This window comes from Gymnogyps californianus, chromosome 3 (genome assembly GCF_018139145.2).
Source record: "Gymnogyps californianus isolate 813 chromosome 3, ASM1813914v2, whole genome shotgun sequence".
In the NCBI taxonomy this organism is placed as follows: domain Eukaryota; kingdom Metazoa; phylum Chordata; class Aves; order Accipitriformes; family Cathartidae; genus Gymnogyps; species Gymnogyps californianus.
The window spans coordinates 112,287,881-112,576,238 of NC_059473.1; the positions used below are offsets into that span (position 1 = coordinate 112,287,881).

Sequence of the window (288,358 nt, forward strand, 5' to 3'; positions counted from 1 at the left end):
TTATACCTCACAGTACCTTGGAGCAGAGGAGGGTTTCTGCCACTGTTATTTCTGCTGTGAGCATTATCTGCAGCACTTCCTTTATGTGACATATTGTAAAGGTTGCAAAATTGGAAGCATGCAGGGTACAAAGCTGCTGGTCCCTCAGAAGTGCTGGCCATAGCTTCTCAAAGCTGTTTCTGCCTCCTTTTAATTCTGACAAGGAGACTAAGGATTGATTCAGTCCTGTCACTTGCATGCCTGTAATACTTATCTCTTCCAGTGAACACGCACCCATATGAACACAAGCATTTCTGATAGTTTACTCTGGATTTAAGATCAAACATTTAAACACCTGATTCCAAAAATGGAACCCAAAGGCCAGAATTGGGCAGATATAGAAAACCTGAGGAGAATCAGAGATGTTAGAAAGGAGTGCCCAACTGCGTATTGAACAGAACTTGTTGTAAGGAATGTACCCAAAGCCCTATGTTTTCCCAGATGATACGTAATCTGAACCAGCATGTCCATGCTGATCCAATCCACAATTCTTTAGCAGAGTGAGAACCCATGTACGTATTCTCCTTTCTCCATCCTGTGGCAATTCATGCATATTCCACCTCCAAATAAAGTTCCTAGGCACTGTCTTGCAGGTTTATGTGTGGGTTTGCCTCTTTAAGGATGCATTCTGCTGAAGCAGTCTTTCTGCAGTAAAAATGCATTAATAAGAAGATAAAGCAGCCAGGAAGAAAAGGCTCTCTAGCCTATCGATGAGAGCGCTCAGCAGGGTGGAGGCAGAGAGGTAGATAGCAAACTTAGCGACCTTTACAGTTAGACGGCTATTGAGAAGAGTATTTTTGGATTGCAATCTTAGATTTTGGTGTAAGGACCATTGCAGGCACCTAATAAATCCTTCTTTTGATCTGGCCTTTAGCCATAAGTATGCAGGAACTGGCTTGGAAAGTGCCAGTGAAACCCTGGGCACCGAACACTCCCTGCAATTAGGGGGAAATGCCAGTAGAAGATGACTTGTATAGAATGGGCTAAATAAAGATGATTATTGCTGTAGTTCTGTGTGCATCTCTGAATACCCACATTATGTGTCTCTGTATTAGCACTGTCATTCCTACGATCTGCTTTTCATCAAGACTTAGCTACTGTTAATTGTGGTGAAAACAAGCCAGTCTAGCTGATACTGGGGTGTAAACAACTATGGTTGCTGTGCCTACTCTTGGGGAACTTGCAGGAGCTGTAAAATAGGAATAAGAACAATCGTGAGTGCACTAGTGAAGACATAGCTTTGCAGATAAGGGTTTACACTCTTGGAGAAATTACATCATTTTGTATTTAAACAACAACAGAGTCGAGCAGCAAAGTAAACACTCAGCACAGAGAGGGAGGGAAAGAAAGAAAGAAAAAAGAGTATCCAGGAACCCTATTTTTTTTTCTTCCTGTTTGGAAAAAATATTACTTTCCTATTTCTCCTCATTTTGTCCAACAAGAAGGACAGTCTGGTTCAACAACTGTTATTACTGGACTTGACTCTCAAATAGTAAACGGGTTGACTGTGTGAAGAGGCTAGCGTAGAGATGATCTCAGTTTTGCCCCAATCCAAATAAATACTTCATCTAGGATTTAGTGATGGGTGATGATGTTAAAACAAAACACTATATGGATAAGCAGAATTAAGGTATGAAAATGAAAATTGCCATAGAAGTGGTAATTAGAACCAAATTGGAAGAGCAACTTAGAAGATTTTAATAAATTTGGTATCAGATAAGTATCAGAATTCTGAAATTACTAAAACTACATGTTATTTTCAATAACAAGTGATTTTCAAATGAGTTACTATTGCCAGGATGATGCCATATGATTGAAAATAGTAAGTATAGATCTGTATCTTAAAAGGAGACAAATACGACAGTTATCAAACTCCTTCTGTGGCCTCAGTAGCATACAATGTTTAAAAGCACATTTCTAGCAAATAACAAAGATTTGGAAGAAAATAGGAAACAGTCTAAATGTACATCATACTGGACTAATCACAGCTATAAAATAATGGCAAAAAAAAGTGCAGCTGATCTCATTTACCTTGTCTTCAGTAAATAATTTGATAGGGTAAGGCTGGAGTTAATGGGAATTATTAAGGGAACTTTTCATGTACATTCTTTGCAGGAGATCCATCTATAAAACATTCCGGAGGGTGACATGCGATTCCTAAACTACAAAGAACTGACTATAGGAGCAATGCCTTATGGGGTGAAATAGGAGGGTATTAGTTGAATCCTTGAAGATTTGGATTGGTAGGAATTACAAGGACCAGTCTTGGTCCATCTTGTTTAACATTTTGAAATTAGAACCTTTTTGTTTACCAGCATGAAATCGCGGAGTGTGCTGCCGATGCTGGCTGTTTGCACAGAGTCAGAAGACAACATCAATAGAGGGTTGAGGGTTGGGATATTGCTCGGAAGATCTGGATCATCTCAATGACGGGAATGATAGAAACAGGATATAATTAAATGGTACAGTCTATAGAGGGATGTGCTCTTGGGGACTAGTAAGATTCTGATATAAGGTGGGAACTTGTCATTTGGAAACAGCTGAGGAGAAATACTTCAGGCTTCCATTAGTTGATGGAAATGTGGACTTAAGGGTAAATGGTATTGTAAAATTTAACAAAGATACTCAAGATAGGGTAAGGGCAAGATCAAGGAAAAACACTGCTGGGACATAAATAGTTCAATTCATCTGTATTGAAGGAGAGGAACTGAAATTAGGAATTGGGCAGAGATAAAGGAACAAGGCAGCCTGTTTTATGTGAGGTGACTTGAATAACTCAATTTGCTAAGTCCAGCAGAGGGGTGGCTGAGAATACGGTGGTGTCTGTAGATACACCAAAGAAGTCAACACCAGGGAGACTAAGAGCTCTGTATGTTACAGAACAATGCTGGCAGAAGAACATATGCATGTAAACTGGCCATGAATAAGCTTAGATGGGAAATAAGAAAGTTTCTAGCTATAAATGATGGGGTTTTGGTACAACCTTCATCCAAGTAAAGGCAGCAAGAAAATAACTACCTGCAGCATGATCAGTGCATTTTGAAGGGGCTGTATGATGTGATGACTGGCATCGTAGGGACTGGAGTCGGGAGCCCTCAACGTCGCTTTCAGTTCTTTGTGTTGCTGCAGACATAATGGTTTGTAAGAAGCATAGTGCAGCCTGGATGAAAGTGAAACCAAACTATTTCACGACCAGTTAAAGACTTTGTGGAGGTTGCATTTTTGTTCAAAACCCACAGTGAACATAATAAAAACCAGCACAGTTTGGACATAACCAAACTGGCTGTTTTTCCTTGCTGAAAGAAAATAACCTGAAGGTATTTCTTTGTGTGGACCATTAAATGTTCTGTTTGATCCAACGTAGAATATTTGCTCTGGATGCTTGAAAGAAGAGAGGCAGTCTCTTTTTTTAATCTCATAGCGTGGAGATACTTGGGATAAGGAAATCCTACTTTTATCCAAGGGAATTTGAAGCAGAATTCTTCTTCTTAGGAAGCTGTCAAAGGACTGGGGATCCCTGAAGTGGGAGAAAGGGGAAATTCTTCCTCCCGTTGAAGCTGTTGCCCTGTACAAAGGCACCGAGTTCGTTGGGTCGGTGAGGAGGAGCATGAGAATCATGGCTTCCCACCCTGGGAACCAGCGTGCTCCCTTGGGAGATGTGTCCCCATCCCTCTCCATCTGCGCAAAATCAAAGTGGTAACAGGAAGGGTTGAGTGTAGCCTGCCTCAAAACAATCTCTGCTAAGGGGTCTCTGCTACCTAAGTAAATGCTCTGATCGTTGAGCTGTTGGGTAATGGGGGACTTTCCTCCAGCAGAGTTTATCCCCTCCTTTGTTTTTTTCCCAGCCAAAACTATTCAGCAAATTTGAAGCAAATAGTTTAGACATGACTGAAACCACATTTTCCGGGGAATTAACTATTAAAATAAATAAATAAATCACTCAACTCTAACTATTACCACTTTTAAATTCTATGCTGCTTCTTTTCCACCTAAATTAAAACACATTTTAATCTTTTTTTAAGTATAAGAGTTCGACCCATCTACCCAGCCAGGGTAATAAATTAGGGCTCATTACTTATGCTGTTCTGGGGCACATGAGGCCTATTATAGCACTTACAACTAACGCTTATTTCTTCAGCTTACGAATTTTTTCCTCTTTTTGCAGCCCCTTTCATCCCGTCAGTTGCAACAGTTGGTCCCTCTAGGAGGGGGGACTCTTCACTATTAAATTTTCATCCTTTTCTAGTCAACTAATTTAGAACTAATAAAAAAATAAAAAGAAGTACTTTTGTCACTGAGTATACTGCTAACTTGTTGATAGTTTAAATAGATTATGCCATGCCATGAGAGACAAGCTAAACCATAGAAAACAAACAAACAAAAGGATATATCTATCTGTAGTTGATAAAAGTGTAGGAAATGTTACAGTAAAACAGAATTCCAGCTGCAAACCGAGTGCTGGATGTGACGCTGCCTGGAGAGCAGCAGCATGAAGAGAGATTTCACTACAGAAAAGAACAAAATTTGGGTTTTTCATCATTTTCTGTGCAGCTGTCCAAGATTCCGCCAGGACTGGCATCGCAGGCAGGCGGGCAGCTCCATAGCCCACAGAGTCAGTCGGCTGGTACCACCCCAGCCCAGACCCCCTGATCTTCTAAGACCTGGAAGCCCTTGAACTTGAGCTGTCAAAAAGACTTGGGTGGATCATGTCTGATGTGCTGGAAGGAAAGCAGCAGCTAGGGATCTGGAAGGAAGCCGTTTGCATTCCATCAAATTGGAATTTGATGGTGGAAAACTGTTCAACCCGAAGATTTCTGATCAGCTCACTTGGACCTTGTGGCGCACCGGTGTTGCGTCACATCTTTCCAGATTGGTAGTTTCCAAATACTTTCCCTTGGCCATGGTGAGCAGCCCTCTGATATATTCTTTACAGCATTTTCAATTACTGTTTGATGCTGAGTGTAATTTGCAACTGGTCAGAAATGTGGAGTGGTGGTTTGGCGATTCAGAAGCCTGTGGAAGGGTGGTTGTAGACATCCCTCTAGTGGCCCCGCAGCCTCTGGGAAGCCAGCGAGCAGCTCTGGCCGTCCCCAGGCTCAGCATGGATGCGGGCATGTGTACACGCTCGTCCATATAGTTGGGTCTTTGCACGCCGTGCACTTCAGTCAGTGTGGGGCTTGGGACCTGTCTGACATAAATGGATAAGAAATGGCAGGTAATTTCTCCCTTTTTTCCCTTTCACCACAGTTGCCCTTGAAATTCCGCACCGGTTCAGGCTGTTTATAGTGTTTATTTCATGCAAGCCACAATGCTGGAAGGACATACCCATTTCAGTTCCTCTCTGGCCACTGTAAAAAAGATGTACTGAGAGATGAAAAAGGGGTGAGGAAAGGGTTGATCCTATCTCTAAGCTTTTTTAAATGTCAGATTATTTAACCTAGAGAGGGAACAATTTTGTCATCATTGAAGAAAATGCAAGTTATACTGAAGATTAATCAGATGTTTCAGATTTTCCTGTCTCATAATACAAGACTGATAAGATACCAAAGGACAAAAAACCCCAGTATATGTAAAATAAACATAAGGAACATTTATTTGTACATTTGTACACTTGGCTTCTCAATTGAAATTGTCAATAAGATGCTAATTTGGATTATGTGTTTGGAACATTGAATTTATTTGGCCATTTAATTTGTTAAAGGACATGCAGTAAGCATAAGCCCCGGGGCAGCATCTTTCAAGATAGCAGAGAGTTTTCCCATGCTGTCTTGAGAGAGGATGCTCTTCTAGGGTACCTGGGAGGTCCTGGCACCCACTGTGATTGCTTCATGAAGCACAGCAAGAAGTCCAAGGACTGCCCTTGTTGGTGCTGGGCAAGCATCCTATGGAGGGTCCTGGGGAAGCTGGTACGCTCGTAGGAGTCACTGCAGAGCAGAACTGATAGGAGTTTGCAAAGGAGTTGAAGGCAGTCACCCACTTTTTGCAAATGGGCACAGCCCAGAGGAATGATTTGTGCAGAGGCAGCAAGCTGCCTGATAGCAGTGTGATGTGGTGTTGAAAGGATATATGGGTTTATATGTAAGTAAAACAGTCCTTAGGGGACAGCCCACACTGAGATTCTCTCTATATGGAAACAGAAACCCCAAATTTCATCCTTCTGATAATCATAGTTCTGTATCTCAGTAATTCGTCTGTACTACCACTATTACCATTGTGAATCCATTATTACTTTCAAACTGAGAATTACCTACACAAAATATGGAAGTGTAACAATTCAGCTCCACGTATAATTTATTCAGCTTACTCGTGCCCATTTCAAAGCCACCATTTGCTGTCAATAAAGCACACAGCTGAATGACTGTTTCTAGTTGAACCTCGATTTTGTTAAACTGATCAGAAGCTCTTAATTGAATGAACAGACCCCATCCTGATCAGGTTTTGATTTCAAAGGTGATAAAAAACTTTTTAAGTGGCGTTGGGGGGATTCCCCCCCCCCCTACAGCTGTATCATTTTCTCTCCAAATCATAAATGCCATTTTGCAGACTTCCCTCCGTACCCCCCCAAAATAGCTTCCACTTGTCAATTTAAGAAATGGTCCATTGGCATAAAGCCAGCAGAGGGAGCATAAATGCCTGAGAAGTTTTCAGGCAACATCTATGTAAACAATTATTGTTGTCTTGTTTTGATTTCTAGGCAACAGATCCTCAGAGACACATACATAGCATACAGACAATATCTGGACAGCCTTCCAACCCCTTCTTTCCAGATTATGACACTCTTACGTTTTCTCCATGTATAAAGAAACAGGATTTTACAGATTGGGAATAAAAGATATTTTCATTTGGAAGATACTTGGTTTTTAGACTTTATGGAGTGATCATCTAATGTCACAAATTTAATTCCTTTTTGAAAAGAAATAAGATTCCTAGCTTCAATCTGCAGTAAATTTTTAATAGAGTCTAGAGTCTTTCAGACTGGGAGAAACACATAATTAATCAATAAATACACAGTAATCCATATTTTCCTTTTGTGCTATTCGGTGGCCCAGGGCTGTCAGTGTTTTTGTTACTTTCCAAACAAATCAAAACCACTGATCTGTGCATTGAGACTGCCAACCTATGTGTCAACTTTGGCAACTGAAAGACTGACATTTGTATTTATCCCTTTATTCAGTTCTCCAAGAAGAATCTGCAATTAAGACTTATTTGATCTCAAAAGAAAGGCAGCGCTAATGTTTTCACAGTATTTTGCTTTTATTTTCAAACCTCTAATCACAGGAAGAATTGATCCTGCAGTTCTTCAGGCAAATCTCTGTATTTCCCTCATGAATATTCTCCCAGAATGTGATCATTTTGCATCATTTCAAAGGTGTTTGTTTTCTCTTCACCTGAATAAGGACAGAAATCATAATCTCTGATAGCTTCTCACCAGTTTGAAGGCCTTGCACACATTGCTGGGCAGTTCAGGTTGAATCTGTCTCTAACACCAGGGGGATTTTTGCCAGAAGAAATTGTTTCTTACACAAAGCTAAAGTATTACCAGCATTGGTGATGAGAACATTGCTTTGTGTAAAGGTTCTTTGACGATTTGTGGGGAGTAGCTTTATCAAGTAAATCACGGTTCTCTACTCCTGACTATGAATTCTGTGCAACCTGCTTTAGTGTAAGAGATGGAGGCAGCATGTGGATATTGTCCTGGTTTTGTAGGTGTTTTAGGGATCATGAAGAGATCACAACTAACTTCTGGGAAGCTTGGTTTGATCCTTGAGTGCCCAGCTAACAGCAGAGTGTCTGGTGTTACTCAGAGTGCTTTCATAGCTGCTGTATGGTCAGGAAGAAATGGTCTGAATGTTCATGAGTCTCACCAGGGGAAAATGTGAGTTCATTCATTCGTCCATTCATTCATTCTACATACAATTTATTTTCTGGACACTTCTGGACAAGAGCACAGGCAGAGTACAACCTAGCAGATGAAAACGTCAGAAGACAGTCTCATCATAGTTTGCAGAAAGAGGGATCTTACCAATAACAGCATTAGAGATACTGACTGTGTCCTCCTTTTCAAAGTCGCATTAATGCCTTCCCTTGTTGCAGACACCATGCTAAAATTTTACCACTTGCAATATTTAGTAGGATATATTTCCTACAGGTACCTGTGTTCAAGAACTTCTTTTTGTGTGCTTGTAAAGAAAATCAAGTGGGTAACTGCCTACAAACAGCTACTGCTGCAAATAATGGAGGGAATTTCCCCCTTTGCTGATGTTTCCAGATCCAGAATTCTTCTATTGGAATCCTAGCTGTCTCTCAAATATTTTGGTTATGCTAAATCTCAGCCAGAAATCTTGATCTTTAGAGAAGTCTGTATCTAGCTTCAACCTTTACTGTTAATGACTGGTATAAAAAACATGGGGCCTATTGACCTGCTTTACTCTTCAAGTTTGCAGGTACTTGCTTCTTAACTTGCACTTAGAGGTCTGGGCCCATCTCTAATTTACAATCCCCTTGAAAACTTAATTATCCAAATAAATTCTGAAATGTTTTTACTGGACTTTGAACTTTTCTTCTGACAGATAACTTTTATTTTCACATTTGGAAATGAACTCTTTTAATGTTGAGGTCACAGTTTGTGCACACAAATGTTATCCTAGATTTAGGAGCCAGCAAGCCTCTTAAGAATTTGTGTGTCTTGTAATTAAAATATATATAAAAACAGGTTTTCCCTTTCTGAGCTTGCTGAAACTTTATATCTGATCTGACATCTTCCTAATTTGCAAGAAAATCTTTATCAATTTTTGTTTCTTTTTTCATGACATGCACTGTGGCTGCATATTAGAGAAGCAACAACTACTGCTGTAACCTGCTTGTGACATTTTTATGGTTATAGATGGGGGGGGGGGGGAGGGAAGAGTGTTCCTTAGAAGATGACAGCCGTACCACCAAAAGTGCTTGTCTGTCTGGAAAAGAATATTACATTATCTAAAAGCAGATCTGTGCAGGATTTGCATTAGAATCTACAAAAGACTGAAAGCAAAACTGTTCCAGGAACTTGAATAGCTTCTTGCAGATTTTTAGATTCCTAAAGTTTTCATTTGAAGTACTAATGCTAAGTCTTCCTTTTGAAGAAGGATGCTATGAAATGTTAGAGGCCTAATAAAAGTCGATAAAAGACTTAACGATGTCCTGAGCTTGTATCTTTTGAATTTGCTGTTACAACTTCTAGGATCGTCTCCTGTAGCCCCATCACTTAATCCAGGGGTGATTACAAACACTACCTCATTCATGGATCACGTTGTGAGAAGCTACCGTAAGCCCACGTATACACGGCGGGCGTCCAGACAGCACAGCTACAGGCCCTCAGGCAGCCCACCATCAGACGGCAGTGGGATGACAGGAAGGGAAGGAACCACGTATGAGATACAGGCAGAGAACCAGGCTTCTCTTTCTCTCCAAGCATCGTTAAGATTTCCTTCCAAACATATACCATGTTTTTTTACAAACGAGTATCCCAGTCCTTCAGTAAACATCTATGTTGAGAAGCCTCGTGTAGATTTATATAAATCGTACACAAACAAGTATAATTTATGTGATTTTAGCCTCAATACACTTCTCTCAAATTACCACTGGCAGATCAGAAGTAGAACGAAAAATAGCAGATTCCTGCTCCAGATAAACACTTCAGCAGTTACTTAAGTCCCAGCACAGTGCCAGAGCCAGCCTATACACCAAGATCATGGAACACATAAGGGTTTAAAGCTTGCAGTCAACTCCAGCTACTCGGGACCAGCTGATTGTCTAGCAAGCAGGCTAACTTCACCACTGAAAATTAGAAGAGCTAAAGTGACCTTTGAAATCAGTGTAAATTAATTATGCTTATAAATTAGGCTCTTCACACACAACAAAAAGATTATTCAAAATGAAGGAATTTGCTTTCTTTTAAGTGCTTTCCAAAAGATAATAATTTAATCTTCTCTCTTCTTTACAAATCACATTATTTAAAACCTGCAATTCACATCTGAAAACTTGGACAAGTAATTTCCCATACCAAATAAGGGCTGAACTGGCAACTTGTGGCGTTTGTTCCAGTTACAGAGTCAGCAAAACCAGGCCATTTCATAATTACGGATCCTGGCTGTTGCTATTGCTGATTAATGCATTGAGATGCTCAGCCATTCTTATTGAAGGAAAGACAAAAACGTTATTAGAGCTTTTTAACTGATTACAGGCAGGGTCCTCAAACAGCTGAGGGAAGTGCTTAAACATACAAATATACTGAAAATGGGCAGATACGGACTCAACAAAAATACTTTTAATAACCTTTCAGAAAATTATCAAGCATTATTATATAAATTCAGAGTAAGGTCCTATCACATTTACTTTTTAAGTGAGCTTGTAACTTGTATTTAAGTTCAGCATCGCTCAGGAACTTTTCCTCAAATCCAAGTCTAATCTTTTCAGCTAGTTAGCGTACTGAGCTTATACAGTACATTGTTTTCCAGTATCGCAAGTGGATTACTCTAAGTATCCAAGTAGTAACAAAAAAGTGGCTTAATCTCCAAAAGTCCATGTGTTCCACTGAAGGTGCACTATTAAAACAATGTATTTAAGAAAATAATTATAGTGTAACTGTCATATTACAGCTTCTCCCATTTCACTGTGATAATTGTGTAGCTTGAAGTTAAAAAATGAATTCTACAGCTAGGAAACCCGCACAAAGGAGGAAAAACAGAATCGCTAGATTTGTTCAAAATGAAAAATCCTATGTTTCGGTTAAATAAACTATGTTCTGCTTTTGAAGACAGACTTCCTTAACATTTATAAGATGGTTATTTTGTAAAAGTATACTTCCTTACTCCACAGTTCCACACACCGTATCATCACATAACAAAATCCCACCCTAACACATAGCATTCAGGATTAGTTGTTGGTGCTGGGCATTTTTACATGTTCAGGAAAAGTTATCCCAAGTTGTTGAACCAGTGTAGGGGGATCAATACTTCTGTTAGGCACAGACCTCTCTCCCCACCAAAACAGAAGAGCAGTGTAAAAAATCAAATGGCAAGTTTGCCATCTGGAAAGAAGCCAGCCACTGAAGGAAAAGGATGACCTTTCTGTGCGAAAAGATGATTTCTGATTTTTAACCCCCAGCTTCACTGGAGGAGCACCTTTCCCATTTTTACTGTGATCTACATATGAAATGTGCTTTCACTTTGCTTTTATTTATTATTGTAACAGCCCAGCCTGTAGTTTGCATTTTACAGAGATGCAGAAAAATAGTATCCAACACTGAAGTCCTATGTTCTGGAGCTGGAGGTTGGTAGCACGTACACAAGAAGTCAAGATTACTTTCTGACACAAGCTTGCACTTGGTGTATTTCTCTATTTGCATAGTATAATACTATGCATTTTGCAGAACTAGTGAACCTTGTAGAAAACTGGATTAACTCTCAATCCTTATTTAGGTATATTTAAGGTCTTCAGTGTCAACTACCCTACCTTATTTGTATTTATTAGTAGAACATAGGGCATTGTATTGGGTTTGCATGGCAAGGTTTTGGTAGCGGGGGGGCTGCAGGGGTGGCTTCTGTGAGAAGCTGCCAGAAGCTTTCCCTCTGTCTGATAAAGCCAACGCCAGCCAGCTCCAAGACGGACCCGCCGCTGGCCAAGGCCGAGCCCATCAGCAATGGTGGTAGTGCCTCTGGGATAACAGATTTAAGAAGGGGAAAAGAAACTGCAGCGGAAGAGAGGAGTGAGAAGATGTGAGAGAAACAACTCCGCAGACACCAAGGTCAGTGAAGAAGGAGGGGGAGGAGGTGCTCCAGGCGCCGGAGGAGAGATTCCCCTGCAGCCCGTGGGGAAGACCATGGCGAGGCAGGCTGTCCCCCTGCAGCCCATGGAGGTCCACAGTGGAGCAGATATCCACCTGCAGCCCGTGGAGGACCCCACGCCTGAGCAGGTGGATGTGCCTGAAGGAGGCTGTGACCCTGTGGGAAGCCCGAGCTGGAGCAGGCTCCTGGCAGGACCTGTGGCCCCACGGAGAGAGGAGCCCACGCTGGAGCAGGTTTGCTGGCAGGACTTGTGACCCCGTGGGGGACCCATGCTGGAGCAGTCTGTTCCTGAAGGACTGCACCCTGTGGAAGGGACCCACGCTGGAGCAGTTTGTGAAGAACTGTAGTGCATGGGAAGGACTCACATCGGAGAAGTTTGTGGAGGACTGTCTCCCATGGGAGGGACCCCACGCTGGAGCGACCCCACGCTGGAGCAGGGGAAGAGTGTGAGTCCTCCTCCCCATGAGGAGGAAGGAGCGGCAGAAACAACATCTGATGAACTGACCGCAACCCCCATTCCCCATCCCGCTGTGCCACTCGGGGGGAGGAGGTAGAGAAAATAGGGAGTAAAGTTAAGCCCAGGAAGAAGGGAGGGGTGGGGGGAAGGTGTTTTTAAGAATTTGGTTTTATTTCTCATTATCCTGCTCTGATTTGACTGGTAATAAAATAAATTAATGTTTTCCCCCAGTCGAGTCTGTTTTGCCTGTGATGGCAATTGCTGAGTGATCTCCCTGTCCTTCTCTCGACCCACGAGCCTTTCATTATATTTTCTCTCCCCTGTCCAGCTGAGGAGGGGAGCGATGGAGCGGCTTTGGTGGGCACCTGGCATCCAGCCAGGGTCAACCCACCACAGGCATTGAATTCCACAGCCTCTGTCTAAAAAGGCTGTAGAGTTCCTGGTTAAAATGTTCAGAGGTTTATTAGGCTGTGTTGTTCTCACTTGTGAGTAGCTGGATAGTTGTTGATACTGTGTCATTGGGAAAACGACTCGGAGTTCTGATTTAAAAATAAACCAACCAACCCACCCACCTCTCCCCACACAGAAAACTATGAAGTACACTTTTCAGTACTGGAGTGAAATGAGCCCAAGTATGGCATTTGTATAGCCGCAGTTAATCCACTTAGAAAACCCAGTATCAAAATTCTGAAGCTTCATTTTAGAGATACTAAAGATGGATGAATACAGATGTAGTTCTAAAGTATTTTACGTATTTCTGCAAGCTAAAGCCACAAAGAGATCATGCTGTATGTAAACTCTGGAAACTCGAAGGGACCAATTTACGTAGTTATGGATCATAATGTTTCTTCTGAAAATTGCTACAGTACTGTGGCATCACAAGAATCAGATCTAACTGCTAGCTGCCAGCACCACGTATAACAGATTTAAAGTTCTCACATCAGTTTTAATGTTTGTGGTTACGCAGTGAATTCCAATAAAGACAACCCAACATGTTTCATTAGACTGACCGATTGGACTATTGAATATTTTTATAAGCTTCTTTTATTTCTTTGCTGTACAAAGGCAGAAATGCAAACCATCTCAATAAATCTACATCAGTAACTACCTAGACATGATACAGATATATACAAAAAGCCCAGTTATTTAACTTCAGTGTTGATACCATAGTTCATGCAGAGCTGAATGCAAACAATGCAAACAGCATCTACACAGTGTAAGGCATAACTCTCACGATATTTACATCTTGTTCCTTATAGTGAAGGCTTCTGATACACCAGTTCTTTGTTACACTCGTATGTGACAATCCCGCTTAGTAGTAGTGCAGCCTCAGAACTGAAAAGTGCATTTCTTTATTATATACATTCTCATAAGGATTGTGGATCATTCCAGAAATAGTTTTCAAATCTTCATTTTTAGAAGTAATTAATTGCCTATGTTTTCCGTCAATTAAAATTATTTCATAAGCTAAAAATACCATTTTCCCAAAGCTCTGCAGGTCACATGCAATCATGAAAACAAAGCTCCTAAAAGCAACTCTAGGAACTGTCGTCTTTTGACTTGGGAAGATAAGCAATCCTGCGAAAGCACTCAACCAACCCACTGCTGTTTTAAATTTAAACCACTTTGGAACATTTCAGGTTAGTAAGTTTGCAGATCCAAGCAGCTTTGGAAAAGCTCTATAACACAGATATTTACATTCTGTATTAGATTTTTGAGTTGTAATTAATCTGTCATCTCAGGTGGTTTGTTTTTTTTCTTCCCCCGGAGATCTCACTTTGAAAGGAAAGTAAAAAAAGGAATACAATTACTGTCATTGTAGGAAATACAATTCTGAGTCATTTCGCAAGGAAAATAAAGGAAAAAAAATGCCTAAGATTAAAAAGTCGACTCTTCCCCTCAACTATAAAGCAGCACTGCTAAAAATAATTTATCTTTTGTGTTCTGAGCTACTGCAATTCCCGCCACATTTATTTTTAAACCACAACATCCTGCAGCATTGGGGCTCGGGAGGCTATATTCCAGCCAATCTTGTTTTAGGAGATCAAAATACTACATCCCCTCTTCTGTCTGCCCTCCCTTAGACAGGGCTGTAATGAGCAAAAGCAGCACACACTCTTGTTTGACACAGCATCTTAACTCTGATGACACCTATTTCAGCTGAGCTGCTGGACTCTGCAGTGAGGCAGCTGAGAACTGACACGCGTTGTTCCATCCGCAGAGCGCAGCTCTGACAGGAAACCAGTAACGAGCAAAGGAAGGAAAGGGTCAGGGAACAAGAGTGCCTTGCTACGTGTGCACGTGCCTGACTCTCTGACCTCCTGCTGTTGTGAGGTAACACAACAGCACAGACTTCTCTTTCAGGCGTTTCCTATACTCCCACACATCTTGGACCACAAACTATGCCCAGAAAAATTATAATTGTACAGTTTTCAACTTTATCAGAATGGTATGACCATCTTTAAAAAAAGTATTACATGGGGATAAAAATGTAAATGGAAGACACTACCTTCATCAGGAGGAACTGATGGCTCAGTTTCAGAAGTGACAGTATCCATATCTTCAAAAGTTTTGGCACCTGGCTTCTCTTGTTCCACCTCACACAGATACACATCAATGGGTCCTTTTGTGCTCTTGACATGTACTTCTATGCAATCCTATAAAACAGCAACTTGCGTATAAACCAAAGAACAAATCTTACACATAATTTATTTATTTTTGCACATATTTTAAAGCCAATAGATTAAGAACAGAACAAATACAGGAATGACATAACTATTTAAAATTGTGTTATTAGTTCTACATAAAATATGACTATTACATAGATTTGTAGGCCAATTATTAAGCAACACTAAACTAACAAGGTTTCATTTTTGATGAAAATGCACTTAACGAATCTTTGTTTAGTCTTTTTACTGACCTTTACCTATATGACCAAGATTTATTATACGTTTAGGAAGAGTAACAAAATTTAAAACTTGGCAAGTCAATGCCATGGATCAGAAAACAATTCAGAGCACATAGCAGCTTTAATAATATGTCAAAGCAACTAAATCGTATTACTTTTACTGCTGTCCTTCAGCGGACATCTCATTGCAAGGCACAGAGCAAATCAAATTTAATGGGCAACGGAGAGAAGATTCTCTTCTCTCTAAAATACAGATTTTTAAATCCTGCCTTCTTTTGCTTCAGGAAGCCTCTGAAATCTTATCTTTTTCATCTCCGCAGGATGACAGCCAGCTCCTTTTACCAGTGAAACCACTGGAGATCTATGCAGTGGATCTAAGTCTTCTGGTTCTACGGTATCACCTCCCTTTCTGTGCACACAGCAAGGCAAACTTGATGACTACACAATTAAGAACATTATAAAAAATGCACACGGAAAAGGAAAACAGAATTAAAGCTCCATTTGTTATCTTAAGCTTACTTCCAGTATTTCCCCTCTTTCACAGCACTACTTTGAACAGTGGATTCCCAGTATATAGGCCCCGATGCAGGTGCAGTGCGACTGGGTGCAGAGGGCAAAGCTATGGCTCCTCTGTATGACCTGAATGGAAGGATGTGTGTTGTACCATGAGGTGAGGACAGGGCACAGCTCCCCACCTCCACGAAAAATCCATCTTGACATGATCTACTAGAGTGCCAAAATGTTTTGTCAACCATACTGTGTATTTCATACTTCAACATTATAGTAACAATAGCTGCCTACTCATTAAGCAGTAAGACAGCATTTACATGCTCTTAAGATCATTATCAAATCGTGCTTATTGCTTTGTTTGGTTAGATTTACAATTTTTGTAGATTTTTGTATACAACCATTAACAGCTCTTTGAGAGTTTCATTATCCTAGTAAATTATCAAACAAACTGATAGTGGAAATAAGTAACATTTATTACAGCTGTTCCATTCTTTCTAGCAAAACCAAATACCTAAAGCTCAGACATGTTTATTGTTTAATAATTTAGGTAAACAGAAAAATACTGAAAAATAAGTTTCTTAGACTATTATCCCTACAGCACTGTTTAGTGGAACACAAGAACAACGAAGTACCAAGATTTGCTATACATGACATAGAAACTGGAAGTCAATTACTGATTGCTGCTGCAAAAATAAAGTTTGAGAACTTTTGTTCCCTTAAGAGAGAAATGTATAAAACTTACTTCTTTAGGAATTGGTATTTCCAATTTGGTTTCCTCTGGAGCTTTGATTGCAATCACAATCTGTTCTTGAAATGCCTGAATGCTACAGATATCTTGATATGTCACATAAGCTAGTGTATACATTGGTCAAGGATTCTGTAAAGTAATTTTCTAATGGGCAGAAGCAAAGAGTATGATGTTAAGATATGTTGAAGCAGAATGCCAACTTAAGAAAAGTGGTAAATAGTTCACTGAGGTTACTTTAATACTAGCTTTGTAAAATTAAGTATTAGCTAACAAGTGGAAAACCTTTTTTCTTTATTTCTAGGAAGGAAAAAGCTTTTAAAAAATAGAGATATTCAATATTAAAAAACCAAACACATTTGACAAACAGTTTTCACAGATGCTGTCATAAGTCTACAAAGTAGAGGGAACACTGCCCTTGAGAAACTACTTCTTTGTTTTGTAATATTATGCACGTAAATAATTTCCTGGAAAACTATAGAATTATTTTCTTAACCAGAACAGGTAAGGTGTAATGAAAAGTTTTCCTGATATCATACAGAAACTGAACACATTTCATTTGAGCACAGACCTTAACATTCTGCCAGACAAGGGAGCTAAGTAATATTTTATTGTAACCCAAAGCCAAAATCCAATGTTTATGTCATATTAAAAGAAATCCCTTTTCTATTATCAAAACCCATCTGAAAGACAAGACTGCACTGGAACCTATCTCAAGAGACAGAACAGTATTAGGACACAACCAACGTACCATTATGTCTTCTTGGCAACAGGCCACTGGGACTCTGTTTTGGGTCCTCTTTCTCATCTCACTAAGCAACTCAATCTCACTGGTAGGTCAAGACCTGCCCCTGAGACAACTTTACTCTACAACGGAGAGAACAAGGTGATGGTCAGGGTACTAAGACTATTGTCCCACTTCCATTCTTCTGCAGTGGAAAGGTCACACAAGTAGCACTCCCCTGAGAACAGGCTACATTGCGCATGATACTGAGAAGCAGGGCACACGACTAACATACACTAATACAAAATAACCAAAAAGTTTCCTATTATGAAACTCATTATCAACTATTACTGCATACCTGTGGTATCAGCCTACACTTATTACTAGATACCTGAGTACTTGCAACCAAAACCACGTTAAAGTAATGCAAGAGTTAAAAGGATATTTTGCATTTTCTTTGTCATCTGTTAGTTCAAATAACTGATGAGCACAATCCTTGATTAATTCATCCAGAGCTTCTTCCATGGCTGACAAGTCAGAAAGTTCATCTTTAAGGTTGTGCTGCTCTGGTGCTTTTCCAACAACTTGGTCAAGATTAGAACCTCTAGAAGAATATGAAAGTTGTCTAGTATGTTTATATACATAAGAGCCTGTTTATTGAACACAAAGTATACTAATAGAAAACAACCAGGAACTCTGGCATCCTTTACTCTGCTGAAATATGCTTCATTGTGCTTTTCCACTTGATACTTGTTAATATAGTAATTCAGACAGCCTAAGGATACAGAAGAACTTAAAAATATTTTATCTATTAGAAGTAATGCAATATGCTTAAAAATACTCTCAAATTTATAAACATTACTCAACATTGTTGTGTTTCATTGTGTCAGAAATTAGAAGTTTCAAAGCCAACTCACACCCACTGGATAAGATTCTTAGATCTTTTCTGAATTAAGTGGATTCCATCCAACACATTGGTGATGTCATATACTCTTCGTTTTCGTACTCCAAGTGTTGTTGCTACTTCATTTAAATCAAGGACACCGTCTGGAGCTGTTTTGACAAGATCCATGAATTTTCGGGTCAAATAAACCAAGGATGCATCAAATCGAGGCTTTTTGACTTTCAGAGTTCCTGTAAAGTTTTGATAGAATATTTAAACTACTACACAAGTATGAAGTGTTCCTTAAAAAAACAATAGTGATGAAGTAATGAAGATAAAAGTCTGAAAGCACTGCAATTAACGCTGACATCATATACAGTCTATTAACCACATATACCTTCATTTGTTTGCAATAATCGTATCTAAATAGCAAGCATACATCTTCATGCTTTCAACGTTCATGACTTCAGACTGCTAGCAGGGATATTAATAGTTGTGTAACTGTATGTTCTGTAGGACATGAGCTCAGACTACTGAATGAAACCTTTGGTTAACTATAGAGCGCACTGCCAGAGAACTGCAGCTCTATCATCTGCTCCATGACACTTGAAATGTTTTTTCACACCCTTTTGGCCCAGATTAGCCAGTAGATCTCCCAAATAACATTCAGGCATGGTTCAGGAGTTAGCTTGGTTTCAGGGACTCTCTCAGCCTGGACGTGACCAATCTCTTCTGGAGTATGAGAACTTAATATATGGACAAACTCTGGCTGTACTATTTGGCCTCAGGGCAAAAGAACTGGCAATGCCGTTGTTTAATTTACTAATGCAACAAAGATCTACAGATACCAGGACACCACAGGTTTAAGAGATATCCCTGTGCTATGTGTATCCATTATCAGCATATTTGCAGAAACAGCAGAAAAGTTAACTGATGAACAGCTTGTTTAACTTTAGATTGTTATTTATGTATGCATAAAGTATAAAAAAGCATGTATTTTTGAGGCACAAAAAAGACATGTTACACATGCACTCATCTGATGCTAGAGTCAATGAAAGACTGTCAAATCCTGCTGTTACTTGTCTTTTCTCCTGCAAAGCAAACCAGGTATTGCATATCTAATCAGACTGTGTCACTGAGTAATATTCCAGTCTAATGCTTCAAGAGAATGTGTGTGCGTGTGTGTTCATGCACATGGGTGCGTGTGTAAGGAAACTTCCCTAGAAAACACTCTACTTCAAACTTCAGTATTTTTCCTAGGATGAATGAGACATGCACTTTTACTCGTAGTATATCACACCCATTCCATGGCTGCAAGATTGTGCACTCTTTAACATGAAGTGACAGGTTCAACAACTCAGTTTTGGACTGTGTTACTGTGAGATGTGTGAGACTATTCAATTGGTGAGAAAAAACAAAAAAACAAGGCAAATTCACTCAAGCTTGTATTTACATTTGTTAATACCAGTTGAAAACCAACATTTGCCAGCACGATGTTCCAGTTTTCTCTAACTCACTTTCCCCGTACATTACTTTCTTTATAGCAGTGGGGAGGTATACTTGCAGCAGATTTAAAGAGGAAAAACTATGAAGAATGTGTTGCTTTGTATCTGTTTTTTCATATAGTGTGCAGCATTCCTCCTGTTCTGCCTATAGTAGATACACAGCAATTTCTCATTTGTTTACAGCATGTACTCAGCATTGTAAAAAAGCACAAAATACTTCAGAATAATCTTCACACATGGAACACAGCAACTTACTTCTCACAAACTGTACGTCGTCATCCACATTCAGATTGATCATTGGTGGCTGGGGAAAAAACAAAAAATAACTGACATAAAATGCTATCTACACAGGAATCTTCTCCAGAAGAAATCCCCAAATCAACTCTAGATGCAACAGCCATCAGAGTGCTGACATTTCAACAGATATTACTGTGAAGGAGTGTCACTGGATAGAAGGGATACATGCTCATTAATTCCTGTCAGAATTTTCAGCCCTTAATCTCAGCACATCTCCCTCTGTCTTGGAAAGCAGGAAATGCCACTGAACTCGCTAATGCTCAGGCAATGGTCACAACACACAGATACCTGTATAAACTCTACAAATACAAGCTTCAGCTGTTCCATGTAACAGCTCACATACAGAAGATACACTGCCTATTATACAGCATTACAATTACATATTACAATACAAGACTGGCAGCAGAGTCTGCTCTGGTCAAGAAACTGACATGACAAGCCTAAGTAGGTACTTCATTCCACCCCTCACCCCAATTTAACAAAAGGAGTATTTTCAAATTCAGACTCATTCCAGATGGAAGAGACCTGAGAAGGTCTCTGGTCCAACCTCCAACTCCAAACAGGAACAGCCATTAGATCAGAGCAGCTTACTCAAGGCTTTATCCAATTGGGTCTTGAAAATTTCAAGGGATGGAGGCTACACCTCTCTGGGCATCCCATTGCACTGCTTGCCTGTCCTCACAGTGAGAAAGTTTCACTTTACATCAAGTTGCAACCTCCCTTGCTTCTTTTGTTTCAATTCATGGCTATTTCCTTTCAGCCTCCCATCATGCCCAGCTGTGAAGTGTCTGGCACCAGCTTCCTGTTAACTTCCTTGCAAGTACTGAAAGGCTGCTGTGGCTTAACAAGCTCCCTCAGCAGTTTTTCAACAGCCTTCCTGTACTGGTGGGCCTAAAATGGACACAGCATTCCAGGAGCAGCCTAACACATGCCAATTAAAGAAGAAGAATCACTTCCCTCGATTTGCCGGCTATGCTCCTAATACAGCCTCATATGCCTCAATGCCAGGGCACAGTGCTGGTGCACGTTTAGCCCACTGTCCACCAGGACCCCCACGTCCTTTCAGCAGGGTGGTCCCCCCGCCTGCACCACTGCACACTTGAATTTTCAGCTTCCTTGGTTGAAGTTTATGAGGTGTCTGATGACCCATTCCTCCAGCCCATGCCTAGCTGTCTATGGCACCTTCCCCACCCATAAACATCGTGAGGGTGCATCTCGTGTTCTCCTCCTATCAAAAGGACAGGTCCCAGGACAGACCCCTGAGGAACACCACTTGTAATCTACTTTCGGGTAAAGGATGAACCACGAACCACTCCTCTTTGAGCATGACGATCCAGCCAGGTTTTTTTACTCATCTAGTAGTTTACAATCTGTAACATCCCAACTCAAAGAGAATGCTGCTGCAGAAAACTGTTTCAAAAGTCCTGCTAAAGCTAATGCAGATGACATCCAAGGCTTTGGACCTACAGGTCTAGTCATTCATCACCAAAGGTAATCAGGTTGCAAGTGTAGTCATGTTGGCTATTCCCAATTGCCTTCTCCTTCACAGGCTTAGAAATAGCTTCCAAGAGAACTTCCTTCACGATTCTCCAAGAGACTGAAGTGAGGCTGACTAAGCTGTAGCGACCTCCACAACCCCTCAAAGATCATGAGAGCAACCTCACAATGACATCAGCCAGCTCTCTCAGGATGTACCCCAAGTGGGTCCTATGGACTTGTTTGGGTTGAGATTTCTCAAGAGATTCCTAACTTGACACTTTTCCATTGCTGGTTGTTCCTCTCCTTGAATCCTGTCTCTTAGACACAAAGCCTAGGGGACATCAGTTCTTAAGACCCACACAAGAAGGCCAAGTACTTCAGCCTTATCTGTGTCCACTCTTCCTAAATCACCTGCCCTACTTCATAGCAGGTTCACGTTCCCCCCCGCCTCCTTTACTGCTAACGTAACAGTAAAAAGTTCTTGTCACCCTTGACATTCCTTGCTAGTTTCAACACTAGAACTTTGGCTCTCCTAGCATCATACCTACATGTTCAGATAACATTTTTTATCCTTCTCCTTTATCGCCTGTCCTTGCTTCCACCTCCTGCATATGTTCTTTTTGCCCTCCCCAGAGTGCAGGCACAGCTGTACCCACCCCTCAACACATTTACTTGTTGCCGTGAGTATCAGGATGGAATGTCCCTGTCCTCACAGGCCTCCACCTCTTCGGCTCCTCCAACTTTCAAAGTTGCCTCCCCTAAAATCTCAACTACCTGTTGCCTGAATAAGCTGGAGTCCAGGTTCTGCACTCTGCTACTAGCCTTCCTCACCACATTCAGGGTCTTGAACTCCACTATTCCATGGCTGTTACAGCCAAGTCTGCTAATGATTACCACATCCTTGACTTCCCTGTTTATGAGAACCAGATTCAGGAAAGCATCACCCCTGGCTGACTCATCTAAACACCTACATAAAGAAGCTGTGCCCAACACCCTTTGTTTCTTACAACTGTCATCTCCAATAACAAGAAATTTCCAATTACCAGTGTAAAATTCATGTAAACTTTTTCATGGCTTTAAGGCAATACTACCAAGTAATACTTAGTCCAACAGTCAAGGTTAATAAAAATAAGCATTTTTAAGAAGTTTCACAGAATTAAAAGTAGGCCTGTTTTTTGTTAGCTACCTCATAACAGTACTAAAAGTAGCAGTGGAAGCTACATATAAGAAGATTACCTGAACAGCACAGATGTTCAGAGAAGAACAGACTACACAGCTGTAGTCTGTTTTTCTCAAACATAGCTACAACCTATTTAACTCGTTTAAGAGGCTATAGGTAACACAGCTAAGAAAATCATCCCTTTGCACTACGACTAACATCACTACGTTCTTCCTTCCCGGGCAGCCTGCTAAAATGCAGCAAGGAAGGGAAGCACCACAACGCCCCTTTCGTGCACCACTCTGGCTAGGCCTGCCACATCTTTCCACCTCGGGGATCTCCTGCCGGACAGGCGAGAGAAAGGACTTTCGGGAATCTCCTTAAAACCTCCCGCGGCGGGAGCAAAGCGTTGCAGTGCCGTCCCGCCCTTTCCCCATCCACAGGCAGCACCTCCCTTCCCCGCCCGCCGTGTACCTCACTCACACGCAGCGTGTCCGGCCGCAGCGGCCTCAGACGCTCCCACTTGGCAGGGCTGGCCATGTTCGCCCGGCCCCTCCTCCTTCCTCCGGCCAGCCGGCCGGCCGCGGCCTAGCGCGGCGGGAGGCCTCTCCCGCCCTGAGGCGAGGCGGCGGAGGAAGGGCGCTCAAAGGCCTTCACGACGAGTCTCCGAGTCCTTGTCGGAAGAAAGCGCCGCCATCCCCACCCCACCTCCGGGAGGAGGGGGCGGCAGGGGCCCTCCCACCCTCACCGCAGTCCGTTATGGCCGCCTCTCCCCTCCCCCCCACCCCCCCGACCGCGAGCGGACGGTTGGGCAGGAGAGCGGAACCCCCGCCCCTCCCCGGCCCGTGCGCACGCGCGCGCGTCCGCCACCCTCCCGCCAGAGCCGCGGCGCGAGCGAAGGTGACGACGACGAACCTTCCCCCCAACGGGCAGCGAGGCGGCCGCTTCCCTTACCCACTGACCCCTGCGGCGCGCTCGCGCCGCCGCCCCGCCCACCGCGGCTTTCCCGCCCGCCCGCCTGTCAGCGGCTGCGGGGGCAGGGACAGGGCCGTCCTTTCCGTCCCCTCAGCGCGGCGGGCAGGTGTCTCTGCAGGGCAGTCTTCTCCTCTGGACGCCGGGAGGAAGGAGACTTCTCCGGCTATCGCCCGGATTGGCGTTTCCTCCGCTCTCATCACCCTCCCAGAGCGGCGGAGAAAAGGATTCGCTCGCCCCCTTCCTCCTTGTGTTGCCGGTGGGGTGCAGCCGGCAAGGGGAGCTCCCTTAAGCACTGTAGTGGGCTAAAGTGGGTTAAAACGAGGACGTTCTCACCACTTCGGTTACTGCAAGGAGGGAGGTTTTTCTTCCCCCCGTGTACAGCATGAGCAAGGTGAGAGCGCCCTGCCCCAAGCACCGTCGTGTAAATAGGTGTGAGAATAATTAGTATCGCTTTCTTGCCAAATAACCTGCTTCTGTCACGACTTGCTAGTATAAGGCGTCCAAAGCTGTGTATGTCAGTCACCGGGCAGATGAGGATCGCATGTCCATGTCAAGAATAAGGTAATTATGAGAGGTTTGTGGGTGAAGGGATAGGTATGTTCCTCCAGGGCCAGAGAGGAGCCAACGAATGTCGCTTGTCCGAACTAAGCCTGTCCATTTACCTTCCAGCAAGAGGTCCCAGATCCTTTCCCAAATCCCAACTCCATTGCTCCTGCCCTTTCTTCCACACTTCAGATAACCTTTTACAAGCACTGACTGTTGCCTTGCTCATTTGTCAGCATCAGCAGTAATCTCAAAATTTCTGATTTAGTAGGTAAAGTCTGTTTGTCAGACAAAAACATTTCTTTAAAACACAACTTGTTAGATAGCTGATCTGTTGAGTGATTGCTCTTTATGGCAATTAACTGTCCTCTACTGTATTGTACAACAGATAAGTCTGTCATGGAGTTCTTTTGCTTAAAGAATTTGTGAACTGTTTTGCTTCCCCCACCTACACCTTTGGTGAAATTTCCAGTCACTTCCGTTCCCCATCCTCAGGGCAGGTGCTCTGGAGAAATGTGATTTTCATTAGACATGTAAAACTGCCAGTCTGATATGAGGAGTTCAAAGCCATGAAGAACTTCATTCATCTTCTAATATGCTAGACTGGACAGGTCAAATAACACTCTATTATCTTGAAAAAATACTGAATTCATTGTAATTTACTAGCTGTTTCATATCCCTTCGGGTTAGATATTTCTTTGGAGTAGCTTATGTCACCACTGATACATCAGATGCCTTGACAGAGGATGGAGTTTTCTTCATAGTAACCAATTTTCAATCAATTACTTGCATGATAATAATTGTCCTTGTAGACGTGTGTAGAACTAAGGTGAGTTGTTCTCATGCTCTAATCAATTTATAAGAAAAAAAGGGGGAAAAATATGTTACAGCTCCTCAAAGGCATGATGTCTGTGTTTCAGGAGGCATGAAGCCTTGAGCTGTGCAGTTAAAGATGTCATGCAAATGCTGCTTGTCAGTATTGTAAGGAGAGCTTAGACTGCTGCAGATGCAAAAGGTTTTCCTGTCATGGAAGCAACACATCACTGAAATGTGAAAAAGCTCATTTTTGTGCGGGCAACATGATCCTTGCTAACTACTCTGTAGTGATAAATGTAGTCCCATAAGGAATGATTATTTCTTCCCCTTTGTTATACTCTTAAGTGGAAGACGTATCTTACCATTGTAATCACAGATTGTATAAACCCTCTATGATAAAGTAGTGTTTTTCCAACTGGAACAGCAAAATGGTTTGGAATAGATGTCTTGGGCCACTTGTGTTTGGGGTGATGTAAGGAATGTGCCACGCAGTATAAAAGTCATTGAATAGGATTTTGATGATTGTTGGGTAGTCAGGTATTAGGAGGGAGGCTAACGACTCATAATTTGAGGATTAGGATACGCGAATTTCTGTATTAACCCATGTGGAAAGCATTGCATCAACATTTAACTATGCTGTTGTTCTAGCCAGTCATAAGATCAAATTCTGTTGTTCCTGTGCTTCTCTGTCCTTGGCTGCTGACGTATCTAACTGAGTGAAGAAAAGCCCCACATGGATTCAGATTGAGGAAGATTTTTCTATATTTACATGAAAATTATAAAGCCTAATTATTCTTTTAAATGAAAATTAGATTTTGAAGTAACTGACTGGACTATCAGGAGTTTTGGTGTGGCATTCTGTTGATTGAAGAGTTTGATTCTAGTGTGTTATTATTTACATTTTATAAAACTGATAATTAAATTTATCCCACATTCTTTATTACTCTTGTAGATGAAAATGTAAATTATACTCAATTTACTGTTATCTTATTGCATATGAAAATGGCTGTGCATTCTTTTTAATATCTCCAGACATTAATCGTACAAGACATGATTCTTACAATGAAAGATTTGCATATTTATCTGAAATTGTTTTCTTCGATGGCATTGATTCTTAATCTGCCACCAGGGGGCAATAATTCCATTTCCTAAATCTGATCTTTTAACATTAACACATACTAAAACAGTGGTTTCATTAAAATTTTTGAGGGACTATATGTGAAAGTCAAAACATAATTTTCTTAAAAATGCTTCACTTGGGTAATTTAATATTTTACTCTGCACTACTTAGGCATGTAGATTTTACTTTTATTTTGAGCAGCTGAAATTAGACTGCTATGTAAGTTTTTACTGGTGAACCTCATGCAGCACTGTGATGGTGCAAGGTTTGGATTTCATGCAAAATAGGATTTTTTGCATTTTTTATATTGCCATTGTAATATTTAAAAATTTGTTTTGAATTCCATTACTTTCCTGTTCTTCTTCTATTTTTTTGTTACACTAATGTCCTATTAATATATATTTGCCTACATATGTAATCCTGAATTTGGGAACTGTATCACCTGACAGGTACCTTTATATCCTTATATGATAGGTATTTATTTTATTTATGTACATAGTAGTTCCAACATACTGCAGTTAAAGCCAAGGCTGCCTTCTGTAAAAATCTGTACAATTCTGTATCAAATGCAATCTTCCCTTTAATAATAATAATCTTGTAACTGGATCTTCCATTAGGTGCATGTGTATTGTTGAAAAGATGAGCCAGAGGAAATATCTTCCTGCAAAGCTGCAAAAGTACAAAATCATGAAAGACAGAAATAGCTGTAAGTATCTGTTTAAACTACACAGAATCATAGAATCATCCATATTTTAGTATATTAATATGTATGTCTGTATAAACTTACTAGCCTCCCTAAGGTCCTGCTAAGGTCCTCACCACTGCATAACAATTAAACATAAAGGTGTGGAACATTACTATGTAATTTTTTACACTGTGAAATGTAATGATTTAAATCTGTTTCTGGTAATAGTACAGTCTTTCTTGATGTGCTTAGGTTAGTCTGACTGAAAAAATTTGTTCCTGTATACATGGCAAATAGTCATCCATTAATTTAAGAAGGCAAATCTCTCATTTCTTCACTTTGTCGTATGAGTATGAGGAAGATTGAGTCAGTTAATCAGATCTGAACAGCACGGTGCTAAACAGCATTCTCTTTTGTGATGTCCTGAATGGCACACCTGAAATAAAATTAAAAGTCATGGATGTGGTATCATGTTGGAGACGTAGGTTTTAGGACATGATATAAACTGAAGCTCCTACTTTTTGTACATATAATCCAGAAAAGAAATTATATAGATGGAAAAAGTACCCTTAAGGTGACATTAGGATTATGTAAATAGCATCCTCCTGGAAATTATGCTAAGGCACATGGAAAATAAGGAGGTGATTGGTGACAGCCAACATGGCTTCACTAAGGGCAAATCATGCCTGACAAATTTGGTGGCCTTCTACAATGGGGTTACAGCGTTGGTGGATAAGGGAAGAGCAACTGACATCATCTACCTGGACTTGTGCAAAGCATTTGACACTGTCCCGCATGACATCCTTGTCTCTAAATTGGAGAGACATGGATTTGATGGATGGACCACTTGGTGGATAAGGCATTGGCTGGATGGTGACACTCAAAGAGTTGGAGTCAACATCTCGATGTCTGAGTAGAGACCAGTGACAAGTGGTGTTCCTCAGGGGTCGGTATTGGGACTGGCGCTGTTTAACATCTTTGTCGGTGACATGGACAGTGGGATGGAGTGCACCCTCATCAAGTTTGCCGACGACACTAAGCTGTGTGGTGCAATCGACACGCTGGAGGGAAGGGATGCCATCCAGAGGGAGCTTGACAGGCTTGAGAGGTGGGCCCGTGCGAACCTCATGAAGTTCAACAAGGCCAAGTGCAAGGTCCTGCACACAGGTTGGGGCAATCCCAAGCACAAATACAGGCTGGGCAGAGAATGGATTGAGAGCAGCTCTGAGGAGAAGGACTTGGGGTATTAGTGGATGAAAAACTGAATATGAGCCAGCAATGTGCACTTGCAGCCCAGAAAACCAATTGCGCCCTGGGCTGCATCAAAAGAAATGTGGCCAGCAGGTCGAGGGAGGTGATTCTGCCCCTCTACTCTGCTCTGGTGAGACCCCACCTGGAGTACTGCATTCAGCTCTGGGGTCCTCAGCACAGGAAGGACATGGACCTGTTGGAGCGAGTCCAGACGAGGGCCACGAAGATGATCAGAGGGCTGGAGCACCTGTCCTATGAGGAAAGGCTGAGAGAGTTGGGGTTGTTCGGCCTGGAGAAGAGAAGGCTCCGGGGAGACCTTATTGCAGCCTTCCAGTACCTAAAGAGGGCCTACAGGAAAGCCGGAGAGGGACTTTTTACAAGGGCATGCAGTGACAGGACAAGGGGCAATGGTTTTAAACTGAAAGAGGGTACATTTAGATTAGATGTAAGGAAGAAATTCTTCACTGTGAGGGTGGTGAGACACTGGAACAGGTTGCCCAGAGAAGTTGTGGGTGCCCGATCCCTGGCAGTGTTCAAGGCCAGGTTGGATGGGGCTTTGAGCAACCTGGTCTAGTGGAAGGTGTCCCTGCCCATGGCAGGGAGGTTGGAACTAGATGATCTTAAAGATCCCTTCCAATCCAAACCATTCTATGGTTGAAGTTCTTGCTGCATATGAACACTGGTGTCTTTTATTGAAAAGGTTTATTGAATATTGTGTTCTTGGTAAGGTTTTGAAACTTGGCAGCAAGCCATCCCCCATCTGAAAGAATCTGATGGTTTCTAGGGAAAGATCTTAACAGAGCTTGCTGGAAATTTTTATCCATGCTGAGGAGTTTATAAACAGAAGAAGATTCCTGTTGCAAAAGGGCATTATTATATTTGTTGTTTGTATCTTTTGAGTTGCAGAAGAGGTGCAAAATTGCCTGACGTATTTCATTTTGTCAGCTTTAAATGTATTGAAAAGTTGAAATACATCCTAATAAGATGGTTATCTTTATATCTTGAGTTTCAAAGTGTCTTTGAAGTTTTTTTTTTACTTTAGGTAAATTGCAGTTTTTGTATTATTTAAAATCTATTTTATTATTTAATTTATCTCATAATATGAGAAAGTGTTCTATAGCACCTACTTGAAATTAGAGTAACTTGCTCTTATGTGTACACCGAGGCTTATGATCTAACACATTCACTGATGGCAGGGTTGTCTCTAGGTGCATAGAAGTCATTCTAGCCTAACAGGGAAGTGTTTGGGTTGGCAACTGCCATCCTTTCTTCCAGTTTCTCACTCTGCCTTGTAGCAGTGAGAACATGAAATGGCTGAGAAATGTTGGGGCACCTGTTCTGTGCTGAGGGAAGGGTAGAGGAGAAAGAGATTCTGGGAAGGTGAGTTACCTGCCACTGGGAGGCATACTGTAGGAGGGTGCTGGAAAAGCAGAAAACACTGGGAAAACTCAGGCAGTCATTTCCATTTTGGAGGCATCTGCGTTCCAACCATCCATGCTGTGCTTGTCCAGCCCTACTGCTTCCGTGTTTTGCCATTAGGGAGTAACACCCCTTGTGAACAGGTCCCAGCCCTCCAGCAAGGTTAGATCACCTCCATCCCCAGAGCATTAAAGCTAAGCAGACTTTTCTACCCTTCTCATCCTTCCCTTCCTCTCACTTTGCTACCACAAGCAAAATAGAAAGTAGCTATTAACACTGATAGAACAAAAGAATTTGCCATTGTGGAATGACAAAATTCAGTTTTGCCTACAATACTGAGGAAATCATTTAGGTTGGAAAGGACCTTTAAGATCATCGACTCCAACCGTAAACCTAACACTGCCAAGTCCCACTAAACCATGTCCCTACGTGCCACATCTACATGGCTTTTAAATACCTCCAGGGATAGTGACTCAACCACTTCCCTGGGCAGCCTGTTCCAGTGCTTGATAACCCTTTCAGTGAAGAAATTTCTCCTAGTATCCAATCTAAACCTCCCCTGGTGCAACTTGAGGCCATTTCCTCTCGTCCTATCACTTGTTACTTGGGAAAAGAGACCGACACCCGCCTGGCTACAATCTCCTTTCAGGCAGTTGTAGAGAGTGATAAGGTCTCCCCTCAGCCTCCTTTTCTCCACCTTGAGATGGTTCTGATCAGAAGGCAAATTCTAATAAATAATAATAAATTATTTGATTGTAAATTTCACATTTATCTAACGATAAACCCTAGCAAAGAAAAAAAAAAAAAAGAGTGGAGAGGTATCTTCTTTATTGCACCGAATCATAGAATCATACAATAGTTTGGGTTGGAAGGGACCTTTAAAGGTCATCTAGTCCAACCCCCCTGCAATGAGCAGGGACATCTTCAACTAGATCGGGTTGCTCAGAGCCCCGTCCAACCTGACCTTGAATGTTTCCAGGGATGGGGCGTCTACCACCTCTCTGGGCAACCTGTTCCAGTGTTTCACCACCCTTATCATAAAAAATGTCTTCCTTATATCTAGTCTAAATCTACCCTCTTTTAGTTTAAAGCCATTACCCCTTGTTCTATCACTACAGGCCCTCCTAAAAAGTTTGTCCCTATCTTCCTTGTAAGCCCCCTTTAAGTATTGAAAGGCTGCAATAAGGTCTTCCCGAACCCTTCTCTTCTCCAGGCTGAACAACCCCAACTCCCTCAGCCTTTCCTCATAGGAGACGTGCTCCAGCCCTCTCTCTGATCATCTTCGTGGCCCTCCTCTGGACCTGCTCCAACAGGCCCATGTCTTTCCTGTGCTGAGGGCCCCAGAGCTGGATGCAGTACTCCAGGTGGGGTCTCACCAGAGCAGAGTGAAGGGGGAGAATCACCTCCCTCGACCTGCAGGCCACACTCCTTTTGATGCAGCCCAGGATACGGTTGGCTTTCTGGTCTGCGAGCGCACATTGCTGGCTCATGTCCAGCTTTTCATCCACCAGTACCCCCAAGTCCTTCTCTGCAGGGCTGCTCTCATAATGGTAATCGAATTACCATAATCCTATTCCTCTCATTTCACCAAAAAAAAAAATAAATCTGTTTTTCTAACTATATTTCTTGATCTAACAAAGATGTTATCTCTCTTTACAAGTTTGACTTGACTTTGTAGTCTGATACCATGTCTTTGAGCTTGACTCTGGAACAGCTGGGGTAATTTCTACTACTCGTAGCCAACCTCTAGCTGAGGTGACACACTCAGTTTCTTAGACACATTTGTTTATAGCTGTATTTAATAACCTTTTTCCAGGAATAATCAGACTGGCATGTTACCTAACTAAAATACAGGCATGTGCTTTGAGTTTTGATTACCTTTAGTCACATGCATGGGGATGCCTGTGTTTTGGCTGTGTAATAGGCATGCCATATGACTGAAAATGCTTAAGAAAGACGTTAATTTTCTCTACTGTCACAGTGACATATTATGGTGATTGTTGTTGCTGGGTTTTTTGGTTGTTTTGCGGTTTTGGTTTTTTTTTTTTTTTAAGAAGTGATTGGATGTGTATCCATCCTGCACTAGAAAACAAGTGCTTTTTGGTTATGAGTGCTAGTCCGGATGAGGAGTGGGCAAAACGCTGTATCCTAGAAAGAGAGGGAAAGAAAAGGCTATGGGCCAAATTAATTATTCCCGTAGGGTGGATCACTCTGTAGGCTGTATATTGAGTACCTGGGATTCATAGGATTAAAAGGAGTGCTTTTGAAGAGACAAGTTAAGAGTTTCATGCAACATCTAGACATAAAAACTGGACAGGATTTCTTTCCTCGGATAATGACTAGAATGTTTTAAATAGCTGTGAAGTGTCTTGCGTGGTTTCTGTAAGGGTGTCAAAGATGGCTTAGTTCCTAGCATTTCAACATTAACTGAGTTTTGTTGTAATTAGGGAAGTGGTGATTAAGTGGTGGTTAACTTCATCGGTTACTAAGAATCTGATGCTTAGTGTCATTTATAGTTTGTGAATGTGTCCAGTGCTAACTTCAGAATACACCATGCAGATTTTTTTTCATTTCCAATAGATAGTTAAATTATGTGTAATTTATTTCCTCATTCTTGTAGCTACCTAAATATCTCACTATTCACAGAAACCCATCCCCAAGATACTCTTTCTTTATCTGTAAAGGATATATTGGATATTTAGTATTTTTCTTTTAAATGTTATTGCTTATATAATTTATATTATCTCAGGTAATGTTTTTAACACGAGTAACAGAGAATTTTCTCACTAGTTTATTGAGAGGCTTAAGAAGACTGGAGGCCCACGCAGATACAAATTAAAAAAAACCTGATAGGCACCTAAAATGATTACTTATTGTGCTGGTTTTGGCTGGGATAGAGTTAATTTTCTTCATAGTAGCTAGTATGGGGCTATGTTTTGGATTTGTGATGAAAACAGTGTTGATAATTCAGGGATGTTTTCATTATTGCTGAGCAGTGCTTACACAGTCAAGACCTTTTCTGCTTCTCACCCCACCCCACCAGCGAGTAGGCTGGGGGTGCGCAAGAAGTTGGGAGGGGACACAGCTGGGACAGCTGACCCCAGCTGACCCAGGGGATATGCCATACCATATGACTTCATGCTCAGTATATAAAGCTGGGGGAAGAAGAAGGAAGGGGGGGATGTTCGGAGTGATGGTGTTTGTCTTCCCAAGTAACCATTACGTGTGATGGAGCCCTGCTTTCCTGGAGATGGCTGAACACCTGCCTGCCAATGGGAAGTAGTGAATGAATTCCTTGTTTGGCTTTGCTTGCGTGCACGGCTTTTGCTTTACCTATTAAACTGTCTTTATCTCAACTCACGTGTTTTCTCACTTTTACCCTTCCAATTCTCTCCCCCATCCCACCGAGGGGGACTGAGCAAGCAGCTGTGTGGTGCTTAGTTGCCGGCTGGGGTTAAACCACGACACCTATGATCAATAATGCAAAATAAATATTGACTCGTATCAGAAAGTGAATTCTTGAAGGCAGACTTGCCTTTTGTTTGAACATTTTAATCACACTGAGTATCTGTAAACTTTTAGAAGAAGCTTCTGTATATTTTACTTAAAACAGGAGAACACCGCGTCTTAGTGATTATAGATGAATTGAAATCCTGTGCTAAAATTGATGCCTGAGCTGGAATGATCCGGCTCCTGGCTGGTGTTAGATGTGTAAAGCAGGCACTTGCTCTGTTCATACAGAGAATGAGTCTTCTGGACTAGCTCAGAATTTCATGGCTGCCATGACAACCCTTGGGCTGTTCCACAGATCTGTAGACTCTGCTCAGAAACCTGGGCATCTGCCAGAAATATAATTCTGCTGTTTAAGTTGGACAGGCAATCACTGTCTTTTGCTTCTGGAGTTCATAGTGTAGCTGTTCTAACAAAGCCAAGAACCTGCTTTGGTGGTCTATCCTTGGAAGTTGAGAGGAACAGTCAGCCTTGAGGGAAAATACCATTTATTTGCTAATTTAACTCTGTTAAGAACTTGGATACTTTTGATCTAGCTCCACACCAATGCCATTTATTACATCTTTGCAGTGGTATATGATTTACAAACTGCCTATGCAGAAGTAGCGGAGATTGTTAGAAGTGTCTGAGGTAGAAGACTTGTGCTAAATATGGCTGATGAAAATGTACAGATATTTGAAGACTTTATGTTGTGGCTACATTAAGGTATAACAAACAAAAATTCACTACATGATTGTATCTTTAAATGTTATGTGATGTACTGTTTTAAAACATTTAGCATCTTTATGAAACTTGGTTGCCTCTGAATTATTAAATCGATGTTTTATGTATGTGAAGATTTTTCATCTCACTTTACTAAGCAAATTGCTAGAAATGTGATTTATTAAAAGGACACAGGAGAGTACACAGAAAACGTTGCTTCCTAAGAATATGTGGTACCAAAGTATGTTGTTTATATTCTGTCCATGACAATGGACAGTAGGAACATCAAGTTTCAGGAAGAGTTTAAAAAACAGAAGTGTAAAGTAGTGCCCTCTCTGGAGTATCCATTTGTAAGAAACAGTTTGGAGAATTCCTGTCCTGCAGATATCCTGCATCTGAGTTGCCCACTGATGGACCAAACTCCATGTGTTCACTGAAGTAATTTTTGAAGCCTTTGATAGTTTTGACTGCTGTTACATTCTGCAGCAGTGAGTTCTACAATTTAATTATAAGTTGTTTGAAAAAACAAATTAATTTTGTTTCACATATGCTACCTAATCATGTCATTGGGTGCTCTGTAATTCTTGTTATGAGAAATTGGAAGAACTTCTTTTCAATTCACTTTTTCCATATTATTCTCAACTTCATAGATCTTTATCAGCTCAGTTACCTATTTTCCAATTTGAAGACTCCTAGCCTATGTAATCTGTTTTGTCTGGAAGTTATTTCAAATCTGTAGTCACTCTTCTATGTTGCTTTTCTGTTCTGCTATCTGTAGTCACTCTTCTATGTTGCTTTTCTGTTCTGCTATAGCCTTTTCAAATGTTGTGACATTTGAAAGGAAGAAAGCTGTAATTTGAAAGGAAAAAAAAAAGAAAGGGAAAAAAGGAAAATTTTTTTCCCCCAACATGAGGATAGTAAAGCAGTGGAACAGGCTGCCTGGAGAGGTTGTGTAGTCTCCATCCTTGGAGTTTTCCAAGACACGACTGGATAAAGCCCTTGAGCAACCTGGCCTCATCTCATAGCTGACCCTTCTTTGACTGGGCTAGACACCTCCTGTGCTCCCTTGGAACCTGAATTATCCTATGATCCCATGACCAGCCATGCAGGCAGTATACAAGAAGTCTACAAGTATAGACTTAATACAATGTCAAACTGATATTTTCTTCTTTATTCTCTATTCTTTTCCTAATGCTGTGTGTGCCTTTTTGACAACTAGTGAGCATTGAGCTGATGTTTTCAGAAAACTGTCTGCAGTGCTCAAAGACCTCTTTACTAAGTGGGTAAGAGTCCATCATTATCCACATACAGTTAGCAGCTGCAGCAAGAGCAGAGAAAAAAGAGCATCAAAAGGTGGTGTTGTGAAGTGTGGCTTTGGAAGCAACATCCCTCCATTCTCTCTGTGCTGAGTTACTTCCCTGAACTTGGACAAAAGCAGGTAGTGAGGAGGAAGTATCTTTGGGATTGCCTGGTTCTGTGGCTGCTGCTGTTGGCTGAAGCATGGGCAAAAACATTGGTTGAAAGAGAAAGAGTTGTCTACTGTGGGGGGAAAGGATTGCACTTCGTGCCACTAGCACGTCCATTGCCCCTGGTATGCTCCTGCACTGGAGAGACTGAGCAGAGCTGGACCCAGCTTTAGTTCCCTGACCGGTGCTGGTGGCTGCTGCCTTCTGCCTGAGCAGCCTTACACCATTCTTTCTTCGCCCACTCTCTGGATAGGTAACTCTTCTGGCCAGCTGCTTTTGCTCTTCCACTGATCTCCAAATCTCTATAGAGTATCCATACTGTCAGCATCTTGCCTCTGACTTCTTCCTGCCCTGAGTGTCACTATGGCTTGCTAGAGCTACAAGGCAGATCTTTTATTGCACATCCATTGTTTTTCATTTATTAGTACTTAATTTAACCTGCCTTTTCAATCATCCACTACTATGAGATATGCCTGCAACATTTCACAGTCTATATTTGGGTACCCTGAATAATTTTCTGCCTTTTCACTGTTCTGCACTGTACAATGTATCAAGCTTTGTCACAGCAATGTTCACCTCCATCTCCAGATGACTGGTGAATATGCTGAGAGACAGTCCATCAGTCAGTCATTGGTGTCCCACTCATACATACCACTCTTCTGGTACTGAAGTTGGTTTAAGCTATACATGTCTTAAGCTATACATGTCTTACCTTATAGCTAGTAGTTCAGCAGCTTCATAAAAAACCTCTGGTCCTGGCGATACGTTACTTCCAAATGACCTGTCCATTCTAAAGCTTCCTTTGCTGACCATCAGGAAGAAGTTCTGACCTTCAGAAGTTGTGCTGACATGTGACATCTCTGGAGCATTCTAGAAAAACATCTAGCTGATTTTGTAGAGATCTTTTAGCACCAAGATAGATGAGAAATCTGATTCTCTCTCCTTTCTTTTTTTTACCTTTTTTATTTTTAAAGTTTACGTGTTGTTAAAATAAAAACTCATTCAAATTATGAGCTCTGACTTAGTCCTCTTATCAACTGCAACACGAACAGCATCAGTTTGAGATGATTACTCATACTTATCTGGAGATTGTTGCTGTAATGATTGTAAGGATTGTTTCTGGTCTGAAAACTTTGTTGCACACATGAAGTTCTGAGCGACTTTCTGCTACAACTTAGGAGTGGTACTCTTGTCCTTTTGGGTTGGTAAAGGCTATTGGAAAGTAGTGTGTATACTGAAGGTTGGTAGTAAATATTTCCACACGTAGTGCAAGGTGGCACTAGTTCTTAAAAAGCATATTGCAGCCCACAACTCAGGAAGGAAAGTCTTGATGCTGGCAGTCTGGCTAATTGTCAAAAGTTATCCAGACATTCAGGTCTACTTTGCCTTGATTTTTGAAGAAGCTCTGCACTGGTTTTAAGACATGAGATTAATTTGGTTCTTTGAATTAGGTGAGACACACTGAGGTGCAAGTCTCTTGAGCATGAAAATAGGCAGCACGCCCTTTTACTGCAGCACAACACTGTAGCTCATTTCTGAGTATTGAATGTAAGTGTCAGATTCATTTGGTTAAGTTTAAACAATTTGCTGAGAGCTGCACTTGCTGTGCCTTCAAGAGGGAGAGGGGATAGAACACTGTGCTGTGATATAGGTCTTGCTGCAGAGGAGAAGGTGGAAGAAGCTGCTCGATTGAATCACATGCTGAGCGTATGAGATTTGGCAAGTCTGGATTATAATTTTTTTTGAAGTCTTCATTTCTGGACAAAATGATTGAGATGGTTATGACAGAGTAAATAGAGTAGTTCCTTAATTTCATTTCAGTCATTATCATTCTCAAGCTGGATCAAATCTGTGTTGTTTGCACTAGTTACTGAGCTTGTCCTAGCACTGAATGAAGATAAAGACTATGTTCTGATTCTTTTCAGATTGATCAAGAGTTTTACGAAGATTGATCAATAGATTATTTTGATACGGCAAATGTTGCTGTTGTGCTCAAAGAGCCTCCTTAGAAGGTATCTTTCTTTTATTTGTGAGATGATCCAGGGAATGTGAGCAGTTGTTTCTCTGCCCTGTGGACCACCTTTTGCTGACCTTAGATGTGTCATGCCTCCTAGTTGCCCTATGAGGCCACGAACAATGAAGAAACATGGGCTAGGATATCTAAAGTTTTAAGATAACTTGTAATTACTACACCTTCATTCTGTCTGGCCTTGGCCTTGCAGTAGCTGACTTGCTGCTTCATTTTAGGCAGTCAGTAAAACAGACCTCATGAAGTAAGTGCCTAATACATCTTCATATATCACCGGAGAGAGTCAGGTGCCTCTCAAGGCCTCCAGAGGGAGATCCTGTCCACTTAACTAAAGTGTTTAACCTTAAGCAGACAAGATCTTTTAGAAGTCTTCAGCATCACCTACCTCTCTCCATAGTCTCTGTAACAAACATGAACACTTTAGAAGGACTGGTTTAAAGCGTGTCTAAAATTAGGTCCTTAAGAAGAACATGCTGGCTAGCTGTAATTATATGTGATTTTTGGAAGCTGCGTACTGGTCACCTGAAGGTGCTTCTAGTTATCATAACTGCTGAAAGTGAAAAAAGACCACTTGAACACATTTATCATTCAAGCCGAAAAGTCAGAGGACTTGTGCCTGTGTTTTCCATGACCTTAAAGGTGATTATTTCATAGCTCATAATCTTAAAAAATACCACTGGTTACTTTTTCACTGTCATTTACTTTTGCATCATCAGATTATACTGGTATTTAAGTCTGGCTTTGCAGGGGAAAAGTTTGGAAGCTTCTTTAAAAAAAGCTGTTTAGAATAAGGATCGAGAAACAAAGAGCATAAACAATAGGTAAGCTGGATTTGGGAGATAACTAGCTATCCAGGGCACTTTTCTTTAATCTGTATAGATCTTTTAAACTAATCTCCAAGTGGCAGGCTTTGCCTACTGTGACTAGATTTCTTTCACACACAGATAAACCCCCAAAGTTTCCAGTTTCTCCAGAAGACTTCCACTTTCCCTTCATATCCCTGGTCTTCCCTGTGCATCTTCTGTTTTATAACTCTTTTTTTCTCCTAGGGCTGCTGAAATTGTCTGCGCTTTAGACCCTAGAGCCAAATAAGGCATGTCTAGTTGGGAAGATACCATATTCAGTGGGAAGCAGGGGTGAGGATGCATGAGGCTGATGAGGAAAAGGCAGGGGGGAAGGGTGAGGGGGTTGTATTCTTGACCTTAGGTAGCCGGTGCTGAGAGGTAGCGTATTGTGTTGAAGCACAGACAGAACTAGAGTTTGTGGATGGGAAGGAGGGAGCAAGGAGGAGGGAGGAGGAAGCTGGGACAGCGAGGGGGGAGGAGGAGAGAGCAGCATCTCTATCTTTCTTTGCAGACCACGCTGCTAAACACCGAGGGGAGGCTCATGCTTCCCTAATATCCATCACTCCCTGCTTCCAACGTGGTCACAGACAGAGCAACAAAGAGGGTCTCAGAGGTAAGATCCTTGCAACTTGCAAAGCTGTAGCATCTGCCAAAATAAGGAGAAGCAACAGCAACAATACAGAGAAAAGATTATCAGCACCTGGGAATGCTCAGAGACGGCAGGGGGGTAACTGGAAGCCCAGGTCCTCTGAAGGCTAAGGAAGTGTTAGTAGCAGCAGCAGCAGCAGCAGCAGCAAGCAACAAGAACGGAGTAAGAGGGGAGCAGATCAGGTCCGACTGGATCAGGATACCAGCTAGCAATATTCAGCAGTGGGCAGTTTGTGTTCCAACTGCCTGTGTAGAAAGAGGAGAGGACAGAGTAGAACTATGAAAGCAAATGCTCTGATACCTGAAATACATGGCTAAATAAGGCTTAACAAAATATATGAGTGGTTTATTTACTCAAAATGTAGTTCTGGAGTGAACAAAACAATTCATTAATTTGTGCATGTCAGAAGAAAAAATATAAATGAAAAGCAAAGCTAAAGTCTGCATATTGTTTTGACTTTTTTACATGAAAGTTTGATTTTTCATTTTAGGACAATGTTTCGGTTCAGAAATGCATTTAAAGAGAAAAAAAGGCAAAACACCCAAATGAAATCGTTTTTTTTCTGAGTCAAACAAAATGGGCTGTTTGACAATTATTGTAAAAAAATACTTGTGATACGAAAATAAGGTATGCTGTTTGACCTGAGAAATACATTTAGAAAAAAACAACATAGTTTTGTACTGGCCTGAAATGAAATTTATAATTATGTTTGATTCATCCACTGAGCCTAAAAAATCAGCAATTTGGTTAGGTGTATTTATAAAGTGAATTGTTTATTTTTAGTTGCGGATACTGGAAGCTTAGATGAAGGAGACAGAAAGTATAGCATCTATACACTGGAGAAATTGATGCTTGCTTTTTCCTTGTGCTTTGTCTCCTTTACTTTACTTTTTGAGGTATGAGCTACCTTGGTTTTTATCTAACACCTCATAGACACTTTTGAAAATTATTAACTAATAATGGCAGTAATGTCAGTGTTTGTTGTTAAACATGTTGAACCAACTACAAAGAAAATGAACAGTGGCTTGTATGTCTTATGAATAATAGTCTTTAGGATTTAACATCTTTTTTTCACTATGAAACATACAATCAGTCTCCAAAGGTGGACATTCTGGAATATTTGTGCTTAATTGGAAGTTTCTGTGTTTTCATCTCCACACTAGGTAACTAAAATAGCTGTAGTGAGTTGATTTGGTATGTGAGTGAGGAAGTTAGAACCACCATTTTCTGCTGCCTTGGGGAACTTGGAGATGGTGGACCTGATTTTGATTTGCTTTTTCATCAGTGTAAATTTACTGGTACAAGTGTACATGGGATCAGCACCAGGTTCTGTACTGGTCTACTTCGTCATTGCCTCATTTTTCTTATAAAAGAGAGAAGAGCCACATCACAGCAATGGGACTTTTCTTTCACCAGTTTTTACAATGATGTTAATTGCTATTTCAGGACTTACAGTTCTGTTATTACTTTCAAACAATAAGTAACAGTCTGACTTCAGTCACCTTATCTGGTGCGATAGTCGGCAGCTCTAGCTTCGAAATTGACTTCAGTCAGTAGAGAATCAGGGTTTTTATTAAAAAAGAAAAACCAAAATAACTTCTTTTCCTGTCAGCCTACCCCCGTGCTTACACAACCAGTTTTATTTTTTTAATCTATCTTTTGGTTTGCTAACTGCAGGAATGCCTGATATATTTTTGAAACCTCTTGTTCTGGCTTGTCCTTAATGTACAACTGTTTAAGAAAACCTCAAATTAATTGAGGCCTTAAAAGTGATCTTTTGTTTCTTTAGAAAAACTAAACTTCTTACATACAAAATTGCCTAATTTTTGGTTTGTTTTTTTTTTTTTTTTTGTATTTGACTGCAGTTTTGATTTTCTGTGGCTTCTGCTAAAGAAATGGAATGTTCTCCCTTTGGAAAGGTTTAACTGTGTTATGTGCATAAAAAAACAATAACAAACCTAACACAAATCAACTACTGTAGGTAAATTTCATTTGAAGCTAACGTTCTTTTCTACTTAGACAATAGTTAGCTATTGTTTTCTTAAAACAACCTTCTATGAACTGTATTGTTCTTGAAGTTTATAAGGGCTAGATGCAAAGCTCCCTGAAGTCAGGAAGAGACATTCCATTGACTTCAAATGGCTTTGGATCAGGCCTGTCACGTGAGATTAGCTCCTGACAGAAGATTTTATATGCACAAGCACAGAACAAAATGATTTAGGGATGGAATTTCACTTATGCCATGATCGTCTTTGCTTTGTGAATATCTGTTAGGCATTATGTTTTTGAAGCAATGCTTCATTTATTTTGTGTTAAAAATGTCTATATTCCTTGGTATTGTGAATATACAGTTTTGCAGAAATTTTCATTTAACTTAGGTCTCAAATCTATTGTCTATTTGTGTCTATATTTAAAGACTTTGTTAAGGGAGTCTGTCTTGGGATACAATAGTTAATCTCTTAGATGAGATTTTATAACCTCAATAATACTGTGCATAATACAGACAAAGTTAAGGAAAGAGTTTTCTAATGTGAAATAGCAAGTTAAACAATGGTTTGAATTCTATTTTTGTTAAACTAAAAGAACATATTCTGTATAAGAAACTAATGGCTTCCATAGTTTCTCTCTTAAAAAAAAACACCTGCCCCCCAAAACCCAGAAGAGATTGCTCTATAAAATGTGAAAAGTGGCAAGTCAGTTTGACATTTGCAGTTTTTCTGCATTTGAAATTTATGCAACTTATGCAATGTAAAAGTAACCATGAGAAAAACATGTTTTATATAACAAAATAAAACAGGAGCATTTTACAGCACGTGTTATGTAAGGCCAAATTTGGATTAGGAAGTTGTAAACTTTCAAAGGTGATTCTTGTTAAGGAATGAAAGCCTGTCAGACTCCTAAACACTCTAGTGATGCTGGGCATAATGATCTTTAGGGAAAAATTGCCTTCGGTTCTTATTGATGGTGGCTCTTCTAATGAATACAAAGTCTGCACAGCGAATGATAAGTGATCTGTCAGTCCTTTTTTCACCGTCATACAAAATAAAGCATTTACTCTCAGCTGAGATCAGGCACAACCATGGGTTTATTTCATGTCAATAAAAGCTACATGAAGGGGCATAAAAGGCTAGTGTAACTAACAACCACCAAAATCTACATACAAACATCCCTACTTACACAAAAACATGAGTGCATTTGTGTATTACACGCATGCACAGGGAAAGCATTGAATCTTTAACTGCAGCTGAAAATTCTTTGCTTTTTTCCCACTTTGTGGTTAATGATTCAGTCAGTCTGCAAATCTGACTAACTCTTTAAAACTTCTCTTATACAGACTGTGACAGGAGAAACTGTAATTTACTAAGGAAATTTAAATGTGTCACTTATGCTCATTTTGTAGATATTTGTAGCTGTTCCTTTATAATTACACCTAAGGATTCCAAAGAACTTTGATTTGATTTTTAGTTTGCCTTCATTTGCCATTATCCATGTGTTCCCTTTCATGCTTGAATGTTTATGTGAGGAATAAAGGAAGTCTAAGAAGTAACATAGCCAGTGGTGTATTTCTGAAGAAACAGTAGAAGAAAGTTGGCATTTAGACATTGTATATCTTAGAAAAAAATGCTGTAAAATATAAATACTGAATGAGTGTTATATGAAGAAAAAATCCTTTTTCTAGCTAAACAGCACAGCAGTATTTTATGTACTAAAAGCAATCTGTAATGATGTTGGAGGCATATTTTGTGTAATTATGCAGTAGATAGAAATGAAAAATTATTTGTAGAAAGTGTATTAACACCACAGTCATAAAAATAGGCAGTACTGACAAAGAATTGCCTCAAAGATGTATTTATAGGTACGAGAATTCATCCCGATACTTAGCTTATTGACTCTTTTAACACTTTTTGTGTTGTTTTAAATGGTTGCCAGCAAAATCTATCCTTGTTCTTAACCTAGCTGTCTTATTTTTTAGAGCGCCTTAGTAAGAAAGTGTGGGGCTAGGTCTTCTGTTTTTATGAGAGGGAGAAAATACATAGATTTCGTCTTTTGGGATCAGAAATTTTTATTTCCACAACGTTTCTTATCCCTTTTCCAAGGATAAACATTTATTGAAAGTAAAAATAATGGTCTGATCCTGTCCTGTGAAGTTCTAGTGTTATTATACAGTTCTTTGGAACGATAAGCTAGTTTCTAATGATTATGACTGCACTTCTATTATGATTTCATCATACAAGTCCTCATCTACAGGGTATATCTATCAACTGCAAGAGGACTTGAATGGGTATATAGACAAGTTTAAAAGCACTGGTTTTTCTTCTATCAACTAGAAGTTTAGTGCATTAAAAAAGGAAAGTATAGTCTCTTCTGATTTGGAACCACATTTTCACATGTTTTCAAAATCTCTGTACTCTCCCAGTTGCTGTATAAACTAGAGATTAAAGTAGCAAAGTAATACCCCATACACAAAGCGGTCAAACCATACACATGGAGTGGTGGATAAAACCACAGATGTTACTGGTGTAATAATTCAGGATGTTACTTGTAATAACAGTAGTGAAAATATTTTTGAACACAAGAATGATTTGGAAGTTGCTGAAAAGTTATAAAGATTGTTTCATCCTAGTCTGACATCTATTTTCATTATTTTCACCTCAGAGGTAATGAAATGGTTGATTTATTATGTAAATGCATTTGTTTTTAAAGAAAAAATTTGTGGCTTACTTGATGGCAACGGAAAGGATGCTCTAGTTAAGTGAGGGATCCAGATCTCAGTGGCATTTTTGTATAGATGGAACTATAAATGGTTTGGGTCCCAGTTGTTCAAAACCCATGCATGAATATGCTGTGGAGATATGCATAGACATACAGATGTAAATTCGGTTCAATCATTCCTGCCATCTGTGAAAAAGTCACTTGCCACTCCCATTTGAGGAGGAAATGCATCTAGATGCCAGCCAGTTCAGACTTGCTAGAATATATCTGACTTTGATGAGTAGTTTTCAGTTTTATCATTTTATTCAATTAAAAATCTTCTGTCAACAAGTGTATATGTTGCTATACACTTCATTGTTCTCTCCCATGTTCTGCTATATTCCCACATTTTTTGTCATCTTTTGTGTAAAGAAGAGCATAGCATTCACATAAGTGGTAATTATGTTTCTGCTGCTCAGAAGGGCCTTGAAGGAAGAGCACCTTAAAAGAAAGGAGATAAGCCAAGTCTTGTCTTCTCAGCGTGTGACAAACGTTTGACCCAATATCCAGCCCCCCAGCTATGATGCAAGCATCTTGCACACTTACAGTGCAGCATTATAATATGTCTCCTGCTTTGAAGTTCACGTGATGCTGGAAAAGCAGGAGAGCAATCTTGGTGATGTACTGTAGTACTCTGCCTCACAGTGGGGTCCCCATTTGAAAGACCATTTAGAAGGAATATTTCCTAGGCAGTGGCATTAGTCCAATCCCATGTGTGTGATACATGGCCCAGCACAGTGGGGCCCATGAGATATCGACCAGGCCTACTCATGCGAGAGGGTGGCTGAGCAAAAAGCAACGTGCAGTGCACATTCTGTATTTAGAAGAGCTTGCAAACACCTGGAAAAGTCTCCTTAAACTCTGTGAAGCAAATCTGGGTGCAGAATCAGAGAGATGGTGTTTGGAAAGCTCTGGTCTTCCACTGATACTGCAATCCATTCTCTAGGGACAAATAGGCTTCCACAATGTGAAACGAGGGTGCAGCTCCACAAGGAGAACTTGCTGTAGTTTTAATATTGTTGATGGATTATTGTGGAATTTACTGTCTCATATATAATCTGAGTGTATTGGAATGTGTTTCCTCTTGCCATTTAAAGGATTGTTTAGAAAGTTATTTTTGAATTAGCTGAAAATTTATTTTTGTCTAGCGATGCTTGTCTAGGTCTTGCTCAGATTGAAAAAAGAAATTGTAAGTATCCAGCTTTCAGGTTAGTAAGGTCAATCTCCTTTTACGTCCTAGGCACGAGTCATAAAATCACAAAGGAAGATTATATTGTGGAGTTTGATATCGGTAAATCTTCTGTTTTAATTCTTACCACTGAAGAGGATGCTGTGTACTGTTGCTCCAGGTCAGTTACTGACAGCTTTGAACAGCTGAGTTCTGAACCACTGCTTAGATCCTTCTGACTTTTACTGAGTTTTGGTACCAGACCTCAGAATTCATCAATAAATATTGGGTGTTGCTCTGCAGCCATATGTGACAGGTTCAGATTGCTGTGGTAGATTCCCAGACATTTATCTGTCATGTCAGCAGAAATTGATAACAGACTCTTTGAAAGTCCATTTCTTTTTATGTAATACTTGTGAGAGCGCCATCATACTGTACACTTTCTTGCTTATGGAGCTCTTTAGAGGAAATCTGGATACAGGAAAGAAGCTATATACTAAAATCATAGAATCATAGAATATCTCAAGTTGGAAGAGACCCATAACGATCATCGACTCCAACTCCCTGCTCCTTGCAGGACTACCTAAAACTAAACAATATGACTTAAGAGCGTCTTCCAGACGCTCCTTGAACTCTGACAGGCTTGGTGCTGTGACCACTTCCCTGGGGAGCCTGTTCCAGTGACTGACCACCCTCTCAGTGAAGAATCTTTTCCTCATGTCCAATCTGAACTTCCCCTGATGCAGCTTCATTCCATTTCCTCGTGCCCTATTGCTGGTCACCCCAGAGAGATTGGCACCTCCCCCTCCACTGCCCGCCTTGAGGAAGTTGTAGGCTGCCATGAGGTCACTCCTCAGCCTTCTGTTCTCCAGGCTGAACAAACCAAGTGACCTCAGCTGCTCCTCGTAAATCTTGCCCTCGAGACATTGCACCATCTTGGTCGTCCTCCTCTGGACACACTCGAATAGTTTGATGTCCTTCTATATTGAGGTGCCCAAAACTGCGCACAGCATTCAAGGTGGGGCTGCACCAGTGCAGTGTAGAGTGGGATAGTCACCTCCCTCAGCTGGCTAGCTATGCTGTGCTTGATGCACCCCAGGACACGGTTGGCTCTTTCGGCTGCCAGGGCACACTGTTGGCTCATATTCAACTTGCCATCAACCCAAAGCCCCAGATCTCTTTCCGCAGGGCTGCTCTCCAGCCTCTCATTCCCCAATTTGTATGTATAACCAGGACAACCCTTCCCAGGTGGAGAATCTGGCACTTGCTCTTGTTAAATTTCATACAGTTGGTGATTGCCCAGCTCTCTAGTCTATCCAGATCTCTCTGTAAGGCCTATTGACCCTTGAGGGAGTCCACAGCTCCTCGTAGTTCAGTATCATCGGCAAACTTACTTAATGTACATTTGATTCCTGCGTCCAGATCATTTATAAAAACATTGAAGAGCTCTGGCCCTAAAATTGAGCCCTGGGGAACCCCACTAGTGACTGGCCACCAGCCTGATGTAACCTCATTTACTATAACTCTTTGAGCTTGTCATCTTGCCTTTGAGAAGTTTGTCCTCAAAATGACAGATTTTTTTTCTATATGAAATAGAAGTTGTCCTATAATGTTACTGTATCTTGACCACCTTTGAACAGTCAGCTGTAAATTTCATAGTATTGTAAGTTAGAAAAAGCAACCAGCCTTTTTTCTCCATGCCTAAAACAGCAATAAAATTAATAAAAACATTAAATGAGTGAAATCATAACAACTTCCATTTTTAGAGTATCTTTCAGTTGCCTATGCTAGCCCGCTGATGAACATTAGTACCAATATTGCCGCTAAAGTTCACATGGCCCCAACTTGAACCATAGACTATTTCTTTTACAAATTGTACATGCATAAACAAGAGTTTACAGCCTAAACAGACAACATATGTTATGGATATATGTGTAAGTTACCGTGGCTTAGCTGCATGCTCGATCAGCTGCTCTGTCATAGTTACCCATGACTAAAAGCTTTTGCCTGTGAGTCTTTAATAAAGAAGAGACCATAGGTTACTTTGCACCAAGGCTTCACCACAGTCTCTATCTTACAAACTGTGTTTCCAGCCTTGTGCTCTACATTTCTTGGATTCTTCTGCCATTTCCTTCCTCTTCCATCAAACCTAATCATAATCTTCTTTTCTTTTTTTTTAAAAAGCTCCGTATACTATAATATATAAGTACATTTTGATACAATTCTTGGTACAATTCTTGGTGGGCTGGGAGAGTGAAAGTGGGGATTTTTGAAAGGCAAGCTATTAATTTCATGTACTTGTCTACAAGCAATCTTTACACTGACAATCCTACATCTTCCAATTTAACGGTCACATACAGAGGTTTAATACAAAAAGAAATAGGGCTCCTTTTCAGAAAAATAATAGGAGGAACAACTAGGAAAACAGGCAGTGTTGCTGTTTTCTGGGAAGATGTACTTAGCACTGGTGACAGAATAGAAGGGAAGTACAGTCAGCTCTCTTTTCCTTGGAATTATTAAACAGGCAGTGGGTTTGCTGATGCAAAAACTGGTGTTATTCATACCAGTTCAGATAGCTATGTTAATGAGGCTCTTTGGCTAATGGACCTGCTAGTCTTTAACGGACTTATCTTTGGCTCCACCGCTGATCATTCTTTTTTCTGTTATGCTCCTGCCATATATTTTTATAGCTTAATTCATGTATGTTTTGTATGATCTAGAATATTGCTTCATCTGATTAATTTTGCGCTCACATCCATCTGAGTAATCAAGCCATAACATCACTATCCATATGGATGCTTTTTGTATGGATGGCATATCTATCTAATGGGCTGCCTTCCCGTGTGGGCAAGGCAATGATTCCATGTACTGTATATATCAAATTAGATACCTGTTTTTATCTACAGTTTGGCTGATTAGTTAAAGTGCATAGAAAATGATAGTATTTTCCAGCTATAATGCAAGTCTTCTACTGAATTTAACACTGCAATATTTTGTAAAAAAGATGTGCTTATTAAAAAGCTAGATAATGACTTTATAATCGTTAATATAACCTGAAAATGCAAATGCTTCGTTATACCTATGCATTTTTAGCATTTCATTATTCCTGTGTCTTAAAGGATCCCTACAATCTCAAAAGGTCAATTTACCTTTTTCAATTTCACATGTATTAAAATATTAACATCTGTAAAATCTCAGGCAATGACTGTGTGTAGTCTTCTATAGATGTTAGTATATGTCTTTTCTTGTGTGTGTCTTGTTTTCTTTTATGCAGTGAAGTTTCCTGACACATTCTGATGCTTATTTTAGTTCTTTTCTTTCTGTTATGCAGCCAGCATTCCATATGCACAAGGGGAAGCCAAAGGCAGCTGGGGGATGCAACTGGGAGTATCAGTTGGTATGAAAAAGAGTGCAGCAAGTGGGGCAGGTGACCTGGCTTCTGAGTTCATTCCCAGGTTCCAGCCCACTGATGATGTTCACTGCATGAATGATGTTCTCTCTTGGGTTCTCTTTTACAGTAATTCAATGATTTCCCTCCAAGGCAAAACTTAAGCATTGTACTGGAGCTGATTTATTTCAAAGACTACTCCCACTAGGCAAAATGGATGACACAATTACTTATGACTTTCTTAATCCCACACAATTTTCTAATACTATTTAAATAGGTCTCTTACCCTGTGTGTAATGTGATGCAACATCCCGGTTCATGTATCACATGCTTTTAGTTCCATGCCAAAACCGTTGTTCTGATAAAAGCTGCAATACAGCCTGCATAATAATTGAATTAAACTGACTGGGGGAAAGACCACACACAAATAGTTATGTCAGGGCCGTGGAGGCCGAACAGAGGCCCAAAGACACTTTGGCCAAGCATCAAATGATGTGAACATGATCCTGCAGTGTGAACGCAAGCAATTCTCCATCCCTTGACATAAGGCCAGGCATCTTTTCCTGGGCCAGATGCTTTAAGCTGTAGAGGTGTAAGATTATGTTGACAGGCCAATTTGGATGTGAAGTAATGGTGTGTAGGAAGGCAGCAAGAAAGCAAAACTTTATGGATGGTGCTATCCCCATTTCAAATTAGCTATACTGCTTCACAGTCTTTTCACTGCTAGATGGCATTGCTTTTGCATGTAATTTGGTTTCTTTGGCAATGTGTTCACTTTCTAAAGAAAAAAGGCTATCTTGAATTCAAGCTAAATCTTATTAAATGTTGGAATGATCCCTTTAAACTTTGCAAATGAGGTCTTAATCTACAGGGAAAGCTTCCCTGAAGCTTGTTTTCCATTGTGTGCTTCTGTGGATCCAGGATGAAATAAATTTTTCTTTTTGAGGTGCATCTTTTGATATATCCAATTAGAAAGTGCTTACACAGTTGTGTTTGTTAGGTTATGTGATGAAAGTGTGGCAACTCTTAATGAAGTTGACACAATGGAGAAAGAATAGTCTGACAAATAGCAGGACTGCAAAGGAATAATCTATTCAATCTTATATCTTCTACCTACATCAGAATTGAGTGTAACTGCGGCCATAGAATTTGCCTACACTCAGGGCCATGTATAAAAGCACGCACCTGAAAATCTAGTGTGTTTTACTAAGGCTTTATTCACACATCCTCTTCCGACTGCAGCTGTGCTGGCTAAGAAGGTTCCTGCCCCTAGTACCTCATTACTGCACTTCTGTCAGAGGTTATCACAGGTGACTCTGCCAGCTGAGCTGCTCCTGTGCATGGCTCCTAATCTGTTCTGCTTGAAATGAATGGGGGTGGTGAAGATCTATTATTTTAACAGTTTTAACTTTTTTTACTAAAGAGGGTCAGGGATTGCTCATAGGAGCAACTATGTGGGTAAAACTGGCAGGGCAATAATTTCCAACATCAGAGCAGTAATGAGCCTCTATAAAAGTGGTTGTCAAAGCACAAGAGACCGAATATAGACACTACTTTGGCTGAACTCCAAATTTGTACATACTTATTGATCGTCAGTAAGTTTGTCTTGTTAGAGTTATTACTTACATATGTGATTTCATTTACGTATCTAGAGTGGGTTTTCAGCAGGACTTCCCATAATAAGGAAGAGAAGAAGGGTGTTTCTCTAGGTGTTTGCCTGGCTGAGCTTGTGCAGAAAATGTTGTTTAAATGCTGTAGGGAATGTATTGTGTTCTTAATGATGTTAGAGGACTCCCAGTGTCTTGGCTAGATGTGTATTATTTCTGTTTGACCATTTTGTTCAATTTTAATCCCTCAGAAAGGGGGAAAATGAAACTGCTTGATTAAAAATACCCATGGTCATCTCTGATAGTTTTGTGGAAAATGTGTTCTCTGAATATTCTGGAAGACAATGGGAAAATGATCCAATTATCAATCACACCGTGTGTACGGAGGAAAACATTTTGAAAAACATTAAAATTACATTTCTTTTTAAAATATGAACATGTAGAAATTGATATGAGTCCTTAAACTACAGCATGCACACCATTTAAAATGTGTACATTTATTGAGTGAAATTACATTAGCAAGCAACATCTGCATGTTAAAAGTGGAATTCTGTATGACACTGACTAGGTAGAAATACTGTGGGTGCATGCGCACAACGCGGCGTCATCAAGAAGCTTTAGACAGAGTGTTTTGTGAAAGAAAGTAGATGTTTGAGAACGGTTTCAAAACCAAAAAATTGAAAGTTTTTTCTCGTTGACACTTTTCCTTCCACTCTTTTTGTAAAATCTTCTTAGTGTTCCCACTGGTACATTAGGACACAAAGCAATTATGAAAAGCAAAAGAAATCCTGAGTTTATTGGCTAAATTTGGAAAGAATTTTTGACATGGCTGACCATCCTTCAAATAAGGATGTCAGAGTGCAGAGGTCAGGGTATAGAAGCCTTGGGATATCAAAAGGTGGTGAGAAGAATGGCTGGGATTTCCAGCAGCCTAAGAGTGCTCTTTTGTTTCTAGTGGTCAGTTGTCGAGGATGATGCCTGTGGACATCAAAGAAATGTCTAAACAGTGTTATCTAGGCTTGTCCTTTGCCCCCTGCCATGTAATGGGCCTCTTTTCAGGAAAACATTGGGAAAGCTGAGAAAGCGAGTTGTCCTATGCTAGTGCTATTAATTCAGCAAAAAAGCGGATCAATAACATTTGCACTAACCAGTAAAACAATCTGTTAGTTTCTAAAAATGCAGATTAGTCAAGCCTATAAATTATACATTGCACATCCAATAATCAATTTTAATGTTTTTTCATAATGTATATGTAATGAGACCTTACTCTTTAAAGAATTCCTTTTCTGCCTGCTTTGACATATTATGGAGAACTGTTCTGAGAAAACGAAACAGAACAAAACCCCCACCTTTCTTTAACACTTCGAAAGAAATTTGTTTTTTTTATTCATGGGTTGCATGTACTGAGGTATTTTTAAAGTAAAAAAATGAGCTCATATTTGATGCAATTCATGCTTAAAGCATTGACTTTGATGTCTGGAAGAGTTATGCCATCATTTTCAAGATGGATTGCTTTCCTCATCAACAAATAAAAGTTACAGTATCAAAACAAAGACTGTACCTAATATAGTTCAGCTCCTGTATTGCCTGTTCACCCTTTTTGTACACTGGTGAAGGAATAACCAGTGCTAGCTGTTTCTTTGTGCTAAATGCAATTAAAAAATCTATTCTGAAAATGTTATGAGAAAAGAAGTTTATTATGAGTATTTTCTATCATTGCCTGTGTACAAAAGCAAAAAAATGTTGTTTGCTCCTTGTAATTTTGGATTTCTTTTTAGAGATCAGAGCTCTTTAAATCCCCAATTTTACAAAAAGATATTGCAAGTTTTAGTGGTGAACAACCAGGGTAGTAGTCTGGGGCCCCAGCCGTGTGAGAGCTCGTTAAGCCTAAGATAGGTAGCAACAAAGAGGAAGTCAGACTAGAAATGGGCCTGTGCTTCTGATTCCTGTGAATCTGACTCTGGGGTTTTTTGTTGATTCAGAACCAATGATGGTGGCTATGTCATTATGCAATATTGCTGTCATTCTTGAACTAAGTAGACACAATGTGAAAAACATTCTTTGCACAATTGAGGGCTAAGTAGAATTTCTGGCTATGGATCAGTCTCTAGGAATATTTAATAAAACCATCTTTTAGGATTCATTGCTGTGCACATTTTGCTAAGAGTATATTATTAATTAGAATATACTTGAAATCTTTACTAATAAATTAGGCCACATCAATATACATAATTGCATTATTGTCATAAGAAAACTATATGAATTCAATATCAGATACTTAGGCCAAATGGTAATGTAAGTATTAAAAATAAAACAAACTTGTGGTTGAATCAATGACACTTTCTTAAAAAGAGGAAATTGGAGCTGGGATTTGTCAGTATGTAGTTATGTGACATCTTTAAATACAGCTAAAAATGTAAGTGCAATGTGTTTTCAAAAGTCTGAAATTAATCTGTTTCAGGAGAATGTGTTTCTCTACCATATTTCATTTTATCATAATTTAGGACTGAAGAGAAAACTTTGATATAAACGTATGAGTTAACTTTAACTAGAAGAACATGTATAATAGTATCGCTGTTGCTACACTACACTTAGTAACAAGTAACAGATGTGCTGGGGTAATTGTTGTTTATTTGGACAGATATTGCACTTGAAAACTGATATTTTGGGCTGCTAGATGACTCGCCATTACTTACCTTCCTATATCCTCATCTAGTAAAGAAAATGAAGAGCTACAGATTTGCTAGCATGCCTGAGTGACCCCAGGGAGGCTAGATGATTGTATTCATTTTCATTGCTACACTGAGAGTCTAAAGTAAATTCTTTTCAGTTTCAGAGTATGGATCTTGAACATTGATACTGCAGGTTGAGTATTCTAGAATTAATATATTTTATAATACATAATACAATATTACTTTTAAAAAAACATGGACAACAAAGTATTGCACCTTCTATAATATATTATCCTTTTTCTTACTTATTGACATAGTTGGATCCTGATTTTGCAAACATCTCTGTCCCTAGCTTTACACAAAAGAACTTTTCCAATGAGTGAAGAAGGACAAACTCCACACAAAAAGGGAGTGTTTGCAGAAGTGAGATCCTGATCCTGTAGTTAAATTCTAATCCTATGACTAAACGGATGAATTTAATTTTTTATCAGAAGTGATACATGTCTACAAGTATCATATTTCAGCAGTGGCTTAGATAATAGACTTAGCTAATGAATAGGTCACTGCTGTTTGCCAGCCGAAGGCATATTCTGTTGTGTCACGAATGCATAATTTATAGGTAAGGATAAGAAGACAGAAGTCAAGGAAACAAGAAAAAAAAAAGTAATTTCTCTCATTAAGATTTCCAGACCATCTTTGAGGTTTACAGAATTGCCTCTTTATTTATCTCTATTGGACACTCATGCAGAACTTTCTGATATATGAATTTATGAACAGTCTTTCTTTCCCCACCACCATTTAAAAATGTATTTTAAAAAATAGATTTGCTATATAATACTCCTAATGACAGTGGCCATCATCACTTTAGACGGTTGGTGCTGCTGTCCACTCATTCCCACAACAGTTGCACAGCTGCATAGGTGGCGTATGCATTCATGTGGCTATATGGTGAAATAGTTTAAGGGACTGATCTGGCTGAAAATCAACTTAGAAAAAGAAGCAATAGATACTTTTTTCAGCTAGGTCATGCTCTAATCCCACTTAACTTGTGCATGTATGAATACCTGTGTCCAAACAAAATAAGAGGCATAAATGTGTAGCTTGGGTTAGCCCAGAAGGGAGAGGTACTCACTGCACAAACTGGAAAAACTACTGAAAAAATTATTCAGAACCTGTGCTATGGGAGAATGGATTCCCCCTCCTGACATCTACTTGTTCACATTTGTAAATGTTCACATTTGAAGTAAGAAGTTAAAATCTGACATTCTAAGAAGCACAGAAATTGCCTTTTCCAAATTCAGATGGGCTGGCCTGTCTGTCTGAGGTTTCTGTGTATCTGCTGTAGATCACTTGTCTGTCAAAATGATTTTAAAAGAATCCATTTTTAAGTACTGACCTTCATTCTACATCATTCAGTCTAGAGAAGCCTAATTGGAATTACAAGAGCTGCTGGAAAAGTCATTAGGACTTTTGTAAAGGGAAGTCAGACATTGTAGATTTCCATCCCTAATTCTAGAGTAGAATTAATGACCTGGTAATTAAATGATAGCTAATGTCTAGTGTTATAAAAAAATGAAAACTAATATATAAGGCAACTAAATGCCCATGCATAGTGATGTGATCTGAATTAACTGTTCCCTCTCAAGAGACAGGCTTTAAAGTGGTTAGGTCAAAGCTCAGTGGCAGTTAGGCAAGTAAAAAATTAATAATTATTAAGAGGAGAAAAAAGAAAAAAGAGGAAACCACCATTTTGCCACTGTATTAATCTGCTGTCTACCCATATCTTGAATAATGTGTATAGTTCTGGTCTTAGAGTAGAGTAGAGCCAGAGGAGTCCTGGAATGGAGACAAGGATGACTGGAGGTATGGAGGAGTTTCCGTAGGAAAGACTGGATGGGCAAGAGTTCTTCAGCTTTGGGAAGCATGGAAAGAGGGGATGGAAGTTCTAGGAGGTCTAGAAGGTAATGAAAGATAAGAAATTGTACTGGAAATACTTATTAAGGCCTTTGACATGATGCCCCACAACATCCTTCTCTCTAAATTGGAGAGATATGGATTTGATGGATGGACTGTTTGGTAGATGAGGAATTGGTTGGATGGTCACATCCAGAGGGTAGTGATCAACGGCTCAATGTCCAGATGGAGATCAGTGACAAGTGGTGTCCCTCAGGGGTCTGTATTGGGACCAGTACTGTTTAATATCTTCATCAATGACATAGTGGGATCGAGTGCGACTTCAGAAAGTTTGCAGATGACACCAAGCTGAGTGGTGTGGTTGACATGCCTGAGGGAAGGGATGCCATCCAGAGGGACCTGGACAAGCTCAACAAGTGGGCCCATGTGAACCTCATGAGGTTCAACAAGGGCAAGTGCAAGGTCCTGCAACTGGGTTGGGGCAACCCCCGGCATTAATACAGGCTGGGGGGAGGAAGGGGTTGAGAGCAGCCCTGAGGAGAAGGACTTGGGTGTATTGGTGGATGAAAAGCTAGACATGAACCAGCAATGTGCGCTCACAGCCCGGAAAACCAACCGTATCCTGGGCTGCATCAAAAGAAGCGTGGCCAGCAGGACAAGGGAGGTGATTCTGCCCCTCTACTCTGCTCTGGTGAGACCCCGCCTGGAGTACTGCATCCAGCTCTGGGGTCCTCAGCACAGGAAAGACATGGGCCTGTTGGAGCGAGTCCAGAGGAGGGCCACGAAGATGATCAGAGGGCTGGAGCACCTCTCCTATGAGGAAAGGCCGAGAGAGTTGGGGTTGTTCGGCCTGGAGAAGAGAAGGGTCCAGGGAGAACTTATTGTGGCCTTTCAATACTTAAAAGGGGCTTATAAGAAAGACAGGGACAAACTTTTTAGTAGGGTCTGTTGCGATAGAACAAAGGGTAATGGTTTTAAACTAAAAGAGGGTAGATTTAGACTAGATATAAGGAAGATATTTTTTACAATGAGGGTGGTGAAACACTGGAACAGGTTGCCCAGAGAGGCTGTAGATGCCGCATCCCTGGAAACATTCAAGGTCAGGTTGGACGGGGCTCTGAGCAACCCGATCTAGTTGAAGATGTCCCTGCATATTGCAGGGCGTGTTGGACTAGATGACTTTTAAAGGTCCCTTCCAACCCAAACTACTCTATGATTCTATGATTCACTATTTTTCCTAATAAAAGAAGTAGGGGAGCCACTGGAATTATGCAACATATCTAAAATGAAGAAATAGGTTGCTTTTATTATTTCTTCTCTTCTTTTTTTTATGTTTGACTTCCCATGCTTCTCCATAGCGTTTTGTCTTATGCATATGCTTGTTTTCATCATGAGAGAATGGTTTAAATCTCACTTCTGAACTACGTCGCATGTAAAAAATGGGTGTGTATGATACGGTGCAATTAGATTAAATAGTTAAACTTGTATTTGACAATAATTTCTGAAAAAATGGTCTCCTATGGTGTTTAGCAAGTTTTTGATCTAATAGTCTTTCAGAAGAGAGTTTTGATTGTGGGTAACTAGAGACGTATTGATGCCTGAGATTTTAAATTCTGTCACAAATTTGTCAGAAAGAATGAGATGGGAAACCTGTTACATACCATGGGAGAGTGCACAGGAATTTGAGTAATCTGAAAAGAAGTGAAAAGTAAATGCTTCTGGATAATACAGATTTCATGCTTAGAGAAGTTGCAGCCTAAGTTCAGATGACATTTTGCAGAAAACTGTATCAGCTCTCCTGCAAAAAAGAGGTTCTTACCTTTAATTTCTATATTTTAAAATGAGGCTTGTTATTACTTAGATGGTTAGATGCTTGAAATAATTTTAAGTTAAAATGAAATTAAAATAACTCTTTTACTATGCCAGGAAAAATGTAAAAGCAGGCTTAATGTAATTTAATAAGAGAAACTTCTCAGGTCATTTTGTCATCATACAGCTTTTTATTCTTTTTAATGTATACTGAATCTCCTGTCAAGACTGACTTACATCAAAACATGAAGAGTTAGCATTGTACAGTTCTCATTGATACTGCATAATGATGGGACAGAGTAACAGAGATGAAGTAAAAGCAGTTTAAAATATGCAAACTAATAAGAATACACATGAAAAACGTGAACCTGTTTGTGAGAAGAATGGGAACAGCCTGAAGAAATTTGCTGCTGAGTGGTCTGAGCAGCATGTCACCCTCCGTGGTGTTGTGCATAACCAAAGGTACGGAGTGAAGACAAGAGTTAAATCAGTTTGGACAATCCACCCACAGAAAATCAGGAGTTGATGTAGAAGCTTTACTAATATAAAGAAGGCAGGTACTTAACTTGCTCATGTTTTTACTTAGTCTATGTAGTTTAAAGGTAAAGAAAATTATGTCTCTTCTCATAGTTGCATGGGTATATGTGCAGCTGCAATACAACCAGTATAGTGCCTCTGGGTCTGCAACACAGTCTCAGAATGAAACTTTCTTAATCTTTCGTAACAATGATAATTTTAAAGCTTAATGGTGTGTAAGTGTCAGTATTAGTTGTTTCATTGTTGAATATTTCAGTTCTTGGAAAGGAGAAGTATGTGGAAGTGGAGTGTGTGTATCATTTTTGGGAAGAGCATTTACAGAGAACAGTTTTAAAAAGACAGTGAATAGAAAAGAAATCAGAGAAAGTAGGATGAAGAAGGGAAAACTGTAACCAGGAGGCACATGGACTTCAAGGCAGAGTCTGCAATGCTAAATAAAATGGCTTGTGGTGAGCCTGAGCACTGGAACTTCTGATTAGAGTGGTTCCTGGTACAGTTTTGGCCTGTGGCAGTTAATAGTCTTCCAGACAGTGCCTGGGCTGGGAATGGCGTGCACCGGGGACTGTTCCCAGTGTGCATGGACCTCACGTACTGTCCCAGCAGGCTTTTTCCCACTAAAACATTTTTGCAGCCCTTCAGTTTCATGTTCTGAAAGCATCACTATGATGACTTGCAAAACAGCACTGGCATTGGTTAAAATTCTGTCTCAAACCACACATAATGGTTATGTCCACAAAGCCACAGGGCACTACATGTATCCAAGAAAGCTAGCATGGCCATGCCACAGAATGACCTATGGCCTGGTTTTATTTAGGAATATAGACATAGGAAAGGAACGACACTCCCTGTTTGGATGTAGCTGATAAGTGGATGGGGTTGTTGTGAAACTGCAGCCTCACGTGAATGGGAGTGCCTGCCTTATTGAGTAGTGCTAATGACAAGGGCTTCATCTGTATGAGTCTTCCAATAAACTCATTTCTACGGAGTCTACCACTAAGGACTGTTGAATGTGACATATAGAGAAAAAGTGACTAAAAGGAATAACTAGAAGTTATATTACTGCGTAAAGGGCATATTTTGTCTTTGCCTTTTGTGCAAAATTTTTGTGAGGTCATGCAAGTAGAGCAATGAATGTCAACTGATGAAGGAAACTACTGTATAAACAAGTGTCATGTTATGCATTGATAACTGAGCCTCAGCCTGAGGATACATAAGACTCTGTGTGTGTGTGTGTGTGTGTGTATATGTGTTGATAAGTGTGTATGTACAGGTAGTGTCTACCCACCTGATTTCTTTTTATCCATCACTGGGATATAGCTGTTGCTTAAAAAGAGCTTCTTAATAGCATACTAGGACACTGTTGTCTGAAAAAATTAAGAAGGTGATAAGCAGAATTTATTCAAAGGAAGCAAAGCTTCAAAATTGCTTATAAAGTAAAAACCTATTCAGTAAGAAGAAGTTTTATAAAGCTCTAGTTTGGTAAAGAATAAGCACCTTAATGGGAAGATGCTATTGATATAGTATGTAGACTGTTAATTGAATGCAGAAGATGATGAGGAAAAGATAATAATATACTATTTCTAAGTCCATAATGTCAAGCACTGAAAGAAGTTACCTGTCAGAGTGTTGGAAGAAAAGGAAGGACTTTGATAACTGAATGCTAGTAGAGGTAGGGTTTGCAATTGTGTGAACCAGTTATTCCTCCCTTTTCTTCTTCCCAGTTTTTGGCACAGGAGACAATGAAGAAAAGTAATATTTCTAGCTGAAAGTGACCTGGGCCCCTTGTGGGCTTGACTCATACTCTTCTTTAGCCAGAGATCATGTTCGTGAGTCTTAGACAGCTTGTAGACAAGCAACAGTTATAATGATTATTCCTCAGTACTTATGGAGATGTTTCCCTACATAGGATAAATTCTTTAGAATTCTTCATATATGGTTCATCCCATATTCTGTCATAGAGCTACTGTTTGGGTACCTTTAATATAATGTTTTTCTTTATTCTTCAAAAGTTAAGTTCTAATGCCATGCTGTTTCCTGAAAGTTGTGTAATAGTGTTTACAAAATAGGCAGTGCTTTGGGATCCAAGGCATTCCCAAGAAAATTTTTCACTATGCTTTCAGTAAGTAGAATTATCTGTATTTTACAGTGAGAAACTATATATGCATTTAGAAAAGAAAAGCTGAGTTCATAACATTAATGTATTAGGATGTGTTATAACAAATTAGGATAATCTTAAGCCTCCCAAAATCAGAGATATGGGACAAAGTAGCGGGACCAAGGTGCCCTGTGGTGGGCAGGTGAAGTGACCTGCTCAGAATCAAAGCAAATTGTCATTTTCAAAGTTTGAATTAGAAGTCTAAACTTGTTGCCTGCTGATCTTCTGCTAACATTTCTGAAGGCATCTTCCTTATGCTTTAAAATTATACCATAAAGCTAAGATATATTTTTCTGAAAGAACCTTTGTCAAATGTCTAGGAAAAAGACTGTCTTTTATAAGAAATGTTTACCACTGTTGAACAAGTGATATGTGTGTGTAAAATGTACTGGATGCATAATTACAGGGAAAATGGATGCTGGCAGATGTGGAGGAGTCAGCCCTTTAAGGCAAGAATTTTGCTGTGACATAAAAGCTTGTTCCTAACATGTCAATCGGTACAACATGTCCAGTTGTGGTGTTTCAGACATACCATTTTGTACTGTTCATGCTGTCTGTTTAGAGTGCTATTCCATTCTTTGATCTAGTCACATGAACTCTGTTCTTTTAAATCTTTCTTGATCATGAGAGATTGTTCTCTGCTGCAGGGACAGTGTACAATGGATAATTCTCAAATGTGAGAGCAATGCCCAGCTTTTTTGAAAAATATGAGGCACTATCAACCAAATGAAATAATGGCATTAAAAATAATATAAATGAGAGAGTGTCCTAATTTTTATACTTGAAGATACAGTGAACCATCTGTCCTTATGCACCCTTGATGTGCCAGTCATGATTTTGTAGACTTCTAGCATATGCCTCTAGGTCACCTCTTTTCTGTTCTGAAGACTCCCAGCCAGCTAGGTAGTTCTGAAGCTTGTTAACCCTTTTGGTCTTCCTTCTTGTCTTACTTTGAACCTTTTCAAGTTCTACTATGTCCTTTTTGACACAGTGGACCCAAAGTGCACACAGGGCACTCCAGTATAAGCAGATTATGGATTTATCCAGTGGCATAATCATGTTTTGTGTTTTGCTCTTGGCTCCTTTCCTCTTAATTCTTAAAATCTGATTTGCTTTTTTGCTTGCTATTGAAAACAAAAAAAAATTCAAATGTTAGAAGTTACTAAGAAAGTCACTTAATACACTGCTGAAGTTGTTTTTCTCAACCAAGACACTGAAGTTCTAGGCCATTTTTTACTGTAGGAGTGTGAAATAATTTCAGGTATAAAGAAATCATTCTTAATAGCTATTGTCTTTGATCACTATAATCACAAATTTAAACACCATAATCATTAGGATCATACAGCACATGTACAACAGAGAGAGAGAATGTGGTTGTCATTATGTAGTATATAATTGCCATTGTGCTGTCTTAAGATTTTTATGGTAAAAAAAATTACAACTTGTAATTTGTATTCCTTTTTGTATAGATCTATTGCTCTGGATTGCCTCTCCTACTAATACTTTTTGTGTATGTGTCATATAACACGCAATAATGATTTCAAACCAGAGCAAGACAAAATGTGAAACAGGGCAAAAATGTCATAATGACAGTGTTCTTCCTCTCCAGCTTCTTTTCTGTAGTATGAGGTGTCGAAAAGATTTTAACATTGCTTTCAGCATAATGTCAGAAATCACACGTCTGTCGAAGAAGTGAGTTCTAATTTTGTTGAAGAATTTAATATCATTCTGGCAGACTTGAGTCCAGAATTGCTTTTTGATAAATTCTGAGGATAAAAGAGCAAACTTTATACTTAATCATGTCATGTTATAATAAATGCTTGCTTTTTTAAATTTTTACTTCTTTTTCCAAAAGTCAACAGCATCATATATAGTTGCTGTGCTATTTCAGCACCAAATTTTGGATGTGCAGAATGTTAAGCTAAAATAGATTTTGTAGGACCTTTGCCTTTGCAATTTGATACTCAGTATTTTGTTAAAAGCTAAGTTTTGAGGCCTTGGAAACAGCACTAAAATTTATATGGTGATAGCATAATGAAAGTATTTTCACGTTGTTCATACTGTATTCACAGCTGATAACTTTTATGTACTCAGTTGAAAAGCACGATTATGTTAATATATGAGAAAACGATGCAAAAATCATACATTTGTATTTTTTGCTTGGGGTCAATTGATAGACTAAACTTGTTTAAATGGCTGTCTTGGTCTGAATTAGGTATAATAAAACTTACAGTAATGATGAATTGATTCTCAAGAACAGAATGTGAGAAAAAGGATCCAAAGTTTGCAAAATAGTGTCCATAGCTCCTCCAAATAACTGCCTCTCATTTTTATGTAATGAAAAAACAGAGGCAGCTGGATTCCCAGTCTGCTAATACTATTTTATGCTATTTGCAAATACTAGACCTGTTTTGTTTTGTTTTTTTTTTTAATGTTAGAAAAATCCCTATGTACAAGCAACTTCACTGTCAGCTACAGAACTTTCCTACATAATGAGGTAGGTACTGTAAAACTGGTTCATGCAATGTGAAATTTAAGATGAATATAGACTCCTTTATACTTGTTTTCTGGTTCTTCCATTTTTAGCAAACAGTTAGGTAAAATTGACCATATCTATGTCATCTGCTCTTGTCATATCTCTAGGGAAAGGGAAGAAGGTATTTCAGCAGGGCTGAAGGAGGCATGCTGAGCTGAGTTCTGCTTAACCTTCATTTTTACTATTATTAGCACCAACAGCTGGGTCTCCACCTGCTAGAATTTACTCTGCGGAAGAGTTTTAAGCCATGTTCGCAACCTTTCTGAACTCACATGTAAAGATATTTGCTTTTGGGCTTGATTCTGGTGGGTGCTATTCCGCTGTGCATTTACAGGCCTTACCAAAAGGCAGCTAGCATTAAGATTGTTCACAAGCAGCCCCACAGATCATGTATGCAGAGGGAGTCAGCATTTGTATTGTCCAATTTATATCCTGTTTCTTATGTTGGAACTTGTTCCATAGCCTTCCAGATGCAAATGAAAGCAAATTTAGATGCTTACCCATCTTTCCTTGGATGAAAACAAGGATTTGTTTCTTAGTTGCTTGATATTGACATTTTTAATAGTCTTCGAGTAATTTTCAAAGGAGTAGTATTCAGAGGAGTCTGTTGTTATCTTGCCTGTCTACTTGGGTACCTAAAACCTGCTGTGAGCTCATGATTGCAGCATTTCAGTGTCTTTGGATTATTCGCCTATTCATTTTTATTCCACAGGTAACTCCCCATTATACAAGGTAAGGTGGGGCTGAGATACCTGGGTGATGAGAAGTTAATATGGAGACTGCAATGCTGGCTAACACAGTGTAGTATCAACTAGAATAGTTCTGTATTGACTCTCAGTTCAGCAGGACCTATCTGTACAACCCATAGTAGAGGAATAGACCTGGAAGACTATAGTATAGTGGTTACATGGCCTATACTTAACCTGATAGATCGTATGGGATCTAAGTTGACTTTGCTTGGAGTCACACTGAGAGCCTCTGTACCTCCAGCATAGCTAACACCCAAAGCAGGTAACACTTGCATGGATATTTGAGAGTTGCTAATCTTTTGACATTGTGTTTTGTCTTGTTTCAGCATTACATTGTTCCAGTACTGTTAACATTTTTAGATGTGAGTAATTTTCAGCGTGAAAATTTTCAGGATCTGTTCTGTTTGCTAGTGGAGCCATGTGACTGATAACTATGAGAGCTTGGCAAACCAGAGGAATAAGATGCTTGCTGTATAACTAACTAAACGCATTATAGAGGAGAACCTTTTCTTAAATTTCTGTAACACTTACAGAAAGTTTGATATGATGCTGAATGTTCACTGGAACATACAATATTTTAAGGAATGAAAATCATCAGAAATTCTGGTTAACGTCTGAGATCATTCATAAAACAGTTGAAAAGAATATCAGGTTTGACCCAAAGCCTGTTGATCTCACTGGATTTTGATCTCTACTCTTACTGCAGATCAATTAAGAAACTGTAGAGGAAGACAACAGGAGACAGGAAAGCGGTATGCTTTATTTTTCCTCATCTATAGCTTACAATAATTCAGAAGTTACAGGGAATTTCTAGCACCATTTACCTAAATAAGGAAAAAAATCTACTTTTTATCAGAAAACTTATTTCAAAGGTTGTTTCTACATGGCCATATCATTAGGCTTTCCAAGTAGAATTACAGAAATTGAAAGATTAAGTCCTCCACACACTCCAAACTCCACACATCTACCAACATTTAAACTAAATAAGTAAATATTTAATAAGATGCTAGAAGAGATGATGATCCAGTACAAAGAGGTATCCCAGGAGAGCTGCACTCAGATTTGAGCTTTTTCACAGTTCCTGTATGACTTTGATTGAAATATTTGAACTCAGGCTCTTAAAAGTATATAGACAACATTACATCCCATGGATTTCAGTTGTAATTAGGGATTCAGATGCTCATGGGAGCTATGCCAATATCACTTCAGACCGTAATTTCCCATCAGTAAAATGGAGGAAGAACATAACCTTTGTGGTTCTCCAGGGGTGATATTATTAACCACTGAAGTGTTCAGGAATTGTTATACATAATCCACGACCTGAAGAAAGAGAAATTGGAGATTCTGGTACTTCTCAAAACTAAGAAGGCATAGTTTTTATTTAAGTGAGATTGAAAACTATGCTGTTGTGAGCATTCTCAATTAATGCATCCAATATGCAGCACTAAGCTCTTTAGTATCACTCAAGTGACCAGATGATAGAATTCTCAAGAAAAATGTGTATGAAACCAAGGTAAACTAAAGAGATTAAAACTCTAATGATTCCTAGTAATTAAAGTAAGAGAGTCTGATAGAAAGTTGTGCTGTAGAACAACAGTTGTGTGTGTAGTTGTGCTGTGGTATATTTGTTTTGCTTACAAGCAGAGATATGTATTCCTCTCTGATTCGTTGAGTATGAAAAAAAGCCATCCATTGGTACATATGGACATGATTCCTTTCCAAGAGTATCTAGGGGTTGGGAACATATCTAATGGCAATGACAGTGGAAATTGTATAAGTATCTTTAATAGTTTGCAGTAGAATAGCACCATCATTGTCTTTGAAGCTGGAGATAGGTAGTGGGTTAACGCAAGCGTTTCAAATCACACACACTGAGCACAAGATTTATTCAATTAGTTTCAGTTCACATTCACAACAGAATGTAAGTGTCTGTTCCCCAGGTATAAGATGGTGCCACATCTTGTCTCCTGACCCAATGTACTGTACAACGTCCTGCATCACATGGCTTGGCATATGAGGTCTTTCACAACGAGAGCGAAGAAAGTTGAGAGTTCTTAAGAGCTGTTTTTCTAAGCACTCAAATGGATGTTACTCAGCTTGGAGGTTTGGCGTTTTTTTTGCCAGTACAACAATTACTAGAGATGAAGGAACACTCTTAAGGAAGTGTTTTGGACAGTTAGAGCTGTTAATAGCTAAAGAAGTATCAGTCAGGCTGTAGCTTTTAAGTTTTTAAAAAATGGTCTTTGAACATTCATTTAAGATTTTTACGCAGGTACAGCATGACTGAACAAGTAGTAGGTGCTTTTGTGCAGTGTGTGAATAAAAATGAAATGTGGGTGAGATATGAAAGCAGCAATAGTTTTAGTTACTGTTAAGAGTGATGAAGAAACAGTTGAGACGCTCTGAAATGTTCCTGTTGTGCACTGAGAAAATGAAGGCTTTTTCTGGCATAGGTTGTACCAGTTGTAAAACAATGTGTCTGATTAATAATGCATTCTATTGAAAAGGAATGGGAGGTTTGCTTAGGTATGATTCATTGTTGTCTGTTGCAGTAATTAAGTCTGTTGCTTGCCTTCAGGTCAGCATGACCCTGTTTATTTTAATTTTTCAGTCTTGAGGGTCTGTGCAGTTGGTGTTTAAGGAGGAATTAGCAAGAGATAGCAATTTATTGGTTTCTAAAGTTTTTGGCAAGTGTGTATTTCCTTTCATTATTTTCTTTCTTTTTTTTTTCTTCTCATGTATTATTGAAGCACTTGGTTGCTTTATAAAACTTAATTGGCCTTTTATTTCACTCTTTAATAACATTTTTTTTCTCAGAGATTTTAAAAACATATACTATGGTGGTTAAGATCCTTGTCAATTCAGTGATATGAAGAACAAAAGTATTTGTATGATTTTAAATACAAAGCAGTATTTAAAAAGGTTCTTATGTGCCTTTAATACACTTTCATATGAAAGACAATCCTATTCCAGCTATCCTGTTACTTTATAAATAGCAGTTCGCTACACTCACTTCCTCAGTTTCCTTCACATTTGTTAGTATTTCACAGTAGATGTCTGCACATTATTTTGCAATTCTCCTCAATGTCTTTTTTAAAACTCCTGTTTCTTTAATACCTACAAAAACTGAAGAGTAGTCTCCTGACATGTTTTTTTCTGGCAGCATGATTGGAATAGCTCACAATCTTGAGTATAACTGTTCTCTGCACCTTAGAGAAGTGATATTATCCCCAATTTACAGTCAAGCAGTGGAAGGACATTGAGGTTACAGGAAAAAAAAAAAAAACAAACCACAAAAGAAAAAGAAAAAATGCAGACAAAGGACTTCGAAGAATTTACACAGAACATCCCAAACTGAAATCCTGAGAACCCTGATCAGCTATTGCTACCCCAGGAGAACCCAACTCCAGTTCTTTGGACCCACAGCTGTCCAGGGAGATATGGCCCAAGGGCCACACTGTACAGTGGCTCTTACCCACACTGCTCAGGGTAGCATTCTTCAGAATGGATGGGCTGTGTCTGCAGTGCTCTTCACATGACTTTTGTGCCTCTGAGGCACAGGTTTTGTGCATGTGTGTTCAGATGACCAAAATACTGTGAAGTATGTTTCACAGCTAGCCAGCATGGACAGTTCATGGTCTCATGGCATGGCATGTGCTGCATGCCTGGGAGCATGGAGTGAGAACAGGTGGGTGAGGGCACCAGACCTTTTGGGAAACTGTTGGAGAACTGTGTAGGGTGATGGGAGCAAACCTGACACAATCTTGTCCATGCTGCCTAGAGAAAGAGAGTGCCTTATTTAACTACCGGCAGAACTAAAGCTGAGTGCAGAATGCCTGGATGTAAACTAACGTGTATGTGGTGTAGACAATGAGGTGATCAGGAGCTAGAAGCAAACTGGAAGCCAAGTCAATTGACAATGTAGATGTATCCGTAGACATGCCAATTTTTTACTTTAAGAGTGGGATTTAGTTTGAGATTAAGGATTTGATTCAGTTTCTGATTTACATGCTGCTTTTGACATTTGAGATGTCCTCGGGTGTTCTGCCTGGCTTGGTCTCCTGCAGGTCTTTCTTACATTGTGTTTGTGGGACCTATGCAGCTGTCTCAGATACCCTGGAGCATATCAAAGATCACTGAACATCTCTGTGTAAGCAACTCAGCTGAGCCCCAAGACTCCTAAATATAGAGATCTTCATGTAGACATCTACAGCTGCAACTCCTGGTAGTCAATGAAGATACAGCCAATGTGGTCAGTGGAGCCAGGTGAGTGATTCAGCTCATGTTGAAGTAAATAAACATGAGAGGCTGGTCAGCTAAATCACTCTCAGCTCCATTGATTTTATTGATTATAATGGAAATTTCTGCCTAGTGAACCAGTAGATACCTGCAGTCTGATTCAGATGCCTAAATATAGGTGCCTCGTTTCATGTGAGGTTTGTTGGTTTACCTGAGATGTCCATAAAGGACGGGCAGATATGACAGAGGACTTGCCTCAGACCTCTGCTTCTTTGGAGCAGCAGCTAGAATCCAGACAGGATACCCCAGGACATCTCAAAGTTAGAAGATGCCTGTGGTTAGGCAGCTGAATGGCACTCTGTATTTCTAGATGATCTTAAAGGTCTCCTTTTGTACATGTCCAAAGTACAAGACTAAGCATATTTCTTATGGAGGAGATCTGGGCTCCATATCAATAGCCTGAAAAGCTCAACATGGTAGGTATTTTTAGCCTATATATATGACATTTTATATAAGATTTTATACACATTTCAATATTTCTGCATAAACACAAAAGGCAGGTATGCCTGCAACCATTTTTAAAACATTTTGAGAAGAAAAGTAGTTGTCTTGCAATTAAACCAGTCATTCTGCTTGGCAGGACCCAGTTTTAGTTCTTTCATACACAATCTGCATGCAGAATGCTTCAAATACTAAGTTGTTGGGTGTTTTGGAGGGACAGTCTCCATTTTTCCCTGCTAAAGCTGCTGGACAAATCAGTCGTTTGATCACAAATAACCTTTGCTCATCTTCTTGGGAAAAAAAGCATTAAAACTAACAATCATTGATTAATTTTCCTTTCTGGTTTCACAGTGGACCAACTCTTTCCTTGTTCTTCCTTATAAACAAATGTCCTGGTAAAATATTTTCATGATGCAGTTTATGGTTTTGGTCCTTGTCTCTTAGTCTGTGCTTTGAACTTCTGAAAATCTTGTTAACCTGAGGTTATAACCTCAGGTTATGTCTCTTGTTTCACTCCAATTCCAGTGTTCTCAAACTTTGGAAAACGTGCCCTGTAGATTCCTGTAAAAAAAAAAGATTCTTTTCTGTAAGTTCCTAGGGTACAAAGTATATATTTTACATACCTTTTGTTGGGATAATTACATGGTCAGCTTTCCCCTAACAACTGTTCCGTCCATTCATCACTTACATTACTGACTCATTTCACACAGATTCAGCAACTCATTTCAGCAGGCAGACCCACTCTTTTCTGATGTATGTTGCATCAGCAGCTACATACTGACCAACTCCCACTGGTTCTGTATACAAGATCTCTTATACATAACCTCCGTGCTCATCACCCATTCCTGGCATTCCTGCTCTGGGTACTAATCAAACACAATAGGCCCCTCTGTGCTTGCTTGCCCTTTCTCCTTTTCCTCTGGAACTTCTGCTCCATGCCTATATCCAAAGCAGGCAGGCCCCTTTTACTTTCTGCATTCCATTACTGAATATCAGGTTAACATCTTCTTCTTTAATACCCACCCTGTACTAATATTCTTTAAGAGTAATGTGGTGTTTCCAACCCCAAAGCAGAGATAGGCGCTGTAGCATTCTAGACTTCATTTTAAACAGCACCCTACGCAGCATCCTAGAGAAATTTTGTTCATGAATGCACTACAGTTATGGGGCAAGTATGTTTGGCTGGCATCAATCAAGTTATACCTCTTTAAAATGTGGATTTTCTGGCTTGTGTTATTGTTGACCTGGTAAATTATTAAAAGTGACTCTTCCAAAAATCACGTGCTTTCACACACATTCATATGTACTTCTTGCAGTGTTTGTTTTCCTTTTGATTCTCTAAAATTTGGCTGTCAATACAGTCTTTTAAGTGTCATCTTGTCAGGTTAATATGTTTAAGGTACACAATCGTACAGTGCTCATAGGAAACCAGACAGTGATTTGTGCGTTCCCTAGCTGAATGATTTTGTACCCTACTTGAAAATGACATGACTGAGGTCTCTCATATTTGGCGTTAAGTATAGAACATTTATAAAACTTCTAGTTCACTTCCATAGTGACAGAAAAACATACTAGTCACTCTCCTAGAGCATTACTTACTACTTTCTGTACAGTTTCCTTTTCACATTCTTTCATACAGTGCTTGCAGCTAAAATTTAAGTATAGAATAGAATAGACTTATTTCAGTTGGAAAGGACCTACAAGCATCATCTAGTCCAACTGCCTGACCAGTTCAGGGCTGACCAAAAGTTAAAGCATGTTGTTAAGGGCATTGTCCAAATGCCTCTTAAACACTGAGTATATATAGAGTATATATAGAGCATAGAGTATATATTTTTAAAAATTACCAAATAAACAATGAAAGCTTTCCATTAATATGAAAATTGTTTGAGTGAAAACACTAAATCATCTAAGTCTCCAAGGGATTCCTCAGCAGGCTTTAAAATTCAATTTTTTCCCCTTTATGTTACAGAAGAAGAATCAGAAGGTGTAGTTTTAAGATTTAAAAATGTTATTTAAAGCATTTTCATAGTCTGGAGAAAAAGATCGTGCTCTCACCACCATCCCTAGCCACGTGTTTCTGGTCCTTTTCTTTTGCATATATTAATGGCCGTATACTTTATGCATAGCTAGATGAGGGATCTGATCTAGCCGAACATAGCCCTACAAAAATTACTGGTTTTCAACCATATCAGCTCAGATCTGTGCCACCGAACAACAGAGGGGGAATATATGATCAAGAGTGAGAGACTTTCCTTTTCAGCTGTAACTTGAGTTTAGAGCAGCTTGAGCCAGTCATGAAACCGTACCCTGAGACTGAAGGGTGAAAACGAAGTTTCACAAGCTGTACCGAAAAATATTCTCTTTTCATTGTTCAGTGTATCCTGCTTACAAAGGTTATGCAGAACCTAAATTCAACCGACAGCCTAGATAAATGTTTGATTTTACTAATTTCAGTGCTACTTAACTGAGTTTAAACTCAAGCACATATCTGAACGTTTCATGACTTGGAGCCATAGGAAAAAGAAAATTCAATTTTCAGAATGATTGCTTTCGTCTTCTGAAGTGATGTATGGCAATTTGTTACCTAAGGAAATGTTTGATAAATATACCTTTACCAGAAATAACCGTTCTCTGTACATATACTCTAGATGTGTCTTGAAAAGATGCAGTTTGTTTAAACATGATAGAATAGCTGTTTCTTTGTATATCCAGCAGTATATTGAACATAATCTCTCAAATATTTTTTTGATTTCCTATCCTTTTATTCAGAAGATACAGGCGTCATACCAACACAAAGGTAATATTGTTACATATCTAATTTCTGTTCTCCTTTTTATCTTTTCTTCTGTTAGCAAAATGAAGTACCCACAGTATACACTTTATGCTTTCTTCAGTGATTTTGTTATCTATATAATGCAAAAGGACACCCCCATTTCTTTAAAACCCCCCACCTTCATTCCTTCCAAAAACCTGGAACAAAATTGTTGACGTTAATAATGCTTCAGACTGATAGATTGATATGTGCCTGGCCAGGAGCACTGTGACCCAGCACAGCACTTCTGTATTAGTGAGACATAAAGTCAGACCATTTATCATTTAGTATAGCCAGCACACAAATTAGAGAACAGCTTGCCAGGGTATATTGTGGTCTCATTACTTTGTTTTTGCCATAGTTGCAGAATAGATAGCTTTGAAACCTTCCTGTGCTCTACTGTGACAGGAGAGTGTTCATGTCATGGCGACCCGACTGAGTTGTTCAGTTGCGTACAGTGCTGACTCAGGAGCCTTAAGTGTCCTAACCAATTTGCCAAGCAGCAGACTCTTCTAAATCAAAAGAAGGAAAACGCCATAAAGATATAATCACTGGCAGTTACCACAGGTGTAAGATGTTCAGCAGTGCAATCAGAATATGAAACTTTGGGAGTAATTTACCGGATGTCACTGAGAAGCACCTGCTTTCATTACGGTACGGTATATTTTTTATTACATAGCTAGTATTTCCATGCTGAAAATTACAGTTACTGTCTAACGAAAGCATTAACATATCATAAGATAACATACTCACACTGCCTTATATTGGTTACTGGTCAAATATTGTAGTTGAGAGACATTTTACAGCTAATATTCATGTTTTAAGTATATGCATTTGTCTGCATTTTGTGTACCTCCTGCCTTGTCAGTCATTTACTGTCTTTGGGGTGAGTGGTTTTCTCTCAGGAAAACTTTGAAATATTAAAAAAAAAAATGCAGACAACTTGAATTTTTAAACTGTTAAAATAGACAGCTCAGATCTCAAAATGCTAAGTTCAGTTTCTTAAATCGATGAAATTTGAGCTTTGTAGTGGTTCTTTAACTAAAGATGCTTGTTTAATGCTTTTGGATTGCATATTTATGTTTGTGAATGTTTCTTATTTAATGTATTTTCAACATACAATACATGTGCAGCTGATCTCCTGATTGAGTATACCTTGATGTTCATTTTTATTTTGCAATGTAATATATTCATCTAGAGATGTATTTGCTATCCACAGATGGTAAAGCATATTTTAGACTGCTCCCATTGTATTTCTGTCCACTCTTTATTCATGAGATGGAAAATATGATCCAGATATAGTGTAGTGTGCTCTGTCAGAAGAAATCAGTGAAGGTCTCTTTCAAGCAGCGAGGCCCTTCTCTGTGAATGAGGTAAAGCCTCTAAACCTGTGCACTCTGTGTATATCCTTGGAGAACCGCCACAGCGACTGTCTGGCTCTGCCTCTGCTGCTCTGAAAGAGACAGCTCCAAAGTGTCTTTAAGCTATACATCCTGGTCTCCGTGTGTGCATGTGGCTGCCCCACAGACCGCTGCTGCAGTGCTTCCAGGAGTGAGCCTAGAGGGGTGGGCTTGCGGTAAGGAAAAACAAAAGTCTGGTTTTGAGGATGGCTTAAAAGCTAATCTGTACAATCAGTGTAGAATTACTTTTTGTATATTCATTTTGGATTCTGAAAAGGTTCTCAGAAACAGTCTCTAGCACCAGTAACCGGAAGAAAGAGAAATATACCCTAAGTGCTGATTTCTTAGAATTTTCTTTGGAAAACATGCATTTCAAGATAATCTCGCTCCTTCTGGCTTGCCAGTCTGCTTCCTACTGCTTTACTCTAAGATCTCAGGTGCTGCTGTACTTAAAGGTACAGAGCAGATGTGTGAGACAATTCTTGGAAAGAGAGTTGTATCTCTTTCCTGGGTAACAGTGAGAAAGCCTTTGCACTTATGGAGCTGGGAAAGGGAATGACCTAGACCTGAACAACTTAGGGATCATTTTTTACTAATTTTCCAGTCGCCACTTTGATCATCGCTTCCTAGTGTTGATTTGTGGCACCTCCTTCCCTCCCTTTCTCCTCCCTCTACTTGGCTTCTTCCTGCTGCTTAACAAGCTCAATTCGTTTTATGTATGTAATTCTTTTTTTAAGAGAGTTTGAAGGTGGTCTCTAAAAGAATTGCTTTCATCCAAAGCCAGGAGCTGATCAAAGCAACACACAAAAGCCGAATGGGAGCCAAGGCAGAGCTGCCTGACCAGCCATAGGGTCAGGGTTCTGTGCTGGAGAAATAGTAAAGCATATCAGCTGAACTATGCTGGAAGCTGCTGATAAGGGATTTTCTCTCCAGTAACACCTGCAAAGTTTATGAGATCCTGCAGGAAAATCAAAGAAATCTGCATCAGAATACGTTGTTTCCTGCAGAGAGGAATATGAAAGCATTTACGGGATGAAGTGCCATTGCCTAAATGTATTTATTGCCATATCATATATTAGGCTCAGTCTGCGCTATTATTACAATACTGGACTAGCACCCAGCTCTACATTTACTTTTATGAATTGGCTCCTTAGCCCAGTTGTCAGGATATTAAGGAATTACATGTATGATTGTCTATGAAAAGAAGGTTCACGCTAAATCAAAAAAGCAAGTAAATGAAAATCAGCGTTATCATTATGTCTGAAAATAGATTTCCAGTGAAAATTATAATTAAGAAACAAGTTAATAATAGATGTTCAGTCGTCTATAAAAAGTCTAATCAAGATTTCTTCTGAATTCTTTTTGCAGATACAGATTTTTATCAGGCATCAGTCCCAATAGTGATTATGATTATGATTTTTTTAAAATTTGAGTAGTAATCCAATATATGACTTTTCACAAAGGACTTTCTACTATGACCAATTTGAACTTTGGCATTTTTTCTTCTATATTAAGATAAGCTAAAATAGAGTGCCATTTTTAAACAAATCATTATTTTAAATGTCTCAGAAAAATTCAGCTCTGGTTTGGGAGTAGGCATAAAAGTTTCTAGGGTGAAAGAAGTTTAAGTTTTCTGTAGTCGTAAAGGAAGACTAAACTATGTCTTAAAACCAAAACAGCCTTTCATCCTTAAATAATTAAGGGAATCTGGTTGCAATTGGAGTTTTCTGTTTCCCCAGAAAACTACAATGTAGGCTGTCACAGCTTAGATTCCTTGTCACTAAATTGCCAACATGCCTTAGTCTGGATCTCCAAGCATAGCTGTATATTTTAATGGGTTTATGACAAGTTGGATTGCTTTGTATTTAGTCAAGCTTTATTTTTTTGGTTCAAAGTAAAGTTGAATTTGTATGAGAAGTTTAAAAATATGATTTTTTTTTTTTAGACATATCGGGAAATTCTTTTTTCCTTTTTCTGTAGAAAATATTCGTTTGCTATTTTTGCTACTGTTCCCTGCATGAATTGTAGCATTTTCATTGAAAAAATGAACATTCTATCCTCAAAACTAATGCTTGTTGGTTTGCAGTTGAAAAATTTCAGCAAAAATAAGAAAATACCTGGTTTTAGCTGAAGTTCTCTTTCCAGTGGCCAAAATGGATGTGAAATAATTTCATATTAAGAATGATCCATTAAATAGTTTAATTTATTATCTGCCTGAAGGAAAAAAGAAAGCAACAGCTTTTTAAGAGTGTTTTTATTGAGGTTGTTTAACATTGATTTGTCCAAGTCTGTTTTCATCCCTTTTGATATGGATCTGTGTGATTTTTTCCAAGGGCACAGAAGGCAGTTAACAAATGGGCTTGATTTTTCAGTAGGTGGGGAAAATTGCATATATTTGATTTCATTGCAAAGGTGTTTGTATTAATCTCTGCAGCAATCTCCTGAGAATAAAGACGTCTCCCTGTTATTTACTTCTGAAGTGAGTGAGAGAACTGATTTCAGTGATTAATAGAAGCAATTTAGCTTGGAATCTAAAGTTGCCAAAAAGCTCGGTGATGTCTTCCCACTTCCCACTCTTCCCAGTGCACTTGAAAGCTTGGCACCTTTCGATCTGCACTCTCGTTTCAACATCCTGTTGCTTGGAAACATGAGTCAGCAGAGGAAATATCTCACTGTTAATGCAGGAGACATCCCATGTCTGTAGTCAGCCTGATTTTCAAAATCAAAAGAAGATATCAGATGTAAATTAAAAGCAAATGCAAAAGAAAAAGAATTGGTAGAGAGATCTGAGTAGTCTTCTTGTAGTATATTCTCTTTATGGAAACAGTAGCAGAATTGTTCTTGGCTGTATAAAGATGGTAGGATTATGTTCTCTGTGACCTGTCATCAACCTTAATCAGAGTCTCTGTGTTTAATCATGAACTACTTTCCAAGGTGGCATTATTAGGAAACCATTAAGTTTAATCTGGTCTGGTCTGTAGCTAACATTTCTAATATAATTCCACAGGAGATATATGAGTTCTAAGATCTGGTAACAGAAAAGGAGCTGGAATTTCTGGCAAAGGTAACTGTGGTTTAAGTTAAAGCTTTTATGTTGCCTTTAAAATGTAATGGCCAAATGGGGTTTACTGAATTGCCATATATGAAACACAGAACAACTAGAGACTTTTAAATGATCTGACAGCTTTATTGCTGTGGAATAAATTACTTTACTGAAGAAGTGGATTTCAATCAGCAGATCCATAAGCGACTGCTGATTTTAATCTTATTAGTACTATAGAGTTGAACTCAGCAGAGGATCATAATTTCATTTCTCAGCAACTTTTGAAGCTTCAAAACTTGTCTTTCTGGGTAAGACTAACAGCAGAAAATTGAACCCTTTTTGAAGATTTTGATGAAAATCATAGGAATAGTAAAACATTGGTCTGGAAGTGAACTCAAATGAGGAAAAGTATTTAAATGTTTCCCACACTCCAGTATTATATCATAACCATCAGGCTTCTGAGCCGTTTTTCCCTCTCTCTTACTGCCAATTCATTCTAGCAGAATATTATGAGGAAAGAGATTTGACTTCCAGAAACTAATTTTTTTTTTCAGAAATTGGCAATAGTGCACCTATTTACTCTGCCTGTAGGTGGCTTGGTACCAACAAATAAAAAACTTAGTAAATTACTTCTACAAGTGATAATTTTGTGGTACATGAACAGCCAGATTGCTTTCTGAAAGAATAAGTTTTTCTTTGTCTTCCCATATGAGCTACGGCTGTATTTATTAGAAAATTAAACAGTTGCAGGAAAAATTCCTGTGTGCCAGAAATGAGTTTTCTGTTGTAATGTCTTGGCATGGCTCTGGTGCTAGCACTCACTCTCTGCAGCAATTCCCAGGCACACTTCAGAAGTTATGATGGGCTGGTGACTGTTCCCAGAAGGCATTTTGGATGGAGTAACCTTGTTTTGAGGCTAGTAGTAAAGACATAAGCTATAATACTATGCTGAGTCTGGTACGGGGTGAATATCAGAGTCTCTCTTAGTTCTCCTGAATCAAGAATTTTATATAACCTGTGGGAATAGATTTACCACACATTATCACTTTTACACAACACAAATGTTAAGATAGAAGATTAAAAATAATTTATTCTTCCAAATCCAAAGCTAAAGAAAGCACTGTCTGTAATTACAGATAGCTTCATGGAAATAAATGAGTAAAACATGATTACACAGTCTTGTGGCTGAACTGAATCCATGAGGAAGATCTTATAGCATGTATCACTACCATTGAAGAGAATCAGTTTTGTGCTGTGTCCAAATTTACTTTTCTTCTTATCCTACATTTACATACAAGTCCCTGCTTGTCAGAAGACCTGTTGTTTTTAGTACAGGTTTTCAAGAATTATTAGAGACTTTACCGAACTTTAGAAATATTGATGGATTTTAGATGTTATTGGATGGATCTAACTCATGTTCAAAGAGCAAAAGGATCACACTAACAACTTTTCCGGTAGTGATCTGTGAACAAATTGTTAACCTGCAGTGCAGAATGCTGTCTCCTCCCAGACAAATTTTAATAGATAGCCTTTTGGATACCTAAATCCATAGTTCATCCAAACAGAACTCCTCATTTTATGCAAGTGCCTCTTGCCATAGCGATAACAAATTATTTTGGAATAACAGTGAGTTTGGAAACATCTTACCATTCTCCTCTTAGAAATGATACAATAGAAATTACTCTGTTAGGCCATTTCAAAAGTATGAAAACTGGCTGCTTAAACTGGGAAAATGTATCCATTGCTATACTGTTTTGCTGGAAGGATTAATATGTTAAAGTAGTAACGTCAATTATATTTTAGAATGCAAAAGATTCACAACTTAGTACGAAACTTTTCCTCCTGTAATAATTTGTAAGTCGTATCTAAGATTGAATTTGTTAGTAATTAACCGTGTCTTCCTAGTTTCTCATGTAGATCCCTTGACTATTTTTTCAAGCCTTCTTAACACAGCCCACATATATTCTTTACTTTACTCAGTTTCTGCTGAAGGCAGTCTTTCTTTATCAGTCTATTTCAATGGGAGTTGTCAAAAGCCCTGGATTAATTTCCATGCTCTAAAGTCCATAGCTTTCCTTAGGATATCCAGTCTGTCCTAGGTATAGGATAAATTTTGTTCAGAATTTCTGTGCTAGATCTTCAGTCTTCACAAAATCTTAATACTCCTCACTGATCTTTATCACAGACAACTGCAACTAAAAAGTCACTAGTGTGTTACTGTCTTTGTTCCACTGTGCAAAAGATCTCCCTCCAAGATTTAGGTGATAGGACTGCATGTCCTCTTGCTGCTGGCAATTGCTCTGTGTTATCATGACCAGTCACTGTTACGGCTCTCGTGGTAGGTACTGCCCTCATGGCCGAGAGGGAACTCCTTTTCTAAATCACAGCAGCTGGAGTACAGGGTCATAGCAGAATAGTGCAGGTTTTCTTCAAAACCTGACTAGTTCAGCTGCAGTTGAACTTGAAGTTGACTCTATATGTGACAGACATTAACCCTTAAGATCCCTGTTTTTCCTAGTCCCTGTTTGCCACAGGAATCCTGACAGTTCCTTGTCTGGAATTTGAGGGCTGTTCTCTGTAGTGATTAACACGCTTCTACTCTCATTTCCAGATGCCTGGATTTGCCATCTCTCTTTGGCAGCATTATCCATGGGTTTCTAAGACATTGGCCTGACCTGCTTCATTTGTATCTGCAATTGTTTCTTAGGCTCCCAAGCTCCTCAGAGTGGTTTTCTTCTTTTTATCATGGTTTTAAGCAGCTCTTCCAGGTCCAGGTCTTTCCCTTTTTTCTTCCCTTTGTATTGGCAAGTATTTTCTCTGCATGCTCTCCATGGAAACTGACAGTGTGATAGGGAGGTGCACTTTGATTTATCAGTAGTTGGGGTCGAGGGCTATCCTTCTGTGTCACTGTGGGTTGGTTTTTTTAATAGATCTGGTCACCATCTATGTTCATGGCTTGGAATTTCACAAGCATTTTAAAGTTTAGCCTGTGGCACCCACTTGTATCCAAGAGAGACATAAATCTGGTCTGGGAACGCTGAGTTCATTGAAGCAGGAAAATAGGGCTCAAAGCCTTTGCTTCCTGGTGCCATGGAGTCAGCAATTTACAATTCAGGTACCACAGTCTGAGCAGCTTTAAAGAAAAGAGGGTATGACAACCATCATAGAGTTAGTGAGAAACAGCTTCTCCCTTGCTTGGTTCGTAGAAGTAATTTCTCCTGCAACTGAGGGAATCACTGGGACTCTGAATGACGAAGGCTGACGCTGGCAAAAAAGCTCCTGCAATGCCCATTTTCTGGTTCCAGTGGTGTGTGTTTGATGATGAAAATGGCTATAAAATACTTATCACATCTTCCAAAGTATGTTCCTGGATTTATGATTGTGTTTGGCACTGTGATTGTAAGATCCCACAGGTACATGAGAGCTTACCAGGTGTACAAATCCAGAAAGCATATTTTTTTTCATTTTACAAACCCATTCACATAATTAAATTAGCACCCCAATGGATAAACAAACATACTTATGTTGTAAAGGATTCCAGGACCTGCCCCTTGCACAAATAACTTAATCTTAACAGATTCCTTATCTGTAACATCACACTGATAAGATGCCGGTTTCTGCCATCCTCAGGGTTAAATATAGGGTTTCTGTTTTGTCCACTAGTGGGCTCTATAAATCCTGAGCAAGTATGTTAAATCCCTGTAAATGGTATATCTATTTCTGTTCCTAATAAACTGTACAGAATAATAGCTGACTCTGTCTATGGAATAGAGTTTATAAACAGAAATATTACAGTGTTTTCTCATTCATGACAATTAGATCCAGATAGTGATCAGTGGAGCAAGTAAGCCTTCATTGCATAAAGCAGTCTGCATGCTTATTCGTCTGATAATGCTTTTGAGTTGTCTCAGAATGTTTTGTCTCACTCTGGATGAATTTAAAAACTTCCTATTTTTCATGTGCTTTAATGAAGCTTTTCAAGAAGTGAATAAGTTTGAAAATCAGGTAGACCAGTCTGCTTTGCATGGTCACATTGAGAACAGGTAGTATCCAGCCCTTTGTAAGAAAAGCCTCTGCCACTGCAGTCAAACTTTTGGATATTCTCTTTGTGCTGTATCAGTGATTTTTTTAAGTGCAAAAAATTTATGAATTTTGGATGTTATATGAATTTTTCATGTTTTGGCTCTGTATTTAAATAAAGCAGTCTATGTAAGAAAGTGTGTGGAATGGATGATAGCTGAATGCTGTTTCCATTCCTGAAGGTGTAACTTCGAATGTTAACATATTGAGAGCATGTTCATGCATTTTTATTTCTCTTTAGTCTGAACTTTCACGACTGTGATGAACAGTCATGTAGAACCATATTGTACCTGCCCCTGAAAATGTAGAGATGGGTCCCTGAGCCCGCAGATGCCTCCAACATAACAAGAGAAAATATGAATTCATGATATGGGAAGGAATTTAAAAGAACAAAGAATTAAATAGGTATCTGTCAGGTATCTCGATCATTATTTGTCCTTGTTACATTAAACATAAAACATCAATGTAACAAAGACAAATAATGATCGAGATACCTGACAGTCATATAGTGGTTGAAGGTTGCATTAGAATAACAACTAAACACCTTCTAGTGCTTTTGTGTAGAAACAGCATTTAGTATATTTCATTTCAGAGCTTGGCCTTGGGTTTCCTGCATACACACCTGATAAAGCTTTTTAAGGACAATACTGATGTCAGGCTTTCCTCATTGTCTTCAGCTGTGTTTCGTGTAGGTGAAGCAGTACTTAAAACAAGAGGAGCCAGAGGGTTCCTATCAATGTGGAAAGGGATCTGTAATCTGCTTTTTGTGTTGGAAGAGAAGACGCATCCTCACTTCCATATTAGCACTGAACATCACTACAGGCTTTGCAGCTTCCCATTTACCCTTCACCAAATGGATACATCAGTACTACTCACTGCAACTTTTCTGTTTGATTTTGTGTATATACATGAATATTTTGCCAGTAGTGCCTGCTTTTAATCTAGATCATATTCTTAAATGCTGCCTGCATTGTTTTATAATTCTTATTGTGCTTCTATTAATACTATATATATAATATCAATATGCTGTATTATATAGTATTAACTATACTATATATATAGTATTAACAAGATGCAAACAAGTATACATAAATATGATTATATATGTAAAATATGCTTTACAAAGTCATAAAAAGATATCCAAATCATCAGCTTTGTATGTTGTTCCTTTCAAACCCATTTTTCCATCAAGAGCAGTATGTAGTTTCACAGTAGTTATTCTTTTACTTGACTGATTCCTACAGGATGCTTCCCAACAGGCTCATTTCCCAAGCAGTACCCAGTGCTGAGGAGGGGCTGTTCAGTGTTTAGGAATTACTGCCACAAACAGGAAGCATTTCATGCTTTCTATTCACAGTTGCTTGAGGAGGGAAAGGACATGGGGCCCAGGGCAAGAGCTACTTTGTAATAGGAAAAGAAAGCTGACATGGCTTTTGGTTATACCAGTTCATTGTATTCGCTGTGGAAAGCAGGCGGCAGTTAAGTACGTGGGATATTCAGCTGGTATAGACTGACTCCTCGATGACAGAATGAGTAAATTATGCAGTTTCACTAACAATAAAGTCCTAATAATTAAATGCAATATCAAATAAATAGATAATCAATAATGGCTCATTCTAAAAAAAAAAAAAAAAAAGGCATTTTTACAGGGAAAAATACTGCTTAAGGTGAGAAGGAAAAGCCATTATATTTCACAATATCTGAGTTAGAGGATTGCTACCTTATTTATGAGACAGCACCTCTAAAAGATATGTTGAACTGCTTTAGCCATGAGTTTTCAGCCATGATGGGCCATGCAAAGATAAATAGATAAAACTGTGCTATTCTCCAGATCCTTTAACGTTTATTCTGTTCCAATGATGTAAAACAGAAAGGCTGTTTAACAGATGAGATTGCTGACTATTGAAAATGCATCTCCTCAATTGCTATATAAACCAAGGAATTACTTGAATCAGATTTCTAGCCACATCTTCAAGAAGGTGTCAAAGCTTGCTTTCTTTCTGCTGAATTACAGAAAGCTGTTACTTTTAGATAACTTCCTGTAATTTACCAGCAGGATCTGCTCAGCAACTGCTGCAGTCAATGTTCTTTTCCTTTGCCTTTCTTTGTGGACAATGAAGCTTCTCTCTTTCATGAGAAATGTTGTAGTCTGACATCAACATGCGGTGATCGAATTCTGAGTGCTAAAATTGAAATATCTTTTTTTTTTCTTTTCTTCTTGTCTCTTTTTTTTTTTTTGAGAAGATGGGAAATTCTTACGCTGGTCAGCTCAAGACAACACGGTTTGAAGAAGTATTGCATAATTCTATTGAGGCCTCTCTCCGCTCAAACAACTTGGTTCCCAGACCAATCTTTTCTCAGTTGTATTTGGAAGCTGAACAGCAACTGTCATCACTGGAAGGTAGGAAATAGTGGAATTTATATTTCTGCTCAAAGACAATTCTGCTGTTTGCTCTCCCAAGGCTCAGCACACACATTTCAAATCAGAATACAGAAAAACAAAAGTATTTAAAGTTTTTCTTTGGATTTTTTATGATCTACAAATACATATATATGTATTAAAAATACAAACTGCATTGTCTTTTATTTTGACAAAATTAAGCCACTTGCTTGCTCAGATTTATCAATATGCATAAATTGAAGTACTAGGAATTGTTCCATTAAATGTGTGGAGGAGATTCCAATGGAGGAATCTTTGGAGATTTGGAACATAAATCTCTTATCCTATAATTTATCATACACTGCTGAAAGTTATACAGTAAATGATGGTAAACACATGATAGATTTATAAAAGATATATGCTAAGACTGATTTTCATTGTGAGTAAATACAGCAGAAATATTTTTAGCTTTTAAGAAGGTTTATAATTACTTTGGGTGTAATATTTTTAGTTATTCTGTGGTTGCAAAGGTAAAAATTTAGAATGTGTTCTCTTGTAAACCCTGCACAAGTTGGTATTTAACACATGGGATTTCTCACTGAACTTTTGTGTGTGTTTAGAGAAGCCTGCTTTCTGAGTTTCATTTGCTCAGTCTTTTTTTTTTTCTTGGAAGTAGTATAGTTTAAATGAACTGTGTAGATCTGCTAAGCAAACTCATGATACAATTTGGTGTTTTGGTGTGCTGTTATGTGTAGTAGTCTCATGGTTTTCAGTGAGTTTACTGGTGTGTGCAGAACACCGGCATGTTGGTGCAAGGTTATGTTTAATAATTTCATTATTTAGCCATTTCTGTCACCAGGGTGGTGTTCCATTTCTTTTGACCAGGTCTATTTCCCCTGTCATACTTTGCTAAAGATGGCTTAGATATATATGTAATGAAAGATGCATAATGGTTAACAATCCACAGTAACAGAAAAAAAAAAATGAGCCCAAGAAATAGTAGTAGATAAAAGTATTTTGCACAGATTAAACTCTTTACTATTACCTCATGGTAACAGCTGAGAAAACATTTCTTGAAAAAGTAAATCTGCTCACAGCTCACACATCATTAGTCATTTTCTTTTTTTTTTTTTTTGCTAATATAGGACATAATAATGAATATACATTCATTGTTTAAATATATATGCTGCTTATTCCCTACACAAAGTAATCCTTCTATCAAACGCTTCTATGAGGATTTCATGAACTTTTCCATGGCAACCAACTGTGATGTCACAAAATGGATTATGACATCAGTTGGGAAAGATGCTACAGGAGCAGATGCATTGTTCAGGAACAAAAGTGCGATTTCACACTTCTGTAACTTCTTTCTTTCAAGGCTTTCAAAGAAATTTCCAAACCTTGAGGGGCTGATTCTGTTTTCTTTGCAGTTAATGGAAACAGAATTGAACTGTAATTAACTAAGTGTCTCACAACAGCCTGGCAGGGAACATTCCTTTCATGAAAGTTTCAGACAAGGGGAACTCTGAAGGGTCCTGTATAGAGATTTTCCTAGGTTGTTCCTCAGGTGGGAGAGCTCTGCAAGCTGGTGTTGTACTCCAGCCTCATCATAAATTGAAATTTCCACTTCTAGCTACATGAATCCCTGTGCTCTGAGGGCCAGGAGGCACCTGAAGCAGAGCGCCATCCTTGGGGTCTTGTATAAGGCCCTGTCCTCCCCTCTCATTGTTATCTTTCCTTGGCCCTGGCATCCTGACATGGTGATGTACTCGGGCTATCCTTGGTCATAGCTGCCGGCTGGTCCTCAATGCAGCAAGTGTTTTCCTATGGTGAAGCAGACATGATATAAATAATTTAAACAAGGTAGTGCAGTGGGTCAATGCAACCCAAGTGTTTTGGCTTTCCATTTTGTGGACTGATAACATGTTATAGATGTTCAAAGTAGCATTTGACAACAAAACCAGCCACCAGTAAGTAAGGAAGGCTGATATTATGAATTTTTGTCTCTGATGATGTTACAATATCAAAATTCCTAGAGAGCCTGACAATTGAGTATGTAGTCAGTTTAAGAAAAAAAAATTGGAAATTCTTTTTTTTAAGCTGTATCAATCACCTGTTGTAACTTGTCATTATTTTTAGGTTTGTTTTTTTTTGTTTAGAAAACATTTTTCTGTCTCCTTTTGATACGTAAATGACCATCTAAACCAGAAAAAAGTACCTAGCCACTGAGACTAGCCTAATATCATTACATATCTGTCATAATTTATGCCTAAAAATAATTTATTTGTGCAAAAGAGACCGTAGTGTGCCTAGAGACAAGTTAAATGAACATGTTGGTCCCTTCTGGCCTAGATGTTACATTTTTTGCAATGAATTTGCAAACACATATTTTCCAGTGAGTATGGTTTTCCAGTCTACACATTCTAGATTTGAAAAAAACATACATATTATAAACATATGCCTTTACAGTCATTTATGCAATTACATTTGCCTATAAAATTATTTGTAGCTATGAACATTAAAAAAGTACCACGTTCACCTAAGTTGGTTTAGACATAATATCAGATCTCCTTGGCTCCAATAATAGTATGTTTTTTCATTCTGTTTTTTTTTTTTCCTTCGCCTTTTTATTATTGATGCTCTTCTCCAGACCTGGCAAATTCATGTAGTGCTTAAAATAGTCCAAAAACATCATTATTTAAACAAACCTCTTGCTAGATTTTTCATTTCATCAAAAAGCCTGCAGTTTGCTGTGGTCTCACTGGTTGTACATTTCTAATGAGGGTCTTCGAAAGTCTTCTTAATTTTCTTAGCCTTTGTAATTGCAGAACATATCTGCAAATGCCAATAAATGGTCTGGATGTTCAGGAACTTTCTAGGAATGTGCATTAAAAACTCTTTACAATAGAAGGCAAGGTTATTTGGCCCTACCAGGTTTAGATTTCTTGCATAGCTCTGTTTGCCTAGTTATTACCATATAAACTGCACATTAAACCTGTGGACTGGATTGCCAGTTATTAGAAGTCAGTATGTGCAAATCAGTGAGGCTCTTTAATCTAATTCTTCACTTCTGAAATTAAAATCCCATTTGAATCACAATCACATTCGCAGTTTTGATTCTCTAATCACATCTTACTTCTCAAATACAAAATATATTTCTTCCATTTTTCTCTTGTGCTCTTAGGTGCATTTGGGTGCCATCTTTTAGGCCTGTGTATTATGTTTGTGCCAAAGAGCTGTGAAGCTGATTTCAAAAGTTAATGACAAGCATTATTTTTCTGTTAGCATGCAAGTCCTATACCACCGATATCACTGGGACTTCAGTGGGAAAAGGATGGGAAGCGGCGTGGCAAAGCAATGCAGAGCAGCAGTGTGGCAGCTGGCTCCACTGCAGTGAGATTGTTCGTTGAGTGTTGTTGTATTCAGCTCTGATAGCAGCACCATGTTCTGGCGTGAACTTTGCAGCTAACTCGTGTCTGTGGTTAACTGGTTCCTTCCTTGATCTGCATTTAAGGGAGGCTGGCTGTTCATGGATACAATATATTTTGTGGCTGTTTATTTAAGCCCTAATGCTGCAATCAGTTTGTGGATAATATCAGCCCTTTGAATAGTCCCACTGAGAAAAAGTTATATGTATGTTAAAGTATTGGCATTTTTTGGATCTTCCACTGAGCTAATCTAATACATAAACCCAGTAAAAAAACCTGGCCGCTTATGTTTGCTTAGTTAGTTTTCTGCTGGGTTAGCAAGCTGGGATGGCTCAGCATAGGCTCCAGTGTCAGCTGGCACAAAGAGGAAGGAAGGAACTTCATGGCTGGGAGTGTGGAGAAAGAGAGGAGAGCCAGACTCACCCTGTTTGCATTTGGATGTTAGTCAAGGTTAGGTCATAACACATAACTTACCCCTGACTTAAATAGCAAAGACGGAGAGCTTCACTTTCCCCTTTGTTCACTTTCAGCATTTTTGTCTTTAGACTACGCCCTTAAAACAGTCGTGTTTAACGTTCTGTCCTTATCTGTGTGCCCCAGGACTGAAGTTTGATGTTTAGATACTTAAAAGTAAACATACCCTTCAAATCCTCTTCTAGATTGGGGTGTAAGTCTTAATAACCTTTAGAGACAAATCTTCAAACTCCAGATTTACTTTCTTCAGCTTCCTCCCTAATTCTCATTTATCCTGTAGTATTTGTTTAGGTGATTCTACAATAATTTGCCAATAAAATAAAAAGATATTGAGGAGGGTCATAGGAAAAAAAAATTCCTTGATGAATATCCTGTGGGATTCCGAGTGCCTGACCTAAAGTCAGTTGAAGCAAAGAGAGTATGTCCAGTTGACACTGAGCTTTGGAGGATGACTGCAGTGTGCTTCATTGTTTTTCTGTTTCAAGACTAAAAGCTGGATCAACAGAATAAAGTAGGAGCCTAACTGCTATTTTACTTGCCCAAGTCCAAACAGCTATTCGACTTCTTGCTGATCCTCAAGTACCTGCAGCCCTTCACCACCCAATTTTGCCAGTGAAAGCTCTCTGTGTTTGCTGCGGGCATGTCCCTACAGAAGCCAAGAAGCTAGGAGCCTAAGACATAAGCCCCGCTGGGTTCACTTAGTACTTGTGCCCTATCTCTGTCATATGTAAGGCAGGATCTGGTCTGAAATTTTCCTTAGTCCTGTCCATAGAAGTGTTCTCCCCATTTACCATTTAGCTGCACTCCTCTGCTTGCCAGCTTTGTCCCGTCTGCCATGAGTGTGTCTGAGCCATAAGAGGGGATGGAGTCATTGCTCAGTATGTTTTGCTGGAGCTGTTGCATTATGCATGAAAAAATTATTCTCCTATGGGTGGAGAGAAGGAAAGAAGCAGTCTCTAGTTGAAAGGCTGAAGCATACACCAATAATATGCAGGTGAATTCTCTTAACAAGCAAGCTATCAGGTAAAAATGCTGATTTAGGTAGCCGGTGCACCAGAAAAGTGGTTTACAGCAGAGAATCTGAAGAATAAACACCTAAAGCCCTCTAAAAAATGAAGCCTACATCATGTATTCTTTTCTCCAGCATTCAGTATTGCCTCCTAGAGTAGCACAGTCCATGCATAGGCTGCTGTGAGTTGTCTTCCTAGACATCTGCCTTTCCTTGACGTTGTACAGGGAGCGGCAGTGCTTTACTTAGAGCTCTGGATTCTGGTAGGAGACAGACGGCCTGAGAATTAGGTGTTCTTATCGTGGCGTCATCTGTGGTGAACCTAGTTTCAAGCAGGAACTGTTTCTTCAGTTTCCTGTACAACATCAAGGACATGGTCAATACCTAATTAATAAAATCTGTACTTGGACTGTAGCCAGGACATTCTAAAGTGCTAAGAACTAATGACTTTGGGTTTATATTGGCTGTTAATATTATAAACAAAGGATACAGTTACACTGTTGTGATCAGCAAGAGTTCAAACACCAGGAGTTAGGCCTCTCAAAATCATGAGGTTGGCTTAAAAATGATGAGATTTAAAAGAATAACAACTTGAATCTTCTTTTTTATTTGTCCTTTAGGTTTTTTTACTTTCTCAGGTGCAGTTGGGTCATGCTTTTGAACTTTTTTTTGCACAGGAAAAAGCTTTATTTTTTTGATGAAAGACATTCTATTGTAAGCATGACTGGAAGTTAGAGCTTTAAGGAAACAACAAATATCTTAAGAGTTGGCAACAGTAAAGTCATTGTCAAGAGGAGAGAATCCAGTTTGCTGTAATACTTTCTGTAACTGGGTCACCCTGTTCATTCATTGGTGTGTTGCCAGTGTTTTCTGTTGTCTAAGTCATTTATGCTATGATAATTTGTAGCAGGCAGCAGAGCAGATAATGAGGAAGAAGAAGAAGAGGAGGAGGAAGAAGGCTCAGAATCAAGTAGTCCTCCTGTTTTTTACCAGATGAAGCCTCCCCCAGAAGGATGTTGCACTACTGATGGTAAGAAATGCACTAAACATGCTGTCAGAAGGCATTTGCCCTACTGAAAAGGGTAGGATTGGGGCTATTTCCCCTATAATTCATCAGAATGAGATAATCTATACAGTATAGAAATCTTAAACATGTTACTGTTCATTACCCGCCAGATAAAGCTGGATTGGTCTTGGTTGCTCTTATATTTGAAAGGGTCTTTGCCCAATGTGTCAGATAAGCATTTGTGTTGGAACACCTGGCATGAGGACAGAACTTCTGTTCTCTTAGGCAATACGGCCTTTAAAAGGTTGAGTTTGGAGGCATGGCGTTTGCTAAAATGAATGTGGTAATTCTTATGGCTTTATCATTACTCTTTTCTATTTAAAGTGTACCTCATTCAATGTTGCTGTAAAAAATATTCGAAAACCCAGGAAAAGCCAGTGAAATTCACTGGAAATTGAGAACTATTATCTCAATTTTTTAATGTCTGACCTAAGTTATGATGATGTTAGTAAATAGTCCCATAAATATGTAGGTTGTAAAACATCATCAAGAGAAACTTCACTGTACATTTTCAGACTTTTCTTTGTTTATTGTACTGGTAGCATCTGTTTATGGCTGACCGAAAGGCAGGGAAGAAAATTATCTCTTAGTTTGCCCTTGACCTCAGAGGATACAACTTTGTTTTTCATTAAAAATATAGGAAGTCCTTTAATGAGGACAATTGTGAGTATTAAACAAAAAAATCTTGTCAACTTAAAATATGTTGAATTGATTTTTTCTAGGTTTCTGCCAGGCTGGTAAAGATTTGAGACTGGTTTCAATTTCCAATGAACATATTGAGGTACCATCAGGGTTTTTACTTGTTGGTGCCAAGTCACCAAATTTACCTGATCACCTTTTAGTGTGTGCTGTGGATAAAAGATTCCTGCCAGATGACAATGGGCGCAATGCCCTGCTGGGTAAGTGTCTGTGATTGCGGTAAGTGGATTCTTCTGTGGGCTACAATTAATAACTAATCTTTTTTTTGCAGAGTGAGTTCAGCAGATCTTATTTCCGTTCCACGTCTACAGTAATGCTCACTGGTGATGCATAACAAGATAACAACTCAGAGCTGACTATGTTTGCTTTGGAAAGATACAGACTGAGCCAGTTCATTAGAAATGCTTCATCACCTTCTATCCATTAGTCCAAGGCTGAAGTTGTTGACTGATCAGTTTATGTCCTAGTTGCTGGAAGTGCACATCTGGTAACTGGACTAGTTGAACTGCTGCCTGTCTCTATTTTAGCTTTCCAAATACTGACATGGACAGGCTGTAGGTCTGTCTTGTGGAACTTTCAGGCTACTATATACATGTAAACAGTTTGATGATAGTTAGGACTACAAAAATTTATGACCTTTTTGATTTATCTCTTTGAGATAGGGATAATATTCTCCATTGTGTTTGAACAATAGCATGGGTTCTGGATCCTAACTTATGACTTTTTGCTATTACCACAATATAAATAAATATGAATGATTATAAATTGAAATTTTTCCTATATGTGTAATCAGGTAATACTGTGTATTTGAATAATACTAGTTGTAGGATACTTCAGTTTCTTGCTTTTCATCTATTTAAAGGTCTAACTTCTGACATAAAACGAGGTCCTTCTGTCTGTTTTTATTATAGCTTTTCTGATGGCCGTTAGCCTCATCCAAATCAACCCAAATAGGGAAGATCTGCAATCATGTGAATGAATGAACTGAACATTAATGTTATTAAAATTGAATATTTTTTATATTGGGAAAAGTGGTATATAATCGGAGGGAGAACTCTTTTTTCAATCAGGCACTCTCAAGTTCTTATATATTATTTTCTTAGTTAACCAAAAAATGCTGCATCATATATCTGTGTACCAGTCTGAGCTTTAAATAGCAAAAAGGAAACATTTGTCGTGTCTTTTAACAGTTTTCTTTCACAAACACTGAGGGATATGACATGAACTCAGTTGTTATCTCAGTTTGAGCAACTCTTCAAGGCATTTGGGATGACAGTGTAGTGTGAAGGTGCATAATGTAATTCTATGTACAGTAATTTCTTTCCTCGTGTGGTCTTGCAGAGTTGGATTGGTCACAGTACATTTGACCAGTGATTGTAAAAGAATTAAGAGGGTTGTAAATCACCCACGTGTTGTCATTTTAAAGATAAAGACAGGAATGTTGTACCACTCAAGTCATTCAGTGCTAGCACTATTAACAGCTTAAGCTCCTTAGGCTGTTAGCAGAGAGGAAGTAGTGTATTTGTTAATTGCATGCTAAAGAAGAACAGAAAAAGGCAACAGGAACGTAACTGGGAGGTTTTTATGCTGCTTGCATCCTCAGCTTGCTTATTTAATACATTTTAGTTTCCTGAAGCCATTTAAATGCTTATTTTTGGCTGTTGTTATACACTTAAACACCAGTGAATCACATACTTTTGCAAAGAATTTTAGTAATTCTGTAGGATGACTTTTATGTATTCTATAACAAGCTTAAATATGAAAGAACTTGCATACTTTAAAATCCAAAGTCTTCATCTGGGAGCTGGGAATAAAATAATGTTCCTGGTCCCTAATCTAATGAAAAAACACGGTATATCTTATTGACATGAGGATAGCATACTATTTGTACAATAGATCATACTGTAGATAGAAATGATTATTTGATTCTGGTTTTCACACACTGATGCAAGTCAAATTAGGGTAAGTAAAATGAGAAGCAGACATGAATAGTCTCACGGTTTCAGACACATAGTGAGATAAAAGACGGAACCATTCTTGCTTTAAATTCTCTGTCTATTAGTATAACACAGTGACCTCTGTCTTATGATAGATTTAAGTTGAAAACATTTCATATGAAGAAGGGAAGCTCTTTTTATTGTCTTGCTTTTCAAGACAGGATAGAAGGCTTATTTCTGGTATTCTGAGTTTATGCTGTTCTCCTTCAAACATGTTGGCCTTTTGAAACAACATGGAAAGTTGTCCCTTCAAGCCTTTCTAAGTTTAGAGGGAAACTGAATTAAATTCATTATGAATTGAAATGAGCTGTCATCATGAGTCAGAGTATATCCCACACTTTTGGTAAGGCTTATTGGTGATACAGGCACATCACTTGTAACACTTCAACCCCATTGTTTTTGCTTAATTTCATGCTTTTTCTCTTAATATACTGTGTTTTTGTAAGTCAGCTGTTACTCAGTACTGTAGATATTTTCTAAAACAATTTATTTGAAGGGAATGACACTAATGAATTACCCAATAGTTTCCTGATTTCTCATGGTCTGCCTGCATATGTTTGTGAAGATAGATGCCTGTGGAGCATACAAAATTCCAGAAGAAAACAGGAAATGTCTCGGTAGTTTCCGGGCCAGCTTTTGACTTATGGTCTTGTTCCCGTTAGGGGCTGTTGATATGCCTCTGGGGCATGTGCCAATTTATTGATTATGCTAATAAGTTGTCCCACCATCAAGGCATATGTGCTTGTGATTTGCAAGTCATTTCTGTTGGAGGTTGTTTTGTTTCTTTGTTTTTACAATTGACGTATCATTCCATAGAAAAAAATCCCGTTTTCTGGAAAAGACTATATTTTTGGCAAGCAAAAGTTCTCTGTGTCTGAGCATGTACCTCACGTGATTCTGTTAATCAAGTTAGATCACAGGTTTAACTACTCTGCAAAACAGGTTCAGCTTTTTGCCTTTAGGAAGTTGTTTCTTGGGTTTTATGCGACCTAAAGGAATGCTTAGATGGAGGAAGCACTTCTGTGATAGTGCGATATTTATTGTTTCCTAATAAAGGCAGCTAACATGTACCACTCCCAAAGGTTTTTTCGTTTTTGGTTTTTTTCCCCAGTTCTCACTCTTACGGAGAGTCTCTCACAATAAACAAAGCAGCTATTCACCCATCATTTTCCTTCCCAAAAGACCAAACAGCTGTCCACTTTCCTAGCAGGGAATAAGAAATCCTTTTTTTTTTCAGTGGGTCCCTGAGGTCAGAATGACAGAGGAAAAGATTAGTTTGCTTGCATTGTAAGCTGTGTGTAAGATGAAAACATTGTAGTATAAAATACTGTGGCTGCTTCTGTTAAAATGTGCAATGTTCTATTGGGCTTTTGTAATAGTAGTGAGTTTCCATACAATGGAGCTCTCCAGCTTGACCATATTGATTTCATTTACTTTTTAAATTTAGGACTTCAGTCTTCAAATGGAGTGGTATTTAGCAGGTGGGAAAAATGTGGAGCATTGTCAGTGTTCGTGTGCTTTTTCTTGTGCGTAGAACTGAAAGAAGAAATACTTTTGCTGAAAAGTTGAAAATGCCATCATTCTTTGTTTAAGCAAGCTGCCAACTTCCCACAAAAATATTAACATTAATTAAAAGCCTGTTATTCATTTAAAAGAGAAACAGGAAGAAAATTTTCTGCCAATTTATGAAAAATTAGATTATGAAATATTAGATTATGAAATATTAGATGGATATCCTTCCATCTTGAAGTCCTCTCTTTATCCCTAGCACAAGCTCACTGTTGATCCAAAGGAACTATTTCCCCAGTGAGAAGGTAGGTCAGGTTTCATACCCTTTTAGTCCAAGGTCCTTCTTCTGAGAACAAGGTTCCTACTGCGGAAGAGCTTTTTAAATTATGGGCAATTGATCATTGTAATGCGAGCAAATTCAAGCAAATGCATATGATAAAATACCAGATACAATCAAACACCCTCTGATTAAACACTCTTCAGAGGGTAACAGCTTTGAGTCACTACTGAACTGAGTTGGATATGAACTGGTGACCTAAAGGTGAAAGGCTTTTAGCCCCTAAACTCCAGGCATTGATTTCTAATTCTCTTGTGAAATCAATCCCATGACATAGATATATTGAGTCACCTTATGGCTGCCCTGACTCCCCTGACCTTTGTCCTCTCCATAATGTACGGAAGAATATTTAATGCAGCTTGTTTATGAAACAAGCTGTCCCCTCTATCAGCTGCTGCCTCGGGCCATGGCACGTGAACAGGGCATTCAGAGAAAGGAGGATGATGAAATGTTTGGGTTCTCTGTGTTACTCAATCTGCTACATAAAGTGCTATGAGCAAGGTTGGCAGAGCCCTGCAACGAGTAATGATTGAACAGCATTTTATTGCATTGGAACGATAAGATCACGCTGTGTTCTATCTGTGATGTCAGGGCTGAGCTGTATTAACGAAGCAATGGCTGTCATCAAAGAGAGTGTCAGTCAGAATGAATGGGATGAAAAACGGTGTTGGCAGGAGCTTGCAAGAAAGGACTCAGTCTGACTCAGAGGATCTGGGGAAGCTTGAGGTGAAAGATGATAGTTGGACTTAAAAGGAAAATTAAAAAATAAACTTCTAAAATGTTCTCCATTTGAAAGTTGTTCACTTTCAAAACAAGTGGACAATTTAGATCTGTTTAATCCTTACGAGGCCTCACCTGTATGCTATATGTGGTGTAAACTAATTTTCCAGTAGACCTCACAGAGTTAAAAATAGGTGATTAGGGCAAAAGGTTATTTCAGGTAGAAATTATTGCTAAATCTGTTTTAGGCAGATGATGATTAACGAAAGTTACCAATAATGACTGATCTAAAGTCCACATGAAAAGATTTTATGTCCACTGTCCAACTTCTGTTGAACAAATACTTCTACCTGTGGCTTTGGCAAGTTGCTGGACACTCCCAGCAAAATGATAAAACCTAAAAAGTGTACAGGTACTTTTTTTTAACTTTTGGAAATGGTCCCTTCATGCTCGTATTTGAAAACACGTAAGGGCTTGTAAGCGGCAACCAGGCAAAAATTGCAGTGCTGCCGGTCATGCTCAGTCTGCTGCCAAATGTATGGGAAGTTTTCATTTACTAGCAGAAACATTTTTCATGATTTCTTAATCTGCATAAAATGCATGCAAACTCTACAGCTTTTGCCACATCCATTCTAATTTTGTTTCCTTTTGTTGTTGCTTTTATTGCAGCTACTGAAGGCTCTGTGATGTTAGACAGATGCTTTTGTGCTGACTGATATAACACAGAGGATTCTGCAGAGTCATGACTTGTCCTGATTTTATGAGTCATAATGACCTTTATCATCCTACCGACCAGGATCAGAGAGATAATAGGCAGCTTTCAGTAGCTGTTAGCCACTTGTTCCCATGGATACCAGACCAATTTCCACATGAACTTAGGTTTTAATAAATTCTTCTGAGCCATTTGAAAACTAATGAAAGTGCTTGGGTTGTAAACCAAGCAACAGGTGTTTACAAAGCATTATAGTTCAGTGCTTGTATTTTACAGAAGGAAAAAGGTATTGACCATTAATTTGAAAACTTCATTTGTTTGAAATATGTGATTGAAATAATCATTTTCACAAATGACTCAATTTTATCTACCATATTATTGATCCTTTACACCAGTTATTTATTTCCAATGTTATTGTCCATATGTTATGTGAAATATTTCCTTTATTTTTGCCTTCTTCCAGTTCACTGAATACAACCTTTCCATTTCAATTCCTGTGATGACACATAAAAATGTTCATTAGATATGATTAAAATAAAAGAAAACTTCATGCTTCGGGTCACGTGTAGGGAACAGAGAGAAAATTTCCATGGGGAAGATTATCTTCTAATTGCACACTATAGGATTTCTTTGTAGATAATAAGTATTTTCAGAAAGTTGCATTGGTCTGATGCAAGATGAAAATTTCTTAGGAAACACTTTGGAAAATGGACAAAAAAAGTTGTTTAAGAATCAACAGGCAGATAGTCAGCTATGCAAGGAATGCCCTTTATTTACGATAATAATGACATCATCATCACGAGCTCCTCTTTGAGGTTCAAACTGTGTATCTCAGAATAAGAGGAAATGGCAGTATCCCTGGAAATGCCCCATCAAGCCTGAGTACAATAAGCTTCTTTACGTGCAAGGACTATGTCTCTGTCTTGTCTGTAAAGTTGCAGACACTTCGTTTCCGTAATCATAAATAGTTTAAACTGCTGTGAAGTGCTAACACAGTCCAGCCACAATTTGAGAAAGCTACTTTAAATTAATAGCCCAGGAAGGCTTTAGTATTTTTTCCTCTCTAGGAAAGCATCTGTAGTAGGAACTTGGTACTTAAATATACTTAGATCCAATTAAATATAATAGATTAAATATACTTAATTTCTTGAGACTTAATTGCATGTTTAATTTCAATGAAAGCTGAAACAGAAGTGAAGCATGTACTTTCTGTGGTGTTGAATAGGGCTGGGGTTAAGCATGTGATTCAGTACCCTTCAGTCAGAAACTTCTTGGTTTAGTGTTTCCCAAGTAGGTAATAAATAGGAATTGTGATCTTTTTCTGGTGGGAGAAAATGAAAAATATGACCTATTTTAATTGTTCTGTAAATATGGGGCTCTATTTTTGCAATCTGGTAGCCAAAGTGCAATACAGTGGACTTGATGTAATGTTTTTTGGAGAAAAATGTTACTAAAAAGTTCACTCTGAAAAAAAATATAAATACAGCTCTTCTCCAGGAAGGAGTCGTGTTTGGATGTTATTAATAGTGACCCACCTATCTCATTGGATTATATGTATTGTTTATTTTATCAGGCTTCTCTGGCAATTGTGTTGGCTGTGGCAAGAAGGGTTTCTGCTACTTTACAGAATTCTCAAATCACATTAATCTTAAACTGACCACTCAGCCCAAGAAACAGAAACACTTAAAGTATTATCTGGTCAGGAATGCACAGGGAGCTTTGACCAAAGGATCTGTAATCTGCTGGAAAGGGGCAGGTAAGATAATGAAGCTGTCTTCCTCGAGCTCTGGTTTTCATTATCCAAGCTTAGCTATCACAGGGCTGGCGTCTGTGTAAAACCTAAGACAGATCAGTTGAAAGAAAGACTCTTTAAAGGTAGGTAATTACTAGAGCAGCTGTAAAAAGCAATTGACTGACCTAATATGAGGATGGCATGTCTGAAGACATCGATTCCTGCCTTCCAAGTGCTGTAGCCTCTAAGTAATTCATGTGTGAAAGTATCAAATCAAATATGCAGAGAAAAAGCAAATGCCGCTGTTGTCAGGGGATAAGAAGTTTCTTTCTTGTTAAGAGTTCAGAGGCCGGCATTCTTCATCCAGCACCTGCCCAAGCACATTGTTCCAACTGCCAGAAAGTTCGGGCCTCTCGGGAAGCACCTCAAGTGAGCCGCTCCCAGCAGCAAACCCAAGTGCTCCAGCTGGGACTCAGCAAACAGGTACCGCTTAGAAAGAAAACATGCTGGTTTTCCACCTGCTCTTACTCTTCTGTGCATGTGTATTTGTGTGCACTTGTGTGAAGGGAAAAACAAACAAATAAGCACACTACCACATAAAATAAACCAAGTTGGATAGATTTAGAGATATATTACAAATAAAGAAAGCAATCATACTTTGAAGGCTTCTCGCTGTCCATTTTTTCCCCTTAGGTTTATGTATAAAAGGTTAGCAAATAATAAAATAGGTGTTCTGCAGCTTGCTCATAGCCAAGGCAAACCAAAAATTTTTAAAAGCCATAATTTTTAAAGTTGCTGAGAATAGGTATTACATTCCTCCAGCTGTTACTTGTCTGGTCACAGATGACAAATGTTACAGGAACCAGTGTCATTTCAGCTTTTTCTTCTGATCCAGTCTATTTTATGTTATGACCAGAATCCTCTTTACTGCAGGCATTATATGGGCATCAACTTAAAAGCTTCTGAGTTTTTTCTTCTGCTGAGAAAAGTGACTTTAATATTAAAAAACAAACTAATGATCAGTATCTGTAACTCTTTTTGTATTAAAAATTCTTTCTGAAACATTTACTTTTCCATTAGCTTGACATAAATGAAAGCAGATAGATGATAGAGGCTAGAGTGATCTCTGAGCTTCTTCATAACAAAAACAGCTCTTTAGTGTCTTGTGACTGTTACAGAGATTCACACAGAACTGAGGCACGTCTGTTGGTGGTTATATTCTCTCTGTGAGATAGAAGCCTGTTAAATAGTTGTGATCTGGAATACTGGTACTCCTCCAGAACAAATCATTAATCTCTTTATAATAGCAGATTGGCATTTTTTTTGTCAGAGGTTACCTGTATAAAAAAGCTACATTAATTACAAGCATGTTAGGCTTGAGAAAACCTCTCTTTTTAATGCAGCATAGTTAAAAAGAAGCTTGGAAAGAGAATGTCAAATTGGAATGGAGGCTTAGGAGATTTTTAGCAAATTTTAAACAACCTCTCTCACTCTTTTAGCTGGTTCTTGAGTAAACTTCATGTAAGAGCTAGGGTCCACCTGCAGAGAAGTTAAAGGATCTGACATATGTATTTAACTGCAGAATTGGATTTTACCCAGGCACTTAATTGGGAGTCAGACAGCAATAATCTGGTATGAGATCAGAAGTGGGTTTGTTTTATTCAGCATTGCATTCACTCTCAGCAGATCCCGATGGCTCTATTAAAGTAAATGATCAAGTGATCAGTTTATTATATCAACTGGGGATCTTGACATAGAAATGTTTAATGTACATACTTTGTTTTTTTTCTTGCCAGCTGCAGCCATAGATCACATCCCTTCAACAGCAGCGTTCAGCTCAGCAGTTTATAATGGCAAGGAATCGCCTAAACAACAGTTGGTGAAAAATAACCTGTCTGCTCTGACAAGACCTTCGGTGCTAGGTATTTGTATAGATTTGTTGTTTAATAAACCTAAACTCTATATTCCATGGGTATAATAGAAGCATTGAACAAATGATATCATGATCACAATTTCCTGTATGAATAGAAATTACTATTCCCTTCCAAGTCCTTTCTGACCACAACAATTTTTTCTGTGTTAATTTTCAGAAAAAAAATTGTTTATGTGTTTTCAGCCATAGCTGTGTTACAGTCCAGATTATTAATTGGAAGTTTTTCGTTATATTTACAGTTCATTCATTTACTAGAAGTACAGACTAGATTCTGAATCCAGGTTCTTAAAGAATGTGTCAGTTTGCATCAATCTCACCAACAGTTTTTATGAAAGGAATTAAGAAAGATTTGTAAGTAAGTAATCACTCATAGGATAATTCCTATGTTGCAGTTCACCTTGGGATGGAGCACTAGACTTTGACAACTGGCTCTAAATTAAAGAAACTGTCCTCACTACATTATTATCATGATTTGTGTTAATTGTTTTCTGTCACAAACTGTATTCTGTGTCACTGGCTTGTTTAAGCAAGAAAGTTAGCCTTCACTATGGCTAGAAACATGCTATAGCTCTATTTTAGAATAAGTTTTCCCAAGTTTCCCTGCTGACATCACAGCCAAATTCTTTTTCTCTGCCCATTCAGGTTCTTGATCTCTTTCTTCCATGCAGCTACATATTCTTGCCAATTCATTTCAGATGGATTACTTTCACATATCAACATATCTGCAGGAAAGAGTACGGCATTTTCAATTAAAAAATTCTTTGTATTGCTCTATCTTGTGACTTTTGCCACATTACGCCAGGAAACTAAATGAAAGAATGAGTAGAACAAATGGCTAAATACTGCCCTCACGTGGTAAAGTTTAAAGGACAAAGTCACCTTTGAAAACCTGTACGTAAGGTTCTTCTGCAAGTGAACAATCTTATTCTAGATCTGAAGACTCCAGGTTTATTTTTAATTTTAATATATTTTGCAGAATTAACCCCCCCTTTTTTATACAAGATTCTTACTCTGTCTTGAATTTTATGTGGGACTAACCATTCTGCCAAGAGATACAGCCCTGCCAGTGTGAAGTAGTGTTATGACCTCTGCATAGTCATATCCAGAAATAGAAATAGCTCAGTCCTGCAAGATGCTGAGCAATTCCTGGAGGACCGTTGACTCTCAATAATTAGAAATACTTGATGTCAGTGGAAGCTTATCATTCTAGGAGTTTGCAGGAGTGCACAAGAAGATTCAAGAAATTAATGAAAGAAAATTCAAGAAATTAATCATCACGAGCTCCAGAAAAAACTGTGAGAAAGTCATGTTTTTACAGACAAAGGTGTTGGAGCTACATGTGGATAGGAGGAAAGTGCAGAAGTAATTTGCTAGGAGTTAATATGGAATAACATAAAACCAAAGATGGTAACCATCAAGAAGCGGCAAAAATCCTGTAAATGGGGCAATTGTTGAAAAGAACGCAGATATTTATTAATATTACCCTGAAACCCTTGAGAATTTTATTTTGCAATAAGTTACATGACACACTCTGTCATGTGTTCAGAAATAAAAGGAGCAAAATGCCCACAGTGTTGAGTTCAAAATTTTCACACTTATAAGCATTCTTAGTACATGTCTCATTCTTACTATGTTATTCTTAGTACAGAGTAAACATTGGTATAAAATAAGGGAAGTCTACCTAGATAATTAAGAGTTCTCTGTACCAGAAAGTTCCCAGAAATGTAAGCAGGACATAGCAAAGTAAGATAAAAACCATAAAAAATGGTTATATTCATGGAGTTGACCGTGTCTACCACAGTACTTAATGCACACATTCAATCTATCAAAACACCATGCACAAAACTGAATACATTTTATTCTAATACTTTTCTGAACTATTACTGTTATTCAGGCACTTTAACAAATTCAGGGCCTCCAAAAAAACGCCATAAAGGTTGGTCACCAGAATCTCCATCATCTACTGAAACTTGGAACTTGCAGCTCAACCCACAGGCTCCAAACAGAATTAAAAATGGTAAGCTATACCCAAGGTAATGATAATGTTTGTTTCGTTATTCAGAAGATAAGGGAGGAAAAGAGGCAATATTTTAAAGGCGCATGCAGGTTTGTATGAGAGTTGTTTGATACCTGCATGGTCATCTACATTTAGATGCTTCATTTCCATTGATTTCTTTTTGAGGCTCTGAGCTTAACTCTCATTAGGTCCCAGTCATTGAGTCATCATTAATAAATCCCAATAGGTGCCTGTGTCCATCTTTAGACACCGAAACACCTTTGGGATATTAAAATTAGTGTCATAACTCAGGTCAAGAAGGTACCATCCATTGTTTCAATCGTTTGTCACAGTGTTCTTGGCACTTGGATTTTTATAGTCTAGATACAGACTAGAGTGACATGCAGTGAAATAAACCCGCTTTCCCAAAAACGTTTTCTTTTAATGTGCTATTGTTTAAATTAAAATTACCGTAACGAAGTTATGACTGAGCAAACGTTGAATCTTAATTTTTTCTTTCTTGCTATAGCAAGAAAACCTGTTTAGAAGCAGTGAAACTAAATATATCGTACAGAACACACAAATCATAACTATTTGTGCATTGATATCATGTAAGTCTCTGTATTCTTGCATTCATATCTGGAACTGTTTGTTTATAAACATTTCAAAATCTTTAGATGCATATGCAATGTTCAGGGTTGCAACAATATAATTAGTCCTCCAAGGAAGTTAGCATAATAGTATGGGTTGTAGTAACAGCTCATGAAATGTGTGATGTAACCATAAAAAGCATTTAATACTGATACCAAATGTGCTTATGAGATGATGTTGAATAACTTTTCTTTGACGAAATCATTATTAGACCTGACTCCAGTAATAATATGTCTAAAATCTTAGATGGAGGAAGCCTATCATCTTTACCACATTCTGCTTTGGTGGGGCCAGCCTCATCTCCGATGGTGGGCTCGGGAGAACCGGTCTCAGTTCCTGAGAACTTGCTGAAAATCTGTAAAGCAAAGCCAGTTATTTTTAAAGGTAAAAACCCCAACCCCCCAACAAGACCTTAAATCTTTCTTGTAAGAGATGCAAAGATACATCCTACTGCTAAACACTGCTAAAGATGTCAATTTTAAAAGGTTTACTCTTAAAACTGTTTAATGCATACATGGGAAACTATGAAATTAATGTGATGTGTACAAACACTGTTTATTTTGTAGGTCATGGAAACTTCCCATATCTTTGTGGGAACATTAATGATGTGATAGTGAGTCCTTTGTTGTACACCTGTTACAGAAATTCACAGTCTTTATCTAGAGCATATGAACAATATGGTGCCTCCACAATACAGCCTATTTCAGAGGAAATGCAGCTCTTACTGACTGTCTACTACCTTGTTCAACTAGGTAAGATTATTTTACACCCAGATAGACTGCAATGAATATATTACATGCCGGCAAATGAGAAAGGGAATATTAGGGCAGGGCAATATTAAATATCAGTCTTAGGACATGTGATATTAATTGAAACAAAACTAAATAATTAGTTCTTGAAGACCAGACAGATTGAAATACAATCATACAAAGTTCATCTTCTCCTATAATCTGGGACATCAGCAACTAAAAATAAAAAAAGGAAAAGAGCTGTAATTCACTGCTCTTGCATACAGTCTGTGGTTTAGAAGTAGTGTTATGCTGAGACAGGCAGCACTCAACCTCTTAAATATTTTAATTACTGATACTCAGATTCCAATTAGGGCAGCTTTACCTGAGTATCACAAAGGCACTTCAAAATGAAAAATTTGGTTCACATCTGCTAAAGGCAATAGAGTCATGCATGCGTAAATCTGAAACATGATCATCTCTAAAAAAGTACGTATTTTGAAAAAAAAAATGTCTTTAACTCAACAATTTTGTTTCATTGTATCATAATACTTTCCTCAATTTTTTTTAGCCTCGGACCAGGTCCCTTTGATTGAGGATTTGGAACAAATATTCATGCGTTCATGGCGGGAATCACACTTGTCTGAAATCCGTCAGTACCAACAGGCTGTTCCACAGACCTTTCCTCAAGTGCCCAGCCAGATCGCACCAGTGACTTCAGCCCAGCTTCCCTGGCTGGCGGGCCTCGCAGCTAGCTCCTGTAATGATAGTGTCCATATCATTGAGTGCAGCTACTCTCTGGCTGAAGGGCTTTCAGAAATGTTTAAGCTACTCATTGAAGGAAAATTAATAAAGACAAACTACGTGGTGATCATATGTGCCAGTAGAAATCGAGCCATTGATTCCTGCATTGTGATAACAGGTAAGATCCCAAGGGTGTGTATCTCCAGGCAAAACAGAGTAATTCAATGCTATGAGGAGTTTGGTTGGAGTTTCAATAAGCTGCCTCGGAAAGCAGAGCTTTGACCAACAAGTAATGGGTTTTGATGAACCCAAGTTGATGCTGCACAGTTTTATCTCTCCCTAGCAAATCACATTTTGCCTGCGTTACCCGTTTTCTCACCAAGGCATCCCAGCCAACACTTCTACAAACAAATAATAGTGAGTTACACACACACACACTCTCCTGCTCTGTGTGACTGGAATATTACTGCGAGCAGAGGACCGAACATTTTCTTAGCTTCTAAAAGATGGTCTTTCAATGTCATTCCCTTTGACAACCTGTTGAGGGCTATGCTGATAATTAAATAAATTATTTGAATAGCCATTCAAAGATTCATTATGAGTGTAAAGATAACTGACAATTTCTTTGACTATTTATATGGTCTTTTTATATACTGTATCAACAAATATTTCCTAAACTGGGAAGGAAACACAAAGAATTACAAAACATGAATCTATCTTACAGGTGGCTGGTGCATGCATGTATAGGAGAGAGAAAAGACTCGTCTCTGCCATTTTTGTGTGTGTGGTATTCATTTAGCTGGGTAGTATTTTTATTGTGGCTTCGAACATTTTTAACTTTAGTTTGAAGTGCTTTCAAAATTCCTTTTTTGTCTTTTAGGAAAGTATCAGGCAAGAGTTCTGTCTGAGAGCATGCTCACTCCTTCAGACTACCAAAAGGAAGTTAACTATCAGCTGGTCACAGGGAAAGTGGAAACTCTGGGGTCCTTCTTTAGCACACTCTGCCCAGGTACCTAACAGGTTATAAAGAGGCATGTTTCCAAGTCCCTGAAACTTTTAAGTCAGAGAAAATAGCTGTGCTCATTACCTTTCCAGAAGCAAGACATTATCAGAAATATATAAAAAATGCAGGACAAAGTTGTGAAAGTACATTTGAATTGAAATTTCTCCTAAAAGTGTCAGTTTCTAAAATCCCTCAGTTTCATGAAAATATGCCAGCAAATAGCTGAGCATATTATTCTTAGCTATGCAAATCCATCCATATACTATGCAAGTCCATATCCATATGAATGTATAAATTCTTTTGCCCTAAGCACAGAATTCATTTAGACCATGCTAGAACAGAGTTATTTTATCAAAGATGATAGGATTTGCCCTTTCAACTTACCATACTGTGAACTTGATCGTGATGCATGGGAAAGAGAGGAAAATTGCAGAGAGCCAGGGTTACTGGATCATTTTTTAACTGAGTGTACTGACAATTACTACAGGCAGGATTATCTGGGGATAGATCCGGCCACAGGGAAAGTTAAACCGTATCACACAACTAGAGCAAATGCAGCGTATTTGTCAGTGTTAATGGGATGTCACAGTCCGCTGTGCCATTCATGTCACGTCGGTAAATCTGTACTTAGATCACAAGAACCCTTCTGGATGTGTCATGATATTTTGAGTGGTCACTTAAAAGAAGCTCGTTTTCCTTGAACCATCATGTAGTTATGTTAGTGTTTCTGCTCTTAGTATCTTCAAAGTGTGGTTCTCAAAATCACTTTTGCTATTGCTATTGTTTGAGCAGAACAAATAAATGAGCATCCTAAAAATATTCCCACTGGATTGCACTTCACAGGGCAGACCCTGCCTTTCTGAGCTCAGTGCAGACATGTTCAAACATCTTTTCAACTGCTGAGAAAATACTAAATACTCAGGACAGGCATATTGTATTCTCTGCATAGCTTTCATCTGTAAGCAGGGCCCCTGCTGAATAGAATAGGATATATTTGTAGATATGCATAGTTCAATAAAACATACCTTGCTTGCTTCAGCATTGTGTGTAGCTACAAAACTCATATTTCTCTTTCAGCTTTATAGGGAATTATTTTTCTTTCTGTCTCTCAAAAATGTTAAAGATTCAAAAATATGTATCAGATTTTCCAAAGCTTCTTGTAATCCTTATTAGTGAACAGTATAGCTCCATGGTCTGAACATAAACTAAGTCAGTTTCATGTCTTTGTTGCTGCTGATTTGCATCAGGGCCTTGAGGCTAGTTTTCTACCATCCTCCATAAATGCCCTAGCCAGTGGTCTGCAGAGCTGGTCTGTCATTCCCTGGCCTGATTTGCATTTTATTAGTGATATGCTGTAAAAACAGATGCAATAGAAAATAACGAGAGGGTTCCTGTATAAAACAGCCAATAAGCCAAGGGCAGGATAAGTAGCTAGCATATGTAAAGCTCTTTAAGATCTACAAAACAAAATCAGTATGAAATGCAGCTCTTATTAACATAGATGTTTATTCCACTATCCCTTCAATTTGATAGATGGTGACATTGATCTTCTGCTGGAGAAATTTTATCAGGAAAACCAAGGGCACATCTCTTCATCACTTTCTGCTTCAGTGAATAAACCAACAGCACTGAATGGAACTGGAACAGCTGCGTGTACAAGTAAGTACGGAGGATTTTCTAAAGAGGTAACAGAGTAGGGTACTTGAGACCAGGTCTCTGGGTGTGCAGTTAGATCCACCTGAGCAGAGTCCTAGGCTCTTGAAGGCAAAGGTCCTGAGGCAAACAGCAACTCATGTCTTGGGATATTCAGATTTACACTGATGGATGCTCTGCTTCATTCCACCGGGTATTGTAGTCTCTGAAGCTCTAAGTCTTACTCCTGTGGTAGCAGAATGCTATTGCACAAGTTCACTTTCAGATCTCAGACATTTAAGAGGCTTATAGGACCAAAATGCCAAATGCAGAAAGATTTCTTTGCATATTCCATATAGATTTTCATAAACTGGAATTCCTGTTGATAAGCAAAGTACCTTAAAGAGTAGATCAGTCATTCTTTGCCAGACTCTAACATTTTGCATTAGATTAGACTTCGGGCATATATCTAAACAGAATTTTGCCTTTTTCCAGGTTATGAGATTGAACGACATCAGATTCGTCCATTCCAGCTAGCAGTGGCTCAGAAATTGCTGTCTCATATTTGCTCAATTGCTGACTCCAGCACTCAAAATCTTGATTTGGGTTCCTTCGAGAAAATTGATTTCTTGATTTGTGTTCCACCCTCTGAAGTGACTTATCAGCAGACTTTGTTTCACCTCTGGCACTCAGGTGCTCATTAGTTAGCTTTATTTTAGATTTACAGGACATTGCTAAATGCATTTGTATCTGGAAATACTGACATTTGTTCCATTTCTTTAGGTATTTTATTAGAACTTGGATTAGAAAAGGAACATCTTACAAAGGAGAGGGTGGAACAGTATGTTATGAAACTAGATGCAGAGGCCCAGATTAAATTCAAAGTCTTTTTACAAAACTCTATGCAGAATCCACATACACTGTTTGTCTTAATCCATGATCATGCACACTGGGATCTAATGAGGTAAGAAAACTGTAACTTGTTTTTAGAGAAAATATTGTTGTTTGCATTAGCTTTCAACATCAGCTTTCTGATTTATCCCTTCCTTCATCTTTGTTTGCATCTGTCTGCTAACTCTAGCTTCCCATGCATTGAACAAACATGTTTTCTTTTAAGGTCCTTCATGACTTATTTTTATCCTGCTTATTATATTATGCCTCAGTGGAACACTTCAGCTTTTCTTGCTCACCATTCTTATCTTCTTTCAGCCACAGCTATTGTTTTTTTGGCTGGTTGTCATTTGTTCAAAGGAAAGCTTCCTGTGAAAGTATACAGAGCTCATTATCCTCTGTCAGTGTCCTCCGGGCTGTAAAACATGCAAAACCCCTCCACAGTGAGTAGACAACTAGTGAGCCAACACTGCTGCTTATTTTTTTAACTGATTGGAAATTTTCCAGTACAATGTTTTTTCTATCCAGAATCACTGATTTGTGAGAATTGAAAGCTTCTGTGGCTACATAGTAATGTCAGGTAGACTTCTCAGGGAAGCAGGGAGGTTTCTGTCCAATGTTTACCAAGTTCCACATCAGCTCACTTGCATAACTCATTGCTTCCCTCACAGAGCCCTGTTTCCTTGGCTTCTCAACAATCTGCCTGCTGAGAAGTTGGGCTGCTTTTGCTTTCTGGTTCCTGAGGCACTGGGGAGCTTGGAGAACATACTGCATTCCAGAAACACCAACATATTCCAACTTTGGGAGCACAGTAGTGTTTCTGAAAGCAAAAACTATGGAATCTTGCTTGTGAATGAAATGACAAGGTCTTGTCTTTCACACTGGTTAAGAATGATGATTTTCACCAAAACTTTATTTTTGCATGTGAGGGTTTCCTGTTCAACTCCTCTATATCTTAGGAACTTACACGACCTATTACAGCTGTCACAGCCTTTAAGGCATTTATTCATATAACATCCTTGAGTGGTAGGGAAGTATCTGTATTGCTGCTTAACTCTGATATTTTTTCCTTCATAAAGATATGTAAGTGACAAATATTTAAGTGACTATTCTGCACAGCAGGATTCATGCCACCTAACTGAAGTCAGTTAAATGAGGTGCCTAAAACAGGAGTGTAATTTCCTGGGATTGCCCGCATAGTCACAACAGAGACACGGGCATCTCTGAGGGCTGACTTGGATCATGGGTGGACACAACCAATTTCTGGAGTTGTTACTTATCTCTCTCTGCTGGTAACAGAAGGAGCTTGCAGTGACAAGGCTTGTCACTTAGTCACTGCAGGTAAATGCCAAAAATTACATAGCATGAATTTGGACTGAAGTTTTACACCAGAGCAAGGAATTGACTGTAGGTGTTCCATGGTACTGGCATTTGCCCTAACTATTGTTCCCTTTCATAATAGCTCTATCACAGGTAGTTTCCGTCTGGTTTTGTGTCATACTGACTTACTGTCTGTCATTTTCTATCTTGATTTTGTAGGTAAGAATTATATTTTCTTAAAGGCAGCACTAGCAATCTGGCCAAAGTTACTACAGGACTATGTGTCTATTGGTACTGCCAAAACATCAGCTTCCTTTCATCCTTTATCTCATATTCTGGTAGCTGTAAGGGACTGGTAATTTGCTAGCTAGGGAGCTTATCAGACTTACAGAAATTTTCAGCTGCAGTGAAATAATTTGCATATCTTTTCCCATCCTTCTATGCAACAAAAGCAGGGCAAAGAATAGAGTGCTAAGTTCCTGGTACATGTTTAACTTCGATTTCACATCCAGGTTAAAGCTGACACTGACACAAATGTTCCCTTGTGCTGACCACTTTGGAGAGTTTTGGGTTTCTTTTTTGCAGTGCTATGCATAGCCTTTATCCTCAAGCAGAACTGTCTACAGGACTTGTTGATAGACTGTTGAACTGCAGGGAGGTGAAAGAGGCGCCAAATATTGTGACTCTCCATGTGACTTCCTTCCCCTATGCGCTGCAGACACAGCATACTCATATCAGCCCTTACAATGAGATCCACTGGCCTTCTTCATACAGCAATGTAAGATGGATGCTTTGAGGTGCTTTTGTGAGCTTTTCATAAGTTATTTTACATTTATATGTAAAATATAAATGGTGAAACTGTGGAGGCCCCATGATTTTTGTGAACAACAATGAAGTTTGCATGGCGTCTTTTTCTTGTTCAGTCTGTGGCAAGTTCTTTCTCCATTTGCTTATCCTGTCATTTTTTGCTTTTTTCTTCATTCCTTTTATATCTTCTATAAACTGTAGTAGCTCTGCTAAAAATCTTTGAGCTACATAAATGGAAACCATCTGAAAATCTGTGTTTAGTGCATTACTGCATAAATATAGGTACATACATGGATTTTCTTCATATGTGTGCATATTTATTCCATACATAGCTGTTCTGTCTGTGTATGTATATGTGGAGAGACAGAGAGAGAAAGAAATAAGAAAAAATTGGGTCAAACTTCTGTTCTCTCAAAAAAATCAACTCTGTTTCTTTGTGTTCTTGTTTTAATATGTCTGAGTAGATGTATGCTTATTAGAGTATGTGATTGCAAATATATCATATACCAATGGTTAATCAATTGTAAATTAATAATTGATAGACTTTACCTTTGTATTTTTATTACTTCATTTGATTTAGGGTGTAGACTTATACCATGAAAACAAGAAATACTTTGGACTGTCAGAATTCATTGAGTCCACCCTTTCTGGACATAGTATTCCACTGCTTCGGTATGACAGCTCTTTTGAAGCAATGGTCATGGCTTTGGGAAAGAGGTATGGTACCCTCCTTTGTTTAACACAGGAGATTTAGGAGGTGCGTTCTAGTGACTTGAGTTACTAGCTAGAAGCCTGGTTCTTTTTTTTTTTTTCCTCACCGTCCCACAAATCAGCTGTGTATGCAAGGGCATTTCACTCGTTCTTATTTTCTCCTTCTATCTTTTTTGTATATAGTTGGCCTGTAATCTAATCAGTCTAGGCTGCCTCTTACTATGAACATGCACACTGTTTAGCCCAATTTAGAGTGTGTTCTTGTTGTAACCAGTAGCTACTTCTATATTATAATAATCTAACATTGCGTCATCATGTAATTTCAAATCTGTTATTACTTTTGTCCAATGTTATAGAATCATAGAATCATAGAATGGTTAGGGTTGGAAAGGACCTTGAAGATCATCTAGTTCCAACCCCCCTGCCATGGGCAGGGACACCTTCCACTAGATCAGGTTGCTCAAAGCCCCATCCAACCTGGCCTTGAACACTGCCAGGGATGGGGCATCCACAGCTTCTCTGGGCAACCTGTTCCAGTGTCTCGTCACCCTCACAGTAAAGAACTTCTTCCTTACATCTGATCTAAATGTACCCTCTTTCAGTTTAAAACCATTACCCCTCGTATTATCACTACACTCCCTGATAAAGAGTCCCTTCCCATCTTTCCTGTAGGCCCCCTTTAGGTACTGGAAGGCTGCAATAAGGTCTCCCCGGAGCCTTCTCTTCTCCAGGCTGAACAACCCCAACTCTCTCAGCCTGTCTTCATAGGAGAGGTGCTCCAGCCCTCTGATCATCTTCGTGGCCCTCCTCTGGACTCGCTCCAACAGGTCCATGTCCTTCCTGTGCTGAGGACCCCAGAGCTGGATGCAGTACTCCAGGTGGGGTCTCACCAGAGCAGAGTAGAGGGGCAGAATCACCTCCCTCGACCTGCTGGCCACGCTTCTTTTGAGGCAGCCCAGGATATGGTTGGCTTGCTGGGCTGTGAGCGCGCATTGCTGGCTCATATTCAGTTTTTCATCCACTAATACCCCAAGTCCTTTTCCGCAGGGCTGCTCTCAATCCACTCATCACCCAGCCTGTATTTGTGCTTGGGATTGCCCCAACCTGTGTGCAGGACCTTGCACTTGGCCTTGTTGAACTTCATGAGGTTCGCACGGGCCCACCTCTCAAGCCTGTCAAGGTCCCTCTGGATGGCATCCCTTCCCTCCAGCGTGTCGATCGCACCGCACAGCTTGGTGTCGCTGGCAAACTTGCTGAGGGTGCACTCCATCCCACTGTCCATGTTGCCGACAAAGATGTTAAACAGCGCCGGTCCCAATCCCGACCCCTGAGGAACACCACTCGTCACTGGTCTCCACTTGGACATGGAGCCATTGACTGCAACTCTTTGAGTGAGACCATCCAGCCAATGCCTTATCCACTGAGTGGTCCATCCGTCAAATCCATGTCTCTCCAATTTAGAGACAAGGATGTCATGCAGGACAGTGTCAAATGCTTTGCACAAGTCCAGGTAGATGATGTCAGTTGCTCTTCCCTTATCCACCAATGCTGTAACCCCATCATAGAAGGGGGTTGGGGGGTTGGGGAAAAATCCACCAAATTTGTCAGGCATGATTTGCCCTTAGTGAAGCCATGTTGGCTGTCACCAATCACCTCCTTATTTTCCATGTGCCTTAGCATAGTTTCCAGGAGGATCCGCTCCATGATCTTGCTGGGCACAGAGGTGAGACTGACTGGCCTGTAGTTCCCCAGGTCTTCCTTTTTTCCCTTTTAAAAAATGGGGGTTATGTTTCTCCTTTTCCAGTCAGTGGGAACTTCCCCGGACTGCCACAACTTCTCAAATATGATGGATAGTAGCTTAGCCACTTCATCCGCCAGTTCCCTCAGGACCCGTGGATGCATCTCATCAGGTCCATGGACTTGTACACCTTCAGGTTCCTTAGATGGTCTCGAACCTGATCTTCTCCTACCGTGGGCGGTTCTTCGTTCTCCCAGTCCCTGCCTTTGCCTTCTGTGACTTGGGCGGTGTGGCTGGAGCACTTGCCAGTGAAGACTGAAGCAAAAAAGTCATTGAGTACCTCAGCATTCTCCATATCCTGGGTAACCAGGTCTCCCATTTCCTTCTGGAGAGGGCCCTCATTTTTCCTAGTCTTCCTTTTATCACCAGCATACCTATAGAAGCTTTTCTTGTTGCCCTTGAGGTCCCTGGCTAGATTTAATTCTATCAGGCTTTAGCTTTCCTAACCTGATCCCTGGCTGCTTGGACAATTTCTCTGTATTCCTCCCAGGCTGCCTGTCCTTGCTCCCACCCTCTGTAGGTTTCCTTTTTGTGTTTGAGTTTGTCCAGGAGCTCCTTGTTCTTCCATGCAGGCCTCCTGGCGTTTTTGCCTGCCTTCCTCTTTGTTGGGATGCATCGCTCCTGAGCTTGGAGGAGGTGATCCTTGAATATCAACCAGCTTTCTTGGGCCCCTCTTCCCTCCAGGGCTTGATCCCATGGTACTCTACCAAGCAGATCCCTGAAGAGGCCAAAGTCTGCTCTCTTGAAATCCAGGGTAGTGAGCTTGCTGTGCGCCCTCCTCACTGCCCTAAGGATCTTGAACTCCACTATATCATGGTCATGGCAGCCAAAGCTGTCCTTGAACTTCACATTCCCCACTAGCCCTCCTTGTTGGTGAGAACAAGGTCCAGCATAGCACCTCTCCTTGTTGGCTGCTCTATCACTTGGAGAAGGAAGTTATCATCAATGCATTCCAGGAACCTCCTGGATTGCTTATGCCCTGCTGTGTTGTCCCTCCAACAGATATCGGGGTGGTTGAAGCCCCCCATGAGGACCAGGGCTTGTGACTGTGAGGCTGCTCCTATCTGACTATAGAGGGCCTCATCTGCTCGGTCTTCCTGGTCGAGTGGCCTGTAGCAGACCCTCGCTATAATGTCACCTGTCCCTGCCCTCCCTTTAATCCTGACCCATAAGCTCTCAGTTGGCTCCTCATCCATTCCCAGGCAGAGCTCCATGCACTCCAGCTGGTCATTGGCACAGAAGGCAACACCCCCTCCTTGTCTCCCCTGCCTCTCCTTCCTAAAGAGCCTGTATCCTTCCATTCCAACTCTCCAGTCATAGGAGCCATCCCACCACGTCTCCGTGATGCCAATAAGATCATAGCCCTGCAGGCGTGCGCACGCCTCTAACTCCTCTTGTTTATTCCCCATGCTACATGCGTTTGCATAGAAGCATTTAAGTTGGGCCCCTGATGAAGCTGACTTACTGGCTGGAATTCCTTTGTGCTGCTCTTCAGGTGCTCTCCTGCTGACCTGTGATCCTTCTCCAGGCTCTGGGCATCTATTGCTGGCACTGGCATCAAACTGGTAGGAGTGGGATGGACTGAGGTTCCCCTCCCCTGGCAAGTTTAGTTTAAAGCCCTCTTCACCTTTATCACTTGCTGACCCTGGCTGATTTTGATGTATAGAATTTGTGTATACTGCACTTGGACCACAAAGAGAAGTAGATGTATCACTGTGGTTTGTACACTTAAATCAGCGATAAAAACTTCAGAGCATCATCAGAGCTTGAAAATACATCATCAGTTTTCCTTGGTCCCTGTGGAGCAAGACTAGAATCACTGCAAAAGAGCAGTGGCACATTATGTGCATGCGTGCAGCTGTGGATGAACTCTTTGGGATCTGTAAGAAGAATGAGGCAGGACAAGTAAAATCTTGTGAATTTGTATTGCTAACTGGGAGACTGAGCACATCCACACTTAACTGCTGGGGCTTGCTACAGGGTGCTTTGGAGCTCTGATCACACATATCAGGCACTTTTCTGAGCAAGCCATAGTTCCTCTTTTTACTGTGCACCTGGCTTTCATTTCTTGAAAACCAGAGCACAGGAAGCTATTGCATATCCATGTCTCTCCCTTCCATGGATTGGGGATTGAGACAGGGTGTACCTGGGCTTGGAAACTTTGGGTGCTCATTAGATCCTGCCTACATATTCAGTCCTCTTGGGAACAAGAGTAAGTTGGTTCAGGGCTTCAGTGAGAAAACAAGAGAAACATCGCCCCCCCCCCCCCCCCCCCCCCCCCCCCCCCCCGCCCCTTAAGAATAACACATAATGAAGAATACTATTCTCATTGATAAAATAATATAATTTTGATTGATGATATTACTGAGTGCCTTAGCAAATATTCTGTGATAAATTTTATAACAGCAGTAAAGTCTTGGTCGCTTACAGTGATGTAACCTTACTGGACTACTTGCTTAGTAAATCTTTACTAAGAAATGGGGAGACAACATCAGTTCTGATTGTGAAATAATGCCTTGCAAAGACTATCCAACTGCAGTTTGGTGAGATTCTGTTGTATAGTAGATATGAAGGATTCTTTACAGGAGAAAATCCTGAGTTTACTATATTTTGTAAAAATTAGCTTTTTCGCTTTAGCTTTTAACACTTCACTATTTAATTCACAATTTATTTCAGGTTCCCCAGATTACACAGTGCAGTGATAAGGACTTTTGTCCTCATACAACACTACTCTGCAGCTATGATGGCAGTGTGTGGTCTTTCTCAGATGAAGAATTACACCTCAGTTGAAACTCTGGAAATCACCCAAAACCTAATAAACTCTTCAAGACAATGTCCTAGTGGTCATGGCCTCATGGTAGTGTTGAGAATTCCATGTACTCCGCTGGCTGCAGTGGCATATGAACGTCTGTATAATGTAAGGGAAAGACTAGCCCTTGAAGATAACTTTGAAATAATCTTGGGAAATCCTAATTCTGGAATCACGATAGGGAAGCACTTTGTGGAGCAACTAAAGGTAACTTGCAGAATGACATATACTGGGAAGCTTCATTAGATGGGTAGGTGGGGAGACTTTACTGGTTAGAGTTATGGTCATGAGCTGAAGTGCGGGTCTTGCTAGTAAAAATAAAAACTACCATAAGGAGCATGACTTTCATCTTTTAGACATACTGTCTGTGACACCTCTACTGTCCTACTTCTGGTTAATACTCAGTGGAGTATTAACTAATAAGGCTAGAACTTGACTTCCAGCAGCAACCCTCCCAAACAGTTGAACTGCTTTTATCTACAGGGGCCATGAGCAATAAGGAAAAAAGCCAAATAAAATTGTCACAGTTCTAGCAGAGTTTTCTCACAAAATCATCGTAATGCAAAAAGATTTTAATCAGTGACCAGCTGAGAGTTATATTATTCTTGTCACCAGCAGGTGGCATGAAGGCACCAAATCAGTGATGCTAGTTATGGGTCCTAGAGCACCCCGGTATTCACAGCTCAGGACTTTATGCTTTCTGGACCATGTATTGGTTTATGGATTATTTTATATCCTTTAGGTCCAGAGTCGTGGGTTGTCTGTTTAACAAAAGATACTTCCTTGCTTTTCATAAAATCACCATCATCTGATCACCAAAGCAAAAATGTATTTACATTCTAGGATGGTGTAATATATATATGGTACACTCTGTACTGTGTCTGATTCAATACATGTTAGATGAAGTCATCTGAGATCCAGGGCCTAATGCTGATCTCATTCTGCTATAAATTAGGCATAACTTATTCTGAAAAATCAGTATTAGTTCTGAATCACATCCTGGTTATCTTCTCTGATGTGCATAATAGTGGTACATATATGAATGTCAGAGGCTGAGTTGTTGTACTGTTGGTCCTACTGTCTACTCCTTATCTGTAGATCAGTCTTACAGCAAAAAGGACTGACTGGTGTAAGTAAATCAGTATAGCCTGATGCTAAACGGTCAAACAATAGATCTAGTTATCAAACTTCTCATGAAGTTATGAGGAAAACTGATAGCTTTGGGGGAGAGCAGGAGACTTCAGAGGGTAGCAAGTGAGGACAGTGGTATGTGTGTGTTGAACACTTCCAGCTTTCCCCTCTTCCTCTAAGGTGAAAAAGGCTTGTTCCTAGCTCGTTTTCTTCCTTGGACTCAGACATCCATACATTATCTGCCACAAGAAGCAACCCTGTGTACTTTTCTCTCCCCTAAAGCTCCTACTCAGCGTTACTGTCCATTGTACCGTATTCTCTCTACCCGTCTATGTCCTGGCCTCAGTGCTATGCAGCTGGAAAGCTGGGAGGCTTTTCAGCCTGGAACATACTGTCCCAGTCTCCTCAGACTTACAGCAGATTGCCTGTAATGCTCTAGGAATAGTGCAATCTACGTATGTTGAAATTGGCTCTGCTCTGTGGCTTCCCTTGGTGGAACAACCACCCACTATACAAATTGATTCATATAATGGATGATAAAAGTATATATTTCTGTATTTTTATTTGTGCCATATAGATATGTCCAACAGTGTTTCTTACCTTATACAGGTCTGGCAGAAAATTGAAGATGTAGATTGGAGGCCACAGACCTATTTGGAATTGGAAGGTTTGCCTTGTATATTGATATTTAGTGGTATGGATCCACAAGGGGAGTCTTTGCCACGGTAAGAAGATCAGTGGCAGTTTTTTATCCATTACTTACCAAATGGCTAAGGATTAACTGTGTAATTACTTGTGGGAGAAGAAAAGACATTTCAGTGTCAAGATGTTTCTTTTCCATTTTTGGCAGTTTTTATATCATAAATACAAAATCCATATTACTAATAATAACCTCCTGTTTATAGTAAGATACAAACAGCTCAGAAAATATTATGAGAATTGTCCCAGTTTAGAGGAGAGAATAAGGGTATGTGAAAAAAAAAACGTATAGCTACTTTAGATACCTTAGGGTAGCTGAGACATCTGCGTGATGCTGGCTTATGTGCTACAGGATGTGTGGAGAGATCAGTGCCTTCTGGAATGGCAGCTGGAAGCCAGACAGGATGCCCTGGGGCACTAAACGCTTTTTTATGTTCAACTGAATCCCATTCTGTGTGTTAGGCTTAGAATCCAAATGATTATTCTTTTTCTTATACTGATTGTAATGTTCAGTGCACTAGATTAAGCTGCATAACTGGATTAAGAAAAAGAAACATGTATGCACCACAGTGGTAAACTTATTAAGCACAAAAGGTATACTGTGTTCTATCATCTCATCCATAGTTTAAGCAGATCATGAAAAAATTCCCCTTTGGCTATGTTTGTAAAAGAAATAAGGGAGTAGGTGACAGTGAGTTTTCATACTAGCCCTTCTTGTTTCTCTCCAGATCAATGAGATACTGTGACCTACGTTTAATAAATTCATCTTCTTTGGTAAGGACAACCTTGGAGCAAGAACTTGGTTTGGCAGCATACTTTGTGAGCTCAGAAGTTCACACAGAGAAAGCAGTTGTGAATGATGTGTTAGAAAGTGACCCAGAGAAACTAAGCAGCACTGATAATGAAGATGAAGAAATAGCGACGGAAGGTATTATTAGTAGTGATAATAAAAGAAGCTGTAAAATGATTGAGTTGTATTAGAAAAAGCAAGATTGTATGGATACCTACTAGGTGAGGGTTTCTGGAGTTAGCCTTACTGAGCTCTGCTCCTTGGTTTTACTTCATCTCATTGAACCTGTGTTTTCTCACCCTCCCTGCCTGGGGACTGCTGCTGCTGCAGCCTTTTAATCTCTTGCAGTCCTGCTGTTGCATCTGTTCTCTCTCTCTGTTTTTTGGCTCCCTTCTCTCCCCTCCGTCCATACCTCCTTTGCCCAGTATACTCTGGCAGCCGCAAAGTGGAGCTCGAGTGGGTACCTCCAGTGACGCTCACTGTTCAGAGTGCTGTGCTGTGTTGTCCTCCCCACAGCAGAGAAGTGTGCGCTTTGCCATCTGGGAAGCAGTGACCCGATCCTCTTCCTCACAGCAGGGGCAACTCCACCTAAACTGTCCCTGACTGATGCTACCGAACCTATGCTTACATACTGACAATGATGAAGATTCCTCCCAAGGAAACTGTATATAGTACAGCTGAGTAGTCTCTAGTTTGTAAGATATTAAATAGTATGGCTAGAAAATATATCTGAACGTAGTAACTTCTGAGTACTCCTTGAAAATGTCCATGAATTCAAATTGACAGTGTAGAGTTGGTGAGTTTATCATTTCTTAAGAGAGCAATTAAGAACATACAAATATGTAAACAAACAGCAATAATTTACCCAGGAACTGTTGGGGGGTTTTTTGAGTGATAGGTGATGGGTGTTATCAGTTATCATTAAGTTCCTTACATTTTTCTTTACTGTCTATTGTGCCTTGTAACTGTGGAAAACAAGGGATTTTTATCCTTGTAGGTTATTTAAATCTTAAACTGCTTGCCTTCATTTCCTTTTCTATACTATGAGGAGGAAGAGAGCTGGTTACTGTTCACCTATTAAGTTCTTACTCATTGATAATAAGGATAGCAGAACAAGCAGAACAAAAATATTTACTTTAATCAAGTAGGTACTTTTCATAGATGAATGAAATACCTGAGGTCATACTCAGACTGTCTAGAATAGAGGCCTACTTTAAATGTGATGAGTACTTCTGTCCATTTAGTTGAAGCATGCCGAGATTGTATATGATCTGAGTCAAATGGGCACCAAAGTTGTTAGGCGTTTAAATTGTAAGGCTGCTTTCCTAGTCCATGAAGTACGGTATGCTCCTCCAGAGTCCAATTCAGAACACCGGAGATAGATAGACTTACAGTCTAAGTTTTCTGCTGACAGTGCTTATGTCTCTGTTTATCATGGTAAAACTGTACAGAAACAAGTGTTTTAACTGAGAAGCCTAAGCTAGGAACCTCAAGTGAATAGCCTTGGTGGCCATCCAAATATGGATTTTCATCACCAGAAGCTGAGACATAATCTGGCCATAAAGCTGTAATGTATGGAGTAGGAGGTAATTTCATAACATACTGACAAAATAGCACTTGTTGACTGTTGGTTTCCCTGGCACTGGATTAGTGAGGAAAGTAAGACATGGGTAGAAAGAGAAAACATGGTTGAGACATGCCTAGAAACTACCAGCTCCTGACTGCAGCATTGATTTTGTGAAGCTATTGCAGCTCAGTGTAGTTAGATTAGACCATAGGCTGATCCAATATTGCATGGTAGGAACAGATACTCTCCATAATGAAAACAGTGTCAGAATGAGGACAAAACCCACACAAACTCTTGTGTACTTTTCCCTACTTTGACAATGTAGCTGTGCCTTCTTACAGACTTACTTAAATTATATTTTGTTTTTGTTTTCCCTTACTACCATTCATGAAACAGGTTCTACTTCAGAAAAGAGAAGTCCTATGAAAAGAGAAAGATCTCGTTCCCATGACTCTGCATCTTCATCTCTCTCTTCAAAAGCTTCCAGTAAGACCTCAAGATTATCTCTATTAAGTTACATTTAGGACATAAAAGAGACCTTTTATTCAGCTTATTAGATAAGGAATAAAAGGCATAAATCACTAAGGTTTTGGTAAGGCCTATTTTAATGGGATCACTAAAGATAACTTTAAAAAAAATAAGGATCAGACTTCTGAAATATAAGAAATGTCGTGGTTTAACCCCAGTCAGCAACTCAGCACCACGCAGCCGCTTCCCCCTTCCCCCTTCCCCCTCCCAGTGGGGTGAGGAGGAGGAAAGGAAAAAAAAAAAGTAAAACTCGTGGGTTGAGTTAAGAACAGTTTAATAAATAAAGTAAAATATAATACTAACAATAGTAATAAAGAACTATAATAATAATAATAGTAATGAAAAGGAATATAACAAAAAAGGAAGGGGGGGGGAGAAAAAAATAAACAGTGATGCACAATGCAATTGCTCACCACCCGCTGACCGATGCCCAGTTAGTTCCCGAGCCACGATCCGCGCCTCCCAGCCAACTCCCCCCAGTTTGTATACTGGGCATGACGTTCCATGGTATGGAATATCCCTTTGGCTAGTTCAGGTCAGCTGTCCTGGCTCTGCTCCCTCCCAGCTTCTTGCACACCTGCTTGCTGGCAGAGCATGGGAAACTGAAAAGTCCTTGGCTTAAGATAAGCGCTACTTAGCAACAACTAAAACATCAGCGTGTTATCAACATCATTCTCACACTAAATCCAAAACACAGCACTGTACCAGCTACTAAGAAGAAAATTAACTCTGTCCCAGCAGAAACCAGGACAGAAATAAGATCTTTTCTTGCTTGAAAAATAATCATAGGGTGAGGTGCCTAAACCAGGCACTTCTTTAATATGTGCCACTGAGGTATGAATCTTCAGTTAGTACTGTGATGGCTGAGTGTGTTCACTGAAGCTATGACAATTTATGAAAAAGAAAACGTGCTTCACATTTTTAAAAAATTGTTTGAAAATCTGTGGGAAAAAAAGCATGCTCGTTCTCATTGGTATTTTTACCTTTTTGTTTTTGCTCTGGAATGTTCACTCATTAATTTTGCACTGTTTGAAAGCTCTTTTGGAGGTGGATAATTTTTTAAATCTTCAGTTCCTTTTTAACCTGCAAACTGATGTAGAAAGCATGAGGCAATGTTGAGAACTACTACAGCTGTTTTGTCTGATAAATTTCTTTGCATGCTTTTTATGCAGATAATATTAAGAGGAGAGTTGAATAAAAGTGGGGAATATAAATTGTACCATAATTTCCTAGAAGTTGCAATCTCATGCAGCTTTTTAAAACATTGTTTTTTGTCAATGACAGTAAATTCTTTTTGATCTAACTGTAGTTTTCAACATGGTGACATGCATATTTGGCCCATGATTTCTTTTCTACAGGCACAGTGGTGGTTAAAAAAGGAAAAAAAGCTTGAAAACATTTGGATAAGCTTCATCAACACTTTAATGTTCAAAATATTTTTTTCTTCTTTAAAGTTGGGCTGCTCATCAGTTCCACAGTGTCCATGTGGCCTGCCTGTGGCTTTGTGGCCTCAATTTGCCTGTGGTTAAAGAAATCTTTTTTCCTTTCTTTTTTTTCCTGTGCTCTTGGATACTGGTATTTTGAGGGATGTCACAGTGGTTTTACTTGAAACCATTCATATTGCTGGCAATATTTTTGTATTTATTGCTAATGTCCTTTACTGGCTACTTTAGATTAATATGCAGCTAGAGTATATCTTACTATTTCTTGAGACCAAGAGAAACTATGGACTTTTATTAGTTCAAAATGTAGGGTTTTTTTGAGAACCAAGACTGTTGTTTTCACCATGAGAGGAAAGCTGTTTTTATCTATGATGTTCAGCTTCAGACAGATATTCCTAGTACCATGTGAAGAATGATTCCTCAACCAGTTCTCAGTCTACTCTGAAGACTGTGAAGTATGTGCATCTCCTCTTTGGAATTCACTAAGCATTAAAGATGCTCAGAACCACTTAAAATGAGGCCTTAAACTTTTAAGAAATCTTAGTAGTTAGAATATATAAGGTAAAAATATACCACTTCCAGAAAATAAGCAATTAGCTGTGGGGTATATCTACACGACATATTCAGGGCCAACATTTGTGAGTTCATTGTGTGCTCTGAGCTGACCAAAAGCTGTATGAATGCATTAATGCATTACGTAGCACCAGAGACTTGAGAGCCAGGTTTTATTAGATGAGACTAAGTGCTGCAGTGACGCAGACACATTAGTGTCAGACCAGAGCTGACTCAGAGGACTGTTTCTAGATGTCAGTCTGTGTACACATTTCTGTAGTCTGATGGGGTAATAGCCTGTGAATACTTATTTTCTTACACTCTTTTAAACGATGGTTTCAGTAATTTTGTATTTGTCTTGAGTCATGAAAGTATCTGATCAACACCTTAAGCAAGGAATGGATGAGGGAAGCAGAGGACAGGACAATCACTGATATCTTTCCTATGCACTTCAGTACTTTAAAAGCCAATTTCTGTGTTGAGATGAATACTCCAAACTAGTCCCATTATGACTTCCTGTACAAGAAAGGTGAAAGCAAGAACAGGAGTGGGATTGCAGTGTTTGATGGATACTCTATCATCTGAATGATTTTTTGTTTTGTTTTGTTTAAATATGGCATTGACTAGCAGAGATAGTTGCACTGTGTTGAAATACAAATTTTCTTTTAGTTACAGCATTCTGCAGTGAGTCATCTCCTCCTTTAATAGCAGCAGAGGATACAGCAAAATCCCCCCCCAAGTCCTAAGCAACAGCGCTGAAGAAGCTACAAATAACTATGAAAGGCAGAAACAGAAAGTAGACAAGGGGGCACAAACAACAATCAGCAAACACTTGCCACCGGTAACTGAACAGCTGGATACGAAACAAAACATAAAAAGTGCCCAAATTTCCATCACCTCGTCATCCTCCTCACCCTTCTCCTCCTCTTCTTCCTCCTCTGCACCTACTCATAACTCCTTCATCCTACAGACGTCTCAATGCTCCATGACCAAAGCATCAAAACAGCCTCCCATAGTTTTCCTGCCCAAACTGGTTTATGACATTATTACTTCTACAGACAGTAGTGGACTTCCCAAATCATCTTCCCTCTTGCCTTATCATTCTGTTATGTGGGCAAGTTCTTTTCGTCCTCTTATGAGTAAGATGATGACTTGCACGGAGCAGTCTCTATACTACCGCCAATGGACAGTTCCCAAGCCAATCCATATGGACTACAACAATAGAAATGAGGGCAGAATGGACACCTTTCACCCAAGGAGGCTGCTGCTGAGTGGACCACCACAGGTGTGTAATAAGAACAAGGTATTATCATTGATTTATTTTATTTAATTTTATCATAATTTCGGAAAAAATAGATTAGTTATTATTATTCATACTTGAAGGGGTTTTTTTGGTGGAGAGTAAGTAGCTTATATTTTATTTCCTAATCCCTTCTAATAAACTAATCTTCCTTTCTTTACTGTTAGCCTGAGTTCAAAGATAATGAAGCTGCAGCAATATTCATTTTCTGTCAGTCTCTCTCCATTAAAATGTTTTAAAAGGCAGTTTGCTCAAGAGATAGATTTCATGTATAATTTCAGTTTGTTAAAGTTGAATATGTGTTTACATTTTAAATAAAGATCAAAGATCTTCAAAAAACCACTTTCTTATGATCAATCTGAAGACAGTTGAGAGTTTTTAATTATTTTCTCTGTTTCCTCCACACAGCAGACAGAAATAGAAGCTGTTGTAAATAATACATGCAAGAAGGCCAGTTCAACATTAGCAGAGCCATATTTACAAGATGAGTAGCTGACCCAAGAGTTTTTACATTACTTTGAAAAGATATATGGAAATGGGTATAGTCCTAAGAAGTTCCTTCTCTTCTCAATTCTCTAAGAATGTTTAGCACTTATCTCTGAGCAAGGTATCTCCTAGTTCAATGCACGTTACATGCTAAAGGTAATATTGTGCCTCTCATGTTCTGCTGAAGTACGAAGCAACAAGATAGGAAGAGACACCATGCCTACTGAGAGCATATATATGTCCTGTGAGCCTCAGAAGTCAAAAAGTATAAATCCAAACCAAGACAAAACCCCATGTTTCCAGTTATTGTAGCATCAACCCAAAGAATTAATCTAAAGATAGTTACTGATTTAACTTGCCACATGATCCACTCTTCTATGCCCATCCATTGCAAAAGGAAACTACATATTGCTGTTTGTTAAATGATTGTATTCCATTGTACACCCAAATTTATCGTGCAATAGAGTAGAAAGAGCATAAATGGGCTTTTCATGTTGGAACTTCCTGCAAATGTTACTGTAATTCATAAAGGATTCCAGAAAGTACTCTGATGAGCAGGTTTTCACTGTCCATTCCTTTGATCTAAATTGTCCATGTTTGCCAAAGATTGAGGTATTATGTGATCAAGAAACTGAATTTCATAGTCAGCTGCAGCGTAAAAACAAATACATTCTGGAAGAGAGATGTTGTTCATTTCCATCTCAAAGAAAAACACAGACTGTGACAATTTTTGTTAGAATTTTATATGCATACACACATCAAACCCCACAAAGATACTATTCCCAAGCCACCCTAAATATCCACATTAGCCAATAAGTAAATATTTCTTTGGTATTCATTCGGTTATGGGTCACAGATGTAAATCTGTGATTCTCAGAAGAGTCATTCAGAGACTTCTGTTTTGATGCTTCGCACACTTGGTACTTGCCATTTAACTAACTATAATTAAACAGGCAGCTTATTTATTCATCAGCTCTGTTCCAGGGTATGGTATTCACCACTTCTCGCTATCAAACCTTTTTTTTTTTCACATATTGAATAGGACTCCTGTTGACCCTCTGTACAGCAGTGAATTTCAACCTTGATATCACTTCTTTTACTTGAAACTCCATCTCTTCTCCAGCTGTCTCCACAATGCAGGTTATTTCCAAGTCTTGCACTGGGTCATACAGTTGGATCAGTTCCTAAAGAACACTCTTCACATGTTTATTTATTTTATATTACTCAGTTCTTTCTGAAGAATATACCTGTTTCACACAGAACAGATTCACACGCATCAAATTAGGAGTATCATGTCTTCTTCCTAAGTATCAAAATTTAGGGGTATATATTCATTTCAGTATGTGGAAAAAGACAGCAGCTTTGCTTCCTTTACTATTTTAACCTCCCAAAGTACTAAAAGCTCCTGTAAATCAAACAAAGAGCTGTAAAAGTATGTTGATTGTTTACTGGTTTAAGGTATAACAATACAGTGTTTCTTCTAGGGAATAGTTACAATAAAATATACAGAAATTAGAATTGCCCTTCTCTTTTTGGGAAGAAATAATTTTGCTTCCTGAAATAGGTTTTACTCACATGTGTATTTGATAATACTAACATTTTACATGGACTTCACGCTTAATGCATGAAGAGATATAGGCAGAAATAAAAACAATTATTAGACAGGACCTATCTGAGTGTTAAAAACATCTCAGCCAAAGTATAAGACTGCCAGAGTACTATCTTTTCAAAAATTAGGAAGTAGTTGTTTTCTTTACCAGGCAGCAATTACTTTACTAAAATTCAAATCAGGAAGCAATTTGTTGGTTAAAATGAAAAACATGAAATCAACACAGGAAGAAAACTAGGCACATTAGTGAACCAAAATTATAATTCTCACTGTCAGGGTAACTAGTAATAAAGTACACTCACTCTTCTCTCACAAAGACATTTTACCCTCTGTACTGGTCAAAATGTTCTGCTAGAAGACTTGATGCATTTTTAGAAGGACAATTATGTACATTAGAAGGCAATACATGCATTATTTTTACAAGAGACTTTAGGAAATGCAGCCAAACTGGACAGGTATAGAATAGATCTGTATATTTATCTGTAAGTTAGCTCACATCATTGAAGTTAAGCCATTGGTTAGTGAGTATGAATAAATATGCACCACCGTGAACAACATATGTCATATTTATAGCTAGAAATCTAGTCCCTAGTGCACCCAAGAAAATACCTATAAGGAAGCCTAAATTCACTAAAATATTTTTCTTAGAAACATTCATCTTAAAGTTCCCCAAACTGCAAATCAAGGTTTTGTACCTTTGTTTTTCAACTGGATATTACAACTTAGAACTAGCATTTTCCTTAAGCATGGAAGCTGCTCATGAGCACGGCTCAGTCCTGTGGCATCACATCCAGGGAATGAAGGAAGCACGTCTTAAGACACTTTCTAAGGAAGAAAACTGCTGCCCATATTATTTGGTTTTCCTCTACTCCTATGAAAATCTTATTACAATGGGCTTATATACCATTCAGCTTATGTAAGAAAAATACTAGGGAAATATTTAATATATCTATTGTTAGCTGTGTTTTAGAAGAATATAGCACGTGGAAACAAGGAAAAGAGTCAGCACCATTTTGACCAGCTGTCTGTGGACCATCAGCATGTTTTCTATGCACCACCATTGGTTTGCAGACCACAGTTTGAAAACCACTGCTGTGGTATGTGAAGAACTATCTCACCTGGAAATTAAAATAGAAAAGCCTTATGGAATTATTTCCCCTTTTGCCATATTTCTCCGAATGTGAAGACTGAAATCAGATGATGCTTTATAGCAACGTGTAAGAATAATAAAGTACTTCTAGTGGTCCTGGTGTCCAGTGTCTGGAACAAGTTAAAAAAAGGGAACTCATTACTGTTAGACCTGCTGCAACAGCACTTTTGGATGTCACTTCCATGAATAAGCGTGGAGGCACACACATAATTTCTCTGACTGGGATATCTCTCTCTCAGATTCTGAGACAGACAGTTTGTTTTCAATTTATCCTTGATATCTATGGCAAGCACAGTTCAGTGGTCAAAATCTTTGGAGAGCTTTCCACTCCTCTTAGGTAGTGTATGTCGTCTTTGACACAAAAACTAGACCTTCATACCTCTTGAATTTTCTGCAGGAAGAATTTGAATTCATATTCCTTCCCTTGCTCAGCTACAGCTACGCTCTTCATGAATGAAGAGCTGCAGGATAAACGTATTCTTAGTTTTTTATGGGCCAAATCATCCCTTGCACTAAGGATGAAAATAGAAACCAAAATACTAAATCTTTGCAGGCCTCACATTCCTTAGTTACCATAAGTTTTCACAAGATTTGAGATTTTTACTTCTTAGTCTTCTGGGATTTTTTTCTTCCAAGTCTGATTCATCAGACTTCTGTCTTCCAAATTCAGGTAGATGATAGAAACAAATTAGAGTAGATTTCTATTATTTGGGAATATTGGCCCCCAAGTGCCTTATCTGTTAAGGCACTGGGCACTGCCACATATTTGAGGAACCTCTTTCTGGGAAGTAGAGCTGTTTGTAGTAGCAGGACCTCTCATGTACATTCTGTTTCAGGAATCATAAAAATGCAGCCCAGTTCCAGGTTCCTTCATTCTTTTAATCTGTTTGCAGCTTTTGCCTGCAGAGCAAAGACAGGATATGGAGAAAAACACCTTGCTTAGAGTACTTCCTTACCAGTCGTTGTCATTGTTAATATATTATATCATGCTTAAGCCCAGAGTCACTAACTAGGATCAACACGGCATTGTACTAGGCTTCTCTAAAGATGTGTAAAGCTACAGCCCAATCATGTATCCAGTTTAAAATTTCTTTGCAGATCTTCTGTTTTGTTGCTGTTGGCAGATGGAGGATGGGCAAATATGGGTCTTTATGCTTCGAAGTTGTACATATCCTGCTTGCGGGATCTCTTTGCAGCTACCTATGATGCCCAAACTATCGAAAAGAGGGGTGGTGACAGATGGCGCAAGGACTCTTCGGAGAGATGTGGAAGCTCTATTTATTGACAGCTATTCAGTATTTTCAAACAAACAAAGACATTCTGTGCAGTTCCATTTTGCCTAGAGATGGTACATATAGAAAACAATACAATTAATTTTAAAGGTGCATTTACCTATCTGGGCATGCTACAAATTTCAGTTGTTCAAGGTTCTTCCCTTCTGGAGTAAAGTTTGATTGTAAATGAGAAGTCATTCTTTTCTCTTTTTCTTTTTGAAAATCTTCTCAAAATGACCTGGAAAAGGTGTTCTCTATTTCACCCATTCATTTATTCAGTAGCAGTTGCAGGCAAATGTGCAAGAGAATAGAGTCCAATATGAATGTTGCCATGTGCTCAGCCTGATCTCTCTCCCGGCAGACAAACATTCTGAAAACGTGGAGAGATTCCTGCAAGTTCCCACCAGCATTTTGCATACAGTGTTGCTAATATCTAACAGTTCATAAAGCTCACAGTACTGTATCGGATACTTTTTATGGGACAGATAATGAGATTGGGTAAGATATGATGCAGGGGATATCATAAGTACATATGTTTTAGTTTAGTGGTTAGGGACCAGCACTTGTAGTCCTGTGGTTTGCAACATTTTTGACTCATGACCTTACAGCTTTGTGTATACTTGAGTCAATTGACAACTGATACCTTTCATCTAAGTACCACGTAGTAGTAGCCTAGTCACTCCCAGATACATTGTTGAAAACCATTGGTGAAGACTGGTACCCCAGGGAAAGAAAAATACATGATTTTGATGACAGAATAAATTTTAAATGGTTTTCTAACAGAAAAAGTAAGGTTTTCAGCCTGTTGTTCTGTTGACAATTCTAAGTATATACTTCAAACAGATTAGGAATTAGTTTTTCACATAGATACCTGATATCAAGGGAACAGGTTGTGAACTTTTGACAAATGATCTCTCATTTGTTTGAAATCAGGGAACTGTTAATCTGTCAGGCCACTCTGTGTTTAATGAAATGATGATCAGAGGTGCTTTAAAAGAATATGTTCGTAAGGACATATAAAGGTAATCTCAGACTGGAGAGAAAATTTTGAAAGTATTTTCTTCTAGAACAAAGTATCATCAGGTTTGCCTCAGATGTGGGAAGATAAGATGTTTTTGTTTAGCTCACTGTTGTGGTTTAACCCCAGCCAGCAACTAAGCACCACGCAGCCGCTCCCCCCTCCCTCCTCCCAGTGGGATGGGGAGGAGGAAAGGAAAAAAAGTAAAACTTGTGGGTTGAGATAAGAACAGTTTAATAACTAAAGTAAAATAAAATATACTACTAACTAAGAATAATAAATAATAATAATAATAATAATAATAATAGTAATTAAAAGGAATATAACAACAACAAAAAAAAGAGAGATAAATAAAACCCTAAAAAAGACGAGTGATGCACAATGCCATTGCTCACCACCTGCTGACCGATGCCCGAGCCGCAATCCGCCCCTCCTGGCCAACTCCCCCCTGTTTATATACTGGGCATGACGTTCCATGGTATGGAATACCCCTTTGGCTAGTTCGGGTCAGCTGCCCCGGCTCTGCTCCCTCCCAGCTCCTTGCCCACCTGCTTGCTGGCAGAGCATGGGAAACTGAAAAGTCCTTGGCTTAAGATAAGCGCTACTTAGCAACAACTAAAACATCAGCGTGTTATCAACATTATTCTCACACTAAATCCAAAACACAGCACTATACCAGCTGCTAAGAAGAAAATTAACTCTGTCCCAGCTGAGAGCAGGACACTCACCAATCAATAGCCATTGCAGCCAAGTTTAGAACCTTCCAGGGTCAGTAGAAAGATTCTCTTTAGTCTCAATGGATTTTACATAAAAACCCAGACTAGTAGTTAGAAACGTCTGGTCCGTGGGCTGACTATGGTCCATGCTATCATTTCCTCTATTCAAAGTCACTTTTTTTCTGTGTTACTCCTGGATAACAGAGAGTTGTGTGCTAACACATGGTCTACCATGTGTACCTGAAAGGCTTATTTGATCATCAACAGGGTTAACGGTACCCTTTTCCACCCTTGGCAAGCAACTGTTTAAAATGCAGTCTGATTTATTAAGAACAACAGATACTGAACTTTGACCAAAACAAATGTTTACTTACTCTTGCTTCAGCTTCAAAGCCTCCCTTTCTCAAATGTTGAGAGAAAATGAAAACTTCACTTGACGTATATGGAAAATAGTAAATTCAATACTATATTTAGTAACTCAACACCCTATGCTTCTGACATGTCCCAGCAGTAATGGCAGTGAAGCTGGGTTTTCAATTCAGTAGTAATATAGACTTAGTCCAAAATCTGATACCACTTTGTGAAATCAGACAGTTGCAGCAGGAGACTGTGTCGTAACTGAGCTACATGTTAACCTCACCCTGTACAGGTGTGACATTAGTCTTAAGTTGTCAACTGGACATCAGTGCCATTCTGAGGCTGAACTATACTCACACACACAAACCCACGGCGTGTTCATTCTCCTGTGAGAGTGACATGAGCTTGCTGGTCTCTTTTTTCTCATTGAAACCCATTGTGTACTGCTTCCTGTTCAAGTGTAATGGTTTGTAAAGCTGTCTGCTGAGATATGGCATTATTTACTTGATGTTATCATCAGCAAACTTTATGTGGAAGACACAGAACAATCCATTGAGTAAATCATTTGCTGTGGCTTATACCTTTCAGCTGAAAAATCTATAAAAGGACAGCACTACTATTTGGCGTAATGAAGAGAAAATGTATATAGTGTGTTGGTGGGGTAAAAAAGAAAGGAGAAAGTTACAATCTTAAGATAATTTTAAAATGGACTTTTAAAAGGTAATTTTAAACCAGTGGAGTGGATATAATGTATTTTAGTATTTTCAGCACAAGAGGTGGAACAACACATTGTTACATATACCATGTCCTCCAGGAGTGGAAGTGGCCTGCACAAGTTCTATAGATGCATACCACTTTGTTCTTCAGGATAGTCACTGTACTTCGGTAGCAGTCAGTGTACTGGTAAATTGTGCAAATATGAAAGGGTTGAGGTAATTCTTTAGTTTTCTTGTAGTTCGAGGAGGTTTTTTGGAAGCTTGTATGGATTTTTGTGTTGTATGATTGTATGGCTTGTATGATTGTATGGATTTTTGCTTGTATGTTTTTTGTATGGTTTTTTGAGCTCGTATGGATTTTTAGAAGTTCATTGTCTATGTCGAAACTATAACATCAGGAGAGAAAATTCTCGTCTGTGGGCCTGTAATTAGACCTGTGATATAAAATGCATTTTCCAAACTAGGTTCCTGCATAGAGAGAACAAAACTGTTGAGCATTTAAGCATGTAATTTATGCCAAGGAATATACAAATACAGGGATATGCAAGCGCTGAATGTTAATATTTGGTTTCACTGCAGCTGCAATTTCCAGATATGTGGAAAAGTAACATGTTGAAAAATGAAAGTTTACTTTTGTATTTTCTAATTTATATATTTACAGATAGGGAAAACAGGTGCCTATCTGCAGTTCCTCAGTATTTTGTCCCGAATGCTGATTAGACTGACAGAAGTGGATGTTTATGATGAGGAAGAAATCAACATTAGTAAGTTCTTGATATAAAAATATTTGCTTCTGGAGACCGTAGAAAATTATTATGTTAAATTGAAAAGTAGTTGTCTGTATATTCTATGCTGTTGACCTTTGCAATTAATTTACATTATGGAAATATTTTAAGAAAATTTTTTGTGATCTTCAACTGATGCCTAAGAATATTTTATTATTTTACTCATCATTTAGAACTCATCATTTTAGAATCATTAGTCTTCCTTTCGGTAAGAAAACCACATACCTTTGTTTTCCTTGGGAAGTAATCAACAGCATTTATGTATATTAAATGATATCCAGCCATTGTTTTTGAGTTTAGAATTGGAATGAACTTTTTGTGGTAAAGTATATAAAAAGAATCAGCGAAATTCTGGCAGATTTATACCATAAGGAGCAATGTCATATTTTCTAAGTACGTAAGACTACATGAGGGAGGAAAAGAGTTCCTGCTCTCTAATAGCTAATTTTAGTCCAAACTTCCTTTATTTACAGTGTATTACTCCCCTGTGTTTCCAGATGTATTTATTTCTGACACTCAGCCTCAGTAATTACGGGCTGGATTACATCGAAAAATACAGGTGATATTTTATGGGATATGTCTAATTCTGCACTAAAGGCATGCCCACAGTCAGCCATGGGAGTCTCAGGTGGGTGCTACCTGCCTGCTAGCTGCCTCCGTCAGACCCTGGCTGGAAGCTGTTCAGTCATTTCACTGCGGGACTGTGCCTCAGCTCTTGTCTCTGAGGGCTTTTTGGGACAGTACTCAGGAGTCTTCCTCCTGACTGAGCTGTGCTTGAGAAAGAGGCAGCTATCCCCCAAGGTTTATGGCAAAACCTGTGGAAAAGGTGACCAGTCTGCTAGGGGAGAGGTTTGTGCAAGCAATCCTCTGTATTTTAGGCAGGATTTTAGAGGTAACTCACAGTCAGGGCATGAAGATAATTTCACTATCTAACTAATTCCACCTGAGTTTCATATTTACTTTGGGTGCCAAAAGACAGGGTCTCACCTGTTGTAAATAATCATTTAGTCTACACTCATAGACATGGAATTATGGCTCTTTACAGCAGCTTACAGCTGACCCCCAAACTGAACTCCTCACTGCTGTCCATTTTACTTTTGTCAGATCTTTCATCCTCTTGACAAAGGTAGAAAAGTATTTTGTAAGGACTTGTGTACACTTGGGTTTTTATGTCAGTTAACCTGTTTCAGAAAAAGGCATGATTTCATTGCACACTATACCAATACCATTTACTATTTTTCTCCTACCCTAGGGTGAATTATCTTTGATTACTCTGGTCTTATCACTAGAAGGGGCATTTGACTTTAACTCTGCACTGTACTTAATACTGCAATTTCTGAAGCTTTAAAAGGGCTTCTTTTCCTCAGTGAGAATAACATATCTTTCCTCAACTGAGTTCACAAATGTGGTGGTCAGTGGAAAGACTCCAAATGCCTGGATGCAGGTAGATCAGCCTTACCAGACCCTTGACATTGTTTTCGTCATCATCCCACCAACTGCTCCAGTAAGATTACAGAGTCTTAAATTGATAACAAAAGTTTAAAAGCCAGAATTGCATTGAGGTATGAGGTACATTTGTTCAAAGGTGCAGCTCTTGATGCATAATAATATTGCTTCCTCCGAATGATGAAAGAAAAAATGATGCAGGAATAATAAGCATAGCAAAACCTTCTATAGCCATATAAAGAGCTTTAAAAATTGTAATTACATAAATTCTTATTTTTTGATAATATCATAGACATAAAAGAAGAATCTGATCAATACTACCATCAGCCTGGAGATATGTGGCCAGATTTGGAGGCATTTAAGAAGATGCCTTTTGACTACACTATCCATGACCCGAAATATGAAGATGCAAGTCTGATTTGTTCAAAGCTTCAGACTATAAACAGTGAAGGTTAGAATTTGAAAAATCTAGTTTGGTACACATATATGTATTTATTTGTGTTTAATGTGAGAATCCTGTTAAACTTTTAAACAGAGTGAAATTATCAGAATTGCATTTGACTAAGTAATAGTGAAAAAAGATTTGAAGTTTGCCAGATGAAGTACCAGAGTATGAGCCTGATAAAAGTTTTATGAAATATTATATAGGTAGTCTTCCATTAAAAAAGCTCTGATTCCACAATAAGTTTGTGTATTTGAATGTTTTTATGTAGTAGCATTGTCCTGCTCTGTAGCAATGAAGTGACTTATGTGGGTAAATTTATTTAGGTACTTAGAAGCGTTTATAGGTTTATTTTTTAGGTTTTGGTTTAGGTTTGGAAAGCGTGAGATGCATATGTCCAGATCTAGATTCCTGGAGTACTGAGGTGTGAATTAGTCCTCTGAATTAGCCAGCTGGACATACACAAGCCCATGGGACTGGGTAGGATGTATCCAAGCATGCTGAGGGAGCTGGCCAACATGATTGTGAGGCTACTGTCTATCATTTTTAAAAGGAAACGAAAATTGGTGGAGGTTCCTGATAGTTGGAAAAAGGAAAATGCCATGCCCTTGCTCTACAGGACAGAAGGAGGATCGAAGCAATTACAGCCTAGTCAGCCTACCCTCAGTCCTCAAAACAATTATGGAACAAACTCTCCTGTAAGCCATGTACAGACCCATGAAGGACAGGAAAGTGATTGGGAGCAGCTAGAATGGATCTTTCATAGGCAAATCATGATTGGTAAACATGATTGCATTTTATGATGAGATGACTGGCACTATGGACAAAGGAAGAGCAGTGGTTTTACCTTGACTTCAGCAAGGCCCTTGTCACTGTCTTCTATGATATCCATATAGCCAAAACTGGAGAGAGATGGTTTGGACAGGTGGATTGTAAAGTGGGTGGGAAATTGGCTGGACCACTGAACTCAAAACATGATGAGTGGCACAGATGTGACTGACAGCTGGGTATGCATGGCAATACTCAGAGACTGATAGTGAGGCAAATGCTGTTTAAGATTGCCATTAATAACCTGGTCAAAGGGACAGAATGCAATGTCAGCGAGTTCATAGATGATACCAAATTGAGGGAGCAGTCAGTATGCAGGAAGGTAGCACTGCCATTCAGAAAGACCTTGACAGGCTGCAGAAATGGAACCTCCAGGAAGGAACCTCAGGAACAGGAACCTCATATAGTTCAACAAAGGTAAATGCAAGACCTTGCACTTGGGATGGACTAATTTTTTGCAGCTGTACAAGCTTGGGGCCAGCTGTATGGACATCAACTTTGAGGAGGGTGACCTGATGATCCTGGTAGACAACAATTTGAACATGAGTCACCAGTTCTCCATTGGGTTAATGGCTTACTAAAAATCTAGCAAGCAGGTCAAGGGAAGTGATTATTCTTCTATGCACAGCACCTGTAAGACCACATCTGGAGTATTCTATCAAGTTTTTGGCTTCCCAGTACAAGACAGACATTGACATACAGAAGTGAGTCTAGTGGGTAGCCACCAAGATGGATAGAGGCCTGAAGCACATGACGTACATAGAAAATTGAAGAGAATTGGGTTTGTTCGGTCCGTAGGAGTCTAGCAGGGGCATCTGATTGCTGTCTGCAACTTCTTAATCGGAACTTCTAGGCACAAACTATTACAGATACACAGCATAAGGACAAGAGACAACAGACACAAGTTGCAACATGGGAAATTACAATTAAATAGTATGAAAAATATTTCCAGAATAAAAGCGGTCAAACCGTGGAGCAGGTTGCCCAGAGAGACTGTGGAAACTCCACTCTTATTGATTTTCAAAACTTGACAGGACAAGGAACAATGTTGAACAACCTGATCTGATGCTGAAAATCTGAGTGAAAGGTTTGGCCAGATGATATAACAGAAGTCCTTTTCAGCAGAAATTACATCTCATCTTCCTTCAGTCACCCACAAGGAGACTCTTCTTTAAAATGTGGATATTCACTAAAGAGCAACATCACTAAATTTGCCAAGTTTATTTCATCTAATCTATTGTGATGTCTGTCACAGGATGGCAAATGTCTGTCATAAGACTCTTCTTTACTATTTATTACTTTTGCAAGTAATTCAACCATTCAACCAATAATAACGACAGCAACAATAATAATTTTAATAATCTGGCTTTGCTTACGCCTCAGCCTTATGTGAAATCTGTACAGAATTATCATATTCATGAATTTGCAAATACTTCTTTGTAGTCCCCTTTGCTGTACGTAACAATTTATAAAACATACCATGCTCAGAATGAATTCATAGTTTGTTTTGCATGTGTTTAATCCTGCCATTGTTCCTAGAAGCTAATTACAGTAACAGAAACAGTTTGTCACAAAGGAATACATTCTGGCCTTGAATATATGTTACATTTAAGTTGTTGGTTTTTTTAATAGACAGATCAATGAGCAGGAGACAGGAGGATATGTATACACGCCGTCAAACAACTAGGATGAGATTGTCCAAGTATGCAGCATATAATACCTACCATCACTGTGAACAGTGTCATCAGTATATGGGTTTCAATCCCAGATACCAGGTAAAGATTTCCAGATATTACTCTGCAGATCAGAAACTGAAGCAGACACAACCGAAACACAGTTTTGTGCACATTCACTGTATTTGAATTGGCCTAGAAGTTGTATGTATGTGTTAAAAACAGCTGATTTACAGATTTTGTTATTTCTTGAGGTTTGCCTGCCTTGACCAGACTGCAGGTTTGGGGATGTCAGAGGATTGATCCTTGTCTCATTTACACTAGCTTATTCAGTGCTGTAGTCTGCATTCTACATGTATACTACCAGTTAAAACTACTTTCCCAGTAAACTTTTGCCACTGGGACTTGCTTACATTTTCACCTGAGTAACTGCAAAAGATTCTACTTCTGATACAGGAGTAGTCCAGCATGGAGTAGTCTATATGTGGCATACAGACTGTTATTACTCAGAGTAACCCTCCAATTTCCTGCCTATTAGGATGCGAGGAAGAAGTTCTTAGCAATGCAAATACTGGTTTTTATGTGTCGGTATTTCTGAAAGCCGAGTGGCCTGTAAATATTGGTACCATCTGCAAGACGAAGCTGAAACAATGGTTTCAAAAGAGGGAACAGTTTAATTTATATTTTTTTTAGTGTATGCTCTAGCCTAGGGGGCATTGCTTAACACCTAGTGAATCATGAGGTAAAATCTAATGCAATACAGTAAGTGACTGTAGTCTGTTTGGTAATGTTATAAATGTGTATTAACTACACTGAGACCTTGTAGTTTGACTCTAACCACTGGAATTATCCTATCTTTTCCCATCCTCAGCTTTATGAGTCCACTCTGCATGCGTTTGCCTTTTCCTATTCTATGCTGGGAGAAGAGATCCAGCTGCATTTTATCATTCCAAAGTCAAAGGAGCATCATTTTGTCTTTAGCCAACCAGGAAGACAATTGGAAAGCATGCGGCTACCACTAGTCACAGATAAGGTAGATGGATAATTATATTTCTGGCCATGTATGGGAAAGAGACACCACCAATTTTAAAATCTGCTGAATTAGGATTCTTTACACTTCTGGTCCTGCTGTCAAGAGATAATGAAGATGTCCTCATACTAAGCTTTTCTTTTCTGCCAGAAAGGGAGACATGAAGCAAAACTGTCAAGCCACCAATAAGCTGTTTCTTTTGCTCATTATCAAGATAGATCCTTTGGTATAAACACTCTTATCTGGGGCAAAAGGTCTTTGGTTATGGGTTTAAGATGTTAAAGTGAGAATGGTTTCAGCAATGAGCCTCAGAAACATGGTTTTGTTTATCATACAGTTACTAAGAGGAGGCAATTTTTTACTGTAGAGGAAGGCAGTGGATTATCCTGTCTTATTCTGCATAAATGCTCAGTTGCTTTCATATAAAAACAAGGCTTTCAAAGAATCTTTGTTATGGCTTCAAGACTGTCCAAAGAATTACGTCACGCTTGTAGAAAACACTTTGTAAGGTCATCCATCTGACAGGCTATGCAAACTCTGATGTTGGCCTTTACAGTGACTCCTAATGCCCACGTTTAAGATGAAGCTGTGCCTTGCTCAGGCCACACTGCTTGGAGTATTGAAGCAGTTTGTGGAACAGTAGTAAGCAGTAGCACTTCTATCCTGGAGGAAATAAGCTGCTTCCAATAAACAATTATCAATCAATATCACCCTCCAGTTCAGGCTTTTATGTCCAGTTCAAGTTTGAAATGGAAGAATCCAGGCAGCAACACAGCAGAAACTGTGTAACGTGAGGATGAAACCTCCTGCTCTTCCTCACCCAGTGTATTGGGTTTGTGTGGCAAGGTTTTGGTAGCAGGGGGGGCTACCGGGGTGGCTTCTGTGAGAAGCTTCCCCTATGTCTGATAAAGTTAATGCCAGCGGGTTCCCAGATGGACCCGCCGCTGGCCAAGGCCGAGCCCATCAGCGACGGTGGTAGCGCCTCTGGGATAACATTTAAGAAGGGGAAAAGAAGTTACAGGGGAGTAGCAGTTGCAGCCAGAGAGAGCGGAGTGAGAAGATGTGAGAGGAACAACTCTGCAGACACCAAGGTGTCTGCTCCAGGCGCCGGAGCAGAGATTCCCCTGCAGCCCGTGGTGAAGACCATGGTGAGGCAGGCTGTCCCCCTGCAGCCCATGGAGGTTAATGGTGGAGCAGATATCCACCTGCAGCCTGTGGAGGACCCCACGCCGGAGCAGGTGGATGCCCAAAGGAGGCTGTGACCCCATGGGAAGCCCGAGCTGGAGCAGGCTCCTGGCAGGACCTGTGGCCCCATGGAGAGAGGAGCCCACGCTGGAGCAGGTTTGCTGGCAGGACTTGTGATCCCGTGGGGGACCCACGCTGGAGCAGTCTGTTCCTGAAGGACTGCACCCTGTGGAAGGGACCCACGCTGGAGCAGTTTGTGAAGAACTGTAGCCCGTGGGAAGGATTCACATTGGAGAAGTTCGTGGAGGACTGTCTCCCATGGGAGGGACCCCACGCTGGAGCAGGGGAAGAGTGTGAGGAGTCCTCCCCCTGAGGAGGAAGGAGCGGCAGAAACAACGTGTGATGAACTGACCGCAACCCCCATCCCCTGTCCCTCTGCACTGCTGGGAGGGAGGAGGTAGAGAAAATTGGGAGTAAAGTCAAGCCCGGGAAGAAGGAAGGGGTGGGGGAAAGTTATATTTTAAGATTTGGTTTTATTTCTCATTATCCTGCTCTGATTTGACTAGTAATAAATTAAATTAATTTTTCCCCAAGTTGAGTCTGTTTTGCCCGTGATGGTAATTGCTGAGTGATCTCCCTGTCCTTATCTCGACCCACGAGCCTTTCGATTTATTTTCTCTCCCCTGTCCAGCTGAGGAGGGGAGTGATAGAGCGGCTTCGGTGGGCACCTGGCATCCAGACAGGGTCAACCCACTACACCCAGTAAACTTGTGCTTGGCTACGCAGTCAGAACTGTGCACAGGGCCCTTGTGGATTCTTTTCCTGCTTCTGCCACTGACCTGCTTTGAGGCTTTGCCAAAACCATTTATTCTTCCTTTGCTTCTTTTTCTGTTCACTTGCTACAAAATGGTGCCTGCAATCTTGCTGCAAGCTTGAAAGTGCTGAGGGATATAAACCTAGATTATTAAACCATTATAAAATATTTGTCTTGATCCACTTTAAATTCCCTTTCATGAACTCCACTGGCATCAAATCCACCATTTTGTGCTTTGGCAGTTTTAAATCTGGAGTGCTTAATTGTGAGGGCTTTAGAGAGTCTGTAAAGAGGCACACTTTCATTCTGGGTACTTAATGACCTTAGCAGGAACCAGGCTAAAGTCAGTTGCCCCAACTGGAACAGTCCTGGATGTTTGTAGAAACAGGGCTTTCAGAAGGTGTACTGTCAAACTTGGAAGCACCTAGTGAGTTTCAATGCATTCAAGATTGGGTGATAGCCGGTCAGAAGGGTTGTACTGCAGTTTTGGAGTAAGGTGTTTCTTACCATCTTATGTCATATGGACCTAAATCCTTTTCCAGATCTAGCCTCAAGGTCCCTGTGCACTTGGCAGGTCAAGGTTAGCAGTCCTATCCCGTCCACCACACTCTCACCAGTCGAATAAGCTAAGTGATAGAGTTTTCTTTTTCCCAACTCTTATAGGTTGCTTATTTTCCTATTAAGCTGATTTTAAATGTAGCAGTTTGTCCAGTGTCAGTGAATCTGACTTATTCTCCTGAAGGATCTGGTTCTCTTTGTTTAAACATCCTCCAGCTTAATACAGAAACTCACACTTCTTTTTATTTACAGAGCGAAGATTACATAAAAAGTCCCACTTTTACTCCCACCACTGGTCGTCATGAACATGGACTTTTCAATTTATATCATGCAATGGATGGAGCCAGTCATTTGCATGTTTTAGTTGTCAAGGAATATGAAATGGCCATATATAAGAAGTACTGGCCCAACCACATCATGCTTGTTCTTCCAAGCATTTTCAACAGTGCAGGAGTAGGTAAGTATAACAAAAAGTTCTAACAAATGCGGACACAGGACTTGGGCCCTTGAGGTGTTGTTACTCAACAGTGAAATGTAGACGCACACCTTATAGCTAGCAGATCTGATCTGGTGATCTGGGTTCTCTTTGAAGACAATGTGTCACAGTCGAAGATGCAATTCACTTAATCCAGGTCACCTAAAACAAGCTAGATGAATTGCACCCTGGAAATACTCCTCTATTGATTTTAAAGGGAGCTGAGGGTGTTAACTCAGATGGAGTTACCTACTCTGTTTCCTCGTAGAAATAAGTTATGTACTATTTGCATAGGCAGTGATGAACTGATTAGGTACATCTCTTAGGTAGGTTCTGCTAATATAATATCTGTGAAATATTCAGCACCTTGCTTTTACTGCTGGAACAACTTATAGACAGCAGTAGTGACAAACATTCAAAGTAGATCATCAGGGGAAATTGTTCCCATGTTATTCAGCTGGTCAATCAACATCTCTAGATGTTTGCACTAAGAGATGCTAGTGGAGCCAAATATCTGTCAGGTTAAAAGAATCAGTCGCTAAACCCTGAAGACACTAGCAAATCTTTACCACAGAAGCCAGGCTTCATTTTGTGTGCTTCCCAGTGGGGTCCTATAAGTCACTTGCTTGTCAAGTGACAATGTAAGTTGGCTCTGGAGACTGTTAGGGTGTTAAAGTCTTCAGAGTGATTCATACCCTGGTCTGCAGAAATATTCCCTCCAAAAGGCTTTCAAGTTAAAAGCAAACAATTTCTGCCCCTACTTTTAATCTGATGGTTTGTGTCCTTGGTTTCAGGTGCTGCACACTTCCTGATAAAAGAGTTGTCTTATCATAACTTGGAGCTTGAACGAAATCGGCAGGAGGAGCTGGGGATAAAACCCCAGGATATTTGGCCTTTCATTGTCATTTCAGATGACTCCTGTGTTATGTGGAATGCAGTAGAAGTTGATTGTTCAGGAGACAGGAAAAGGTAAATAGAGTAATATATGCTTTTTCAGCTGATCTCCTTTAACCTTTCACTGCCTATCAGTTTTGAAATTAAGTTTGATATACTACAACTTTTACCCTGTACAAGCAGAGAATAATATTTGCCTAACGAGAGAAGTATTTTCCCTAGATATCTGCCTTTGCATAGCACATAGTTCAGTGCCTGTGTTTCGTTCCTGTCCCCTGAGGATTTAAGTGCCCTGCAGCCTTTGCTGTATAGCTTGACTCCAGTTCAAACTAGAGTTACTTGGACTGCAGATTTCAAGCTCTGTAAACAATCCCTGATACACTAGGCAAGCATGGGCATTCACATGTACATTTTTAACAGGATTTTTCTAAGGAAGCTAAAAGACATTTCTGTGCAAATTGTGCAACTGATTTCCTCCGGCTCTTTTGTCAGTCCCAGTCTGTATGGCTCCTTTATTAGCTCCCCAAATCCCCAAACAAGTATTTTTGTTTTCATTACTTTAGAACATTGTTTGTACTAGATATCTTTATCTATTCCCAGAACGGTGCTATGCAGGATTTACAACAAACCTTCAAAGAGAACTAAACTCAGTGAAAACTGAGATTTATGGACTCTAGGGGTGGGCTAGGAGGATCTTATACTTTGCACTTAAGTTATGGCACCAAGTCAGCAACCCTCCCAGAGTCATTTGGAACATTATCCAGGTAACTTTAAAAGTTTACATATCTGAGTGAATATTTTGAAAGATCCAGACTAAGTTTCAGATGTGTCATACCAGTCCCCACCACATAAGCACTAGTTTTAATTTTAAGTTTTGATTAGAGTGAGACAAAAAGTTGCAGTAAAGTAAGACAACACTGAAGTTATCTACCTGATACTCATAACTACTTTCAATTGTTAAGAATTGCTCTTCAGCTGAATGAGATTCTGAATATTCTCTATATACTTTTAAATTAACACATAGCCTAATTATTGTAGTGACTATACGTGGACTGAAAGGAATGTTTCCTTGAAGCAAATTCTGCAACATATTGAAGAAACTCCCAATGTCACTCACTATGCCTTAATTGGGATGAGGAAATGGTCCAGTAAAACAAACAGTGCTGAGATCAAGGAACCATTCTCCTGTTGCCATGTGCATGATTTCATTATGCTGAATGTCGATCTGACACAGAATGTACAGTACAATCAGAACAGGTAAGTGAATCAGTAGCATCTTTCAATAGAGATAATGTACCAAATAAAGGAAGTTTTACAAAAGCTCTTGTGTTTTTGGGGAGGTTGTTAATGGGATGCAGACAGATTTTGTTTTCTTACTGATAGTTCAAATCCTTCCCAAATTGCCAGCAGTCGGAAAAAGACATTCATTTCCATAGTTCCAAATAAAACAGTCATATTTGAATTACAGGGTAGACACACTCAGCAGCGTGCCCTGCAGTACTGGTCCCCCAGTTGTCTAGTCCAAGTGGCCTTTTGGTAAACACTGTACTTCCCCTCCTGCCCACTTACCTGGACTCCCTTCCAAAGGAAGCCGGGGTGTATGGGTGAATGGTGCATAACCAAGTCTTGTTCTGACATGGAATTGAGATATAGCTGGGCTTTTTACCCTGAGTAGCACAGCACTGGAGCATACTGCATGTGTGCTCATCAGGACAATCAGAAGAAAGGAATAAATAAACCTCATCGACATTGGTGGTTGTTTCACACATGCAGCTGTCTCAGAAATCCCACTTTTTCATTTATTGTGCCACATAGAATATATCAGATTATAATATTGCCAAACACAGTATCACCACAGTTACCAGAATTGTATTCACTGGGTACATCATCTCACAGAATTTCATTGATCTATGTGAAATAAACTGTAGTTTTGGCCCCATTTCTGAGGGACAAACATTTATTACAACAGAATGAAGCAGATATCACTAGAGGTGGGATTCACTTGTCTAAAGCTGGCCTTTAGGCACCTCAGAATATGCAAGATGTCCATATGAGGCTGACAGGTATGACATGAAATCTACTCGTGTTTTTCTGTAAGCTAGGTGGGATACCCCAGGTAATCTAAAATGGCTCTACACACCTAGACTTAGAGAACTGAACATCAGCCACTGTACTTCTCAGAAGAACTCTCCTATCTCAGGAAGATGTCTTTTGAAGTCTAAGTTTACTTATAACTGCAGAGAAGCACTTCTGCTTTCATTATTCTGTGGATAAACAGATGACCTATATTTCTATTGTCACCAGCCTGACACTTTAAAAGAGCATTTTAAACTTGCTCCTGTGCGTCTCTGAGTAGAGAGCTGTGCTCCCAGGCTGTCTAACTATTACCTTAAGAAGCATTATGAAGGGCTAATGAAGAGAACGACAATAAAGCAAAATGATATGAGTACAGGCAGCAATGTTAAAATGTCAGGAATGCCAGATCACACCACCCATTTCCTGCCTGTGTCTTTAAACCATGCGTGGCTCACCATAATCTTCAGTGTGGGTGCTGTTGAGCCTGAAGTATTGTATGACATTCCAAGTCTGGACTGGCAAGGAAAAAGGTACATATTAAAACACAGAGACACTGACAGTCAGGGATACCAAATATCCATGTAAATATTACTAAGATCAAAGACAAGATTTTAAAAACCTATAATTAAGTGCCACGTTTCTCACTGATGTCGGCTGTTGCAGTAATTGCTCAGCTCTCTTAAATCCAAGCCCTGGATGTTAATCCAACGGTACTGCACATCATCCTGTTTGCTGTGCAATATGTACATTCAAAATGGAGAACTGAGTCTGAATTTTCCAAAGGCCAGAGTATTTGAATTTAGTCAGCTTTAGAAGTTTACCTTTTATTCTGTTCCGTCTTATTCTTAAAATGGGTCAAATTTAGCTCAGGGATGTTTGGCCTCATTCTGCTTAATTTATTCCTATGTCTCAGCAGTTCTGTTGTATTAAGAAAAGACTCCTCATCTTCAAATAGTTTTTGTCTCCAATGTAAAATGACATTATTTCTGTAGAGGAACATTGAAAAATTTACTGGATATTCGTATTCTAAGGGAAAAATGAGTAGGCAGAAACCTCTGTGCATTTGACAAATCAAATGTAGGGCCTCATCCATTTCCTTGAAAGTCAAAGGAATTAATTTCCTTGACCTTATTTGGGGTAGTAACATATGTAGCTATTTTCTATGACTGCATTATTGTAGTAAAAGGCAAAGAAAATATTTTAACTCCTAGGTCTTTTCCTTGGCAATTTACTACCTTTCTCCTTCCACTTTCCTCTGTGTTTCTGGTCCTTTCCCTCCCTAAGTCATTCCCTCCCTCGTTCTGATCTTCTTGAACTCACTCTAGCCTAGTTTATTATTACAAAGCTGAAGCCTCTTTCCCTGACTGATAGGCGCTGGGGGAGGGTCTGTATGCTTGACACCTGTCCTTTCTACGGTGCTGATCAAAGACCCTGAATGCTTCTATTTGTTACTGTGTGATGAGAAACATTCCTCTGAATGGCTATGATTTTATTCTTTCCAGATTTACGTGTGACGATGTTGACTTCAACTTGCGCGTCCACAGTGCTGGCCTTCTCATCTGTCGGTTCAATCACTTCAGTGTCATGAAAAAGCAAATTGCAGTAGGAGGACAGCGATCCTTCCACATTAAGTCTAAGGTGGGAACTGAGACCTCTGTTTCATTGTTGTTAAAATTCTGTTTTCCTTTTTTGTACCCTGTAACCAGGAGAGCTGAGGTATTTTGGTGCATCACCAGTTACCAGCAATGGACTATGCCTGCCATGTGGATTTTTTTTTTATTTCTTCCTGAAATCCACAATATTCTTGCCGTAAATGCACCTTTCCTTAATCATTTTCCTTTAAAACTTTTCAAAACACCTAAAGTGTCTCTTTATGATCCAAGTAACCATTCACTATGAGTTTTTTATCTATAGCTATTGAATTGCTCATCTTCATATGACTTCATATGTAGGAGTACTTTGGGTTCAAAGAAGAAACCTCAAAGACTTTATAAATACAAATATAACTGTGAAACTCTGAAACATTTTTGGTAGCAGATATTTTTGGCTGAATGACTTTGCTTCTTATATAAATCTTAGATTTGTAGGATAGAGATATATATTTTATACAAACCAAAATTCAGATAAGTACAACTTGATTGATCAGGATTGATCTGTACCAGAAATATTTTTTCCTCATAGGTATCTGACACTCCCGTTTCAATCTCCCCTGCTCAGTACATTTGTGCTCCTGACAGCAAGCATACCTTCTTGGCAGCACCTGCTCAGTTGCTCCTTGAAAAATACCTCCAGTATCACAGCCATCGCTTCTTCCCTCTCTCACTGAAGAATTATAGCCATCCAGTGCTATCTGTGGACTGTTACCTTAACTTAGGACCACAGGTACTGAACAAAATAATCTTCAAGCAGCTCTAGAAATGTATAGGCTATGTTTTGGATGAGTTCATTGATGCATTCCTTAATAATAGTTACACAGCCTTTGAAGAATCAGGTATTAGATCCCTAGAATGTTAAAATCAAACTCTTAGTCCTACAGAGATATTATTAGAGGCTTCAAATAAAGTACATGGAGGACAATACTAGACTTGTCCTAAATACTAATATAGTCTGTGAATTATATTAGATTCTGAATTAACACAGAGCACATTTTTCTTTAAGAAGTGTTTTCTCAGTCTGCTATAATTTGGGCCTTCCTACAGCAAATTTCTTCCACAAGAGTGTTTTACAAATACTAGCTAGCCTGTAGAAAGCACTTCAAAATACAAATGTTTTAGTTCACTTTTGACTGATAAGCTGAGGCAGAGAAGAAAATACCAAGAAAACAGTCAGAATGGGAGAAGCTGACATTAGATCTCAGGAGCTGTTGGCGCTCTCTGATGAGTTTGGATCTAAAGCCAAGGTCATACTTAAACTCAAATGTAGGTCGGATAGAAGTGTGATACTGAGGTGGTGTTGTTCAGGAAAGAGAAATGATTTTTACCTTTTCACTTGACTTGAATACTAAATGAAATTCAGTCTTGCTGGATTTACTAAACTTCTTTACCAAAACAGCTGTGTAATGACCTTCCCGTTTATGCTGCTCCCAGATAATTTTGAACTATATCTTTTAATTTCCTTTCTGGCTGAGCTCTTACAGGTCTGTGTTCCCACCAGGTTTGGAAAAGAAAACTCTGTGGAAGAGCATTGTACTGTTGCTGTCTTCATCCACTGCATCCTTTCAGCTCTAACCCATTCAGCACATGAAATGAGTTCAATTCAGTTCTGGAATTGTTACCTGAGCTGGAATATGATACAATAGGATTGAAGGAATATGGATAAATATAGGCATCCTGGGCCAGAGCCTCAGTTGCTGTGGTTCAACCTTCCTCCACTGAATCATGCTGATTTATGCCAGATGAGGGTCTGCCCCAACTAAGTAGTACAATGGCACTTTGGAAATAAAGCTGTGTGTGGAAGATTCCTTAATTTAAATTTATAAATCCTTAAAGAGTGCTGTAAATATTCCTGGTTCCTAGTGGATTTGGGGGGTAGCCATAAAACCAAACTAGACAAGAGGAGACCTCACGCATTTATGTATATGCACAACTCTACTGACTTGAATAATCCTATCGTAATGTAAATGAAATTAGGCATTTCTAAAGGGTTCTTTTCGTGTCTGACGGCACGGTTACTATATTTACTCATGTGTGATAAACTGTGCTGAGCGGGTCACAGCATTATGTTTGTGGGGAGCTATTGTTACTGCAGCTTTCAAACCCTATCATACTTAAACCTCATGATAATAATAGTAATGAATAGTAATGACTAATGCATAGTTATGAATAGTGCTTTTATGTAGATTTTTAATAAGTAGAGGGATGTTTAGGAAGGAACTATAAAGATCACAATATTTGGAGTGGGAAAGCAAGTCTGAATTTGAATCAGGTGCAAATACTGAAAGCTTGATATCAAGCCTTAGCTTTATATAGAAGCTTGAAAAATGTTAATTTTTTTTTCCCTCTCCCAATCAGATTGCAGTTTGCTACGTGAGTTCTCGGCCTCACTCTCTGAATATCAGTTCCTCTGGTTTGACATTCAGTGGTCTCCTGCTATACCTCTGTGACTCCTTTGTTGTAGCTAGCTTTTTGAAGAAGTTTCAGTTTCTTAAAGGTGAGCTGCAATAATTTGATTACCTGGTCTCTGGGAACCTGGGGAAAAATGTATTTTATATGAAAATATACATGCATATATATGTATATGCATATATTCATATTTGTCTTTATACATCCCACCCGTCTTTGATGCTTGATCTTGCTGGCTCTGTACTGTAGTAAACTGGTATATAACAATGCTATAAGTTCTGCAGATTTCTAAGTGGGGAGGAATGTTCGATCTATATCATTATGCCTAGTGTATATGCATAATTCCTTACTTTATGTTTGAAAACTGAGTATTTAAGATCTATGTATGAAGCGTTTACCTATTGCGTTCTTGCAGGTTTTCTAATTTTTGATAGAAAATGGGTGATGGACAAGCCTCCATCAAAATCTGTTTACTATCCTTGGAAGTAGAAGCTGGCTCGTTTAAAATTTCTTCCTAATAACCAGTTTCTCCATGTAGTCCTTATGATGGTGGATAGCAGTGGAGACAAATAACTTCCATTTGTATTGCACGCAGTCACATTGCAAACTTCTTTCGGATTGCTCTGCTACTATCTTAGGCATTTAGTGCTCTGGGGATTTGTTTCACTCACAGCTATAACTGTCACTGGAGGAAGAACACCATGGCAAATGCCTTCTTGAAACAGGCAGAGCTGTTACAAACCGCTGTGTTCTTTGTTGCAGTTAATACAGTTTCATGTAGGTATGTGTAGCAAAGTGCAAATTGGGGTATACAGTGCTTTTACCTGCACATGCCACTGAAGCCACATGAGTGCCAGTGTCTGTGCTCATTCTGGAGCATTGTCCACATTTTAATCAGCCTGTAGTTTCTCTAACAAGGCTATCAGATTAACTGCAAATGAAAGCAGTGCTTTTGTACTGCATTGTTTTAGTGACCAGAGGCTATCAATCAGTTTCATTTTGCATAAACCAATTTTTATACTGTGTAGTACAAAGCGTATTTGATTCGGGATTTCTCCATCTCCCTTGGCAGTCTACTTGATTTTCTAACCTGCCACATGAGCATTAAACACCACGTGACTGTCTGTCCTGTTCCTTTTTATTATATTTTCAGCTTTTTTTTGTCTTGGGCATTTCCACTTACCTCACCATCTCTCATTCAGATTATTGAATGCTGGTGAGGTAATTATTTCCTCTCAATGGAGCACTTTTCTCAGAAGCCAGGAAATCATGCATGCAAGTTAAAATGGTATCAGCGTGCCAGTCAAGACAGTTGATATTGTTTACTAAAATAAGATATTTCTTAATTTGGCATTCTGGATTCGCCTGTGTCCATAGCCATACAGGCCAGGTTCTTCTTTGCCAGCTCATTAGCTTACCAATGCGAAAAGCGCTGAAGTTTGTGATTAGTTTTAAGGACATGTTTAGACCATTTCTGGTCAGCAAAGCACAAAGAGCTTAGTCAGCCATCATGGTGATTGACTTGTGGTGTAAGTGTTTTGCTGAGTGAGGGTTTCACTCAACAAGGTAATGATCACTAGGGCTAGAACAGTAATGGATGTAGGGCTTTACCCTGTTTTCTGCCAGGACCCATCACCACCTCCTTAGACCTGACAGTATTACCCTTCCTTACCCTAAAGAGTAGAGAATGTATTGTTAGTCCTGTTTACTAGATGAATACTAGATACCTCAAGTTACACAAGAAGATCCTGATAAATAGGGAGCTGAACATAGCTCTCCTCAGTCCTACGTGAGTGTCTTAATTTTCTCCCAAGCCCATTTGTAACTCCCGTTGTGAAAGTGGTGGAGTTCTACATGCTAAGGGGTGGTGGGAGCTGGGTGATCTGAGAACAAAGGGGATACTCACGTGGCTTTCTTTTTAACTGTTTGCTTAGGTGCCACCCTGTGTGTTATTTGTCAAGATCGCAATTCTCTTCGCCAGACTGTTGTCCGGCTAGAGCTGGAAGACGAATGGCAGTTCCGACTGCGGGATGAATTCCAGACTGCCAATGCAAAAGAGGACAGACCACTTTTCTTCCTGACTGGACGACATATTTAATTGAAGAGAGACACATTTCCTGAACGATACAAGAGACTAATTGCCACCATCTCATGAAATGACTTTTGAGAGGCTCTGCTTTCTGAACAGAAACAGGACTGTTTTCCATTGTTTATTAGAATGATATCTAATCAGACAATTTACGCTCATATTTCCAAACATTGAAGTGACTTTTCTAATTTAATTGTCTGATGGAAGTCATTCCTAATTCCTGGGAGAGACACAGAAACTTACTACTCTGCATGGCGGAAATCATTTTGGATCAGAAGGGAGGTCAATGAGTGCACTTCTTCTGTGACAAAAAAGACCACATGCAACTTCATAAGCAAGAGTTGTAGAAAACTTTTTGTACATTCCAGAAATAGGAAATGTAAATTTAGGAGCAGATTTTGTTTTACAAGTCTTATTTATCTAACAGTTGGCACAAGGCAACAGGAATTGTTACAGTTTTGTAGTGTACTGCTACTGATTGACCCAGGTAGGCTTTTTATACAAAGATTTGTAAAGTATATTTCTCTAATAGTGGGAACTCAGTTGGAGCCTTAATTTTTGGAACAGGTGCCACACTGGATAGTTTTACCATACAGGACTCTTGGGATAGAGGCATAATTATATGTCTGGTTTTATTAGCATAAGGAAGAGAGCCAAGAAAGTAGATTTTTAAATGAGATTTGAATATTTAAACCTGAAACTGAAATTACCCTGAGTAACTGAAGAGATCAAATGGTGAGACTGACCTACAAGTGACTTATTACATGTAGAACAGTGGTGTTTTCTGGTTTCTGATTAAATTGTTGCACTGGCTGCAGACTTCAAGCTGGGCCCAGTGCATTTCTGAAACACTCCCAATATACTTTCTAGGGATATTTTCTTGCCAAGGTGCTTCAAAAGAGTGAGAAAATGGAGACTACATCTCTGAGGAATTCAGGTGGAAATCTAAAAACATGTCCTAGAATGGTACCAGGCGTCACGGTATTTTGTACACTCTAAATGTGAAGTCAGTTATCATGGTCTTTGTCTACGTTTTTGGAAATACTCTCTGAGTTGCAAACTTCTTGTTTGTCTTTATAGAATCAGTGTTAACTTCACTCAGTCCAGGTGCAGGAAGGATGAGTATAGACATTGGCGGAAGACATCTAATATTTGGGCAGTCCTTTCTTGCTGGATACACCAATGGGAGGATAATTTACTTTATACTGATGAAATGCCATTAGGTGGCTGAGTCCATTACAGTACTGGCCTTGAAATGCAGACATCACTATGACTATGCCAAAGAGCTAATTTAGGTTCATTTACAGGGAAAAGGTAAGTTCTGTAAGTTTGAGAGACTTGGATCGCTATTTACAAGGTAACTGCTAGAAATTAGTGTGTTCCTGTATTTCATTGTCCTTGTTTCAGAGTGAGAATTCACTTTAAGTTTTGGGAAGGAAGGCGAGTATTCTCCTATGTAAATGGTATTACCTGTTCAGTTTTTGCCAGTTGATTAGTTAATTTAAACTTTTTTAAAGAAGTGTGACATCCATGTCTAATCCATCCTTTATAAATAAAGTTCATGCTGCATGGACATCTGTCCTGGTGATGTACAGGACCATCAAGTATGCTTTTGTAGGGGGAAAAAAAAAAGAAAAGGGTTGGCTGAAAGGTGTTAATATAATTAAGGAATGCCCTGAACTGATCAAGAGAAAATACAGTACTGCTTAATGGCCTAAAGCATAACGCAGCCTCAAAGGTATAAGAGTTTTTACAAGAATTCAGAACTAAAGACAGCAGGTTGAAATCTCCTTTCCTGTAACCAAATACTTAACTTGTACCAAGTGTCTGTTAACTTTTCCTGTATTTTAGGTCTGAGATTTGCTTTGCAAGTCTTTAGACATCCATTTTCTCCAAGAAACTGAAAAAAGACCTAAAGTACATAATAATAACTAAATAAAAATAAATCACATCCTTTCTTAACGTTCTCTTTTGCCACAAAGTCTTCAAAACTTTGACAAAATGCAGCTGCTAGTGGGCTGAAACCATCATACTCCTGAGTGTGTTTCACCATTAACCTTTTGCTCCATGAGTTCCCTACCTACTGTATCCTGTCTACAAGATAGGAGTTTAAGGACCGGGCCTCACCAGACGTATGTCTGTCATGTGACTAAAAGTGCAATGATTCTCCATCATCGACTATACACATAAGCAATCGTATATGGTGAAACTTGCTTGCACAGCCCATTGTCTGATGGAGCACATCCTGTTATAAGACCAGATGTGCACTTACTGTGTGACCAAAATGCAGTTACTTCCCATCATACAACCAGCCACGCACCCAACATGATAGAAAAATACGGCATTTTGTTCACAGCGTGCCAAAAAAGTAAAGGTGGATGAGCCAGGGAGAGCAACTCTCCAGAGCTCCATCCAAAAGTTTCTTCATCCCTGACCTAGTTTACAAGCTAAGCTCCCTTAGAGTGTAAGCTTTCAGGGACAGGGACAATGTAGGGTTCGTGTCCAAATGGGACTCTGAGGTGATACAGTAATACAGATAAATAATAATGATAAATAAAAGCAAATCTGTTTGGGTGGGACTGGCATCCTGTGCTGCAACTTCTTTGTGCTGTAGTTGTTTACCATAGGTGCATGTGTAGGGCTGGGAACGCAGGTCCCAGCTCCACCCTTCTCTTGTCCTGCCTTTTGTGGGAGGGAATTACTGGCTTTCAGTCCCAGTGACCTTTGCGAGAAAACTTGGCCCATGCCCATTATGTGTGGCAAGAAGATAGAGCTCTCCATCACATGGATTGACTTGATAATGTAGTAGCAAACAAAATAAAAGGCATTGCCTGCATACTTTTACAGACTTTTTACAGCCTCTACCTTCTTCTCTAGTGCCGTCCATGCTTGCTGGTTTAGTCATCCACTATTATCACCTGCAGATAGTATTGTTAGCATGTTCGGTATTGTGTGTCAGAGTGAAGTATTTTATGATTCAGCTTCTGCAAAAGACAGTATCCAAATATAGAGAAGGTTACTGGGAAGGTGACATTATTTTCCTTCCTATCATCCGCTCTCCACTATCAAAGCACTCTTCACAAGCACTTAAGCACTAATGTCTGGTATCTAATCATCTGGGCATTACAGATGATTTGAACACTAGAGGATATAAGGGATTTCATCCTTCCCTTGCAAGTGCCTCCCGTTGTGGTGATAGGGAACGTACAGATCTCGGCTCCCACTCTGCATCTAACAGCAGCTGCTAAATATTGCTTGAGAGGGGGCTGCTTTTCAAAGGCTGTATCTGTGACACCCTGTGGTGAAATGTGTCACTCACACAAAAAGAAAGAGGTACAAGTAATAGACAAACAACGCAAAGGAAGGGCCAGGGGAGAGGTTTACAGGGTGGAAAATGGCGAGCAAGGGAAGTGGGGGCTATGAACGGAGACAGCAGCATGGAAGAAGCTGGGGGGCAAGTAAGGCTCCTGGCTGCAGTTGGAAGTTTGCTGGGGCACAAGGCTCCTGGCCAGGGGCTGTGCGCAGTGCGAAAGAATCAGGATTTCCACGCATTGCAATTATCTTAAAGACCAACCTCTGCTTCCATCCATGGGCCACGCACCGCTTACCCAGCGAGCACAGTCTCGCCCACTGGCAGGCACCCACACACCCACTGCACAGCCTTTCGCTGCACCACGCACAATCCGCCACTCTGCCTTTCCATTCGTCCACCAGAGCCCTCCGCTCGCACATCGTCCTCCACCCCTCAACAACCAGCCTTCATATTTCATCAACTGTCACTGAAATATGGTGGCTATGCTGGTGTGAAATAAAATCCGTATTCTTCCCTTTTTCCTGCTTCCTTAAGGACACAGCTCTGATGAAAAGTAAAACTAGTCCCACACATCCTCTGCCTGTTGACTGACTTCTACCCCTTATCCCTGCTCCAGTCTTCACCTGAAGAAATACTCAGTGGTTCTGGTCATTTCACGAAATGGTTTAGAATCATAGAATGGTTTGGGTTGGAAGGGACCTTAAAGATCATCTAGTTCCAACCCCCATTTGCAAATGCTTTTATAACATTTCCAGTCCTGTTTTGACAGCCCCCAAAATAATCATTGATGATTGCGGAGGACACAGCTCCGGGAGTTTTGAGGCAATAGTCCAATTGCTGGCATTGCCCATTGCTGACATATTATTTGGTAAGGGAGTGATGGGGCGTGGGATATAACAGCGAGACTCCTGCTCAGTGAGAAAAAGACATTTGGAACCAACTGCCATGATTTTAAGAAAGGCTTCATAAAGCTGCTTCATATGTAAATGTGGTTTTGGTTAAAATCCTCAAGAAAATTGAAATGTTTGATTTAGATTTACATAGTAATATAAACAGAAGGAAATTCCTTCACACTTGGTACAGGACCAATGTGTTGATTATGCACTTAAACTCTGAACATACTAAGGAGTATTATTCTGGCAGTGTGTGCTGAGGTGCCATAGAAAATGTTGTGTGGCACTGTTAACAGCAACTTAACAATTTTCTTTATACTTAGAGACAACAGGATTGATAGGAAAGTGAGTTTTTACTTGTTACTTCCTATAGGGACCAATAACAGTTTGGAGAACAGTTGTTGGCTCACAGGGTATTGTGGTAACCACTGGATTAATTCTGCGTCATATGATACCCATGCAGAATGTGCTTTTGCAAACACTTAGAACCTGTTTTTTGGTGATGGTGGGATTTCTTTCTATTCAAACATAAATTATTCTTGTAAATACTGTTGATTTTTCAGCCATAAATCTCATAGATTTGTCCCAGACAAGATGGCACCTGTGTTGGGGCAGGTTGGCAGCACTGTGTACCAGCCTGAAATCCCCCCCTAGGCTCACGTTTGGGCTGAACATGCAGCATCTTGAATCTCACCTCTGCAGGAGATGCAAACCAGGAGAGTTACAACTCAGCAGCTGTGTAAGGTAGATTTTATTCTTGCTTTCTTAACATAGCCCTATTTCAGGTACCAAGGTGCTATAAATTGCCATGGGTGTTTATGAGACAAAAGCCTTTAGAGAAAGGAAATAGAGAAGAGCAGTTCCATATACTTTGTCCACGGCAACTGCAGTAATGTGAAAACTCTGGAGAAAGTTAAACTGTTTTAGGGGAGTGACACTGTCCCGGTACAGTAGAGTTGTGATTGTATTTAAAAATATCTTAAATCAATCTTTAAGTTGAATAATTATTCTATTAAAAATAAGATGACATAATCTTATCAGTTCAGCAAAATAAAGTTCACACAAAGGTTACCATGAGCTAATATTACTATATTTAAATATTCTGGGATGATTACAAATGTTTTTTTCCTTCTCATGATACAGCACTTACAAACGCTGTTTATAAAAAGAAGTTGGCTCCTGTTTACCCTGTGTCATCATGCAGTGAAATCATTAGGCAATGTTTAAAACTGACATCAAGACTTCTGTTTACACTGCATAATTATCCAATGGAACTCATTGCTACAGGATCTCACAGAGGCTACAAGCTGAGCAGGAGTCCAAAAACTGTCGTGAAGCTTGTGTGAACTGTGTGTCTGAGAATGTCTTCTGTGAATTTTGTGTCAGCTCCCGTGTTCCATATGTGTCTTCGGTTGAAAACACCAACTGGGGAAGTAGCAGCAAAGTCGTGAAGTCCTGAGAGAGGGGAAATGGGAAAGGAGTGAGGGAAAAGCAGCTGCTGGGGTCGTGGGGGAGCACTGGGAAGGAGGCAAAGAGACCGTGGCCTGCCTGTGTGGGCATGGCAGCAGAGGAGGTGGGAAGGGGAGCAGGTGGTGGGAATGGCAACCTTGGGAAAAGGCTGGGAACCGCTGTCCTACTTTATGAAAATTATGGAGGAAGTTCTTTTTACATCTGGTTATTATTCCATTTCTGAATATCTTATCAGAAGTGCTTGGTGATGATCACCCTTGGACATAGGATACCAGACTATCATCAGATGCATTGATCTAGGAGCGGCAGTCGTTGGGTTCATGTATGTTGCACAGAAGAAATGCTCGTACCTGTTAGTGCTTCCTGGTGAAAGCGGAAAGGTCCTGAAGTTGGACGGTGCAGAATATGACAAAGGCTTCAGAAATACAGTGTGCTGGGAAGGATGCACGGCCACCTCTTGAAGAATTTTATAAACAAACATTACGCAATGTATTACAATGATTTAAACAGTATTTCTGATAGATGGTTATACTTACCCGTCACAGCTTGAAAGCAAATTTAACAGAAGAAATGGGTGGGACAGTGGAAAATTACTCCAACAAACAGTGGTTCCTATCTTTTAAGTTCAGTGAATAGACCTTTCAGCAGAAGCAGGAATGCCATTGAAATTCATTAGGTGTGGCATTTCCCTGTTTAGCTGAAATGAGAAGAATTGTATTGAATTTCCTTCCCCAAAATTGTTCCAGAAAGAAAATGTGATCTGTCAGATAGTTAATAAATGGGTTTCTGTGCTTACAGTCTTAACATTTGGTGTACAACAGAAATGAGTAACTTGAGCATCTTAGTAACTTAAGTGCTGTGCTGTTTTCTCTTGGAAGTGTTAGCCTACAACTTGAGAGTGACTTGGCTACTGGGCCACTTTAGATTCTGAGTTTCTAATGTGAAATGTGAAAGAGTCTAAGTAAGCATCAATTTTTCTGAAAATTAGGTCTCTTCCAGATGTCTTCCAAGTCAATGATGTCCTGTGATCCTAAAAGTCACCCATGAGGTGGGAAGTCCATCGGGGACTGGCACCAGTGGGCCAGAGCGGCAGAGTTTCAGGGGCAGGAGCAGGTCAGAGCCAGCAGCACGAGGCTGCGTGAGAGTGCAGGAGGGATGCCGAGGGCAGCCCAGCGGACTCCCATAGGCCCAGTGAGTAACTGGAGTGAGCCAAGGTTCTGTTGCTTGCACCTGATGCCTGTCCTGTGATGCAAACTGACATTTCCTTTGCTATGTCAGACATTTGCAGCAGTTTGGCAGCTGTGTTAGTTTTGCTTGATGCACAGGAATAACATCTCGTTCCCAATACTCCCAAAGCTTAAAGGCAACTCCACGCAGCAGTAAGCTTCCCTCTCAGCTGGGATGTCACAGCTCTTCTTGAGACCTCAGAATACATTGTTTTAGGAAACTGTTTCAGACTTTAAAAAGCCCTGCATGTTGTAGTTTGGGATAGGGAGGATGATGGAGGCAAGTACAGCTGATGCTGATGTTGCTGTTGAAAACAACACACTGTCAAACCAGAGCCTGTGCGACTGTGATGATACCCTAACCCTCAGGGTGACAGTGCCTGGTGGGCTGCCAGCTATCAGAGAGGGCTGTCACTTTTTAGACCTCTCTATCTTTACATGCTGCCCAGCTTAGTGACACTCACAGTGATGAGAGACCACGTGCTGGCAACAGGCTATTTCTCTACTCAATGCTATATTTCCAAAGTTTTCTTTTTCCATCACTTATTTATTTTCCTACTTACTGAATATGCATATAGCTTAAGGTTAAATATCAAACATAGCTGGGCATATTTGTCCATTTGATAATCATTATCAGCTTATAGCTAATGCTAGGACTCTCCTGCAATGGTGTGCTATAAATAGCCCATTTTGTTACATAACTCAGTGGAAAGATTTAGAAGCCTTTGCCCGAAGTCAGAGATATGTCACCAGGGTTCAAGGTTTTTGATAGCAAATTTATTTCACCAGCTACTGCAGCTGGATGCCTTATAAGCAGGGGAATAATAAATAATAAAACTCAAGCTAAAGGCTGTGAATTTGAAAGCATATCATAGCTGTGAATCAGTGGTCAGTTCAGCCACAAAGCCTCCTCTAGGCCTGATCCCAGTGACAAAGCTGCCATTCCTGTCAGCTGCCAGAAGTGATTTCAAGATGCTGGACTCAGCAGCCGCCTCTTACAGAACCAGAAGTCTCACAGGTATCAGGGCAAGTTTGTCTGAAGTCACATAGGCTGAGATCTATAATAATTGGATTCTACACTCTGGTACCAAACGAAACAGAAACAGAAGACCAAAAGGGACAAACGGAAAAGGAAATGGCCCTCTTTCAAACTTGATCGCACAGAAGAACAGAAAAGCTGTGCTGCCTTCAAGTGCATATGGTTATGGTTATGGAGTTGGGCAGCTGTGCAGAAAGGCAGAATTAGATTTTGACATTAAGAACCTGTCTTGAAAACAAAATTAAACCATTAATATCCATACAAAATATGATTAATGATGGTAATAAAATGTTGGCAGTGAAAATTCCTTATATTCTGTTCACAGAATTTATAACTCAGCAAACTGTCTGACCATAAAAATCTCATATGAAAGTAAGGATACTGACTGTTTGGAAGTGAATTTCTGTTTGTCAGGCTCTAATTTTTCACTAAACCTTATGACTTAATTAGGATACTTGAGGAGTCAGTTGCAAGGGAAGTGTGCTCTGGTTTACTGAGCTCAGGTTTCTTGCTCTGACTGTGCTTCCAAGAACTTCAGCAGGTAAAATTAGCAAGCAAACATGATCGCTGGGAAATTATATTCTCTGGAGCTTTGTTGTCAACAGCTAAAACCTGAAGGCAGCATTTTTGTATATGGCCAAAACCAAGAGTGATTTTAGTAGCACATGCAAAGAATGGGGAAAAATGATCAGCTCAGGATGTCGTCTGAGGAGGAAGACCAGCCAGAGACCCTCACTGGCTCCCCTTGGTCTTGGGTAAGAGCTTATGCCCTAAGGTTGCATAAATAACACTTAAAGCTCTAGAAAAAAGCAACAAGCTGTGCTGTGTGAACCTAGATAGAACGGAGTATCATCAGCTTTTTTACTCTCCTGTTGAATTTTGTGTTTCATTAATGGTTAGATTGTCTGTTCTACTTCTACCTGTGGGCATTTAAAAAAAATTTGAATGGGGAAACCCTTCTTTTGCTTCTGTTGTGTATGATGTCAGAAGCTACAAGAAAACCTGGCTCTGTGCTGTTTGCTTTGCTGTCTCACTGGCCATGTAAAGCAGCACTGTTGAAAGATACCTTTTTAGGTATAATGGAGGGAAAATAATGTAAACAATAGTGTAAATGTTTGCTCTGAAGGTCTGCATTAAGAAAAGAGCCAGTGAGACCCCTATTACAAATACAGAAATGTCTTGCCATAATTTTTAGTAAGATCGAAGCTGCCTTAATGAAAGACAGTCTGCACTGATGGTCCACTAACAGTGGTTGCACGGTCCTGTGTTTTAAGATCTGGGCTTGATGCCTAATGCCGCTAGAGAGAATGTGGGTCAGTACGGTTTTCTGATGGAAAGATAGAGGATGCATTCACTGTGAAAGGGCTTCGAGTGGAAATAGGAACAGCGCCACTGAATTGTCTGGGAATTCTCTAAGTTTCAGGAAGAGGTGGGGGGGGTACAACCAAGGCTTTCAATTACTTTAAAAAAAGCATTAAAGTGATTAAAAAACAAGTCTGTGTCTTGAAATTAGTATTCACGGTTTCATTTCATAACCTTAAATTTCCATATCTTTTTATAGACATACACATCTATGATTTTTCTGGAAATGTCAATGTTTGAAATGGTTTCTAAGTGTTTGAGGTCAGGCATGAATCTGTGTGTAAGCATGGAACTGATATTTCCTGCAGGTACCTAAGGAGTTATCAGAGCCAATTGGTTTTTGAAGGTAAAAGGCATTTATTCAAATTGGTTTAGCTGATGACAGGAATGTGGATTTGAAATAGTCTTATCTTTGGAGGAACATGCAGGGAGGATGAAAAGGAGTACCAGTTGTTCTCACTATCAGGACACAGGTTTCCTGGTGAGCAGCAGTATTTGTGCGTTGGAGAATGTCTATTTTTGATGGTAGAAGATAATTTATAGATGTTGCTTTCTTAATTAAACGTAAGTGGAAACTTTCTATTTCCACTGAAGATCCCCTGCAGACTGAGCAGAACGGAGGCTGGCTGTGGAAAGATAGGTACTGAATAGTTAGCAGATGGTTGGAGCGCTAAGGAACATCCAAACTACATTCAATGTAAACCAAACTCTGAGTATAAACAAAGAAGGCAGGGATTTTTAATTTTTGTTTTTTTAAACTTCAAACATCAGTGGATTTCTGGCTATCAGTTTTATTAAAAATTACGATGTCCTACACAACATTTTGACTATTGCATTTGTATGATGTGTACTTTAGCTTAAGATTCCTTCTGGGAATTTCCTTCACATATAAGTCTCTTAAATTGCCAAGGGAAATCACCGATCCCACTGCTCCGTGTAACAACCTGTTCTGCAACAAATGTGTAAGTTTCATTATAAATTAAATAAACAGTGTTATTCAGCATATAAAGCATATTGGATTTCTGATAGAAATAGATGTGCTAAAGATCATTTGAAACTGTTGCTGTTGGCCTTTAGGAGTTGTTGACTCTGGGCTTCTGCTAAGGACTTCAAAAAAGAAGGACCATTTGCCTCCATAGATTTACTGAAGTGCTTCTGCATGTCAGTATATCGTAGAGTACAGAGAAAATTGTGGTCCTTGGAGAGGATGACAGAATACATATATTTGAGAATATTAAAAGCTCATAACAGAGAGCTCTTCGATAAAAAGATTCCCTAGGTATGCAAAGATAAACATATGAGCCCTAGGCTTTGAAATGTAGCATGTGATTAAAAAATTTCATGCTTCCAGAAGCAAAAATTTGTTTTTGTAAGCATCTAGACCTCAAAACACTTCCTCTGATTTACCATGTTGTTGCAAGAGGACCACACAAATTATTTCATACAGACATTTTCTTTCCCTAAGGATATGAATGAGATTGTACACTTCTGTCCTTTTCAGAGGAGGAATAAAGAAAAAATAACAAATAAATTATGCACCACTGAGAGAAGCTGATATAACACGGTGGGGATGGTGGGACTAGAATTTAAACACAAGTGCCCTTAGACTTGAAACAGAAAGATACTTAGGAAGACAGTTTTATGGTAACTACACAAATTAAGCAGCAGGAAAAAATTACTTTACAAACCTGCATAATCAGTCCAGTATCTTTTCCACTTTTGACCAGTCATTGGCAATGTGACAGCATGTGAAGAAAATTGTGACTAGCCTGTGTTGCTGGAAATGGGAATGTTTGGAAGGGAGGACTCCGCCGGAGCAGTGGGACGTGAAGCCCAGGTTGCTGCTGGACTATTTAGGTTATGCTGTCCTTAAGTATTTGCCTTTCTAGAACTCCTGTGAAAGTCAGATAATTATAAATCCTCTGCAATTGTTATAGTGCATTGCCACAACTTTGTATGGATGATGCAAAGGTGGATACCTCTAGCCTATTCTTTGCACCAGTTTAGCCCATATCTAAATTGAGGAGAGGCTGCTATATGCTATAGTGCTCTCTTGTGTTGGGGAGAACTTATTTCACAATTCTGGATAGCTTTGGGAAGGGCAGACTAAAGCCTCCCCAGTCCATCCCTGCCCCCTGACAGCACTGTGCTGGCAATATCCCCAGACTGCACCCTGCAAAGGTGGGAGGAGGTGATGGCTGGAGAAGTGAGAAGTTCATGATGTACAGAAAGAGGGGTAGAAGACAACACGTCCACTTCGGGGGAATGGTCTGGCTGTGATGGAGGAGTCAAAGGTGGCAGTGCTGTGCCACTGGCGTTTTGACAAGGCTGGCTCTTCCCCACTCCCCTCTTCCCACTGGTGACAAACTCTCGGGGACAGACTCTACCAGCCTGCAGACAGTGACAGTGTCTGCAGTGTCTGACAAGCTGGGCCATATGTTACTGGTGAGGAACTCGTCCCAACCTCACCATTAGCATAGGGCTGGCACTGGGACTGGCAACCACATTTGAGCATATTTGCCAAATGAGATGGGCTGGGGGAGCTGGAGAGGGCAGGGACCATTTCTGCACTCACCTCTGCCTCCCTGAAACCATGCTCGCTCCTGGTCCCAGTGGTCGGACACTGCTGCGTTGCGGGGTGGCCCCACGCTGCCCTGTTTGCTCTGCTCTGCTGTGGTGGAGCCACTATGGCTTGTGCCCACACAACACCAAACAGCCAAGCCAGGCCATGAATAACAACAGCAGCAAAGGGGTGCCGTGGTCGGGGCGGCTGTGTGCTGAGCATGGAAACCTGATTTCCCATTTTGTGACCGGGACAGGCACACATGGGGCGTGCGGTGGCAGCTGGGCTTGTGTCACGTGCTGTTGTTGGCAGCCGGGCACGAGCGTGATGTGCGGGGATGAGGCTGGTGGCAGGGACATGGAGGACGGCCCTTTATTCCAGTGATTAGTTTGGATTCCAGCTATTTTGTTGTTTCACCAGTTCAGCCAGGGGGTATTTATTTTGTTTTTAAGAATGTGCTTGAAATCCCCGTGCTCTGGGGCAGGCAGCTGTCTTGCCAGCGAAGGAGGGTGGAGGGCTGCTCTGGGGGAGACACGTTGGGCTGTACGGCTGTCTGCTTTCCAGGGAGAGCCACCAGCCAGGGTGGAGGAATCCCAGGGTGGCTGTGGAGCTTCTCTTCTAACAAAATATTGCCCCAAACGGACACTGCTGGGCCACGTGTGGAGAATGTTTCTGCTCCTCCAGCCTGGGGCAAAGAGCAGGGCAACAGGACTATCTCGGATGGAGACACGGTGCCTGGCCTGACTTGCCCCCTGGCATCCCTGGGCATTGCTGCCTTCCTGCTCCATCCCCCCAGCAGCCCCAGTGGCTGCGCCATGGCGGGATTTTCTGAGTTACACTTTGCAGCGGGCATTGAAAGCCAATAAGATATTTAGCAAAAAAAAAAACGCACTGGAGAAAAGAGAATATTATTAAAACATGTCCAAGCTCTCCATATGGTGGTTTCTTTCAATTTGAACCCATAAAGATTTTTTTTTACCTGATAACTAATAAAATAGGGTGGGCTGTGTAGCTTAGCTAACAGATGCTGTCACTGCTGTTCACATTTAATTACAGAAATATCTAGGAGGGACATTGAAAGCACTCACCCACCCTCATTATCACCAAATTTTAGGGCAGGACTGGGCCTGTCAAAGCATAGCAGACACAAAGAGATCTGTGCAAATTCCTGAATCAAATACAAACTTCCCATACAGCCCTAGGCAAAATTCAGGTTTTGTTTTCCAGTGTTTCCAGTTATTGTAGGTAGCTCTGCTCTGAGATCCCGGCTCGAGACCTTCATGTTCAGAGGAATTTCTACAAATTTCACCTGAACTGCAAGGGCTGTGGAAATCCCCCCCTGAGCTGCTTGTACCGGGTACCCAAAGTAAATGGGCACACTTGAAAACTGTAAGCTTCATTTCCCTCCTCCCCCGAACTTTTTTAGGTTAATTTAACCTGAAGCTTATATTGTATTTTGAGATCCTCTGGGAGAAGCCTTCTAGAAATGCAAAGCCTTGCTGCAATTAAGTTGCCATCTGCTGCCAGTGCTACAGCTGCAGTTCATGCTGCCATGGGAAAGGGACTGGTTGGCTTCTCAAGGGCAAGTTTCTGTCAATCTCTGTCCAGTCACAGGCCAAACCACTGGGTCATTGATAAAACACTGTCATTTCTCCAGGGCTGCAGGCAGTCCTGGATTTACCAAATTCCAGTGGGGGTAATAATTTAATTAGCATCAGTTTCTTTGGAGAGCTAAAAACATCTGCGTGTCTCTCACTGCAAGACTTTTACTGCAAGAAAACTTATCCTGTGTAAATCAGAAAGAGCGGGCTAGGGCCAGAGGCTGCTCTCACCCCACCGATGCCATGCCAGCTCAGACCAGCTGGAGATCAGAGCCCATTTACCCCGTGGCTGTAGTCACCTCGAGTCTCCTACACTTTACAGCAAGGATGCCCCCAGCTTCTCTGACAGCAGGACTGTTCCCAGCTGTCCCCGCAGATGGGAACGGTCTGGGCTCTGGGACTGCCCCATCCCGTGGACCTTCCCCAGCGAAGGATCCCTCACACGGGGCCTGATTCCTCCCGGTTTTCTGACCTGCGGCTGATCTGTACCACTTCAGGCACAAGGCTTCAACTGCTGCCCTATGCGCAGGGTCCACAGTGTGGGCTCTTGTTCTGTTTTGTTTTGGTGGGCCTTTTTGCAGCCGTCTGCTGAGCAGACCTCAGCCTTTTCAGAGGCAGGAGCTTCTTTCCCCGACGGTGGCCTTACCCCACCGTGCCCGGCAGGTCAGCAGCTGTGGCCCAGGGAGCAGGTGCTGCCTGGTTGCAGGCCCTTGCTCCCATTTCGGAGGGCTGACACTTCAGTGACTGGAGGATGTATTTTTGCAAGGGTAAGTAAGTCTCAAAGGTATTCACCACAGATCTGCTTTCCTTCAGCATCAAGCACGTGTGCTGCCTTCCCACCTACTGAAAAGCAAACAGTAAATCGAACCCAGACTCTTCCCTGTGGTTCACCCCGGAGCTCCCAGAGCACCTCTCTGGGGAGCTGACTGGAGACCGAGTCCTTTTGCATTTTATTTAGAGCGGATTGCTGGAGGCCAGCAATCCTTCTGTATCTGGAGATCATGTCTCAGAGAGCCTGCCCTGTCTTAATATAGGTTTGAAAGTTCAGCTTGGTCCATGGGGACGAAAGGCTGTGAGGGCTGTAAGTGGTAGGTAAATAGTATCAAGGCTGTCAGCTGCTTTGCCCCCCAGTTCCTGTTGCCTACACTGCCTTTGCATGATAACCTTTCTTTGCATGATGAGTAATGCTTTAATAACACTTATTTATCTTATGCTGCCGTAAATACAAATGGAGTGTTAACCCCTCTGTTTCCGACTCTCCTACTCCTTGTAGAGATCTGTGACAGCTGAATCTCACCTGGAGCAGGAGTTTGCACCATGTCAAGGCCATGGCCTAAGGACTGGTCAGCCCAGGGGTGAGCTTCAGCAGCCCTGACCAAGCGGCTAAGCAAAACCCACACTGAGATCTGGGCTGCAAGTGCAAAACACTCCTAAAAGTGGAGCACATAAGAAAAACCCAGTCCAAACAGGCAGAAAGCACAAACACATCTCCAAGAACCAGCGCTGCCTTAAAATCTGAGGTTTTTGAAAGCAGTGATACATATTTGTTTCCTGCTACCCCCTTTCAGACGTCTGCATTCAAAAATTTATCAAGCTCTTACCAGTCATGGCAAAGGTTAAAAATTTTTTCCATTTAAAGTCCCCTGTCTCTGGGAGATAAGAAAAAGCTTCCTGAAAAGCAGCAGAAGTCTGGCACTTACACTGCAGGCTCCCAAAGAGCTTCTACTCCAAACCAATGAGCAGATAAGGGCTGGGTTGTCACCAGCTGAGCGTTTCCCACCGCTGTCACCCAGGGAGCCACAAGGTCGTGGGTGCCATAACGGGGTGCGCACGAAAAGGGACCATTGTGGTGGCACCCCAGAACCTGCGTCTTCTGCTTGTAATGGGCACAAGCTGGGGACATCATCGGAGAAGAGCGTTCATGGCAAAATGGTTCAGGAAATGCAGAACTGTCTTCTACTTTGCTTGAAATTATATGTTGGGGGGGCATTAAGAAAATGGGAGCAAATGGTCTTGTGGATCTCATTGCTTTTACAGAGCTAGAGATAATTAAGAAATTGCAAACGGAGCTGCGTAAGTCGAGGGCTAGAGATGGGCGTGGAAGTGAGTGTGGGAGCAGAAAGCAAAGCTGTGCTTGCTTGTGGAGTAAAGGAGCAGCAAGAAGAGAAGGGCATGTTTTACCACAAAGCCTTGCATATGTCCATCCTGATAGGGCACACTGCCTTACAGCTCAAGCCCCCGCGTTCCCAGTTTAAATGCACCGTGTATTAGAACCGAGGCACATCCCACCTGGGATTGCAGTTCACGAAATGAGGAAGAAAAGTGACCCCAAGACCGTCCTCAGAATTAACTTTCTCTCTTTTGGTACCAGTAGCCACCCTCACAGGAAAATCAGCCGCTATTTTTATGAGAAATTACGAGTATAATGTCATATATATGAATGCAGAGAGAAAAAGAAGTTCCTGAAACTGTTTCTCCTTTAACCTATGGTCTGTATTGTTCCAACTGAAGCTGGTACCTTCTGCCGTACCTTCACTGCCATCCTTGAGCTCTCTGTATGCCTGCGCCGCTGCCCGTCTTTGCTGTATCGGGATGGTTTCCCTGCAAAGCTGACAGCAAAGGAGAGTCTCCGGTCAGCTTTGCAGAGCCTCTTTGCATTGTGTCCTGTAGGGGCCTGAGACTCCCCTCATGGGCAGGAATTTTGTGTGCTTGTGCGTGAGTTTTGTTTAGGTTTCAGCAACTGAAATTCTGCGGCACTGCCGTGGCGCTCAGGGACTGGAGTCAAGAGCCTGTTTATCCCTCAGTAGTACCACTTAGAAGTTATAGCTCTTTAAATCTTCAACAAGTGGTAAGCTGTGATTTTTATCTTTACAGTCTCTCACGAAGTTCATCATCAAAACCACAGACCACAGCACAAATGAGCAAGCATTTACTTGAACACCGCAGGCACTATATTACAGGCACTGTTACCAGGCAATGGAGACATGCCCATTCACAATAAATTCTCCATCCTTCCTTCAGAGAGGCCAAGAAGAAAATACCTGATGGAGGGATTTATGTGGTTTCTATATTCTCTTGCCCTCTCTTCCTTTTTTCCCTTCTGTCTTCTGAATTTCGCAAAAGCCTTGGTCTGATCTTGGAGTAATGCTGGTTTTGTGGCATCGCTGCTGAAATGCACTGCTATAATGGATGAGCAAATTGTCCTTTGCCCAACAGAGATGGGGAACACAAGGGGCCAAGGGACTGCATGGCTGCTCTCAAGCAAGAGAGGCCAGGAAGCAGCGCCCTTTCATGAGGGCCTGAGCAAACAAGAAAAAAACTGCAAAAAGAGAGAGGCTGAACATCGACAGCTCATCTAAAAAATCTTTTTTATTCAGACACAGTCTCCCTCTGAAGTCAATTGTATCAATTGTCTAAGGATGACCCCTCAGAGGAGTAAGATTTTGCAGGATTAGTCTAGCAATTAATCCAGTACCCAGAGTATTGCCACTTGTCTTTGTTCCTTCTTTACTTCTCCAGCGGCAAAAGCTGGAAACTTGGACCCTTTGAGGTAAGTGGTAGATATCTGATCCACGGATCAGGTGAACAGTTTGAACATTTTCTTCTTTTAAATGCAGAGCCAGTAATGTGCCTGCATAGCCACAAAGACAGAAAATATGTTCTTTTTCATGCTAACCCAATCCTACAGTTGTTGTTTCAATTCATTGATTTATTAACGTTATTGTCTTTCAGGCCAAAATAGCCACATCATTGTAAAATTCTGTAATACGGAAAAAAATTAGTGAGAATAGCTGTTCCATGAACATAATTCGCTAGAATTCCCTGAAGCCCTTCTGGGCTACAAAATATCCTAAAACGAAACAAATATTTTCCAATGAATTTTCACGAACAAGTTGCAAACCCCAGTTGTGCTCCTTTCTGCTTTTGCAGAAGTTGCATTGCTGCCAAAAGGCCTCTGAAGTGGAGGATTTCTAAGGCAAAAGTGACCTCCAGTGGTCACACGCATTATTTAAGGCTGATGCCTGGTATTTATCTTCCTCTTGTTAGAAATGAGGCAATGTGATAATTATCAGCCTGCAGCAAGCATGGTCAATTAAATCGGATGTATCTTAAAAAAAAAAAAAAGTCAGTTAATCTGGATGTAACCTTACATCCAGATATTTTGTATACCTGCTAACCAGTGAGAAAGTTTTTCATTTATTTACCTTTACATCAGTGTTTTACATCTCAGGGATGTTTTTTCTGCATTATGCTGGAGTATAATGCACCATTTGCTTTGCTCACCCTCTGCATGTAGTACAGCTTTGACGCTAACATCCTCCATATAGCAATCTGCTACAGGATGGAGGTGACCTTTTAAAAAGCAAAGAATATATCATCAAGCATCTTAAGGTTAACTTTTACTTACACAAGCAATTAGGACTTCTGTATAGCTTTGCTAATAAAATCATTAATTTTCCTTTAAAATCTGGAAATCACGATGGATTGCCCTGTCTTTTCCTAAGTATTTTAGGATCCCATGGACTCATCATTTCTTGGATGCTTGAAGGCAGAGAAACATGAGGCAGAGGTATAAGTTAGTGCTTTGTGGGATCTCCATCCCAGTAAATGTCTCTGAGACATGTCTACAGTTCAGGGATCTCCTTTCATCATAAATATCTGAGCACCTGCGGTCTGCCAGCTTTTGCTTAGAGGTTTTTATGAGTCAGTCATCTGCAGGAGGGCTTTCCTGCAGAGGGACACTTACGAAATTCAATGGAAACATACTCTTTAATAAATAAATAAATTGCAAGAAATATTTGCATGAAAACTCTCTTGAAAAACAGCAGTTTCCTTAATATGTATTAGCCTAATTTAAAATAAAACAGATTAAACTTGAAGGAGAGTTTTCCCATAGGTATTTAAATGTCCTTTGTCTTTATATCCTTAGTTAAATTGGATTCACTGGCTGAGTCATGGTATTTTTTGGAAGGTCAGTGGAAATGCAACAGTCATTGCAATTGAGCTAACTTAAAGCAATACAAACATGACCCTTGGTAAAAAAGTTTGGGTACTCATAAATCCCTTCCCCTGGAAATTTTATGTTGTGTGTGCAATAGAGGCCAAAACTTGAACGTAAGTCAAGTAAGACTTGACTCTCAGCTAAGATTGAGAAATGAACTGTAGCTCTTGGCCTAATCAGTGCAGTGCTGGCCTGAGACAGGACGATGAAGCCATTTTCCCTTGTGCTGCTGGAGGAGTTTCAGTAACCCACTGCAACTTTCTCAGTTGCTCCATCTGTTAAAAGGGCATTATGCTAATAACATCTTTTGTAATATACTTTGAGATTCATGGAAGCTGTGCTATATACAAGAGAGGGGTAATACATTTAATAAACAGATTATCAACACAATACTTTTTCCCCCCTCCTACGTAAAAAGTAACATTAAGTGAAGGGAGTTTAAAAGATGGAAGAAGGAAGTTTGCTTTATTTTTCATTTCATCTGTCCCTTCTGCTCCCCTCCAGCAGCTGTATTAGACTTGTAAAGTAGGAATCCATGAAGATGGCCACAGAACATTTCTGCAGCAACACATTTAGATAGAAACTGTGCCATAAAGCTTATGTTTTGCTCAAAATTAATATACTTTCTCTCTTTCTCTCTCTCTTCCCCCTAGGGCAGTAGGTTGTGGATAGTCAGGCCCTAATAGTATAGCTGAGAACGAGTAGTTTCCTGTAACTCTTATTTATGTGACTAGTTCACTGATTTTTATATTCTTCCTCCTCTTGCAAGCGCTGCACAAATCTCAGTAGATCCGGAAATGGTACAGAAAAGAAAGCTCTGTTAGGACCTGTGAAACACAAAGATGACGGATGGTAGAAGGGGAATGGCATTTTATCTTGGCATAACTCTGCCACAGACAAAAAGGTGGTTTATTAATAGGGGTTTGGCAGACATACTACACCAACACTTAATGACTGCAAGAAGAAGACCAAAGCAGGTGTCTGATTTCCTGCAGGCAGTGTGTGCCTAATGGGTGACAGGTTAGTGCAGCAGGAGAGGCAATGGTCAACTTTCCCACCTCAGTTTTCTGAGCGGTTCTGGGCAGCTGGGTAGGAGAGGGAAGTTTCTGCGACAGATGAGGCACTATGAAAATGTTCTGGACTAAGCATTAACCCAGTGCTTACTGCAGGACCCAGATACTTAGTTTTTGCATGGGCTGGGCACTTTTCCTGTAGCCTGTAAGTAGGAAAGGACTGTTAGCGGGACAGCCTGTGGTGATGGAGCCAGGTTTGGAAGAAAGGCTGGGAAGAGATGGGGGGTTAATGGCGAGAGTGAAGTGGAATTGGGAGGTGAGGGATGACAGACCCAGAGGGATGGGGCACTGGCTGGTGGGGAAAAGGTTTCCTTTCCACAGAGCACCCACGTAAGACGTATGCAAGAGCTGGGCTGCATCCAGCCCAGCAATACTTTCTCTTAGCTTTTGGCAGGAGCTGGAGGGAGCCTTCACCCTCCACTGAGGAGGGCTGCCAAAGGCCAGAGGCATCAGCCTTTAGCCTTTCCTCGCATGGCATCTGGGGAAGAAGCCTCAACCCCAGCTGCTCCAGGGATTCCCACAGGTTGCCTGGGGTTCCCACCTCCTGCTTTCCCATGGACTCATTTCGTCTCCACCCATGTCAGAGGGAGCAAAATAGGATGCTGCAGGTTTTTTTACCTCACTTGTGTTCAGTGGAAAGAGAGCGCTCGTTCGAACCCACAGAAGGATTCGTTTCCGCAATCTAAAGACAACAATCCCGTTGCAGTAAACCAGTCCTTGAAATCGTCTCTACCTCTCCACTGCCTACAGAGGGAACTGTAAGCTTGCTTAGGCTTCGGCTGAGGTTTGGGAAGATGCTACTCACTGGGCATCTGCACCACGTGGGAGAGGCAGTTCTTCACTTTAACTGGGTTGTGCCAGTTCACAGCTATTGAAAAATGGTGGCCTTATTTGCTTGGTAATGCCAGTGGTTTATTTTCTGCTTTGTAAAAGGCCTTTATAAATCCCCAGACAAGCATCCCTGAAACCAGGTCATTGGGAGTGCTGGAGCAGACATACCTTCCGACTGCTCGCCGGCCTTGCGGCAGCTGGGCAGCACATTCCTCACCCTGCCATACACATCAAGCAAACTTTCCAGCTCATCTTATGCCGCCTACATTAATGACATCTTGTTCCTTATTGTATTAATAAAACTGGTGACAAGCAGCAGACCGTGAATGACTGACCGGACTTTTGAATGCTAATATTTGGAAATCCTTCACGTTCTTAAATTAGGGAGGATTGCACAAAAGAGAGACCCTGGCACAACCTTTTCGTTTTGTCCCTGTATGGCGTGTGGCAAAGTGGGCCACAATTAAAGCTTCTAAGCCCCGCTGAAGGCCAGCAAAGAGCAGTATAAAATGTAAGTCTTAGTGCACATTCTTTTCCTTTGTAAACCCTGGGATAATTTAATACTGACAAAAATCAAGCTCTTTTGACTGCTGTACTGATTTTCAGGATGTATTTGCATTTGTTTTCACTTTTCCATTGCCCATGAGAGCTTTGCTGAAGGAAAGTTGACTTTGTTTTATGGAACTGCACCCCTGACGGAAGTGGTATGCTTTAGGCAAGCTACAAAAGCAGATCTATCCTGTGGGGAAAAAGGGTGAAAAATGTAAAGGAAAAAGAATAGCAGGCGGTTATGGAAATTATCTTCCCAAGACAGACCAGAGGTCCATTTACAGGAAACAGGTTGTATTTGAGTGTTCTATGTCATGCCATCTTAAGGCAGCTCAGATGGATCATGCTCTAGCAATGCTACGCTTCCTGTTCATTAGAAAGGGAATCCAGACATAACCATCTTTGTTATGGATGTCTAAGGTAAGAGGGGCAGCCCCAGGATCTGATCCCACTTAAGAAAGGTGGCCTTGAAGTCAGGGGGACTATTCGCTGTCCTTAAAGTCAGATAGGTACATCTGGGCTGAATGTAGGAGGGTTCTTACGTTAAACGTCTTTTCATTGTATACCATGGGGACTCCAAATCTAATGCTATCTCATTAACAAACCAACGCAGAGGCAGGACATCTTTCTGCTCAACTGATGCCACATAATGAAAACTGTGACCTGGGTGAGAAAGGCTCTGAAAAGGTATGGTCCTGTGTTGCCACCTCAAGCAAAACAAGAACAGCTGGACCTATGTGCTTGCTCTCTGCAGGAATCCCTTCACATAGGAATAATTACATTATAGGCATTGCATAATGAAGAGAAAACAAGTAAATATGCTGGAGCCTGCTACAGTGAAGATTATCTGTTGTCACTATCTCACTTTTTGCTGACTTCCTAATCTGTGAAGTTAATTTAAAAATGGATCCTGCTAGTCTGGAGTATCAGGAGGTGTTCATTTTTGACAGGGCAGTTAATAATCCTTCACCAATCTGAATGCAGGAGTACCTTTAAAGTCCAACGTACTCAATAAAAGATGACTCACAAAACGGAGCTTTGAATGTTCCCTTGATTTAACTTCTAGGGAAAACCAGCCCTGTCTAGGTTACAGAAACACCAGTCAGGATCCTCCACTGACAGAGGTGGATCTCTGATGTCCTCGGCCATGTTGCTGGATGCTGGGGGAGGTTTTTGGCGCAGGTCTTGAGACCTGTCTCTCTGCATTGTTCTTAAACTACAGATCTAGAAAAGAGAGAGTCCCAAAGCACTCCTGAGGGCAGCTGGTTGTTGCTGTATCAATCCAGCGCTGCTTCACCACCAGCCTAGCAGCAATGGCATCTTCAAGACCATAAAACAAACACTTGTAGTTAATGTTAGGACCTGTTGCTCTATTCTCAGATCAGCCAGCCCTGTGTGGAGCCTCTGCTGGTGACATAAACTGCATTCTCTACAGCCGGGGATCTGTAAAGTTTCACCCATAGCATTGCGCAGCCTGGAGAAAAACTATATGACATTTAACAAAAGAGAGCGATGGATGCCAGGCCACTGAGCCTGGTTTAGGCAAAATACTGAGGGAAGTAGGAGGAGAGGCAGGGAACCTCTAAAAGCGTGATATTGTTACATGGTGGAAGAATTTCAAAGCCAATCCTATTATTTTAGTATTAATTAAAGCCCAGTTAAGCCCAAGGGATTATTAAAATGTTTTAAAATATTTCTAAAGACTTCTAAAGCTTTCTATATGAACAAATACTAAACTTGCGCTACAGGAATAATATGCTCCTGCCCCATTGCATTCTGCGATGCTTCTGCCCAAGAATTTGAGTCAAAAACTTCCTCTTGTTCTGCACATGCTGTTTATCTACTAGTCAGCAAAGTTGTAGCATATTTTGATTGGTTTTTATGACTGCCTCCTTCTTCCTAGAAATAGTTCTGAACAGTGTGTAGCATTAGTGAGAAAAACAAATCACGTACAATGAAGGGCACACTTAGCTTTCCCCTCCTCCTCATTTTCTGACCTCCTGGATAAAATCCAGCAGGGAACTGCTTCTAAAGTCTATTTATGAACTTGTGTTTACTTTTACATACACGTAGTCTTTACTACATGTGAGCCCTGTGTACGGATCCAAGGAACACAGAACCTTTGTGAACATTGACAAATTCAGTTTCGTAACGGTAGTCTGAGGTTGATACTGTTTTCTCTACTTTATGTTTAAAAAACCAGCGGCAGAGTGAGGTTAGCTGGGTTGCGCAGCAGAGGACAGAAAGCCTGCGATAGTGCCAGCCACAATGGAAGTTTCCAAACTTCCTGACCCACCCCTCAGATGTAGGATTGGTTTTCCTCTCCTGTTGTTTCCACTCCAGAAACCTGATCTTGGGACACAAGGTCTGTCCTCTCCATATTACAAACATAGCCATGTTCTACAAAATGACCTAAACTTACTCCCTAAAAGGCTGTGGCTAGCAAATCCCTTGAAAAAACTATGAAGACCACAGGTAAGACAATGATACATTTTTTCTGCAGTTAGTAATGTGCATGTGAGGCTTTAAGATTTGTCTGCATGAAAAGTTTGAAAGAATCATAGCAAACCTATCCGTATTTTTTTTTTCCCAGATGGACAGAGAAAACTGGAAAAAAACCCATGTATATTTTAGTTCACTTGCACTTTAATGCAGGCTTGTTATCACTCTTTCCAACCTGTCACGAAGCCATATCTTAAAACCTGATGTGCACATTACTCTGTTGGTACACTTGCTGACTTTGGATGGTAACTTATATGTAAGTACTTAGACATCAGTACTGACTTGAAGCAACTTCCCTCTGTGGCAAAATTTAATCTGCTCCAAATAAATTGCATTCTGATGGGAGGCTTACCACGAATCAATGGGCAGGGGGATGGGAAGCATCACCTGCAGCCTAAAATAGCTATGATACCCACAGGGAAGACCTCTGAGTAAAAGTCTACAAGCAAACAAAGCAAGTAAACAGAGAGAATAAAAAGCCTAGCTGATTTTTAAAGGTCAGCCCCAGATGTGACCATTACCTCCCACTTGCTGCTGTGACATTTATGCCATGCTACAGAGGCAGCTGCATTCGACAAACGGACAAAAGGTTCCATTCACAACACGAAAGGCTCGTGCAGCCTTTCAGTGTACAGCACCCAGTTTTGTGCCTGTCATCTTCCTAACCCCATCCCCACTCCTGAAACTCATGCCCAGATTTACACAGAAAACAAATGGGATCAGGGAAATGCTCCTTTCCGAAAGCTCCCCACAAGCTTCTACAAGGTATTTGTATTGTATCTTGCCATGACCTATGGCAAGATTTATTAGCAAGTGAAAACACACACAAACTGTGCCCAGTGTTATTCAACGAGCAGGCAGCAGCACAGCAGTTACAGCAGGTTTTATTCCTGTGCACTTCTGGGTGCTGCAGAGCCTGAGGATCCAGCGTGTGTCACAAACCCAGTTTCTCAAGCCTGTAAACAAGACTGCTCCGGGTTTAGCTCTGCTGCCGTACCTGTTTGACCAGAATATGTCTGAACTAAGCCAAGAGCTTCTTAATAGCTCCCGCCTTTTTTCCTTCCTGAGGGTCCTCTGTATACATGACTAAGCACATATCTGGTGTCTCAGAACGAGTATCAATGGGGCAGGCATCAGCTTGGTCTGTTCTCTATTTATCATGAAAAAACCAAAAGTTTCCAGATTCTTCATGGGTGCAAATCCCATATTCTGCTGGATCTAGCTCTGAGCTCCTCTGCCTTGTACTTAACACCGAGGGTCCGGACGACCCAAAGCTTCCCACAAGGCTAAGCCCAACGTGCAAGGGCACGTACGGTGCAGATCCACTACCCACCAGCTTTCTGCCCCTAACTGTGAGGAGGAGGAGGCAGTCATTTTAACCCTCCTCTGGTGAAAGGCATGTATGGCCTTCCTCAGTGGTCCCGTGGAGAGCTGCAGCTGGCAGCCCCCATTTCCAGGCCTGATGGCAAAGCTGCCCTGTGAAGGAGAGGGCTGGGAGGCCTCCGGGTCTGGAAAGGCTGATGCCACGAGGGAGGGTGTGATGATCGGGTGATGTGGAAACATCACCTCATGAAACACCTTTTGGTAGCCTGGGGTAGTTCCTAAGAGGAACATTCCCAGGTGCGGTGTTAACTGCAGTCATTAAAATACCCGCCAAAAGCAAGCAGCTGGCGTGGCGGTGGGGCCACCACGTCAGCCAATGGAGGCGGCAGTCAAACACGCTCCTCGAGCTGAATGGTTTGGTGGAGATGAGGAAACGGCCTTTATCAGCTGCCAGTAGTTGTGTCATAAGATTTTAGATAAACAGCTGATAATTCTCTGATTAGTGAGTGACTAACTTGGGGTTAAGAAATGGGAGGAGCTCTGCAGAAAGAATTCAGACGTGGCATAAGGCACCAGGCTGGGGGTGTGTTTCAAAGACAGGCGCTGGACTCTCATGCGTTAACCCAGTGCTGGGACATACTCAAAGAGGTGCCTGGCTAAATAATTTAACTGTCATGTAGCATTTCACCTCCTCTCCTTATTTTTACCTTTGCTCAAACTCGCTTTCAAATGTGGTTAGCAAACCACCATGCCTGGTCTCTGCTGCAGCTCGCAGCAGTCCAATAATTCCTCTTCTCCCACTGACGCTTAGTAAGAAGATATTGGAGCTCCAGGACAGAAATGTCATGGATATTCTCCCTTTTTTAAATTTAGAGGCTGGATTATTACAAAGCATTCAGCATATGTCTGGATTTTAAAATCATTTAGGAACTTGAGGCAGTGTAAAATGCAGCTATATGTATTTTCAGCAGTGACAGGGCAAGGAGAACATCGTGCTCGCACTGCAGGAGCTGCCCTGGCTCCCACGCTGTCCCCAAAGCAATGCAGGCTGTGAGGGCTGGGCGACTAAGGAGGCTCCAAGCTGCTTGGGATCTTCCCACACTGTATCTGTGCCTCTATCTCCATGTGATGCCTTGGGACCCCAGAGCTACCAAAATGTTTGAGCATAATGGCTCCTTTGACTTGAAAGCAATGACGCAGGCCATAAAAGGTGATAAAGCAGAACTGGTTTCTTGTTGGGCCTCCTCCACTTCATATGATAACGCTTGACTATGGTTTTCATGTTGCAAAGTACTTAAACTGTGCTGTGCTGGTCTCCATGTGCTCCCCATGTGGCCTCCTACAGACCTGCAGCTATATTTTGGTAGCCTTCTTGTAGAAAGTAAATGTAGACAGCAATTCTTTGGCTTGGTGGGTTAAGACATCAGGCCATTTGACTAGGAACTCACTACTGCAATTTCTGAGAGAGCTCTCTGTAGTTACATTTCTTTGGCATTATTTACTGATGTCCCAAGCTTCACCTGACTCTAGTTACACCGCTCCAGGAAAACTTCATGTTGTCAGTCAAACCTGACTATTCCAGATACTAGGAAATGGTTTTCTTTCTTTAGGTCATTTAGAAAGGTAATTTGGTCATGTGCTGAATTTAGGATTGTCATCTTATCTGAAAAGAAGGCAGCTCTCTTTCCTCTTTGTTGCTTAAAAGATACTCTGTAGTAGGAGATAGCATCCCCTTGTCAAAAGTACCAGCTCTGGGTCTCTGTGAAAGAACAAATCAGCTGCTCTGCACTGGGCACCCACACTACAGAGAAAATGTAAGTCACCACTGAGCATCAGAGGCGGGTCTTATAATTGTTTTGTAAAATCAGATGCTCCTCAAGGGAAGAAATAGGATGTTTCTATCTGGTATTAGCAGCAACGAAGCACGCATACAGTGTGTACTTAACCACATTAAGAGGCATGACTACTGTAGGAACCAGATTAAATTACCTGAGTAATTCACAAATGAGTAACTTTGTTTACAACATCTGTTGCATCAGTGTGATGAGTTAAACACCGGTCAGGTGATGTCGTGAGACTGAGTCGGAAGTTTGAGAGAGAAGAGCCTCTTAGGTCACCCAGCCCATCCCTTGGCTAGTCTGCCATGCTTCCCTACAACTTGTTTCTGCGCTATTTTCTTAGTCAGATCCAAACATTTCATGTAACAAGGTTTTCGCCACCAGATTCTGAATTTTTTCCACTGCGAGATTTCATTGCTAGGAAAGAGCTCCTGAAAATGCAGCCTCATCCTGCTGTCTCACTTTGTCACAGAATAATAGAATACAAGGCTGGAAGAGACTCAGAGATCATCCGGTCCGTTTCTATGCCTACAGGCAAATTCAACTATAATTAAAACATTTGTGACAAATGCGTGTCCAGCCTGCTCTGAAAGATCTCAGCCTCTTCCGGCAAGCCATACCAGAGCTTGCTTGCTCCTGTATTATAAAGTTTTCCTAATGCCTAAATGTTTCCTGTTGCATTTCATGCTCACTGCATCTCCATATCTCTCTGTATTGGTAGCGGGGGGGCTGCAGGGGTGGCTCCTGTGAGAAGATGCCAGAAGCTTCCCCTCTGTCTGATAAAGCCAATGCCAGCCGGCTCCAAGACGGACCCGCCGCTGGCCAAGGCCGAGCCCATCAGCGATGGTGGTAGCACCTCTGGGATAACATGTTTAAGAAGGGGAAAAAGTTGCTGCACAGCAGCAATTGCAGCCGGAGAGAGGAGTGAGAAGATGTGAGAGGAACAACTCTGCAGACACCAAGGTCAGGGAAGAAGGAGGGGGAGGAGGTGCTCCAGGCGCCGGAGCAGAGATTCCCCTGCAGCCCGTGGGGAAGACCATGGTGAGGCAGGCTGTCCCCCTGCAGCCCATGGATGTCCACGGGGAGCAGATATCCACCTGCAGCCCGTGGAGGACCCCACGCCCGAGCAGGTGGATGTGCCCGAAGCAGGCTGTGACCCCGTGGGAAGCCTGCACTGGAGCAGGCTCCTGGCAGGACCTGTGGCCCCGTGGAGAGAGGAGCCCACGCTGGAGCAGGTTTGCTGGCAGGACTTGTGACCCCGTGGGGGACCCACGCTGGAGCAGTCTGTTCCTGAAGGACTGCACCCTGTGGAAGGGACCCACGCTGGAGCAGTTTGTGAAGAACTGTAGCCTGTGGGAAGGACTCACATTGGTGAAGTTCATGGAGGACTGTCTCCTGTGGGAGGGACCCCACGCTGGAGCAGGGGAAGAGTGTGAGGAGTCCTCCCCCTGAGGAGGAAGGAGCGTCAGAAACAACGTGTGATGAACTGACCGCAACCCCCATTCCCCGTCCCTCTGCACTGCTGGGAGGGAGGAGGTAGAGAAAATGGGGAGTACAGTTAAGCCCGGGAAGAAGGGAGGGGTGGGGGGAAGGTGTTTTTAAGATCTGGTTTTATTTCTCATTATCCTACTCTGATTTGACTGGTAATAAATTAATTTTTTTTCCCCCCAAGTCGAGTCTGTTTTGCCCGTGATGGTAATTGCTGAGTGATCTCCCTGTCCTTATCTCGACCCACGAGCCTTTCATTGTATTTTCTCTCCCCTGTCCAGCTGAGGAGGGGAGCGATAGAGCGGCTTTGGTGGGCACCTGGCATCCAGCCAGGGTCAACCCACCACACTCTCCCAAGGTGACATGGATTACAGTTACCACTTTTTCATTTTTTCCTTGCAATATTTTTATATATTTTTCGCTCTAGTGAGAGTATGAAGTATAGACTAATCTGTTCTCCTGCAGATATCATGCCATAATATGTTATCTCTGAATCTTCTCTTGTTTTACTCCCTCTTCTATCAGCTATAAGAAATCTCTTAATTCTTAAACGCTTCATATTTAGCTGGCAAAAGTACAGCTTGGCTTAATGTTGCCAGACTGGCCAAGATAGGGTCATAAAGCCTCTCTTTAGGGGTCAAAAGGCAAATTTTGCTTTGCATCACAAGTTACAGTTTTCTTATGAATATTAATGCATTTACCCTGACAGCTTAGGAGGGTATTATTCCTGTCAGACGTCAGGAGTACTGAGGAACAGGGCTTGCGATATGTGCACACTCCTGGAAGGAAGAAAGCTCAGGTAGCTCCAGAGGAGATCTGCATCTCTTGGCTACACTGGTGCTAGTGAACTAAACAGTGACAGTGCCCATCCTCTGGCTACCTGGCTGGCGTGATCTAGTCACCTCCAGGCTATTAAGCTCCTTTAACCCTCAAAACCGGTTGGCCCCATTCAGATGCCTGTTGGAAATGCTCTGTGCTCATTCCCAAGCTAGGAGCTGCTAGCCGGCCAGGGCTGCAGCCATGCCAAGCACTGTTCTTCCAGCATCAGGGCACAGACCAGAGTGTCCCCGTGCCTCAGCTTGTGCCTTGACTCTGTTTATTTTTCTTGTATAGGAATAGCCCTTGTGTCCTATTTCACTAGCTTAAGTGCAAGGTCATCTTTTCCCTACATTAGCTTTGTTCTCTGCGGTCAGCAGGGTGACTACAGAGACTGGCACAGCTGAAGAAAAGATGTGACACATTGTGTCTGCTTTAAAATTTTTACTCATGTCAGTTTGCATTTCCAAGCCTACTAAATAGGAAAAGCAGACAGTTGATTTATAACAGTCACTCTAAACAATGGACAAAATATCCTTCAATAAATACTAAATTTTTCCATTAATTGCAGGACTGAATGAAAGCTCCTTAGGGTTGTTTTTCAAATGCGAACAGGAGCAGAGATTAGACAACTCTAAAGATCAAATACTTAACTGCAACATTAACTGTGCTTTTAAACTGCTGGCAGGGATCCTGGAGAGTCGCGTGGTTGTTACACCAGTACACAAAGAATGTTTTACAGGACTGTCTCTGATCACTGTTTTTCAGAGGAACTGAATCCACAGGCAGCAGCACTATTGTACAATTACCAACTCTGTTGCAACAGACTGTTGACTTCCCTGCTAATGAAACGTACTGTTTTCCTGTGGCAGTTCCTATTATTGTGTTCCTGAGATTTATTTATTTAATTGTGGAACTTCGATTGTTTTTAAGAAAGAAAGAAAAGGAAAGAGAGAGGGAGAGAAAGAGGGAATGAAAGTGAGGGAAAGAAAGAGAAAGAAGGAGAAATAGAGAGAGAAAGAGAGAAAGAAAGAGAAAGAGAGAAAGAAAGAGAAAGAGAGAAAGAAAGAGAGAAAGAAAGAGAGAAAGAAAGACAAAGAGAGAAAGAGTGAAAGGAAGGGAGGGAGGGAGGGTCAGTCTAGTCCTTTCATGAATATAGATATTTGAAAACAAATCTACTCATCTGAGCTGTTTTCTAGTTGGGTGGGCTCCAGATCAGACTGCAAAGGTTGGGGAAAGAGGAAGAAGGGATGAATTAATACAAACCCCCCTTGATCCACTCTGCCAACATGTTCCTGATGTTGGGAGTAAGAAGGCGGCACTTCCTAGTGTACTGCCTGCCCTCAGAGCCGCTCCTTCCAGCCCATCCTCAAAGCAGCTATTCTAGGCCCCGCAGTGTGCACAGGTGGCAGACTGGTACCCTAACTGGTTCTTGTTTTGCACAGCTCATTTCCTTTGGGAAATCCGGAGGCTACAGCCAAACTGTGGGGCGGGCATTTTCCAAGGAATGAACCCAGTTGTTCCCCAAACTGCATCCAGCCAGCACATCTGGGTTTCCTTCTTACATGGTCAAGACATGGACAGGGCTGGCACCTCCCCCTGGGAAGTGGAAATGCTCCTAGAATTAAAAAAGTGACACAGACTAAAGACATACACTGAGACCCACACCTCAGACTGTGTAAAACGGGATGACACTGTGATATTTCATGTTGTAAAATATTTAGTGTTATCAATGAGCAGTCAACTGCTATGATATCTTCAAGCCACCATCTCCGTCAACAAAGCAGCAAGACACCTCTTAAACCCAAACAGGCACATGCAACTGGAAAATGTAATTATATTAAATCCAGCATTTGCATACAACACACATCTGTATTTCAATTAATAATTTAGCCTGCAAGAGTATTTCTGTTCATTTAATTATTGGTGCAATAATGCCAGTATTTTTGTTCTGCTTCTGAGAATAGAAAGGATAAACTCGTTGTTAAAACAATGGGCCATATGGAAACAGATCTGTTTCTAATTCTGATGCTAGACTTCCTTTGTAACGCAGAGTAAGTCATTTAATCAGGGTGTATCTCAGTTTCTTCATTTGAAAAATGGAATTAATTATACCTCCTGGCTCATAAGGTTCTTGGGGGACTCGGTAAATTGTGTTTGCATAGTGTGGTGCAATCCCTAATGGAAAGCTCAAGTGCAAGGTATTATCTTGAACAGAGAAGGGCTATGTGCCAGACCTCTACTGTCTTCTCCTGATGGTGCCACCCCAAAGTTACTTTTCACATCACCCACACGAAATGTTATTCTAATTATACATATAACAGAGTGTGTGAGTGAGTGTAATGAACATTAATGGAACCCTTAAGAACTGCACCTACCAGAACTGGGTGAATTTATTTCTGTAATGCTTGTTTTTCTATATCTGATTCCTCCTTATTTGTTATTGTTTCATTAGCTGTATTTAAATGAGAGAAAGTTCAGGAAAAGGATCATTTCATGCCTTTTCTATTTGCTCAGTAAGATTCCACAGAGTATCCTGGGTGTCATATAACTTGAGAATGATAAAGAGTAGAATGAGTTTGTTTTTTTCTGGTGAGCATTTGTGCTTGAAAAATTTTGAGATTTGAATATGAGGGAATATGAATGTTTTCAGAACACACACCACCAGCAAACCTGGCCATATTTGAATGTTAATTTTTCTAAACATCAAAGGGAGATCTTTCAAATTATTTGTTCATATCGTCATATTTATCAATCCTGTAGAATTAGTCCTTTCAGTATAAAATTTCACTATGGAATAAAAAATAGTATAAAATGCAGTACAGAATTTCTCTTCAATAACTTTTCCTTTTATTTTAAACATGAATCCCATCATCTCCGGCAACACTGGAAGCTTACCCTTTTTACTAGGTATTAATTTATTTCAATGTGTCTTGCAACTGTGGCTTCTTTAAAAATGAAGTCACCGTTCACTCCTACTTTGGTGTATTCAGAAAGAGGTTGCCACAGTGACTGTGTGCCACCTCAGCTTTGGGGCTCTGACTCTGAAAGTACAGCCTCTCTTGCTGAGGCTCCTGTGCTGCCTGTCAGCAGGGGACTACTCAGGGAATAAAGTCCTGGCTCTGCTATGCAGCCCCTGAACTCCAGGTTGCTTCAAAAGGGCTGAAATGTGCTCTTCTTGTCCTACAGAATTCCTTTTCCTGTCCTACTGGGTATTAGAGGTCTTCCTGTACTACGAACAGATCTAGGGATGCTGCCATATGAAAAGATCTTTTCCCTAGGCAGCAGGGTGGGATTACAGCTCTGCCTCTGTCCTTTGCATTGGGCATCCCCATCCTGCAAAAGAATAAACAGAGCTTGTTGTGGTCCATGCTTCTTCAGAGCTCACAGGGATCCCCTGCTTCCAAGCTCTCTCCGGCTGATGATACAGATCCTACTAGCAGAGGATTAAATCCTTCTGCAAAAACCCTGAAAACTGAGATGGTGGAAAGAGAGAACATCTCTCAGTACAGATAAAAAGTGAGGACGACATAAGGGCAATGTGGCTTACAAAGGAATCGCAGGTGAGGTATTCATTAGAGCAGCTGGGTTTCAAGGACCATAATTGAAGTAAGGATACATTAACTTCTGTGCATAGTTAATTAACTGTATTATTCCTCATTATTCTTTGTTTCTTTCAGATTCCCTTGATGAAAGATCCTGGCTGGATTCGAAACGTCTGGACTCGCAATCTAAATGTAGGAATGTAATTGTTCATTTGCTTTTTAACTCCAGTGCCTTAGGGCAGGCCTAGCCTGAAGCCTGGTGGGTCTTTGGGAAAACAGGATAAGGCAGTGGTTAACTCTTGTCCGCCTTCTGGTACCCAGCGCAGCCTGTCCAACTGTCACCCTTTCGACACTGTGTTACTATATGTCCACTGTGGTATTATTACTGCTGTGAAAGGTTGGGTAGCTCTGTGAAACTGGTGGCCCTCACATGTGGCTGGTACTAGCAGGACAAGGATGGAAACAGCACAAAAATTTGGAAATTTGGCACTTGACCTGGGCAATAAGCACAGAATCAGCAAACCTGTGGCAAATGTGAGATGCGAGACATGTCCCAAGCCAGGGAAAACATGCCCAGACACCCCTGCTGCTGCTCGGCTGGAAGGCAGAGAGCATGTCTGTGAGGTGGTGATCTCGGGACACAGCCAAGAATTGGACAGAAGAACCACTCAGGAGAAGTAATGAGAGAGGGTGAACGGCACTTCCCACCCCAGTTATAGAACTGCCACTGCTGAACGACTGGTGAAGGAGGGAAACGAGGCAGATCCGGGAAACAACCTGATGATTTCCTAAGTGACTCTGGACTGTATTCCTCAGAGTGACCTACTCTTACGGTGATGGTGGGGCAGAATATTTAGGGGCTGATGTGTTTGAAATCACAGGTAGAACCACAGCATTTCTACCCAGCACCACGCAGAGCCAGGTAGACACATCCGCTTAGCTGAACTATTGGAGTCACCGTACAGCTCTGCGTAGGTGTCACAGGAGACTATTAGCCTGGGTGGAGTATAATGTTAGCATAGCTATACTGCTATCTCATGTAGATCCCGCTCAGATGTTTCCATACAACCTACACAGTGCAATGTAGGATATACTCTATGGTTTATGGAGGAACCTTCCTGATCCAGGAGTCTATGGAGACTTGCATGTAGCTCCTCAGTGTGCTAGCTGGTTGGTAGAGCCCGGCAGCTTTTCAGTTTCGGTCTGGCAGACGTAGGTCAGGATTTCCATGAAGGTATGTCAACTTTTACAAATTGAGGATCTAACCTTTACAATGAGTTTGATATTAGCAATGTCATGTAAACTGGACAGGTGGATAAGTCAAACAGGCAGTCTGAAATGAGGGTGAGGTTGGTTGCTGTTGGCAGGGGTTGGGTTTGGACATCCAATTCAGTAGCTGTGCTATGTAGACAGAAAGGTACCTGGGAATTCAAAACGCCAGTAAAATAAACAGGGAAGGAACTCCAGTTAGCAAAGGACAGCATAAAATCTGAAAATTAAACACATGTAAAGCAATACTACAGATGTGATCTTTCCTTTCCAAACTTTGGGAACATTTGGATCTGCATTCAGGTGAGATTCTGAACTTTACAAGAACATCTCCCGGGTAACCAAAATGTCACGTGAACTTGTACTGTAACTTTGAAAGAACTGAGGATAATGCATTCTTGCAGTAAGATTATACTTTAAGAAGAATCAGTTTATGTTTTATTAAGGCAAAATTTTTAATTCATTTTTATATATCATTACTATGCTTTTTGTCCTAGATTTCTCGTAACGTAGTACAGAAATACATGAAGAAGAGGAGGAGGAATAATTTAGCAACATGGATGTGCTATATTTAAAACGTGCTACACAGAAGGGTGATCATGGGAAATTAGCAAACTACTAACGATAAAAAAATCCCAAAGATATTGCAGATAAAAGACGTGTTCGCACTAAGCTGTGCCTATGTCTGTACAGACATGTTAGCAGTATGAAACAGCAAGTGAGAAAACCGTATCAAACTGAATCTGCCACAGGAAGCGGAATTACACAGGATAAATTACTTCTGACCTGGACGAGGTAGATGAGCAATAAGCATGATCCCAACCCCATGCAAGCAACACGCAAAACACGCAGGGTGAATGAGCTGGGCTGTCACCTCGGGCTGCAGGGGAGGGGCACCTGATATCGCTGGGATGACTGCACAGGGAAGCTTTTTTGTTTGTGCCCAAATTGCAGTGTGGGGGTGGGCATGGGGAAAAACGGGATGTCTGACAAGTTCAGATCAGAAGCAGACATGTACCTTGACATGACTCTGAGCTACCTGTGGGTATGACTTTGGTTTTTATTCTATTAAATAGAATTATTTTCTGTATTTTCTGACCAGGCCTTTGTCTCTTCTTGTACTAGGGCAGAGCTTGATACAAAGCACTGTCTGCTTGCCTGTTCCTAGTATTGCTTTTTAAAAAAAAATTTCCACCTGTCTGAAACAACGAGCAAGACCCTTTGCTTGTGTAATACAGAGTTCACTGGCTTGAATGGGATTATGTTGCTTTGTGTGAACCGAGCATCAGGCCTGATACTTTTCAGACTCTAAACTCACTGGGATGGGAATTCTTTTTGCGCATGATACGCTGAACACAATGTCGCTGACGTGCGAATAATAGTAAAACAAGCTTATGTTGCTTTTGTGGGCAGAAACTGCTAGGTTTGAGAGACTGTTCGTCGTATGTAGATTTGTCTGCAGTAGATAAACTGTACAGTAAACTGTAACAAGGGTAGCAGGAATGAGGCAAAGTCTCTGATGAATTCTCAGATTTGCATAACGGAATATGTAAAGCATACGGACCGCCAGGACAAAGGCTTTCTACCCCAGAACACGCTAGACCTAATGAAATGGATTCCATTGATTTCACTGAAGTAAATGATTTCCATAGACTTATGCAAAATGCTTGTTTTAAGAAACATCTCTGCCAAATTTATGGAACAGGGATAAATGGTTTTCACAGCATGCTAATTCTTGAATGCAGCCATTTTATCAAAATAACTCTGAAACATAATTTTTAAAACCAGTTCTTGTATGTATGCACAAGTGCTTGTAAGCTTTTTTCAAACTGTGAACAGAAATACATGGACACAGAGTTGACCCTCATTGGCTTTTACGTAAGGGCAGGATCTAGAGAATGATACGTAGAGCAGGCAGAGTTGATTACACATTCATTTACAGTATTTTAATACTGGACTAACTAAAATTGTTTCAACTTTCTTAGTTCAACATTGAATTAGATTTCCTTATAATGATCATCACCTCCTGAGAACCGCTCAAATACATCGTACTTTCTGGCCAGATTACATAGCCATAATAACCTCCCTTTAAGACAGGTGTTTCACTTGCAAAAACTTTTGTGCACTTTATACTTCAAGACTCTTTTATATTTCAGAGTCTTTGTTCAAATATTAATATTCGAATATTGAAACTTTCCACTAGGGTAAAACTCTAATTTTTGCTCAGCTTTCAACACAACAGAAAAAATCAGAAAAAGGAAATACTTCTTTTCAATCCACAGACTGTAGTTCCTCCATTAAATACTTCCTTTTCCACATCCAAATTGGCTGATATGCTCTTTGTCACAGCAAACCTAAGTTTAGTTTTCCAAATAATTATTTTTAGACTGATGGAGATGAAATGCTGTTTAATTGCAGTTCTAAAATAACATTCATTACTATGTTCAGGGATTGTAGTGCTATAACGCTTCTGGAGAGACTACACTCATTTCAACACCAAGAATGTTTTGAGGGAATGATTTACTACTGAGTTACCAGGGACACTTCTCCCACTCATAGAAATTTGAACACGAAACTGAAACAAAATAAAGTACTATTTTCATGATTTTGCAAAGCCGATCACATGTATTAACTATATTAGCACTCCGGATGTAGAAATCATAAAAATGAAGCCGATTCCTCAGATAATGTCACATAGATATGCATGTCCTTACAGAAGATGTAAAGAAAGATAGCAGGTACAAAACTGAAATAAATGACAATGTTCCTGCTTTAACATACCTGACTTAGAGGTACCAGTGAAAGTTTTATACAAGTCCTCAGCCTAAACCAGGAGAGTGAACTGCTTAGATAAGAGAAAGACTGCAGTAAACAACCTTATTTATTCATTAATTGCCCAGGCTTGATGCAAGCAATTAAAGAGAATTTATTGCCCTGTGACTGCATGTGCAGGATTTAATTCTGTGCCTCAGCTTGTTTCTAGGATTTCAACACAATCTTAATCATTAACTTTATAAGTAACAATATATTTTTGAGAACAAATCAGCCCACAACAGTAAGATTAAATCAGCTCTGACAGCAAGCAAGACTGAAAAGATCATTTGCTTAAGCCAGATATATTTTTAAACATTATCATTGTTCCATACAGCTCAAATTTTGCCTGAAGAAATTATTATCAAAAGCATTCAAAGGATGACTGTACTTTAAATCCACAACAAGCATAGTCCTTGGCATAAACCGTAATCACTAAAATCCCCAATAATGGAATTGCAAAGAAAATACCTCTAAGACAGGTTATCCCAAAACAGTATCTCATTTCTCCACCCAAATCACCTGATACTGAGTCTAGAGGTTAAAGATCAGAGAGATCTGAAATCCGTGCTGCCAGATTAAGGTGTCCTCACAGCTCGGCACATGAGAAGGAATGAGAAGACAGTGTGGAAAGACCTGAGGGCCAAAGCTCTTGAACAGATTTGCACCCTTATGCCTGCCTCGCTGTTACAGAAAGCCTTGCGGAGGGGAAGTGGGCGCCCTTCAGGCGGAGGCACAGGATCCACACCTGCTGCACAGGCTCAATTGGGAGAAGTGGAAAAGTGCCCTTTTAAATGATACACACAGACGTTTTAAAAAAAAATGCCCTAACCTGGTTACATTCTACCACTTCAAATATTCAAGAAAGCTGAGTGTTTGTGAGAGAAAAAAAAAAAAAAGTAGCAAGGGGTTGGATTATCTCACTTTTTTTCAGCAAAATTACTAAAATAGGGCTGAAGAGGGGAACTTTCGGGCAAAGTTTGCAGAGGCCTCCCCCATCAGTTCACTGGCTGGGGAGAAAGCAGCCAGGGTCTGCCTCTCCTCCTGACAGCCTGCTCACAATCCTCCATCTGCCTCTTTCTTGAGGGGAGATTAAAACCCTTTTCATCCAGTTTATATGACAGCCTGAACTAATGACAGTACCTGAGATATAGTGCAGAATTTTCTGACTTCAAAGCCAAGTAAACCTGCTTCTCGTAACTACAAGCAAGGGACAGAGTGCCCTTCATTCACCAGGAGCCACACAGAGAACAACCACTTTTATACCCTAGTCTGCACAGGAATGAAGCATTTTTCTGTCAAAGTGAGAAGCACCAAATATTGTTACTTTTATTATAAAACTGATTTTAGACACTTCACTCGGTGGAGTTACAGAACGAACTTCAAGCTGAGCTCTATTAGCACTTAATGCTTAGTCTACCATAAGAAAAAGCTTTATACACAATATCTCTTTATCTTCTATTATCTTAAGTTGGCTATAGCTGTTGCATCTTTGCTAGCTACAGGAAAGAGGGACTAGTTTGCATAGTAAGGAGGTAACAATACAGTGAACTAATCAAGATGTGCTACTTTACAACCCCAGAGTAATAACTTTCAGAACCTGTTTGCGAGGATAATTCAATATGGTAGGCAGTCTGATGTAGAAATTGCAGACATGAGGCTGAGAGGAAAGCAACAATCTTCTCAACAGAAGGAGCTGGTTTCCAAATATCTTTTTGTCTTCAGGATTAAGATTGCTATTTTAGTTTGCAAGAGTTGCAGGAAGAGTAAAGAAAAGATTATACCCTGGGAAGTAGAGCAGCTTTGTTTGAAGTTCTCAAAGCGTGTTTTGTACTATTTTGTTCTAAACAAATAATACTGATGATCTTGCTTTTGATTTGCTGTGCTTTGAAAACAGTATTCTGGGCAAAAGCTTTGCTAGTCATGCATAGATTTACTGGACTGATGAAAAGCAAGCTTTTGGGCTGGAAAGCATTTCAGTCCAAAACAGGACAGAGGGGTTTTCCATGGAGTTGTGTATGATCTCTAATTTCTTGTCTGTGTGTGCATTTAAACATCAGTATGTATTTCGCCTGAGCAGAGTACAGGTCTGTGTTTGAACATGCCTATGCAGGAATTCTGGGCTTTGGCTGAAGAAAGAACATGTTGATGATGTCACTGTTGTATCCACTGTAATTGCTTTGCTTTATCAGGGCTCAAGATTTCCTAAGCTTTCTAAGATATTTAGAGAGCTCAAGTGTGCTTATTTACAGATTTGGAGCTAAATTACTTTCTGATGAGATTGGACTGGTACAAGTGGACCTCCAGCAGGGCTGATATATTTAGCCTCTCTTGTTCCTAATTTAAATATTCCTACACTCTTCTGCTTTGGCCATGGTTGGATCACAGGAGTCAATAGATGCCTCTGTTTCTCAGTAGCCAAGTGTTTTGTAGCAGAGAACTGAGTTTTGACTGTGGAAAGAGCTGCTAGGATATAAAGGAAGCATTGAGGTTTTCATGGTTTTGCAAGGCTGGATGTGGATCTAGAGGAAAAAGAAAGGCTCTTTTGAGACCCTTCATCATCAAGACTTGTTATATTCTGAGAAGGAAAAAAAAACCTTGTCTGGTAGTTCGTTGGCTACAGATCCCCTTTTTGGGACTATATTTTCAGTGAAGAGGGGAAAAACAGTGTATCTGTCACAAAACCATGTCCAAAAGTACTTGGTTCAAAATCAAGTTTGGTTATGCAATGCAAGCCCTGACGGCATGAGAGCTGATAAGCGTGTTGTCATTACAGATGAGCATTTTGGTACATGACCAGTGCCTCCTGCCCTGCCTCTAATTCCAGCTGCAACGGTTCCTGGAAAATTACAGTCCCACATTTGATCATTCGACAAAATAATCCTCTCAGTTGCCCTTTTCACCTGTCACTCTCCTGCCTCATTGATGACTTAAACTTTATAGTTCTTCTGATGACACCACAGTCCTCCTGAGGATGATGTCATCTTCTCACCTCTTAACAGTGAGGCCAAAGAAGGAAGATAAGAAATGATGTCAGAATTGTATTGGCTAGCACGTGTGACTGTCAGCAGAGCATTACAATACTCGGGAACTGTGACCATATGGAAAGCAAAATCCAAAAGCTAAATTTGGCAAAGTGCAAGGAGCTCGGGCGGGGCAGACTTGACGCCTGGTGCAGGCCAGAAGCATCTGCCTCAATGTGACAGATTGAACACACTGCCAAAAGCAAGATGGTTTCTTATGGAATAAAGTCTGTCCTGTATGGCTTTATGTTGGACAAGGATGGCATTCTTTCTTTTTTCAAAGTAAGTTGTTTACTACTCAGATCTTCAAGCACCTGATACTGAAACAGTGGGAACAGTCAATCCCAGGAATGGAGACAAAGCAAAACCAGCAGGACAGAGAAAACTGGCAACAAGTTAAAGTCAAGGGGGGCCAAATGTTTTGGAAATCTCTGCAACTAAATAACATCTACTTACACTTTTTAAAAAAAGTTCTCAAATAAATCAAGCACTAAGAGGCAAATTAAATGCCAGGATTTGCACGCTACAATAACCAGCACTACTGTGCCTTCAAAGGAAGGAAAAAATGAAGTACCGGATAATTGGAATTGAAGGGAAAAGAAAAAGAAAGGGAAAAATAATGTGAACCAGACAGAGAATTCAGTAGATTATCACAGGTAACTGTAGGTACTGTATAAAAATATCTACTTATGTTAGGAGAACTATTCCTTTGTTAAGATGGTGGGACATTTAATCAGGTAATTACAGAATCAGTCCAACTATTTTCTCATGTTTACACTGGAATAAAACTAGATCAACTCTTAATTTATATTGCCTGAGCTACTCTGAGTTTAATACTAATACAGAGAATGTCAGCACCAGACTCCACAGCCATCTTTGCTTATGAGTTCATTATAAATTAAAAGCTAAAAGCTCAACTTTTCTATTTACTGAATCATTTTTACATGCACAGTGTGCATGCATTAACAATTGCAGTCATTCATAACCCAGGTACTATGTGCCTGAACACGAACTCCAGTTTTAGTGGGGGAAATGCCAGACTTACTGATAATGCATTAAATAATTAACTTCTTGGTTTGAGTTGTGATTTTTCTCTACTGGCAACATACTTGCCAGGAAAATCTAGTGTCCCACGCTAGAATTGGAAGCTTTTTTTTCTGCTCCCCTGCATCAACTTCTGTAAGGCTCTCTAGGAACATGTTCTTGAGTTTTGTTAAACTCTTCTGTGCTTGTAGACTTTTTTTTTTAACCCAGTTTTATTAATTTACAGAAGACTACACAGCTCAACTTTCTTCTTACTTGGATTTTCATAGTAACTATGAGCCCAGATCACAGGCTAGAACTCCACTGTGCCAGAACTGTACCAACACAGAGTGAAAATGTAAACTATAAGCTCTTTGGGACAGGAATCAAGAGTTAGGTAATAATGGATGGGTATAAACAGACCAGTAAAGGAGTGGAAAGAAAAACTTTCATGAGCAGGTCCTTTGAAAGTTTGTGGACAGTTTTAATTCAAACCTTGGGAAACAAACTTGTGTTGCTCAACACAATGCCTCTAGAAAGAAACTTGTCAAGGGGGAAATGTTACAGGAAGAAAATAGTAATAGTTCAGAACTGCATCACTCCTGAGTGTGTTTTGGCAACTACACCGCCAGGGACTGTTCTCTTGCAAGGGCAGAGCATGCCTCCTGACTGTACTCCCTCAGCCATCTAGTTCTGTGGGTAACTCCAGGTTACTTTTTAGGGACCGTCCCTGACCATACCATCCTCCAAACTCTGCCCTGGGCTGAGCCAAAACCACAGCCATGACCATGCCAAGCCTTGGATGGTATGAAAGATTATGTACTAGTGCTTGGTCCTCTATATAGATGTAACTGGTGAGAATAGTTATGAGCTGAAGTGCAGCACAAGACAAGTAAGGATTTCAGAATCCATTGGCAGAGGTTGTTCCAGAGAAGTAATCTGAGGAACACTGCCCTGCACCGTGGTCACACCATCAGTAAGAACAGAGCAAAAAAGCACAGAAGGGCGAAGATGGTGCCGTGCTGTTAACGGAAGATTACTGTTGCTGTGCAAGCATTTGGCACTTGCCACAGCATCTTGTGTGTATCATCATGGCTATATTTACACTGCTCCGTAGGAAGAGAAAACATGACCTCGCACATGGAACCATTAAAAATGTAGAGCATTATTCTGTGGGCTATTTTACATCAAGCAGCAGATGGTTGGACATGATAAATAACTAAACACAATACAGTACTTCCAAAGCTGAGGCCCTAGCTTCTGAAAGAAGCAGAGCAGGGTGGGTGTTGTTGCGGCTGTGGAAAGACAGTGATTTTGATTCAGTGTGTTACGATCGTGTTTTTATTTTAGTATAGTAGTGAAAGACTGTAGTGGAACAGTATGTTAGAGCAGTCCTGGAGGGCGATGGCTGGAGGATGCCACCCCCTCAGAGGGAACACAATACGGGATTGTATTCCACACAAATGTGGCGGGCAGAGCACTGGTCAGGATCCACAGCCAGCACAGACACAGCTTCTTGTATTTACGTCAGGGATGGGATTATTTACCAGCACATCTCATTGCCTACTGACTGCCCACTGACAAGGGATTAGATACGATATGCCTGGGAAACGAAACTGCAGGTATTTCTGGGCTCAGTTGCATGTTGTTTTCTCTTTGGGATTAAGTAAACACCCTTGTTTGTTGTGGCTGGGCAGAAACTGTCTTCACCGACTTTTTTGTTCTAAAACCGAGGTGAACTGTGTAACTGGGAATGGAGGAGAAGAAGCAGCAGGGGTTCGAGTCTGTGAGCGTGCACCGGGCCCCATCACGCAGCGGTTCTGTTGTAGTTGTGCGCCGTACAAAGACTAGCCAACGTGGAGACAGAGTTAACAGAACTACAGGAGGAAGATGTGCCGGAGAAAAACAGTTTAAAGGATTCCAATCGGGTGATGACCTAGAGGAGATTGCATTGAGATTGTTTTACAGTATAACTGAAAAGTTAACAGAAAACAGACATCTTAAGTGCTAATTACTCAATGAGGAACTCTTCCCAGGCTTCAGCTGCGTCTACATTTTGGAGACTAGAACATGTAGCTGCACAAAATCCAGCTCTGAAAAACCTGTTTTCAAGCCAAAAATTAGCAGGCTCTTCTTCAACTAATGAACTTTGATCCTTTTTTTGTGCATATTCTTTGTCCTCTTTTTTCCGGTGTTAGTTTCCTGCTCATTTGTTTTGCACTTCTTAGCACTGCCCTCTTCTGCCTTCTGTAAACAGACTTGAAAAAGCCTGGAAGATTCCTCTATCAGTTAATTTTTATCATGGACGTCCACTTCCCTATTTAGTTGCGTAAGGCACTCAGTGTAAAAGGAGGTTGCAATATGGTTTAAATGGAAGGGAACCACTATCTGGTGGAAAAACTTTATTTCATTGCATTTATTTACGGCTATAAAGCATATGATACTGAATGAAGTGCTTCCTACGGCCATGAGTGTGGTGCGCTGGGAACCCTAGCTTCAATGGGTGCCTTTCAAGGACCTGCCCACCAGTCTGGGTCGAAAAATGATTCCCTTTTCCGCTCTCTGGTTTTCCCACCTACAAACCTGAATAAAGATGCCTTCTTTGTTAAACATTTTTGACATCGACTGAAATGAGCTGGTAAAAAAAGAAGGTATCTTTCTGTGATTATCATTTCAAGCTTGAAGTAATGGTTTAAATAAACAAAAATACTACCCCGAGCTGCCGAAGCTCCCCGCCGGCCGAGACACAGCAGCGGGCGGCGAAATTCCCCCCGCCGGTCTCCGGGGACACCCATGAGAGGCGCCGCAGCCCCGCGGGGGCGAGCGGGACGGCGGCCGCCCGCCCCCCGGCCGCGGGATCACCTCAGCGCGCCGCCTCCCCGCGCTGACTCAGCGCCGCCACGCCGCAAGGCCGCGGCGACCAACGGCCGCTGCGCGCGGCGGCCAACCGCCGCTCCGCCCCCGCGGCCGTTACGCGATCACCCGGCTATCGACCCCGGTGATGCGGGGGCGGCGGCGCTGCCCGGCCCCCCCGGCGCTCGGTAGGCTGGGGCCGGCCTGCCCGCGGGGAGCTGCAGCGCCCCGCTCTGCCCGCGGTCCGGTTCACCGCCGCCGTGCCCCGGCGGGAGGCGGGTCGGGCAGAGGCAGCTCCAGCGCCGGCCCGGGGCGCTCTCCCCCCCGCCCTCTGGCCCCGCCCCGCCGCGCCTTCCGCGGGCGCTGCGGTCCCTCCTCCGGGGCGGCACCGCCGGGCAGCCGGGTGCGTCCCCGTCGCCGCGGCGGGCGGCGCGCACAAAGGCGGCGGTGGCGGCGAGCGGAGCCTGAGGGAGGCGGCGGGCGGCGGAGGTGGGTGCCGGGGCTCGGGGCGGCCGCTGCGGGGAGAGGGAGGAAGGCAGCACTGCTCCCCGGCGCTGAGCTGGGCCGGGAAGGCCAGGCTGGCCCCGCCGAGCGTTGGAGCCACTGGAGGCAGCGGGTCCCTCCGGCCTGGGCATCCCGCCGGCTTGCCCGCAGCACCTGCTTTTTCCTTGCCGAGGAGTCTGGCTTTTGGGAGTGACAGCAAGCAGCGGAGCTGTTGGGTTCATCTGGGGTTGACAGTGCTTTGTGTACGGGGTTAGAGGGAAAGGGGAAATCTGATGCTTTCCTGGTTTATCTTGAGAGGGAGGTACCCGGCGCTGGGCAGCTGCGGGGAGGTGTCGGTTTGGGGGCCCTGCTCCTGCCGAGCTGTGTGAGCTTGTGAAGTCCGGTGCCCCTCTATGCGCTGCTTCCCCTTTTACGTTAGAGATGATATTTTGCCTCCCTTTGGCCGGCAACTGCTGGTACTAATGCAGCAATTTGCATCACTGCTTTGCTAATACTTTCCCTGAGATGGAATAATGAAAGCGGTAACAGGCCAGAGGGATTTAATGGCATAGCAGAGCCTGGCTGGCAGTAGTGCAATTGCTACGTAAGAAACTAAACTTTCAGGTATTTTGGGTTTCTTTTATGTGATTTCCCCCCACCCCCCCCGCACTGCACCCCGAAGAGCTATTAGTTTTTCTATTGATTCCTGTATCTCCTCTACCTTCAAGAAGAGAAAGTAAAAGAGAATGTATCTGGTGGAGAGCGGGGAGGAGACAAAACTGTGCAATATTTTTGTTATTTCTTGTCAAAAAGAGGAATTATGTGGAGGCCTGTACTAGTAACAGGATCTCAGCATTGATGTTGCAGACTAACTAGCAGATCATTTTTTCTTTCACATGTGTCATGGTTTAACCCCAGCCAGCAACTAAGCACCACACAGCTGCTTACCCCTTCCCCCTCCCAGTGGGATGGGGAGGAGGATCGGGGGAAGAAAAAAGTAAAACTCATGGGTTGAGATAAGAGCAGTTTAATAACTAAAGTAAAATAAAATATAATACTAACTAGTAATAATAAAATAATGGAAACAAATACTGGCAAATGTTTAGTGTACATAGATAAGGTTTTGCTGTCATCAGTGTACCCAGTTAGAAGATGGATGTACTCCTGTTACAGTAAAATGAGCCTAATTCCATGAAGAGAAGCGGAGAAAAAGTAGGGAGACAGTGAAGGAGATAAGATGGGAAAGACTCAACGTAATTATGTTATGATTTTAGACATAAAGCCATGAAAATAGCTTCTAATGGTTTTGGATACTTTGTGCTTTTTTGATAGCTCTAATTCACTAATGTGGAATATAGACTACCTGATAATATTTACTTACCTGACTCAGCGTGGTCTGTTTGTAAGGGAGTTGGGCAAGTTTTAGTCTTTGGCCCTTTTGCATACCTAAGGATGTGCAGGTGCACATATTTGTTTGTTTATGAGCACACATACAGCAATCATCAAAAACAGTTGAAATACAGTAAGAGCTTACTTTAAACTCTGAAAATGCAGAAAATGTAAAGTTATAGCCTAAGAAACAAATTTGTTTTCCAGTCCCACTGAAAGAAAGGGTGCCAGGTCACATGAGGTATCAGCATAGAGTAGAGCTACTGCTGTGCTTCCACCCTGATTTATGTTCCTCCTCTGACATCAGAACAGTAGCACAGGGCAGCACAGTACATGATCTACCATATATTCTCCAGTTATTTCAAAAGTTCTCAGTTTCAGGCATCAGTTTCTACTTCTCAAATTGTTGTAAAGTTTGATCCTATTTATGCAGCGTCAGTCCAGAGGGGTGTCAGCCCTTGTGTACGTTCCCTCAAAGTGTGTCCATGAGGAGGGAAGCACTGTACAGTTCTGAAGCTGAGGCACAGAGAGATCAAGGGAAATGTGGAACGTCTCTCAGGAGGTCTCTGGGAAAGGAGGAGACAAGTCTTGAGATATGATTTCAAGATTGCCTGAAATGCCAAAAGAGGGGTCCCTGGGTAGCCACCACCGACTCTTTCTCAGCTTCTCTCTTTAGTTGATACTAGCAATTGTATGGGTATGTGGTGAGTCAGATCATCTCATTGATCCAGCTGGAAATTATTTTTGTATGGCTTTAGTGGTGTTAGTTTTCAGTGCTGACACTAGGGCAAGATTTTGGAGAGCTGGGAATGTATGGTTGGGAGGTTGGTGTGGGGACCATGGTTGTACACTTCAACCGGCCATGAAATAATTCTCTTGGACTCTTGAGTGCCAGCCCTGACTGTGGGACTATAGGCCAGTCCTTCCTTTGTTTGAAAATGAGGATTCATTACAGGCAAGTTTTGAGTCTTCAATTTGAATTTTTTATTTCAGCTGCTCTCAAGAAAATATTCTGTCCTTTATGGGGACTTTGTGAAGTATTGGACCAAGTAATGTTTCAACTATTTGAAAGATAGTACAATACCAGAACCAAGTGAAAAGTCATCTCATAGTCAAAGTCCATATCTGTGAGCGAGTGGGTTCTGGGAGGGACTGACAGCTTGGAAGATAAGTTTGACATTTGATCCATTTGACACTCTGGCCATTATAAGAAGTCACATTTTTTGGCACTGGCCTTGGCTAACTTGGAATAGGAGTCAAGCAGTTCCCAGTAGAATTACACGCAGAATAATCCCAACCCTAAAATATTTCTGGAGATTTGGCTGGCAGGAAGCAAAATGTTCTTACTCTGGTGTAGAGGCAGCCACATGCTGCATGTTGCTTTCTGATTTGGGATGTACAAGTGAATTGCACCTGTCTCCTGATTGACCAGATGTATTGTCAAATCACCTGCAGGAATGTGGTCTGTCCCAGGCCACTGTGACTATGGGGAAGTCTGGAAAACATGCGCACATAATCAGGTTTGGACAGAGTTTGCCCTCCTGTTTACAGAACAACCAGAATCACACTGCTTAGCAGAGTGCTCTGGAGTTCTCCCTCCACAACTTGTCCAAATCAGGGTCATGGCTGCTTATGGCTCCTTTCCAGGTCATGTGTCCAGGTTTCCTTTCCCAGGAAAAAAAGAATATGCAAGGAGAGTGCTTGTCTATGTCTCACTGATGAGCTTGGCATGCTGCAGTTGAGATATAGCCACAAGGATAGACCCTGCTTGAAACCAATGGGAGTTAAACACCCTCTAAGATCTAAGCCTTAGTAACTTGCCCAAGACTGTGTGGGAATCTTGTAGGAAAGTAGGGACCTAAACTGAGGTTTCCTAAAGTCCTGTGCAGTGCCTTCACTGTTCCTCTAGAGAAAGTAAATCCAGGCTCTGTTTTTGCTCTGAGAAACGCACACCTTTGGGGTTCTGGCTGGGAATTTGCTCAAAAAAGTGGGACGGAATTCATGACAGTGACCTTGGGTTGGGTTGATGTAGGAGCTAACAAATAGTTAAGAAAAAGGCTTTCGAAAATTCTTAATGATTTTCATTTTCCAACCTGAAATGAGTTAAACTATTAAGAGGTTTGAATGTGATGGTCACTCAGCATTAGTGACTTTACAATGTGTTGACCATTTACTAATAAACAGAAGTACCTCTTTTAAAAATAATAGAATGATAGCTATTATGAGCTTTTGTAGGTAAGAAGTCATCATTACTGTGGTTGTTCTACAGACGTGAACGGCTAAGCTTAATTTTGAAAAAAATCCATCTAGGGAATCTTCATCTGAAATATTTCCTTCTCTCCCCTACATTTTTATCATAAATCTTTTTTAGAACATAACCTCTGATACCGTTTTTCATGGTAAAGAATATGTCAATAGTGAAATTAATTGCTGTAGAGGGAGTTGGTGTTCGATACTGCGAATAAAACTGAATTGCTTCAGAGTCAAGAAAACAAATGTTTGATATGTAATAAAAGCGTGGCAGTAAGCACTTACCTAGGAGTCTTTGAAATATTGTCATTTACTTTTTTGTAAATGAGGAATAATTCTTTTGAAGGGGCCACAGTCTGATTCCTAAATATCGTCCAGTCTCTGTCAAGCTTTACATCTTCAAAACAGAAGTCAAGGGCAGATCAGGGGACTAGATGGATCAGGTTTGTAAAATTGTCATAGTTTCAGTGTCAGCAGCAGGGCTGCAGTGATTTATTTTAACTGAACACTGGCCCATCAATTTCTGGCTCCCTTTCACCATTTCACAAGTTGTATGGAGAAGTTCTTAGGAAATTCAATTTGTTTTGTGCTTATTGTCCTGTTTTTGACTGGATTAGGGTTAATTTCTTTCCTAGTAGCTGGTATAGTGCTGTGGTTTGGATTTAGGATGAGAATAATGTTGATAACACACTGATGTTTTAGTTGTTGCTGAGCAGTGTTTACACTAAGTCAAGGACTTTTCAGCTTCTCACACCACCCCACAAGCGAGTAGGCTGGAGGGGCACAAGAAGCTGGGAGGAGACACAGCCAGGACAGTGACCCAAACTGACCAAAGAGATATTCCATGCCATATGATGTCATGCTCAGTATATAAACTAGGGGGAAAGCTGGCTGGAGGCAGGTGCTCGGGAACTGGCTGGGCATCGGTTTGCGGGTGGTGAGCAATTGTTTTTCTTTGTGCTAAGCATTTTTTTTGTGTTATGTTTACCATTGCTGCAAATCTTCCTCTCATGGCCTACAAAACCAGTGCACAGTCATAACTGTAGAACCTGAGAAAAGGGGCTGAAAGGGACCTAAATCTTACATCCTTGCTAGTGAACGAAACAGTGCCGAAGTCCGTTCTTGGTGGCCAGACCAGCTAGCACCATCTGTTCACATCTATTCTATAAAGGTCTCTTAACCATTAGAAGAAGGTGATTATTTCTAAACTGGCCATGGGAGTAGTCCCCAGTCCATCTTATCTCATTAGCTGTGCCTGGGAATTGTTCAGAGTGCTTGTTGGCCTGTGCGTAAAATGTACCAGAAGCAGATTTTGTAATTTAAATAGATGCAGTATAGATGACCAAATTGTAATGGTCAGGTCTGTGATGTGATATGGTTTGGTTTACTCCTTTGGATGCAGGCTGTATTGGGTTTGCGTGGCAAGGTTTTGGTAGCGGGGGGGCTGCAGGGGTGGCTTCTGTGAGAAGATGCCAGAAGCTTCCCCTCTGTCTGATAGAGCCAAAGCCAGCCAGCTCCAAGATGGACCCGCCACTGGCCATCAGCGATGGTGGTAGCACCTCTGGGATAACATGTTTAAGGGGAAAAAGTTGCTGCACAGCAGCAATTGCAGCTGGAGAGAGGAGTGAGAAGATGTGAGAGGAACAACTCTGCAGACACCAAGGTCAGTGAAGAAGGAGGGGGAGGAGATGCTCCAGGCGCCGGAGCAGAGATTCCCCTGCAGCCCGTGGGGAAGACCATGGTGAGGCAGGCTGTCCCCCTGCAGCCCGTGGAGGTCCACGGTGGAGCAGATATCCACCTGCAGCCCGTGGAGGACCCCACACCGGAGCAGGTGGATGTGCCCGAAGCAGGCTGTGACCCCGTGGGAAGCCTGCACTGGAGCAGGCTCCTGGCAGGACCTGTGGAGAGAGGAGCCCACGCTGGAGCAGGTTTGCTGGCAGGACTTGTGACCCCGTGGGGGACCCACGCTGGAGCAGTCTGTTCCTGAAGGACTGCACCCCGTGGGTGGGACCCATGCTGGAGCAGATTGTGAAGAACTGTAGCGCATGGGAAGGACTCACGTTGGAGAAGTTCGTGAAGGACTGTCTCCTGTGGGAGGGACCCCACGCTGGAGCAGGGGAAGAGTGTGAGGAGTCCTCCCCATGAGGAGGAAAGAGCGTCAGAAACAATGTGTGATGAACTGACCACAACCCCCATTCCCCATCCCACTGTGCTGCTGTGGGGGAGGAGGTAGAGAAAATGGGGAGTAAAGTCAAGCCCGGGAAGAAGGGAGGGGTGGGGGGAAGGTGTTTTTAAGATTTGGTTTTATTTCTCATTATCCTACTCTGATTTGACTGGTAATAAATTAATTTTTTTTCCCCCCAAGTTGAGTCTGTTTTGCCCGTGACGGTAGTTGCTGAGTGATCTCCCTGTCCTTATCTCGACCCGCGAGCCTTTCATTATATTTTCTCTCCCCTGTCCAGCTGAGGAGGGGAGTGATAGAGCGGCTTTGGTGGGCACCTGGCGTCCAGCAAGGGTCAACCCACCACAAGGCACAGTGACAATCTCTGTCCCAAAGATTACAATTGCCTGTTCCTAAACCAGTCCCAACAGGTGTTTGTCCTGCTCTTCAAAATTTTCTGTACTGGAGATTGCGTATCTTCCAGAGGAGGTGTGTTCCAGTTTTTAATTACCCTTACAGCATGCTACCTAAATCATGGGTTTTTTTTTCCAAAACCTGTCCATCTTTAGAGCATGTTGAATAGCACTTGTATCCCTAAGTAATTTGGACGTGTGTAGATATCTAACCTGTTATTCATTGTGTTGTGGCACCTGAGGAGACACTGCGTCTTGCAAAAGGAAAAAAGGCCTTTAGTTCCTATAACTTTCAGTATTTTATTTTACAAAATACGGTAAAGAAAGATGCAATGGTATGGGGAAGAGCTGGGCTGTAAAAAACAGGCCATGAAGGGTACAACTACTAGCTTTTTCAGCAGAATTAGGACATAGTCTGGTGTACGTGTATGAAAGAAATGGATTATGTAGATGATCATTTGATCTTGCTGTGGCATCCAGTAGAGCGGGACTTTAAAGAATTAGCTTTGTTAGGTCAATCTTTGCTAAATCAGTTAATAAGGGAACACCTAGCTATTTATTTTTCACTTATTTTTCCACGAGACGATCGATTCTGAAAAATGACTACTGTCTTTAACAATCAAAAGAGTTGGAAATTTTCTGACCCTCCTGGCAGGTGATGCTGGTTAAATTGACATTAAAAATTATACTAGAAAATACTTTTAATTTCATAATAGATGCATAATGTAGACCTCTGGAGTGTTTCCTGGCAAAGAACAAAACTCAAGCCGTTTGAAAATCCTGACAGAAGCAGTACAGACTGTTCTCACTTGCTGCAAGCTTAGATCAAAAGGATTCTGAATTTTCCCAGCAGCAAAAAATATTCTATGCTATGTCCACTAGCATTGCATGAGAACAGGAGTTCTACTAAATTCAGTATAATTAACAGGCAGACACTGGGGGTTTAACCCATGACGTAAACTCATGTTTATTGCTGAAGTTGCTGCTGCCTGGTTAGTAAGTGAAAGACTTCTTGGAGTGGCCAGAGTAAAATGTTGCTCCAAAACCACATGCAGTTTCTCTGGGATTTGAGGAATGTTGGTTTCCTGGAGTACTGACTTTGGACTGACTTTAGATTCGGAGTATAAACTTACAAACCTCAGACCAAACAATCTGAGCTTTGGTTGGCGTGTATAAAAGTTAGGATAAAGGGCCTACATCCATCAGAGTCCAATTTCTGAACTCTCCCCCATTTTAACTACAGGATCTTTTGTTCCCAATGTTTGAAATATAAAACCATTTTTGTCTGGTTTCCTGAGGAAGTGGGGTTTATGTGATTAGTCTCCCAGTCTGTCTTTTAATTCCGCAGTGATTTTGTTGCACAGGCCAGGTTCAGCCCAGCTTGAAAAGAGTCCATCACCAGCTGACAGTTTGAATGTGGCACTTTCTTTTTAAGGGATAAAAAATTCACTGTATGGAAGCAAGCTGTGCTGTGCCAGTTGGCCTCAGAGCTTGAGGATGGTGTCTAACTTTTTTAATTCACGAGTATAAAAATAATCTCTGTGTCCTAAGACAGGGCAGGCAGTGCAGCTAAGATTTTTTGTGAACAAGAATAGTTGCAAAATTCTCAATCCAGGAGTTTAGGAGACCTGCTGGTGTAACTTATTAAGAGGATGTGTGAGTCCTCATATTTGGATTGTTTTCCCATAACTCTCCCGAACAGTGGGGTGTATGTACTGTCCCAGCGACTCCTTCGCCACCATGGAAGTTGTGGCTGTTTTGCACCTAGAAATTTTGTTGCTTCAGCAGACCAAGCATTAGCTAGGGTGAACTACAACATATAATTTTGAGTCTAATTGTAGCCATCTTTAAATTTAATCTTAGCTCAATAAGAAATGTGCTTTTTATTGTGCTTTAGGTTAGAAAAATCCCCAGTAGAAGCTGAAGTATTTTTCCAAAGCAAAGGGATAATTTTAAAAGTTTGCTTACATCTGTCACCCTGGAGGCTCACTTCTGAACTTAGGTCTGTGCCTGTGTGGTGCCAGCTTTTTAAAGAGTTCAGATGATGGCCACCAAGATAATTAGGGGGCTAAGAGCTTATGACTTAAAAGGAGAGGCTGGGAGAGCTAGTTTTGTTCAGTCTTCAGGGTATTCAGTTACCTGTTGGGGGTATAGAGGAAACAGAGCCAGAATCTTAGAGGTGCACAGCGATAGGACAAGAGGCGATGGGCGCAAGTTGCAACAAGGGAAATTCAGATTAGATATTGGGAAGAAAATCTTCGCTGTGAGGACAGGCAAACATCGGAGCAGGAGTGCAGGGAGGCTGAGAAATCTCCATCCTTGAAGACATTGAGAACTCAATGGGACCAAGGTCGTGGGCAACCTGGTCCAAGTTGGCCCTCCTTGGGGCAGACTTTTGGACCAGGCGACCTCTAGAGGTCCGTTCCAACCTGTTGTTCTGTGACACAGCATAGGCTGCGGCATGAGTTCCAAGTGCAGTTCCCTATGAAACAGCTTACCACTAGATTTGCATTCAGGAAGGCGTGTTTCTGATGTATAGTAGGAGCCTAGAAGTGCTAATACCGGTTGAGTGCTGGAGAACTGAATGTAATTGCACTTTCTGCCATGAAGTTTTCATGTGTTGACTTTTCTGTAGGTGGCACTTTCTAGATGCCTGAACTGAGGGCTGTGCAGCAATGCTTCTCCAAACAGTATTTAGGGATTGTTCTTTCATTAGTTAACATCTTGTATACCAAATACTTCAAAAAGGTCTGTTTGGTTTCCAAAGTTGGTGCCTAGTTTTAATCTTAATCATTTTGTGATTCAGCTCCCCAGTTGTCAGATGGGGACACCATCATTGCTTTTCAGGGGAAATGTAGTGATTACTATCGTAAAGCCCAAAAGAACATAAATAATTCTTCCTTCAGACCATAGTTTGTGTCCTGATACCCATGTATTGCAATAGAAACAGAGAAGAAAGTAAAGCTTCAGTCCGTCCTATGTGGAGGGACTTTTGGAAAAAACCCACAAGTGATCATTAATTAATTAGAACAGCTATGCGTGAAGAGACCAGCCTTAAGTATAGCATTTCCTAACTTTCCATTTTTTTACTGTAATGCTTTCACTGTATTCTTTTAATAGTTTTTTGTTTCTAAGAGTAAATCACAGTTAAAAATTGAAGCTATTTTTACAGCATTTCGCACTTACATCTTTTTGTTGTTTATGAAAGAACACGGCTGAAAGAGTCTCTGTTGTAGCAGATGATGCTGGTTAACACATGCGGCGCAGCTCAGTGCAGTGACTGTCTGTCAGACTCTGAGCTCAGTTCTGTTCTTATATCACCATCAATGGGAGTTTTAGCATTGCCTACCCTGCAAATGTCTCTTATTGATGTCCAGGTGATATAGTACAGCCTAGCAAAGAACTTGTATGTGGGGCATGTGCTTTATACTGAGTGCACAAGGACTTTGCTGAAATCAGTATCTTAGAATCTGCAAGAGGTGTTGGAAAAACAATAGACATTGGAAGTCCTTAAAATCTGTACTGTTCAGGAAGGTATCTGCTTAAATTCATCCATATTTTGAGAGCCCTTAAAAGACTTTTTGAACTTTTAAGTATGTCTAAATATGCATGCTGTCCCATCTAGGGCACTAAGTGTATTAACGGATCATAAACAGGATGTGCATTAACAGAGTAGCAGCAGGAAACTAAATGCTAAATACTAAATAAATCCAGGAGCAGGGGAAATAAAGCCAATCACTTCAACCATCAACACACGGCTAATTTTTAATAAACCTGCTGATACTAAAAGGCTGTTTTAAAACAAGAATGGTAAAGTTGCATTAGCACTCTAAAGTTGAGACACTCTGGATTGAAGGTTGCTTCTCAAACCTTAATACGTACCTATTGTGTGTATGCATTATAATAATCTTTTAATGCGATAGATCTCTGTAAAGTGGGAAAATAGTCTTTGACTTCAGTGGAGTGGAAAATTAGATCTGCGTAAAACCATTCAGTTGCCCTGCCCTTAAAAGCCTGTAGAAATACATGAGAAAAGTATATTTGGTGTTGAGGGCACAATAAATGATAGGAGGAGATGTTATTTTGGAAGTAATGCTTTTCTCTTCAGAGATAATTGGAGACATTTATGAGCTGCAGAGTCTAAAAGTCTGACAGTGGTTTTGAATGCAACTGGTTTTATGAAATTTTGGAAGCTGTTACAATTCTCTGACTTACAAGATCTCTTTTGCTTTTGTCTTTTAATAGCTCTCTACAAACACGTCAGCTGTAAATAAATTAGGTGGGAAATCCTGATTCTCTGTGAAGTTGTTAATTTGTGAAACAGGAGAATACCCCACTGCTGGAATCTCCATCTCTCAAATGTCTCTAAATACAAAGCAGGGATCAAAATCTTATTTGTTCTATCTTTTGCCTTTCAGGTCCAAACCATGAATTACGTGGGACAGTTAGCAGGGCAAGTGTTTGTAACTGTGAAGGAGCTCTATAAGGGACTAAACCCAGCCACATTGTCGGGATGTATAGATATAATTGTTGTACGTCAGCCAGATGGAAATCTTCAGTGTTCCCCTTTCCACGTACGCTTTGGGAAAATGGGAGTTCTGCGTTCTAGGGAGAAAGTGGTAAGAAAATAGGCAGTTTTGATATGTTCTGTTTGTGGGTTAACTCTAATGGCATGAAAGTTACTGAATGTTCCGTGGTATGCTAGTCAAGGTTTTCTTTAGACACTCTTTATAAAGTGCCCAAATTGAGGCAAGGTTCAATTAAAATGGTTGTTACTGATTCTTGCATTTCACAGCATAATTTGTAAGACATCGACTAGAATAAAAAAAAACAAGCCGTGACATTTGTAACATTTATTTTCAATAAAGCAAAATTTTGAATGTGCTAATTTGAGCCTATACTAGATTTCATTAGTGACTGTGTATTAAGACCCCTTTGTTTAACATGTTCAATGATAGTTACAGAAAGGGAGGTAATAATGAAGTAATATTTTCAGATAACAGAATGTTGAGGTTAATTGAAGCTAGAAAAAGCAGTGAGGACCTTGAGATAAATGTAACCAGGCTGAATGACCTGACAATGTGATACCAGATGCGAATTTGCCAGTGAGTAATGCACAACAGATTATTTCAGGAAATAATTTGTAACTACGTACAGTCTAGGTTCTAATGTAGCTATAATTGTTCAGCAGAAAGATCCTAACGTCATCATGGACATTGCTCAATTCTTACATAAATCACAAAGGAATTCCAATATTTAGGATGGGTAAAAGTTGAAAATGTTACCGTGCCAATAGTATACTGTGTCCTGAAATATAACATAAATGTAGGCTTGTCCAAGTCTCCAAAAAAACCCCAGTGAAAATGGAGTTGGTGGCAAGAACGGTTATAGGCAAAGAGAGAGATGCTCCTGAGAAGAAATGGAAATAGTTGGGGCTGTATAGCAATGAGATGAATGTGCGGAAGAAATAGACACATTAATTGTGTCAAGAACGTAAAATAATTTTTCTTATTTGTGCTTCTCATAGTGTAAAGAGAAGTCTGTTTAATGAATTTGAAAGACAGCATATTAAGAATTTGCATGTGGAAGTACTTCTTGCACGATTCAAAATTAGGCTGTGAATTAAAAGAGCAAAAAGATTTGTGTGGTGAGTGAAGCATTCAGAATTACATTTAAAAAGATTCAGGACTTTATATAATGGCTATAAACCTTCCTCAGTAGAAGAGCAAGACAACAATGAGCTGAACGAGTTAGAAAAACATTTTGACAATTGATGGCCTTGTGAAGGGGTGAGGAGAGAAACAGAGAAGTTCACTATTTTATGTTTGTTATAAGGTTTCCTACACTTCCCTGAGAAGCATTTGCCCAGTGACAGCAGTAGGATAGCTGAACAGGATCTGTGTACCTAAAATAACTTTCTTTTCATATAAGAGTATATTTATTGTCTTCCAGGTTGACATAGAAATTAATGGAGAGGCTGTAGATTTGCACATGAAACTAGGAGACAATGGAGAGGCCTTTTTTGTGCAGGAGATGGATAATGATCAGGTAAGAGTCAAAACTAATTTTAATTTGTTAAAAATTCAATGCCTGCCCTTCAGAGTCAGTTTTGAGTTCAGGAATTTAATTGAAAAATGTACCTTTACCCATTTTATAGTTTTGAAAGTTTCTGGACAATTTTCTGCTATGGAAATTCAATACTATACAGTTACTTCGTTTTTTGAATTGCTGAGATTTGGAAAAATCTAAAGAAGGTAATTGCGTAACTGAAAAATAAATCATAGTTTATGTGCATGCCAGTGCGTGAAGAGAAATAACATTGTACGGAGTTCACATGCTCCGAAGATGTGTACAATGGAGGTTGATATATCCATGGACCTATTTTTTGCAGAAATCTTTACTTTGAACACATGCATTTAGCAAACTGCCAGTAAAAGTGCACATGCCCTGTAAACATCTGTGCACGCAGTAATTCTGGTACTCACCAAAGACGTGATCTTGCAACTATTATTCATGTGGAATTATATTTAATAATATATAAGTTATGGTCACACTAATTTTGAATAGTCCACACGTAATGTAACATAAGAAAAGCTTTTTACAGGCATTTCTCTTCAGATATCCCCAATAATTTTTGTCACTGTCCAGAGTGGGATGAATTTTCAAATTCTTATATTGAGTACGATATTACTAGTGTCAGGTGAGAGCTGTGTGCATGTGCAGTATTCATCTCTATATCTTTATGTTTAAATCTTCTGATCTTTATATTTAAATCTTCTGTGTGGTAACAGTTATTTGGTGACTGAAAATTGCTAGAAATACTTCCATGAGTGTCTAGAGATGTGTATATATATATATGATTGAATAAGAGGATGTTTGTGTGATGTAATTATAAACCGCTGACTTATCTGACTACTATCTGTCATCTAAGTTGTGAAGGAGAATTGGATTTCACAAAATGTTTAGGCTGTAAACTAGGATTTTGTTTCTGCTCTGTATCTAGCATCAGGTGGATAGAGACTCGTGCCATAACCTGGCCAATATTAGATGCTCAGAGGATCCTCTTTATTAAGAGTATTGTTCCTGGCTTGTCTAAGGAGATGCAGCTATGGAACAATTTCCATATGCTGTAGGATCATACTGAGCATCCAGATACCTAATCTTTGTTACTTTTCTGAGGAATAAATTACTTAGATTTTGGCAATTGTGCATAGATTTTAGAACCAGATTTATGACTGATGGAGGAACTAATGTGTTGCATGGTTTGAATTTTTCTTTCTCAGGAGGTAATTCCTTATCATCTCTCCACATCTCCCATTCTGTCTGAGGGAGCTGCTTTAATGGAAGCTCAGCTGAAGAGGAACTCCATAGACAGGATAAGAAACCTGGACACCAGTGCATCCTCACAAGTACCACCTCAAGCCCATGGATCCCAGCCTTCTCCTGAAACATCTCCAGTCTGTAGCTCTGTGAAAAAAAGGAGGAAAAAGAGGAGGAAGTCTACCCATAAAATAGACAGCTTAAAAAGAGAAGACAATGGAGACACATCAGAAGATGAAGACATGTTTCCTATAGAGATTAGCTCAGAGGAAGAAAAAGAACCATTGGACAATTCAAGGTATCACGGTGGAATTGAGATATGTAATGGAAACCTACTGCTGGGTTAATGTTCCGTTCCATACCTTCTAACAGTAATTTCTATCTAAGTCAGTACACATGGCTGATCGACATGTTTCTTTAAGAAAAAGCTTTAGGCTAGAAAGCTATTGGGAATGTTAGGAACAAAAATAATGAAAATGGTGTTGAAAACATAAGAACAATCCTCCATCATGCTGTGAACTAGAAGGTGTGAATCAGGTAACGTTTCTCTATCTCCTTTTAGTTCAGGTTATACTAATTCTTCTCTGCAGTAGGGGTTTTTTGTTATCTGAAGGATATGACAGTTCAGTAATCAAGTATGGTTTCTAAATGTCATGTCTTTCCCTATACCTAGGATCCCTGTTCCAGATGTGTTTGTTGATGACGTATCTGACATAAAGGCTCCTGCAGTTTCTACATTTTCTCAGTCTGCATCTTACCCTCATTCAGATGGAGAATGGTCACCTCTTCAAAGGTAATTTTTCTGATAGTATAGTTCTAAATAATCTTCCTCTTTCCATTAATGTCTTATATGCTAGTGCTATATGAAGTCTTACTAAAAATTTTCGTATCAAACATGGTCACTGTCAACTACTAGATGAATGCTTTCTATATTTGAAATCAGATAGTGTACAAAAACTTCAGGGTAGCTTTGTCCTTGATTCAACAAATGCATGCATACAAATGCAGCTCCACAAATTCTGAAGAATTTTATATCTGTTCATGTCACTGTTTGCATATAAATACCGTAGAAAGGATGAATGTTTTGTGAAATCTGAATCTTTGCCTGATGCACACACCTTGTAAGGACTTCAGTGAATGCAGGTATATAAGTCTTTAGTACTTTGGGTGTAATCCTTTTAAGAACTTGCAAGATTAGAGTTGATGTATAAAAATAAGATTTTTTTTAATTAATAAGAATATGAACTTCTTGTGTCCCTTTCAAAGCTAATCTATTGAATTGTCCAGTTAGATAGACGTGAAATATTTATTGTGTGAAAAGAATACATACAGTAATTTGCTTACTTTTTCTTGTGTGTGTATTTGTGTGTGTGTATGTATCTTTGATGTCAAAACAGATCAGTTTGGACCTCCTTTCTTGTGTCTGTGGAACACCGTCAAAAAGGGACAATTTTTCGCTTAATGTGCATTGCATTATAATCCCAATGAAGTCTCTGTGTGTGTGTGCCCCCGTGCACGTGCCCCACGTCCTCCATGCAGACTATTGGAGTGGAACAATATTCACAAGACCTTATCCTAAGAAGTCTAATCTCAATATGCTGCCTCTGTAGTTGAGGGGCAGAGGAAGGGAGAGCAAGGAGATTATTTCAGAGCAAGGGTTTAATTTAAATGTTTTTAATTGCATTCTGGAAGAAACTTTCTTCACTGACTGTAAAGCTTAATGCGATTAGCTTCACCAGTCTGATGATAGCATGTGTCAATACCCTGCCCCTTCGATGGCTTTTTGAACTGTATGTTCTGTTTGTTTCTTGATTGCAGTATTCTGGATTTTGAAAACTCTAGATATAAATTCAGCATTCATGTAGCTAATGCACAAAGAGCTTATGTTAATCAGCACTTGTGAATAATAACACCCTGTTTTTCTTTCTACCAACATGCTATGCTGTCCAGTAAGCCTATAGATTGCACAGGGCAATCCTCTCTTCTCACTGTTCCAGCAGACGGAGGCCTATCTAACTCTTGTCCTCAACAATCTTCTCACTTTTCTCCTCCAGACAGGTAGAACAGTTGTCCTCCCTCTTTTCTGGGCTGCTCTTTAATCCTTTTAACACATTAATACACTTTTAACACGTTAATGGTATGTGAACGTCATTGAACTTAGAACTGCACTTATTGCTAACCCAGACACTTTGAAAGAAAGTGACATTGAAAACCACTTCCTCTGCTTGCTTCTTTGTGGGCATTGACTGGAGGTAAGTTACCTTGATGAATCATCCATTGAATGAAGATGGCTAATATAAAATCAGGCCAATGAAAACCTGGGTTAAAACTGAAGTTGATTAAGATGACAAGAAAAAGGAAGAACTTCGCTAGTGAAGACTTACATTCCTCTGAAGATCGACAATTCCATGTGGTTTTTACAGTCAGTGTATATTTTAGTGACATTTTTATCCCATGGTTTTCCTGAGTTGTTTGTGTGTAGGTTGCAAAAGTAAAAGCAAAACAAAGGCCTCAGAGATTAAGTGAGCCATAAGGAATGCAAAACTTGTAATGGGAGGAGCCCAGTACCGAAAGAGAACTTCTCTTCCTTTGTTCCCTGGTTTGAGGGAGGGGAAGACTTTCTCTTTATGTTGGACTGCAGTGGGGGAGCATCTTATAGAGTAAAGATGACACAACAGATAAGGCATCTTGTCTAAGATTTAGGAGATCCAGACTTAAGCCTTTGCTGTAGTGTAGGATTCCTCTGACTGTGGACTCTTTTCTACAGAGCTAAAAGTGGATACAGACACTTTTTATGGTATCTTAAATTCGAGATGTCTCAAGATTCTGCAGCCAGGCCCTTTCTCTCCATTAAGTCAGTGGAGAGAAGTCACAGCAACTCAGTTAAAAAATTTAAAGTAGGTGTCCGAATATGACCTCTACAATTCTCCATTAATGCTGGGGAAGCTTTGAGTAGTAAATCAGGCTAAATTGCTCATTGCTTATCTCAACATAGGTGCCATACTAGGTGCCTAAGGCTGTATCAAAACTGATAATCTTGAGGTTTTCCCAGCTTCTAGGTCTGCCCTCTTTAACCTTACCATGTTGCAGCACCAAGACAAGGTGAGATCCTGAGACATTCAAGGCTGTTCTCAGTGTTTTTCATGGGAAGGAAGGGCAGGCGCATAGGTTGGGATGGAGCAGTGATGTGCTCTGGGTGACTCCATGAACTTTGCTCTGGAGTTCACCTGTCCTGCAGTCTAGATATACAGCTAAAGTGCTGTAGTAACTTGTCTGAGTAGGGCCCTCTCTGTCTGCAACCGTTTTCCTCTATGTGAAATAAGAAACTCTATTATGGCCACCTCAAAGGCGGTTCAGAGGCTCTGAGCTATTGTGACATGTGCATGAGGTAGGCCTCTTTTCTTCTGACTATCTTTTCCTGGTTTATTTGGCCTCAGTCAAGATAGGACTTTTTCTTGGGTCGCACTGCTGCTTTCTCAGGGCTCTCTTTGCTTTCAGTGGGAAACACTGCAAAGATCAGTGTGGTTTGCTCTTGCAGAACTGCCAACTACAGGCCAAGTTCCTTATTCTTTGACATTGGATTACATTAAGTGCAATCATACCTGTTAAGGAATAGATAGGACTGTGACACAAATGTTCAGCATTCATGGGATGTGAATCAGATATGCTGATATAAATGACTGAACTGAAGTTTCCCTTCTTTCTTGTGTAGTGTTGACAGGATGGGTGGCTCTAGTTTGATCTGCAATATGTCAGCGATCTATGTAAGGCAAGAGAATTTCCCCTTCAGTCCTAACTTAAGGACAGGGGAATTGCAAGGCATAGTTCAGCCCAAGACAGTCATCTTGGTGGTATAAGGAATAAAGAACCCATTTTGAGTCTGATCCGTGGATGCATTTGCAGGATACTGTCACTGGGTTACAAATCCTACACGGTCTTGGTATTCAGCCTTATTGACCCCTAGTGCAAGCGAAACATTAATTCAGGATTTAATTTGACCTAACTGAGCTAAAAAAAAAAATTAAAGGAATGTCATTGTGACCTTTATTAGTCTTCAGTCTCATTTTACTTTGGTGGCAATAGTATGAAGTGAATAGCAGCCCAAAATAGTCCCAGTGTGGGTAAAGGAGATGACATCTGGCATTGCATATGGAAGCAGAACTATACAAACAGGAAGTATACAAACAAGACTGTAGTAGGCATAATTGCCATCTGCATCCATAAACTACAGAGGTTATTGTTGCTGTTCCAGAAGGATATTAGTTGGAGAGAGTAGCTATTGAGTGGCATATGAAGAAAAAAATAAAGGTATTTCTCTGTAACGGAAAACCAGCTCTCATCGGGAGGCCACCAACCCTGTATTAATGTTTGTGGGTGGCATAGGAAATTGCAGCTTATGTTCCAGATGATATAAGGAACGAGAATGCTTTAGTATCCTTTTATACAAACAAAATAATTTACCCCATGTTTGCCTTGTGGATGCATGTTTGCAGTCTGATTTGGTCTTGGGCCTTTTAAATTAAGATGACATTGCTATGATAATTCTGGTCTACCATGAGGTTGTATTAGCATTTGTACACTAATCTACAAGGAGAAATCAACTCAAAAGAGTTCTGAAGATCTAACATTTTGTTACTACTAAATCCTTATATTTTATTGTATAGAAGAGTAGTATTTATAGAATGAGAATTAAGATGTCTCCATTGTGCTTGTGTTGAAAGTTTGGTAGATAGTGTGTATTTTGTGTACTTTGTTTTGGGAGAGTGGGTAATATTTTGGGAGTTAGATGCTCACCCTGTTCCTAACTTACCATGGTTATACTTGTAGCTATGTCTACTCTGAAGCAATAACCCAGATGTGTGCATGGATCATCAGGCAGCCTTTCACAGCAAGAGCCTTCTCAGAGCGGAACTCTGCCTGTTTTAACATACACATATATGCAAATGCCATATTTCTGGCACTTGCATGTGTGTGTCTGGGAATATATATCATGGTTCTTGCTGAGTAACAGCCTGGGCTTCTTCCCCACTCAGTAGTGTGTACAAGGGAACTGTATTTTCAGGGAAAATTATGGAAAAGGCAAGGTTTCCCCCCGACTCCGATCAGTGTTTTCACTGCAAAATGCAGAGGTTCTACCCCAAACTGAAGCAATGCCTGTATTCTCTCAGGTTGTCTGGCTGGGTAAGTGAACCTGGGCTGAACATACCCCAAAGCCCAGACTGGAGATTTTTCTAAGTAAACAGTAGGTATTTTGAAGTTTAAAATGTGTGTAGTGCATAGATTATCTCATGAAGTGACAACACTTCCTTAAATCTAGATGTTTTGGGCTTAAAGCAGCAGTAGAAACATTATTGCCTGCTGAGATTTTCTGAAGTGCCCAGGCTCCTGATTGCCAAGGTTTCAATGGGCCCTAGATGCATGGAAAATACTGCAAATCCTACAAACTTGTTAGTGGGAGATGTAGAAGTTGCTGAAAAACCCACCAGGCATTTCTTGAATCCTTAGAGCTTGAAAGTACTTTTTAAATCACGTTATATTGATTCCTTCATCTGTCAAATGGTAGGTTATACCCTAAGGACTAATAAAAATTTGAAATTCTTAGGACCAAAAAAGATCTTCCACAGTGGTATTGCTTATAAATTTTATAGTTTAGTTAGATAATGTAATTATCTGTAGCCAAAAAGTCATAGCGTTTGTCCATATTCAAAGTATATCTTACTGCAACATAGATGAAAACAAGAAATAATGTAGATAATTAGGTTGCTATTTTTTCAGATGTGAAATTCACAGATTTTTAAAAGCTGCTTTGTGTTAGTGTGAAGTAATTATTTTCCTGTGACCAATGAATTCCCTACCAGCTAGCTCTACAAAACTGCCTTACGTTGAAAGAGCAAAACTGGTTTGGGTATTCAGTTTATCCAGAAGAAGGTAAAGAATAAATCAAACATGAAGAATTTATACTAAATGTAGGAAGCCTTTTGTTTTTGAGAGTGAAGATAACTCAGTTTGGACCTTTGATTTAGGGATGTTGTGGATTCTTTTGTTGCTTGTAGTTTTTAAATCAGAATTGCACGAGTATACCAAAGACATGCCATGGCTCAGACAAAAAATAATGAGGTTTGTTCAGGGGGTTCTGGGTGAAATTCTATGAGTTGCGTTATGCAGAAAGGCCGAGTAGATAATCAGAATTTTTCCTTTTGTCCTTGAAGTCAGCGAATCATTATTTATTAATGGCTGACTTGACATCACATTATTGACTTCGCCACATTAAAAATATGCTAAAAACTGATAATTTACTAATTAGTTATTAAATATTTTATATTGAGTAGTCAGCAAAACAAACAGTTAAATATTTTTGAACTGGAAGGGCTCAAATTCTTTGTATACCTCTCCTGCTGGTTTCCCTGTAAACATGCATCCAAGAGTAGAACTGAACAAGTTAGTAGAAGGAAGTAATCAACTGGATTCCTTACACTAATTTATTACTTAGGATAAAGTGCCTTGTTGATGCGAGTGAGTAATTTTTGCACTTCACATCCATTGTAACAATACTAACATCTATTCATCTACTGCTGCTGGTACCATCCCCATTCTTTTTTCCACACAGAAAAACAAAAATCCTCCTGGAATGTTCAGGTCCAGTGCTCTTGTTCCATCTCTTTCAGCTTCTCAAATCCTACTTCTGTGACAGCACTTACTAAAAAGTGAATGAGACCTCTGAATGCCTGTCTAAGAGGATCCTGAACTGTTTAAACTGTTTTTCCATGCTTTCACGCTTTCAGTTGGCTAATGATTATTTAGATCTTCAATGCTTTATGTTGGTGAATATCAGTTTGGAAAGTGCTTAGTGCATTGTGGTTACTTCTGGTTTTGTAGTATTTTTTGTTTGTTTTTCTTCAGCCCATCAGGTTCACGCCCTCCTACTCCTCAAAGTGACTCAGAATTAGTCAGTAAACCTGTGGACAGAAGTGGACTGAAGAATAATCCCCACATGCACTGGGCATGGGGAGAGCTACCCCAGGCTGCAAAGGTATCAAACGTAATTTGTTTAATTCCTGCTAGCATCTAGTGTGCTTTAATGGGGCACATGTGCTTATTCTATTGCAGACTGCTGAAGAGGGAATGGATCCTGTTTTTACATAAAACATTGCAATTTTATTTAAGAGAATTGCATCTTGCTTCTTAGGAGATACAGGAAAGTACTTTGTGCCATGGATGTTCTCAACACTGATGATATACAGTAGAAAATGAGGAGGTACCTGAGACCGAGTCTTGTAGTTAGAAGCTTAAATAACATATAAAATCAAACCCAATGTCCTTTGGTAAATCATTGAAATTCATAAATGGTCTTAGGTGGAAACTAGGTGCTTGGTGTTAGCAGTGTGATTCACAAAAATTAAAATTGGTTTCTTGACTACATAAGCATCCAGAAACACCTGCAGTTCTGTATCTCTGCATGCCCAGACGTGCTGTTCTCTTGGCTGAGCCGACTGGCTCGGTGCCTGTCTCCTGCCTGAAGCCATTTGGCCCAGTTAGATGGCAGGATCTGTAGTGTGCCAGCAGCATTGTCTCCCATGCTGCATAGTAGCCATGTGCAGCGGCGTGCACTGCAGGTCAGTCAGGTACTGGCCGGCTCCTTATGATAGCTATGGAGGCAGAGCATTCATACAGGAAAGGGGAGACTTAGGGCTTACGCCTGCCTCAGGCTGTGAGAAATAAAGGTCAGGTTCCAGTGGCATACTGCAACTATGGGGCCAGGAATGGTGCAGGGTTTGGCCCCTTCTGCTGAAGGTTGGCTTCTCTTCAGAAAGGATTGCAGGAGTAATGGGGTCAGGAACAGTATAAAGAAACAAAATTCCTGCTTTGCAGGCCAGGGAAGTAGGTATCCTCCTCAGAAAGAAGACTTCTGTGTTCTGGTGGTGGCACCAGAATTATAATGGCACTATTTATAATTTATCTTTCATTCACTGTTGGTAGCTAGTGACAAAAGCAGGGATGGGAATCCAGAATTCTTAATTCCTTCAGAAGAGCTCTGGCCTCTTCTTTAGTAGGCCAAAGATGAGCTGTCCCATCACCTCTGCATTATTCTCCTCCTCATGTATATTACAAGAAAATTGGGAGCTATTTTCTGTACATAGAGAACGGATTTAAGTGCACAGGTGCAGGCAGGAGTTTCAAATTGGCATTTCCAGTCTAGAATTTAGGCTTTCCTGTTAGTAGATTTACGTGTTTCATTTTTATCCCAGTTACACAGCCTGGTGTGTATTGCAAATCTTATTCCTGGAGGCTTTTCCCTCTGCAGTCCCTGTCTATGTCCCTAGCCAAGCTATTCAGAGTTGATCTGGCCATACCTGAACTGGGAGTTATGCTTTGGATGCTGTTGATCTTCGTGTAAGAGTTTGTTTGCTATGACGTGAAGGTTATAGCAGCTATACAGCTGCTGCTGTAGGAGTTCAGCTCCCCTCTGTAAGAACACCTCCTGTCCCACACTCAGAGAAGATCTAGAATTGTTCCTATGAGGTGATTTAAAATCTAAATCTGGGGTATAGATGAATGACAGTGTACTCCTGTCCTGGTCCCTGAGAGCATCCTGATGTGTAAGGACCCAGTTTGTGCTCCCTTGTCACGTTTGTCAGGGTTATCTTCTGAAGCAAAGCTAGGATTTGTGCAGGAAGGGAGGAGGGCAGGGTGGGAGCTGTGATGTGCTCCCAGGCAAGTGAGTGGGAAATGAAGACTGTAGAGCACATTGCAGAACAAATCTTTCCTGGGCTCAAGATGCAGACGAATTTTGCACAAGTGAACACACAGCAGAGAGGTCTTTTGTACACTGTAGTCTCCACCTCAGTTAGTGGTGGCTTTCTGCTGTAGTTGGTTACCTTGAGAATCTGGTCTCACAGGAGTGAACAGAACAGGTTAAACTCTGGCTGTTGCATTTTTTAAGAGCTTTTCTTTATAGCAATCTGTTTATTTTTCCTCACAGGCCAGTTCTCTGCTCAAAGCAAAGGAACCCGGTGTGGTGGATGTAAATCCTTCTGAAAGCACTCACTTTCGGGTCATCCAGAGTTCTCCTATAGAGGAGTTTAACACTGTGTCTCCTCTACCTGCCCTTGGACAAGCAGATGCAGCAACTGCTGATGAAAGTGAGCCCTTACCAGCTGAGACAAATAAGCCAGAGGTAGAGTCTCCGGGAGCAGCTGTACCACCATTGCCTGCCAATGAAGAAATAAAACAAGCTGCAACTTGCTCAGCCCAACCGGCTGGCAAGACAGATTCCCCTTGCAGAAAGAAAGGTAAAGCTGTTGATTCTGCACTTTTATATGTATGATTTTGTCTTTAAATTTCATGATGATAAAGCATCTCATTGCCGTATAAATTAATCTGTGCCCTGAAGGCACGTTCAGATCTGTAAAGGAATAAGCTTTGGAAAGAAACTTCAAAACCTGAGCTGTGCAGCAGGCTGTTCACAGGAGCCATGTAGTAAGATAGAAGATTCTCCTTGGTCTGGGATTTTTGGCAACTCTGTGCATATGAGCGAGACTGCAAAACTTGCTCCGAATTCATCCATATTTGACAGATTCAGAGAGTTCACTTTTTGGTACAAGTACACTGTAGATCTGCTGGTTCACCTGCTCTGACTACTTTCTGAGTTATGTATTGCTGGTAATTGTGGAACGTCTCTGCTGTAGTACAAAGTTGTAGTATGTCTTTTGCACAAACAACAGATTTGCCATAAAATAAGGTGCTTTTGTTTCACATGAGCAATTTCAGTTCTGTGTGGTACATGTCCTGTCCTGAATTTGTGAAATACAACTCTGTCTGCTTTTCTGCTTCTTAATTTCTGGGCTCTATATCCATGGTATTTTACAATAAGTGTTACAATCTTCACATGAAACGTATTTGCTTACAAATGTTATGTTTTAGAGCTCTGATTATTCTATAATTGTGTAAGCCCTATATAAGCCTAGTTTGTGCTACTGCTTTTTAATCAGTAAACATACAAGTTTCTTAGCCACTTCCCCATGCGTTCCACTGTCTTTGAAGACAAAAATGACTGTTACTCTGCTTACTATTTAGTCTTTACATAACTTTTTTTCTGATGATGTTTGATGTTGGAAATTGGGGTAGTGAGAAGTCGTGGGTTTTAGAATGAGTTCCAAATTAGATTTTGGCCTTACAGTGGTTGCTTGTCTAGATGTACCAGCAACAAAAGGACAGCGATGACTCTGTGTGTTGGTACTAGTGAAAGACCTAGGAGGGTTGTCTTGTCCCCTGTGATGGTGCATGTGCACACACAACACATCAGTTGTATGTGCTAAACAGTGAGTTGTCTCCATAACAAGACAGTTATAGTGTGTTAGTGACTATAGTGTAGTCTGTTGTGTTATTTCCCTTTTGATTTCCCCTTTGCAATGGGGGATTGAAGATTAGTTCACAGAGATTAAATGCTCTGATTGCCTCACTGTGATAATAGGCCTATGCAAATATTCAGAAAGTTTTCCTTTTGCTGCTTTCCTACAGTGACCACTGACTTGTAGTTCCCAGTGGTTTTGTCTGGGATGGAGAGGCTTCAGCATATCTCAAAACTAGTCCTCTGCTGTCCCATTTTGTGTATTCAAAGTCTGAACAATGTATATGAGCAACTTGTTTTGAAATTTTTGGCAGTACCATTTTATACAAATACAGTTCACAAACTGTTATAACTTGTCTGGTTTCTCAATCTTAAAATGAATAGTTAAACAGTAATAACAGTTCTGGCTTGTTACTCTGAAAATGCTCATTAATAGGGTTATTTGTGCCGTCCCTTACAGACAAACGAAGCCGGCATCTTGGTGCTGATGGTGTCTATTTAGATGACCTCACTGACATGGATCCAGAAGTTGCTGCACTTTATTTCCCCAAGAAGTATAAGTCCTTTGCTTATATTTTTACTATTTCAAGAGCTCTTGTCACCTTCCAGATTTAGATCAAAGTCTTCATTGCCAACCAGATAAGACCTCTTTTTCAGAGTCCAAGCAGCGGTGAAGGCAGAAGGAAAATAAAACTCTGTAGAGAGGAATATTAGAGCTTTTGGAAGGCTCTGCATTTGGGCCTGAGAAGTGTGCTTGAAACTGATTTTCTGTTTTGGTCAATTAAGCAGCATATATTGATTGTGGGTTGTTATGTAATGTACACTCATGTTTGTGAGTGTTACTCACATGCCCTGGGAGAGCAGTTGGCTGTGGGATATATTTATCCCCATGTCCTTGCTTATTACCATGAAGAACATATCTTACTGTTAACAGTATTAGCACAAAATTATTACTCTAATGTTGTTCTACTGTGGGTGATCACCTATAAATATGAATGTTAGAAAATAATTTTTGGAAGATGCATGACAGATTTATTTGTGAAAACATTGCACCCTGAACATACAATTTCCAATTTATTCCGATCTTTATTAGAGCCCCTTATAACATTTATAGTCCTCTTTCCACATCATACTCTAGTCATTTGACTAAAGTCATTGAGCAACAACTAAAGTAGCTTGCATATTTTATTTTTCTTTCTTGCTTGCTTAAACTCAGCTGTTGTAATATTAGCATTTCAATAAAACTGAGAAAGATTAGTAATGTGGAGAAAAAAGTTGGATTGAAAATTCCTTTCTCAAATGCATTCATATAAATCTGGAATGGAAAGCAGAGTTTGATGAGCCTGCACTTTGTAATAATGATCTCATCTATACGCAGATTTTAAGTGGGTATAATGATTTATTGTTTCTTAAAATGTTAATCCTAGTAGTTTATATGTAGAGTATTTTATTTATATATACATGACATACAAATACACAAACATACACATCCTTTGTTTTGGGTTTAGCTATCAGTTTATATAATTAATATCAATTAAACAATAAACTAATATGTTTATTCTTGTTCCTGTGTGGGAATAGTTCTACTGGTATAAACTCTGCTAGTAGCATTATTTTGTCTACTAAGATTGTACAGTTTATTGTCTTAATTTTCCTATTTCTTGTAAATAAGTGAAGCTATAATTATACATGCCTAGTTTAGGTGAGTAAGTAGAAGGATTCTAATATTTGAGCGTACATGAGGCCTATACTACTTTGTTTAAATTTTACGGCAAAACTGAGCAAATTTTTTTTTTTTCCTTTCTTTTTTCCTAAGTGGGTGTCAGATGTAAACGGTGCTTGTTGAAGGGAGCGAATTTGGGAATGAATACATGAAGACTGAATTCCTGACTTTTCTTTTCCAGTGGGGATAATGTCCAAAGCAAGAACACGAACGACACGGGGCCGCGGTCTGCCAGCCAGTCTCCGCAGTCTGTCGGGAGCTCAGGTGTTGACAGTGGAGTTGAAAGCACCTCAGATGGAATTCGAGATTTGCCCTCCATTGCCATTTCTCTCTGCGGAGGCCTTACTGATAACAAAGAAATAACCAAAGGTACAGAATGACTTTGTAAGTTACAGGCATGTTCTGTTAGCCAAGTTTTAGCATCCTAGACTGAGGAAGCAGTGCCCTCCTGTGGCTGTACTCAAGAATGTGTTGAAGAGATAAATACTCTCCCTGTAATAATAAGTTTCCTAGAATTTTTCATACTTAAAATAGTAGACTTATATAGGACTTACGATTTTTAACACATCTTAATAATCCACTATATACTAAACTTTTTGAAAGTATCTTACTGTTTTTTTATTTCCTGATAGTACTACGTTTTGTATCACAATAGTGTTAATGGTACTTTTGCCGCTTGGTACAGTGTATAGCTACGAAATTCACAGCTGTTGGTGTCAGGAATGAAAAAGGTGGTCTGTAAATGGGGACACTAGGAGGGGGAGTTGGAAACTTGAACCTGAGTTCCTGGTCTACCTCCAATTTCTTGTGTGACTTTTAGATAAATCATTTATAATGTTCTGTGCCTTAAACTTCCAGCTGCATAATGTGAAGATAAATGTGTTAAGACTTGCAATTTCTGCACTTTTGAAAATCATATGAGCCTGATGCTACACTGAATGCTGTTCAGAAGCTAGTTATTAAAACATTTCAAATATACTGTGATTTATTGGAGTTGTATTTGTTATCTGGATCACTTGTGAATTACATAGATTTTGTGAAAGGAGTCACAGGCAGTGGAAAGGGTGTTTATTTATAAACATTTTCATTTTGCTGAAGGCCTTACAAGTGATAATTAAGTTTCTGGCTATGGGTTTACACATAGGTTGAGCCCATCAGTTCCTGTTCCTAACTTGGACAGAAGATCAGTGAAAGGCATGACAAAGTACTTCCTTGCCTTGCTTGGTAGCCTGATTTTCCTCCCTCACTTTTCCATCCCTGAGCTTTCACTTAGCTTGTATTTTGAACAGGAAAGACACCCAGCGGCTAACAAAGAAACCCTCAGCATCTTGTGAGGTTAAGAGTCTCTGAACATCTTGCTTCCATATTACTGCTAACCTCAGCACCCTAGTAATGAAGGGCTGACGCTGAATGTGAAACCTACGTGTCTGAGAGATGCTAAGAGGTTTAGGTTGGCCTATCCCAGGCATCTATAAATGCACGCTTTACGTATGTAATTTTTCCCCCCACAGAAGAATTCTTAGAACATGCAGTAACATATCAGCAGTTTGTGGACAATCCTGCTATCATCGACGACCCTAACCTTGTGGTTAAGATTGGAAATAAGTAAGTATATTTCAGGAAAAAAATATTTTACTGTGGTAACGAAAACACTTCTGTGGCACTTCAGTGTTTTAGATCAGTTTCACCGTAGCTGAAAAACAGGTTTTGAATGTTCATAGCTTAGATTCATCCAGAAAGAGTCAACTCTCTAGTGAATTCAGGCTCTTCTAGTTACCTTTCCTCCTTTAAATTGAGAGTAAAGAGCAGTTTCAGATGACCTGTTACAGCTAACTGACACAATTTGAATTTCAAGAAGCTAGTATTAAATGCTAATAGTGTTCACACTCAATTGGCAGACTAAAAATGAAATAGGATGTGAACTTGCTAAGGCTTGCCCTGAGCCAGTTTGAATAATTAATATTTACAGGGATATGGCAGTCTGCTTGTGAGCACTCTGTACCCTGCAGGTTGTCTGTATATACTGAATATTTTGCTAATATGCCTCTATGGAGGCATTGCCTTTCAAGACTTGTCAAACTTCACCCACTGAGTATGGGACTTCTATTTCTGCAAGGCTAAGACATTATTTCATATGTTTGTATTGCTGGCAGCAGTGCAGCGCAATGGTCTATGTCAGATGCAGCTTTTTGGAGGATGGTTTAACTTGAGAGCTCCTTGCACCTGGCATACAACGTTACAAAGTGGAGGAGAGATCATGGCATTGTGCTGCACTTAGAGGTTAGGCTACCCTTAGTCATAGACATTGCTCATACAAATCTGACATGCCTGGTGCATCCTTACGTGATAGTTTGTATCGCGTATGTTATGGTCTCATACCTGACCCTCTCTGTGGTCTGAGGTGAGTCACTTATTGCTTCCCTGCCGTAGGTCTCTGAATTTGATGGTAATGTTTACCTGCCTACTGATACGTTGGGAAGAGAGGAGTACTTAGTGAGGATCTTACTGTCATTCTCTGGATGTCATGTGAGCTTCAGCTTCCCTAGACAGATGGATGATAATACTGTATTTGTCCTACTGTCTGTAATAAGAGTTGACCCATGTTCAGCACATAATAGCAAAAACTTGACATCCTACAGACTACGGCCTCTAACTTTTATGTGGTTCCTTGATGGAAAAACAGTGAAAACAGCTTGTAAAAAATGTAGCTCATGCTGTGATAATGAGGTTATAGTAAGGACATGAGGAATATATGACAAGTACCCTTTCTACTTAAGGACCTAGCTTGTCTTGCATACCTTGAAAAGTATATGCCGTAAATACCTGTGAACATACTGTGGCATAAGGTGGGTCTGCTATTAGTGGTGCAGGCCAGAGTTTGACCTGTGCTAAAGAGGCTTCACGGCTTTAACCTGCCAGATGATAAATACTAGGTAGATTGTGAATTGGAACCTTGGGATTACAAAATGCAGTAATCGTCTCTCTTGCGTGCCCAGGTACTACAACTGGACGACAGCTGGTCCTCTTCTGCTGGCAATGCAGGCATTCCAGAAACCTTTGCCAAAGGTGAGATTGAACATGAAGGTTGGTCAGAGGAGGAGTTGTGACGTTCTGCCGTTTGTTAAGGCAGGGAGGAGGGTTGTTGTACAAGAGAATCTGCACATCAGTAATATCTATCCACACATAACCATTCATCTAGCTTATGCTAAGGGCTAAATAAGCAGGACTAAATTTGGTCTGTCAATAGAGTTTATTTGCTAGGCTAAGATCATTACAAATATTTTGAAGAAGGAAAACTTCCTGTTTTCCTTCATTAATATGGATTGTAAACATAAATTATATTGACCCATGTTAGTGTTTGCTGTAGCTGAATACTTGGTGACTGCTTTCCATTTTATCTGTGTACAGCATATATTATCAAATAAAAATAGAGGGCAGGAATTTTAACCTCAGCGAATAAGCTTTAACTACTAGATAAGGAAGGCCTGTAGCCTGCTAGTTTTCTGTTTCTTGGTTGGTTGTTCATACCCAACCCAGGTAGGCCGTGGCAGATAGCTACGACTATGTGACAACTAGATATGTTGGCTTATATTAAATGCGTTGATGAACTTGGTCCAATTCCATGTGACCTGGTGCTACATAGACGTTCAGGACAGAAATACACACTACTGCAAATGTATATAAAAAAGTAGTATCACCATTGGCACTATTTTGTGTCCTGGTTAGCCATAGATTTAATAAATTTTGGAACCTAAACTTTCCTTCTGCCATTTGCAGCACTTCACGTGTCTTTGGGTTTAATCTATGTGAATTCAAATGCTATCTCTATTGCCATGAACATGGAATAAAAATTTCTTCAAAGCCCAGAATACTGTCTACTACTGTGTTCTTTCTTAGTGCCACATTACCTATGTATGCAGTCATGTGTAGCTGCACTGTAGCAATATAAAGTGAATTGATCCTAAAAGTCCCAAACATCTCATAAACCTGGCTTGAATTTCAAGGATGTCACAGAGCCAGATGTTTTGTGCTTTACTGCAAATATTCTAGTAATCATCAAACGTGGGATTCATCCCATGGAACTCAAATGCCTACAGAAGGTGTATAGTTATCCTACTCTGTGTTTGTTGGGCACTTCCACAGAGTGATTCAGACCTTGATAGGTGCCTGTTGGGTCTTCAGTGGCAATAAAGATAATAGAAGGTAACTGCATTTTTAATTAAACACTTGGATGCCTGAGCCAGATGTTTTGGGTTTTGCCTAGGATGGGTAAATGGAAAGAATTGGTGTGAAATATTTTTCTGTTAAGGGAAATGGCAGTTCCTTCAACAGCATTATGGTTATGCCATTATTCATATAGGTTATCAGTTAAGAAAAGTTTTCTATGAGTGTGAAATTCAGTGTGTTCATTTTTTTTAATGCTTAACTTATATTCTGAATGCTGATAACTTTCTAGACAGTGCAATTTTAATTTAGTGGAGAAGCCAGTATATATAGTTGGAACAGTCTGTATGATTGGGAAGGTGTACTTGGCTGAACTGTACCTCTGAAACTAAAATTACTCATTTATGCTACCAGTCATCCTAGTGGTTTTCTTAATGACTTGTTAATTAGAGTTTTGATTTGCTGTAATAATGGAACTAAGGAATTGAAAGACAAAGATACTTTATCAAAACAGGCTTTATGAAGTGATTGAAAACTGGAGTTTTTGCAAAAAAATCACTCATGTTCTGCAAAATACACTTAAACGCATATCTAATTGTAAGCATGTGAATTCAAAGTCAATAGGACATCTGCGTGAAGTTGTCCATGTGTTTGAGAACCTCCTTAAATTGTAGCCATTTTTCTCAACAGTGGCATTCTGTTCTCAGTACCTCCATCTGCTCCTTGTTTTTCTTATTTTGTTTAAAAAGTTCTCAACTTATTTGCTCCTCTGTCATTTCTTTCTTTGCTCATATACTTTAGATAGTATAGTGAAGAGAACCTATGGAAAACTGAGAAAAGAGATGCATTGTCCCATACATTAGCTGAAGTCAACCCTCTTTCTTAACTGCTGAAAGTTCTTGGAATCACTTATTATTTTTTTTAAAATCACTGATCAAAGTCACAGTTTTATTTTGGTGACTTTGCTTACAGTGGTGACTTTGCTTACAGTGGAGGCTATAATCTCAGAAAGCCAGTGGCCAAGCTATTCTAGCGTGTACCAAGCACTGTGGCCACCTTTACTGTAATATTTTCCCCTTTGGTCTTTTGCTTGCTCTCTGAGTGAAAGAATTCAGCTCTCCTTGTTTCCAAAGAAACAAGGCTCCAGTCATTATGGGTATTGAAAGAAACTTTTCCCTACTGAGGTCTAGTATATACAACCAAGGAAAAGTAGCCAGGGTTTAAAAAAAACGGTTCTAACATTGTCAGTCAAATTCATAGCATCATACTAAACTCATAAAAGCTAGTAACTTCTTTGTTTTTTTCCAAACTGGTGATTAAATATGAACTTTGTAGTTATTTTTAAATGAGAATAACTATCATCTTGCATGTGGGTTTGTTACTCTTTTGCATGAGAGCTCCTTCAGGAAGAGATATTTTTCTTTTTTTTTAAGTATAATTTGTACTAAATAACTTCAACTTAAAAACAGTAGGTTCTCCATTCTAGACATTATACTAATATCTATTTATGCTTTTTTTTCTTCTTTGATTTGATCTCTTTTTCATTTTCCTTTTAAAAATACCATAAGTATTCATGCTTAAGTTACTTCAGAGCAGCTCTGGATACCATTAGATTTTGCTTTAGTAGAATTTATGGTCCACAGACAGTATGTTTACTTTTATTCTATTTATTATCAGTTAAAATTGTGTGTTTGGCACTTTCTTTCATTTACATATATCAGGTTGTCCTTTGTTTTGGTTTTTTTTTATGTTACCATCCATTTATCACAGGCCACTGTGGAATCTATAATGAGGGACAAGATGCCCAAAAAAGGTGGAAGGTGGTGGTTTTCATGGCGAGGGAGGAACAGCACTATTAAAGAGGTAAGTTTAAGAAGCAAGCAGACTTTCCTTCTGGTTGCAGTGGGAAGGCTGGCTACCTCCATATTCATCCTTCAGAACTTTGCTTCTGAGAGTAACTCAATATTCAGTTTGACTGAGGATATACACATTAAAAGATGTTTAAACAGGGTCTAAAGACTGACTTCTTTTGACTTCAGAAAGCTGTGGATCAGACCCTGCCTGAAACATTTGCCTGCAGTGTGTTTTGGTTCTGCATTTATTTTCCTTACACAAACCTGAGGCAGTGTTATCTAATGGATTAAATTTGTGTTTGGGAACCTTGAATCGAAGAGCTGTGCTACTAATTTAATGTTTTTGTGCAGATTACATACCTTTCTGCAGCTTTCTTTTGATAGTTGAAGAACAGACATATTGGAGTAATGTGAGCCGTAAAATTCAGCAAAACCAAAGATGGAAACTGACTACATATTAGTTTTAAAGTCTGTTTGAATTTCTTTTCTGAGCATTAAAAGTTTGTGGTAACAGTCTTAAAGCTGTGGGTGAACATTAAAGAACAATGAAAAAGCAAAACTTTATATGAAATATTGATCTCCTGTCTAGACATATTTAATCTTTAAAGTTGGCCAATAAAACCTCTTCATATTAATTTATACTACTGAAGCATTAGTACTTGAGGAGAGAAAATGACTTCTAGTGCATTTTTATGGTTGTGCCTCAGTCGATGAACTTTTTTAGCCTTGCATGAAATAACCCAATACTTACACTCAGAGAGAAATTCTAAAAACTTCAACAAACTGTAAGAACTAAAATCTCGCGCTCTGAAGCCCATACCCACAGATCAGTACAGTGGTTATCTCTTGAGCTGTGGCGGCTATAAACAGATAAGGGGAGGTGTTATTGTTGTTTGTGAGTCTCATAAAATCATTCACTACTTAAAAATCTTGTGGGATGAAATTGATAGAGCTTAGCATCTAGTCAAGGTAAAAGCAGTTTGGAAAGTTTTGCTGGATTAAAGGTTTTAATGGTTCTATGAAAGGTAATTGTATTTTTTTTTTTCTTCTCCAGAGTCCTACGTTGTTTTTTCAGGTGAAACCTAGCTATTTGAGGTGCATGAACTGAGTAGATACAGGATTGATCCCAGAACTTCAACAGTACTAGATGTGAAATCTGATATTTCTGTACTACTTCTATGCAAAACTAAATCTTAATTCTTCTGAGTTTTGTATTTGCAATTTTTAGTTCTTTGTGCAGCCTTTATTCTTTAAGAAAACCATGAAGTTTTACTTTGCCTACAAGCAAAGAAAACAAACATGCTGTTGATTTTTACCAAGTCTGTACAAGACAGAATTTGGTTTTTAAATTTTTTTCTAAAAAAATTTGCTCTCTGCCCAACAGGAGATGCACAGTTTCTCATATGTGTATTTTTACAGGAAACAAAGCCAGAGCAAGGTATGAGTGAGAGTGGACTTACAGGAGAAGACTCTTCACAGATGAGCATGGCAAACAGGTACCCCCAAAATTAAAAACCTGAGATGAGCAGGAGTTACCATTTAAAAATGAAAGCAAGCTACCTCTTATATTTGAACAAAGAAATGCTGCGTCAGTGAAATACGTTTAATTTGTTATTCATTGCACCAAATAAGTGCAGATAGGAAGGCTCTACCCGTGGCAGGGTTGCAGACCTTGCGAGCGCGCTCTGGCATTTCTGTGGTTTGGCTGGCAGCTCCGTGACACACATTCCAGCCCCTTGAAAACAAACAACAATTGGAGCAGTTCTCTGAAGCTGTATGTATCTCTGTAGAGTTTTCAAGGGAACATCATAGATGGCCCAATGCTGTTGTCAGATCCCAGTTGCTAAAATTTCTGATTTGCTTACATTTATGGTTTGACAACTTAATTTGTTCCTGCATATTTTGGAAAGTTCAGGGGCTTAAGACATTCCAGAGTTTTTTTTTTCCCAGGCAATAGTCATGGTTTTCTACTACTTCTTTTGAGGATTGCAGAAGTCTCTTCCTTCTTGTGCTCCAAACTATTCACACTGTATGGCCAGAATCTCTTCTTCAGGAGGGTTCCATAAGATGAGCTTTAACTTGCTTTGGAGGCTTTGGAAGGATGAGTTAGCCAGGGACAGCTCTCCTACCTTGCCCCTTTTCTGTACATACAGATCTTACTGTAAAGGCAGCCTGTCTGTGTGCTGTCTGCACTTAGAGCTGAAAAGGGCCAGATTCAAATATGCTTTATGCTCATTAAGTTAAGTTCAAGGATCACCTTTATGAAACAAAAAGGCATTACCTGTCATTCTCTCTGGAGGTCAGCAGTTGCAGTCCAGGCAAATGTGCTGGAAGGAGGATTCCTCTAGCAGGAGGAATAGGAGGCTAGCTGTTACCTCAGTTGCCTCTCTGAGTTTGAGAGCCACAGAATAAATCGGAAAGGCTGATTTTCCTTTTAAGGATGACAAGTGATATTTAGATCTATTTCTTACATGGTTGTTTAAAGATAAGCTTTAAAGTGGGATTAAGACTTCAGGCAGACCAGATTCTGTGGTTGGTGTTCTTTGTTTAAATTTTAACTAACCTTAGAAATCTGTCATTAACAATTTATTGCTCGCAAGCAAAATGCAACAAGTGGGATGTTGAGTAAAGCTTTTGAGATCCAGTGTTACAAAGGATAAGACAGGCTTTTAAATGTTGCTGGTCATGACATGCAGTACCTTGATATTGGGTCAAGACTTCCTAACAGCAAGCAACATCCAGGTGTGATTGAAATAAGAGGCCAAATGCTGGTTGTTTTAAAGATGAGATTTGTAGGATCTGAAAGAATATCTTACCTTCCACCTAAGGTGATAGATTTGTTTACTGTAGAAAAAATTTCTCTCTGAAGAAAAATATCCTTAATAAATTTCTGAAAAAATGGTTGTAGCAGAAAAAATATAAAAATTATACTGATGTGTATGTAAACAGAATTGGGTAAAGGATCTCAGGTTTTATGACTTTTCATCATCATATCCTGAATGGGGTAATCTTGCAAATCCTGGAAAAGAACAATCCAGTAATCTAAAGTTGCTCATTGAAAGAGAAGGAGGAGTTACTTTCTATAATAAAATTTCCATCACCTGGATTTTTTTAATTAATTGCTAAATTCTTTGGGGGAGGAGAGAAGGGAGGGAAGAGAAAGCCAGTATAACAAATGCCTCTTTCTTCCGAGAACTGAGGAATTTTTGTAGTTACAGTGTCTAAAGGGTATTATTTTTTTACCACTATGAGATTTTTGAGTCAATATGGCACGTTAATTTACATCCATTAAATTTAAGTAATGAAAACGAGCTTATAGACAAGTGAATGGCTACAACAATCCAAGTATGAATAATGGGGTACATGCGTGACTGAAAATTCGGCACTTCATTGATATATTTAAAGCCATGGTGTGAATGACCTCCTGTGAGACAGTACTTAGGAGCAGAGAATCAATGACTTATTTGGTGACTCACTGTTAATGCATTTTTAATGGATACTGAGATGCATTTACTGACATGATAACATCATTTTCTGTGTGTGCAATGTTCCAGAATGAAAGATGAATCTTCTTCTAGCGATGAAGACCCTAGAGCTGCCAAACAAAACCTCGGGTTGTTACAAACCAACTCAAGTCATCTCTCATTATTGTCTGGAATCAGTTACAAAAAAACGCTTCGACTCACTTCTGACCAGCTTGTGAGTTAATTTTACATCCTTGTCTTGAAATGTCATTTCTAATACAACATGAACAATACTGTTATTCAGGCTTGTAAAGCTTAATTAGCTCTTAGGTCTTGCATTTAATTCTCTCTCTTGTTTTATTTAAAAAAAAAAAATCTTTTCCCTTCTCTCTTCAGTATTAAGCATGAATGTTGTACCTTGCAGCAAGTGCTGAGGTTCAGAGATTGGGAGACATGGGATCCCATTTAGAAAAATATCAAAATTAAATTCCAAAGTATGTATTTTTGACCTGAATAAGTGTACTGGAACCATGTCCTTTTTGTATTATGTATACTGTGTATATATTAACCCACAGGCCTTTCTTCTCTTTTTTCTTTTTTCCTCCTCTCCTTTCCTTTCCCCTCATTCATAGGCAGACAGTCACATTTTACATAAATAGGGTTTTCTGTTAGTAACTTCTGAAAGAGCTGCTTATGAATTTACTATGAGGCCAGGCTGTTAATTTCTTTGGAGCCAATTCTCTTCCTCTGTGACAGAGGTGTTTTGACTAATGGTGACAAAACTGTTACAGTTTTGTGTTCTGCACATTCCAATTTGATGTGGAAAAATGGGCTACTTTAGGGAAATACTTTTTGTCGTCTTATCTACAGCCAATTAATTTTCTGAAGGAAACCCACACAAGGCGTACAGCATTAAACAGCTCATCCTTCACTGCCTGAATAGTTTGTAATAAATGTAGAATTTTTCCCAAGAGACAGATGGGATGTGTTGGTAATTTTCTATAGCAAACAGAAAGCAAGGGTTACACAAATGTATTGATACTTTTCAGATTCAGAAACCCTGCAGAAATTATCTGAAGCTCAAACTACTTTTAGATTGGTTTCTTGATGAAACAGTGGGTGAAACTCATCAGTTACCCATCAGTTGTTCTGCATTTCCACCCCCTTTTCACTTTTTAATTAATTGAAAAATTGCAGTGAAATATGACTAAGAAAAAGAGACACTTAAACTCCTGCAGGTTTTGTGAAAATGAATAGTTAGGTCCACAAATAGAATCAAATCAGGAGTCTGTTGCCCAGCGTGTCGCTAAGTGACACAGGAGACAATGGGAGGGAAGGGCAGGGAAGTGGGAGAGTTAAGGAAATTTGGTGGAGACCGAAGGGTAATAGGACATACGGTATGAGAGGCGGGTTGTTACAGGAAAGAGATGTAATACCATAGAATGCAAATCCCCATATAAACAGTCTTAATTAGAGTTCATGGAACTCCTTGTTACCCACATTTCTCTCTGCGTATGTATCTATATCTCAGAATGGAAAACCCCCATAGATAGTCCCTGTTCCATAATTTGTTATTGTTTATGTGAACTTTTGGAGATTTTTTTTTTCCTTTATATCCCTGGCCGTGAAACAGAAATTTTTGTTTGTTTGTTTTGTTCTGCTCTATAAATCAATGCCTAATGTACACTACACAGGGCAAACCTCTGCTGTCATTATTTAGACAATAGCTCTGCTGAAAGCAGTGAGATTCAGTGTGACCAAGACAATGATCATCTGTGGCTTTGTGTTTGCACTGTGTCAGTTTCACATGCTCAGTTTGTTGATTACCTTGCTGATAATGTCTTGCAGAAAAGCTTAAAGCTCAAGAATGGCCCTAATGATGTGACCTTTAGTGTTACAACACAGTATCAAGGCACTTGCCGCTGCGAAGGCACCATTTACCTATGGAATTGGGATGATAAAGTTGTTATTTCTGACATTGATGGAACAATCACACGGTGAGTTCGTGAACAGGGAGAGGCTTTGTCTGCAAGGACAAGTTCTCCTTTGGACTAAAGGAAAAAGTAATTAACAGGGGATTTTGAGTCATAGAATCATCGTATTCTAGTGTTTGGGGGGGGGGATTGTGTGTTTTTTGTGTTGTGTTTTTTTTTTTTATTTGGCTTTCAAACAATGCAAGAATCATTAGCTGAATTCTTAATTTAATAAAGACACATGCCATATGTGCCCATTATTTGTCACCTATTGGTGTTTCATGATAGCATTTACAGTAGTATTGGAGGACCTTTTGCGCAATCATAACCTTTTTGCTGCATCACACTTATGAAGTACACTGGCTACATTAAAAAGAAGAAACATGTAAATTCTGTTTTAAAAGGCATTACTGGGGCATTCCAGTGAGAGGCATTATTATTTAGAAGACAAGACTCCAAAATCAATGTCAGAATTAGAATTTGATGGAAAGTTTCATAGTAGTACTTTAGGTAAAACCCACAATTTTGGAGTGACCAAAATGATTCACTTGCTGATTTTTAGTTATTTATTTATTTAACGTTGGGGAAAACAATTGTGTGTGGAACAGGGAAACACATAATAAAAACATAAGCATTGTCTTTTGACCTTTTAAAATGAAATGCGTAGATTTGTTTCAAAATCAATTTCTTTCAAAATCAAACTTAGCTATATCTAATTAGAAAAACGAACAAGGAAAACTAATTTCCAAGAGCAATCTGGGGTAAATTAAAATACTTGATTTAAACTGAAACTCTTGTCTTCCTTGTGATTTATCCATTGTAGGGCAAACTTTTTTTTTGGTGCCAACATGAATTAATATCCCCTCCCCACTTTGTTTTCTTAAGCTTCAATAAAGTGAATGGGATCTATACTTCTCTCTGCTGTTGAGCTGACCAGAGAGTTACTGAATCACTTCACCTTACAATACCATTGCAAATCCATCCTAAGCCACTGCCCAGTGTTTTCCTCTCTAAGATACAAGATATTCAGGGTGTGGATTTCTTGCTGTGTATCTGTATAATGCTTACTCAAGTGAGGTGCTCATTTGTTTGAATTTCTAGATGTTATTATAGTGTAAATAATTTTTTCTCATGTAAAGCGGGAAATACATTGAAACCAGTATAACTGTTTCATAATACTTTATACGTGACCAACTGCTGGCTTTATGTGGAGAAGTTAGTTTGAAGTAAGCTAGAATGTGACTTATCTCATGCTTGCAATTTCCCGTAAACTTCCCTTATGGGTAGATTTGGTTTATTTAGAAAACATTTAATGTAAACCTTGAAAAGTATACTTAGTACTGGCCAGCCTACTACACAGGTCTGATTGATAGCCTGTATGCTGTAACTTCCATGTTACCTTATGGGTCATGAGATTATCCATGAAGACAAGTCCTGGGGCACAAGAGTAATTAAAACAACATGGCCAAGGGTGGGCATGTCAGTCTGTCTCAAAAGAAAGGGGAATAAAATCATCTTCTTCTGATCACAATCAGTACCTTACAGAAAACCTGATTTTCCTTTGCCACTAGCCAAATAAGTTAGTGGGGTTTGTTATTAGCCTGTTATTATAAGTATTGTTTTTTTTCCAGTTCAATTATATTGTTTTTCCTTTATTCAGGTCAGATACTTTAGGTCATATTTTGCCGACCCTTGGCAAAGACTGGACACACCAAGGGATCGCAAAGTTGTACCATAAAGTGAGCCAGTGAGTATTCAGTAAATCTGTTCATGCATCTGTGGCTTGTTTGTGTTTATTCATTTGCACGTAAAAATTAAAATTTCTCTAGGCTTCTCTTAACCTATAAGGGTGACAATGTCATCAATATCTTGTCACTTCAGTGATGCTTACACAGTGTAAACATCTGCTGTACGATATCCAGAGCAAAACTGCTTTGTGGTATCAAAAGCAAAAGCCCTCCCCCTGCCCCATCAATGAGTAGTGATTGCTCTTCCAACCATACCAAACAGCTACAGTTAGTTCCAAAAACTGTAGTAATTTGAATGAGTTGTGCAATTACAGCAAATGGAACTTTTTTGCAAACTGGGAGTTGCAGCAGCATTAATTCATAAGATACTAATATACCTTCCCCTAATACATGAGGACTGTTTAGCCTAGGGTGGTCACTGTAGGTGGAGTTCTTCTTGCCAAACTTGACTCACCTGGAGGCATGCGGGGATGGAATCTAAAACACATGGGATGAATCTGTTTGGGGAGTTCCCTCTCTTTCCAGTGAGTAGAAAGGGAGTTTGGTGAAACAGCTTAGACTTGAGCTGTCCAAACATGAAGGCTTCTAGTCAAGCAAGATAAATTTCACTCTTAAAGCACAGCACAATGTCTTATCTTGAGTAGAAATGGACCCATTTCAGATACTCACTGCTAATATTCTTGTTGTTTTATTTGTTGTATAAATAATGATGAACTTCAAAGACACTGATGATGGTCTTTACTACTGATGATTATGCAATTTATTTTGTTATTTCTGTATATAAATATTTGTTGTTATTCCATTGTTAAATTGCAAAGTTGGGAAGGATCAGTCTTAAAATACTTTTGTGTCATTGGTTAATTTTGAGAGTAGGTGGTAAGTAAACATTGCTTAAAGTGCAATTTAAAGGCACTGAAAGTCAGTAAGACGTATGCTGTGAAGAGCCTGAGGAACAGGCTTTTACCTGGCAACACCAGTGTGAGCTGCTATATTATAGCTCAGTAGTTGACCTGCACTGGTGCCTGTTGGTCCACAGTAATAAATACCTTCTGTGCCACTGTGGGTGGAAGGACCTGGATTCATCATGTTTACTTGTGGCTTGTACACTCTGTGTAATCCATGGGGAAAGACAGGCATCTTCAAAAAGTAGCTGAACATACCTAAGACCTAATGATGTTTTGAAAAAACTATTTTTTCCATTAGCTATTGAAGAAATATTGGGCAACAGTAGATCAGCTGTGCTTTAGGTCATTTAATGTTATTAACAGGGAGAGTTATCCTGGTATGACCTAGAACAATATATTCCAAAAAACTGGGGATATTTCCTCTGATGAATATGAACAGGAGGAAAATGATCAGACCATACCAACTCGCATGGGGTGATGTGTGGGAATGCTTCTAGGTGAGCAAGGCTAGTGCAAGAGTACAGGTGTACTGTTGGTTCCCTGGATACATTTTGCAATGTAGTCAAGCCGTGGTGTACATTGGAGGATCAAAGAGAGAGTATGGTGAGTTTTGTGATTAGCAATTGAGAGAAAAAAGGAAATGAGGAGAAAAATTAATTGATGTCTGAATGGGATCAAATGAAGTATCTGATTTTAACTTTTACAAGGAGGATTACTGACTGCTGTCTGTTCAGGTTGATATTTTTGCTTTACATAGAAAATAAAATTTGTTTTCTTTTATTGCATTAAATTCAGCTGTTCTTACATATTCGAATTACCATAAATGTTTGAAGAGCCTCTGGTACACATCACAACTGTCCTCTTAGTTAATCTGATTTGTTCAGTGTACTAAGGTTATGCTAAGGTTCATTTATTGCCTTTTGTTTTACATGGATGATGAATTATAAATTATGGATGATGGAATCTAAATTATGCCAGAGACACTTGTCTGTGCTTTTATTCTGTATAGACATATGGGGTCACAGAAAAGACAGGATAGCCTGGGAATTCACATGCTGAGCAGTATGTAGTTCTGTGTATAACCTCTGCATTACATTTGGTGAAAATGTTAATTAATTTTTTTAACTGCAGTTGTTATTTCTATGCCTGCCAGCATTGTCAATTGTTAAGGCTTTGGTGATCCTAAACATAGGGGAAAAAAATAGATCTGAGTCATGTTGTTTTTCAAATTACCGAGTTAATTATGTAGTGGCTAGATATTACAGCTGAACATCATATAAATATTCAATAGTTAGATTTAACTATTGAAATGCATGCACTGAATACAGTATTTCTTTATTTTATGAACAATAATTTCTTTATAGGACTTGCAAAATAAATTGCTATTAAGTTGAACTAACATCATTGGACTCTGTTCTATCATGAACAGAACCAACAGTAACCTGTGACTTCTGTCGAAACTTTCATTTCAGTGTCAAGTCAAAGATTACTTTTCATACTGTGTTTTGAAGTTCAAATTTGCTCTGACTTGAAGGAATATGTTACTGCTGCACATAGACTAGTCTTTTTTTGCAGAGGCCCAAGAGGCAGGAGTACAACACTGTTAATACAGCAAAGGCTAATACACCATTGTCTGCTTTATGCCAAGTGTTTTCCTTTTAGCATATGTCATTTCAGTTAATTCTAAGGAGTATGGTTCCACTACGCAGGGGCAGATAGAAAACTGTAAGAAGTCATAAGTCATGAGAAGACCAGAGATAAATGAGCCCTATTTAGGTGTAAATCACTAACTGCAGTAGAGCTAGATGGATTTTAATTATGCAAGATTCTGGCATAAATTTTTTTATTCCTTTTAAATAAGTCTAGGTTAAACATAAGTCTGTTTAACAGTCATGATTTGATTCATGTAAAAATAAACCCACAAAATTATTGACGTTGAAATACCTGCTTTATTTTTACAGTCATTTCTTCTTTTATTTCTGTTCACAGAAATGGGTATAAATTTTTGTATTGCTCAGCACGTGCTATTGGAATGGCAGACATGACCAGAGGATACTTGCACTGGGTCAATGAACGAGGAACTGTGCTGCCTCAAGGGCCAGTGTTGCTGAGTCCAAGCAGCTTATTCTCAGCTTTTCACAGGTAACGCAATTTCACTTTTATGCAGAAGGAAACTCAGAGGTTGGTGGAGGCTGAATTTTCAGGTTTTTTTATGGGAGTGCTTGAAATCATTCATCGTGTTTTTCTCTTACGTATTGGTGCAAAATTTAATTAAGAAGAAATTTTGTTAGAGAAAGACTAAAATTCAATAGATAGTCACGTTGCTTAGTTTACCTCTTAGATGTGCCTCAATATACATCTGTGTTCACTGTTTACCAATAGGTACTGCCTGTTGACTTAATGTGTTTAACATGGTGTGTTAATATTTAGCTATGGGAAAAATGTTCACATATTAATAACAATCACTCTTGTCTTGACTTCTAAGTGTTCCAGTTGGCATAAGTATTTTTTTGTGGAAGATTGTTACTTGGTGGGTTTTGAAGAAATTCATGTGAAAATGAAATGAACTTTTTGTACTCCTGACTGCACTGTAGCATTCTGTGTGGACAATGTTGTTCTTTCTAGGTGTTGAACTGTAATAAGTGAATAATAATAGCACAGATTATGAATATTGCACCTTCTTTCTAATTCAGTGAAGCATGTCAAGTGATTACTGAAAATATTTTAAGCTGTTAAAAGCTGCTGTGACAGGATACATTTCATTAGAATTTTTAATGGAAGGTTGTTCAGATGCTCTCCTGATTGAGTGACATGCTACAGGCTGTCTTACCAGTCGTGTTCTAAATATAAGAGACCATGGAGGTATTACAGTGCACTTCTTAGACTGATTAAATAATACATGCAGTGAAAGGGTAGTTACTGTTATCTTATGCTCCTCATATTTAGAAATATATTTAAAGGGATACACTTTGGTATCTTGTTTAGACTAAAGAAGGCCCATCTTTCAGTGTACACTATTGTAACTGCTGTGATGTGTGGGCAATGAATGACTTCATTGTTTTCCATAGATGTAATTATTGTGGTTTTGAGGGCTCTGAGGTCAGGTGTATGTGAGACTGAGGAAAGATGGTTTTATTCCTCTTTTGCACATTCTCAAACTTTGATTTATACATGGAGGTGCTGTTCCAAAGGGCTGTATTACTCCTATGAAGCTTCTGTACTATTTGCATCTTCCTTGACATATGTGTTGGTGCTAGGATGCGGGGTTCTGAGCTTCTTAAGGGCTTTTGTGTCATGCTGGCGTCTTCCTATGTTATGGGAACTCCAGACTCTGCCACCTGTTCAGTCTCCTTGCCAGGAGAAGCTGTTGTGAAAGGGCTTTTGCCCAGAGATGAGAACTCCTCTGTTCATTAATGAATTCTGTATTCTGTAAGGAGCAACTGAAGAGAAATAGAAGATTCCTTTATTCCTTAACTTCTGCTAATTAGCAGTGATGGAGGACCCTGACTGTAGAAGTATTTTAACAGGCTGAGGTGCTTCTAGTACATATGGTAATTGCAATCCTTTTTTAAAAAAAAAAAAAAAAAAAAAAGCTATACACAGTGAAGACTAGTATAATCTATGAATCATTCTGCAGTTCTCAGGAAGCAGTTTACTTGATGACAATTTATGTTGCATAAGTCTTTATTTAGCAGCTACTCCCTGTAATCAACCATCCTTGCTCAGTAGCCATCTTTACAACATAGGTTTCAATAGAAGTTCCCTTGTTTCAGAGGATTTATTTACTGTGCCCATTATGTAAGCTTGGGAATGCTATTTTGACTTCATGGGCACTGTGATTTCCAAATGAAGATTTATTGGAGAAGGGTGGGGGCTCTGTAGGAGTATCCAGCTAGGTGAAAAATGTTGAATAAAGAAAATAAAATGGTTTGTGCTGTATTTCATGTTACTTATTCAGCCTCCTTTTTTTTTTTTTTTATCATTTCAGGGAGGTGATAGAAAAGAAGCCAGAAAAATTTAAAGTTCAATGTTTGACAGATATCAAGAATTTGTTTTATCCTAACACAGAACCCTTTTATGCTGCTTTTGGAAACAGACCTGCTGTAAGTAATACCTGAATTTATTTCTATTGCAGAGGACAGAAAGATTGCTGTTATTTCATAGTTCTGTTGCATTAGAACCTAGAAGCTTTAAATGGGAGTTAAGAATATTTTATTAGGCCCTGTACAAAGGAAAATATAAAGGTTCTTCCTCAAAGACCTCACCATGTAGGATGCAAACAGAGATGGAAGAACAGCAAAGTAACTACGTTGTATCTGCATAAGTTAGCATAACAGTAAATACTGGTTGAAATCCTAACTACATAAAAAAATCCTTCGGCTTGTGTGAAAACACTGATCTCATTTTACTCCACACTGATACAATGTCAGTGAGATACCTCTGGACAGACAGAAAATCTTTCAGATGAATAGTGGCGGGACTTCGACTTCAAACTCTAAGTACACCCAAAAGAACTTGGATGTGCCACTGAAATCAAAAGGTTCTACTTTGGGTGGAAAGTGATATGTTGTTTGACACAGAGAGGGGAAGACAGGTCTCTCTCACCCATTTGAAGGCTTCATAATTGGGCTGTAGGCTTTTCTTACTCATGTCGTAGCCCAAAGAATACTTCTATGCATCTAGAAAAGGAAACAGTCTCAGGGGCTAGGGCAGAGACAGGGACCCTGGCATGTGAGTATCCCTTCTTTTAAATTGTTAGCATGATCCAAGAGACTGTTTTGACACAGGCAGCTAGCACTCTTCCAGGCAATTTCTGGATATGATTGCTGTGTTAGCTTGGGGAATGGACTCTTCCCAATGGGCATTTGATATAGCCATATTGGGGGGGTGTGTATGTGGGGCTGTGGGGCGCTGGTTTTTGTTGTGGGTTGTTTTTGGTTTTATGTTTGTGGGTTATTTTTATTTTGAGGGGAGGGGTATAGAGAGTTTAATAATACTGACACAATGTCAAGAGACTTCCAAGTCTGAGAATGGGCACTCACACTGTTTAATTTACTAGTGTAGATATCATTATAGGTGCCTAAGGAAGGACAGAGGCTTTGTTTCACTCGAAATCTTTGAAAGCATCCCGCTTTCAGAAGGGGATATATAGAAAACCTACTTCTTTAGATGTTTACAGTTTCACTGGGCACCTAAGTTTAGATGCTAACTGAACTAGGCAGTTGAGCCCCTTATTTGTGCCCAGGAGCCCCACAGAGTATTTGGTACTTCCTCCCGCTCTGTACCGGCAGGTAATATTTCCTGTAGAAAGTGATGTGTAGTATAGTAACATGTAACAAGAAAACTGGTTGCGCCAGGGTGGAGTCTATGGCTAAGGACGGTTGGCATGCAGCGTGGGTGTATCCACCCTGTTTTGGAAGCTAAACCCACTTAATTGTATGCCTGTATCCTGGCCATGCCATTCAGTCTTAAGAGAATGGTCCTTGACCTTTCATATTTCCTAGTATGATTAGCAAGAGAACACTTCTGTTAGTTACCTCTTTCTTTAGTTGGTGGAGAGAAATGGGACACATCTGGGGAGTAATTCAGGTGCTAGGTGACCATCTTTCTCCACTGACTCCAGGAGAGCTAAAGGCTTCTAACTGAAGTGCCCAAGGACCATGGATTCCAGCCCTAGCTGCTCAACACTGTAAAAGCTGAGATATGTTCACTAGCAGAAACTTTGATAGCTTGGGGAAATTATCAGTATAAATATGGACCCTGGCCATTGCCAGTGTGAATATGAACATTCAGAGACTGGGCAGTTTAGATGCCTAAGGGTTGGACAGAGGTGCCTGGCAAGATATTTTGGCACTGAAACCATGGATGTTGTAGCTACATTTGAGAGGATTCAGCATGCCTTTCTGATGGGACTTTGTTTCTAGATTTGTCTCATATTTTTGTTAGGGTTGCTGACATTTATGAGCAGCAACTTTTTCAGCTTCATCTTTTAGCAAATTACATTTTTAAAAGCATTATATCAGAGAGGACAGGAGGTTGTCACTTTCCAATTGCTATATTAAGTTGTTATATCATACACAGCTTAATTTCCATTATCAAGGTACTTTTAGACATACGGTTCTGAAATAACTTTTTAAACACTTTTGTGGTTTTGTATTATGGATGATGTCTATCTGTAGTTTCATTTTTTTGAACCTCAGGGAAATAAAATTATTATTTTCATGCATACTTCAATAAAATTTCAAGTAAAGCATAAGTTAATGTTTCTAAAGGAATTACTGGTAACTCATTCCTCCGATCGCTGTTGGAGTGCAGTCTTCAGGTGTGAGATGTGCCACTGGCTTTGTGAAGATCAGGATCACTGCTTTCTCAATTTTCTGTGCTGCTTGTTTTCTTTTGTTTTTTTCCCAGAACAAACTCAGTGAAATTTCAGTACTCATGGATGTTACAGGTGTAGATAGTGCATGGACTGCCAGGATGCTGAATTCTTGAAGTGACTGCTGTTCACTTTTGTTCAGTTACTTAATTTTTTTGGAACAGCCTTTACAATATAGAGATAAAAATAATCTTTATATCTTCATTAACATTCCAGTCTTTCACCACCTCAGCTTTTAAAACCATGATTTATATTAGTAAAATGGAAGCTTGTTTTTGCTCTGATCTTCTGGGAGTTATTTTCATCTTTGCTTTTGTCAAGCTTTTCTTCAGAACAGATCAAAACTTATTCATTGCTTTCCTTAACAATTTTAATTTCTTAGAAGACATTCTTAATTCTTACTTCTAATTGTACTTCCCAGAGTTGCATCTGCATTACCTGCTGGGGCTTACTGCTCAAATATATTTTGGCATGTATTCCTTGCTTTCCCTTCTTCCCTCCTTGCTCTGACATGGAGTCAATATATGGGTCTGGCACAAATACAAACTCAGGAGCTAAGAGATGTTTCCAGGGGTTTTAGTGTAGACACAGTTGTTATTACTTGCTTTTGTGACCTTGTCCTTACAAACTAATCACTGTTTTACGTGTCAGTTATGTTTTAACCTCTGTACACTGTTGCAAGATACTTGGTACAACGCACTCAGGAAATGAAATATTTTCTGAAAGAAAAATGAAAGTGCAAATGCTTTTACACCAAATATCATTAATTTTTTATTGAACGTTATTTGTGTGTCGAGGGAAGGTACTGAAAAAATGAACGTGATTTTGATCAGTAGTTTAAACTGAAGTGGCAGACTCCTTACCTAGCTGCAAATTGTCTGTTTCATGAGCATTTTGTTACACTGACCTCCTTTGTAACATATGGAGAATTTCAGATACACAATAACTAGGTAAATTTAGTACCAATACTGTGCAAATATGTTCTGTGTAATATATTCCAGCAAGAATAAACATTATTGTGCAAAGGCAGAATCATGATTTTTCTTCCCCCCCCCCCCCCCTTCTTTTTTCTTCTGTTTAGGATGTTTATTCATACAAACAGGTGGGGGTTTCTTTAAACAGGATATTTACAGTTAACCCCAAAGGAGAACTTATACAAGAGCATGCAAAGACAAACATCTCGTCGTAAGTAATCTTTTATCCCTAACACCTTATAGACTAAATTAATTTACTGTTCTAATTTATGACTCAAGTCGCCCAAAGATGCATTTGATGTTACTAATGAAAGATTCCTTAGACTATTTCAAACAAAACATAAAAAATTTAGAATAAACTACAAACTTTCCACTTTCCTTCAGTTAAACTGACAAAAAAACTGACGAAAAGAAATTGTTTAGTATTTAGTTTGATAGATTCCATCTACTTTAATCATGTAAAGGAATGATCAGTGTACAATTTAGTCTGCATAAAAGTGAGACTAGCTGGTTTCCTGAAGCCATCTGCCTTTTCATGGCCTTTTCAAAATTTTCTTTTCCTTGAGCTCCTATCTAGAAGAGCCAGAAAACAAAATCTGAAGATGGGGCTGAGGGCTTCCAGCAAGATGCTTAGGCACTGTAGCACCTAACACTGAATGGAAATGGCCTTTAGTGATGTTAAGAGTGTCCTTAATTGAAGGGGAGCCATATGTGTTTAAAATACGAATAACTGATTGAGCAGGGAGCTGCTTGAGCCAAGCTGGACAGAAATGGAGAAGCAAAATATGGGACTTGAATATTTTAGCAGGTGATCTGGGCAGAAAATGGCATCTGTTTCTTACTAGGTAAGTGTCATTGCTCAGAATGAATGGTTTTCTTGTCTGAACTGTGAATCCTCTCTGGAAGCTAGGCACCAAAGTTGAGTTTAGTTTAATTCATTTGAGGAGGGTGACTTGTCTGTGTAGGAGCAGCCATGTCTTAGTGGTTGCAGACTTACAAAAATTCAAAGTAAGAAGATCTGAAACAGTTCAGCATTCTTTTTATTTGTTTATTTTCCAGCTATGTCAGACTATGTGAAGTGGTAGATCACATTTTCCCTTTGCTGAAAAGAAGCCATTCTTCAGACTTCCCTTGTTCCGATACCTACAGTCAGTTCACCTACTGGAGGGAACCTCTACCGCCTTTTGAAACTCAGGATGTACATCCAGCCTCATCTTAACTGCATCTCCAAACTGTTGGCCTCAGCTCAAAGAAAGAGTTAGCTTGTATTGAAAGGACACCACTTGGCTTTTGCTGTTGACGGTTCAGCTGGAATCTGTGATGTTGTGAGCATTGTATTCTTTTGCTGTGAGCAAATTTAGAAATGCTTTTTCATACGTAGTCACATTTCCAGATAACAAGAAGGAGTCTTACTAGGAATAGGAGTTGCGTTTCTAGCTCTTCACCCAGCTCCTCAGATTGTGCCATACAGTTTCATTATTTAAGGTCAAATAAAAGCGAAGTGACGTTGGAGTTGCAGTTAAACATGCCATAAGGTCATAAAGTGGTTCTGTATCTTTTCTGCATCACTGAAGTCATCTTTAATCACATCAGAACCCCCTGCAAGTAAGGGAGCTGAAGGTGCTCACCATTCCTGACATGGTCTGGTGACACGGACAGGGATTGCGATCCATATGTCAAAATTCCTTTCTCTGATTCTTCCTCTTTCCCCTTGCTTGACCAACAACTGTTTGTTTAAGAGTTAATTACTGGTCTAGATCCTCAGCTGTTGTAAATCCCTGTAGCTATCGAAGCCACTTGAGCTGTGTTGATTTATTCCAGCCTGTTGTTTTGACATGGTAACACTTTTCTGAGGAAATAAATGATGTGTAATCTAAATAGAAAGCAAATGAAATAAGATGGCCAGATTCTGGCAGTCTTTCTCAATTAGCTATTTGGATTAAGGTAAGTGTGCAAGTGGAAGATACAGGCTACTGTGCGTAGTGCCCATCTTACTGAAGTCAGTCATTTTCAGTAAAGACATCTTACCCACAGAATGTGCTAAGTTTCAAGGTTGTTACTGAGCCAAGAACACTGAGGATTTTGTCAAAATGGAATAGTTTTATTTGAAACATTATTTTGGCTAAAATGTGAACTTTGATGCTGGTGAATGATGCATCTCAGGTTTTTACTGTATGGATTTTTTTTTTGGTTTTTTATCATAAAGAATGGATACTTTTAGTGCAATTTACTCTTCTCCAAGATAATGAGATCTTCTCTTTCATCTTTTTTTTTCCCGTATTTGTCCAGACACAAGCTGTAGATACTGTTTTCGCTACCTGCTTTTGACAGCCTTAAGACTTAACTGTGTGTGCTAAAAGCAATACTGCAGATCAGTTGATAATATTTTCCAAATGGTCTGCCTTTACACAATGCGGTACTTTACTTAAAATGTAGACATTGAGTGACCATATGCCAAATGATTCTCAAATGTGCTTGTAGCTAGGAAAGAAACTTTTTTTTTTCTTTTAAAATATATTTAAAAGCCTAATTGTTCTCTGAAACAGTGAAAATGGCATCATGGGATTCCATGTATATTGTATTTCAGTATGGCTAAAACAGTGGTTCACAAGCTGTGGTCTCTGCCAGCTTGTGATCTGTGAGGCTATGGTACATGTTTTGCAGCTGCTTTGTAGTGTTTTCAGTTAAGAGTTTAATAATAGGAAGGCAGAGTGGTCCAGGAGAAATTTTAAGACGTGATTGTGGTTGGTTAGCACCCAAAAGTTTGGGAACAGCTGCCCTGTATCACATTTGTTCTGTTTCAACAAATTCTGGTTTTGCGTGTCAAGAGTGGTAGCAATGTAGGCAGGGTGGTAATTCTATAGTAGGGGTTTTCTAACTTTTAGTGCTGCAGACTTTGTCTGGGATGTCAGGGGGCCAATTTATGATTTCTCTGTGCCTTCGATAGTAATGAATATAAGTGCAATCCTTTATACAGCTGCAACGTGCAGTTGTGAGCCCTCCCTAAGTCTTCCTTTTCACATGAACGTTGCTCCTTTGGGCAAGGTGCCTGCCCAATTTGGAGATAGCAGGATTAGACAAACACAGAGAGGACGAAATGCATGTTTAACAACCCAGACTGATTGTGCTCTCTTGAAAGTTTAAAGAAAATGCAAATAGCTTTTTACTTAAACGTGGAAGAAATGTGGTATGGATTTTCTGAAAGACAATCAGTGGGGATTGCGGTTGCCAAAGTGAGATGGTTGCATCTCTAAATATGGCCACACTTTCCTTTAAGTGTCTATTAATATTTGTCATTAATGATTGAGTAAATGGATGAATATACTAACTGCATCCTATTTTAATTCAGTTTTGGTAAAGGCCTATTTCAATCCATTTATTATGCAAAATAAAACCAAACCAACCTTTCTCTTCAGTACGAGGCTGTCAGTTTTGTGTTTTTTATCCTTAACAGTAGTTACAATCTGTTTTCCTAAGGTACCACACACAGTAGCTTCCACCAGAAAAGACAGTCCCTGAAAGTTCTCCACAACTAAAGCCTGTGATGTATTTATTTATAACTTAATAAATACCTAATCCAGGGTTGATTGTTGCCATTAGTATTTCAAACCAAATGATAGTGTGAATGAGTGGTCATTTTAATTCTGCCAGATTTGTAGGTGTAGTGCAGCACTGGTACAGGTAACCCTGAGATGCTGCGGAATCTCCGTTGCGGAGTTTTTCCAAGACAGGGAAACAGAGTTATGGCTGACGTGATCTAGTGTTGGCAATCATCTGCTTCAAGCATGAAGTTGGACTGGATGACCTCCAGGGGTCCCTTCTGACCAACATTTCTGTGATTCTGTGAAGTTAAATGCCTTGCTTCTGACAGACTGTATACCCCTTTGTATCTGAAAGTTGAAATATAGCTGAACAGTGGAACAAATGTGGGTTTCCATAACTAATGTTTATCAAATTTGCTCACAGAAAAGACACTTATGAAAATCAAAGTTTTGGCCTGCTAGAAACATCACCATACTTTTTTGGAGAGTGTAAGACATTTTGATTTGATAGCTGAGCAATTTTATGCATAATACTTAAGCTGCTTTGTTAATTCATGTAGAAGAAAAAGGGACGGTTTAACAAATTCCTACTCTTTCTGTGAAAGAAAAAAATTCAACCTTGCTTGCAGTGTAATGCTGGTTTCTGGTACAGAAGGAATATTTGGCTAACATAAATATGCAGACACATTAAATCACAGTGTATTCTATTTATACAATACACATAAACTAGAATATGCATCGGTGAGGAGTGACTAATGTTTATTTTCTTGAAGCTGATGACCATACTGCTCCAGCTGTGTCATGTGAGGGAAAGAATACCATACTTGTTGCATTAGTTACGTTGAAGATAAAATGTTACTGCTGTAATTTGGGGAGGGAGGAGAAAGAGGGTATTGGGTATTTTTTATTTGTAGATACGGATTATTATTTCAAAGCCTATTTATATACAGTATTTACTCTGTATATGTATGTGCTACTGCAATGATGAAAATCATTTTAACACCTCATTTTGATCTGCTGAATGGAACAAAGGTAGAAATATATATTGTAATAAAGGCAAATATAAATTTTTTTTCTGACTTTTCTATTTTTCTGTATGCTTTGATAATGGCAGAGTGCTTTTGCAGAACTGCTGAAACTCTGTAAATCGTGGCTTTTGTAGCTCCAGTCTCAATTGCCTGTCTCTTATTGGGGCTATCCGCGGTAACTTCCAGCACTTGCAAAATTTTTGCAGTTCAGCTACAGCGTTTGACCCAGAGCCTTTTCAAGTGGAAAGAGTTTATTGAGGGAGACGGGGCCAGGATCTGGGCTCTGGCTGTTTTGGGGTATGGGAACAGCACCTCAGAGCCAAGAGCAACCAGACGGGAACTGGAGCAAATTGGACCAGTCAGGAATCCTACTCCACCCCAGAATTATTTTCAATATTCCTTTTGTCTAATTCCTAGTGTGACCTTAGGAAAAACTAGCCATCTGTTTTGAATGGGAGTGTTGTCATTCATGGCAATGAGAACAGATAGCCTTTTTTTTTTCTTCCTTTTTTCTTTTTTCTTTTTTTTTTCTTTTTTTTTTTTTTTCTTCTTTGACATCGGCCATTCTGCTGGTGAGAAGCAAATACCCTTTCCTCCTGTCCGTGAGAACACAGCGCTGCCTTTTGCTCCCTCTGCCGGGTTTGCTGAGCAAACTAACTGCAGCGTAGTGATACTGCCAGGCTTGTGTTAGCTGGTATGAAAACAAAGATGTTTGGGGTTGATAAGGCTCTGCGGCAGCTCAAGTTCTGTGTTAAAAATACAAGAGCAGCCGTATTTGGGCAGCGTGCAGTCACTGCTGCTTCAATATTCTCTATTTTCTGTGTGTCTCTGGCTTGTATAAACATTTACACTGGAGCTCTGGAGACAGGCTTTGAAATGAAGGTGCCTTTTTAATTAAAAGTCAGAGAAACGGTGCTTTTGCATCAGCAAACCAAACTTTGTAAGGACATATTCATTGCTCCTGGAATATCCCCTTAACACTAGAGGTAGAAAAGTCTGAGGGAGCAAACCTTCTGAGAAGCAAAGACCATAAGGTTGTTGGGGTTTTTTTGATGGCATGGGGAAGATAGGGAATATTCCCAGAATACTATATTAATTTTTTCCTTATGAATAAATAGTCTTAATTCAATATGCATTGCAGATGCCATCAAGTACCTCAGGATAGCTCACTGCAAGAGGCAGAAGAGGTGCTAAGAGCTAGTGCCTAAAAATATAACTAATATAACTTTCAACTCTTCTGGAATGCATAAAGAGGTGAAGCCTGGAGGTTGTTCTTGGTGTGGGCTTTTTTTGGGGTGTGTTTTGGTTTTGGGTTTTTTTTTCCCTTTTCATAAACGTCGAGCAAAGTATGGTGGTGAAGGGAGGATACTCACAGTGCCACAACCTCAGGTACTCCTAGCTCTTTTGCTTGCAGTGAAATCCAGCCCCTCATTTTGTTCTGTAGCATGTCGGAGATACGCAAGGAAAGGGCTAGTTGTAAATGAGAGATGAGAGACTGGCTCTGAAGAAAACCCAGCAGTGGTGCAGAGGAATTACAGTTGCTGGATGCTTTGGGGAAGAGATCCTCATCGAGACCTTTCCAGCCATTGGGATGTGAGGGAGAAAAATAAAGGCAAAATGAGAAATGAGTTTCCTTCTAGGAGGAACTAGAGAAAGGGAACAAAACCAGAGCAAGTGGCCAAAAAGCAGCTTCTTGTTTCCACCCCTGTGCTGAACCTAGGTGGCACCGGGTCAGGCGCTGAGCTCTGCCTTTTGCCTCTTAAGCAGTCTTCCCTGAAATCCCGCGTGTCTGCATTGCACAGAAAAGGTGAGAAGGCCATTTTGGCTTCATTTGCCAAACAGGAGAGAATAACATTGACCAAAAGGAAATCTATGCTTAAGTGTCCAAGGGGTACTGCTAACAGCAAAACAAAGTTGCAATTACAGCTAAATTTTAAGCTTAGGTAAGGGCTAGGGCTTCTTTATTTTTTCATGAACTTGGAAAACAAAGCTTTCACCTGCATTATATACACGTCTGTAGTACCACGCTTGCATCGTTTTAATAAGGCTTGCTTTGGAAAATAAATACAGACACAATTTATCAGCCTATTTAAGCATGTGCTTAAGTCACCCCTCCCTGCACTGAAATTTATGCATATTCTTAAGTACTTTGCTGGATTAAGCCAACTAATGCCAAGGAAACTGTGTACTGGGGAGATACAGTTTCCAAGCTGAAGAATTGATCTGGCTTTTCTAAACCGGTCCAAGGTTTTTAGCCTCCAGGACTGTCAGGTGTTCTGCCTGCTGCCAGCAATCTATTTATTGATACAGGAAATCCATTTTGCCTTGCCTTGCTTTTAATGAGTTTTGCAAGCAAGTGGCCCCTTCCTGTGACTCATTCTGTGTTTTCTGAGCGGGAGATTGTGGTTTTAAGTTTCATGTTGGAAAGTAACCGCTGTGTCTGCTTTCCTTGTCTGCTGGAATCTCAACAAGAGGAATACATTTTGGAACAAAGAAATGTAAATGGAGTAGAACAGTTCACGTTTCTTTGCAAAATTGTATAAACACCCTTCTTTTCAGGACAGTTAAAAAGACTAGTGCAAAGTGAAAATAGATCGTGTTTTAAAATAACAGCTTTATCTTAGAACATTGCTGTTAACACAGGCAAAAAAGACATTTTCCCTGATATCTCAATATGTGTTGGCCCTTTGATTTATAGCCAATAAATATCCAAAAATTAAACAGTGGAGGCCTTTCTCTGATCTTACTGACACAGGAGCAGCTCCATTAGCATCTGGATGGCTGCTCAGATACGCGCAGCTACAACTGCAGTCTGAAGTGTGAACAGCAAGTGCTACAGATTTCCATCCAATTCCCAATCCCTCTCATCCCTTTAGGATACTGGAGGCAAAGAGGTAGGAGATGTGGATGTATTTGTTTCTGACTTTTGCCAAAAATATGGTGGCGGAAGGAAAGAATCCTCTGCAAACTTGGACCGTTAGCACTGAAAACTTAGATTTACGTTAAGAGCAGCCATAAATACATCAAAACCAATGACCGGGACAGTTTCCATTCCCCATTGCTAGATACAACTATTTATATTTCAGGCTCAGTGGCTATGTCTGTACAGATAAATCGCTGCCCAGTAAAGGGCAGGGACTGTTCTTTGGCCCCCTTGCCAACTGGCACGCTTTGGCGAGTGTCCAGCCGCCTGCCTGCCAAGTCGGGGTGATCGCTGGCCTCTGCTGACCCACAGGCTGTGCCCAGGCATTGCTTGGAGGAGCGCTGGCTGGCCTGGCCGAGGTCGTGCCGAGGACCGTGCTCGCAGCGTACCGGATAGGCGATTGCATGCCAGAGCCTGGGCTTGTGTCCTGCCGGTTTGCTGGTGTGTCCATGCTGTACCTGGGAAGAGCCGGGTCTGGGTGTTGGGTCTGGGCTGTAGCTTCTTTCCCCACATGTCCTAGCTGGCTGGATAATGAGATATTGGGACCTCTCCTTCCAGAGGCTTTGGGATGAACTGGGCTCTTCCTATGGGCTTGAGGAGGTGCTTTGGTTCTTCCGTAGTTCGGTCTGATCTCAAGAGGAGGCACTATCTGGTCCTGAACTGCTTTCACCTCTGTCTAGTGCAAGCCTGTGCAATATTAAAGTGTGTTGGGGAGGCTGAGATCATCCCTGCAGTTCTGCAAAAAGGCCAGAAAAATCTAAAAGCTCTGCTAGCACAGGCTTCTTAGAGACAAAGTGTGGATGGGGATGTACAGACAATCATACTTAAGAACAAATAAACATGTTGGGAAAGCAGGAATTCAACAGATCATGTTAAAAATGTGACCTTTCAGTTACCCATCTCAACTGTCAAGTTCAAGCTGGCAGAGACAACAATTGGAAGGAAAAATTGTAAGGCTCAGAAACTGAAGCAGCTTTATTGGGAAAGTACTGAGAGGAAAGAAAGAGGGAGACGCAATACTGTCATACTCGCTTTCCTGTAGGGATCCAGATATCATGTAAAAATGCAATGCCCTGTATTGTGGACTTCATTTCTGATCCATGTACTGTATGAATTGAAATAACATGAGAAATGTCTTTATTTCTCAAAGTATAACAGGGTGGGTGGTTTTTTGGGGGGTGGGTTGGCTGTTTTGCGTCAGTAACAGATTGTATTGAGATACGGTGACTTAAGGAACAGTTCAGCTGTTCACACCCATGTTGCTTTCTAATGCAGTCTCTGCACAACCTGAGAGCCTGCACAAGTATTACACCTCCCTGCAAGGCTTGTTTCTTCTCTTGCTCTGGACTGCTCCTCTGCACATATCATTGGCATGGAATCACTTCCATTTTCTTTCGACCTTGTAAATTCTTGTAAACCAAGGCTGTGGTTTCATGGGCAGCTGATCTGATCTACTGGTTTGTTACTGCCTAAAGGAAAAGTCACTCTCCCTGTCTCCTCCTTTGCTCCTCCTGATTCTCCACCCCACCCCCTCGCTGTGCTCTCGGGATAGTTTTGTTCTGCATTAGTGAGTTAAATGGGCTCAGAGGGAAGCAGGACCTTATGCTTTTGTCTATGTCCCATGAAACTGCAACCTAAATTTTACTATGTCCATCTCCATCCTACACTTGACCTCTTTATTCTTATGGTAATCGTCACATAATTGCAGGCAGACCTTATAAACTGACATGTCTGGTGTCTATCAGTGAACTTGAGAGCATGGACATAACCACATCCAGAGGAGACCATGAGCGGTGACACACCACAAGTAAAGAAATTGCAGGATCAAAACCATCTGCCCAAGGTGGAAGGACTGATTGGGAAGCAAAAACCTGGTCCCAAGTCAGGAACAGGATCCGGCCGGTGCCCTGACACACACACCTTGTGTTGGCTAAGGTGAATCCTTCAATGTGCTTTGTGCCTCAGTTCTCTGTGCACAAGACGGGGATGATGGCGTTCCTCTGTCCCAGGCATGCTCTGAGGATAAGGCATTAACGTCTATGAGATGCTGCAATACAAAACTGAGGGGTTATGCAAGAAAGATATTTGAATCACCACCAGTGACTCAGCTTCTAAACACCTGACAGTTAAGTTTTGTCCTTGCTGGCCCATGAGAGAGGGAAGAATACTGTCTCCATTTAACATCAGGAAGCAAAAGATCTTGGTAGCCTCAGTAACTTCAGCTTAATTTCCTGAGTCCATTGTCAGGGTCCCAGGTACAGTGTCAGCCTTTGGTCTGTTCAGAACAAGGAGTGAAAGGAAGCGGGAGCTCAGGGCAGACCCTAATTTGTCAAGTAAAAAGCTTCTGGCCTTCAAACTCACGAAGTGTCACTGCTTTGGTAATGGCTTCTGGTACTGTGGTGGCCTCTAGGATGTCTCATCATAATCCCTGCAGTAAGAGACCTAGAGAGAACCATCTGCCAGAACAACCCAGAAAACTGATATTGCTAAAGTATAAGGCTATTTGGATTTGCTAGAAATGGGCAGAGAGTTAAGGTGGTGCGTAGAAACATCAAATTAGCATTAGTCATCGTAACAGAGAGTAGTATATACCAGGGCATCCTGGCTTTTGTGGGCTAAGTCCAAACAGCTAGGAAGTCTGCTCTTGGGGTCACTGCATAATGTTTGTTTGCTTGCTGGTTATGTCCCAGCTAATTTTGCAATGTGAGTCTAAATCTTTCAACCGCACATCCAATTTGTAATTTAAGCCTGCATAATTTTATCTCTGCTTGCTTACACCCACTGTCTCCTGGTTTACACAGGCCATTACTGGTTTCTGTAAGAATTGTTGCATTGATTGATATGTGAAACAGGAAGGTAGGATGTTTTAATGTGGAACGGTATTTAGAGAGATGCAGCATCTGTGTCTAAAGTGAGAGATAGTTACAGGGTTAGACAAGTAGGCCATCAATTACAGGAGACTGAGGTTAGGACCATCTGGCTGTTTGAAACAACACCAGGTGTTAGCAGAAGCAAATTTCCTGTGTTGCAACATAGGAGGAGAGCGGCAGGCAAGAAGCAGCCCTCCAGAGCGAATCTCAGCCATGAAGGCCACTTCTCATTTCCTTTTTTAGTGCTGTCTTGTGGGAAAAAAAATCACTCGAAGAGCCTGACACACCTGGGTCTCCTGCTCGGTGCCTCCCAGGACCGCTCGGGGGGAGGTTCTCAGCTGGGGATGGGGACCCCCTCCTGCAAGGAGGGCTGAGCAGGACTTGTACCCACACAGCCAGCTTAGCCAGCTCTTGGCTTTCAGTCCCAGCTGCGTCCTGACCCTGGCTGATGGACCTGAGCACCAACGTCCTGGTTCACATACCCAGCATCCATGGTCCTCTCAAGGCTCTCCTTGCTGCCCGGCCCACGGTACAAGGTGTTTCCAGCCATACACAGCCCTGCCTCGGTTTCCCTCCCCACCCCGAACTGTCTCCACCAGCCAAGGGAGAGGCAGCCAAGGGTGGGCTGGCTGCTGGTGGAGGGGATCAAGAGGTGAAGAGAGATGACCATCACCCACAGTCTGCTCAGCAGAGGAGCATGTCCTTATAGCCTTTTTCAGCCATTCAGGGCTACTGGGCCATATTTTTAAATAGTCACTGGCTTGGTGTATGCAAAAAATATTGCTGCATTACCCATATGTGTATTGTTAAATCTGAACAAGCCTCTCATACAGTTATGCTGCTTCAAATTTTCTCATGTATACTTGACAATGCTTTATTATTATTATTAACATTACAAAGGGGAATAAACCTTAACGCTGAAATTCATCTGACCTAAAAGTTACACTGATATAAATAAGTCAGGAAACAATCACATCTCCCACTAAAGTTGTTCTTACTGTACTAAACTATGAGTGTAGCTAAGACTTGACGGAGGCCCTGGCAAGAGGCAATTTCCAAGGCAGTTGCTCCCGGCGAGCCCCCCAGCTCAGCAACGTGCTTTCACAACAAACAGGCAAGAGGTTAAAAATTAGGTAAATGCTATCTCAGTAACTGGCAGCAGAACTTTAGATCAGTTTTTCCTAGTTTCTATTTCTCTCAGTGAGAAACAGCCCTCACAGGTTTATTTTAAACTTTAATTATTATACTTTAATTATCTGGTGACAGAGGGAAAAGCCTTTGATTTGGTTATAAATGCTGAACTTACATGAATTCCTCAATAAATACTTCATTCAGGGAACACAGCAAAGGTTGCTAAGTGACAGCAACGCAGTTCTGTATCAGAGCACTTCCAAACCTCTGTCGCCGAGAAGAAAATGAAATAGCTGGGCTCACCGGCGAGTAGGCAGGGTGGAGAGGCTACAGGCCTCCGGCTCATAAGCAAGCCTGTACCTACGTATTTTTAGCTACCTATTAAATGCAGGCTGGTTTTCCGAAGCTCTGAGCATTTACGACATCTGTTGAATAATGGCAACGGTGAGGTGTCCAGGTCATTGTTATCCAGGTACTCTTGTGAAAGGGGATAATATGGTGTTAGCTCCAGCTGGATTTGAAAACATCAGCTATTATGCAAATCAGAAGGGCTCACATCGTTCATTAAAATGCAGCAAGATGATTGCTGACCCAGGGGTAACATTTCCAAAATGTACCGGTGACAAACATGGAGGCAGAGTTTTGGTTAATGTGAATTTCTAAACATTGCCTTTGAAGAGAGAGCGTTTGGTGGGGAATACTGCAGATAATAGCAATCATCATTCCTGAAAATAATGCTCTGATTGCAATTCTTAATGAAAAAAAGTGGAAAATTTCAGATGTCTGGTCAAATTAGCTACCTACTGATTTACCTGTGAAACTGCTATGTATTAGTAATAACCACATGCATAACCTTCCATAGAGGTAAGCAAACACTTATTAAATTCAAGAAGTGTAAGCACATAAGTCAAATAAAACCATTGCCTGTTTTCAGGAGTGGGATAACCATTTTTATGTTCCTTTTTTGCGAAATATTTTGTCGTATGTGACTATTTCATATTTTGCACTTAGGGATGAAAAAGTAATATTTATTTTAATGATGGGCTATACAAGATTATTGTAGTCCTTAACTCTTTAAAAGGCTTTTTAAAGTTTTTATGTGACAATTTGTCGTGTGTGGGCTTGGTTTTTTTATCTGGAATCATTTTACATTAAAAGAAAATCTTATTTGCAAAGCAAATAAAACTCCAGCTTCTAAAACTAGGTAAAAATGAGACAGAAGGTTGGTTTGACTGTTAAATGAATATATAAAACTAACACATAACCACAGAGTTCTAAGATTGGGCTAGAAAGAAAATATCCAGAAAATTGTATTGACTGCATCTATGCAGGACATTCGCTTTGGTGTTTTGGATGGATTATTGCCCATTAAGAATTTCTCTCTTCTTTTGCATCCACCTCTCCTTCCTTCTTTCCTGGAGACTTGTGCTTGCATTTCAAATTGTGCTCTCTTCCTAGATGTTTTATTTTTACCTTCCTTAAGAGCTGCCTGTTTTGCGTGTCAGCGTCAGGATCTGTTTCTATTCCAGACGGCCTGTGAGATGGGGTTGCACTGGGCCTGATCCTGCCTGTATGCTCATCTGCTTCTCTGTTGTCAGGAGGCTCGGCTGCGGGGTAGGAACAAAAAGACAGCTGCTTGTGGCACCAAGGCTGTCTGCAAAGGTTTCACAAGGACTTACTTTATTTATTAACCTCTTGAAGACTGCCGGAGCTGCCCCACCTAAATCAACCCTCAGCCTTTCCTGTCCAGCAGCCAGTTTTAGCTAGGCGTAGTGATGCAAGAGTTTGTGCAGAAAAGCTATATAGCATCACTTACAAAAATGCTTATAAAGTGACCTTAATAAGGCCCTCATACAGGAGCCAGATGACTGGCTCCATTTGCAGCTCTAGCCTGGCTTTGCACATACTTTCAACCCCGTGTAAAAGTGTTCAGGAAACTTGGCCCCTGACAGCAAAAGTGTTGTGGTGAGAGAAGTAGAGCTCAGCACAGCTTAGGCTCAGTTTGGGGCTTATCTAAGCTGCAGGGTGATGTACCTGGCACAGACCTGCAGTGCTGGATGAAACGTGGCTCTGCTTGGGCAACCACGGCCGCTTTGGCTTTTCTGCGTCACAGCCCAGCGCTGGTGCTTGCTGGCTGTGCAAGGTTGAAACTTTTGAATTTGAAAAAGCCAGATCCATCTGCCAAATGGCTCCTCTGCTTGATCAGGTCCATACAGGCTTGCGGTAGCTTGGCTGGCAGTGGGTTGCTCCATGGTAAAACAAGCCTGGCCAGCAGGAACACGATGCTGGCACATCCTGAATGAGTCTGCTCCTGCAGCCAAACTACTGGCACCCCAAGAAGTACCCCAGGATATTTAAATACCCCAGGCTGAGAGTGGTGCTGAGGACGATTTTGGCCCCTTGACTGTTGAGTCAATTCCTGTGGCTTATGGGCCAGGGCATTGTTTCAGGTACAGCCTTGGGTAAATGCCTAAACAACTGCTCTGCAAGCCATCCTGGGAGACACCGTGCAACCATGGTGCAACCTGCTGCCTGTTTGCTCTGGAGGACAGGATAGAAAACCTGATGATGCTGGGATCTGCGATACAACCTCCTTCCCTTTGGCTTGGTAGGAGGAACCAAAAGAAACCAGAGAAGGAAATAGTAACACAACTGCCTTTGATCTGATTGAGAAATGCATTCTCAAGGATAATATGTGAGAGAAGCATCAGAATTTTGCCTGCTTAAAATTTCCCATTGTCTTCTAAGGAGCAAATACTTTGGTATATATTTTGTTTAGCTGGATTCTTTTGCTATGATGGTCTGTCTACACTGACTAAATTCTTGTACTAATGGCTCCATGATGCTGCATTTAAAGATTATAATACATTTATAGCCCACTGATAAAAAAAAAAAAAAGTTGTATAAAAGCCAGGTATTAGCTATTATTAAATAAAAATAATTTACAGCTTACCACAGTCACAATGAATGAGATTGACTCACTCATGGGCTTTAGGACATTTTTTCTAGTTTTTGTTTTACGAGACTGTACATGAAGGATGTTAGCTCAGTTGGAGATTTTCTCTTTTACTCTATGCCAAGGTTTTCAGAAGTGACTAATGACTTTGGGTGCCTAACTGGAAACATTGTAATAACGCCTGAATTTCAGAATGGCTGAGCACCCATCATCTGAAATTTAAGTCCTTTTATGGTCGTTTAAATTCAGCTCTCAGGACTGAGATCCTCTAATTCATCAGGAACTCTTGAAAAGCTTGGAAGTTATGGAAATATATTAAAAAATTTAAGATGCAATTTCCTCCTTAAAAGCCTCCCCATACCCCATTTTCCATGTTCCAACATGTATGGAATTAGAAAAAGAAATTGGCAATTATTGAATGGAATATGCTTTGATTTTATGATAAAGAAAACATTGTGTTCATTTCCTTACAGTGTGATAGCCCTGCTTTTCTGATAAATAGTAATATCCATAACTTTGTTTTTAAAGAGCATTGTGTCAGTTTTCTAGATCTTCAGCACAAATCAGTGAAGTGGTTGTGGGAATTCAGCCTTTGTTTTGCAAAGGTGGACACAACTCCGTTGTCCTTACGTAGGGAGGAATGATTCATGGGAGGTAGCAAGCAAAAAAGGCTTGGGATACCTGGGGATGAATTCCCACACAAGATGACAATATTCTTTATTTCATAGACTTTCTGGTGCTGTGCTGCCACAACCCACATTTATGTAGTGGACAGATACTACCTTTCACTAACACTGCCTTTGCAGATACTGAGTCAGATCTTTCTTTGCTATCCAATGGTGCAAACTACCACCAGTTAAATTATGCCATTTGACACCAGGTGGGCTTAGTATTTCATTGCTCACTGGGAGGTGAAGCCTTCCCTTAGATAACTGGTGAGCTCTGGCTGATTATCTCATAAAAATCAGCTATTGCATCAGGCGCAGAATAGGAGGAAGTTAGTCTCTTAAATGAATTGTAACTGGAAGCTTTTACTCTGTCTAGTCAGGCTGTTACCCACAGCTAGATTAGATCTGATCTTTTTATGCTTCCCTACAGGTTTGCTTTGATTGTCTCCCCGTTTTCCAATAAACACTGTAAGAGACCACTGGGCAATTACTGAGGAAGTCCCTGGGAACTGTTCCCAGCAAGTCTGATCCGCGGCATGCAGGGTATAAGGCACTTGCCCAGGATCACATGCTCCCAGATACACAGGGCACATGGATGGCCGTTCCCAGAAGTGGATGCCAAGAAGCAAGCTAGCGAGGGGCATGGGAACAGCCTTGTGACCGCAGCCAACGGCAGCGGTGGGAGACTGAGGGCTGCAGCTGGACTGTGAGAAATGAAGCAGCGTGTTTGGTTTTGAAGTGAGAAACCCAAATGCTTGTCTAAAGCACATTGGACATCACTGAGCGCCCAGTTTTACAGCGACAGTGGTACACAGAGGTGCTGTGAATCCTTTACCTCTGCCTGACTGATCATTTCATCACCTGGATGGCCCTAAAAATTTGGCTCCAGGCAAGGACAGAAGAGTAAGTTTATCTTGGCATCTTCTACTCTCTTTTTATTAAAGGGTTCTAGCATCTGTTACTTCCTCCAACTGTTTCCCCACGTGCTACCTCTCTGAGCTTGGACCATAATCCTACACTCATTCCTGTAGTGGCTCCTTACCTTCCCCGTCTCTGTCTTCATATCACCTGACCGTGCCCTTTCTCTGGCTTTGGCCAGGTATCCCACTGTCTCTGTGGAGGACACAGTGGAGCCAGCAGCTCCTTGTACCTTTTCTTGTAACTGTTTATTTTATTTCTTCTTGTTCAGATAAGCCTATTCCAGTCTGCTGTATTGAAATCCGGCAAGACGCATGGGAATTCCCCAGTGTGCAGCCCCAGCTGTGGCCAGGATCTCCAGGACCTCGCTACCCACATCGGTTCCTGCTGTTGGGCAGGCTCCACTCCTCTCCTCCTGACTGTGAGGCTGCTGAGCCCCAGGTCCGCTCAGGCACAAGGTCTGGCCAAGAGCAGCCAGACCCTCTGCGCAGCAAGGGCTGCACCATCCATAGTTGCAGCATGACAGCCTCTTTTCTGCTGTCCTGCATCCTCTGAGTTGCCAGCCTGGCAGCTGAAGTCCTCAGCAAGGCAGACACCACAGTGCGGAGGGCAGCCGAACGCCACATGCCCCTGCATTACTCCTTCTTCTCCCTCTCCCTTCGCACGATGTGATGTGCTGGAAGGGTTACAGGAAAGGTAGTAGAAAAGGAGGGTGGGGAAACCTTCTGGCTGCCCAGCCGCCCTTCAGCTACTGGTGAGCAGCTTGTGCTCCTAGACATACCCAGACGCCTAGACACTTCTGTTCATGGTACCTATAGCATTGTCCTTCAGCTAGAATAGGTGACTTCTGTTTTAATAAGAGCAGAATAGCAAGACGTATGTCAGACATCAAAGCGCTTGGGACTTATGAGTTTTGCAGGTATAAAATGGAGCAGATAATTTTTATTTTTTTTTTAGGAATCTAAGACTTTGGGCAGCAGCATTGGACAGGGGAAAATAAAATCCACTCTACATACTCAGGCAAATGTACATTGTACTGAGTTAGTGTCCAGATTGGGTAGAAAAGGTAGGGCAATGGACTCTACAAAGAGGGTCTGAGAGATGACATTGGAGGCATAACCACACTAGCAATCTGTTGCCTGGCTCATCACCAGGGAATAAAGTTTACCCCACTTATAAGGAAATGAACAGGGCCCTGGAGGTGTTTCTGAGGAAAGAGACACTATCATCTGCGCTAAGTATGGCTCAATATGACCTCTAAACCTCCAAGGCCACATCTTCTGCTCGTAAGGAAGCAGAGCCTGCCCTGGCAGTGCAGTGTCTGCAAACACCATGCTGCTACAGCCCCACTGGCAACACCCCGGGCAGCAAAGTCCCCAGCAGCGCCGCAGCTGAAGGGAAAATGCCTGCCACCCCAACCGTGTCCCCTCCTGTACCACTTTTGCTGGCAGAGTGACTTTGGTAGCATTTCTGAATTTTCCTGTTCCTAGCAGACACAGCTCTGTGAGCTAAACTTCTTGGTGTAGACTGAGACTCACAGAAGATGTTTTCATGTTTACTTGGCTACTGGTTTTACACGAGTGCCTGTATCTCTTAATGCTGTGTACAGCGCTGCTTGTGTCTTTATGGCATAGGGCCATGTTGGGGCCACCCTAAGGATTTTCCTACAATAAAAATTCAGGGAAACTTCAGTTGCTCTACCCGTCCCTTCCCTGTGCCTTCACTAGTCTTTTCCATCCATGTGAAAAGCTGGTGAAGTGGCTGCTTCGCAACTTGGCAACTTGGCTAGGTGCTCCTCCTCCTCTCGCCGCCCTCGCCCCGCAGCCCTGCAGGATGTCACAGCTCTGGGTTTCCCCCTTTGCCGACAGGTGACCATGAGCAGGGAGCAGGACGTATCTGTGGGCTTGTGGGGACTGGGGTTTTTCTCAGGTGATGCTGCAGCGGTGGGGACACAGCGCTGCACAGCTCTGGAAGCAGAAATAAAGCGTGGCATAACCAAAACAGCCTAAAGAGCCTAATGGACACGTCAATGGGAAATGGTGTCCTAATGCCTCTAATTTCTCTTATAAATTTCAGTGTAAGTCACCAGGTGTGCCTGTACCCAGTATGTAAGCCCCCTTTTTTTTTTTTCTCCTTCATAAAATGTGCCTAAAATTAAAGTGTATTTTACTCTGAAATTTTCTAGGAAGAAGTAATTGATATCAGGTTCTAATGGCTTAAGGAGATACCAGTTTACTGCTGCCAGCACTACAAGTACCATAACAGCAGCAAAGGCAGCAAACCTGGAGGTGGTGGATCAAACTGATCCTCCTTTTGGCCAACAAATACACGGACGTATCTTCGTCCCTGGAACATACGGGAAAGCCCAATGGAGGTAAGAAATGTACTTTTGTTCTCTTTGTAATACGCTCTTTTTTTCCTTCTCCATCTGTCCAGCGGTGGCTGTGCTGTGCCGATGAACAGCACAACGGTATCTGCTGGCCGCCCCCGCAGACACACCATTTTTGAGAGGTCTGCCCCAGCTCCGTCCCGTCCCAGCACAGCACCCCCCCCCCCCCTTCCAACACCCCTCTCGGGCACTCAGGCGCCTGTGCCTAATTGAGGCAGCGGCTGGTTTTAATATGAGGTCTGAACACTGTTTTGGTTTTTTTTTTAGATTCTAAATTGCTTTCAAAGGGATGGTGCATCATTCTGCCCCGCTCCAGCCCCCCCCGCGCTGCTCCAGGAGCGGCGGGGACAGCCTTTGCAGCCTCCAGAAGATGGTGCCCTGCTGTTAGGAAACAATGCTGCGAGCAGCAGTCATTCCAGTTCACTGGCACAATGTCACACAAAACGCTTTGTGTCTGTCAGCACATTCCTGGAAGGTCACAGTGAATGATGAATGCTCCTATGTAGGAGCTGAGGAGGGTGTTGGTTTTTTTTTTTCTTCTTTTTTTTTTCCTTTTTTTTCTCCCCCCCATGAATTGCATCACTTGGCGGCCTCTTGGCTTCATTCATTTGACTCCTGTGGTTACAAACCTTTCCCAATTGTTGTGAGCCTGCTTCCTCCACAACCCCTCTGTGGCCAAAGCAGGATATTCATGACTGACTGGCCTGGGGAAGCTGGATAACTTCCAGCTACTTTCCACAGCAGAGTTGCTCACTTCCCTCCCCCCGAGGTCTGAAATATCCTGTGGTTCTGGTTAGCTTTCTCTCCGGATGCACATCAGCTAAAACATATGCATCATCATGTGATACCCACGGTTGTTTCAGCGCAGCTAATTGTGACAGAGGCTTTATTTAGATGCCATGTATAAAAAGATGAGTAAAGCACTCCAATATGAAGTCAGAAGGATATTTGACTTGATCCTGAATGAAAAGCTGATTTTCACTGGCATGTAGCACTGGAGTTCTCCATTGAGCTTTGCACATATGTCTAAGATGTTTAAATAATTCCAATAAACTATGATGTCATCTTTGCAGCTCCGTTGCCATTTCCTATGATTTGGTTCATGATTTCTTTCCCCTCTGAGTTACTAATTGCTCATGAAGCTTGTGCAATTGAATGGGGCTCTTCTATTTTTTCACACTCCCTTCCCCCCATACAGAAAGCACAGAACTGCTAGTTTTAATTGGGGAAAAACACCTACAGCCAAATTCAGCATTACTTCTCAATGGGAATTTACCAGCACCTGAGTAGCAGTAGTCACTTGGCACAATCCAGCCAGCCATACTGAAGGGTATTTTGTTGGCGTGGGGAATGTCTGGATGGGGAGGAGGGTTCAGGAAAACCCATGCCAGCATGAAACAGAAAGAGGAACACCTGCATTTGCAAACAGTGTTCATGGGCCTGTTCACAGGCTCATGTGGGCACACGTCCTTCCAAAGGATGGAGACACATTCAGTGATCAGGACAGGTTAACAGCCTCCAGTATGCCTGCTTTTGTTTGCACAAATGCAGCAGGGAACAGGTTCTGAGAAGGGACTGCTGGGACACCGAGAGTACATCTGTTGAGGTCTCATTCTCTGTCCCTGAAGCCATGTGGCAACGTCCGTACTGTTAAAGTCTCTTTGCCTTCAAAATAGGGTGGCTGCATCTAACTTGGCTGGTGAATAGTCCCTGGTCTAGTCCAGTCCCTGCACTGTGCGACCTCCCTAGCTGTGCCCAGGAACTGGTTGGAGGACGCTGGCTGGCCCAGGTCGGAAATGGTCCTGGCACTGCTGTAACCATTCGGTTCAGATGATGGGGATCTGTGCTTGTGTCCTGGCTCTACTTAACTTGCTAGTACGGATGTGGCTGGACAGACTCCTGTGGGCTGCACAGGGTTCACCTGTAGAACTGGGAATCTTCATTTTGGCTAGAAGAAAAACATGCTTGAGCAGGAGAAACTGGATGGGGGGAGAGGGGCAAGATGGAAAGTAAAGTCTGGGTGAGAAAGAGAAAAGTGTCTGGACTTCAGTAAGAGACTAAATAAAGCCAGAGAGAAATAAATACAGAGGCCAAATGAGTCCTTAGGAGTCAAAGTTTGTGAACTAGAGTAGGATGTATTTCCCAGAAAGCTGCAAGAAAGCACATGTTGCTGCCAGTTCATTGGCATGTAGGGAGAAACTACTGAAACTTCAAGGGGGTTTTTCAGCAGCAAGAAATAAGGACATTTTGCAAAAGCTTTGATGAAGACAAGCAAATTGCAAACTGCTATCCAATAATGGCTACATGTTGCAAAATGTGGCATGAAAGGAAAAGATCTGTGAAACTTGAGGACATTTCATGCTTTATACATTTCCAGAGAATTCATCAGATCTTTCAAGTTGTCGAAGAAATGTCAGGAAGTGGAAAATCAGAGGTTTTGCACAACTTATGAGTAACTTTTTTAAAAAGTCCTCAAGTCAGAGAAAGTAATTAAAACTTGTTTGGGTTTATTTTTATTTCATGAAAGCCCTTGGTGTTATTATTTCCCAGGTCTGCATTTATAGGCTCAGGTTTCGTTGTCACTTCCCTTTGTACAGACCAAGAGCTGTTCCATATACAGGCACACAAATAGCATCAAAAACCTTCTTTGAACAAAGGTCACTTCAGATCAAGTGAGCTCTTTGTCAGCATCTCTAACAACTCGATAACAATATGTGGAAGCAGGTTGGCCAAGAGACCTGACAAGGTTGAAGCCACCTTTTTCTTCCCACTTCAGCATTTCTTGGTGTCACTAAAGGGAGTTGCTAACAGGACCCTTATCCTGTGTATTGCTGTATCCATCCATGGTGGGTTGCCCTGTGTGCCACTTGTGGAAGTGGCACAAGGAAGACAAGGAAGTACTGACGTCTACAGGGCTTTGGATGAAGAGCTGGAGGCACTGTGCGGTGTGAAGCCAGGTCTGCAGCACGTTGCAGAGGTGTGACAGAGGTCCATGCAGACGTGCTGTAACTGGCTAGAACAGCCCAGCTGTGCCCATGCAGGCTTCACCAGAGGCTGTACATGCTCATGCAGGATGCTGCGTTTGCAGTTGGTCGCTCTAAGTCCACTGTGTCTGCTTTTCACGGGTTGCCCATAGCTCTCTCTGTTGTGTCTACCTGAGGACAGGAGATCCTCAGATCTCCTGGCCACATAGGCACCATACTCCCAGTACCTCTGAGGAGGAGATGCCACATATACGAAGACCAGTAAGAAGGGTAATGGTGCTGTCTGCACCTGCCTCCAAGGGCTTTCACAGAGATACTTGTATAATTACCCAGTGATAAGGACTACAGCTCATCTGACTGCACAGGAGAAGAAAGCCTCCCAATCTCCCTTTTATGTCTGTCCAAGGGTAAACCTCAGTGTGCCCTGATGCAGCCAGAAGAGCCTGTAACAGAGAAGATAAGGAAAAGCAGCCTCCTGTCATTCTCAGTGCGACACAGCTTGAGTACTCATGAGTCACAGTGTGCTCTCAGCCCTGACTGAAGGAAAATGTCTGCTGACATGTCAAAGAAACTTGAGAAAAGCAAGGATGGACTCTAAGGATCTTCTCAAGGTATTCTAACATGCACACCACACCATTTGAACCTGAAGAATGGCAAAACTATTACCCAACATCAGTAGAGTGACACCAATATGTACGTGTCATTGGGATGGAGGGAAGGAAGGGATTTAGCACATGCACACACATATATGAGGAAAAAGAATTAGAACTTCTGAAGTTCTTCAAAGAAGGTGATTTGCTGTGCACCCTGAGGTTTGATCCATGCAAATAAAAACTTCCTGCATATTTTGTCCTCTGCAAATGGCGCTTACATACCAAGGTTCTGAGCACTTAGAGGTATTTGAGAGTGAGACTTCAGCTCCTGTAGACAGAGCAGCTGGAGTTTCCCTGGCTGTCATGATCCACAGTGGCAGCACAGCTACCTTGGAAAGACAGCGTGGCTTTCTCTGCTATGGCCCATAAGTGGTGCTGGCAGAGGAAGACAGCACCATAGCTGTGTCTTTGGCTTCTCTCCCTGCTGTCCCTGTGGGGATGGAGGTGGGTGAGGGTGAGCCTTCTCCACACATGAGATGGCTTGCTCCTGGGTGGTGCAGGACTCCTGTGTCCTGGCTCCTTCATGTGTGTGCCACAGACAAAACCCATACTTGGTTTTAATTTTGTTCTTCTGAGGCCCCTGAGAGGGAAAGGCCAGGACACTGTGGAATGGATGTGAAAACTATCAAACAAGATTCTCAATTACCAGTAGAGTAAGTCTAGGCAAATTCAGCATTGAAGTCAACAGGGGTCTTTTTAATGGCTTCAGCTGGGCTTGGATTCTTACTCTAATTGTGTGCCTACACAGGGTTTGAAGACTGGGATTCATCCACCTAAATGTAGGCATTTGATGAAGATGTCTAAGGTAGATCAGTACAAAGAGACAGATGCAGTCAGACAGCAGGTCAGACTATCTGACTGAGCCCATCCCATGCCGTTAACTGTTAAGAGTCGTTAGAGAGATTAATCTTCTAATTTGGTGCCTTGAATAGTGCCTAAACTTAGTGGGAAGAACAGGTTGAAACCCCTAAGTACCCAGCTGAAGCACTGGGAAAACTATTGCATAATTTTCCTGTGCAACACTTACTAAGATTAGGGTGGAAATGTGCACATGTTGCTGGGTCTGAGTGAGGGGTGAAGAAAGAAGATAATAAATCAGAAAAATTGAAATTAAAATAAACTTTTATTTTTATGCTTTATCCTAATGTAGCTAGAATGTTAAGAATTTATCACCTGAGATAAAAGACTTAATCATTACTAAACCCTTTGGCAATTGTTTTAATAACATTAATCAAGATGAGCTCATTTAGTGCTAATGGGGGTGTTTTAAGTACTTTTATAGGATTTTCACTGAAATTCAGAATTAAATAATTGGGCCATTATTCTAAAGTGTTTTCGTCATCCCTCAGGGAAGTCCCAGTTTCTTGGTTTTCATCTGCTTGGTTTTATTTCCTCTCAAGCATTAATTCTGATTGCCCTTGACAATTTCAGGGCACCCCCTCCCAGTTATTAATTTGACCATCTTCTGGGCAGTCTGAGGTTGGTTGCCCCGATAATCTATTTTGTAAATGCAGTCATGGACAGGAAAGATTTAAAATACCATTAAATGAGGGTGGTGATGGATGATGAGACAGGAAAGATGGTGATTGCCATTGGCTAAAGGCTCTAGTGAGTTCAGTTTTTCCCAACACCCAGACTGGATGAGCAGTTGGCTAATTAATTGCCCAGTTCTGCATATAATGTTACCTTAAGCATGCTTAGTCCTTATTAGGGGCTGTAGTCCTTACAATCTGGAATGCATCGGCGGTTGCTGAAGGTGTTACGGAAGGAAGGCAAGGCATTATGGACTAGCTCAGTTGCCTGAATTTATGTTCTTAGTGCCAGCTGATATGCCAAAATGTGTCTGAAACATGCCCATAATGATGGCAGGTGTAATGCAGGACATACGGTAGACCTTTGCCTTTCTTGAAAAGCAGTTAGATGCCACAAGCGATGACCTGGGTATCTGAAACGACACTAAATGTTTTGGGCAGCTGTATTGAGCCCTACAGTTGGGAATCCATTTGAGATTAAGACTCCACTTGCCCATGTATACCCATCTACATGTAACCTAGATATCTAGACTCCTGTTATAGTCAGTGGAGATGTAGTTAATGCAGTCACTGAAACCCAGCAAGTGATTTGGCTGCTTAGCCACTATCTGTCTACAATCAGACAAGTTGAGTCACCCTCCAGACTCTGGTGACTGTATTGAGTAGATCTCTGCCAATAATACAGTGCAAGCTTGGATGCCTCAGGCTCAATTCAGCTGACAACTTTGATGTCTGGTGCCACGGTAGATGCTCTAGAGTATCCTGACTGGCCTCCAGCTGTATCTTCAGAAAAGGCAGGCCGTCTCTCCCAGCCCAATGCGGATGTCCCAGACATCCTATGACACCTAAAAAAATTGCAAGACGGCTACATGTATGCACCAAAGCCCTGCCTTTTGTCACAGATCATAGGATGCAACACATGAAGTCACTTCAATATAAATGCTAAAATTCTCTGAATCATTCATATAATATGTTCATTTAGATGATCGTCATATTAAAAGGTTTTATTTAATCTGCTAGGAAAGCCTGTATCAGTCATTCCTAGTTTTGATAATCACAGGAGATGTTGCCATTTCAAACTCACCTCAGTGAATTGTCAGGTCCCATTCTACCAGCATGTTTGGTAATTCACATACCTAAGCCCGAAGAATGACAGCAAAAGTTAATTGTAATACATTTAAACATGAAATAATGCATATTTGTTCATCTTCAACCAACTTTATGACTGCTGTTTTCTATTTTTTCTCAGAATAACTGAAAGTTTCTAATCTCTTACTCCATTATGGTGATCCAAAATAGTACAGGCTGGTAGATATATAAGTATGAGGGGAAAAAAGGAGGAAGAATGTATTTTCACTTTATATCTTGCCTGGAAAATAAGCTCTGAAAATTTCTGTGAAAAGATTATCCTCAGTGCAAAGATCTTTACTCAGATCATTGTATCAAGCACAATAAACAACCTACATTACATACAGCAAAACTTCAGCTTCATAAATCCCATTCTCTGAGGCTTTATGTGATAATGAAGAACACATTTTGTAACCAGTGTGTATATCTTGCAGCTTGTACATTTTGTTTGGTTTCAACTGTTGGCAAATTACTCAGCATCTCAGATAGATAGATTTAACAATTCCTGGTTTTTTTTATTCACAGAAAGAAGTTAAAATATTACACTGAGCAACTAATATGACTGAGAATAGCTGTTTTCAGGATAGCTTAATCATTGGGTAGGATTGTTAAGATGTCATATTTTTACTGTGCGATGGAAGCATCTCTATTTTTGTGTGCTTTGTGTTCCCACAGATGGATCTCAGGTTTTGCAGCATGCATTGGACATGGCTTATGGCCATGCCAAATATATAATGAGTTCAGGATCCAGGTAAAAATATATGACATGTATCCTGTTTACACTTACACAATTATAATAATTCAATCCTCTACACAAGAATGATGCAACCGAGTTTCCATTTTAGGAGGTTAAACTCTGCCCACATGTGTGACGTATGCCCTTTGTTATTATTCAGCATCCTACTGCTGCAGGCTGCAGCTGACAGACACTTACATGTCTGCACTACCGCTGTATGTTACCAGTCTCACAGCACTTACTGCGTCCAGTCCCTGAAAGTACTTATTCAGCTCTCTCAAAGGTCTAACTCGATTTGAGCTTCAGCTAAGTCAGAACAGAGTACGGATTTCAGGATTTCAGTTACGGCAGGTGACCAATGCAAAAATGAAGCTGAAAGATTGACACCTCTTGTGCCTTTAATTCATGGCAGTGGTGCACCAAACAACAGTCAAAATAGCCATAAAGAACCATGTCTTGAGAGGCCAATTTTTCATGACTAACCCTGTGGGTTAGAGCAGAGGAAAAGCAGCTTGATTAATTGTAACATTTGTTTTCATTTCATAGATTCATAGATCTCAAGGCCAAAAGGGAGCACTCTGATTATCTAGTCTGACCTCATGCAGAACAGAGGCCATGGAGCTTCACTCAGTGATTCCTGCACAGACCGAGCGGTTCTTCCCTGGTCCATAAGGAAACTCTCCAGGCACCTATATGGGTGAGCATTACCTCATGCAATATACTGGGCCGTATCCTGAGCTCATTTTACCAGCTTGTAAATCCTGAGGACTTTCACTTGGCAGCTCAGGGCTTACATGGATGAAAGAGAAATCAGAATTTGGCTCACTGTTCCTCACAATATGGTAGCCAGCAAAAAGTTTTCTTTACTCCCCTGTATAAACAAGTGTAAGACACATATTTACGTTATTTGCGGCACATATTGCTTTATCCTGAAGCGTAATGTTTAGATTGAATCGGTGAAGTTGAGGTAACTGGTCTCTTTGGTCCAATCATGAATTTTGGACTTGTTTAGCTGACAAGGAAGAATATTCAATACTTTTATTGCAGTTTATAGCTGTGTCTGACCTTCTGCCTTGTACACATCAGATTTCAACCCTAATATCTGCACTGAATCCAGCACTTCTCATGTCATCAGAGCAAATCCTCCAAAAGACTTCATTTAAGAATCCACCATATCATTAAGCAGCTCTTTTCAAGCACTTTTAGAAGCTACGTGCCTACCTCCAGAGAGGAAAAAAGTGAAAAGAACAACATTACAGACTGAAAATCCCCGAGTGCAGTCAAATTAGATATTTATCCTTACTGTTAAAAGCAAAACCAGCATATTTTAAACACAGCTCAATCTAATGTGACAAGAAATGAAATAATTCAAGTACAGTCACTATTCAAGGTAATATTCTGCTGCTCAGAAATATTCTGCATCTGTGCATCTAATTATAGCTAAATAGCAGACAAATACTGTTATACTGTAGTCAGCGGGGAAAAAAGGTGCTAGGACAGCTATATGTGTCAATCAGGTTACTAGATAGCTAAATCTGGGTTTCTGCCAGCCAAAATTTTCAAGGCCTATATTTGGCTGAGATTGCCTGGTTTCTTTGATATGCACAATTTTTTGCACCTATGATCTGTATGTTGCACATTATGTCGCAGTCTTTTTCAGAAGAAAAAGACATAGTTCCTTTAAGCTCTAAGTCTAAAGTGAATCTATGAAAATGATCCATGATGCTATTATACTAACCACACTTCCCAAGTGATACTTTCTAATATCAGAAAAATTTGTTGCCATGGTGACTGGCCTGACCTGAAACTGTTCAGTTGATGCTGAGCTTCCTTTCCCTTCTCCAAAAAAGGAACTAAATATAATCTTTTGGAAAGGCAATTCTTTTGATTAGGTAACAGCAATCTTTCATGACCTGTTGTTCATGCTGTATTGGCTTATTAACACTCTCAGTTAGAAGAAATAGAGAGTTTAAAGAAAAGTGGGTTTGAATGTGGGCTCCAATTTTAACCGAAAATTATCCTTGTAAAAGGATGTTGTGCCCACCCATCTCAGGACACTATCTAATTTAGCATCTTCTGAATAGATGTGGAGAGTTCATATGTGCCATTAAAAATGCAAGAATTCCAGTGGTGGGTGAATTCAGCATAACCTGCCTACAGAGAAAGTGGACAGTGGCATGTTGAAACTTCCTTTGATCCTTAGCGACTTAGTTAATTGGCCTCATCATTAACATGCATCTTACTTTAATCCTCTGTTGGATTAAAAGGCGATCTCATGATCCTCAAGTGAAGAAATTTTTTGTTGGAAGTTTTCTGTTCTTTGAAAGGGATGCTGAGAAGAAGAAGTCAGAGTGGCATTCCTCTGCAGCTCCAGCTGCATGCTGGGACATGGTGCATTAATGGTTAAGCAAGGGCTGAAATCCACAAAAGGTCACAGGCTGCTAAGGAAGGACTCAGATGGCTTATCTGTGTTTAAAGACCAAGAATGCAAATCACAAAGCCCATACTCAGCATGAACTATGCCTTCACTGGTTAAGTTTTGTAGGCATCTAGGGAAAGGTTCCAACCGTTTTGTGTGATCCGGCTTGCCTAAGGGGCGTGCCTGGGCTTCCTAAGGGCAGTAAATTGAAGAAGCTTATGTATATAGCCTGGAGGTGAGGGCAGCCTGTCTTTAGAAAGTAGACCAGACTTCTCCCCAGATACCTCAGACTTCCTGTATTTTTCAGAATTTTTTTTAATAACCTCAGTTTAGGGATGTGGGCTGTAGTCCAGGAGTGGAGTTTGGGGGAAGGAGCTTGGGACCATCCTTGTCAACCCCTCCAAAATGAAGCAGCATTGCTCATTTTAAATCAGCAAGGATATTGATCCCTTTTCCCTTACCTCTCCAGTAATAAGTCATGCTTCCCATACCAGCATCCTCCTCCTCCCGGCTGAGTGCTTTCACCACCATGCTCCAGACTTAGACTTCCTCCTGCTTCTAGGCCCAGGGCTTTTGCAGGTCTTCTGCACTTGTAGTTCAAATGATGTTCTTACTTTCAGACACGATTTCAAGCTGTGAATTTTGGTCTTGCACAGGGGCCTGTGTTTTGGAGACAGACATACCGGCATTTACTGGCGTGCCTTTTAGGCAGCAATTCATCCAGTGTGTGGACCTCCAGGTCTGAACAGGGAAACAAAGGATTGAATGCAGCATAGTGACATGAGAAGTGTCCCCATGTCTCTGTGGGATATGGGGTATACTGATGGCAGGAGAAGCAACTAACTTGCTCTGCGTTCTTGGCACGTCATCTCATCTTTCTAAGGTCTCTTTTCACCAACAAGGAAAGGAAGGGACTCATTAAGAGCTGCTCAGAATATTTCCACGCAAACAACGCCTGAATAGAAAATTAGGCTCTTAGCTAGCTGACCAATGAAACTGATGAAGAACTTCTGCATTGCTCTAAATTTCCCCCCCTTTTGTTGGAAAAATTGTGAAGTAGAATTGTTTGGCTTTCAGCCATGTTTAACTTACAAGATCTTTGCTTTGCTAGATCTTTTTTCAGGAAAAGATCGTTCTGAGCACCAATATTTATATAAGACATTTCAGAAACTAGCAATGAAAGATGATCCTGAAGTGCAACAAGCAGTAGTGTTATAACTGGGGACACCAGCAAGGCAAGATTTGTAGGGAGAGTAATGTCTTTCAGTATATCAACTTATATAATTGGGGGAACAAAATGGACATGCAAGCCCTTCCTCAGACCTCACTAACTTAACTTACAGAAAGGCCTTAGCTAGTAATAAAGGACAAAGAAGTATGTCTTCAACTTGTCCAGAATTGCTCTCCAGAGTCTGCAATTGCTCTCTTTCACACACATACATACACAAACAAGTTTAAAAACCACTTATCTTGCACAGGTCTGCATCTGCCAAATACCGTGTTCTCTGAAAGGTTACAAAGAAACATGGGATTCCTCTTACTTCAACAAACTAACTAACTTTGACAGTTAAATTTCCCCTTAAATATGTTTAGAACTTCCTTTATATAGAAGTGTGAGTCATTCTGACAGGCTTAATTTGTACTTAAAAATGAATGTGTTAAACTTATTAGCCATTCAGGTTAGAAAGACTGTAAACAGTAGATTGATGACATTTGCACTTCGTGTACTACACACTATGTGCCTACAAAGTGAAAATACAGGTCGGTGAAAGGCATGCTGAAGGTTTGATAGAAATTGTATCCTAATCCCTTTCTGCTCTTGACTTGATGTTTTCTTGTTATTTCATTTTCTATAATGAGGAGAATATGTATGAGAAGATGGCCCTTTTTTAACTGCATCATATTTATGACAATGTATGCGTATTTCCAGCAGAACTAAACAACTAATAGTAAATACAGCAGTTTGCTGGAGTTAATAATTAACACTGCATGATAGACCAAAAAATCTATTTGAGTTTGAAGACCCATCAATTGATACTTAAGGAGATATTGAAGTTCAAACCCTTGTTTAGCAGCCTTGAGGATATCTGGATCTGAACTTCTCTGGCTTGCTTTCTGTGCTAAAAGCATGCCTGACTTGTAAATAAGAGTGAGTGGAAGGGAGGGGGTAGTCACAAAGTCAAGTGTGATGTACTTGGGAAATCTCTCAACCTCTCTTTCTTCTCAGTGGTAAGAAAAGCTTTTCAGAAGGTGATTCAGAGGTGAAGCCTGACTCAGATGCTCATAAGCCACCTTTAGTATTGTCAGATGAGCTCAGGGTGTGAGCTGACAGCTGAGCCCAATCTGCACACACCTCTGTGTCGACTTGTTTGGGGAGGGCTGGCAGGTTCTCCAGGCAGGGAAACTCAGGCAGGAGAGTTCATGAGCTTTCTCCAAGCTCTGAGCCTACTGGCTATATCATTGCATCAGGCACTTGGGTCTCAAGCACTGCTATGACGGGTGATACAGATCTAATCTCAGAGTAAGTCAGCTTTCTGCTTTGAATGGTCTTCTAGACTGTCCTGGTTTCAGCTGGGATAGAGTTAATTTTCTTAAATTAAACCACAACACAGATGAATGCCTCTCCCTCTCTATTTGCTACTAGGAACACATGAAACTGGCAAGTTAGATTAGGATGAATAACGCTAGGAATAACTCCACTGTCCCCTTCATAATCAAAGAGTGGACAAAATCTTACAGTCTGAGAAGACTCACTTGCCTATTGTGCTATGATCTTGGCTCCCTTTATGAACTGGCTGATGAGACTTTGGATCCAAATCAGCGCCTGCCTCAGTAGGTCAGGCACAGGGTGGGAGCCACTAGCTAAAGTTGAAGCTGATCTTGTCAGTATAGTCCTTTCCCTGTCCCCAATTCTTCAGCAACTAGCAGTTCAAGAAGCTTTAAGAAGCCTAGCCATATCATGTAGGGCACAATATTTCAATGATGTCCTTCATATTTATTTTATGGAGAATTTTCTATAGCCAAGTACTTGAAGAATCAATGGTAGTATGGAGAGGCATTTTAAGGGTTTGCTTAGAAATCATAACCTTGTCACTGATACTTCAAAAATCTTTGTAGCTCATCAAATCCAGTCAGTATATCTGTAGTCAGGAAGGAAATGTCTGCTGAGGTTACTTTCTATTGCTATCCAGACCCTCTGCGTCTCTCTGGAGTATATTGTGAGTGTGGAAGAGAAGATAGTGAGAATGCAGAATCCCCGCCAAATAATAACCCACAAGAACAAAAGAGGATTAGAGGTGTATGAACATGAACACTCATCTGATCTGAATGTGCCAGTTCTATGAACTCTTGCATTGCTGACAGCTTTGGTGTGATGTGTTCTGCAGAGAACTTTGTTTTTCTTCCTTTGCAGAGAACTTTTCTGCTGGGAATCTATTGCGTTATTATCTTCCATGGCAAATGTTTGCAGCCCAGTGGAATGGATAATGAAAACATGTGACTCATTTGGGGCATTTTAACCAGCGCGCGTGTGTGTGTATGCTTTGCATAACAAACCTAGCCTATTTTGAATGTCGTATCATCAGAACTGTTCCATGGGTTGTGCGTCACATTTGCCACCAGGCCAGACTGCAGACCTCCAAAGTCCTCAAGGATTAGGACTCCTGTAAAAGCACATGTCAGAAAAAGATGCAATTGTATATACAGAACCAGTACAAGCAGACCAAGTACATATAGAAGTACAAATTAATCCAGGTCTTTTGTGTATCTTTTTGTTTGGATATCACTATCTTTTTGGATAGGACTACAGTAAATTAGTAGTTTCAGATTTTTTACTATAGCGAATCAGAAAAAATAAATGCAAGTGAATCTCTGTGCTCTTGTTGTCCTGGGATTATAAAGCTGATTCTATGTGGTGCAGCCTAAGTAAGCTAGGTTGTACCAGAAAACAAAACAAAACAAAAAATCCCACCCAATATCTAACAACTCTTAAAAGAACATTTCTAGGGTTGCAGATGCAAAGATTTAAAAATTAACAAAATACCAGAATTAATGTTGTCTGTGGTTTTTCATTCACTTTCTTAGGTTACACTCTTGAACTAAATAGTCACATATGATTTTTCCCACTCTGCCAGGGGGATGAATCAGAATTGTGCTGTGAAGGCATCTGTTGTCTGTTAAGTCCCCTGACTCATTTGTTGCACAAGTTGGAAGATGTGAAATGAATGAGGCGGGGGACAGCAGGGAGAAAGCGGGTTGTCTGGTGGCTGAGGTAGATGAATGTCACTCAGGAGAACTGGATTTCATCCCTGCCTCTGACACAAAGATCATATGAGGAACTGTGCAAATCATTTAAACCAGGGTTGTTATTTCCAGTCATGAACAACTGGAAATTACTCTCTGATCTTCCTATTGCCCAGACATGGATTTCAGTTCCTTCATGGATCTCCCTGTTACAACCAAACACTTTCTGGCCCTCCTGCTTTGTCCTTGCTCTGGTGAGTGTACTAAGGAGTTGAGTCCCTTCATCCAGTAGAGACCGTGTCAGGACCTTGGCAATTACCTTACAGGGTCTGTGGCACCTCCAAAGCTCTTGGGTCCTGAAAATAACTCAGGACAGGGTAGAAGTATCCTAGGAGAGGTGGGGGTACAGACCATGCCCTACAACCAATGGAGGACCATCTAGCTTACCGATCTTGTGATATTTTCCTCAGTTTTGAGAACTAAATAATGTCAGATTTTGTTCACATTAAACAGGTTGGAGCTGACCTCCTCTCCCCAGCAAGTCCCTTGTGCTGTGCCACACAGATACCTCATTGCTCATCAGCAGTACTGCAACTGGCAGAGCTTGGCTGCTTGATGTAACAGGGATGCTGCAGATTTCACACATGTACACTAGCAGGGCATGGGACACGTGGTCAGGGAAAGGACTGAACTGAAAGATTTTGGGCTTAGTTTGCAGCTCTGATGAGGGTTGTGTTCAGCTTTTCTGCCCCTTAAGCAGAACTCTCGGGCTGCCTGTTCTTGTTCCAGTCCTGTTCCAGTCCTATCCCAGTCCCATGCCTAGCTCTTCACTAATCACCACAGAAATCTCAGAAAGTCTAGGTACACCCCATTTAGGGATTCTTATCCCATTCTCACTATTTTCCTTTCCCCAAACTCCTTTTCCCTCACTAAATCTCCAGTCAGTCTTGGTCAGCCCTCGAACTTCTCTCTGTCAGTGTTATTCCTCTGCACTAGCACTCAGTCTCTGCCCATGGGGTCCTCATCCCATTCCTTATGCACTCCTGAGCACAGTTTCTTTGCACACACACAGTCCCACCTCTTCCCTCAGCATGGTCATGCCCACTACTTGGACCTGTGGCACACCTTGCTGTTCCCAGGCTCTACCCCCTATTGCTCTTCCAGGTTTTGCAGTTTGCTGGTCCTTCCCAGACAGACTTGGTGACAGACTTTTTAGTAGGGTCTGTAGCAATAGGACAAGGGGTAATGGTTTTAGACTAAAAGAAGGTAGATTCAGACTAGATATAAGGAAGAAATTTTTTACGATGAGGGTGGTGAAACACTGGAACAGGTTGACCAGAGAGGTGGTAGACGCCCCATCCCTGCAACATTCAAGGTCAGGTTAGACAGGGCTTTGACCAACCTGATCTAGTTGAAGATGTCCCTGCTCATTACAGGGGAGTTGGACTAGATGACCTTTAAAGGTCCATTCCAATCCAAATGATTCTATGATTCTATGATTCCCCTGGTTTAGTCCCAGTCTCTATTCCTTGACAACATCTAGACCTAGTGTTCTCCTTCAGAAAAATCCACCTTTTTCTACATAATTCCTTTTCTTGACAGCCTTTGATCTATCTCTTGTCTTTGTCCAACAGGAGGTAGGTAGCTCCCTTCTCTGTGATGCTCTGTTTCAGCAGTGGGTGGACTGAGAGTGCAAGAGAGACCAGCTCCCTGGTGCCGCACCCAGTGCCCAGGACTGCTCCAGCTCAGGACGTGTGGGGATAGCCATTACAGAGGAAAACTGATTTCATTCCTATAGCCCTTTGCTACAAAATACTTTTTTTTAAACTTTCTTTTTCCAGTGGCTGTGAAGCACATACGATTCAGCTGCATACAGAGCTTGTAAGGAGCTGGGACATGCTCAGTGAAGACAGACTGCCTGGGGATTTCAGCTATTAAACGCTGGCAAGCCTTTATGAAGTATGTGTAAACTACTACTTGTCAAAGACTTGTACATTTTTAGGATGTGGATGTATTTCACAGGGAATAAAAATGAATAAATAAGGTTTATCCTTAACAAAAGCCGCACTCTTCCTCCACAGAGGGTTCCTGCAAAACACAGAGTTCCAAAGCTTTGCAACTACATTTTTTAAATGTTGTTTAGCAGTTGTTTTTCTTTTTTCTTCTGCTTTTTGTTTTTGAAAAGGTCTTAGCAATTTTTAAAAAATAAGGTAGCATGAGAGATGACAAGTGTGAAATCTCAGACAATTTCTCCAAGCTTCAAATGAAACCATGGTTATACAAAAAGAAATATCAGGCAGCCTTAGCTGGGACAAAAAGATAGACACCAAGTCGAAGCACAAATGGACCTGCTATGTATGTTCATATCCACATGTTATTTAGCCAAAAAATTTCTTAGAAGTCAATTAGATTATCTCTAGTCATTGTACTCAAGTACTCTAAGACGATATAGGGGTGTAGATACAAAGCAAATGCCTTTCTCCATCCTTCAGTGTCTTTTTTAAGAGTCAGATCCAGATTCCCTTGTTCACCGAGGAGCAAACCACCTTAAAAGGAATGGAAAAAGTGAATATATGGGATCCTGCTGGATTCACCACACTGCAGCGGTGGTTCGGAGCCTCTTAATGGCAACGCCTGGCCTTGTGCATCTTCATGGAGGAGTGGGGCTGCCTCTCCGGCACGTGCAGCTGAGTGCCAGGAAGCCACAAATGGGGCCGTTCACATCTGTCTGGCTGTGAAGCTCGTCTGAGAGGAGGAGAAGAGGGAGATCTCATAGCTCTACCGCTAAGTAATTTTTGTTATGGAAACTTATTTTTAATTTGTTCCATATGAATCGTTGGAAAATGAACCATTTGAGAAGTTTATCATAATTCTAGTCTAGATAAACAGCTCAATAAAGAATGGAAAATATGTATTTTGTCAGAAGGCACCACTAAAAAATGTTCACATATGGCAATGATTTCCTCAGTGTTCAACAAAGGATTGGCTCAGGAGTCTTCTGTAGATACAGATCAGATTTATCACTGCGGTAATGTCACCTGACTTGTACAATGTTTAAGCTGTGAGTCAGCAGAGCAGAGAGACGTAGTTCTCCAGCATGTACAGTATTTATCCTGTCCTTTTCCACTTGCTGGCACTGATTTTGTTTTTAACATTATTGAGGAGTGATTCTTCATAGTTAAGGTTACAAATGAGTTTGTCTTAGAAGTTTGTTTTGGCTTCTCCCTATGACCTACCCCGCCACTCTGCTGCAGCAGGACCTCGGAGCCGGTAATCTGAGCCGAGAACAAGATAATGCGTCTTTTCAAAATGTGAAGCGAGTGGAAGGTTTGCTGGATTACAGCTCTCAGAAAATGAAAGTGCTCCCACACCAGAAAAAGAAGTCGTCTTCTTTTTGCTGGTTTGTTCATCTTCTTCAAGAAATTAGCAGAGAAATGCTTTATTTCTCTGTGGGATATTCTAGATGTTTCCCCATTATCCTGGAAAGAGAGCTCCTGTTTTACTCATCACAATTTAAGGACACACAGTGGTTAGAATAAGAAAAAAACAGTAAAGGATATGTATGTCACCGTTAGCTCTTTATAATGAGCTGAACAGACTGTGGATTTAAGTGCTTAACTTCTGTGTTGCAGTGATGTAGATTTAGATTCATAATTTTTAAGATCTAGGTGAAGTTGATGAGCCTAAATAAAAAAATGTGACCCAACTAAAAAAAACTCTCAACCTGAGGCCACTGAAGTTGCAGACCCCTCTGTTCAGCCAGTGTGGCCCTGCATGTGTTGTGCAGCCCTGTGCCCAGCATAGTCCCTGCTTGGAGCAGCTGGGAGCTGGTGGGGGGAACAGGGCAGAGCAGCACCCAGACCCCGCAGGGCCCGCCGCTGCCGATGGGGGACCCCTAATGCCCTGTCAGCACCTGCCTGCTCCTGAAACATACTCATGACAGCATCCTTATGCTCTCTCCACTAAACTACACTGTCAAGTGTGAGGATGGCACACTGCCCTCCTCTACCCCATCCTTCTTCCCACATGGAGGTGAAAAGTCTCTTCTGTCTGAGACCTAGAGGTGCCCCAGGGCTGAGGAAGGTCTGGAGTTTAAAAGAGTTTAAATCTCTCTCTTTCTTTTTCCCTTTTTTTTTGGTATTTCCTTTCACCTAACACTGCCTCTAAGAGGCAGTTTGGGAGGGCAGTTCTTTTGTGATGTACCAGTTTTTATATAAAAACTTGGTAGGAATTGTGGGAGCTTAATGCAAGGACATAAATTCCATCCTGTGTGTCATGGACGTAAAAACTGAGTGTTGCAGTATATGACACATAGGTAGCTTTTTACTGGATTTCTCTTCCCGAACAACAATGCAGAGCATCAAAATTCAGTTCAATGTTTAAATACTTTTGGTTTAGCTTAGTATATTATTGTTACTAGCTGCAGAACTCTCAGTCTAGTCTTGCAAAGAGTAGGGTTCTCATATCCGAGGGTTGCTCAGTCAGCACAACCCGCGCATGCACCCTTAACACTTGCTCTGTTAGTCCAACGTACCTGGGACATGTCCCATGTACCAGGCGTGCAGTTCACAGGCAGCCTGTGCATAAAATCATAGAGAAGTAGGGCTGAAAGGATCTCAGGAAATCGTATATTCCAGCCTCCCAGCCCTAGATCACCGATGTCTGTTTGACTCTTATGAGTTATTAGGGTAACCTGTTCTTAAAGATGCCTCACAGCATTCCCGGGCAATCTATTACACCAGGCTCACCATTTCTTTCTTGCATCTTTTTTGCACTGTCATTTAAGCTCATTACGCTTTTTTCTTTTCTGCCCCTAGACACAGAGAAAAGAATACTCCTTTCCTCTCTGCAGCTGCTCTTCTGTACCTGAACATAGTTGTTCTGAGGCTACTCACGCTCCTTCCACAACTCCTTTTCTTTCATTCTTTCCTGGTAAGCCACGTAGACTAGGTCTGACACATCCAGCCTGCTGAAGGCAGTAGATCTGAAGTAGGTCTGATGAAAAACTTCGGACGTTAGTTAAAAAGAAAATAACGTGGCAACACCATTGTGATGGGATCAGCTGGACACTACTCAACCAGAAACCAACTTCGGTTGACTACTTCAGATTTAACAGATTAATTGATTTCAAATGAGGCAGCACTACAGATTTTTAGCCCAGAAAATCCCACAGTAGGAGGGTTCCGTTTGCAGATGTGGGAAGTGGGTACTAACATCAACATTAGAGCTGAAACCAGTATAGCTGAAACCATGTCACAAGACAGGCCATCTGAAGACTTGTGACTGGCTTAAAATAGTGAGCTTTAGAAATGAGGAAGCATTATTAACTACTTCTACTTGCCTTTGGTTTATGAGCCTGTAGAGGTAACATATTATAACATTTCCAAGTTTTCTTCTGGAAGCCTCTGTGAAAGAGACTGAAAACTGAGATACTTGGCTAATCACTTGGCTCTAGAAATAGAGGATTTGGGAGAACACCAAATGTTGTAATTACATTACTAGAATAGGTGTCATAACATTTTGTTTCTTTCTGTGTGGAAAATGAGAGAACTGCAGTTGTTGATGAATTCTTGGATAGGAAAAAGGTGATTCACACAGGAGCCCATACAGCCCTTTCTCAAACATCAAGCTTGATTCATCCCTACTTATCACTGTGAGCGATTTCAGATTGTTGTGACAATTGTTTGACATGAAGAGAATTCAGAAGGAGTCACATTGCAACTCCCTGTGCCATACACAAGGGGCCCAGGGGCACCTTAAAGATTTGCCTGGACATCGGGTCAGCAGAATCCGGGCTTAGCTGACACATCAGATGGAAATGAATCGTCTGAGGTACGCTCAGGCTTATCATTAACTTTTACCAAGTTTGCTGTGAGATGTGGGAACCGTCAATAGTTAATATGCAAAATATCAGATAATCATTAGTGAGAATTTGTGGGCATATAAACTGACATATCAGATTGCTGCAGCACTAACTCTAAAAGATGTTTTGCTTTCTATTGATTAGAATTTGGAGGAGGGAGAAATATTTAAACTCAAGATAGAGCTACAATTATGTGTGATGGATCTCAGAGTAGTTCAAATATTTACTTAATACATGATAATTTAAATGAATTAGACGTTAGTTTACAATTGCAATCAAAATGTGTTTTCCCTAAGACTTTAGCTGTTCTAATGATTCTTTAAGTGTAAAGAAAAGCCTGCTGCTTGATTGAAACATGTCCAAAAGGCATCACAGCTGACAGGAACTTGAATTGGTCTTCTGCATTCATTTCTGATAGCAGAAGCAACATAATCTGACAGCAGATGTTAAGCAGGCAACATTTCTCTTTTGCTCCTAAGAGCAGCTGACAAGGATCTGTAGCCTAACTTAAAACAAATAAACAAACAAAACCACCAAGAACAAAGTTGTCCAATTGAAATCAGATTACTTCTTTGGACAGAAACACCATTTAAAAAACAGCAGGGGCAATTAACAGGTCCTGATTATTTGTAGAAGTGAGTACTTAAGGTTTTTTGCATTGCTTGCCTAATTTTAATGTTTCTGATCACTCTGTTCTAATTTTCTTGCTTGACTATTCTGTTTAACTGTGGCAGACTGATCTACATTTCCTAAAAATAAGGAACCCTGACAATGTTTTTTCCTTTTAGGCAGGAATATATGAACCTTATTTACCTCAGGAGCCTCCTGAACTGCTCTTTAAGCTAAAGTAAAAATCTCATATTTATTTGTCAATTGTACAATGTTTTCTTATTTATCCTCTGTAAAATGTGCCAGCTTCTAGAGCGGGGATTAAAATCTCTTAGCCCAATACCAATTTACCCCAATAATCAGAGCAGCCTATGGCCTAATGGTTAGAACTTCCAGCTGTCAGCAGAGGATTTTGCCTTCATCTTAAGATATCTAAGTGTCTACACTGAAGTGTCTACTTGTGCTGGAAGAGTCTAAACTCCAATGATAGTCAGTGGAAAGATAGTGCAGCCAGAGAAGCCTAAAGAGCAATTTAGATGACCAGCTACTAACTACCTCCTATAGAGTGCATTGAATCACTCAGCTGGCTGTATTAAGTAGCTCTCCGGTGACTACAAAGGGAGCTTAGACACCTCCGGCAGACATCTACCTTTATTTAGGTGTCCTACCCTTGAGTAGAATCCCACCTGGAAGGTTCCAGTCTGTCTTTCAACCAAAGACACCAACTGTCACTGGAGATGCTCTAGGATATTGTGGTGGGTTGACCCTGGCTGGATGCCAGGTGCCCACCGAAGCCGCTCTATCACTCCCCTCCTCAGCTGGACAGGGGAGAGAAAATATAACGAAAGGCTCGTGGGTCGAGATAAGGACAGGGAGATCATCCAGCAACTACCGTCATGGGCAAAACAGACTCAACTTGGGGAAAAAAATTAATTTATTTTATTACCAGTCAAATCAGAGTAGGATAATGAGAAATAAAACCAAATCTTAAAAACACCTTCCCCCCACCCCTCGCTTCTTCCCAGGCTTAACTTTACTCCCCATTTTCTCTACCTCCTCCCTGCCAGCGGCACAGGGGGACGGGGAATGGGGGTTGCGGTCAGTTCATCACACATTGTTTCTGACGCTCCTTCCTCCTCAGGGGGAGGAGGACTCACACTCTTCCCCTGCTCCAGCGTGGGGTCCCTCCCACAGGAGACAGTCCTCCATGAACTTCTCGAACGTGAGTCCTTCCCACGGGCTGCAGTTCTTCACAAACTGCTCCAGCGTGGGTCCCTTCCACAGGGTGCAGTCCTTCAGGAACAGACTGCTCCAGCGTGGGTCCCCCGCGGTGTCACAAGTCCTGCCAGCAAACCTGCTCCAGCGTGGGCTCCTCTCTCCATGGGGCCACAGGTCCTGCCAGCAAACCTGCTCCAGCACGGGCTTCCCATGGGGTCACAGCCTCCTTCAGGCATCCACCTGCTCCAGCGTGGGGTCCTCCACGGGCTGCAGGTGGATATCTGCTCCACCGTGGACCTCCATGGGCTGCAGGGGGACAGCCTGCCTCACCATGGTCTTCCCCACGGGCTGCAGGGGAATCTCTGCTCCGGCGCCTGGAGCACCTCCTCCCCCTCCTTCTTCCCTGACCTTGGTGTCTGCAGAGCTGTCTCCGACATATTCTCACTCCTCTCTTCCGCCACAGTTTTTCCCCCCTTCTTAAATATGTTATCCCAGAGGCGCTACCACCATCGCTGATGGGCTCGGCCTTGGCCAGCAGCGGGTCATCTTGGAGCCAGCTGGCATTGGCTCTATCAGACATAGGGGAAGCTTCTGGCAGCTTCTCACAGAAGCCACCCCTGTAGCCCCCCTGCTACCAAAACCTTGCCACGCAAACCCAATACAGATATGCATAACATCCATATGGACTTAGCAGATACGATGCAGGACCTAGGAGAGACCTCCATCTTTTTGGAGTAACAGCAGCAGTGGCAGGAGACCAGGTAGATAGCACTGTGTGTCTATGCTTGGGCAAATGAACTGAGCATGGAGGATGGGATTTAGTTGCCAAGGTGTAAGTGCTCACTGCTTTTTGAGAAACCCCTTGCCATTCCAGGAATCTTCAGGGATCACAGATGAGATGAAGGACTTTTGGGACACCTATGTCCTTCTGGAGCTATGGCTATGGCTAAAGCTATGGCTTTAAGATACTCTCAAACTCATAAAGTGTCACTAGATGGCTGTATTTGGGCAATCAAGTCCTAGTTTGAGAACTGAATTAGACAGCTGAGTCCCAGTGTAATTCCCACATGGAGAAGAAAGAACTGTAGCCAGGTTTCCCAGGTCCCAGCCCAGAATGCAGAACCTCAGTCCTAGGAAGAAGGCTTTAATACACATCCTTATCAACATGTCCTACAGAAATGTTTGCAGAGGCTCCCGTCAAGAAATAGCTTTTTGTAGAGCCTTTTCTTAAACATGATCTCTCTTCATCCGCTGTGTAGAGCACAGAAGAATCTGAACACTGGGCCCTTTTACGCTGAGAGTTAAGAAAAGTAAGGGTTTTATTTATTTATTTATTTATTTATTTATTGCTTAGGATGTAGCTTGATCTTTCTGGTGTCCCAAGCACAGGCACAGAATCTGCTCTAACATGGAAGATCCCACATACGAAATTACTTTTAGGCCCATGTGCAGAGAACCCCACTGTTAATTATTATGAATTGGAGCAAACAGTGCGTGAGCCATGATGAGCTTGCATATGAAACAGAACACACTTCTAGGAACACAAGAGAGATCAAAACCAGTTTTTGAGTCCATACCAGCAGTGGTGTTGATTTCATTTACAGTAGATTAAACGTCTCACTTTGGTTAACATTTCATTATTAGAAAGACCTGTTCGTGGGACCTTGGGTGTCTTTTGATAGCTGCAGAGTATTAATTAGCAATTAGTTCATTAGTCAAGACCAGACTAAGTAACAACGACTACAGGGTACAGGAAGTTTTTCCTGTATTTTTCTCAACTGTGAGGGTACAGGCAGAGCCTTTGCCTCTGTACCTGTGACATTGTCCCTTAATTCTTAGGCCTGGTTCAACACTTTCAGAATACGAGTTTTCTCTTGCAGCTAAAATCAATCTTTTCCTCACCTAAAAATATTTGAAAGAATGCAATTGTTTTTTGATTGTAACTGCAACAAAACATTTTTATTTAGGAAAAATCAAACATTATAAATGATTCAAACCAGATTTCTCCCAAATTTTCACTTCACTTCAAATTAAAAAAACCCCTGGTATATATTTTAAAATCTTGAAATCATTTACACTCTTCCTCCAGGTCCTAAGGAAAAGAAAAATCAAGCTTTGTCCTAGCTGTCCCTGCACCTTTTCAAGATGTCTGCACTTCCTCTTCCCTTCAGCTGCAATAAAAGACTACTCGAGTCTCCGAGCAGCACTGAACCAGGGCCAGGGTCCTTAATGACGCTGCCCTTGCTAGAAATCTCCTTTGTGCACTGGATACAATAACGACAGAGCACAGAGTAGCCAGGAGGTGTACACGCTGCAGTCTGCAAAATCCTTCAGTTATGGGTTTGTGCTTCTGTCCTCGATGATGCCTTTAGGCACATCACCCTTACGAGTTCCTGCAGGAACACCGGACCATTACTTTTCCTCTTAGCTGAGCTGGTGCCTTAGAGCCACAATTTACAGTCTATAATGCCTGCACTTTGGTAATGGAATGACCCAGACGTGTTAAATATTATTATCATTACTGCAGAGTACATGGCCATATGAATGAACTCAGAAAACACCCTCTTCATTTTACAGTGACAGATCATGCATTTTTGGTGAGTTCTGCATCCCAAAATCATTGTCTATATAAAAATTTTGATGATTATGATGATCTATAGCAATACACTGAGCTATTCATTAAAATGCCTTGCTTCATTACTCCACTACATACCTTCATGTGATTCCACTTGAAAAAACCCCCAAAAACTCCTAAACAAGGGTTGCACCCAAACCAGCAAAGCCTGTTTAAACTCTATGGCTCACAGTACATCCTCAGAGCAATTTCTGGATGGTATTCATGCTTCATTTAGCTCTACATTTTGTTCTCAAAGAGCTTCTAATGAACATACTCAGGATTTAACAGTTTCCTTTCCAAAAAGGAGCAATTTCAAGATAAGAAAATGTTATAATTTACAAAAACAAACAACTAAAACACCCCCAGGCTGGCCTTTTCTTTTTAAGCAGAAAGCCTCAGGTTGCTTTCTTGACAATATTGCTGAAGTAAACGGATCAATCCGCAGTATTTAGACTTTGACTGTAAGTTGGGATAAAAATCTCTTTGTTTCCTAAATTTCTTTGGCTGTAGGATATCAGCACATGTTATCACAATCGGAAGTTGCAATTATGAAATTCTGATTAGGATTCTGATATGAAAAAGCAGGGTTTTTCCATTGTTCTACATCCCTTTCTTTGCCTGTAGAGACTGTACTGACCAATAATTTACTTCATTAAGCCTATTTGAGGCATTATTGTTTAGAAATGACAAAGTTGCATACATTTTAGTCTAGCACGATGTGCACACACAAAAATTAAAGTATTTTCCACTACCTATAATAATCAGCACTGCTCATCAAATGAGCAGTGAGTGTTGTCAGTCCTCTCATTCACTTGGAATGTCCTCACAAACCAGACAGAAAATCACCTATTTTGAGGGTGAATTACCTTGTTCAAATAAACGTGTACACATGTACTTAAACAAGTAATCTTCTCTTTTTAATATTAGCCATGTAAAGAAAGTGTTTAGGATCATTATTAACAACAAAAAATATTTCTGCTCCTTTAACTATCTTCATGGGATTTTAATGGAGCAGCCTAATTCGGTGCTTTCAGGAAAGTGTATTTGTGTCTGTTAAATGACTAAACCCTCCCTCCCCCCCCCTTTTCTTCTTCAAATATACATCTAGAAATTTCTGTGGGTAGATCTTCAAATTAATTTTGAGTAAGAATACAGCCAAAACCTCTGAAAAAAAATACCAGTAGCTCTTCAGTGTCTTTATTCAGATTAACTGATTTAGTGGAAATCTGGTTTAGGGCATATCAGACCACTGTAAGCATACATGAGAGTTGTGGGGAAAAAACTAGTAATTAAAAGCCTGATTTAAGCAATATTCTGAAATTAAATGTCAATAGTAAGAATTCTGAGCCTAAGGTTACACATATGTTCATGCGTCTGGTTGAATCAGGACTTTGAGTTTATATTTATAGGATTGAACTTTTTTTCCCCCCTTTTTTTTCTGTACAGAAATAAATAGCCACTCAAATTGATATTCTCTGCAGTCTCCCTACAAATGCCAAAATATGTTTCTTGCAGACTACAGAGAACTCATGGATATTAAGAAGTTACCCAATTCCTAAATGATACACAAACCAAATGCCAGTGAAACTACTAGCAGTCGGGCACCTAATTGCATTTGTTGTTATGGTCCATACAGTCTGCCTTTGTGGCATATCACTTACACGCATGGTTTTCTAAGAGCTAATCTCTGTGTACCCAAAATGAGATGACCATCTGACACTAATTATTGTTCAGCTTAGGTAAGGTGATCTTACATGCTCTGATTCCATCGCTGTGCAAGCACAGATGATAATACTCAAAAACAGTACAGACAGTGACAGAGAATAATTTTCAAAACGTTCTCCTTTGGCAAAGCAAACACATTTTTGGTTTTATTTTTTGTTCTGTTCACATCTCTCATCTCAGTAGAGATGATGCAGCCAAACAAATATTCCTACTAATTTGATTTCTGTGGTCTAATATTTGACCATGTCTCCTTGGCTAATTCTTATAGCAAGGGATTCCCAGCTAGTCTCTCAGTGAAGCACAAAACTATTTAGTTGTTGTGATGAGACCAGACTGGGTGCATTCAATCTGGCATAGCCGTAGGTAAACTAATACGAAGGGCAAGAGAATAATAACTAAGATTTGGAAACCGAAAAACCACTTGGACAGCCAAAACAGTCAGGATTCCATGATTCAGCACATTTGAAATCATGCTCAGGCCTTCATGCTACTGCAGAACACTTTTCCCAATGTAAATTTTACTTGGATATGTTTCTGACCTGAGCCTGCAGCAGATCATCTACTGGATTAAATATGCTCCTGGTTTTCTTGGTGGTTCAATCATTTGGACTTTTTCATCTCTGGAAAACCCCACCTGCAGAAAATTACCAACTTCATCTTAAATTTCCCACCGTTTCCCACCTCCAGTTCTCCGGGTGGATGGATTTTTTAAGAACTGAAGTCTTTTAATGGTTTGAAATATTCTCCTAATTTCCAGTTTAGGTGTAATCTTGGCTAGTATATATATGCTGCTAACCTGTTGCTTGAGAAGAGTAACTTCCAGTAGTAATATAACACAAAAACAAAGCATCAAAGGTGTATCAGGATGCCAGAAGTTGGGACCTAGGCTACTTTGCAGTGCCATAGCTCCTTTGAAGCTAGCATATGACTTGCACCAACTTCAGTAGTGCCACCCAATACACAGATCATCACTACCCAGGAAAGCCAAAATGGGCTTATGACCTGGTTCAAGTCCAAATTACTTGTGATCAAAGCCTCATAAAATGGCATGGCTCACTGAGATCTCAGAAAAACATATTCACATCACAAATACTATCCCACTAAAAGGAACACTTCCTGACAGAGAGGCAAACGACTGGATGGACGTGTACTTGGATTATTCCTTCTTAATACTGGATAGCCAAGCAATAAGGCCTTATTTTACTAGAGTACCAGGAGTCAGGAGAGACTAAGATTGTCAGAGCACCCCTGTCTCTTCCTCTGATAAATTACATCTTTGAATAAAACTGTGCGGTGAAGAAAAACAGGTACTGGTTCAAGATGTCACTCTACCAACATTAGAGAAATGTTCCTTTCATGCAGAATAGCTCGGTTTGATGACTGACTGCAGGAATCCTCTTCAAAGCCCTCTCTGGGAGAGCCCTTTCAGCCAGGGGCTCACAGCCTCCCACGGCACCTACAGCCTGCAGTCTCAGGGCACCGTCAGTTTGGTCCACACAACTCTTCTCCCCAAGAAATGAGGCTTTTCTGCAGTGGCTCCCTCATTGAGGAGAGACTGGAATGACCACAAACACATCAAATTCAGAACACAATTTTAACTCTACTTATTTGATCTAGCCTCCTGTCCATAATTTGACAAAACCAATTTTTTAAAGAACAGAAACCAACCAATAAGAACAGATCTTTGCAGAATGGGAGATGAAGGGAGGAAGGGCTGGGGAAGAGCCTCTCTTTTGTTTTGTCAGAATCTCTTCTGACAAGAAAAGAGAGATTCTCTCTTTAATTATTTTCTAAAGCTCTGATATGCTTTGTGAAGTGATGGGCATCATTTCATACTTCAAAAACAGAGAATAAACCATGTAGGCAGTTTAGTAGATGATCAGAATTATGGTATGAGGGAGAGATGATAGGGAGAAATGTACTGATCATGATGCATCTTTCTTGTTGATAGAAGCTGTCTATTGATACTAAGTAGACATATCTCTGGATAAACGGTTAGCACCAACATATTTCACTAGTATTAAATTGACATATCATTATCTGAATTTCTTTTTATATTTCTGTCTCTGCTGTTAGTGATAGGTCCTTTTGGAAAGAATTTCTATTTTTCTTAGTGCTACTTTTTAGAGTAGGGGAAAGACGAGTCATTTGGCACCTTAACCTTTTCCAAATACATGAACAGCTCAGCCTTCCCATTCAACCAGGGAGTTAGAGAAGGAGCAGGAGAAGGGAAAGTTATGAGGCAGAAAGTGGAAAGTCGGTAAGGGGTGGAAAAAATGACTTAGCTTAGCTGATGTGGTAGAAAAGAGAAAGAGAAGCATTTCTCTAAGACAAGGGATAAAGCAAAGGTTTGAAAGAATCTGATGCTAGTTTTCTATTATAATTTTGGTAAGGTATTCGGATACCATGGTGATGAGCACAGCTGAAATATCTAAGCACTCTGGGATAGAATATATTCAAACAAAAAGGATAATTAAAATAGTGCTTATTTAGATGAGGGATAATGTCTCAGTTCCTATGCAAATGAGCATAGTTAAAGGATCACTTGCTTTTTTATGAAAATGAATATTGAAAGTTTGATGAGAAACTCGGGAGAGAAACATTCTGGAAGTCAAAGCAAATGCAATCTCTATATGCAAATGAAATCAATTAATTTTAGCAGCCATGTATGAGTGTAAATGAGAAAATCAATGATTTTCAAAATCTAGTAATTTGATAGCCATTAGTCTCATTAGACTTTCTTTTTAAAGCTTAATTATTCAAAAATACAACCCAATAGAAGTCTGGTTTAGAAAGGACACATTCTTAAATTAATTACAGCAGTGATTTTCCTTGTAGCATGAAGATACCATGCCAGTACACAGCTTTGTAGATGATAGAAATATGATTTTTTGCTGGACTTGGGACTTTATTTTGGTAAAGAGTCCACCAAACCTCTACAAATCACCTAAATACCTATGTAGAAGCATGTGAGTAGTCCCACTGAAGCCCGTGGAGGATGTATTGTTTGTACCTCATGTGGATCCAGCCCTTGATTTTTAGGGACATGGATGGACTGAAGAGTCTTGTTGAAGAGTCCAAGCTGAGCAGAGAGGTGACCCTGTGAAGGGACCCAGCCAAACGGCATACTGCCCCTGGGGCTGTGACTCCTCAGCACTGGCTTGCAGAGGGCTCACCTTTCTTCAGCTGTCTCTGGGGAAGGAATTTCTGACAATCATCTTCAAAATAGCCTCCTGGCTGCAGCACTTACCCAGGAAATGGTGCAGTGAGATTTGTGTTCTTTGTCAATCTGGAGGAGATTTAAACGGATTATGACTGTAAATTTGATCTTTTTGAAAATTGTCTGTGAACTTGATGAGCTCTAAAGACATCTTTTGTCCTAAATAGCATGGTATCCATTCAAGATGGGATTTACTGTTTGCATCACTTAAATCTATAAACAGAATGGCACCAGGGCCTCTTTTCTGAGTGTGAGGTCCCGGTCTGGCTTAGCTGAGTTCATCCTGTTGAACTCAGTTACTGTCTAAAACAGGTGGCTGCATCCAGACTGCCTGTTGAGGATGGGCCCTGGCCTTTGCTAACTCCAGAACCATGCCAGTTCCCAGCTGGGAATTGTTTGGATGAATTCTGCCCGGCTCAGGCCAAAATTGTGCCAAGGGCCATTCTTAAAAGTTATCAGCATAGACAATGAAGTTCATATCCTCGGAACACACCATGGCACTGTTTCATTTACTAGTGTTGATGAAATTTACTAAATAAATTGTTCCAAAACATTTTTAATCCATTTCTTGTAGGAAGAAGTGTGATTACCTGGATTCCTAGCTACATTTCTTCACCCTGTCTGAGGATCTGCCCTATAACATTTCTGAGGAGCACGTTGCGATAACTTACTCCACTGCTGCAACACTTGCCTATTGCCAATCCCCTGTCCCCCTCTTCCACTCTTCGCAGATCTCCCCCTCACTTCTCTCCTCCCCTCTCACCTCCTATTCAAAATAATCAAGATATAAGGAAGATGTACTTTCAGAGGGCCAATTAAACACAGCAGGGCACCAGCTGAGATGAGGAGCTGCAGTGAGTGAATTTAAATCAAGCTGCAGTTTCTCAGAGATGATCTCTATACCCTCACTGGAATATTTGTTAACGGCAGCAAGGGCTTCAGGCAGATCTGCACATCGCCAGGGAAAGCTAAGCCTTACTCGGTATCATTGCGTGAGCCAGAAGTGTGAGTAAAAAAAAAAGAAAAAAAGGTTAAATTATTGCTTGTGAATCACAAACATGGCTGCAAAATTTTATACTAAGCTCTTCCAGGTGACAGGCAAATGAGGAGCAAAAGAGGAAGAGGCACAGTTGGGTAAATCACAATATTAGCATACATTTATATAACACGTGATTGTAACAGCTCCAGATTGCAGAGGATTTAAAAAATAATTCTCTTTTATGTAAGGCAGCTACTTTTCAGTAGTGGCATTATCATCTCGTGTCTGTACTCTCTGCTTGGCAGAGACTTTTTTCAGACACCACTCCACTGAAGTAGAGATGCTTAAAAAAGAGAGGAATCAGTGCAACCCAATGGATTTTAGACTGGCCACAATTTCGAAGATAACCCAAAATTTCAGCCCCTGCCATGGAACACGTCCCCCAGCCCCACTTTCTCATTCTTCCACTGCAAAGTCCTTGATCTCCCATGGCGTGAGCCAGCCTCGGCCCCCTCGGCAGATGGCGAGGGCTGTGCGACCCTGCGTGTGCCGCGCCGCTGCCGGCTGCGCTGCCTCTGACCCTGCGCCCGATCCCCCACTGCTGTGTGGCCGCTGGCCAAAGATCCTGCTCTCATCTGCCCGCAGTGTCTGGGGCGAAAGCAGCAGCTGTGTGGCAGCACACAGCAGCGCTGTAAGATGGTTTAGGATAGGAAGTAAATAATTCGTCCAGCTGTCTCTGCAGCATGAAGCTAGGAAATAAAAGGTCTTTTTCCAAATAGCATCAGGTCAGCTAGCCAGGTGAAAGCCCTTCAAGGTTGTTCATGATGCCTTCTGGCAGTGAAAGCAGTGGGAATTTTGCTTTTGTCTTCTGTGCCAGCAAGCTAAGAGATAGGACAGGCACGGGATTCTCCGAGTTAGTATCTCAGTTTGCTTGACTCTGTCTTGTGGCGAAGGATGTCATGTGTTGCGTGAACATTTGCTACGTACTGCAGCTGAGACAATGGCTTTCTCAGACAAACAAGAGAAAATGAAACTGGAGTGAAATCTCTTTTTCTGTCTCCTGTGATGCTTGCAGGAGTAATGGCACTGGAATATATTTCCGGAGCATGGAGTGTCCCAGAGCTCCATGTATACGTGCCACCAGGAGGCTCCGCCAATGCAGGAGAGGAGTCACAGCAGGACTTCTTCAGTCAGCCACAGCAGAGCAACAGAGCACTTTGCAAAATGTCCTGAAGACCGAGCGTGTGTCCCTGTTTGTTAGTGCCCTACCTAGCAGCAACAGCAGCAGGAGGATTTTAAGGCTCAGCCTCTTTCCACAACGCTGCCCTTAATAAATGATTAAACTCTGCACTTAATAGTAAGTGCTGGTGGAATTTAAATGGGTTGCAGTGCCCGAGCTTGACTTCTCCCTTTTGGAAGCAGGGCTTAAGACAGGCTTATAAAACCTGAAGAAAGGCAGCTGTGACTAATTCTTGGCTGCAGTTGGGGGGAAGAGAGAAGAGAGGCATAAAGGGCAAAAAAGGGTTTTCTTAAGCACTCATGCTGGCCCAGCCTCTGTCTGCTTAGCCTGTTAAGACTAGACAAAGTGACTGCATGACCCATTCCATCTAGGTCTATGGAGAACCCCAGGTACATCACCTGATAGTTATATGAACTAATAATATAAATCATAAAATTAAATAGTATGATTTCATTCTGCAAATGATTTGGGGACATAGTTTACAGGAAAGACACAACACAAAGGAAAATTGTATTGCATGGTATAATTCTTTATGAGTTTTTTGTACTTTAATATGATATAAAATTCATATTAATAGGTGCCATTTTTATGAAGAAATTTATAGCCAAAATATGGCAACTTCTTTGCTGCAAGAGCTACACAGAGAAAGTTAAATCTGACCATTGCTCTTTTTTTTATTTGTATGGATATTTTGGTGTGAAGCAGTGAATTGTTTAAACCTGAGAGCTTTTATATTATATGCTTTTTTATTAGCCACTTTGTTCATGATCAGCTTTTCTGTGGCATCAGTAAAAAAATATGGGATCTGTGCATGGGCCAAAATGACATCTGTACTTTTTCACTTGCATCAGCTGAAGAATGTGTAGCCTAGAGACACAATTAATGCTAGGCTGGCCTCTTCCCCAAATTAGTGGTCTCCTATGCATAGGTTTATATGCCATATGTGAAGGGCCAAATTAGTCCCACTTGGGTCACACTTTCCTTGATCACTTCAAGAACTAACTCCACAACAGTGGCTGTTTGTAGAGATGTAATTTTCCATGGCTGAACTGGTATTTACCTGTAGAGGGATTTTTCCATTAAACATTCTGTGTGAGAGGTTGGGACATAAAACACACCAAGATACATTTATTAGTGAAAATCTATCAAGATTAAATGCCTCTTCTGAGACAAAAAAATCTAGGTGTAAAGGCTGCTGCTATTTTCCTTCTTTGGCTGGTGCTCTAAAAAAGTACCCTAAACTGTATCTGCATACAGACGTGGGAAGTTGCCTGCTTTCTTCACTGTGGCTTCAGCATGGTTCCTCAAGGACAAAACCACAGGTCTGTTACCTGACCTAAAGGGCCAGTGCCAGGACATAATAACCAAATGCAGTTAGGCATACAGAGATTGCTGGGGATGTGGCGAATACTGATGTCTAGCTAGGTAAGGGATTATTTCCGCTCCTGGCATTGCTACTACCCTTGGCAACCCTGCTATGGGACTGAGAATTAGAAAGTAGGGGAACGTATTGGGCCATTAGATATAGTTACAAGCACATGGGCATGTTATTATATATCAGCAAAACAGGTAAAAGATCGTAGCATCATAGAATCGTTTAGGTTGGAAAAGACCTTTAAGATCATCGAGTCCAACCGTAAATCTAACACTGTCAAGTCCACCACTAAACCATGTCCCTAAGTGCCACATCTACATGGCTTTTAAATACCTCCAGGGATGGTGACTCAACCACTTCCCTGGGCAGCCTGTTCCAATGCTTGATAACCCTTTTGGTGAAGAAATTTTTCCTAATATCCAATCTAAACCTCCCCTGGCGCAACTTGAGGCCATTTCCTCTTGTCCTATCGCTTGTTACTTGGGAAAAGAGACCGACACCCACCTCACAACAACCTCCTTTCAGGTAGTTGTAGAGAGCGATAAGGTCTCTCCTGGGCCTCCTTTTCTCCAGACTAAACAATCCCAGTTCCCTCAGCTGCTCCTCATAAGACTTATGCTCTAAACCCTTCACCAGCTTCATTGCTCTTCTTTGGATGCGCTCCAGCACCTCAGTCTTTCTTGTGGTAAAGGCCCCAAAACTGAACACAGTATGAGAGGTGCAGCCTCACCAGTGCTGAGTACAGGGGGACGATCACTTCCCTAGTCCTGCTGGCCACACTATTTCTGATACAGGCCAGGATGGCCTTGGCCTTCTTGGCCACCTGGGCACACTGCTGGCTCATATTCAGCCAAGATGATAGGATATAGAAGAAAGTGGGAGTTAGGAGTTTCCTAACTTGTGCAATACAACTTAATTTGTGCTGTCCTTCTCCTCCACTTTGCCTCTGAGCCAGAATTCATGGTCACCTGTGATGTGCTTTTGTTCAAGTGACTGAAGACATCATACTGGAAAGAACTGATACACATTTGGGTTATGTACTTTTGCATATGTGCTAGGATGCACAGACTTTCCCGCTGTTCGTGTAAGAAAGCCGGTGCACTGTTTTGATGAAACCCTTAGGTACATTATTTTGATCACGTATTTTGGAAGATAATTTAGAAAAAAACACAGAGGAGGCAAGAAATATTTCCATTTTTATCTTCTACCTTTAAAAACAGGTAACCTAGATTATGTATTGTACATGATATTAACATATTACAATTGTACTGGAGAAGAAAAATATTCAAAAAAATTTGAATCTATCTTTGCAAGGGTTTAAAGAAGCACCATGAATATTAAAAATCCCGTATAATAGTTATTTATTTGCTTATTTATTAGTTATTATTTGGGGTTTTTTACAGGGTACAGCTGGATAGTGGGGGTATTGTTTAGTGCCTTTACTATACAATTTTGTGCCTTAAAGCCTGGATTGTTTACCAGGAGAACTTTGCTTCTGACTTCCTTATTTTTTGACTACTCAACAATAGGATAATTGCAACATATGAGGAACACTTTTTATTCTAAGTGACTGATATGTATGCGGTCTTAAGGTATTTTTTTGCTTGATAATATGCATATATGTTTATATATTAATTTACAACTCACATTCCTTCCAGTTGTTATTAAAAAGTTATTATAAAGGAATAATAATTTGAAGACCACTGTCGTGTCAAAATCCCATAATTTTCTTAAGCACTTCAAAGCACTGCAC

General features: G+C 40.5%; 3 protein-coding genes across 5 annotated transcripts; 2 read left to right on the plus strand and 1 right to left on the minus strand.

The window, feature by feature from the left end:
• Positions 1-13,317: 13,317 nt before the first annotated feature.
• Positions 13,318-23,181, minus strand: E2F6 (E2F transcription factor 6). The gene is made up of 7 exons (XM_050894989.1): positions 23,006-23,181; positions 19,852-19,900; positions 18,126-18,342; positions 17,654-17,812; positions 16,482-16,596; positions 14,831-14,978; positions 13,318-14,097 (listed from the first exon to the last, which is right to left on the minus strand). Exons 1-7 carry the CDS (start codon positions 23,069-23,071, stop codon positions 14,060-14,062), a joined length of 792 nt encoding a protein of 263 aa, XP_050750946.1. The 5' UTR covers positions 23,072-23,181; the 3' UTR covers positions 13,318-14,059.
• Positions 23,182-38,482: 15,301 nt separating this feature from the next.
• On the plus strand, positions 38,483-146,685 carry GREB1 (growth regulating estrogen receptor binding 1). Its single transcript, XM_050894621.1, is given in 34 exon segments — positions 38,483-38,505; positions 80,151-80,307; positions 86,105-86,227; positions 86,986-87,162; positions 93,811-93,993; positions 94,309-94,452; positions 95,766-95,891; positions 97,797-97,919; positions 98,796-98,933; positions 99,116-99,301; positions 99,849-100,199; positions 100,902-101,030; positions 102,558-102,683; positions 103,152-103,349; positions 103,440-103,620; positions 105,453-105,645; positions 106,255-106,391; positions 110,860-111,199; positions 112,733-112,848; positions 113,551-113,750; positions 115,576-115,665; positions 118,371-118,433; positions 118,436-118,986; positions 126,989-127,091; positions 128,851-129,009; positions 131,461-131,603; positions 132,373-132,534; positions 135,341-135,545; positions 136,358-136,532; positions 137,496-137,714; positions 140,036-140,171; positions 140,715-140,915; positions 142,544-142,682; positions 144,529-146,685. Coding segments are annotated over 33 exon segments (5,838 nt in total). The 5' UTR covers positions 38,483-38,505; the 3' UTR covers positions 144,693-146,685.
• Positions 146,686-199,210: 52,525 nt separating this feature from the next.
• Positions 199,211-239,055, plus strand: LPIN1 (lipin 1). Of its 3 annotated transcripts, none has more exons than XM_050894033.1 (20): positions 199,211-199,411; positions 200,745-200,840; positions 202,076-202,410; positions 202,786-202,905; positions 204,063-204,170; positions 209,013-209,142; positions 211,093-211,402; positions 212,921-213,014; positions 214,365-214,552; positions 215,695-215,788; positions 217,180-217,249; positions 220,118-220,210; positions 221,620-221,696; positions 223,755-223,899; positions 225,513-225,661; positions 227,298-227,384; positions 230,280-230,432; positions 232,279-232,393; positions 235,748-235,851; positions 236,700-239,055. In XM_050894033.1, the coding sequence occupies exons 1-20, from the start codon at positions 199,220-199,222 to the stop codon at positions 236,857-236,859; spliced, it is 2,820 nt and encodes a 939-aa protein (XP_050749990.1). In that variant the 5' UTR covers positions 199,211-199,219; the 3' UTR covers positions 236,860-239,055. The 3 variants fall into 3 exon arrangements, with proteins under 3 accessions (XP_050749990.1, XP_050749991.1, XP_050749992.1); XM_050894034.1 differs by lacking the exon at positions 204,063-204,170 and adding an exon at positions 219,916-219,993 and having other exon boundaries at positions 199,220-199,411; XM_050894035.1 differs by lacking the exon at positions 204,063-204,170 and having other exon boundaries at positions 199,220-199,411.
• The last annotated feature ends 49,303 nt before the right edge of the window (positions 239,056-288,358 follow it).

Bases quoted from the DNA above. Each gene is read 5' to 3' on its own strand.
- E2F6 (XM_050894989.1), bottom strand. From the start codon at position 23,071: ATGGCCAGCCCTGCCAAGTGGGAGCGTCTGAGGCCGCTGCGGCCGGAC. The intron at 16,597-17,653 runs ATATCCTTTTAA...ACCAATGTATAC, and splicing joins GATGACAAAGAAAATGCAAA to ACTAGCTTATGTGACATATC. The intron at 14,098-14,830 runs GTAGTGTCTTCC...TTCCTTTCAAAG, and splicing joins ATCAGTTCCTCCTGATGAAG to TGAGATCTCCGGGGGAAGAA.
- LPIN1 (XM_050894033.1), top strand. From the start codon at position 199,220: ATGAATTACGTGGGACAGTTAGCAGGGCAAGTGTTTGTAACTGTGAAG. The intron at 200,841-202,075 runs GTAAGAGTCAAA...TTTCTTTCTCAG, and splicing joins AGGAGATGGATAATGATCAG to GAGGTAATTCCTTATCATCT. The intron at 227,385-230,279 runs GTGAGTATTCAG...TTCTGTTCACAG, and splicing joins TTGTACCATAAAGTGAGCCA to AAATGGGTATAAATTTTTGT.